The 288,358-nt window shown below is 35.9% G+C and overlaps 10 protein-coding genes and 1 long non-coding RNA gene across 15 annotated transcripts; 5 read left to right on the plus strand and 6 right to left on the minus strand.

Annotated features, from left to right (window-relative positions):
* Positions 1-14,815: 14,815 nt before the first annotated feature.
* Positions 14,816-69,208, minus strand: LOC132558256 (importin-13-like). The gene is made up of 29 exons (XM_060222798.1): positions 69,149-69,208; positions 67,374-67,448; positions 66,398-66,517; positions 65,525-65,583; positions 63,879-63,987; positions 63,448-63,546; positions 60,044-60,097; positions 59,648-59,720; positions 57,988-58,204; positions 57,444-57,528; positions 56,505-56,636; positions 56,006-56,086; positions 53,774-53,912; positions 52,980-53,029; positions 46,395-46,496; positions 45,676-45,823; positions 43,818-43,999; positions 43,059-43,085; positions 39,584-39,718; positions 37,335-37,481; positions 35,815-35,895; positions 34,357-34,494; positions 33,525-33,621; positions 28,954-29,006; positions 26,730-26,796; positions 21,409-21,467; positions 20,671-20,760; positions 19,752-19,933; positions 14,816-15,715 (listed from the first exon to the last, which is right to left on the minus strand). Exons 2-29 carry the CDS (start codon positions 67,401-67,403, stop codon positions 15,607-15,609), a joined length of 2,865 nt encoding a protein of 954 aa, XP_060078781.1. The 5' UTR covers positions 67,404-67,448; positions 69,149-69,208; the 3' UTR covers positions 14,816-15,606.
* A 230-nt stretch (positions 69,209-69,438) lies between these two features.
* Positions 69,439-76,557, plus strand: LOC132558254 (uncharacterized). Its single transcript, XM_060222796.1, has 4 exons — positions 69,439-69,580; positions 71,165-71,323; positions 71,787-72,010; positions 72,863-76,557. The coding sequence occupies exons 1-4, from the start codon at positions 69,439-69,441 to the stop codon at positions 73,961-73,963; spliced, it is 1,626 nt and encodes a 541-aa protein (XP_060078779.1). The 3' UTR covers positions 73,964-76,557.
* Positions 76,558-78,475: 1,918 nt separating this feature from the next.
* Positions 78,476-101,029, minus strand: LOC132558253 (sterol carrier protein 2-like). Of its 2 annotated transcripts, none has more exons than XM_060222795.1 (17): positions 100,952-101,029; positions 99,041-99,098; positions 98,780-98,851; positions 98,002-98,066; positions 96,877-96,940; positions 95,507-95,571; positions 92,697-92,887; positions 91,314-91,400; positions 90,713-90,863; positions 88,518-88,569; positions 88,180-88,275; positions 84,384-84,491; positions 83,342-83,495; positions 82,896-82,989; positions 81,983-82,109; positions 81,772-81,848; positions 78,476-79,996 (listed from the first exon to the last, which is right to left on the minus strand). In XM_060222795.1, exons 1-17 carry the CDS (start codon positions 101,027-101,029, stop codon positions 79,901-79,903), a joined length of 1,635 nt encoding a protein of 544 aa, XP_060078778.1. In that variant the 3' UTR covers positions 78,476-79,900. The 2 variants fall into 2 exon arrangements, with proteins under 2 accessions (XP_060078778.1, XP_060078777.1); XM_060222794.1 differs by lacking the exon at positions 95,507-95,571 and adding an exon at positions 95,629-95,693.
* Positions 101,030-101,312: 283 nt separating this feature from the next.
* LOC132558257 (nipped-B-like protein) lies at positions 101,313-141,335 on the plus strand. 3 transcript variants are annotated; one of them, XM_060222799.1, is made up of 50 exons: positions 101,313-101,467; positions 103,501-103,590; positions 103,854-104,022; positions 104,418-104,512; positions 106,321-106,438; positions 106,703-106,827; positions 107,293-107,379; positions 108,010-108,239; positions 110,002-110,032; positions 110,257-110,283; positions 110,545-110,673; positions 111,252-111,413; positions 111,581-111,687; positions 112,152-112,238; positions 112,474-112,705; positions 113,312-113,466; positions 113,688-113,768; positions 114,382-114,482; positions 114,703-114,886; positions 115,396-115,478; positions 115,836-115,965; positions 117,130-117,273; positions 117,581-117,649; positions 117,892-117,993; positions 118,248-118,441; positions 118,903-119,005; positions 119,241-119,339; positions 119,668-119,814; positions 120,094-120,228; positions 120,395-120,499; positions 121,036-121,089; positions 121,320-121,431; positions 121,637-121,773; positions 122,008-122,148; positions 122,592-122,685; positions 123,883-124,034; positions 124,241-124,331; positions 124,706-124,812; positions 125,636-125,702; positions 130,520-130,574; positions 130,834-130,969; positions 131,625-131,732; positions 131,958-132,161; positions 132,437-132,583; positions 134,733-134,765; positions 135,064-135,139; positions 136,858-136,972; positions 137,166-137,337; positions 138,286-138,534; positions 138,878-141,335. In XM_060222799.1, the coding sequence occupies exons 2-50, from the start codon at positions 103,518-103,520 to the stop codon at positions 139,136-139,138; spliced, it is 6,015 nt and encodes a 2,004-aa protein (XP_060078782.1). In that variant the 5' UTR covers positions 101,313-101,467; positions 103,501-103,517; the 3' UTR covers positions 139,139-141,335. The 3 variants fall into 3 exon arrangements, with proteins under 3 accessions (XP_060078782.1, XP_060078783.1, XP_060078784.1); XM_060222800.1 differs by having other exon boundaries at positions 117,895-117,993; XM_060222801.1 differs by lacking the exon at positions 134,733-134,765.
* Positions 141,336-143,777: 2,442 nt separating this feature from the next.
* LOC132558247 (lymphocyte expansion molecule-like) lies at positions 143,778-157,633 on the plus strand. Its single transcript, XM_060222787.1, has 10 exons — positions 143,778-143,827; positions 144,634-144,721; positions 146,298-146,468; positions 151,446-151,568; positions 152,035-152,172; positions 152,837-152,980; positions 155,072-155,239; positions 155,506-155,634; positions 156,511-156,635; positions 157,498-157,633. The coding sequence occupies exons 1-10, from the start codon at positions 143,778-143,780 to the stop codon at positions 157,631-157,633; spliced, it is 1,272 nt and encodes a 423-aa protein (XP_060078770.1).
* An 8,582-nt stretch (positions 157,634-166,215) lies between these two features.
* Positions 166,216-195,405, minus strand: LOC132558252 (probable ATP-dependent RNA helicase DDX4). 2 transcript variants are annotated; one of them, XM_060222792.1, is made up of 15 exons: positions 195,081-195,405; positions 188,534-188,562; positions 187,909-187,931; positions 187,368-187,574; positions 186,867-186,998; positions 186,583-186,607; positions 186,329-186,345; positions 179,427-179,498; positions 175,991-176,292; positions 174,599-174,883; positions 173,934-174,243; positions 172,545-172,644; positions 171,820-172,090; positions 169,574-169,690; positions 166,216-169,374 (listed from the first exon to the last, which is right to left on the minus strand). In XM_060222792.1, the coding sequence occupies exons 1-15, from the start codon at positions 195,111-195,113 to the stop codon at positions 169,258-169,260; spliced, it is 2,040 nt and encodes a 679-aa protein (XP_060078775.1). In that variant the 5' UTR covers positions 195,114-195,405; the 3' UTR covers positions 166,216-169,257. The 2 variants fall into 2 exon arrangements, with proteins under 2 accessions (XP_060078775.1, XP_060078776.1); XM_060222793.1 differs by lacking the exon at positions 195,081-195,405 and adding an exon at positions 188,663-188,677.
* An 8,435-nt stretch (positions 195,406-203,840) lies between these two features.
* On the minus strand, positions 203,841-221,875 carry LOC132558266 (dolichyl pyrophosphate Man9GlcNAc2 alpha-1,3-glucosyltransferase-like). The gene is made up of 14 exons (XM_060222808.1): positions 221,806-221,875; positions 220,967-221,051; positions 219,777-219,866; positions 219,229-219,317; positions 215,681-215,760; positions 214,609-214,673; positions 213,838-214,020; positions 213,201-213,336; positions 212,717-212,802; positions 210,505-210,589; positions 210,145-210,215; positions 208,160-208,228; positions 204,929-205,076; positions 203,841-204,238 (listed from the first exon to the last, which is right to left on the minus strand). Exons 1-14 carry the CDS (start codon positions 221,873-221,875, stop codon positions 204,014-204,016), a joined length of 1,482 nt encoding a protein of 493 aa, XP_060078791.1. The 3' UTR covers positions 203,841-204,013.
* Positions 221,876-224,571: 2,696 nt separating this feature from the next.
* Positions 224,572-240,520, minus strand: LOC132558263 (E3 ubiquitin-protein ligase RNF14-like). Its single transcript, XM_060222806.1, has 11 exons — positions 240,379-240,520; positions 239,891-240,013; positions 239,306-239,444; positions 237,544-237,778; positions 236,736-236,855; positions 236,025-236,207; positions 235,784-235,883; positions 230,314-230,460; positions 227,682-227,872; positions 226,740-226,923; positions 224,572-225,413 (listed from the first exon to the last, which is right to left on the minus strand). The coding sequence occupies exons 1-11, from the start codon at positions 240,463-240,465 to the stop codon at positions 225,150-225,152; spliced, it is 1,773 nt and encodes a 590-aa protein (XP_060078789.1). The 5' UTR covers positions 240,466-240,520; the 3' UTR covers positions 224,572-225,149.
* Positions 240,521-240,845: 325 nt separating this feature from the next.
* Positions 240,846-243,012, plus strand: LOC132558261 (uncharacterized). The gene is made up of 3 exons (XR_009554540.1): positions 240,846-240,940; positions 241,973-242,071; positions 242,530-243,012. It is a non-coding gene; the product is annotated as an uncharacterized LOC132558261 (long non-coding RNA).
* Positions 243,013-247,122: 4,110 nt separating this feature from the next.
* On the minus strand, positions 247,123-268,725 carry LOC132558248 (origin recognition complex subunit 1-like). The gene is made up of 14 exons (XM_060222788.1): positions 268,583-268,725; positions 266,053-266,171; positions 265,382-265,569; positions 263,866-264,262; positions 257,470-258,148; positions 257,055-257,265; positions 256,571-256,668; positions 254,656-254,757; positions 253,842-254,013; positions 253,025-253,132; positions 252,595-252,744; positions 251,857-252,146; positions 248,665-248,789; positions 247,123-248,431 (listed from the first exon to the last, which is right to left on the minus strand). The coding sequence occupies exons 1-14, from the start codon at positions 268,723-268,725 to the stop codon at positions 248,265-248,267; spliced, it is 2,949 nt and encodes a 982-aa protein (XP_060078771.1). The 3' UTR covers positions 247,123-248,264.
* Positions 268,726-269,119: 394 nt separating this feature from the next.
* On the plus strand, positions 269,120-281,112 carry LOC132558262 (pre-mRNA-splicing factor 38A-like). The gene is made up of 9 exons (XM_060222805.1): positions 269,120-269,249; positions 270,801-270,960; positions 271,342-271,463; positions 273,824-273,909; positions 275,335-275,436; positions 275,972-276,081; positions 278,733-278,794; positions 280,287-280,320; positions 280,442-281,112. Exons 1-9 carry the CDS (start codon positions 269,120-269,122, stop codon positions 280,704-280,706), a joined length of 1,071 nt encoding a protein of 356 aa, XP_060078788.1. The 3' UTR covers positions 280,707-281,112.
* Positions 281,113-288,358: the final 7,246 nt, after the last annotated feature.

Raw genomic sequence — 288,358 nt, forward strand, 5'->3', positions numbered from 1 at the left:
TTCTGATGATTCTTATAGAGTTATTTCCATTGGGAAAAAAAACATATTCCTCCCCAGGAAGATTTGTGAGACTCATTTTGTAATTAAAGCACCTTAAGATACATCCATTCATGAAGAGCATTTGATTCTACTATATCTGGGTATTGAGAAGAAGATTTTTGAAATTTAAGTCAATTTGACTTCTTTTGACCCCACCCATTAGCCCCAGGGGGTCAGTCAGGATAAAAATAGGCATACCATCAAGCCGTCATCCTTCGCTCATAATTCTGAACAAGTTTGAAATATTTCCAATAGAAATAAAACAAATTATGCTAAAAAATCTAGTTTTCCTATATAAACTATAGTAAACTTTACTCCCTCCCCACGGGGAAATGTGACATGCTGGGGCCATGAAATTCACAATTTTGATGAAGCTCCTTAAGATGCTTCCATTCGTGAAGAGTCTTTGATTCTACCATATCTGGGTGTTGAGAAGAAGATTCTTGAAATTTGAGTCAATTTGACACCTCAAATTACAACCATAATGTGCTGTCTCGGGTGGAAATCTGATATGTGATTTACTAATCTCATCCGGGGAGATTTGTGTTTTATAAGAAAGTTGGATCACAATCATCATGTGCTGTCTCGAGTGGAAATCTGACATGTGGTTTACTAATACCCATCTGGGGAGATTTGTTTTTTATAAGAAAGTCTGATACCTGGTTTACTAATCTGGTTAAGTTTATTTGTATTTCTTGAAAAGCTGAGACCACAAGATCTGGCGTGTAGTTTGTAAATCCCAATTTGGGGAGATTTGTATTTCCTAAAAAGCCAAGATTACTACCATCATGTGCAGTCGTAGGTGGAGATCTGATGTACAGATTAATAATCCCAATTCGGCACAATTTGTATTTCTTAGAAATCTGAGACAATAAAATCTGGTGTGTGGTTTATAAATCCCTAATCAGGGTGATTTGTAATTTCTTATAAAGCCGAGATCACAACTATCGTGCTGTTTTGGATGGAGATCTGTTGTGGTTTACTAATCCCTATTCAGGGCAATTTGTAATTTCTTCGAAAGCGGTCTCGGGTGGAGATGGTTTGTTAATCCCTACTCGGGGAGATTTGTAATTCTTAAAAAGCTGAGATCATAACTTGCATGCCCTGTCATGGTTATACCCTTGGTCTAGGCGATTTGTTATATCCTTGGTTTAGGCCATTTGTTATACCTTTGGTCTAGGCGATTTGTTATACCCCTGGTTTAGGCCATTTGTTATACCCCTGGTTTAGGCGATTTGTTATACCCCTGGTTTAGGCGGTTTGTTATACCCTAGGTTTAGTCGATTTGTTATACCCCTGGTGTAGGCGATTTGTTATACCCTTGGTCTAGGCGATTTGTTATACCCCTGGTTTAGGCCATTTGTTATACCCCTGGTTTAAGCGATTTCTTATACCCTAGGTTTAGGCGATTTGTTATACCCCTGGTTTAAGCGATTTGTTATACCCTAGGTTTAGGCGATTTGTTATACCCCTGGTTTAGGCGGTTTGTTATACCCTAGGTTTAGTCGATTTGTTATACCCCTGGTGTAGGCGATTTGTTATGCCCCTGGTTGAGGCGATTTGTTATACCCCTGGTTTAGGCGATTTGTTATACCCCTGGTTTAGGCGATTTGTTATACCCCTGGTTTAGGCGATTTGTTATACCCCTGGTTTAGGCAATTTGTTATACCCCTGGTCTAGGCGATTTGTTATACCCCTGGTTTAGGCGATTTGTTATACCCCTGGTTGAGGCGATTTGTTATACCCCTGGTTTAGGCGATTTGTTATACCCCTGGTTTAGGCGATTTGTTATACCCCTGGTTTAGGCAATTTGTTATACCCCTGGTGTAGGCAGTTTGTTATACCCCTTGGTTGAGGCGATTTGTTATACCCCTTGGTTGAGGCGATTTGTTATACCCCTGGTCTAGACAATTTGTTATACCTCTGGTGTAGGCGATTTGTTATACCCCTTGGTTGAGGCGATTTGTTATACCCTTGGTCTAGACGATTTGTTATACCCCTGGTTTAGGCGATTTGTTATACCCCTGGTGTAGGCAGTTTGTTATACCTCTGATCTAGGCGATTTGTTATACCTCTGGTGTAGGCGATTTGTTATACCCCTGGTTTAGGCGATTTGTTATACCCCTGGTGTAGGCAGTTTGTTATACCTCTGGTGTAGGCGATTTGTTATACCCCTGGTGTAGTCAGTTTGTTATACCCCTGGTTTAGGCGATTTGTTATACCCCTTGGTTGAGGCGATTTGTTATACCCCTTGGTTTAGGCGATTTGTTATACCTCTGGTGTAGGCGATTTGTTATACCCCTTGGTTTAGGCGATTTGTTATACCTCTGGTGTAGGCGATTTGTTATACCCTTGGTCTAGGCGATTTGTTATACCCCTGGTTTAGGCGATTTGTTATACCCCTGGTCTAGACAATTTGTTATACCTCTGGTCTAGGCGATTTGTTATACCTCTGGTCTAGGCGATTTGTTATACCTCTGGTGTAGGCGATTTGTTATACCCCTTGGTCTAGGCGATTTGTTATACCCCTTGGTTGAGGCGATTTGTTATACCCCTGGTTTAGGCGGTTTGTTATACCCTAGGTTTAGTCGATTTGTTATACCCCTGGTGTAGGCGATTTGTTATACTCCTGGTTTAGGCGATTTGTTATACTCCTGGTTTAGGCGGTTTGTTATACCCTAGGTTTAGTCGATTTGTTATACCCCTGGTGTAGGCGATTTGTTATGCCCCTGGTTGAGGCGATTTGTTATGCCCCTTGGTGTAGACGAATTGTTATACCCCTGGTGTAGGCGATTTGTTATACCCCTGGTTTAGGCGATTTGTTATGCCCCTTGGTTGAGGCGATTTGTTATACCCCTGGTGTAGGCAGTTTGTTATACCCCTGGTTTAAGCGATTTGTTATGCTCCTTGGTTGAGGCGATTTGTTATACCCCTGGTGTAGGCAGTTTGTTATACCCCTGGTGTAGGAGATTTGTTATACCCTTGGTCTAGGCGATTTGTTATACCCCTGGTGTAGGCAGTTTGTTATACCCCTGGTCTAGGAGATTTGTTATACCCCTGGTTTAGGCAGTTTGTTTTACACTGCCCCTTGTTTAGGGGATTTACTCTTTATAGCATGTGACGGGCCTTCTGCATACTGTTCACTGAGGTAAGCACCACCTGCTACACAGACTAGAATGATTTCAGCTGTCACATGGCAATAAACACATCAAACAATCTAACGTTATGTTGTGACCTTCTCTTGTATTCTTATTTTAACACATTTTACAATACAATTAATTTGATGTGTTGTGTCCTCATGTCTCATAATGAGAGTGAAGGTCATCAAAGTCTATCAATACTGTACAGTCAAAAGTTTTGATCATCAGGAACCATAACACCAGACATGGTTTTTCTTTTAATGATGTTTATTATTCAGTGAAGTTATGGATTAACTTTACCTTCATATCGTATTTCTGATATTAAAGGGAGCCATCCATCAAAGCACTAATCACACACAGATTTTACTTCCCTGTAACACTGGTTTCAAAAAGACCTAGTCTCCATGGTAACACTGGTTTCAAAAAGACCTAGTCTCCATGGTAACACTGGTTTCAAAAAGACCTAGTCTCCATTGTAACAATGGTTTCAAACGGACCTAGTCTCCATTGTAACACTGGTTTCAAACGGACCTAGTCTCCATTGTAACACTGGTTTCCATTGTAACACTGGTTTCAAACGGACCTAGTCTCCATGGTAACCCTGGTTTTAAACAGACCTAGTCTGCATGGAAACAATGGTTTTGAACAGACCTAGTCTCCATGGTAACACTGGTTTTAAACCGACCTAGTCTCCATGGTAAAAATGGTTTTAAACAGACCTGATCTCCATTGTTACACTGGATTTAAACATACCTAGTCTTCATGGTAACACTAGTTTTAAACAGACCTACTCTAAATTCTAACACTAGTTTTGAACAGACCTAGTCTCCATTGTAACACTGGTTTCAAACAGACCTTCTCTCCATTGTGACAATGGTTTCAAACGGACCTAGTCTCCATTGTAACACTGGTTTCAAACAGACCTAGTCTCCATTGTAACACTGGTTTCAAACAGACCTAGTCTCTATTGTAACACTGGTTTCAAACAGACCTGGTCTCCATTGTAACACTGGATTTTGGAGAGGGCTTATATAGGCTATGCCTGCTGCCCAATCCATTTGTCAATTTGACGATAAAATTTGTTGAAATTGAAATTGATAATACTGGATTTAAACATACCAAGTCTCCATGGTAACACTAGTTTTGAACAGACCTACTCTCTGTTTAACACTAGTTTTGAACAGACCTAGTCTCCATGGTAACCCTGGTTTCAAACAGACCTACTCTCCATGGTAACCCTGGTTTCAAACAGACCTTCTCTCCATTGTAACACTGGGTTTAAACAGACCTTCTCTCCATTGTAACACTGGTTTTGAACAGACCTAGTCTCCATGATAACACTGGTTTTAAACATACATAGTGTCCATTGTAACACTGACCTCGCCTCATGTAATGCTGGTCTCAAACAAATTCAACCTCCATGGTAACTGGTCAAAAACAGACCTAGTCTCCATGATAACATTGGTCTCAAACAGACTTTCTCCCCATAGTAAGACTGACCTCAAACAGATCTAGTCTCCATGGTAAGCACAATATAGAACCAATATCTGGTGGAACCCAAGCCCCACACAGAACAAGTGTCTGTAGTGTCATACAAGCCCCACACAAAAGAAGTATCTGTAGTGTCGTACAAGCCCCACACAGAACAAGTATCTGTAGTGTCATACAAGCCCCACACAGAATCAGTATATGTTGTGTCAAACAAGCCCCACTCAAAACAAGTATTTGTAGTGTCATACAAGCCCCACACAGAACAAGTATCTGTAGTGTCATACAAGCCCCACACAGAATCAGTATATGTTGTGTCAAACAAGCCCCACACAGAACAAGTATCTGTAGTGTCATACAAGCCCCACACAAAACAAGTATCTGTAGTGTCATACAAGCCCCACACAGAACAAGTATCTGTAGTGTCATACAAGCCCCACACAGAATCAGTATCTGTGGTTTCACACAAGCAACACACAGAACCATTATCTGTGGTGTCACACAAGCCCCACACAGAACCATCATCTGTGGTGTCCAAAAAGTCTCACACAGAATCAATATTTGTGGTGTCACACAAGTCCCACACAGAACCAGTATCTGTGGTGTCCAAAAAGTCTCACACAGAATCAATATTTGTGGTGTCACACAAGTCCCACACAGAACCAGTATCTGTGGTGTCACACAAACCCCACACAGAATCAGTATCTGTGGTGTCACACAAGCCCCACACAAAACAAGTATCTGTAGTGTCATACAAGCCCCACACAGAACCAGTATCTGTAGTGTCATACAAGCCCCACACAGAATCAGTATATGTTGTGTCATACAAGCCCCACACAGAACAAGTATCTGTAGTGTCATACAAGCCCCACACAGAACAAGTATCTGTAGTGTCATACAAGCCCCACACAGAATCAGTATATGTTGTGTCAAACAAGCCCCACACAGAACCATCATCTGTGGTGTCATACAAGCCCCACACAGAATCAGTATATGTTGTGTCATACAAGCCCCACACAGAATCAGTATATGTTGTGTCAAACAAGCCCCACACAGAACAAGTATCTGTAGTGTCATACAAGCCCCACACAGAACAAGTATCTGTAGTGTCATACAAGCCCCACGCAGAATCAGTATCTGTAGTGTCATACAAGCCCCACACAGAACCATCATCTGTGGTGTCCAAAAAGAATCAATATTCGTGGTGTCACACAAGTCCCACACAGAACCAGTACCTGTGGTGTCGCACAAGCCCCACACAGAACAAGTATCTGTGGTGTCCAAAAAGTCTCACACAGAATCAATATTTGTGGTGTCACACAAGTCCCACACAGAACCAGTACCTGTGGTGTCTACTGATGTGATATTGTCTGTAATTTACTACACCATTACATGTGATATTGTCTGTAATTTACTACACCATTACTGATGTGATATTGTCTGTAATTTACTACATACTTATGTGATATTGTCTGTAATTTACTACATACTTATGTGATATTGTCTGTAATTTACTACACCATTACTTATGTGATATTGTCTGTAATTTACTACATACTTATGTGATATTGTCTGTAATTACTTATGTGATATTGTCTGTAATTTACTACACCATTACTGATGTGATATTGTCTGTAATTTACTACACCATTACTGATGTGATATTGTCTGTAATTTACTACACCATTATTGATGTGATATTGCCTGTAATTTACTACATCATTATTGATGTGATATTGTCTGTAATTTACTACACCATTATGGTTATGTTATTGTCTTTTATTTACTACTTACTTATGTGATGTTGTCTGTAATTTACTACACCATTACTGATGTGATATTGTCTGTAATCTTACTACATTACTGATGTGATATTGTCTGTAATTTACTACACCATTACTGATGTGATATTGTCTGTAATTTACTACACCACTATGTGATATTGTCTGTAATTTACTACACCATACTGATGTGATATTGTGATAATGTTACTACTACATTACTGATGTGATATTGTCTGTAATTTACTACCATTACTGATGTGATATTGTCTGTAATTTACTACACCATTACTGATGTGATATGTAATTTACTACACCATTACTGATGTGATATTGTCTGTAATTTACTACATTACCATGTTACTGTAATTTACTACACCATACTGATGTGATATTGTCTGTAATTTATTACATACTTATGTGATATTGTCTGTAATTTACTACATACTTATGTGATATTGTCTGTAATTTACTACACCATTACTGATGTGATATTGTCTGTAATTTGCTACACCAGTACTGATGTGATATTGTCTGTAATTTACTACATCATTACTGATGTGATGTTGTCTGTAATTTACTACACCATTACTGATGTGATATTGTCTGTAATTTACTACACCATTACTGATGTGATATTGTCTGTAATTTACTACACCATTACTTATGTGATATTGTCTGTAATTTACTACACCATTACGGATGTGATATTGTCTGTAATTTACTACACCATTACTGATGTGATATTGTCTGTAATTTACTACACCATTACTGATGTGATATTGTCTGTAATTTACTACACCATTACTGATGTCTGTAATTTATTACACCATTACTTATGTGATATTGTCTGTAATTTACTACACCATTACTTATGTGATATTGTCTGTAATTTACTACATACTTATGTGATATTGTCTGTAATTTACTACACCATTACTGATGTGATATTGTCTGTAATTTGCTACACCATTACTTATGTGATATTGTCTGTAATTTACTACATCATTACTGATGTGATATTGTCTGTAATTACTACACCATTACTACATTGTCTGTAATTTACTACACATTACTGATGTGATATTGTCTGTAATTTACTACACATTACTGATGTGATATTGTCTGTAATTTACTACACCATGTGATATTGTCATTACTGATGTGATATTGTCTGTAATTTACTGATGTGATATTGTCTGTAATTTACCATTACTGATGTGATATTGTCTGTAATTTACTACACACTGATGTGATATTGTCATTTTACTTATGTGATATTGTCTGTAATTTACTACACCATTACTGATGTGATATTGTCTGTAATTTACTACATACTTATGTGATATTGTTTGTAATTTACTACACCATTACTTATGTGATATTGTCTGTAATTTACTACACCATTACTAATCTGATATTGTCTGTAATTAACTACATACTTATGTGATATTGTCTGTAATTTACTACACCATTACTGATGTGATATTGTCTGTAATTTACTACATACCTATGTGATATTGTCTGTAATTTGCTACACCATTACTTATGTGATATTGTCTGTAATTTACTACATACTTATGTGATATTGTCTGTAATTTACTACATACTTATGTGATATTGTCTGTAATTTACTACACCATTACTGATGTGATATTGTCTGTAATTTACTACACCATTACTAATGTGATATTGTCTGTAATTTACTACACCATAACTGATATGATATTGTCTGTAATTTACTACACCATTACTAATCTGATATTGTCTGTAATTTACTACACATTACTGATGTGATATTGTCTGTAATTATACATTACTATGTGATATTGTCTGTAATTTACTACACCATTACTGATGTGATATTGTCTGTAATTTACTACACATTACTATGTGATATTGTCTGTAATGTGATGTGATATTGTCTGTAATTTACTACACCATTACTGATGTGATATTGTCTGTAATTTGCTACACCATTACTTATGTGATATTGTCTGTAATTTACTACACCATTACTGATGTGATATTGTCTGTAATTTACTACACCATTACTGATGTGATATTGTCTGTAATTTACTACATACTTATGTGATGTTGTCTGTAATTTACTACACCATTACTGATGTGATATTGTCTGTAATTTACTACATACCTCTGTGATATTGTCTGTAATTTACTACATCATTACTGATGTGATATTGTCTGTAATTTACTACATACTTATGTGATATTGTCTGTAATTTACTACACCATTACTGATGTGATATTTGATATTGTCTGTAATTTACTACACCATTACTGATGTGATATTGTCTGTAATTTACTACACCATTACTGATGTGATATTGTCTGTAATTTGCTACACCATTACTTATGTGATATTGTCTGTAATTTACTACATCATTATTGATGTGATATTGTCTGTAATTTACTACACCATTACTGATGTGATATTGTCTGTAATTTACTACACCATTACTGATGTGATATTGTCTGTAATTTACTACACCATTACTGATGTGATATTGTCTGTAATTTACTACACCATACCTATGTGATATTGTCTGTAATTTACTAAACCATTACTGATGTGATATTGTCTGTAATTTACTACACCATTACTGATGTGATATTGTCTGTAATTTACTACACCATTACTGATGTGATATTGTCTGTAATTTACTACACCATTACTGATGTGATATTGTCTGTAATTTACTACATACCTCTGTGATATTGTCTGTAATTTACTACATCATTACTGATGTGATATTGTCTGTAATTTACTACATACCTATGTGATATTGTCTGTAATTTACTACATACTTATGTGATATTGTCTGTAATTTACTACTTATGTGATACTGTAATTTACTACTGATGTGATATTGTCTGTAATTTACTACACCATTACTGATGTGATATTGTCTGTAATTTACTACACCATTACTGATGTGATATTGTCTGTAATTTGCTACACCATTACTTATGTGATATTGTCTGTAATTTACTACACCATTACTGATGTGATATTGTCTGTAATTTACTACATACTTATGTGATATTGTCTGTAATTTACTACATCATTACTTATGTGATATTGTCTGTAATTTACTACACCATTACTGATGTGATATTGTCTGTAATTTACTGCACTATTACTGATGTGATATTGTCTGTAATTTACTACATACTTATGTGATATTGTCTGTAATTTACTATATCATAACTTATGTGATATTGTCTGTAATTTACTACACCATTACTGATGTGATATTGTCTGTAATTTACTACACCATTATTGATGTGATATTGTCTGTAATTTACTACATACTTATGTGATATTGTCTGTAATTTACTACACCATTACTGATGTGATATTGTCTGTAATTTACTACACCATTACTAATGTGATATTGTCTGTAATTTACTACACCATTACTAATCTGATATTGTCTGTAATTAACTACATACTTATGTGATATTGTCTGTAATTTACTACACCATTACTGATGTGATATTGTCTGTAATTTACTACACCATTACTGATGTGATATTGTCTGTAATTTGCTACACCAGTACTGATGTGATATTGTCTGTAATTTACTACATCATTACTGATGTGATGTTGTCTGTAATTTGCTACATCATAACTTATGTGATATTTTTTGTAATTTACTACACCATTACTGATGTGATATTGTCTGTAATTTACTACACCATTATTGATGTGATATTGCCTGTAATTTACTACATCATTATGTGATATTGTCTGTAATTTACTACACCATACTGATGTGATATTGTCTGTAATTTACTACACCATTTACTACATTACGGATGTGATATTGTCTGTAATTTACTACACCATTACTGATGTGATATTGTCTGTAATTTACTACACCATTACTGATGTGATATTGTCTGTAATTTACTACATACTTATGTGATATTGTCTGTAATTTACTACATACTTATGTGATATTGTCTGTAATTTACTACATACTTATGTGATATTGTCTGTAATTTACTACATACTTATGTGATATTGTCTGTAATTTACTACACCATTACTGATGTGATATTGTCTGTAATTTACTACACCATTACTGATGTGATATTGTCTGTAATTTACTACACCATTACTGATGTGATATTGTCTGTAATTTACTACATACCTATGTGATATTGTCTGTAATTTACTACACCATTACTGATGTGATATTGTCTGTAATTTACTACACATTACTGATGTGATATTGTCTGTAATTTTACTGATGTGATATTGTCTGTAATTTACTACACCATTACTGATGTGATATTGTCTGTAATTTATGTGATATTGTCTGTAATTTACTACACCATTACTTATGTGATATTGTCTGTAATTTACTACATACTTATGTGATATTGTCTGTAATTTACTACATACTTATGTGATATTGTCTGTAATTTACTACATCATTACTTATGTGATATTGTCTGTAATTCACAACATCATTACTGATGTGATATTGTCTGTAATTTACTACACCATTACTGATGTGATATTGTAATTTACTACATACTTATGTGATATTGTTTGTAATTTACTACACCATTACTGATGTGATATTGTCTGTAATTTACTACATCATTACTGATGTGATATTGTCTGTAATTTACTACACCATTATTGATGTGATATTGTCTGTAATTTACTACATACTTATGTGATATTGTCTGTAATTTACTACATCATTACTTATGTGATATTGTCTGTAATTTACTACATACTTATGTGATATTGTCTGTAATTTACTACACATTACATGTGATATTGTCTGTAATTTACTACACCATTACTGATGTGATATTGTCTGTAATTTACTACACCATTACTGATGTGATATTGTCTGTAATTTACTACACCATTATTGATGTGATATTGTCTGTAATTTACTACACCATTACTGATGTGATATTGTCTGTAATTTACTACATACTTATGTGATATTGTCTGTAATTTACTACATACTTATGTGATATTTTGTATTTTATTTCATACTTACCTATGTGATATTGTCTGTAATTTTTTACTGATGTGATATTGTCTGTAACTACATGTGATATTGTCTGTAATTTACTACACCATTATTGATGTGATATTGTCTGTAATTTACTACACAATTACTGATGTGATATTGTCTGTAATTTGCTACACCATTACTTATGTGATATTGTCTGTAATTTACTACACCATTACTGATGTGATAATGTCTGTAATTTACTACACCATTACTGATGTGATATTGTCTGTAATTTACTACATACTTATGTGATATTGTCTGTAATTTACTACACCATTACTGATGTGATATTGTCTGTAATTTACTACATACTTATGTGATATTGTCTGTAATTTACTACATACTTATGTGATATTGTCTGTAATTTACTACACCATTACTGATGTGATATTGTCTGTAATTTACTACATACTTATGTGATATTGTCTGTAATTTACTACACCATTACTGATGTGATATTGTCTGTAATTTACTACATCATTATGTGACATTGTCTGCAATTTACTACATCATTACTGATGTGATATTTTCTGTAATTTACTACACCATTACTTATGTGATATTGTCTGTAATTTACTACATACTGATGTGATATTGTCATTACTGATGTGATATTGTCTGTAATTTACTACACCATTACTGATGTGATATTGTCTGTAATTTACTACACAATTACTGATGTGATATTGTCTGTAATTTACTACACCATTACTGATGTGATATTGTCTGTAATTTACTACATACTTATGTGATATTGTCTGTAATTTACTACACCATTACTGATGTGATATTGTCTGTAATTTACTACACCATTATTGATGTGATATTGTCTGTAATTTACTACATACTTATGTGATATTGTCTGTAATTTACTACACCATTACTGATGTGATATTGTCTGTAATTTACTACACCATTATTGATGTGATATTGCCTGTAATTTACTACATCATTATTGATGTGATATTGTCTGTAATTTACTACACCATTATTGATGTGATATTGTCTGTCTGTAATTTATTTACTACACCATTACTTATGTGATATTGTCTGTAATTTACTACATACTTATGTGCTATTGTTTGTAATTTACTACACCATTACTTATGTGATATTGTCTGTAATTTACTACATCATAACTTATGTGATATTGTCTGTAATTTACTACACCATTACTGATGTGATATTGCCTGTAATTTACTACATCATTATTGATGTGATATTGTCTGTAATTTACTACACCATTATTGATGTGATATTGTCTGTAATTTACTACACCATTACTGATGTGATATTGTCTGTAATTTACTACACCATTACTGATGTGATAATGTCTGTAATTTACTACACCATTACTTATGTGATATTGTCTGTAATTTACTACATCATTACTTATGTGATATTGTCTGTAATTTACTACACCATTACTGATGTGATATTGTCTGTAATTTACTACATACTTATGTGATATTGTCTGTAATTTACTACACCATTACTGATGTGATATTGTCTGTAATTTACTACACCATTACTGATGTGATATTGTCTGTAATTTACTACACCATTACTGATGTGATATTGTCTGTAATTTACTACACCATTACTGATGTGATATTGTCTGTAATTTACTACATACTTATGTGATATTGTCTGTAATTTACTACACCATTACTGATGTGATATTGTCTGTAATTTACTACACCATTACTGATGTGATATTGTCTGTAATTTACTACATCATTACTGATGTGATATTGTCTGTAATTTACTACACCATTACGGATGTGATATTGTCTGTAATTTACTACACCATTACTGATGTGATATTGTCTGTAATTTACTACACCATTACTGATGTGATATTGTCTGTAATTTACTACATCATTATGGATATGATATTGTCTGTAATTTACTACATACTTATGTGATGTTGTCTGTAATTTACTACACCATTACTGATGTGATATTGTCTGTAATTTACTACATACTTATGTGATATTGTCTGTAATTTACTACATCATTACTGATGTGATATTGTCTGTAATTTACTACACCATTACTGATGTGATATTGTCTGTAATTTACTACACCATTACTGATGTGATATTGTCTGTAATTTACTACACCATTACTGATGTGATATTGTCTGTAATTTATTTACTATTGTCTGTAATTTACTACATACTTATGTGATATTGTCTGTAATTTACTACATACTTATGTGATATTGTCTGTAATTTACTACATCATAACTTATGTGATATTGTCTGTAATTTACTACATACTTATGTGATATTGTCTGTAATTTACTACACCATTACTGATGTGATATTGTCTGTAATTTACTACACCATTACTGATGTGATATTGTCTGTAATTTACTACACCATTACTGATGTGATATTGTCTGTAATTTGCTACACCATTACTTATGTGATATTGTCTGTAATTTACTACATACTTATTTGATATTGTCTGTAATTTACTACATCATAACTTATGTGATATTGTCTGTAATTTACTACACCATTACTGATGTGATATTGTCTGTAATTTACTACACCATTACTGATGTGATATTGTCTGTAATTTACTACATCATTATGTGACATTGTCTGCAATTTACTACATCATTACTTATGTGATATTTTCTGTAATTTACTACACCATTACTGATGTGATATTGTCTGTAATTTACTACATACCTCTGTGATATTGTCTGTAATTTACTACATCATTACTGATGTGATATTGTCTGTAATTTACTACATACTTATGTGATATTGTCTGTAATTTACTACACCATTACTGATGTGATATTGTCTGTAATTTACTTCACTATTACTGATGTGATATTGTCTGTAATTTACTACATACCTCTGTGATATTGTCTGTAATTTACTACACCATTACTGATGTGATATCATCAGTATAATTCTACCATACAGACACAATTTTCCATCAGTATAATTCTACCATACAGACACAATTTTCCATCAGTATAATTCTACCATACAGACACAATTTTCCATCTGTATAATTCTACCATACAGACACAATTTTCCATCAGTATAATTCTACCAAACACCCACAATTTTCCATCAGTATAATTCTACCATACACACACAATTTTCCATCAGTATAATTCTACCAAACACACACAATTATCCATCAGTATAATTCTACCAAACACCCACAATTTTCCATCAGTATAATTCTACCAAACACACACAATTATCCATCAGTATAATTCTACCAAACACCCACAATTTTCCATCAGTATAATTCTACCAAACACACACAATTATCCATCAGTATAATTCTACCAAACACACACAATTTTCCATCTGTATAATTCTACCAAACACACACAATTTTCCATCTGTATAATTCTACCAAACACACACAATTTTCCATCTGTATAATTCTTCCAAACACCCACAATTTTCCATCAGTATAATTCTACCAAACACACACAATTATCCATCAGTATAATTCTACCAAACACCCACAATTTTCCATCGAATAATTCTACCAAACACACACAATTATCCATCTGTATAATTCTACCAAACACACACAATTATCCATCTGTATAATTCTACCAAACACCCACAATTTTCCATCGAATAATTCTACCAAACACCCACAATTTTCCATCGAATAATTCTACCAAACACCCACAATTATCCATCACTATAATTCTACCACACAAAATTATCTATAAGTAGAATTCTACACACAACTACCACATTCTACATACACCTACCATGTTTTTCATATACTTGTAACATATTTTTTAAACAAAACATGCTACAACATATTTCACAAACATGCCATGACATTTTAACGTTCATTTTGATATATTTCACACCTGCTACAACGCATCTCCACAACAGATCTTTTAACTGAGAACATACATCAAATAACTTCCGATGATTTTCTCCATGTGTTCAATCACAGGTTAAGCAGTATTGCTTGTATAACAACATGAGGTAAATCTTCAATCTATCCACACAGATCTTCCAGCAATCTGTCTTTCTCAATCTGAAGTCTCGGGTTTTAACAAAATGGCTTGGATCTCTGTCATAGCATTGCTGCTGCCTGGGCAACATATTCTGTCCCAAATAGACCACGGCATTTCAGTGTAAACTCCTTGGTCAGTTCTCGTATCTTTCTTTTGTTCATTCTTTCCCTTGAAAAAACCAAAGAGTATCAGTGAAACTGATGAATGCTCCCTGAAAATGACTTTACCAGACAAAATAATTTTACTAAAAGGCAATAATTCTGTAATTAAGGGGTTGCAGGCCCTGAATTTGGTAGAATTTAGTTTACAACACATTCTCCTAGTATGACCAATGTACACAATTTTCATGCTTCTAGTTTTAATGCAAGAAAAGCTAAGCTCATGACACAAAATATTAACAAAGGGCAATAAGTCTTTGCCTCAGGTGACCTTAAATTCCATTATTAGACTAATTAGAATAAACAGATACAGGAAGCTTCACTTTAACATGCCATAGAGCAGTAGCTTTAGTGGCATTATATATTTTCCATGGTGACAAAAACAAAAGCCTCAATGGGCCTGCTATCCCTACCTGATAATCAATGCTTTTTCTAACATTATGTATATTTGACCTTCAAAGTAAGTAAAAATGAAACATTTCCAAACTATGACAGCAAGTAGGCAAACATAACTGGCTCTAACTGAATCAAAAGATAGACAAACCATCAGCTAATCATCAAAAATTCGTCATTACTGAGTGATCTAAGCCGTAAGAGATGCATCATGGCAATGGGCAGATTGATATCACTTCACTTTCCAAATAATGAATTCAAGTTATCATTTTTGAAACAAGACAAGATGATAAATAATAAGGGAATTTTCACAATGATTTGTGTAATACAAGTCTCACAATGAATTGCGTAGTTACAGATCACACAATAATTTGTGTTAAACAAAGTTCTGTATAGTTACAGGCCACACACAGTTCTGTATAGTTACAGGTCACACACAGTTCTGTATAGTTACAGGTCATACAGTTCTGTATAGTAACAGGTCACACACAGTTCTGTATAGTTACAGGTCACACAGTTCTGTATAGTTACAGGTCACACACAGTTCTGTATAGTTACAGGTTACACAGTTCTGTATAGTTACAGGTCACACACAGTTCTGTATAGTTACAGGTCACACACAGTTCTGTATAGTTACAGGTCACACACAGTTCTGTATAGTTACAGGTCACACAGTTCTGTATAGTTACAGGTCACACACATTTCTGTATAGTTACAGGTCACACAGTTCTGTATAGTTACAGGTCACACACAGTTCTATATAGTTACAGGTCACACACAGTTCTGTATAGTTACAGGTCACACACAGTTCTGTATAGTTACAGGTCACACACAGTTCTGTATAGTTACAGGTCACACACAGTTCTGTATAGTTACAGGTCACACACAGTTCTGTATAGTTACAGGTCACACAGTTCTGTATAGTTACAGGTCACACACAGTTCTGTATAGTTACAGGTCACACAGTTCTGTATAGTTACAGGTCACACACAGTTCTATATAGTTACAGGTCACACACAGTTCTGTATAGTTACAGGTCACACACAGTTCTGTATAGTTACAGGTCACACACAGTTCTGTATAGTTACAGGTCACACACAGTTCTGTATAGTTACAGGTCACACACAGTTCTGTATAGTTACAGGTCACACAGTTCTGTATAGTTACAGGTCACACACAGTTCTGTATAGTTACAGGTCACACAGTTCTGTATAGTTACAGGTCACATACAGTTCTGTATAGTTACAGGTCACACACAGTTCTGTATAGTTACAGGTCACACACAGTTCTGTATAGTTACAGGTCACACAGTTCTGTATAGTTACAGGTCACACACAGTTCTGTATAGTTACAGGTCACACAGTTCTGTATAGTTACAGGTCACACACAGTTCTATATAGTTACAGGTCACACACAGTTTTGTATAGTTACAGATCACACACAGTTCTGTATAGTTACAGGTCACACACAGTTCTGTATAGTTACAGGTCACACACAGTTCTGTATAGTTACAGGTCACACAGTACTGTATAGTTACAGGTCACACACAGTTCTGTATAGTTACAGGTCACACACAGTTCTGTATAGTTACAGGTCACACACAGTTCTGTATAGTTACTGGTCACACAGTTCTGTATAGTTACAGGTCACACACAGTTCTGTATAGTTACAGGTTACACAGTTCTGTATAGTTACAGGTCACACAGTTCTGTATAGTTACAGGTCACACACAGTTCTGTATAGTTACAGGTCACACACAGTTTTGTATAGTTACAGGTCACACACAGTTCTGTATAGTTACTGGTCACACAGTTCTGTATAGTTACAGGTCACACACAGTTCTGTATAGTTACTGGTCACACACAGTTCTGTATAGTTACAGGTCACACAGTTCTGTATAGTTACAGGTTACACACAGTTCTGTATAGTTACAGGTCACACACAGTTCTGTATAGTTACAGGTCACACACAGTTCTGTATAGTTACAGGTCACACACAGTTCTGTATAGTTACAGGTCACACACAGTTCTGTATAGTTACAGGTCACACAGTTCTGTATAGTTACAGGTCACACAGTTCTGTATAGTTACAGGTCACACAGTTCTGTATAGTTACAGGTCACACACAGTTCTGTATAGTTACAGGTCACACACAGTTCTGTATAGTTACAGGTTACACAGTTCTGTATAGTTACAGGTCACACAGTTCTGTATAGTTACAGGTCACACACAGTTCTGTATAGTTACAGGTCACACAGTTCTGTATAGTTACAGGTTACACAGTTCTGTATAGTTACAGGTCACATAGTTCTGTATAGTTACAGGTCACACAGTTCTGTATAGTTACAGGTCACACACAGTTCTGTATAGTTACAGGTCACACAGTTCTGTATAGTTACAGGTCACACACAGTTCTGTATAGTTACAGGTCACACACAGTTCTGTATAGTTACAGGTCACACACAGTTCTGTATAGTTACAAGTCACACAGTTCTGTATAGTTACAAGTCACACAGTTCTGTATAGTTACAGGTCACACACGGTTCTGTATAGTTACAGGTCACACACGGTTCTGTATAGTTACAAGTCACACAGTTCTGTATAGTTACAGGTCACACAGTTCTGTATAGTTACAGGTTACACACAGTTCTGTATAGTTACAGGTTACACACAGTTCTGTATAGTTACTGGTCACACACAGTTCTGTATAGTTACAGGTCACACAGTTCTGTATAGTTACAGGTCATACAGTTCTGTATAGTTACAGGTCACACACAGTTCTGTATAGTTACAGGTCGTACAGTTCTGTATAGTTACAGGTCACACACAGTTCTGTATAGTTACAGGTCACACAGTTCTGTATAGTTACAGGTTACACAGTTCTGTATAGTTAGAGGTCACACAGTTCTGTATAGTTACAGGTCACACAGTTCTGTATAGTTACAGGTCACACACAGTTCTGTATAGTTACAAGTCACACAGTTCTGTAGATACAGTTCACACACAGTTCTATATAGTTACAGGTCACACACAGTTCTGTATAGTTACAGGTCATACAGTTCTGTATAGTTACAGGTCACACACAGTTCTGTATAGTTACAGGTTACACAGTTCTGTATAGTTACAGGTCATACAGTTCTGTATAGTTACAGGTCACACACAGTTCTATATAGTTACAGGTCACACACAGTTCTGTATAGTTACAGGTCACACACAGTTCTGTATAGTTACAGGTCACACACAGTTCTGTATAGTTACAGGTCACACAGTTCTATATAGTTACAGGTCACACACAGTTCTGTATAGTTACAGGTCACACAGTTCTGTATAGTTACAGGTCACACACAGTTCTATATAGTTATAGGTCACACAGTTCTGTATAGTTACAGGTTACACAGTTCTGTATAGTTACAGGTCACACACAGTTCTGTATAGTTACAGGTCACACACAGTTCTATATAGTTACAGGTCACACAGTTCTGTATAGTTACAGGTCACACACAGTTCTGTATAGTTACAGGTTACACACAGTTCTGTATAGTTACAGGTCACACACAGTTCTATATAGTTACAGGTCACACACAGTTCTGCACAGTTACACCTAAGTTGTTTAGGTAGATAGTTCTGTATTTCTGTATATACATATTCACAAACCTTCCTATATTCTTGACAAATGTTTCCTTTTCACTTTCTGATACCCTAATGGAGGGGTATCCTTCTCGGTCCACCATCTCACTCAGCCATTTATTCAGGTTCTGTCGGAAGTGTTTGTTGAGTGTGAAGACAATGTCAGCTATGTGTTCTATAATTCCTCGTGACCCCTCACCACCTATAGCCTGGAACAATCAAATATTGACAATAACAACACATCTACTCTCCACTTGGATATTTTCCCCGAGAGGACCCTTTCATGCTAACTTACCCTGAGATCTTTGTCTATAAGGACATGTCTCTGACTTACCCTGAGATCTTTGTCTATAAGGACACACCTCTAACTTACCCTGAGATCTTTGTCTATAAGGACACGTCTCTAACTTAACCCTGAGATCTTTGTCTATAAGGACACATCTCTGACTTACCCTGAGATCTTTGTCTATAAGGACACGTCTCTAACTTAACCCTGAGATCTTTGTCTATAAGGACACATCTCTGACTTACCCTGAGATCTTTGTCTATAAGGACACATCTCTGACTTACCCTGAGATCTTAGTCTATAAGGACATGTTTCTGACTTACCCTGAGATCTTTGTCTATAAGGACACACCTCTGACTTACCCTGAGATCTTTGTAAGGACACACCTCTGGCTTACCCTGAGATCTTAGTCTATAAGGACACGTCTCTAACTTAACCCTGAGATCTTTGTCTATAAGGACACATCTCTGATTTACCCTGAGATCTTTGTCTATAAGGACACACCTCTAACTTACCCTGAGATCTTTGTCTATAAGGACACGTCTCTAACTTATCCCTGAGATCTTTGTAAGGACACACCTCTGACTTACCCTGAGATTTTTGTAAGGACACACCTCTGACTTACCCTGAGATTTTTGTAAGGACACACCTCTGACTTACCCTGAGAACTTTGTCCATGAGGACGTGGCCTTCTGTTTCCACCACCTGTTTCATAGCTGGACATTCTGGTGCATTGCTGATGAATTCATTCTACAAAATGGTATCAACTTTTCAGTACAGCAAACTTTTTACAAAAGCTTACCTATAAACCTATATCAGTCAATAATGATTGTTTTTTTTTCTCTCTGATCAATATCTTTACAATCTATGTAGTTACACAGCAGTCCAGTCAATACAGTGACATCCTATCCTAATATGTCTTATGACAAGTATATATTTATAGGTTCACACCATCTTTTCCATACCCCAAGGAAATGCCACTATCAAACAATGGTTGTTGGTTTGGTGTCAGTTTGATAATTTTACTTTGTTACTCTAGTTACTTTTTTCTGTTGAACTAAAAGCAGCATCTACAGTGAAAACGCTGTAACTTCTGGTAGCCATCTTAAATATTCAATCAAACCCAAAAAGTGGCTTGCATAGCGCCGACCCGCTCTGGGTTAGATCATCATGAGCACTGATAGATTGATTACCAGAAAAATACGCACAAGATCACAGAGATAGACAGACCAAGGAAGAAAATTTATTTAAAAAGTCCACCATCTTAGAATGATGGACTTAATATCTATAGTTTTTTTAATGTTACTTCTAATCTTGACATTATACCATCCTGGAACTATAAACACTATGTCATCTTACATGTTTATCAGGGGAAAAAAGAACTTGATTGATACTAACCAGAAATGAGCAGGCAGACTTCACAGTGGTGTGCTCAGGGAGACATAGTGCCTGAATTCCTGCACAAAGACAACACATTCAATTTGGTGGAGATTAACACAAACTTTATCACTGTACTCTTGTGAAGTCAATACATTTCATCACATTTCATACAAATCATTGGAGTAGTCTCCCTTTCCTATTTTCAATGTACAATACTGTTTCATGATAAGACTTGACCATTTCATTTCAATCTTGTTAAGTCACAATTTTCAAACAAAATCAGTCTGTTGTTCTGTAAAGTCAAATTTTTCAAACAAAATTTGAAAGTTTCTTTTAGATTCTAAAGTTAATGGTGCTTAATAACAGAACTAGAATATCACTTGATGATGTTGTGTTACCTGTGATAACTATATCAATGTTGTGTTACCTGTGATAACTATATCAATGTTGTGTTACCTGTGATAACTATATCAATGTTGTGTTACCTGTGATAACTATATCAATGTTGTGTTACCTGTGATAACTATATCAATGTTGTGTTACCTGTGATAACTATATCAATGTTGTGTTACCTGTGATAACTATATCAATGTTATGTTACCTGTGATAACTATATCAATGTTGTTATGCTACCTGTGATAACTATATCAATGTTGTGTTACCTGTGATAACTATATCAATGTTGTGTTACCTGTGATAACTATATCAATGTTATGTTACCTGTGATAACTATATCAATGTTGTTATGCTACCTGTGATAACTATATCAATGTTGTGTTACCTGTGATAACTATATCAATGTTGTGTTACCTGTGATAACTATATCAATGTTGTGTTACCTGTGATAACTATATCAATGTTGTGTTACCTGTGATAACTATATCAATGTTGTGTTACCTGTGATAACTATATCAATGTTGTGTTACCTGTGATAACTATATCAATGTTATGTTACCTGTGATAACTATATCAATGTTGTGTTACCTGTGATAACTATATCAATGTTGTGTTACCTGTGATAACTATATCAATGTTATGTTACCTGTGATAACTATATCAATGTTATGTTACCTGTGATAACTATATCAATGTTGTGTTACCTGTGATAACTATATCAATGTTGTGTTACCTGTGATAACTATATCAATGTTGTGTTACCTGTGATAACTATATCAATGTTGTTATGTTACCTGTGATAACTATATCAATGTTGTGTTACCTGTGATAACTATATCAATGTTGTGTTACCTGTGATAACTATATCAATGTTGTTATGTTACCTGTGATAACTATATCAATGTTGTTATTTTACCTGTGATAACTATATCAATGTTGTGTTACCTGTGATAACTATATCAATGTTGTGTTACCTGTGATAACTATATCAATGTTGTGTTACCTGTGATAACTATATCAATGTTGTGTTACCTCTGATAACTATATCAATGTTGTTATGTTACCTGTGATAACTATATCAATGTTGTGTTACCTGTGATAACTATATCAATGTTGTTGTGTTACCTCTGATAACTATATCAATGTTGTGTTATCTGTGATAACTATACCAATGTTGTGTTACCTCTGATAACTATATCAATGTTGTGTTACCTGTGATAACTATATCAATGTTGTGTTACCTGTGATAACTATATCAATGTTGTGTTACCTGTGATAACTATATCAATGTTGTGTTACCTGTGATAACTATATCAATGTTGTTATGCTACCTGTGATAACTATATCAATGTTGTGTTACCTGTGATAACTATATCAATGTTGTGTTACCTGTGATAACTATATCAATGTTGTGTTACCTGTGATAACTATATCAATGTTGTTATGCTACCTGTGATAACTATATCAATGTTGTGTTACCTGTGATAACTATATCAATGTTGTGTTACCTGTGATAACTATATCAATGTTTTGTTACCTGTGATAACTATATCAATGTTGTTGTGTTACCTCTGATAACTATATCAATGTTGTGTTACCTGTGATAACTATATCAATGTTGTGTTACCTGTGATAACTATATCAATGTTGTGTTACCTCTGATAACTATATCAATGTTATGTTACCTGTGATAACTATATCAATGTTGTTATGCTACCTGTGATAACTATATCAATGTTGTGTTACCTGTGATAACTATATCAATGTTATGTTACCTGTGATAACTATATCAATGTTGTGTTACCTCTGATAACTATATCAATGTTATGTTACCTGTGATAACTATATCAATGTTGTTATGCTACCTGTGATAACTATATCAATGTTGTGTTACCTGTGATAACTATATCAATGTTGTGTTACCTGTGATAACTATATTAATGTTGTGTTACCTGTGATAACTATATCAATGTTGTTGTGTTACCTGTGATAACTATATCAATGTTGTGTTACCTCTGATAACTATATCAATGTTATGTTACCTGTGATAACTTTATCAATGTTGTTATGCTACCTGTGATAACTATATCAATGTTGTGTTACCTGTGATAACTATATCAATGTTGTGTTACCTGTGATAACTATATCAATGTTGTGTTACCTGTGATAACTATATCAATGTTGTTGTGTTACCTGTGATAACTATATCAATGTTGTGTTACCTGTGATAACTATATCAATGTTGTTGTGTTACCTCTGATAACTATATCAATGTTGTGTTACCTGTGATAACTATATCAATGTTGTTGTGTTACCTGTGATAACTATATCAATGTTGTGTTACCTCTGATAACTATATCAATGTTATGTTACCTGTGATAACTATATCAATGTTGTTATGTTACCTGTGATAACTATATCAATGTTGTGTTACCTGTGATAACTATATCAATGTTGTGTTACCTGTGATAACTATATCAATGTTGTGTTACCTGTGATAACTATATCAATGTTGTGTTACCTGTGATAACTATATCAATGTTGTTGTGTTACCTCTGATAACTATATCAATGTTGTGTTACCTGTGATAACTATATCAATGTTGTGTTACCTGTGATAACTATACCAATGTTGTGTTACCTGTGATAACTATATCAATGTTGTGTTATCTGTGATAACTATATCAATGTTGTGTTACCTGTGATAACTATATCAATGTTGTGTTACCTGTGATAACTATATCAATGTTGTTGTGTTACCTGTGATAACTATATCAATGTTGTTGTGTTACCTGTGATAACTATATCAATGTTGTGTTACCTGTGATAACTATATCAATGTTGTGTTACCTGTGATAACTATATCAATGTTGTTGTGTTACCTGTGATAACTATATCAATGTTGTGTTACCTGTGATAACTATATCAATGTTGTTGTGTTACCTGTGATAACTATATCAATGTTGTGTTACCTGTGATAACTATATCAATGTTGTTGTGTTACCTGTGGTAACTATATCAATGTTGTGTTACCTGTGATAACTATATCAATGTTGCTGTGTTACCTGTGATAACTATATCAATGTTGTGTTATCTGTGATAACTATATCAATGTTGTGTTATCTGTGATAACTATACCAATGTTGTGTTACCTGTGATAACTATACCAATGTTGTGTTACCTGTGATAACTATATCAATGTTGTGTTACCTGTGATAACTATATCAATGTTGTGTTACCTGTGATAACTATATCAATGTTGTTGTGTTACCTGTGATAACTATATCAATGTTATGTTACCTGTGATAACTATATCAATGTTGTGTTACCTGTGATAACTATATCAATGTTGTGTTACCTGTGATAACTATATCAATGTTGTTGTGTTACCTGTGATAACTATATCAATGTTGTGTTACCTGTGATAACTATATCAATGTTGTGTTACCTGTGATAACTATATCAATGTTGTGTTACCTGTGATAACTATATCAATGTTGTGTTACCTGTGATAACTATATCAATGTTGTGTTACCTGTGATAACTATATCAATGTTGTGTTACCTGTGATAACTATATCAATGTTATGTTACCTGTGATAACTATATCAATGTTGTGTTACCTGTAATAACTATATCAATGTTGTTATGTTACCTGTGATAACTATACCAATGTTGTGTTACCTGTGATAACTATATCAATGTTGTGTTACCTGTGATAACTATACCAATGTTGTGTTACCTGTGATAACTATATCAATGTTATGTTACCTGTGATAACTATATCAATGTTGTTATGTTACCTGTGATAACTATATCAGTGACGTTGTGATAATTACATTAATACTTTCTGATGAATATGTTTTAATTATCTACTATTTTCTGAAGATTGATCCTGGGTGATTTTCTATACTTTTTACATTACACCAGTGTATCTTATATTAATGATACTGGAACAACATTGAATCATTGTATTGAATAGGTAACACCAATGTATGTATAATAGTGATTTTTTAAAATTGTAATTTCACCTTTAAAAATTAGGAAAATCAATACCCGGTAGATGATAAAAGAGGCCCATGGGCCTTAACGGTCACCTGAGATCTCCAAGTCCTTAGACAGTGTTAGAACCTGTCCATTAGTCCTGGCTTTGGGGTAGACAGAACAGAACTGATATATGCATACAAAGTTTTTATTGTTATTAAGTTTGAAGGCTTATTTTCCACTAAATGGAACTGATAACACTGTTTTTGCAGTTTAGCATATATGGATGGAGGTCGAGGTCATTCATTTGAACAAATTTAGTAGCCCTTCATCCAAGCATGCTGCTGGCCAAATGTTATCACCCTGGTCCTTTTGATTATTAAGAAGAAGTAAAAAATGTAAATTGTTTACACTGGACAATGGACGCGGGTAGATGACAGACGATCACAATAGGTCGCTTGAGACTCTGTCTTAGGTGACTTCAGAATAAAGAAAAATAATCATAATAATTTTGTACTCATTTTAGTGGTATTCTAGCATCAATCAGCACCTTCAATCAATCAGCACCTTCACATTCATGTAATTGCACTAATACAAGTGCAGCTCTAAAAGTTCAGTGGAAAAATTTTAAATTGTACTAATAAGGCTAACCCCTCAAAGCAGTTAATAAAGAAAGTTTTAAATGAAATACACATCCAGTATTCTATTAATTACCACTCCTGTTCTCTTCCATATTCCTGCAACCTAGTTCTAATATAAGTGTAGGCCTGCTATCAAAATAATGATTTTAAATACTAAAAAGATATACAAATCTTTTTCAATAATAAGTCATTCTTTGTAAATTTCTTCAAAAGTATTTGAGATAACCACATTAAAAGTTTAAAAGGATTTAATGTAACCACTTGAAAAGTCTAATACGGAGATAAACTTATTGATCTAGATTTGAAATCTTTATACATACCTGCATGGAAGAGACTAGGAATGCTACAAGTACCGTCAAATACCAACTGTTTATTTTTCTTTAACACCTGTAATATATTTTTAAAAAAAGGGGGTGGAGTTGAAAAACTTGTGATAATAAACCCAAGACAAGTTTAAAAAGATTGTTGTAATGTGATCTTAATAAGGTAAACCTATAGACCAACACAGTGTCTTCACACAGTAAAAACCTACAGACCAACACAGTGTCTTCACACAGTAAAACCTACAGACCAACACAGTGTCTTCACACAGTGAAACCTACAGACCAACAGTGTCTTCACACAGTAAAATCTACCGATCAACACAGTGTCTTCACACAGTAAAAACCTACAGACCAACACAGTGTCTTCACACAGTAAAATCTACCGATCAACACAGTGTCTTCACACAGTAAAAACCTACAGACCAACACAGTGTCTTCACACAGTAAAACCTACAGACCAACACAGTGTCTTCACACAGTGAAACCTACAGACCAACAGTGTCTTCACACAGTAAAATCTACCGATCAACACAGTGTCTTCACACAGTAAAAACCTACAGACCAACACAGTGTCTTCACACAGTAAAATCTACCGATCAACACAGTGTCTTCACACAGTAAAAACCTACAGACCAACACAGTGTCTTCACACAGTAAAACCTACAGACCAACACAGTGTCTTCACACAGTAAAACCTACAGACCAACACTGTCTTCACACAGTAAAACCTACAGACCAACACAGTGTCTTCACACAGTAAAACCTACAGACCAACACAGTGTCTTCACACAGTAAAACCTACAGACCAACACAGTGTCTTCACACAGTGAAACCTACAGACCAACACAGTGTCTTCACACAGTAAAATCTACCGATCAACACAGTGTCTTCACACAGTAAAAACCTACAGACCAACACAGTGTCTTCACACAGTAAAATCTACCGATCAACACAGTGTCTTCACACAGTAAAAACCTACAGACCAACACAGTGTCTTCACACAGTAAAATCTACCGATCAACACAGTGTCTTCACACAGTAAAAACCTACAGACCAACACAGTGTCTTCACACAGTAAAACCTACAGACCAACACAGTGTCTTCACACAGTGAAACCTACAGACCAACACAGTGTCTTCACACAGTAAAACCTACAGACCAACACAGTGTCTTCACACAGTAAAACCTACAGACCAACACAGTGTCTTCACACAGTGAAACCTACAGACCAACACAGTGTCTTCACACAGTAAAATCTACCGATCAACACAGTGTCTTCACACAGTAAAAACCTACAGACCAACACAGTGTCTTCACACAGTAAAACCTACAGACCAACACAGTGTCTTCACACAGTAAAACCTACAGACCAACACAGTGTCTTCACACAGTGAAACCTACAGACCAACACAGTGTCTTCACACAGTAAAATATACCGATCAACACAATCAACACAGTGTCTTCACACAGTAAAAACCTACAGACCAACAGTGTCTTCACACAGTAAAACCTACAGACCAACACAGTGTCTTCACACAGTAAAATCTACCGATCAACACAATCAACACAGTGTCTTCACACAGTAAAAACCTACAGACCAACACAGTGTCTTCACACAGTAAAACCTACAGACCAACACAGTGTCTTCACACAGTAAAATCTACCAATCAACACAATCAACACAGTGTCTTTACACAGTAAAACCTACAGATCAACACAGTGTCTTCACACAGTAAAACCTAAAGACCAACACAGTGTCTTCACACAGTAAAACCTACAGACCAACACAGTGTCTTCACACAGTAAAATCTACCAATCAACACAATCAACACAGTGTCTTTACACAGTAAAACCTACAGATCAACACAGTGTCTTCACACAGTAAAACCTAAAGACCAACACAGTGTCTTCACACAGTAAAACCTACAGATCAACGCAGTGTCTTCACACAGTAAAACCTACTAACCAAAATTAAAACTCGAGATAAATATTGCCCCTTGATATTCATTCTACATATATCCATATAATTTGAAACAACAGTTCTTGATATCTTTTTCTATTTATTTATTGTTTCTAGAATTAAATTTTAATAGACATTGTGAACAAATTTGAAAAATCATATTTTCTAAACAACAGAAATAATTTTTCCATACAGAAAATCAGAAACTGAGTCCTGCAATAATTCTCTAATGTCCTCCAAAGTAGGGAATAAAAAACTTACCTGAGCCATAAACGCCATGAAAGCCTCTATTACATCCGTGTAGTTATGTAGACCTGGATGATGATAATATATAATAAATATTAATATATATTCTAAATACAGAGGAACTTCTCCAAACCAACCATACATGGGACATAAATTGACGGCCAGTTTGAGGTGGGTTTGGTTTGGAGAAGTAAAGTACGTTGACTGGTCTGGACTTGGATATGAATGAACTGATTCCGATTATAGAGTTAAAATATTTCGGTAAAGTGAAAAACCAGTGATTCTTGTATACTCTGTGACTCTGTGAAATATGCTTGCATTGCTGCATGATCTCGGAAATAACGTTACATTCGGTCCAACAAATTGCTGCTTGTCCAAAAGTGTAACCAACCAATATATCTGATATGATTTGTTGATCAGGATAAAAGCTCTTCATCTAAAATAACACACATATTTCCATTCTGTGTTGAAATAGCTGTTTCTCATTTTAATGAAACGATGGACTCCTTCAATATGGTTTTAATTTGTCACTGCAGATTTCTATATATTATGCTTATCGTAAACATAATGCATGTTTACATAAACAAAATGTATGCTTACATAAACATACATACAATCCCAATCCAGGTAGGTATTTGCACAAAGTCTACTCATGACAGAAATATGTGCCTGGGGGCAAATCTTGTACAACTCATCACCACAGGTGTTGATTTCACAGTACACTGGTCTTTCAGTATATTTCATAATTTCTGACAAAAAATTGGTCCTGTATTTGGAATTAAGAGGGACTGATATTGGGAAGTTTTTCATTGCTATGATAAAGAAGATATCATTGCGTACATGGTCAAGAGGAGAGTGGTACTGAAAAGGATCAGTTTGGGGAAGTTGCATTGTAATATTAAACATTACATATCAAATCATAATAATATTAGATACTAAAAAATTATATTATATACTGAATGATAATTATATTATATACTGAATGATAATTATATTATATACTGAATGATAATTATATTATATACTGAATGATAATTATATTATATACTGAAAGATAATTATATTATATACTGAATGATAATTATATTATATACTGAAAGATAATTATATTATATACTGAATGATAATTATATTATATACTGAAAGATAATTATATTATATACTGAATGATAATTATATTATATACTGAATGATAATTATATTATATACTGAATGATAATTATATTATATACTCAATGATAATTATATTATATACTGAATGGTAATTATATTATATACTGAATGGTAATTATATTATATACTGAATGGTAATTATATTATATACTGAATGGTAATTATATTATATACTGAATGATAATTATATTATATACTGAATGATAATTATATTATATACTAAGAAATAAAAGACTTTGGTATTTAAAGAATTCTTTAAATGGAATCAGACTGATACACACAGAATTCTACAGAAGGAATCAGACTTTAGTACACACAGAATTCTACAGAAGGAATCAGACTTTAGTACACACAGAATTCTACAGAAGGAATCAGACTTTGGTACACACAGAATTCTACAGAAGGAATCAGACTTTGGTACACACAGAATTCTACAGAAGGAATCATACTTTGGTACACACAGAATTCTACAGAAGGAATCAGACTTTGGTACACACAGAATTCTACAGAAGGAATCAGACTTTAGTACACACAGAATTCTACAGAAGGAATCAGACTTTGTTAAACACAGAATTCTACAGAAGGAATCAGACTTTGGTACACACAGAATTACACACAGAATTAGAAGGAATCATACTTTGTTACACACAGAATTCTACAGAAGGAATCAGACTTTGTTACACACAGAATTCTACAGAAGGAATCAGACTTTGTTACACACAGAATTCTACAGAAGGAATCAGACTTTGGTACACACAGAATTCTACAGAAGGAATCAGACTTTAGTACACACAGAATTCTACAGAAGGTCTCAGATTTTGGTACACACAGAATTCTACAGAAGGAATCAGACTTTGGCATACACAGAATTAGAAGGAATCATACTTTGGTACACACAGAATTCTACAGAAGGTCTCAGACTTTGTTACACACAGAATTCTACAGAAGGTCTCAGACTTTGTTACACACAGAATTCTACAGAAGGAATCAGACTTTGGTACACACAGAATTCTACAGAAGGAATCAGACTTTGGTACACACAGAATTCTACAGAAGGAATCAGACTTTGGTACACACAGAATTCTACAGAAGGAATCAGACTTTGGTACACACAGAATTCTACAGAAGGAATCAGACTTTGGTACACACAGAATTCTACAGAAGGTCTCAGACTTTGGTACACACAGAATTCTACAGAAGGTCTCAGACTTTGGTACACACAGAATTCTACAGAAGGTCTCAGACTTTGGTACACACAGAATTCTACAGAAGGAATCAGACTTTGTTAAACACAGAATTCTACAGAAGGTCTCAGACTTTGGTACACACAGAATTCTACAGAAGGTCTCAGACTTTGGTACACACAGAATTCTACAGAAGGAATCAGACTTTGGTACACACAGAATTCTACAGAAGGAATCAGACTTTGGTACACACAGAATTCTACAGAAGGAATCAGACTTTGGTACACACAGAATTCTACAGAAGGAATCAGACTTTGGTACACACAGAATTCTACAGAAGGAATCAGACTTTGGTACACACAGAATTCTACAGAAGGAATCAGACTTTGACTTTGTACACACAGAATTCTACAGAAGGAATCAGACTTTGGTACACACATAATTCTACAGAAGGAATCAGACTTTGGTACACACAGAATTCTACAGAAGGAATCATACTTTGTTACACACAGAATTCTACAGAAGGAATCAGACTTTGGTACACACAGAATTCTACAGAAGGAATCAGACTTTGGTACACACAGAATTCTACAGAAGGAATCAGACTTTGTTAAACACAGAATTCTACAGAAGGAATCAGACTTTGGTACACACAGAATTCTACAGAAGGAATCAGACTTTGGTACACACAGAATTCTACAGAAGGTCTCAGACTTTGGTACACACAGAATTCTACAGAAGGAATCAGACTTTGGTACACACAGAATTCTACAGAAGGAATCAGACTTTGGTACACACAGAATTCTACAGAAGGAATCAGACTTTGGTACACACAGAATTCTACAGAAGGAATCAGACTTTGTTACACACATAATTCTACAGAAGGAATCAGACTTTGGTACACACAGAATTCTACAGAAGGAATCAGACTTTGGTACACACAGAATTCTACAGAAGGAATCAGACTTTGGTACACACAGAATTCTACAGAAGGAATCAGACTTTGGTACACACAGAATTCTACAGAAGGAATCAGACTTTGGTACACACAGAATTCTACAGAAGGAATCATACTTTGTTACACACAGAATTCTACAGAAGGAATCAGACTTTGGTACACACAGAATTCTACAGAAGGAATCAGACTTTGGTACACACAGAATTCTACAGAAGGAATCAGACTTTGGTACACACAGAATTCTACAGAAGGTCTCATACTTTGTTACACACAGAATTCTACAGAAGGAATCAGACTTTGGTACACACAGAATTCTACAGAAGGAATCATTCTTTGTTACTCAGAGATTACTACAGAAGGAATCAGACTTTGTTAAACACAGAATTCTACAGAAGGAATCAGACTTTGGTACACACAGAATTCTACAGAAGGAATCAGACTTTGGTACACACAGAATTCTACAGAAGGAATCAGACTTTGTTACACACATAATTCTACAGAAGGAATCAGACTTTGGTACACACAGAATTCTACAGAAGGAATCATACTTTGTTACACACAGAATTAGAAGGAATCATACTTTGTTACACACAGAATTCTACAGAAGGAATCAGACTTTGGTACACACAGAATTCTACAGAAGGAATCAGACTTTGGTACACACAGAATTCTACAGAAGGAATCAGACTTTGGTACACACAGAATTCTACAGAAGGAATCAGACTTTGGTACACACAGAATTCTACAGAAGGAATCAGACTTTGGTACACACAGAATTCTACAGAAGGTCTCAGACTTTGGTACACACAGAATTCTACAGAAGGAATCAGACTTTGGTACACACAGAATTCTACAGAAGGAATCAGACTTTGGTACAAACAGAATTCTACAGAAGGAATCAGACTTTGGTACACACAGAATTCTACAGAAGGTCTCAGACTTTGGTACACACAGAATTCTACAGAAGGTCTCAGACTTTGGTACACACAGAATTCTACAGAAGGAATCAGACTTTGGTACACACAGAATTCTACAGAAGGAATCAGACTTTGGTACACACAGAATTCTACAGAAGGTCTCAGACTTTGGTACACACAGAATTCTACAGAAGGTCTCAGACTTTGGTACACACAGAATTCTACAGAAGGTCTCAGACTTTGGTACACACAGGATAAACAGAAAGAAAGAATTAAATTCCCCGGCCAAATTTTGTCAAAGTCTGATGATCAAAACTGAAGAAGGATTCCTAGTTGTTATCTCCAAGTTCCTACCTTGTTGGTAAAGTAGTAGAGTTTTATCACTCAGGGCGGCCAGTAACACCCTAACAGTGCTGGAGAACTCGCTGTCAGTGGCAAACATCAGGATCAGCTGTAACATATATAACCACTCTTAAGTCATACAAAAACTTCAATGTAACCATACTCAGTCATACAAAAACTACAATGTAACCATACTCAGTCATACGAAAACTTCAGTGTAACTACACTCAGTCATACGAAAACTTCAATGTAACTACACTCAGGTCATACGAAAACTTCAGTGTAACTACACTCAGTCATACGAAAACTTCAATGTAACTACACTCAGGTCAAACGAAAACTTCAGTGTAACTACACTCAGTCATACGCAAAAAATCAATGTAACCATACTCAAGTCCTACGAAAACTGAAATGTAACCACACTCAGTCATATGAAAACTTCAATAACCATGCTCAGATCACACAAAAACTTAAATTAATATTTTGGTAAAGACTATGTATGTCTTTTATTGATGTCTTATGTGTGTTGAGAGCTGAACAGTTTTCAAATCTAAATCTGTTGAATGGTATCAAGTTGTAGTCCAGAATAACTGGCAACAGAGAAAGTATCTAAAAATGAATCTTTGCCAAAAGTAAAAGGCACAACAAGGACACCTGCCCTATATGTATACAAAGTTTAATAGAACCCCACTGAATTGCTTCCAACCTTGTATAAAGGAAGCTTTGTATTCTGAGTTTGTTCCTATGGTAGCAAAGTAAATATTGAAAATAAAATCTGGTCAACAGCAAAAAGCACATGTTGAGCTGTGAGATGAGTCTTATACTAACTCGTATTTATATTTACCTGCTTGGCCAGATCCAATATGGCTGCTTGGGGCACAACCTCGTACATTTGCACTACCATCTGTGCAACACTTTGTGACATGGGAGCGAAGTCATCCATTAACGTACTTAAAGACCTCTTAAACAGGTCACAAACAGCCTGGGGATAAAAAATAAAACAGGTACAAACAACCTTGGGAGGAAAAAATGAAACCAATCATTCATTGTGAAAATTCCATTTGGTCACCTATCAGTCATTTTGTTTTTCCTAATTGGTCCCATTTTTGAAAGGGCACAACTAAGGAACAAGGGAATCCTACATATAAAAATTGAGAAATATAAATCCAGTACTTCTCAAGAAACAAAGATAACAAACTTTCAAGGTCAAAATCCAAGATGGCCACCTGTTGGCCAATTTGTTTTTTCTGCAGTCCTAAAATCAAACGAGCACAACAAGTGTCCAAAGAAAACCTACAAATGAAAATTTAGAAAGATCTATCAAGGACTTTCAAGAAAAAGCTATAAAAATCTTTACAGCCAAAATCCAAGATGACTACCTGTTGGCCCATTGGTTTAAAAATCAATGGGCATAACTAGAGACCATGGAAACCTACACATAAAATTTAAGAGAGATCCATTCTGTGCTTATCAAGAAATAGTGATAGCAAAAATCACAAAGATTTGAAAAGCCCCATATCTGATGATGGTGGGCTAAACATGAAACAGGTCAATGAAGGCCCAGACAACAACAATTTATATAGAGCCTGGGAGGGCTATTCATTAAAGTCACAAAATGTAGAACTTCTTACGACATTCATCATCTTCTGAAATTGAAACATACTAGATTGTATTCATTCTGGGTGAGTAAGTTTCATGTGAATATCATGTCTGTTTGTCAGACAATTTGGAAATCAAGGCCCTGCTTAATGTGAGAACAATAATCCCTGCTAATTCACAATCTGCTTACCAAGATACACATATAAGACAACCTATCAACCGTGTCAAAACACATGTAAATATATTGTAAGCAGTTCAGAAAAATATTAAAAAAGCATGGTAGATTGAATATTTTAAATAAAACATCTCTGTTCGTAGTGAGCAGACATTCAATGAATTGTCTGCAATATCACACTTCAATGAGTAACAACTTTCATGTCAGGAATTTTACTAAACAATTATCTATGAGTATGAAAATGACGAAGACAATGAAAGACATCTACAAATACCTGTATTTACAGTAATTACCATATATAGACATTCTGAAAATAGCCAACAGCATCATACTGATGACTTCATCGTCATGTTATTAAGGGCGATTACTCTAGTTAGGATGTCCAGTTGACTATAGATAGCGGTCAAATATTAGTTCACTTAAAACATACAAAGTAGTTCAGTCATTTATGTGAAAATTTTACCAGACAATCAAAGCCATGCTAACTACAAAATAAGCTTACTTGGAGAATAATATATGAGAACTTACCTCGATGATACTGGAGTCAGTGATCCACTTAGCCACAAGCTGGTGTATTACAGGAGCAACTTGTTGTAATATCACAAATACCTACAAACATCAATAAATTGTATCACAAATACCTACAAACATCAATAAATTGTATCACAAATACCTACAAACATCAATAAATTGTATCACAAATACCTACAAACATCAATAAATTTGTGTAATATCACAAATACTTACAAACACTGTGTTATATAGACAGACTATACTTACCAACACAGATAACTGTTATTACACTGTGTTATATAGACACACCTACCAACACAGATAACTGTTATTACACTGTGTTATATAGACACACCTACCAACACAGATAACTGTTATTACACTGTGTATATAACACACCTACCAACATACTGTTATTACACTGTGTTATATAGACACAATACACAATTGTTATTACAATAGACACACCTACCAATAGATAACTGTTATTACACTGTGTTATAACCTACCAACACAGATAACTGTTATAAATTTGTGTTAATATCAACAAACTGTTTTTACACTGTGTTATATAGATAGACTACCAACACAGATAACTGTTTTTACACTGTGTTAAATAGACACATCTACCAACACAGATAACTGTTATTACACTGTGTTATATAGACACACCTACCAACACAGATAACTGTTATTACACTGTGTTATATAGACACACCTACCAACACAGATAACTGTTATTACACTGTGTTATATAGACAGACCTACCAACACAGATAACTGTTATTACACTGTGTTATATAGACAGACCTACCAACACAGATAACTGTTTTTACACTGTGTTATATAGATAGACTACCAACACAGATAACTGTTTTTACACTGTGTTATATAGATAGACTACCAACACAGATAACTGTTTTTACACTGTGGTTATACTGACAGACTTCAGCTCTCATCTGTTAATATACCCATAGTATAATCAGGTTTAGAAATGCTTTGTGAAATGATCAAAGTTCTGTATAACACTGTCAAAAGTATAAATGGAATGTTAAACTGGGCTGAATTAATAGATTTCTCTTTTAAGTTGCATTAAATGATCATTGAATAACTTCCTGCCACCTGAACAGTTTCAACCAGGTTAAACAATTGCAGTCTAAAGATTAAGTCATTGATTCCTGAAACATTGTAAAATATTTAAATTTTATTTAATAGGACAATGCACTGTGTGACGAGTTCCCGAATTAATTTGACCCATTGTAATTAGCTTTGAAAATATCATGATGGGTACGCCATTTAACTTTGATGCAGTGTTGCAAATGATCAGTAAATTATAAGTGTGATATTTCTAACATCGTCCTGACATACTAGCCCAAAGTTAAAGCTGATCAAACTCCAATTTTTGTGAATTCCAAATTCATCATTCTTACTTTGGCTTGTTAAAATTGGAAGGCAAATTACAAGCAAAAATGGCTAACACCATTTTATCACGTTTCATCAACCTTAACTCTGAGCACATAAATCTAACAACTTACAGGTTTTGGATTTTCCGATTTTGGTTTCTGTGTCTTGCCATCAGACATGTTGCTGTTGTCAGAGTCGCGATCAGTATCCAGGGTAGCCACTAACCAGCTCACCATGTCCAGTTTCAGTAGTACACGATTCTTAATGGACGGTGATGGCTGTGAGCAAAAATTGTTAACATTGTTCAGACAGTCAATCTCTTGTAAATGTAATGATTTAAGAAAATAAAAGTAGCTAATCCTGTTCAAAAAGCTTGACAATCTGTCATCTATTTCTAACTCATTGTCTGTCATCTATTCTGAACTCATTGTCTGTCATCTATTCCTAACTCATTGTCTGTCATCTATTCCTAACTCATTGTCTGTCATCTATTCTTAACTCACTGTCTGTCATCTATTCCTAACTCATTGTCTGTCATCTATTCTGAACTCATTGTCTGTCATCTATTCCTAACTCATTGTTTGTCATCTATTCCTAACTCATTGTCTGTCATCTATTCTTAACTCACTGTCTGTCATCTATTCCTAACTCATTGTCTGTCATCTATTCCTAACTCATTGTCTGTCATCTATTCCTAACTCAGTGTCTATCATCTCTTCCTAACTCATTGTCTGTCATCTATTCCTAACTCATTGTCTGTCATCTATTCTTATCTCATTGTCTGTCATCTATTCCTAACTCATTGTCTGTCATCTATTCCTAACTCATTGTCTGTCATCTATTCCTAACTCATTGTTTGTCATCTATTCTTAACTCACTGTCTGTCATCTATTCCTAACTCATTGTCTGTCCTCTATTCTTCACTTATTGTTTGTCTTTTATTCCTAAAACACTGTCATCTTTTCCTAACACAGTCTCATCCATTTCTTACACACCGTCTGTTATCATTTCTTAACACATCATCTGTCATCTATTCATTATGCAATGTCTGTCATCTATTCCTTACACAATTTCTGTCATCTATTCTTTACCCACCTTCTCTCATCTATTCCTCACTCATCGTCCGTCTTCTTTTTACTAACACACCATCTGTCATCTATTTCAAACATACCATCTGTCATCTATTTCAAACATACCATCTGTCATATATTTCAAACATACCATCTGTCATCTATTCCTAACTCATTGTCTGTCATCTATTTACTAACACACCATCTGTCATTTATTCCTAATGCACCATGTCATCTTTTCCTAACACTCTGTCTGTCAACTATTCATTATTCACCATCTCTCATCTCTTCCTAACTCATTATCTATAATCTATTCCTTACTCATTGTCTGTCATCTATTCCTAACTCGACTGTCATCTATTCATTATTCACCATCTCTCATCTATTCCTAACTCACTGTCTGTCATCTATTTTTCACACAATTTCTGTATGTGACGGGTGAGGATGGTGTTTACCTGCTGTTAGACTAGTTCTGTGACTTCCTGTATGTGAGGGGTGAGGATGGTGTTTACCTGTTGTTTAACTAGCTCTGTGACTTCCTGTATGTGAGGGGTGAGGATGGTGTTTACCTGCTGTTAGACTAGTTCTGTGACTTCCTGTATGTGAGGGGTGAGGATGGTGTTTACCTGCTGTTAGACTAGTTCTGTGACTTCCTGTATGTGAGGGGTGAGGATGGTGTTTACCTGCTGTTAGACTAGTTCTGTGACTTCCTGTATGTGAGGGGTGAGGATGGTGTTTACCTGCTGTTAGACTAGTTCTGTGACTTCCTGTATGTGAGGGGTGAGGATGGTGTTTACCTGCTGTTAGACTAGTTCTGTGACTTCCTGTATGTGAGGGGTGAGGATGGTGTTTACCTGATGTTAGACTAGTTCTGTGACTTCCTGTATGTGAGGGGTGAGGATGGTGTTTACCTGCTGTTAGACTAGTTCTGTGACTTCCTGTATGTGAGGGGTGAGGATGGTGTTTACCTGCTGTTAGACTAGTTCTGTGACTTCCTGTATGTGAGGGGTGAGGATGGTGTTTACCTGCTGTTAGACTAGTTCTGTGACTTCCTGTATGTGAGGGGTGAGGATGGTGTTTACCTGCTGTTAGACTAGTTCTGTGACTTCCTGTATGTGAGGGGTGAGGATGGTGTTTACCTGCTGTTAGACTAGTTCTGTGACTTCCTGTATGTGAGGGGTGAGGATGGTGTTTACCTGCTGTTAGACTAGTTCTGTGACTTCCTGTATGTGAGGGGTGAGGATGGTGTTTACCTGCTGTTAGACTAGTTCTGTGACTTCCTGTATGTGAGGGGTGAGGATGATGTTTACCTGCTGTTTGACTAGTTCCTCGAGTTCCTGTATGTGAGGGGTGAGGATGGTGTTCAGATACTGAAGAATTTCTTCAAACTTCAATACAGACAGCACCTGACCTATGCAGGACATCAGACGTATACACTCTCGAGGCTGGAAATAATATCAGAGTCTGTTACAAACATAATACCAGAGTCTGTTACAAACATAATACCAGAGTCTGTTACAAACATAATACCAGAGTACATCACACATCAAGAGCTAATGGCAAGAAGTTATTTGAAGATTTTAACAAATTTGACCTCGGTGACATTGAAAGTAGGTCTTTATTCTGGCATGCTTTCACCTTGGGCCTTTTGGTTATTAAAAAGAGAACTTTCGCCCTGGGCCTTTTGGTTACGGAGAAAAGAACTTTCACACTGGGCCTTTTGGTTATTGAGAAGAGAACTTTCACCCTGGGCCTTTTGGTTAAGGAGAAGAGAACTTTCACCCTATGCCTTTTGGTTACGGAGAAGAGAACTTTCACCCTGGGCCTTTTGGTTATTGAGAAGAGAACTTTCGCCCTGGGCCTTTTGGTTATGGAGAAGAGAACTTTCACCCTGGGCCTTTTGGTTACGGAGAAGAGAACTTTCGCCCTGGGCCTTTTGGTTACAGAGAAGAGAACTTACACCCTGGGCCTTTTGGTTATGGAGAAGAGAACTTTCACCCTAGGCCTTTTGGTTACGGAGAAGAGAACTTTCACCCTGGGCCTTTTGGTTACGGAGAAGAGAACTTACACCCTGGGCCTTTTGGTTACGGAGAAGAGAACTTTCACACTGGGCCTTTTGGTTATTGAGAAGAGAACTTTCACCCTGGGCCTATTGGTTATTAAGGAGAAAACTTTCACCCTGGGCCTCTTGGTTATTGAGAAGAGAACTTTCGCCCTGGGCCTTTTGGTTATGGAGAAGAGAACTTTCACCCTGGGCCTCTTGGTTATTGAGAAGAGAACTTTCGCCCTGGGCCTTTTGGTTATGGAGAAGAGAACTTTCACCCTGGGCCTCTTGGTTATTAAGGAGAAAACTTTCACACTGGGCCTTTTGGTTATTTAGAAGAGAACTTTCACCCTAGGCCTCTTGGTTATTAGGGAGAAAACTTTCACACTGGGCCTCTTGGTTATTAAGGAGAAAACTTTCACCCTGGGCCTCTTGGTTATTGAGAAGAGAACGTACAACCTGGGCCTTTTGGTTACTGAAAAGAGAACTTTCATCTTGGGCCTTTTGGTTACAGAGAAGAGAACTTTCACTCTGGGCCTATTGGTTATTAAGGAGAAAACTTTCACCCTGGGCCTCTTGGTTATTGAGAAGAGAACGTACAACCTGGGCCTTTTGGTTATGGAGAAGAGAACTTTCACCCTGGGCCTTTTGGTTATTGAGAAGAGAACTTTCACCCTGGGCCTTTTGGTTATTGAGAAGAGAACTTTCACCCTATGCCTTTTGGTTACGGAGAAGAGAACTTTCACCCTGGGCCTTTTGGTTATTGAGAAGAGAACTTTCACCCTGGGCCTTTTGGTTATTGAGAAGAGAACTTTCACCCTGGGCCTTTTGGTTATTGAGAAGAGAACTTTCACCCTGGGCCTTTTGGTTATTGAGAAGAGAACTTTCACCCTGGGCCTTTTGGTTATTGAGAAGAGAACTTTCTCCCTGGGCCTTTTGGTTACGGAGAAGAGAACTTTCACCCTGGGCCTTTTGGTTATGGAGAAGAGAACTTTCGCCCTGGGCCTTTTGGTTACGGAGAAGAGAACTTACACCCTGGGCCTTTTGGTTACGGAGAAGAGAACTTTCACCCTGGGCCTTTTGGTTACGGAGAAGAGAACTTTCGCCCTGGGCCTTTTGGTTACAGAGAAGAGAACTTACACCCTGGGCCTTTTGGTTATGGAGAAGAGAACTTTCACCCTAGGCCTTTTGGTTACGGAGAAGAGAACTTTCACCCTGGGCCTTTTGGTTATTGAGAAGAGAAGAGAACTTTCTTTTTTACGGAGAAGAGAACTTTCACCCTGGGCCTTTTGGTTACGGAGAAGAGAACTTTCGCCCTGGGCCTTTTGGTTACAGAGAAGAGAACTTTCACCCTAGGCCTTTTGGTTACGGAGAAGAGAACTTTCACCCTGGGCTTTTTGGTTTTGCCTTTTTTTGGTTATGGAGAAGAGAACTTTCACCCTGGGCCTTTTGGTTATGGAGAAGAGAACTTTCACCCTGGGCCTTTTGGTTATTGAGAAGAGAACTTTCACCCTGGGCCTTTTGGTTATTGAGAAGAGAACTTTCGCCCTGGGCCTTTTGGTTAAGGAGAAGAGAACTTTCACCCTATGCCTTTTGGTTACGGAGAAGAGAACTTTCACCCTGGGCCTTTTGGTTATGGAGAAGAGAACTTTCACCCTGGGCCTTTTGGTTACGGAGAAGAGAACTTTCGCCCTGGGCCTTTTGGTTATTGAGAAGAGAACTTTCGCCCTGGGCCTTTTGGTTATTGAGAAGAGAACTTTCGCCCTGGGCCTTTTGGTTACAGAGAAGAGAACTTACACCCTGGGCCTTTTGGTTATTGAGAAGAGAACTTACACCCTGGGCTTTTTGGTTACGGAGAAGAGAACTTACACCCTGGGCCTTTTGGTTACGGAGAAGAGAACTTTCGCCCTGGGCCTTTTGGTTACAGAGAAGAGAACTTTCACCCTGGGCCTTTTGGTTACAGAGAAGAGAACTTTCACCCTGGGCTTTTTGGTTACGGAGAAGAGAACTTACACCCTGGGCCTCTTGGTTATTGAGAAGAGAACTTTCGCCCTGGGCCTCTTGGTTATTGAGAAGAGAACTTTCACCCTGGGCCTTTTGGTTATTGAGAAGAGAACTTTCACCCTGGGCCTTTTGGTTACGGAGAAGAGAACTTTCACCCTGGGCCTTTTGGTTATTGAGAAGAGAACTTTCACCCTGGGCCTTTTGGTTACGGAGAAGAGAACTTACACCCTGGGCCTTTTGGTTACAGAGAAGAGAACTTTCACCCTGGGCCTTTTGGTTATTGAGAAGAGAACTTTCACCCTGGGCCTTTTGGTTACAGAGAAGAGAACTTACACCCTGGGCCTTTTGGTTATTGAGAAGAGAACTTTCGCCCTGGGCTTTTTGGTTACAGAGAAGAGAACTTACACCCTGGGCCTTTTGGTTATTGAGAAGAGAACTTTCACCCTGGGCCTTTTGGTTACAGAGAAGAAAACTTACACCCTGGGCCTTTTGGTTACAGAGAAGAGAACTTACACCCTGGGCCTTTTGGTTACAGAGAAGAGAACTTTCACCCTTGGCCTTTGGTTATTTAGAAGACAGCATTTAAATATTTTAACTCATTAAACATGTGTGACGTTGAAAGTCATTAACTTAAACAGACCTTTCAGCCCGTTAACCATCATGCTACGGACATCAGCACCATGATTAGCCTTTTAGTTATTGGGAATACACGCTTATCTTGCTTTAAAAACACTCACCTTTAGAATGCCACTTTGTAGAGCAGTCTGTAAAAGAAGATATAAAGATCAGTATAATGAGGCTGAGGAGAAGACAAAAGAAACAACAAACAAAATCACCATTTAAAATGGAAAACACTGATCTACGCTTCAGTGATCCACAAAAGCTATTTTAACCTGACCTGAATCATTGCAGTTTAATTACATCAGTTATGATAAGGTTGATGCTTTGTGTGATTTGGAATGAGTGTTAGATGTAGGGTGGCATAACATTTCACCAGACTTGAGGTGAGTATCTGGAGGGCCTAAGCAGGCATATGGATGAGATATCTCCTGGCTTGAGGTGAGTATTTGGTGGGCCCTAAGCAGGCATATGGGTGAGATATCTCCTGGCTTGAGGTGAGTATCTGGTGGGCCTAAGCAGGTATATGGGTTAGATATCTCCTGGCTTGAGGTGAGTATTTGGCGGGCATAGGGAGACATGTGGTGAAGGTTTTTACCTGACCTGAGGTGAGTATTTGGTGGGTGTAGGGAGACAGGTGGTTGAGGTTTATACCTGACCTGAGGTGAGTATTTGGTGGGCATAGGGAGACAAGTAGTTGAGGTTTTCACCTGACCTGAGGTGAGTATTTGGTGGGCGTAGGGAGACAGGTAGTTGAGATTTTTACCTGACTTGAGGTGAGTATCTGGTGGTCGTAGGGAGACATGTGGTGGAGGTTTATACCTGACTTGAGGTGAGTATCTGGTGGGTGTAGGGAGACATGTGGTGAGGATTTATACCTGACTTGAGGTGAGTATCTGGTGGGCGTAGGGAGGCATATGATTGAGATTTTCTCGACTGACATCTTTAAGAGCCATGGTAGCTGCAGTGGCCGCCTCAGTGTTACTGAGGCCCTGGAGGATTAGTGGTATCACAGAACTCAGACTACCAGGATGACAGTTAATCCACTCTCCAAATGACCCTGTAAACATCCAAAAGACTTGTAAACTCCTGTAAACATCTAAATGACAATGTAAGTTTACAAACATCATAACCACCATTAAATGTTGAAAAAACTAAGTAAACTGGTTTAAAAAACCAAAAACATGAGATTAAATTATCAAACATTGTGTGTGTAATAAGATCTCTCACTTGGGAAATTTAATGTTCATATCTTCAGGTATGGTAACATAGCAACAATATTAAATAAAACAATAACCACTGATCTGCGGACAGGTGTCACTCACCAATATCTGGACAGTAAACAATATCCACTGATCTGTAGACAGGTGTCACTCACCAATCACTGGACAGTAAACAATAACCACTGATCTGTAGACAGGTGTCACACACCAATCACTGGACATTAAACAATAACCACTGATCTGTAGACAGGTGTCACTCACCAATCACTGGACAGTAAACAATTACCACTGCTCTGTAGACAGGTGTCACTCACCAATCACTGGACAGTAAACAATAACCACTGATCTGTAGACAGGTGTCACTCACCAATCAGGTGTCACACACCAATCACTGGACAGTAAACAATAACCACTGTCACACACCAATCACTGGACAGTAAACAATAACCACTGATCTGCGGACAGGTGTCACTCACCAATATCTGGACAGTAAACAATATCCACTGATCTGTAGACAGGTGTCACTCACCAATCACTGGACAGTAAACAATAACCACTGATCTGTAGACAGGTGTCACACACCAATCACTGGACATTAAACAATAACCACTGATCTGTAGACAGGTGTCACTCACCAATCACTGGACAGTAAACAATAACCACTGCTCTGTAGACAGGTGTCACTCACCAATCACTGGACAGTAAACAATAACCACTGATCTGTAGACAGGTGTCACTCACCAATCACTGGACAGTAAAACTATACAATAACCACTGATCTGTAGACAGGTGTCACACACCAATCAATGGACAGTAAACAATAACCACTGATCTGTAGACAGGTGTCACTCACCAATCACTGGACAGTAAAACTAAACAATAACCACTGATCTGTAGACAGGTGTCACTCACCAATCACTGGACAGTAAACAATAACCACTGCTCTGTAGACAGGTGTCACTCACCAATCACTGGACAGTAAACAATAACCACTGATCTGTAGACAGGTGTCACTCACCAATCACTGGACAGTAAAACTATACAATAACCACTGATCTGTAGACAGGTGTCACACACACCAATCACTGGACAGTAAACAATAACCACTGATCTGTAGACAGGTGTCACACACCAATCACTGGACAGTAAACAATAACCACTGATCTGTAGACAGGTGTCACTCACCAATCACTGGACATTTAACAATAACCACTGATCTGTAGACAGGTGTCACTCACCAATCACTGGACAGTAAAACTAAACAATAACCACTGATCTGTAGACAGGTGTCACACCAATCACTGGACAGTAAACAATAACCACTGATCTGTAGACAGGTGTCACTCACCAATCACTGGACATTTAACAATAACCACTGATCTGTAGACAGGTGTCACTCACCAATCACTGGACAGTAAAACTATACAATAACCACTGATCTGTAGACAGGTGTCACACACCAATCAATGGACAGTAAACAATAACCACTGATCTGTAGACAGGTGTCACTCACCAATCATGTAGAGAGCAGTAGACACAAACTTGATGTTACTGAATGGAATTTTTGGCAGTATATTTAACACAGCAGGTAGGTAGGACTCCTCCTCAAGGTCAACGTTTTCAGCTACAGACCCAAACAGGAAAAAGATACCCTCCACCAACTGAAGATATAGAAACAAACTTTAGTATGACAAAAATGTCATATTTATAGTGTGTTGAGGATCTAACATCACATCATCATGTCCCATTCAAAAGGGGTAAACACGTTACTAAATACTAATTGAAGAACAGTCAAAAGCTCCTTTATTGTGAAAGTACTGCTTACCGCAAAGCAGACCTTTCACCATTTAGGAGTTTTGGGCTTCTCTTAAAACAAAATCTATCAGGAAAATTTTTTATCACATAATTCATACTTATTTGGAAAAGGAGAGAAATCTCCAATCTATTTCACAGAAAAATTTCAAGCTGATGGAGGTGTCTTTTCACTAGCAACAGAATGACGTGATGTCATTTATTCCTAACATAACAATTCCTACACAGGTGTCTACAACATACATAACACTGACATGACACAAAGGCACAACAGCCTAGCTATGTGATATATGACAATTTCTTTACAAATTGGAAATAAAACATGATAAATACATATCATCTTCAATTCTATGAAATGGAAATTGTTTTTTTCTGATCTGTACTAATTATTAGAAGGTACAAACAAGTCAAGAATATTACCTGCCATCGTACTTCTTCTACTCTGGAATTTTCTACCATCGCCTGTAACACGCTACACAAGTGCCCCAGTAATGGCTCTCGAAGTATACTAAAGGAGTACATCTACAAACAAGAAAAGGCTGTGTCACATTGTGTAGTGATAAGTAAGCAGTTTCAATTATGCACTCTTTTTTTACATGATAGTTTTGGTTAGCTAAGTCACGCATCCTCGAACTGGTATGAGCAGTGGACAGGCAAGTATGAGTGATAGCCATTTGGAAGCGCAAACAGCTGATTGCGGTAAGTTAAGATCTGTAAAAAGTTACATAATAATACTAAGACTGAACGTAGTGAATGTGTTTTGTTTATTGATACATTAAGTGTATTCTACCTGTGTATATGTATGCGTACTCAGCACCACACGTACACCTGCAGTGTATACATCTACATGTGTGTATGTGTACTCAGTTCTGATATACAACTGCAGTGTATACATCTACATGTGTGTATGTGTACTCAGTTCTGACATACACCTGCAGTGTATACATCTACATGTGTGTATGTGTACTCAGTTCTGACATACACCTGCAGTGTATACATCTACATGTGTGTATGTGTACTCAGTTCTGACATACACCAGCAGTGTATACATTTACATGTGTGTATGTGTACTCAGTTCTGACATACACCTTCAGTGTATACATCTACATGTGTGTATGTGTACTCAGTTCTGACATACACCTTCAGTGTGTACATCTACATGTGTGTATGTGTACTCAGTTCTGACATACACCTTCAGTGTGTACATCTACATGTGTGTATGTGTACTCAGTTCTGACATACACCTGCAGTGTATACATCTACATGTGTGTATGTGTACTCAGTTCTGACATACACCTTCAGTGTATACATCTACATGTGTGTATGTGTACTCAGTTCTGACATACACCTGCAGTGTATACATCTACATGTGTGTATATGTACTCAGTTCTGACATACACCTTCAGTGTATACATCTACATGTGTGTATGTGTACTCAGTTCTGACATACACCTTCAGTGTATACATCTACATGTGTGTATGTGTACTCAGTTCTGACATACACCTTCAGTGTATACATCTACATGTGTGTATGTGTACTCAGTTCTGACATACACCTTCAGTGTATACATCTACAGAATGTAAACAAAAGTATTGTTAGATTTGCTGTGTTAGGTATAGGCACTTAGATGTGTTGTTAGATTTGCTGTGTTAGGTATAGGCACTTAGATGTGTTGTTAGATTTGCTGTGTTAGGTATAGGCACTTAGATGTGTTGTTAGATTTGCTGTGTTAGGTATAGGCACTTAGATGTATTGTTAGATTTGCTGTGTTAGGTATAGGCACTTAGATGTGTTGTTAGATTTGCTGTATTAGGTATAGGCACTTAGATGTGTTGTTAGATTTGCTGTGTTAGGTATAGGCGCTTAGATGTGTTGTTAGATTTGCTGTGTTAGGTGTTAGGTATAGGCACTTAGATGTGTTGTTAGATTTGCTGTGTTAGGTATAGGCACTTAGATGTGTTGTTAGATTTGCTGTGTTAGGTATAGGCACTTAGATGTGTTGTTAGATTTGCTGTGTTAGGTATAGGCACTTAGATGTGTTGTTAGATTTGCTGTGTTAGGTATGGGCACTTAGATGTGTTGTTAGATTTGCTGTGTTAGGTATAGGCACTTAGATGTGTTGTTAGATTTGCTGTGTTAGGTGTTAGGTATAGGCACTTAGATGTGTTGTTAGATTTGCTGTGTTAGGTATGGGCACTTAGATGTGTTGTTAGATTTGCTGTGTTAGGTATAGGCACTTAGATGTGTTGTTAGATTTGCTGTGTTAGGTATAGGCACTTAGATGTGTTGTTAGATTTGCTGTGTTAGGTATAGGCGCTTAGATGTGTTGTTAGATTTGCTGTGTTAGGTATAGGCACTTAGATGTGTTGTTAGATTTGATGTGTTAGGTGTTAGGTATAGGCACTTAGATGTGTTGTTAGATTTGATGTGTTAGGTGTTAGGTATAGGCGCTTAGATGTGTTGTTAGATTTGCTGTGTTAGGTATAGGCACTTAGATGTGTTGTTAGATTTGCTGTGTTAGGTATAGGCACTTAGATGTGTTGTTAGATTTGCTGTGTTAGGTATAGGCACTTAGATGTGTTGTTAGATTTGCTGTGTTAGGTATAGGCACTTAGATGTGTTGTTAGATTTGCTGTGTTAGGTATAGGCACTTAGATGTGTTGTTAGATTTGCTGTGTTAGGTATAGGCACTTAGATGTGTTGTTAGATTTGCTGTGTTAGGTATAGGCTCTTAGATGTGTTGTTAGATTTGCTGTGTTAGGTATAGGCACTTAGATGTGTTGTTAGATTTGCTGTGTTAGGTATAGGCACTTAGATGTGTTGTTAGATTTGTTGTGTTAGGTATAGGCACTTAGATGTGTTGTTAGATTTGCTGTGTTAGGTATAGGCACTTAGATGTGTTGTTAGATTTGCTGTGTTAGGTATAGGCACTTAGATGTGTTGTTAGATTTGCTGTGTTAGGTATAGGCACTTAGATGTGTTGTTAGATTTGCTGTGTTAGGTATAGGCACTTAGATGTGTTGTTAGATTTGCTGTGTTAGGTATGGGCACTTAGATGTGTTGTTAGATTTGCTGTGTTAGGTATAGGCACTTAGATGTGTTGTTAGATTTGCTGTGTTAGGTGTTAGGTATAGGCACTTAGATGTGTTGTTAGATTTGCTGTGTTAGGTATGGGCACTTAGATGTGTTGTTAGATTTGCTGTGTTAGGTATAGGCACTTAGATGTGTTGTTAGATTTGCTGTGTTAGGTATAGGCACTTAGATGTGTTGTTAGATTTGCTGTGTTAGGTATAGGCACTTAGATGTGTTGTTAGATTTGCTGTGTTAGGTATAGGCACTTAGATGTGTTGTTAGATTTGCTGTGTTAGGTGTTAGGTATAGGCACTTAGATGTGTTGTTAGATTTGATGTGTTAGGTGTTAGGTATAGGCGCTTAGATGTGTTGTTAGATTTGCTGTGTTAGGTATAGGCACTTAGATGTGTTGTTAGATTTGCTGTGTTAGGTATAGGCACTTAGATGTGTTGTTAGATTTGCTCTGTTAGGTGTTAGGTATAGGCGCTTAGATGGTCTGAGTGACTAATGTTGTAACTGGTCTCCATTTTGATGGAGAGCGGCTTGTCTGAGTGACTAATGTTGTAACTGGTCTCCATTTTGATGGAGAGTGGCTGGTCTGTGTGACTAATGTTGTAACTGGTCTCCATTTTGATTGTGAGCGGCTGGTCTGTGTGACCATCACACATCTTTTACCTGAATGTGTGTCCATTGATCTGATTGGACAAGATGAATTTGGACCAGAATGTTTAGAGTAACAGAGACTATATATGCGTACCATGCCATCAGTGATGCTGTGCTCATCAGAATCAGTGACTTTCTATACTTTCAGTGTTCACTTATCAATGCATTTGTATTCATATTTATCATTTATCAATGATTGAGAGAGAGGGAAGAGAAACAAACATCACGAATGTGGATTTTGCTAAGTGTATACTGTAATTATGATGTATTGTAAATAACCTGTACATATGTATTACAGGTGTGACTTTGTGTTTTAAGGCACAGATGATAATTCCGGCCCATTCTTGTTACAGCTGTACACACGAAAAAAAAAACTCAAAAATAATCATAACACTCTCACCAACTGTTTGATGTTTGGGTTGACAAAAATCTGTTTTCAATGAAGCCTTATTTTTAGCAAGTGACCTTGAACTATGATATCTGAAATGTGCAAGAGTTAAAGCCCTTCAGCATTCATCAAAAGTCAAGTTCTGTTTAGTTGTCAGGGATACCATGATCTTAAACCTATAGAAATGATAAATGTTAACAAGAGATCCCAGAGGGATCTTGGCGCTCACCATTTGAGGATCTGTTTTCAGTTCTTGATGATTTGTTTATTTTTTTTTGTGTGTTACAGGTGTTGTAAATGTTCATGAACTGGTCTTCATTGAATGTACTCAATGATGGCACATGATATTTTTATTAAGCACCTATTAGCAAATATCATTTGAAAAAGATCCCAAAGTATTATTAGATAGCAGTCAGTTACAGGTGGATAATGGACAATATGCTTGTGCTGTATTACTGTCAACATCCAAGATGGCTGCCTGTGGGCCACCTTGATTTCAAATCAGTCCAAAAAAAGTACAATGCACAACTAGGGACCAAGGGAAACCAATATCTATGAAATATCAGAAGGATCCATCCAGTACTTCCTCAGATATAGCAGTAACAAGATTTTACTCTCAAAATCCAAGATGGCTGCCTGTCAGCCATCTTGATTTCGGATCAGTCCAAAAAGGTATAATGCACAACTTGGAACCAAAGGGAACCTGCATATGAAATTTGAGAAAGATCCATCCAGTACTTTTCCAAGAAATAGCAGTAACAAACTTTTACTTCCAAAATCCAAGATGGCTGCCTGTCGGCCATCTTGATTCGAATCAGTCAAAAAAAGGTACAATGCACAACTAGGGACCAAGGGGAACCTGCATATGAAATTTGAGAAAGATCCATCCAGTACTTTCCAAGAAATAGCGGTAACAAAGTTTTACATCCAAAATCCAAGATGGCCACCTGTCCGCCATCTTGAATTTGAATCAGTCCAAAAAAGGTACAATGCACAACTAGGGACCAAGAGGAACCTTCATATAAAATTTGAGGAAGATCCATCCAGTACTTTCTCAGAAATAGCGGTAACAAACTTTTACTTCCAAAATCCAAGATGGCCACCTGTCGGCCATCTTGAATTCGAATCAGTCCAAAAAAGGTACAATGCACAACTAGGGACCAAGGGGAACCTGCATATGAAATTTGAGAAAGATCCATCCAGTACTTTTCCAGAAATAGCGGTAACAAGAATTGTTTACGGACGGACGGACGGACGGACGACGGACCACGGATCTATTTGAATAGATGGTGGGCTAAAAACATATCAGTGATGGATATCTGTGGTGAGAATTATTGTCAATATGGCTGCCGGAGAAGGGTGTGACAGATGGGACATCACTTTCTCAGACTTCTGTAAATGTAGGTTGCACATGTGCTATTTGAACCCAAAGTGCAGTTACCTTTAGTAAGATCATATGCCTACTCCTCCACGACATCTGGTCTATCCTCCTAGTTCTTTTTCAGGAGTCTCTGTGTCAATCTTTCATTGGTTCATATTTTGCCATAGTTTTATTGAATTTGACTTTGCATTATGATTGTGTTGACATGTTGGTATTTTTTTGTTTTTTTTGAGCAGCTGCCTCAGTATGTAAACAAATGAAAAAACTGCTGCTTCTCAATATGAAAGAGAATTGTTTGAGGTACACTTCTGTATACTTTTGTATATCCTACTTGTTTACCTTCCTTTTTTATTTGTTTATATATGTGACCTATAAATTGTGTTACTTATTACACTGTACATTGGATTGGCATGATCAGTATTGTATTTACTAAATATTTCTTTGAGAAGTTGGAGATATACCTAACCATAGAGATAAATGTCCAAAAACTGTTTGTAGGTATGGGACTGATATGAAAAAAAAAGACTAAAATTCTACAAACTTTGAAAAAATACCTAGATCCCTTATACCTGCCTATAGTTGTCCAAAAAAGGCTATCAATCTTCACTTCTCACTGTAGGGGAACATGCATATGAAATTTGACAACAGGAAAACTTTTCCAGAAATAGCGGTAACAAGAATTGTTTACGGACGGACGGACGGACGACGGACCACGGATGCAGGGCGATTTGAATAACCCACCATCTATTTGAATAGATGGTGGGCTAAAAACATATCAGTGATGGATATCTGTGGTGAGAATTATTGTCAATATGGCTGCCGGAGAAGGGTGTGACAGATGAGACATCACTTTCTCAGACTTCTGTAAATGTAGGTTGCACATGTGCTATTTGAACCCAAATGCAGTTACCTTTAGTAAGATCATATGCCTACTCCTCCACGACATCTGGTCTATCCTCCTAGTTCTTTTTCAGGAGTCTCTGTGTCAATCTTTCATTGGTTCATATTTTGCCATAGTTTTATTGAATTTGACTTTGCATTATGATTGTGTTGACATGTTGGTATTTTTTTGTTTTTATTGAGCAGCTGCCTCAGTATGTAAACAAATGAAAAAACTGCTGCTTCTCAATATGAAGAGAATTGTTTGAGGTACACTTCTGTATACTTTTGTATATCCTACTTGTTTACCTTCCTTTTTTATTTGTTTATATATGTGACCTATAAATTGTGTTACTTATTACACTGTACATTGGATTGGCATGATCAGTATTGTATTTACTAAATATTTCTTTGAGAAGTTGGAGATATACCTAACCATAGAGATAAATGTCCACTGTTTGTAGGTATGCGAGATATAAAAAAAAAAAGACTAAAATTCTACATCCTCTGAAAAAATACCTAGATCCCTTATACCTGCCTATAGTTGAGGCTATCAATCTTCACTTCTCACTGTATGAGATAATTCAATCTACAACAGGAAAATCCCAGTATCTAACTCACCATGGTATCACCAATATCTTGTCTGTAGCAACGAAACTGCTCTTTTTCTTCTGAAACATTTCAATTATAAAATCGCAGTTCAAGTGATGAATTTGGAAAGTAATTTACCTACAGTCCAAGGGATGAATCAGGAGAGTGATTTACCTACAGTCCAAGTGATAGATTTTGAGAGTAATTTACCTACAGTCCAAGTGATAGATTTTGAGAGTAATTTACCTACAGTCCAAGTGATAGATTTTGAGAGTAATTTACCTGCAGTCCAAGTGATAGATTTTGAGAGTAATTTATTTGCAGTCCAAGTGATAGATTTTGAGAGTAATTTATTTGCAGTCCAAGTGATAGATTTTGAGAGTAATTTACCTACAGACCAAATGATGAATTAGGACAGTAATTTACCTACAGTCCAAGTGATAGATTTTGAGAGTAATTTACCTACAGACCAAGTGATAGATTTTGAGAGTAATTTACCTACAGACCAAGTGATGAATTAGGACAGTAATTTACCTACAGTCCAAGTGATAGATTTTGAGAGTAATTTACCTACAGTCCAAGTGATGAATTTGAAGAGTTAATTTACCTACAGTCCAAGTGATAGATTTTGAGAGTGATTTACCTGCAGTCAAAGTGATAGATTTTGAAAGTGATTTACCTGCATTCCAAGTGATAGATTTTGAAAGTGATTTACTTGCAGTCCAAGTGAAAAAATTTTGAAAGTGATTTACCTACAGTCCAAGTGATAGATTTTGAGAGTAATTTACCTGCAGTCCAAGTGATAGATTTTGAGAGTAATTTACCTGCAGTCCAAGAACTATACTCCTCATCCGTAGGATATTGCACTTTAACCAACAAAATTTCAATGAGGGAAAAATAAATTGGTTGGAATATAGGAAGTAAAAGTTGTTGACGCTCCTTCTCAGCATCCAGTATGTCATCCTGTAAACAAGAATTAAAATAGGTGTTGAGATAGGCTCCTGATTTCATGAAGACGACGTGATAAACTTATGTACTTTCTGAAATCTGAAAACAAGTTTTAATAGTACCCAAGACCAATAACAGAAGCTCTTAGTCTACCCTCACAGTCAAACAATGCTGATGGAAATTACGATAGTGTTTATATTGTAGTACCCCGTTGATCCAAACATTTACAGTGTGATTTGACCAATCATAAGCCAGTGACAACATTTTCTTATCAGGAAATGGGAAGTCATATTGTTGTAAGCGGCAGAACCAATTTTTAACGGTTTTTCAATTTGATCCCAATATAAGCCGCACCAGAACACATACCACAGCCTTTCTTATGATATGGTGACCATCATTGTTAATGTTTGATATACCGTTAACAGAGAACGAAGTTCATTGCTATCACAGACAACAGAGGGCAAAGTTTGAAAATGAATTATGCACAAATAATCTTTTATTTTATCGATATACTTTCTTAACAAGAGATCCCAGAGGGACCTTGGCGCTCACCATTTGAGGATCTGTTTTCAATTCTTGAAGATTAGTTTATTTTTTTTGTTTGTTACAGGTGTTGTAAATGTTCATGAACTGGTCTTCATTGAATGTACTCAATGATGGCACAAGATATTTTTATTAAGCACCTATTAGCAAATATCATTTGAAAAAGATCCCAAAGTATTATTAGATAGCAGTCAGTTACAGGTGGATAATGGACAATATGCTTGTGCTGTATTAATGTCGACATCCAAGATGGCTGCCTGTGGGCCACCTTGATTTCAAATCAGTCCAAAAAAGGTACAATGCACAACTAGGACCCAGGGAAACCAATATCTATGAAATATCAGAAGGATCCATCCAGTACTTCCTCAGATATAGCAGTAACAAGATTTTACTCTCAAAATCCAAGATGGCTGCCTGTCAGCCATCTTGATTTCGGATCAGTCCAAAAAGGTATAATGCACAACTTGGAACCAAAGGGAACCTGCATATGAAATTTGAGAAAGATCCATCCAGTACTTTCCAAGATATAGCAGTAAAAAACTTTTACTTCCAAAATCCAAGATGGCTGCCTGTCGGCCATCTTGAATTCGAATCAGTCCAAAAAAGGTACAATGCACAACTAGGGACCAAGGAGAAACACTGCATATGAAATTTGAGGAAGATCCATCCAGTACTTTCTCAGAAATAGCGGTAACAAACTTTTACTTCCAAAATCCAAGATGGCCACCTGTCGGCCATCTTGAATTCGAATCAGTCCAAAAAAGGTACAATGCACAACTAGGGACCAAGGGGAACCTGCATATGAAATTTAAGAAAGATCCATCCAATACTTTTCCAGAAATAGTGGTAACAAGAATTGTTTATGGACGGACGGACGGCAGGACGGACGGACGGACCAAGGACCACGGACGCAGGGCGATTTGAATAACCCACCATCTATTAGATGGTGGGCTAAAAATGTAAAATAGTAAATATTAAACTCAGTTGACTTGGTTGCCTTCACAGATTGTCTCCACCCAGATACAAGGCCTGATGCTACGTATGGTTTACTAAACAATCTCTCCATCAGTGTCTTTAATATTAAATATTAACAAAGGCCCTTTCTTACAGACCAAATTCTTATAGTCCCATATTATTACTTCTTCTAAGTTACACGAAGCCATTCATATCATAAACAAGCATGGTGGTCGTTTTAGAATTCGACCCCATGACTTATAAGTAACTGCAAAAGTCCAGAAGATATTGTTGTGATTTAAATTAAAAGGCACGATTAATTAAATCCATGAGAATGTTATTTCCATTTTAATTTACAAATCATCCTGTATACAATTGCAAATGACGGTTCTAGAAAAAAAACTCAGCACGGTCTCGTACTGGTCTACTTCCTGTTTTTGGCTTTTTTTTCCATTACGCCGATTTTGTTTTCATCCACTTATAAGCCATCTCAGTATATAAGCTGCACACCTTACTCACAAGGTAAAAAAGGTGTGGCTTATAATCCAGAAAATATGATACTACGAAGACAAACATGAATAGACTGGATTCTAATTCCACTAAAAACTCACCTGCAGTAGGTACCAGAATGTGAAGGACATATCACTTGTGGTTTCATCCACTGGGAAGTGACCAGGTAAGGAACAGCAAGACTGTCAGGTAAAATAGAGCAATACCAATTACTATATACATTACTATTTACAGGTACTTATAAATGAGTTTTTTACTAAAGGTTGGAATGTAATTCTAGTCTGTATTCCTGATATGTTTTACAATAAGTAGGACGAGGAGACATACCAGCACCATCTGTATGTGGGTGGAGGGACAATGTTACTTTTGGTCTGTATTTCCTGTAGAGTTTTACAATAAGTAGGACGAGGAGACATACCAGCACCATCTGTATGTGGGTGGAGGGACAATGTTACTTTTGGTCTGTATTTCCTGTAGTGTTTTATAATAAGTAGGATGAGGAGACATACCAGCACCATCTGTATGTGGGTGGAGGGACAACGTTACTTTTGGTCTGTATTTCCTGTAGTGTTTTACAATAAGTAGGATGAGGAGACGTACCAGCACCATCTGTATGAGATTCATCACATTGTTTCTACATTCCTGGTCCTCACTTATCGAGCCTTCCAGCAACATTTTGGTATGGTTTTCTGCCAGAGCTATCACAATCTGGGCAATACCATTACACACGTCCTGAAATATTCCATATTACATTCTGTTATCAGTAGAACTACTGGGATACCCACAATTAGATAATCTGAATCTGTAAACAAAGAGATCCCAGCAGGATGACCATCATCGTTTGATCTTTTATATGTTCTATTGAATTGTTTTTCCTTCTTCTCCACCCTTTTCTCTATTTTACTCTTAATCATGTGAAATTTGAAAATTCCTCAGATAAATAGCTTTAGTAATACTTCACTGCCAAATCGGAGATGTTTTTTTTTTTTATCAGTTCCAAAATCAAATGGGCAAATAGGAACAAAGCAGAAGCTACGTATGAAATTTGACATGATCCATCTGGTACTTTTGTAGAAACAGTGATAACAAACGTTCAATGCCAAAATTCTGGATGGCCTCCTGTCAGCTATTCTGTTTTTCTGACCAAGCCCGAAATCAAAACGGCACAAGTTCTCTACTTGTCAATAAAGGGCCATAAACTTTCCTTGTCAAATTCCAAGTTGGTCTGCAGTCACTATTTTGTCTTTCTATTCAGTCCGAAACTCAAACTGGCACAATTACGAACCAAGGGGAGGGAACCTACATATGAAATTTGTCAGACAAATGATGGAAATCTAGTAAAGCAGTCGATCTTTATGTCAAATCAAACAATTTTCTTTGAAACAATTGTACCTTTGTAAATGATAGCTAAATAGCCTGACTACATGTCAGTCAAGTTTTAACTAGAGCCCTACACAAACTCTTCCTTCCTTTTGATATTTTTACCCACATTCCCTATTCCCCTGTCCCACAATTTTTCTTATCTTCTATTCCACTTACCATATCTGGCGTTTCCACAGCTCTTGTGTGCATCTCCTTTAACTGTAGCACAGATGGTATTAGCTTCTGTATTGTGTTCGGAAATCTGAAAAAAAAAAAATCCAATAAAACCTAATAACCGAGGACAAAACTCTATCAGACACAACAACCCTCTATCAGACTCAACAACCCTCTATCAGACACAACAACCCTCTATCAGACACAACAACCCTCTATCAGACACAACAACCCTCTATCAGACACAACAACCACCTCAGACACAACAACAACGTCAGACAGATTTTTGGCTCCCTCAGTTAATCTTGGTAACATTAATCTGAGTTGGTTAGAGCAAACTGGTGGTTCTTCCATCACACATACCTGTGGTTGTCTGGGTGTGACTGACTAGACACTGTATCATACATACCTGTGGTTGTCTGGGTGTGACTGACTAGACACTGTATCATACATACCTGTGGTTGTCTGGGTGTGACTGACTAGACACTGTATCATACATACCTGTGGTTGTCTGGGTGTGACTGACTAGACACTGTATCATACATACCTGTGGTTGTCTGGGTGTGAAAAAACGCTGACTAGAGAATCCACTGCTGTATCAAACAGCTGACTGTTTTGTAATGCAGCAAACACCTGGATAATGACCTGCTGACTGTCGAGGGGTGACACCCCAAACTCTACCCATGAGGAGAAACATTTGAGAGCCTGCTCAAATATGTCAGGGGGCGAGTTTTGGTTCATCAGTCCCTGCAGTAGTGGCAACACTGTTAAAAAGAAAATTCAACCATGTGTGAATTATAATCTATTCCTTTCTCCTCTCTTTCTAACAAGGAGAGATTTCAAAATATAATGGGTTTTTTTGTGAACGCCTACAAGGAGAAGGCAAGTAACTTCTGTAAACAGTTAGGGTTTAAACAGCAATTTTCAGGTATACAATATTTGAGAAGACTGATTTTTCCCAACCATTGTCCATATAACTCTTGTGCAGATCACTTCTTGGGTAGTTTTCCCATAGAGAACACATACTGACAAGGCCTGTCTCATTGAGAACACATTCTCAAGGAGAACACATACTGACGAGGACGGTCACAATGAGAACACATACTCACAAGGCCTGTCTCAAGGAGAACACATACTGACAAGGCCTGTCTCAAGGAAAACACATTCTCAAGGAGAACACATACTGACGAGGACGGTCACAATGAGAACACATACTCACAAGGACTGTCACAAGGAGAACACATACTGACAACGACTATCATAAGGAGAACACATACTGACAAGGCCTGTCTCATGGAGAACACATACTGATAAGGCCTGTCTCAAGGAGAACATACTGACAAGGACTGTCTCAAGGAGAACACATACTGACAAGGACTATCATAAGGAGAACACATACTGACAAGGCCTGTCATAAGAAGAACATATACTGACAAGGACTGTCAAAAGGAGAACACATACTGACAAGGACTGTCACAAGGAGAACATAAACTGACAAGGACTGTCACAAGGAGAACACATACTGACAAGGACTGTCACAAGGAGAACATATACTGACAAGGACTGTCACAAGGAGAACATATACTGACAAGGACTGTCACAAGGAGAACATATACTGACAAGGACTGTCACAAGGAGAACATATACTGACAAGGCCTGTCATAAGGAGAACACATACTGACAAGGACTGTCACAAGGAGAACACATACTGACAAGGACTGTCACAAGGAGAACACATACTGACAAGGACTGTCACAAGGAGAACATATACTGACAAGGACTGTCACAAGGAGAACACATACTGACAAGGACTGTCACAAGGAGAACACATACTGACAAGGACTGTCACAAGGAGAACATATACTGACAAGGCCTGTCATAAGGAGAACACATACTGACAAGGACTGTCACAAGGAGAACACATACTGACAAGGCCTGTCATAAGGAGAACATTTTCTGACCAGGACTGTCACCAGGTCATTTTGCAAACACTGGATTGTTACTCTCAATCATAATTCAAACTTTTTAGCATGTTTTAAAAAAAGTTTTTACTGTTATTAATTTCTACCCAATAATCAGTCCTTGTCTGCTAATAAACATATCTGTGTATATTAATGTATTGAATTGTCCTTTAATAAGCCCACCCCTTACTTCTAGTCAGAATTTAGGCCCCCTGCATTAAATGTAGGATAACGACTTCACTATACCATGTTGAAGACTGTTTCCAAGTTCCGTCCTTAAGATGCCACGGCGGTACTCAGCAAGGTTGGCACTGAAAAACTGCCACAGAAATTAACAATGGAGAAGTATTTGTTTACACTGTACATGTAAAGTTTCTGTTCCACCCATACACACTGGGGCTTACAGAGATATATACAGTCTCTTACACTCAAAGAACTTTTTATTTAAAAATCAGTTCAGTATGAAAATCTTACCATTACCAATCACCACAACCCAACCATGTGTAGAACTTAATGGTAGGATGACATGATATAAACTAAATCTCTTCACAGGTTAATAAAATATCTTGTTCAAAAACTGTAGGGCTTATCTTTATGTTATTTTGATGAGAGAGATTGACCGGACGCCGTGTTATAACTTACCTCCTCTGGTAGTACACGCAAGGTCTCCAATAACAAATGACATCGCTGTAAATTCTGAAATGATTGAGAGAAAAATAAAACAGTTAATATAAGTAATATTGTCAATTCATATGATTCTGTAGAGTCAATTTCATAGTGGCCAATGCTCAATTAGAGCAGACTGCTAAAATTATCTGACATTTCAGAATCTAATGAGAGATAGCATTCCATATTTTCTAGTGTTAAAAATAATCAATGATTGTTTAATTATTACCAAAAATATCACTTGAATACCAAGCAAATATAACATAGTGACAGTATATAACTGTGATACAATCAGTATAACTGTGATACAGTGTCAGTATAACTGTGTTACAGTGTCAGTATAACTGTGATATAGTGTCAGTATAACTGTGATATAGTGTCAGTATAACTGTGTTACAGTGTCAGTATAACTGTGATATAGTGTCAGTATAACTGTGATACAGTGTCGGTTGTCAGTATAACTGTGTTACAGTGTCAGTATAACTGTGATACAATCAGTATAACTGTGATACAGTGTCAGTATAACTGTGTTACAGTGTCAGTATAACTGTGTTACAGTGTCAGTATAACTGTGATATAGTGTCAGTATAACTGTGTTACAGTGTCAGTATAACTGTGATATAGTGTCAGTATAACTGTGATACAGTGTCGGTTGTCAGTATAACTGTGTTACAGTGTCAGTATAACTGTGATATAGTGTCAGTATAACTGTGTTACAGTGTCATTATAACTGTGATACAGTGTCAGTATAACTGTAATACAGTGTCAGTATAACTGTGATACAGTGTCAGTATAACTGTGATACAGTGTCAGTATAACTGTGATACAATGTCAGTATAACTGTGATACAGTGTCGGTTGTCAGTATAACTGTGATACAGTGTCAGTATAACTGTGATATAGTGTCAGTATAACGATCCACTGCTAAATGCCATGTTTCACTACTTACTGTCATGTCTCACTACTTCCTGTCAGTCTCACTACCTACTGTCATGTCTCATTACTTACTGTCATGTCTCAGTACTTACTGTCATGTCTCAGTACTTACTGTTTCACTACTTACTGTCTGTCTCACTACTTACTGTCTGTCTCACTACTTCCTGTCAGTCTCACTACTTACTGTCATGTCTCACTACTTACTGTCATGCCTCACTACTTACTGTCTGTCTACACTACTTACCGTCAAGTCTCACTACTTACTGCCATGTCTCACTACTTACTGTCTGTCTTACTACTTACTGTCTCACTACTTACTGTCTGTCTCACTACTTACTATCAGTCCTCACTACGTACTGTCATGTCTCAGTACTTACTGTCTGTCTCACCACTTACTGTCATGTCTCACTACTTACTGTCAGTCTCACTACTTACTGTCATGTCTCACTACTTACTGTCATGTCTCACTACTTACTGTCATGTCTCAGTACTTACTGTCATGTCTCACTTCTTGCTGTCATGTCTCACTACTTACTGTCAGTCTCACTACTTGCTGTCATGTCTCACTACTTACTGTCATGTCTCAGTACTTACTGTCATGTCTCACTACTTACTGTCATGTCTCAGTACTTACTGTCATGTCTCACTACTTACTGTCATGTCTCACTACTTCCTGTCAGTCTCACTACTTACTGTCATGTCTCAGTACTTACTGTCATGTCTCAGTACTTACTGTCTGTCTCACTACTTACTGTTTGTCTCACTACTTCCTGTCAGTCTCATTACTTACTGTCATGTCTCAGTACTTACTGTCATGTCTCAGTACTTTCTGTCTCACTACTTCCTGTCTGTCTCACTACTTACTGTCAGTCTCACTACTTACTGTCTGTCTCACTACTTCCTGTCAGTCTCACTACTTACTGTCTGTCTCACTACTTACTGTCTGTCTCACTACTTCCTTTCAGTCTCATTACTTACTGTCATGTCTCAGTACTTACTGTCATGTCTCAGTACTTACTGTTTCACTACTTACTGTCTGTCTCACTACTTACTGTCTGTCTCACTACTTCCTGTCAGTCTCACTACTTACTGTCATGTCTCACTACTTACTGTCATGTCTCACTACTTACTGTCTGTCTACACTACTTACCGTCAAGTCTCACTACTTACTGCCATGTCTCACTACTTACTGTCTGTCTTACTACTTACTGTCTCACTACTTACTGTCTGTCTCACTACTTACTATCAGTCCTCACTACGTACTGTCATGTCTCAGTACTTACTGTCTGTCTCACCACTTACTGTCATGTCTCACTACTTACTGTCAGTCTCACTACTTACTGTCATGTCTCACTACTTACTGTCATGTCTCACTACTTACTGTCATGTCTCAGTACTTACTGTCATGTCTCACTTCTTGCTGTCATGTCTCACTACTTACTGTCAGTCTCACTACTTGCTGTCATGTCTCACTACTTACTGTCATGTCTCAGTACTTACTGTCATGTCTCACTACTTACTGTCATGTCTCAGTACTTACTGTCATGTCTCACTACTTACTGTCATGTCTCACTACTTCCTGTCAGTCTCACTACTTACTGTCATGTCTCAGTACTTACTGTCATGTCTCAGTACTTACTGTCTGTCTCACTACTTACTGTTTGTCTCACTACTTCCTGTCAGTCTCATTACTTACTGTCATGTCTCAGTACTTACTGTCATGTCTCAGTACTTTCTGTCTCACTACTTCCTGTCTGTCTCACTACTTACTGTCAGTCTCACTACTTACTGTCTGTCTCACTACTTCCTGTCAGTCTCACTACTTACTGTCTGTCTCACTACTTACTGTCTGTCTCACTACTTCCTTTCAGTCTCATTACTTACTGTCATGTCTCAGTACTTACTGTCATGTCTCAGTACTTACTGTCATGTCTCAGTACTTATTGTCTCACTACTTCCTGTCTGTCTCACTACTTATTGTCATGTCTCAGTACTTACTGTCATGTCTCAGTACTTACTGTCTGTCTCACTACTTACTGTCTGTCTCACTACTTACTGCCAGTCTCACTACTTCCTGTCTGTCTCACTACTTATTGTCATGTCTCAGTACTTCCTGTCTGTCTCACTACTTATTGTCATGTCTCAGTACTTACTGTCTGTCTCACTACCTACTGTCTGTCTCAGTACTTACTGTCAGTCTCACTACTTCCTGTCTGTCTCACTACTTATTGTCATGTCTCAGTACTTACTGTCAGTCTCAATACTTACTGTCAGTCTCAATACTTACTGTCATGTCTCAGTACTTACTGTCATGTCTCAGTACTTACTGTCAGTCTCAATACTTACTGTCAGTCCCAATATTACTTACTGTCAGTCTCAATACTTATTGTCATGTCTCACTTCTTACTGTCAGTCTCAATACTTACTGTCTGTCTCACTACTTACTGTGAGGTTTGGTATATCTTCCTGTTGAAATGTGTCTATCAAAGTTTTCAGGGGATCACGCCAGTTATCAGGTGTCATGTGAAGAATCATTGATGATAGCTATAAAAATTGGTTTAAGTTTTAAATTACAGACAAATACTGAAATACTTGAAAAATCTTTTTCCTTTTGTTCAAACTTTCCCTGTTTTAACAAACATTTTAAGCAAAATGAATGTAATTTTCCTGTATTTTAAACATATCTTTCTTCTGTGATATTGTGACAAGTAGAATTCCTACAAAATAAAGATATTTAAAACTTCCAGAAAAGGGGAAAAATTCTTTAATTTTCTCATTATTCTATTTCACCTTATCTACACACAGTAAAAACTTGATTTGTAGAACATACTACAGAGTCAGACTTTAGGTTGATGGCTGAAGAAAACAGAACAAACCCCAACACAGAGTCGAGTGAGAACAATCTTTGGTCCGCTGCCAAAGTGTATGATTCTCTCCAGCAGTCGGGTCTTTAATCCTTCGTACTGGTCTTCTGGCACCTCATACCTAGATCAACAGGAGAGGTAATTCTCAAACCTGTTATGTATGAAATCTCATGCATGCTGTGTATAAAATCTCAAACATGCTGCGTATAAAATCTCATGCATGCTGTGTATCAAACATGCTGTGTGTAAAATCTCAAACATGCTTTAAGATAAGGGCTACATCCTTAAGGATGTACAGAATATTTAATACTCTCAACAGCATCTTACCCTAAAGCTTCACCACATAAAGTCTTATGCTATAGAACAGATTGTATACTGTGATACACATGTCATTATATAAGAATTCAATATCCCACAAAAAAAGTTAGTTAAAAGGATTCTTTTTTCAATAATGCATTTGTGAATTTGTGATAGGTAAATGGAAAAAATGGAAAAAAAACTTGTAATATACTATTTATCGCATACCTTAGATATTTTTGCAAATGTGTCTTATTATCCACTAATGTAAATCTGTATTTGCCATATTTTCACTCTATATCATACCAGTAGTTCCTTGGTGAATGTAAGTTCACAATTTAAGTTGTATAATTTAATTCATTACTAACAGTATAACATAGTAATCAGGTGTTCCTATAATTTAAAATTTCTTCAAGTGTCCAAATATTCATAATCAGAGATCCTGCAGAATGGTTCTTTCCAAACTGAGAAAACCAGTACTGTACAACACATCACATAACCTGGTAATCATCCTTTCCTCGTTAAATCTACTGTACAACACATCACATAACCTGGTAATCATCATTTCCTCGTTAAATCTACTGTACAACACATCACATAACCTGGTAATCATCATTTCCTCGTTAAATCTACTGTACAACACATCACATAACCTGGTAATCATCATTTCCTCGTTAAATCTACTGTACAACACATCACATAACCTGGTAATCATCATTTCCTCGTTAAATCTACTGTACAACACATCACATAACCTGGTAATCATCATTTCCTCGTTAAATCTACTGTACAACACATCACATAACCTGCTAATCATCATTTCCTCGTTAAATCTACTGTACAACACATCACATAACCTGGTAATCATCATTTCCTCGTTAAATCTACTGTACAACACATCACATAACCTGGTAATCATCCTTTCCTCGTTAAATCTACTGTACAACACATCACATAACCTGGTAATCATCATTTCCTCGTTAAATCTACTGTACAACACATCACATAACCTGGTAATCATCATTTCCTCGTTAAATCTACTGTACAACACATCACATAACCTGGTAATCATCCTTTCCTCATTAAATCTACTGTACAACACATCAGATAAGCTGAGTGATACTTATTTCTTTGTTGATATTTCCTCATTATTCTTTCAAAATGAAAATGAAACATAATATAATTGCTTATCATTATTTTCCTACCTGGTCCCAATATGAAGGTAAGTCTTTTCTTTGGATTTATTATATCTGTAGAAAATGTTCATGCTATGTTTTTCTACTTCTATGTGGACCAACCAAGCTGTTAAGGACAAATCAACATGAAGAGATCAAACACAAACTGATTTTAGTTTTACTCACCAGTATCGTGATATTTTGACATGTAGAGTGTTGGCACCAAAGTATTGCACTTCTGTATTCTGAGATAAAACAAAAACATATATCATACAATCAGACATTGTAGATGTTTTTATATTCAAAGGGCTCTATTTTTAGCTACTTTCCAGGAGAGAATAAAAATAGATACATTGAAAAGAAAACAAGTAAAGACTAGAGGACCAAGAGGCCTGCATCTCTCACCTGGCTAATTTAGGTATTCAGTCATTTAACAAAGAATTTCAATTATGAAAAGTAATTACTGAAAAAATTTCCTATTGGGTCCAGCCATATGGTCAAACGTAAATTAGAGCAAACTTGGACAATATCCTTGTACAGAAGAAGGATTTTCAAGGACTTACATTTCCCCAATTGGGCCCTCCCCAATTGGGCCCCCCCATCCAAGGGGCCTAAATGCACTGTTTATGCAGAACTTATTACTGTTCACCAAAGAATACTTCAGTTCAAATTTGGGCAAAATGCAATCATTCCAAAAGAAGAGAGCAGGATTTTGATAATTCTTCTCAAACTTGTCACACTGACAGTAAGAAAAAAACAATTTCATGTAATTCTAATAAAGCCTACTACATTTTAGAGAAATTGATGTAAAACTCAGATAAGAAATATGGCTGAAACCTGAAAGAGATCCCTGGACGTATTAACATCCACAACAAAGGGCAGTAACTCTTCCTAATACAGTCCAATCAAACTACCATTCAGGAAAGCACTTCATGTCATGGTGATTAAACATAATATAATTTTGAAAAAAAAAATTGGCTGAAAACTGTGAGAGGAGATATCCAGAATTTTTGAGGGGAATATAAATATCCAGTCATAAGATTCTGTGTAATGGTATACCTTGTCTGTGCTGAGAAGTTCCCAGCAGAAGGACCAGGCATCAGGGGAAATCTGTGCCGCCGTCAGCCATTGATGGACCTGGTGGTGGAGGCAGGCTGTCTGATAAAACTGTAGCACTGCCTGTCATCAATGGAAAACATCAACCTTATATAAATCCTTGCAAAGTGAAGTAAATGGAGATTTTCCAATTATAAGTATTCCTTTAATACTATTTAGTTACTGACACAAATTTCTCTTTGTATTCTCTTAATGCTGAAATGAGCTGAGGAGGAAGATTTAATGTGTTCTGTGTCTTGTGGTCCTGAAAGAATTCACTAATCTTGACAATGTGTCTCCCAATCCAGACATGACGTTTAGAGGTGTCTCTCAAACCTAACATACAGATTATATTGTGTGTCTCTCTGTAAAGACATACATGTTATATTATGTGTCTCTGTCCAGACATAGAAGTTATATAATATGTCTCCCAGTCCAGACATACATGTTATATTATGTGTCTCCTGGTCCTGACATACATGTTATATTATGTGTCTCCCAGTCCTGACATACATGTTATATTATGTGTCTCCCAGTCCTGACATACAGGTTATATTATGTGTCTCCCAGTCCAGACATACATGTTATATTATGTGTTTCCTAGTCCAGACATACAGGTTATATTATGTGTCTCCCAGTCCTGACATACAGGTTATATCATGTTTCTCCCAGTCCAGACATACAGGTTATATTATGTGTTTCCTAGTCCAGACATACAGGTTATATTATGTGTCTCCCAGTCCTGACATACAGGTTATATCATGTTTCTCCCAGTCCAGACATACAGGTTATATTATGTCTCCTGTCTCCCAGTCCAGACATACAGGTTATATCATGTGTCTCCCAGTCCAGACATACAGGTTATATCATGTTTCTCCCAGTCCTGACATACATGTTATATTATTTTGTGATTGTCCTAAAGATGGCATTGGCACTGTACCTGTTCAACAGCAGCAGCCTGGAAAGTCATTGTTTGTCAGTTTCTTTGCTCCTTCTCTACACCATCATTTGTTACCTGTAAATGATTTTTATTGAAATGAACATGATAATTTTTTTCCAATTAGTGACTGGCTATCTTCCAATGTAGCTCACTACAAGATTTTTTAACTTAACAGAATTATCTATTCATGGTCTCAAGAATCTAATTAAGGAAACATATTGTGTCCAGAAATTCATAGCTACTGGAAAAGGGAATCTGGTACTGGATGAGTTTAAAAAAGTATGGAGGAAATGGGAAAAGTTAATTGAGATAACTTAGCATCATAAATTTGTGTTTCTAGTATGTGGTTATACATTCCCAGGCAGCTCCCTCTTAATTTCTCTCTATCTCTCTTTCTCTCTTCCTCTCTTTCTCCTTCTGAGATCTATTCCTTTTATGTAGTTATGTGTATTTGTTCTGTGTTTTTTGAGTGGGTGAAGTATGAGTGATAATAACATGTAAGAATGTTTGTATAGGTGTAGTATAGGTACAGAATGAGGGAATATGTATACATAGTGGAAAAATGAGTGAACACATCCTTCAGGGGAGTTTGTATAGGTGTATGATATATATATATGAAGAATTAGTGAAAATGTAGTGTATGAAATATAAGTGAATCAATCTTTTATGAGTGTTTTTGTTATATAAATGAGGTGCAGGTGAAATATGAGTGAATGTAGTATAGGTGAAGGATGAATGAATATATCCTATATACCGGTAATTAATATACCAGTTGGGAGTGTTGTATAGATGAAGTGAAGGTGCTGTATGAATGTAGGTGTATGATGAGTGACTGAAAGAAGAAAAGCTGAATGGGATATAAAATATAAATGAGAAAGTGTGGTATGTTTATTGTCTTGCAATGTATCCTGTTTGAAGAAAAAAATAAAAAGTTACAAAAAAAAAAAAGATTTTTAAACTTAAACAGAAATCTTTGTGTATGTGTGAGAGGGACTCTTCATATTTCAATTCATATGTATTGTTACAATGATATCCTTTCAAATCACTCAACATTTTAAACACAGAATTGTACATGCAGCTTAATGCAGGCCTATTCTTCCTTTTTACCAATCAAACTTGATGGTGGCTCCCTTTTGCAAAAAAGACAATATACACAACCATAGCTCCTAGCAGTTTAGCAAAGTATAGATTGATAAGTGACAGAAATGACTGTTGTCTTTGAAAGTGGATGTCCCCCTGAGCATCAAAACATGGTATGATATGTGGTACTATGTACGGTCTGTGATAGAAACAATTATTCATTTATATGACAGGATGTCCCCCTGAGTACCATCACATTAAGTTAGCAATCATTTTCTCTCTCATTATCGAACTCATTAGAGAAGTTAAGTTCCCCATCATCCAAATAAACTGCCGTCTTCGCCTTAAGTCTGTTGTTTAATGTAATTAACAAGGGTCCAATATCATATACATCACAAGGGAAGTGCATATCACAGCAACATATTTTGTACATTACAGAGGCAGTACATTTCAAATTAATACATTACTACAAACAAATCAAGTGTCAAGCTGTTTAACGTGCTTGAAGGCGGTGGTTGCCGAAAGTGCAATCGGTGCGAGTTCGAGGGAACTACATTGATCAATGCCTGGCTATATTTCATATGCGCAGATGTTGACAAATTTATGTTAACCTACATTTAAACCTACAGTTATTTTAAAATCCAAATTTCAACGTAATCGCGAGTTACGATTGGATATGAAATAAAGATATTTACAAGAAATGCGTCCGAGAAGCAATCAATCATCCATGCATCGAGTTTGTCTTGAGTACGGCGACCATGATAGATCTCGTTTTCTCTTCAAATCTCGTACAGGTGAGCTTACTTTTACTGAGATAAACTGTTTATCTCAGGAAGATTAAATCTGTGTAATTTAAGGTATTGTCATATAATGTTTGAATATATGAGACAACACTTAAATTGCTCCCAAAATCAAATAATACAACAAATTAATTAACTGCTTATGACTGTCACGTGGTCACAAACGAGAACTTGAAAATTGCAAGATGGCAGCCACCTACGGGAAAACGAGTGACTATGATAGGATCAAAAGAATGATGAATGTGCCTCGTCCATTAAGAAAATATCTGTATTGTCAGATAATAACAGGATTTTTGTTCATATACTTGTGGTACTCTTTCAATGGAGGTATGCAATGCTATTTGTACAAAACGTGATTTTGTTTGTTTAGGTCGTTGGCAAGTTCCAACATCACCGGTAGAAGTCAACTCGGTCTAGGTAAAATATGCAGGTCGAATTGACTTTTTTTCTTCAAATTCTTAAATGGCATACCTGAAGGATAAAGAGTGTGACTTCGACTGAAAATTGCAACATTCTAACATGACAGTGTAAAAGACTAGATTTGCACGTCTTATCTGGAAAAAAATTATGCTGTATAAATTATCACTTTTGACGACTCATTTTTTATTTAAATAGTGATTGTAGACTGATTAGCTCACTGTTTTGCACACTTTTATCTTTATATGTCATGAAACGGTACGTCTCTGATCTTGTCTCTTTTTGCTTTTCCTGCCTTTGCTATACTTTTCTCCTCCTTTTTATAAAATGTGAAAACATGTATTTATGATGTGTGTGTAGTGTGTGGATGTGTGAATGTAATATGAGTGGCAACTATTGACATTATGGATAATTGTGTATAATTTTGAAATGAAAATGAGGTAAGCATACATACAGGTAATTACATACAGTATGAATGAGTGGATTGATGATGATGATGACTTGTTTATGGATAGAATATTTTAGTATTCATGTAATGACGATGTAGCATGTTGCACATCCTTATGTATGTATATTACGTTGTGTGTGAAAGCCAGTTTGTATGTAGAAAAAAATGAAAGAAATAAGAAAAAAATAGAAAGAACTATAGACTGAGAGATGAAAAATCAACTTTATTTAGATAATTTGTGTTATAAAAAAGAAGTTTACCAAGAAATATTGCTCATTTGAGTAAAAAACAATCAAACAATGAAAACCTGAATCTAACCGTTTAGAAAAATGCACACATAAACGCAGATTTTACCACTTTCACACCATAAATGTATTTTTGTTTTCATTTTCATCAAAATGTCATTTCTGTTCAAATGATAAATTTACATAATACATGTGTGCTTCTGGGTCACACTAAGCTGAAACACATTTCATCTAAAAAGAAAGTACATTTATTAAATGTAGTAATGGATAAGCATTTTCATTATCAGGACTTAAAATTCAGAAATTATGTAAGTTGTGCAATTTAATGCAGGATTCAATCATTACGATATCATTAAGTTTATACTTATACTGTCTGTTGCTAATGTACTTGTTTTGGATCAAGTCATAGCTAGATGAGTATGAAACAAATAAAATATTTGTTAATTACAGTACATGCTTATAATGAAATATTATTTGACTATATTTATATTTGATGAAGCAGGCAGTTCTTTTTTTTTTTTTTTTTGCAAATATTTTATCAATTTAAAATGACTTAAAGAGGATTTAGCAAAAGGCAGATCATATACAATTGAATTATTGGGTTATTTAGTTAATGTATCTTAGATCCTTTTTTATATATATCAATAGGTGTTTTTAGCTGGTTATTCCATGACCAGAAAATGTTGGACACAATGTGGAGCAAGTTCAATAATACAGTGTACTTGTATATATGTTAACAAACCTCAACTACTGTGATTGTATTTTATATGATTAAATGTGAATGTATTTGTTTTTTGGCAGGTCTTATTCCTTGGTTCCTTCGTCACCGTATTCCGGTCCTAAAGATGGGACCTGACATAAATGCTCTGTACTTCTTTCCTCATGTAGCAGATGATGGGAGCAAGCTGAAATGGTCTCATGGAGCAAACACGCCAAACCAACTCCAGCGTTCATTACAGGGTATGAATACTGCACTGGACAGTTTTGTCTGAGTGTTCATCAACTCCAGATTGATATAAAATGTCGATAGAACACCATGATGGTAGAAAAGAGTCGATGTTGTACATACTTACTGGACTTATTACATGTGACTAAAGAGAGTGAAAGTTATCTCCCAGTGTAGATTTTTTTAACTTTAATCACCATTTTGTAGTGTACATAAGTTTTAAAGAGAGAGAATAATTGGAAAAACTGTTGTGACTGGACATATAGCCTTTCACTGGTCAAGGTGGTATATAAATCTGCTGTCTGGTGAAAGGAAGTGTGATGTCACAGGAGCACCTGATTAAAAGGAAATATTTCATAAGATTTCATATTTTTTACTTGACCGTTGTAATAATATAGAAAGAGGTATCTATTGAAGTTTTTACAAGTTGGATAATTTGACTTTAGTGATCAAAGATGATTGTGGAATGGTTTGTAGTTGATGTTGACATGATTGAGGGCGACGTAATGCTAAAAGGTCAGGGTACAGAAACCCAGTCTCTGATTCCTGTGATGGGCCAGCCACGCTCTCAGGAAAGTGGGATGCCATTTGAGGATTGGCTCAATAATATAACTCCAACTGGCAAGGGGATTAAAATTGATATCCAGAGTACAGATGCTGTTGAAATCACTCTCCAGACCATAAAAAAACACAAGGATAATGTAAGTTTCAGACAGACTAAGCTTTATTTAATGTGAACCAGGGGTCGGGAAAAGCACTTGTCCAGTCGTCATGGACAAGTGAAAATTGTCTCAGACAACCAGATTTATCTTTGTCAGTTGTCCATAGGACGAGTATTTTTTTCCAATGATATTAATGTCACAAATTTCAATAAAAATGTAAAGAGAATTTAAAACAAAGAAACGTGATTATGGTACTTCGAAAACAAAATATTTCAGTCTGCACTCTAACTTTTGATTACACTGGAACTCCCATGATGTCAAATAAAGCATTCAGAATACCTTAGTCATTTTCCTGCGGTCATAATGATGTCAGTAGGTCTCGGGCGTTACAAACATGTACCGGTCTGTATTTAACAGCACCTAGTCAATGGGATGTAAACAAACACTATGGCTAGGCCTAAGTCGTGCACAATGTTTGACACAAAGCAGCCATCACTGCATAGTTTTTTCACTAAAATTTTGAACAAAAATAGAAAAAAAGTCACATGTCACATCCTCGCTGATTAAGTTGCCATTTCATGGCTGAATTTGGATGAGTAAATTTCCAATCTGGACGAGTAAATTTTTCAGCCCACTAGTCCTGTGCCTAGTGGATTAAAATATTTTTTCAGACCCCTGAGTGAACACATACATTTCAAGACAGAAACAGATCAGAATATAACAACCTGAAAAATTAAAAGTGTTTGTGATAGTTATCTGTAGAGGGGAGCTAATGTTCTTTGTAGAGTTTTCCTTCATTGGGATGTCAAATATAATCTGAAATAAAAAGAAAAAGAGACAAACAAAATATCTATAAAACTTGTTGTTCTCATTTTGTTTGTGTTTTGGCAGATCCGTGTTCCATTATGGATACATGCTGATATCTTCAAGGGACCCCTAGGAGAAGAACCCCCTGTGGAGGGAACTAGGTTCATCAAACACGTTGAGCGCCTGTTTCCTCAGTGTACTCTATCTTTAGGCTGGACGACTGGCACTCATACCGACCTGAGTCTGGTCAGCTACACATGGAAAATGGTCATCGATATGTACCATTTTGTACACGAACACGAACTCGAGCCACCTCTGGTGTTCTCGGTACGCGCCTCTCTGATGCACAACTCTGTGTCCCAGATAAAATGGCTGACAGACAATACCAGGGCATCGTTATTAGTTTGGAATAATCCTGGAGACAAAGTTCTTGTTGAAGACTTCATGCATCTAGCTTTCAAGTTTCCACCACACAATTTGTATTTTGACCTTCAAGACAAACAGCTCACTGAGTATGTGAAAGAAAATAGGCATGTGTCGAAGGAAAAAATTAATCCATTGGTGTTGCAAAGGGAAACTGTCATATTTAAACCAGAGGCTTGGGTGAAGATGGGACTGCACATCGAACAGCACTCGATACTGCCTAGTGAAGAAGCCATTGTCCTTACTACTAAAACAGTGTACATTCTTACCAAGAATAAATACAAACCTCGAAACCTCATTGTTCTCCACGGGCGCGTCCAGTTTTTAAACATTAAAGATAAAGATGCAGTCGGTGGTGAAACAGGATTGAACATCTATATGAGACCGACAGGGTATGCAGATTTTGAAAATATTGTTGGTATTCGTTGTTTCATTGGTGTGGACGGACTCTTACAAATTTCAGGTAGCAATTTAAAAAAGGTGAAAAACTTTAAACAAACTCACAGGATAACACCTGGTACCTCCAATTGCTTTCGGTTTAGTGTCCAGGACACAGGTAACGAGATTGTAATGCGCGTGAATGTCCTTCACAACTGTGAAACACTCGAGAGCACAAGACGAGACGAGGAGGTTCATGCAGAGTTTAAGGTTCCCATTCCAGCTAATGTTGGGATAGATCAACATCCATTTATACTGAAGCTGGAAGACAGCAATAGATATGCTGTACTTGATGAACTTCATGTAAAGTATAATCAATTATAGTGTAGTATTTTATACTTTAAAGGTTGTTTTTATGGGTGAAAAAAATTCTGAAACTGAAAAATTTCAAAGATTGTCAAAGAATTGATATATAAACAGTCAATTAATGTATGATTTTTTTTATGTCTGAGATTTGTTAATCAAAGTATTTTGACAGAAATACATATCAGTTGGATTTAACCATGTTTAGGTAAGCTGGTTTTTTTTAGCTATTCCCAGAAATTTTAAGTAAGCATATATCTACTGTAAGATATGAGAATTAACTATAAAATAGATTGTGGGTTTGTAGATGTTTCCTGTTAATGGAAAGAGACTAAATGAGTTTATTACTTTTATTATCATGAATATAAAAAGGTATATAAATGGTTGGAATGTAAATAGGCTCAGTCATGATACTTAGATGTAAATAAACATTGTATAGGGGGTAGGTGATATATTGAATCTTTACCATTATGACTTTTTTTAAGCTACTGTTAATTGCTGTAGACTTAATCATATATCAAAGGCTTCCTTTTTCCCCCTAACACTGTCAATTCATATTTGAAAGTTGATGCACCAGAAATATTCTCTGATGTGTTTTGGTCACTGATTTCACTTTTTGTGGTATTTAAGTGAAATTTATTGTTTTTCAGAGTTTTGTTCTGTGGAACAAGACTCAAACCTCACTGTGTTACATTTATTCAATAGCAGAGGAGTTACTACCATGCTTAGGTACGTAATTACCTATGATTATAAGCTAATATGTTGCAACTCATGAATGGTTAGGAGAAGTTGTAGATGATATGGCAGCTGTGTTCAGCGGATCTTAAATTTGTTCTTATTATTACATGTAAACATTCTGGTTGGTGTTTTATTGCTGACTGTAGGACTGCAACTGAACACCACACCAATTTCACTAATTAATGAAGAACTATGCTCAGTTGTATCACTCAGCAATAAAATACTCTGTAAAAGGTTGTAATGTAACATCAGAGTATCTAAATATAGAAATATAAAACATATCTGTATTTATACATTCACAAAAATGTTTAAAAGTATTAAATAAAACATGATAACTAAAACAACGCTAGATGATATTCGCAGCATATGCCTGTTTGTTTGGTTAGTTCCTGTTTTATTGTATTATGTACAACCTGATCAAAACTGGTGCTTCCAGTATATTTGACAGCAATTACATCAATTAATCATCCTTGTTTTCAAATATTTTTGTTATCTTTTTCTACAAGCATAATCAGCTACTTTTTTTTATATTGTGCCATTTGTTTACATTTCATTCCAGTTGTAATTAATCATAATGGTTATTTATGATGGTGTAAATAATTTAATTACATATATCATGACTTTGTGTTATCTGTTATCATCAAATGTCACTGTAGATATGTATATACACCTGATCATTAAAGTTGCACGAATTGAGACTCCAGTCAGGATTTGAAAAAGTCGCTATCAATATTCTTTAAAAATTCCTGTTGTGATAACAACAGCCTTTGATTTGTGTCTAAATCGTAAATATCTGTTTCTATTATGACTGGATTCATGAAACAGAAGCTCATTCAACATCCTGTTTTTCATAAACATATACAGCATCATAATTTATCATCTACATATACAATTATTTTTTCACCAATTTTACTTGCTTTACCCTTTGTTATGCTTTTTGTAAGAAATTCATCTACATGTGTCTATTCCACTTGTACATATCAATTTTAGCTATTTCCTCATTGCTTTGATGAAAAGATGTAAATTTTTTTCTCATTTGATTATAGCTGGAATATACAGAAGACATTTGTTATAAATCTTGTCATAACACAGTTAGAATGATTTTTACATACATTGTAGTCTTTCGTTATGTCATTGATACATGTGCTATTATACAATTACATAAATGTATTTTGGCTCAAAACTCCTGGAGTACTTACTCAGTGTTTTCTCTCCTACATGGTATTTGACTTTTTGTCTACCAAGTTTTACTTTAATTCGGAATTGACTGTTGTACCACTGTTATGAATGGTGATAAACTTTACTAGAGCAATGTTATCATTTAATTGGTACTTTTTAAATGTTATTTTGAAATCATATATAATCTTGAGCGAGATGTGTTTCTGAGGGTCTGTTGGCGGGAAGGGGGTGTAAATATATCATAAGCTTGTTACATAATATATTCTAGATATACACAGTTTAACATTATAACATACCACCCTTTGGAAAATGTTCACATCCATATTTTTTTTTTTAAAACATTTATGTATGTATTATTCATGTTTCCAAAACAGCTTTTTGTTCAAATTTCTTTTAATTTACTCCAAGTTGTGTAAATAATTTGATTTACTGAAGATAGGGGTTTTTACAATGTATGCATCTTTTCATATAAAATATGAGCCGTCTTTGTTAAAGTGATTACTATTTACCTACAACACTAATATCTTCTGGAAATGTTGGTCAATCAATACTATAATCCTTCTAATGTTCTGACTTACGTAATCAAATATCAAAATGTCTGTAGTCTATACACATAACACAAATGTAGAGAAGTTGTGATAATCAAGAAATAGAACTGGAATTAATGTGTAATAAATTTTGATATTATATACATTTAACTCAGTCTTTTGTTGTTTTGAATTAGATTTCATTTCACTTATCAAAATTGTGGGTTGGTCTTGTCAGTGAGCTTATGGTATGGGTAAACATCTGTCTGTCTCTTTGTCACCAGTCCTCTAATAGCTTCTAGAAAACTGTTGGACTAGGTGCTTTTATTTTACAAGCAGGTACTTAGGATTAACTGCTGTAGAGTTTCCTCAAACCATAGACTTAATGGCTCTTATCACTCAGCAGGTAATCTTTTCCGTTTCACAAAACGAAACTGGTGAATTCTCCCAGAAAACAACTTTATTGGGCAAATAATTTTAAAAAGGGGCGATAATTCTGTTACAAAAGGATTCAATGCTCTGAATTTGGTACACTGTACCTTGTCTTAGTATGTCCTAGTTTTAATGTAAGCAAAGTTATGCTCTGGACACAAAATTTAAACAAGGCCATCAGACACAGTTTATGCTCCCCAAATGGGAAAAAAATTAAGTACGAAAAGTAACAAAGGGCAGTAAGAGGGTTATGATTCTCGTGCACTGCCCTCATTCTCCTTGAGATTTATCTACATATGAAGTTTCATGTTCATACCTCTTATACCTCTTACCTGGTTAGGTATGACCCCTGGTCCCCAAACTGGATCTCAGACCCCTGGTCCCTACACAGGCTCTGGGACCTCTGGTCCCCAAACTGGATCTCAGACCCCTGGTCCCTACACAGGCTCTGGGACCTCTGGTCCCCTCACAGGATCTGGGACCTCCGGTCCTCACACTGGATCTCAGACCCCTGGTCCCAACACAGGCTCTGGGACCTCTGGTCCCCTCACGGGTTCTGGGACTTGTGGTCCCCACACGGGTTCTGGGACCTCTGGTCCCCACACAGGTTCTTGGACCGTGCTAGGACCTCTGGTTGGTCCCCACACAGGTTGTGGGACCTCTGGTCCCTACACAGGCTCTGGAACCTCTGGTCCCCTCACGGGTTCTGGGACCTCTGGTCCCCACACAGGTTCTGGGACCGTGCTAGGACCTCTGGTCGGTCCCCACACAGGCTGTGGGACCTCTGGTCCCCACTTAAGACTCTTGGATCTTGGGTCCTTACTTAGGCTCCGAGACCTGGTTCCAGCATAGACTAGGGGAATTCCAGTCTCTGACCTAGGTTAGTTTATGGTAACAACTAAGTAGTTCTTACCCTGTTGAGTCGAGATGGTCCATATACAAAAATCTGAAGTTTACATTTCAAGCGCCCCTTCCTACAGACACAGCCCTCAAGAGAGCCAAAGTATTAGATATATAAATGTATTTATTCTGTAATAAGAAGTTGTTTGAGAGTTAGGGTTGTGTTAGAGAAGCATCGGTGAGGTATACAAGATTTCATATTAATTTGTTATGCATATACCTATATCTTACATTGTATAGAACTAGAATAGCAATAAACCTTATGTATCTAGTTTGTTGTGTATAAACTCTGTAAATAAAGGGTCATGAGCCCTGACCTTTGATACACTGCACTTCGTTTATCTTTGACCACTGTATACATCATGTGTCATTATCCAATGCAGGTCAAGGTTTGCTCTGGACACAAAATTTTAACAAAAGACAATAACCGAGTCTGTCTTTAAGGGGTTGTGGGCCCAAACATTGGTATACTAAACGTTGTCTTCATATGATCAATTTATACACCAAGTTTCATTATCCTGGTTTAAATGCAAGCAATTTAAAGTTGTGCTCTGGACACAAAACTTTAAACAAAGGGCAATAACTCTGTAATTGTGGGGTTACAGGCCCTGACTTTGGTACATTGAACATTGCCTTTGTATGATCCAAGTTTCATGATCCTAGCTTAATTGTGGGTGAAGTTATGATCTGGACACAAATGCTATCGGGTCAAACAGATCTCATCCTAATAGTAACCCATAAACAACAGACTTTACAGTTTTATTTCTGTATAAGTTTTATTTCATTACATGATCAAAAATTTAATAAAAGAAAAAATAAATGAAACACCACATTCAAGTTCAATTACACCACAGATTTTTCAAAAATTATATCCCATTTAAATGAATTCATTTACAAATTCCAACAAGTGTTCATGTTCACATCAGACCCATTAGTCTCTGTACTACGAGATACAGCATTCTCCCAACTTCTGTATACACATATATGACTTCTGTTCCAGATAGATGTAATTTACCTCTAAAATGTTGACAGGCCCCATGTAATGAAAATCTATTAATGATTAACTGTCAACAAATTAGAGCAAATCAAATATTGTTCTTATTTGTGGAAATACTTCACTTCAAAAGATGGAAAAAAATAGTTCCTTTTCTTGATGTTGGGAAAACAATCACTCCCTATCATGTGAAGATTGAAGAAAATTTATCACTCCTTGAAAAAGTGAGAGAAAAATGATCACTCCCTACCTAGAGGGTGTAATATATAAATCCCAACCCTTTGGATGAAATTCTTGAATGTCAAATATCCCTATAATCCTGAGCTATTGACCTTCAAGAATCTTACTCCTCAAATTGAGATTTTCTTGTTATGCCCACAAAATTGGGAAAAATTCCATCTAAATTTACACGTAAATTAGTAATCAATGATCAAAAGTCAGTACACAATCACAAAAAATAGACAAAAGATTACAATCTGAATAAAAGTTTGTTTGGATGCAAACTTTGTAGCTATGAAGATATTTGCCATAAGTCCAGTATTGTTGAATCAAAAGCATGATTGAACTGAAATCTAATAACGATTCTCCAGGATAATGCATTTCTAGAGTTATACTTAAACAATTTAAACAATAAATCATTTCAAATCATCATAATACTTACATAAACAAAGATCTTTGTATAACAATTGATAGCTCTTCTTTATTACATGTCTATAAAATATTCCTCCTTTCCAGATGTTGTAACCCTGATCTCAAAAACATGTTACATCGGATAGTTCAGTTTTCATTCAATCCTACATTCAGGTCATTGGAGCTATGAAATGACAGAATACATTTTCATTAATCTGTCTGATAACGTCCCTACAACAGCCGTAACAGTCACAGAGATGTAGAAACCACAGACATTTGTCCAAGGTACAGTTTAATCACATAATCCTATTTAATTCTTTCAGTGGTAAGTAGCCAAACATGTTATTTTTTTCCCCCCAAATCATGTCTTTTTGTTCTGTTTCACAACACTGTTTTATGTCAATTGCTTCAGAGTAAAATAATTTCCCATCATTACAATAAAATATCACAGAATGTTTCCATATACATTCAGTACAGCTATCTGTACATCAAACTTTGTGTAGCACTGCTTGTAATTTGCATAAACATGTCTTGAAACTGATTGTCTCAATTTGTGATCTATAATTTGGATTTTCCTGCCCTGGATTCAAATTCCTTGAGCTTCATGGCCAACCCCATATTACCCTGGATCTTGAGCTTTCCTTGGAAGAATGCCTGGAAAAAAACAAAACAAATGTCAGAAAGAGTGTCATGAAATCTTAATCCTATATGTGTTCACTTTAAATTAATAAGAAAAATATCAATAGAATATCAATAATAGAAAAATTTTCTATCTTGCTCAAGTAATATGTATTTACTGTTGAAACATCCCAATCCAAAAAGTAAAAATCATCAAACAAACTAAAAGATAAAATACAAATGCTAAAAATCTTAAATGGGTATATTATCACAAAAGATTGAAATGGTACGTCATAGTATAATATATATACCAACATCATTCAGTTATGTAAAATTTTAGGAATCTCAACAGTTTCAAAAAGAGTCTTTAGACTTGTACCATTATGATAAAATATTTCTCCAGTAGACAGAAGGTCAATGTAGTCCAATAAAAAATGTTTAACCGTGAATTGCTCATCACATCAAAATAAGGAATTAAGTGATTACCCTCACCCTATGATGCATCAGACCAAATTTGGTTGAAATTCACTAAAGTATGAAAAAGGAGTATTTTTTTGACGAAAAAGTTTATGCACAATGCTTGGCAGATGGCGGACGGTACAACAACGAACAAATACCAGGCTACAGGTCATCTTGACAACCTAAAACATGCATGTGAACATGCAGGTCTGTAAGCAGGTCAGTGACACCCATGAATTCATTACCAGAATATGTGTAGTATCTCAATTAAGATTTTTCAGTGAACAAGAGGCCCAAGGGGCCTTAACGGTCACCTGAGGAATACATGTCAATAATCTGGGGATTTTAAAATGTTGCAAAAATGAAACAACATTTGTGCAGGACCGTGTGTAAAACATCTGTACCAAGTTTGAACATGACCCAGAAATGGTTCTTGAGAGGAAGTCCATAATGTCTTAGCCAAACAGAGGTCAGGGTGGCCATCTTGGATTTTGAATCACCCCAAAAAGTTAAAACACTTGCCAGGACCTTGTGTAAACATTCGTATCAAGTTTCCCCTTTTTCCACCTCCTGGGGCCCCTATTGGGGCCACACCCTTTTTCTTCCCAAATTTGAAGCGGCTTCCCATGGGGATGCTTTGTGCCAAGTTTGGTCAAAATCCATCCAATGGTTCTTGAGAAGAAGTCATTTAAAGAAGGTTTTTACATATGGCCCCTTTTACACCCCTTATGGGCCCCAAAGGGGACATAATCACTTTTTTCAACATAATTTCATATGTCCTTCACTAAGGGATGCTTTCTACCAAGTTCGGTTGAAATTGGTCAAAGTTGAATTTTTGACCCTGTTGAGCACCCCTAGTGGGGCTGTTTTTGACCGATTTTTTTTTCATTCGCAAACTTTGTAGACCATGCCATAAGGACCCTAAATATTAAGTAGGAACTTAATCTGACTGTTGGTTCATGAGAAGAAATTTTTTTAAAGATTTATCTAATTTTACCCCCTTTTTCCCCCTCCTGGGGCCCCTATTGGGGCCAAGCCCTTTTTCTTCGCAAACTTAAAGCGGCTTCCCATTGGGATGCTTTGTGCCAAGTTTGGTCAAAATCCATTCAATAGTTCTTGAGAAGAAGTCGAATATGTGAAAAGTTAACAACGCATGACGATAGACAAATCATGATGGCAATAGGTCACCATGAGCCTTCGACTCAGGCGACTAACAATCAAAAAAGCAATTGAACTTGTACATCAGTCTGCTTTCCAACTTTTTGTCTTAACTCAACTTTGCTCTTGTACCTTATTGGTACCTTAAAAATAATGGTGTATGATTTCACACCTGATGATATGGAAATATTTACCTGCTGAGGGTTCAGTTTTCCAAGCATTAAGTTGAACATGTCCTCATCGTCCATTATAATAGTCACGTCACCCTTAGCTGGAAAACACACACAAAACTCGGAAATCAAATTTAAGTTCAATACATATGAATCAGTTTCAGCATGAAAAACAATCTTGAAAAAAGTCAAGGCTCTCAGACGATCCTAGATACATTGAAGGGAGACAACTTACCTTCGCCACCAAATTTAACAGAGCCATTTCCATTCTTAGCATCCACAACCCACACACCCATTCCATTCTTTCCCTTCACTTTGAAACAAAAGACTCCTTTCATCTTCTTTACAAACATTGGTCCATCCTGAAAAATAACATTTCTTTATATGTTTAATTCAGATATACCTGAAACAGGTACATATACAGTCACCAGAAAATCAAACTATATTTGTTTATAAAGATATCATTGTTATATTTGTCCCACTATCCAGCTTTGTTAATCTTGTTACCACTAATCTTTTTATCCCACTCTCCAGCCGTGGTAATCTAGACACCATTATCTGTTTATCTCTATATCCAACCCTGTTCATCCATTTACCACTATTATGTTTATCCCACTATCCTGCCTTGATAATCCAGCAACCACTAATCTGTTTATCCCTCTATCCAAACATCTAGATAATCCAGTTGCCACTAATCTGTTTATCCCAATATCAAGTCTAGTTAATCCAGTCGCCACTAATCTGTTTATCCCAATATCAAGTCTAGTTAATCCAGTCACCACTAATCTGTTTATCCCAATATCAAGTCTAGTTAATCCAGTAACCACTAATCTGTTTTACCAATATCAAGTCTAGTTAATCCAATCACCACTAATCTGTTTATCCCAATATCAAGTCTAGTTAATTCAGTCACCACTAATCTGTTTATCCCAATATCAAGTCTAGTTAATCCAGTCACCACTAATATGTTTATCACAATATCAAGTCTAGTTAATCCAGTCGCCACTAATCTGTTTATCACAATATCAAGTCTAGTTAATCCAGTCACCACTAATCTGTTTATCCCAATATCAAGTCTAGTTAATCCAGTCACCACTAATCTGTTTATCCCTGTTTAGACCTGCCTGTTAAAGTTAAACCTTAACTACCTTGTCCAAGTTTTCCTTGATCTCTTTGAAGATGATGGCTGACTTGAAGTCTGTCTCTGAGGATGCACTTGCTGGAGCAAACTGGACAGATTTACTGTAAAACAACAAAAAAAAAACTGATGTGAAACACAACACCTGTATTTAGGGCTTTAAAGAAAAGACATGAAGGTAGTGGGAGGCATGGGTCGTACTAGCCCCAGTGTCTGGGGGAATCGAGGATTGTGCATATCTCGGCGTCTGAGGGACGTGGGCTCTCTGTTTTATACTACCCCAACGCCTGGAGAAGCCCTTGATTGCACTTACCTAAATATCCAGGTCAGCCCTAGGTTGTGATTATCCTAGAGTCTGGAAAAGCCCTAGAACTTTAAAAATGTCCAGGTCAGCCCTGGCTTGTGATTATTCCAGCGTAAGGGTGTGTGTGATAGAGATGGTTGTTTTATACTTACCCCACTGTTTGGGGGAATCCATGCCTGTAAAGGGCCACCACTGCAGCTCCTCCTAGACCAAGATTGTGCTGCAAAGCTACCTTGGCTCCATTAACCTGTCGTTTGTCTGCCATCCCTCTCAGTTGCCAACACAGCTCCGAACACTGAGCAAGACCTGGCAACAGCAATAAATAACAATTACCCAAAAAGTTATTATCCGGAAATAGAAATTTCTACTCCATCAGCTAAAATTTACAACACAACGTTAATACAATCCCGGTAGATATGTACTTCCAATCAAAGTGGCAACAATAAAATGATTGATCTTCTTACCTTACACTATACTTAACAAATTTGATGATAGATTTACATGTAGCTCTGAGAGGGTGTCCCTTGGAAATGAGTCCTCCACTAGTATTAATGATAGATTTACCTGTAGCTCTGAGTGGGTGTCCCTTGGAAATGAGTCCTCCACTAGTATTAATGATAGATTTACCTGTAGCTCTGAGTGGGTGTCCCTTGGAAATGAGTCCTCCACTAGTATTAATGATAGATTTACCTGTAGCTCTGAGAGGGTGTCTCTTGGAAATGAGTCCTCCACCAGTATTAATGATAGATTTACCTGTAGCTCTGAGAGGGTGTCTCTTGGAAATGAGTCCTCCACCAGTATTAATGATAGATTTACCTGTAGCTCTGAGTGGGTGTCCCTTGGAAATGAGTCCTCCACCAGTATTAATGATAGATTTACCTGTAGCTCTGAGTGGGTGTCCCTTGGAAATGAGTCCTCCACCAGTATTAATGATAGATTTACCTGTAGCTCTGAGTGGGTGTCCCTTGGAAATGAGTTCTCCACTAGTATTAATGATAGATTTACCTGTAGCTCTGAGTGGGTGTCCCTTGGAAATGAGTTCTCCACTAGTATTAATGATAGATTTACCTGTAGCTCTGAGTGGGTGTCCCTTGGAAATGAGTCCTCCACTAGTATTAATGATAGATTTACCTGTAGCTCTGAGAGGGTGTCCCTTGGAAATGAGTCCTCCACTAGTATTAATGATAGATTTACCTGTAGCTCCGAGAGGGTGTCCCTTGGAAATGAGTCCTCCACTAGGGTTTATAACAAATTTTCCACCGTATGTGTTATCTCCATTATCAACCATTTGGCCAGCCTTCCCTGTAACAAATCAATGTACATAGTCCAAGCCATACTCCTTAAGAGTCACAACAGTCTGACATCAAATGTCATGTCAGCTTCCTTACATATATAGTTACAAATATTGGAATATGACATAGTAATATCTGTTCCTCTTCACTATCAGATAATATCTCCTGACTGTATCATGAACCCTGTACAATAATATCCATGAAAAATCTGAATGATGAAATTCATTTTAAAATCTTAACAATTTCATAAAAATCTTGGTCTAATAAGTGAGTATCCACTTTATCATTGTTCACCACAGTTATACATGTACAGGTATGTCAGTGACTTATCTTATCAGTGACCCACACCATCTTCAGTAACAGTGAAGATAAAGTCTAGGAGCGTGCTATAAACTGACAGCTGTATAGATGTAGCACATTAACATTGGACCAAATGAAAGTAATTAATAAAGATAAACTGTATAATTAAAATCAGGCCAGCATGAGATATCACAATACTAGTGTTACAGACGTACTTATCTAATAGGGTACAGTCAACCACTGATATACTGAAGTAAAACATATTGTGTCAACCATGTATATCCTAACCAGGTGATGGAGGTCTAGTGTCAACCATGTATATCCTAACCAGGTGATGGAGATCTAGTGTAAACCATGTATATCCTTACCAGGTGATGGAGATCTAGTGTAAACCACGTATATCCTAACCAGGTGATGGAGATCTAGTGTAAACCATGTATATCCTAACCAGGTGATGGAGATCTAGTGTAAACCATGTATATCCTAACCAGGTGATGGAGGTCTAGTGTCAACCATGTATATCCTAACCAGGTGATGGAGGTCTAGTGTCAACCATGTATATCCTAACCAGGTGATGGAGATCTAGTGTAAACCATGTATATCCTAACCAGGTGATGGAGGTCTAGTGTCAACCATGTATATCCTAACCAGGTGATGGAGATCTAGTGTAAACCATGTATATCCTAACCAGGTGATGGAGATCTAGTGTAAACCATGTCTATCCTAACCAGGTGATGGAGATCTAGTGTAAACCATGTATATCCTAACCAGGTGATGGAGATTTGGTGTAAACCATGTATATCCTAACCAGGTGATGGAGATCTAGTGTCAACCATGTATATCCTAACCAGGTGATGGAGATCTAGTGTAAACCATGTATATCCTAACCAGGTGATGGAGATCTGGTGTAAACCATGTATATCCTAACCAGGTGATGGAGATCTAGTGTAAACCATGTATATCCTAACCAGGTGATGGAGATCTAGTGTAAACCATGTATATCCTAACCAGGTGATGGAGATCTAGTGTAAACCACGTACATCCTAACCAGGTGATGGAGATCTAGTGTAAACCACGTACATCCTAACCAGGTGATGGAGATCTAGTGTAAACCACGTATATCCTAACCAGGTGATGGAGATCTAGTGTAAACCATGTATATCCTAACCAGTTGATGGAGATCTAGTGTCAACCATGTATATCCTAACCAGGTGATGGAGATCTAGTGTAAACCATGTATATCCTAACCAGATGATGGAGATTTGGTGTAAACCATGTATATCCTAACCAGGTGATAGAGATCTAGTGTAAACCATGTATATCCTAACCAGGTGATGGAGATCTGGTGTAAACCATGTATATCCTTACCAGGTGATGGAGATCTAGTGTAAACCATGTATATCCTAACCAGGTGATGGAGATCTAGTGTAAACCATGTATATCCTAACCAGGTGATGGAGATCTAGTGTAAACCACGTACATCCTAACCAGGTAATGGAGATCGAGGGTAAACCATGTATATCCTAACCAGGTGATGGAGATCTACTGTAAACCATGTACATCCTAACCAGGTGATGGAGATCTAGTGTAAGCCATGTATATCCTAACCAGGTGATGGAGATCTAGTGTCAACCATGTATATCCTAACCAGGTGATGGAGATCTAGTGTAAACCATGTATATCCTAACCAGGTGATGGAGATCTAGTGTAAACCATGTATATCCTAACCAGGTGATGGAGATCTAGTGTAAACCATGTATATCCTAACCAGGTGATGGAGATCTAGTGTAAACCATGTATATCCTAACCAGGTGATGGAGATCTAGTGTAAACCATGTATATCCTAACCAGGTGATGGAGATTTTGGGTAAACCATGTACATCCTAACCAGGTGATGGTAAACCATGTAAAGTATTTAACCTAATAAGGACGCAGGGCACAGGTAATTGAAGGTGAGGACGCCCGTAATTGAAGGTGAGGACGCCCTTACTAAGACTTCAAATTTTAAGTTTTAGGAAACTGACTATAGGTGATATGTATGTAGGAGACAGCTTCCAGTTCAACTAAGAGTAAGTAGAAATTTGAAACAGACTATAGCGGAATTCCCATGAAACTGTTTGATGTTATTGACCTTTGAAAGTGTTTTTGAAAGTCATTCAGCCGAAAACGATGAAAAGTTATGTTGACATAGTCCAGGCTGTTCTTGATAATAAAACTGCAGATGTGCACAATGTGACATTGAACTTTCCAAGAGTAGTGCCAGCAGCTCGAACAGTGATATGGACAATGCTGATGATTACAATGACTGCACTGCCCGGGACATTTAAATCAGGCCTGATTTCAATGTCCACAGTGCAGTCATAGTAATCCTCAGCATAGGTCTATTTATATATTCTGAGTAAAAAGGTAGTTGTAGTAATTTTTTTTTATCATTTCTGAACACGACTGGACACTCAGCCAAGAAATTTTCCTGTAAAAAAGGCAGGAGTGCCCTTATTGAGGCATGCGTCCTAAAAAGGTCATCTAGTTTAAGCTATGTATATCCCTATAAGGCACTACATACATGTCAAATTTGATTTTTAATTCAATGTTTTAACAAATACATACCCAATATTAATTATGCAAGTATACCTTGTCACTAACACAACTAAGTTTATTTCTGTTTCTAATTTCTTGTATCAATAATATCTTGATATAAACTCAAGAGTAAAGAATGTCACAACATTTTTCAGAAAATTATATAATGAGCTTAAGTTTACACACTCATTAAAATCTTCTAAAATATAAACCCATTCCATACAGCCTTATACTTGACTGTTGCGTAATTTTTTCATCAAATTCTATTTAGAAATAAAGATGAAAGATTGAAAACAATTTTTTCTTAAATAGTATTGATGATCTTTACCTTTATGTCACGAGACACAAATTTCTTTAATAATTATCTTGATAATTGTGTGACAGGTTATCAATACCAATGCATCATAGTCTTTTTTGTTTTTGTTAATTTTCTTACAAGAATTTAACATACTGAGATCAATATATTCCACTCCCCACTCAGGGCCCTACACCACATAACAGTGTAACACACTGAAGTGATTTACAAATTCACTAAGCAATGTCACTGCTGTTTTGCAGAATAACCCTAATTGCATCTTTCATGTAAGTGTAAGCACTGTAGCAGTTATCCTTTCCCAGAGGTGAACAATGCAAATTCTTTTTAACCATAATTTTACAAAGTTGTTGGTTAACATGAAATGTAGGTCAAATTCAGCATCTGACACCTTCAATCTCATTTGATTCATTTTTTCTTTCTTGCTTGTTATCTAAGGTCTAAGCTAACTTCAGAAATGAAAAGAATACAGATGAAATTAATTGATTTGACAACTATTATGTGGTACCTGGTTCACACAGTCCAAGGGCTTCATATGTGATGAGTTCATTGCAGGAGAAGCAGTCGTGAAGTTCAACCACATTAACATCATCACGAGAAAGACCTGCAGAAATCATCAATAAATACTAGATATAACCATGAAAAAACACATTATGACTTTGACAAGTTAACAAACTAACAATAATTTGCAGCTAATATTTCAATCTTATTTAGACTTTACCTGAGAAAATAAAAATTCTTTCTTATTTATGTTTACGACATCTCAGACAATTATCAGGCCCAAATTATTACTATGATTTCAACCTAATGACAAGTTAGAAATGTCAGCACCAAACCTCGACTTACCTGCTTCCTCAAAGACTTTGTCCGCAGCCGTCTTTGTCATGTCATACCCAACCTGAAATAATGAACATTCTCTATCACAATACTTAAGGACATTTTATCAAACCACTGGTACTCACTAATGTTACACAGACTTCAGGACACAATCCATCAAATCACTGATACTCACTACTGTTTCACAGATGTCCGGACACACTCCATCAAATCACTGATACTCACTACTGTTACACAGATTTCAGGACACAGTCCATCAAATCACTGATACTCACTACTGTTACACAGACTTCAGGACACACTCCATCAAATCACTGATACTCACTACTGTTACACAGATTTCAGGACACACTCCATCAAATCACTGATACTCACTACTGTTACACAGATTTCAGGACACACTCCATCAAATCACTGATACTCAGTACTGTTACATAGACTTCAGGACACACTCCATCAAATCACTGATACTCACTACTGTTTCACAGACGTACGGACACACTCCATCAAATCACTGATACTCACTACTGTTTCACAGACGTACGGACACACTCCATCAAATCACTGATACTCACTACTGTTACACAGACTTCAGGACACACTCCATCAAATCACTGATACTCACTACTGTTACACAGACTTCAGGACACACTCCATCAAATCACTGATACTCACTACTGTTACACAGACTTCAGGACACACTCCATCAAATCACTGATACTCACTACTGTTACACAGACTTCAGGACACACTCCATCAAATCACTGATACTCACTACTGTTACACAGACTTCAGGACACACTCCATCAAATCACTGATACTCAGTACTGTTACACAGACTTCAGGACACACTCCATCAAACCACTGATTCTCACTACTGTTACACAGACTTCAGGACACACTCCATCAAATCACTGATACTCACTACTGTTACACAGACTTCAGGACACACTACATCAAATCACTGATACTCACTACTGTTACACAGACATCAGGACACACTCCATCAAATCACTGATACTCAGTACTATTACATAGACGTCCGGACACACTCCATCAAATCACTGATACTCACTACTGTTACACAGACTTCAGGACACACTCCATCAAATCACTGATACTCCCTACTGTTACACAGACTTCAGGACACACTCCATCAAATCACTGATACTCAGTACTGTTACATAGACTTCAGGACACAGTCCATCAAATCACTGATACTCACTACTGTTACACAGATTTCAGGACACACTCCATCAAATCACTGATACTCACTACTGTTACACAGATTTCAGGACACACTCCATCAAACCACTGATTCTCATAAACTTATGGACACACATTGACACACTCACAAAACTAAAACACAGTACTGCATCAAACTTAGTTCTACCATTCTATTTTGCCTATTAACTGCACCAGGACATCAGCTGCACCCTTTCTTACGATGTTGTAACAATTATGTTAATTGATATAACAGACAATGGAAGCTGCACCCTTTCTTACGATGTTGTAACAATTATGTTCATTGATAAAACAGACAATGGAAGGCAATTTTGCAGATTAATTGTACACAGTCTTTTATTTCATTGACGTGTTTCAAAAACGTAAAATAGCATTTTTTTTTATCTATGCACAGAAATAGCCGCACATTTACTTAACAAAATCTCCATTTGTGTCTGTACTGTTAAATACTAGCGAAGGCCCTTATATGCTGACAAAATTCTTACAGTCCCATATCATTTCTTGTAAGTTACATGAAGCTGTTCTTATTGTAAATAAACATGGCAATTGTTCTAGAATTTGACCCAATGACTTATCGATTCCAGGAAGCAACAGGCTATTGTAAACTTCCGTTATGACTTCAGAAGCAACAATGATAGTTAAGAAGATATTACTGTGATTCATATTAAAAGGTAGGATTAATTAAATCCATGAGAAGGTTATTTTTATTTCAATCATAAAATCATACTTTATATGGTTGCAAATAATGGTTCTAGATGACCTGTTTCAGTCACAAACACATGATGGACAGGTACTCGTACTTGGTACCAACATCTCATACTGGTGTACTGGTATCCTTGGTTTAAATCAATACTTTTTATTCTTTCTGCATAACAAAAAATTAATAAATGGATTTAAAGGACTTAATGGGAAGATTTTGCGAATCAGAAATGTGAAAACTGACTACTAGTAAAATGTACCATTTTCATGCAGCTTTTGTCTTCAAAAGTGCTGGGTAGGTCTGTAGCCATCTGCATGCCAAGGATTTCTATAGCCTGTGACTGGAGATTGTGTTTAATCACAAAGTCTTCACTGGCCAGGATAGCAGCTGCAGACCCATCCGATGTTGGACTGAAAGGAAAACACAACAATAAATATTTTTCATATTTAAATGAAAAAGATAACAAAACAATACTTTTTAAAGTTAGTTTTTACACATGCCCCAAATTTTCAGCGCAATGATGCCAGTACAACAGGAGAAGAGGCAGCCATATTGGACTTCAGACTGACTTTATAACATTAGGAACATTCATGGCAAGATTGAGCCGAATCCCACAAGTGAAACTTTAAAAGTTTGAATCATGTTTGTTGAGGTGAAAAAAATGGACATGTTGTCAGCTTCCTTTCCTTAATATTGCCACCAATTTTCAGCTCAATAATAGCACCAGTTGAACTAGTTGCTCTCCAGACAGGTGAGCTTAAAACTGTCGAAGGAGAGCCTTCTTTTTAACCTCTCTCCTTCATTTTGAATACAATTTTTCTTGACATGGGATTCAATACCTTTGGTACAATAATGCTTACCAACACTGTAGTTTGGTCAAGGGATCGTGGATTTTTGCTGATTCTTTGATGGCGTCTAAACTGTATTCTTGCTGGAATTGGGAATATCTGAAAATAAATAAGGGGAATTATTCAAAGATACATTTATATATATGTTATATACCCCCTCCCCCCCCCCCCCTTGTGACCAATAAGGATTTGTAATGACTACAACAATGCTATGATTAGGAAGTTAGACTGTTCACCATCAACAGTACCTAGTCTTTATATCTGAAGCAGTAAAATCACTATTTTGTCTGAATAAAACTTCTCAAAAGATCTGTTAAAAATACAACTTGTCAATCAATGTTTACAGCAGTCTCAATGATCAGACCGCAGTTGCCATGATCACACAGCCATCTGACTGATCAGACAGCAGTCTCAATGATCACACAGCAGTCTCAAAGATCAGACAGCAGTCATAATGATCACACAGCAGTCACAATGATCACACAGCCATCTGAATGATCAGACAGCAGTCATAATGATCACACAGCAGTCTCAATAATCACACAGCCATCTCAATGATCACACAGCCATCTAAATGATCAGACAGCAGTCTCAATGATCAGACAGCAGTCACAATGATCACACAGCCATCTGAATGATCAGACAGCAGTCTCAATGATCAGACAGCAGTCTCAATGATCAGACAGCAGTCTCAATGATCACACTGCAGTCACAATGATCACACAGCCATCTAAATGATCACACAGCAGTTACAATGATCACACAGCCATCTGAATGATCAGACAGCAGTCACAATGATCACACAGCCATCTCAATGATCACACAGCCATCTGAATGATCAGTCTCAATGATCACACAGCCATCTGAATGATCAGACAGCAGTCTCAATGATCACACAGCACTTTCAATGATCAAACAGCAGTCACAATGATCGCACAGCAGTCTCAATGATCACGCAGCACTCTCAATGATCACACAGCAGTCACAATGATCACACAGCAGTCTCAATGATCACACAGCAGTCACAATCCTTGCTATTTTATGAAGTTGACAGTTTGTAAAAATCAGTTCTTACTGATTATATAGATGTATTGGACCAGCAATCAATCACAAATATCGAACCTTACAGATTCTGTTTCAGAACACTAACACTATTTGTTTGCAGTGCAGTTTCATATATTTATCATTTTATCTCATCATATCTCTGCAGATGACATGATTTGGTCAAAAGAAAGGAAATGGGTACAACAATTTATAACTTCAATCTTAGAGTACTTTGGAGATGCAGTTTGTTCAACATAATGCAAGAATTTTTCATCTAGAGCAGGTGACCAATAAAAATGAAATCTAAGAATGTTTACAGATTTGGAATTATGTACTGGTCTGTGTACTTACGGGTTGTTGGTTGAGTGTTTATGGTTCTTGTAGGCAATCTTGGCAAAGTGCTCAGGCTTGGTGCCATACTTCTGCATGTGTTCCCTTCCTGCATTTCCAAACATCTGAGCAGCCATGGGACCTTTTTCCAAACCAAAGATGTCCATCATCACCGCAACATGTTTGTCTGCTGGGTTTGTCCGATCATTGAACTGTAAACAGCTTCATGTTACAATCAATCTATTTCAATCATGGTTATACAATACTTAATGTGAATGTTTTAGTAAACATATTTGTTTATATCAAAAACACTAATTCATTGATTCCAGTCTTTACTAATAATTACAACAGCAAAACATTCACTTTCAAAGGAGCAAACTTTATATCATTGTAGGAGTTGTGAAGATATTCAACAATTTTTCTAGTCATGTTACTTTGTCTTTGCTTTTTTCTGTTATATCTCATTGAGTGGGGTGAACATTTTAATATCTTGCATTAATACACAGCAATTGTGACAAAATGAAAAAGATTAAACATGCACTGGGTGTAGTAGAGGTTGAATGAAGCAATAGCCTAAATATGGTGGGGACAAAGCACACTAAAACAGGAGGCCCCAAAAGTCATGTATCACTCTTCTGGATCATAAAGCCTAACAATGGTACATCTCAACTGTTTCAAAGCTATAACACAGAAACTATATTGCAAGGGGTGGGGCCACACCCTGGGGCACATTCTTACATCAAGGGGTGGGACCACACACAGGGGCACAATCTTACATCAAGGGGTGGGGCCACACCCTGGGGCACATTCTTACATCAAGGGGTGGGACCACACACAGGGGCACAATCTTACATCAAGGGGTGGGGCCACACCCTGGGGCACATTCTTACATCAAGGGGTAGGACCACACATAGGGGCACAACCTTACATCAAGGGGTGGGACCACACACAGGGGCACATTCTTATATCAAGGGGTGGGACCACACATAGGGGCAAATTCTTACATCAAGGGGTGGGACCACACACAGGGGCAAATTCTTACATCAAGCGTTGGGGCCACACCCAGGGGCACATTCTTACATCAAGGGGTGGGACAAAACCCAGGGGCACATTCTTACATCATGGGGTGGAGCCACACACAGGGGCAAATTCTTACATCATGATTTTGTTCATCTCTTGATGCCCACCACAGCTATATATGGTTATGGGTTGGGGATCTTAACTGTTTCAAAGATATTACCCAGAAACTCCTCCAGTCCCTTGAGGTGGGGCACACCCCAGGGATAATTTTTACATCATAGATGAGTTTATCTCTTGTTGCCTAGCAATGCTATATATGGTAATGGGCTTGGGATCAGAACAGTGTCATAAATATAACTTAAAAATTAATTCCAGAGGAGTGGAGCAACAATTAAAAGCCAGTTCTTACATATAGAATATGTTTAGCTATTAATGTCAATCATTGCTATATATGGTTAGGGGATGGAGATCTCATGTGTTTCAAAGATTTAACACATTTTCCCTATTGAACCCATCTCCTCCGACCTCTAGGGGGCCCAAGACCAATAATTTACACAAAATTGATTCCCCTTCACTCAAACATGCTATAGACCAAATATGTTTAAAATCCAATCATTCCTATAGGAGGAGCACGAATTCACTCCAATTTCCCCTCTTGGGCCTCGCCCCTTCTGCCCCAAAGGGCCGAGACCAAACATTTAAAAAAAACAGATTCCCCTTCACCCCACAATCCAATAACTCCCACAGAGGGAGTAGGATTTTAGAGATTTGTTCTATATTACCCCTCCTGCCCCAAAGGACTGAGACACACCATTTCTACAAATTAAATTCCCTTCACTGGACAATGATTCAGACCAATTTTGGACAAAATCCGTTCATTCTACAAGAGGAGTAGGATTTTAAAATTTCCCCTTTTGCGCCCAGCCCTGCAGGCCCTTAGGGCCCGTGACCCATCATTTATTAATAAAAATTGTTCTGCTTTCTCTTGGGATGCTTCTGACCAAATCCTGTCAGTCATTTACGACTAGTAGCGATTAGTATCAAAAAGTTGTCATGTGGATGATGGGCAGACAACAGATGGACAGACACAGGATGCCACGGTGTGCAATAAGCTCACTTGGCCCTAAAACCTTAAGACTGCTAATTTGGTCATAAATAAAACTATAATTTCTCATCAAAGCATTTGGTTATAAATATTACAGTAATTTCTCATTAAAACATTTTGTCTTAAATATAATTTGAATTTTCATTAAAACATTTGGTCTTAAATATAATTGTAACTTCTCATTAAACACTAGGTCATAAATATGATTGTTATTTCTCATTATAATATAATGTCATAAATATAAATGTAATTTTTAATTTAAACATTAGGTAGTGAGGTACTACATAGAGATTGGTCTGTGTCATGTCACATACTATTTAGTTTTTACTGAAAATGTTTTCCAATGAATTCCTTTCAGTGAAGAAAAAAATGGAAGAAAGCTTCTTCTTGTACAAACAAAAACAGCACAAAAGGTCAGGTAAAATAATAACTAAGAACATTTATTTATATAAATTCCATGTTAAAAGTCATTGTATTCAAAATTGTAGTCACTCTGATAGATTTAAACATTCCTGTAAGACAGTAAATTTGAGTGAACAGTAACAGATACATGTATAAGCAGGTATATTATAGGCGTGGGCTCATGACCAGATAAGTGTGTGTACATAGTGGTGTGAATTTTGAGGAAAACTTAGCTAAAGTATTTCAATTTCTTGGATTATTCTTCTTGGATACATTTTAACATAAGAAAATAAAGTGCACTTACAAATTTTTTGAGGGATCCTCGAAACATTTTCTCAAATCCCAAAGCCAGAACACAATCTGCTAATCCTGAGTAAAAGATATCATTAAAGATACAGGTATTTCACATTTATGATTATAACTTACAACAGAACCAAGGGATCCTCTGTTCATTTTCTCAAATCCTAACACCAGGATACAGTCTGCTAGTCCTACAGAGACAGAAATGACATCATATGTACACAAATCCTAACACCAGGATACAGTCTGCTAGTTCTAGAGACAGAAATGACATCATATCTACACAAATCCTAACACCAGGATACAGTCTGCTAGTTCTAGAGACAGAAATGACATCATATGTACACAAATCCTAACACCAGGATACAGTCTGCTAGTTCTAGAGACAGAAATGACATCATATGTACACAAATCCTAACACCAGGATACAGTCTGCTAGTTCTAGAGACAGAAATGACATCATATGTACACAAATCCTAACACCAGGATACAGTCTGCTAGTTCTAGAGACAGAAATGACATCATATCTACACAAATCCTAATACCAGGATATAGTCATCTAGTCCTAGAGACAGAAATGACATCATATGTACACAAATCCTAACACCAGGATACAGTCTGCTAGTTCTAGAGACAGAAATGACATCATATGTACACAAATCCTAACACCAGGATACAGTCTGCTAGTTCTAGAGACAGAAATGACATCATATGTACACAAATCCTAACACCAGGATACAGTCTGCTAGTTCTAGAGACAGAAATGACATCATATGTACACAAATCCTAATACCAGGATACAGTCTGCTAGTTCTAGAGACAGAAATGACATCATATGTACACAAATCCTAACACCAGGATACAGTCTGCTAGTTCTAGAGACAGAAATGACATCATATGTGCACAAATCCTAATACCAGGATACAGTCTTCTAGTCCTAGAGACAGAAATGACATCATATGTACACAAATCCTAACACCAGGATACAGTCTGCTAGTCCTAGAGACAGAAATGACATCATATGTACACAAATCCTAATACCAGGATACAGTCTGCTAGTTCTAGAGACAGAAATGACATCATATGTACACAAATCCTAACACCAGGATACAGTCTGCTAGTCCTAGAGACAGAAATGACACAATTATACACAAATCCTAACACCAGGATACAGTCTGCTAGTTCTAGAGACAGAAATGACATCATATGTACACAAATCCTAACACCAGGATACAGTCTGCTAGTCCTAGAGACAGAAATGACATCATTATATAGAAATTATAACACCAGGATACAGTCTGCTAGTCCTAGAGACAGAAATGACATCATCATACATATATAGATCTTAATATCAGGGCTTTTTGGTTTCCTTACCTCCTTGAATAAGCTGTTTCCCCATGACTAAGGCAGTAGATCCAGTTGCACAGTTGTTGTTTACCTAAAATAAACAGCACTAAAATGAAACAGCACTAAAATGAAATATCATAGGATTGGTGTAGTCAACTCAAGTAAGATTTACCAATAAGTCAATTAAGAAATTGGCAAATTCATCAACTATAATCATAAAGTTACTTATTGAACACTTTTTGAACTAGTCCTAACATGGTTACCCCTGCAGCTTTAAATCGTATTTCTTCATAGACACTGTCTTCCCATTATGTACATCCACAAAGTCTATACAGTTGCCACGATATATGCTCTGGAAACCAGTAAGATTATTATGGATGTCCTTAAAAAGCAAGGTCTAATGTCGTGTAGAGGTTTAAATGATTACCACATTAAGTGAATGAAAGAGTAACTAGGTGAATTTGTCCATACTTTGCACCAAGAGATCATCAAGCATCTGCATGAGACATTTAAGAATGATCCATCAAGCATGTTTAAAGAAATTGTAACTGTAAAATCTGTGATGATGTACATGTCAGCCCCCCAGCCTCTCCCACTTCCATCCTATAATGACATCCCCATACACACACACATAACCCCTTCCAGTTTTTTAAATTAGTACTGAAATGGACACAATGCCTAACTAGTTATAAAGAGGAATCTCAAGAAGAATTGGTGACAAGAATTGATTAAAGAATGAATGACAAAGCAATAATAAATTATATATAAATCTAATTGGACATTCTTTACAGACAAGAAAGAATTCACATAGCTACTGTAAATATTTAAGTAAAATTTAACAGTAAGTCACACCATGCTAGTCTTTACTACTGTTACGGAGTTCACTGCTTTTAATACCAAGTACACACACACTCTTACACATGCACAACACATTCTTAAACCCGCACAACACATGGGCTGGAACATCACAGTCAATTCTGCACAATTATGTGTAGAGAATCACATTGTAACTGGAATCCTACAATTCTGCACAATTATGTGTAGAGACTCGCATTGTAAACTGGAATCCTACAATTCTGCACAATTATGTGTAGAGACTCGCATTGTAAACTGGAATCCTACAATTCTGCACAATTATGTGTAGAGACTCACATTGTAAACTGGAATCCCAGTCATACCAAGCTGGTACACAGCACGCTGTCCACAGGTAGAGTCACCTTCAACATCAAACAATATATTAGAAACTGCATATAATTCAGCATTTGTGAAAAATATTATATCAGTTTGTAGTGATCATACTTGTTGCCCTGGATTGAAATGGGCAGAGGGATCCTGCTTTGGAAGGATACATGAAGATGCAAAGAAATTCTATTTGGTCAGACCTCATACCATTTAATGAATAAATCAATGGTAATTGATAACCATTGCACCAGTTAAACTCTAATTTCAAAAATACTGTATAGTAAATCCCAACTTAGATACCAGCATACCTATATCACCTGATTTTCTCAAAACCAGAAAATGTCTCCAAGAATGCCCCCATTCCTATGTAAACTAAAATTTGATATGTAAAACTTTATGCTGAGTTAAATGTGAACCGAATCTGTTTAGAGACTCAATTAGAGAATTAATGCAACATGGATGGATAAGGAGAACCTTAGAGTTATGCCCCCTGCCCTACTAGACAATGTTGAGAAAGACACAATGGTAATGTAGCTAAGAGCTAAAAGGAAATTCTACAATTAGCTATAGAACTGGTTTTCTGAACATCAAAGAAGCCTTGATTTTGAACTTCTGACCAAAATCCTACATCTTCAGGCAGAATATCAATATCCATCATATTCTCATATGATAGACAAAGTAAACACCCTTTGTACCTGGAGATTAGCTCCGAGTAACTACAATAAATTTAGTCAGCAACACATCTCACCATATACATATCCTACACAAGCTTGCTGCACTTCTTCAAATGATATCCCAGCATCCTGCAGAGCTTTTGTGCCTGAAAATAATTCAACGCAGTTTGATATTTAAACATCACAGATTTCAAAATCTTTTTCATCAACACCAGAATTTTTAAGTCCTTTTTTAACAGATCCTTTTCAATTACAAGAGCTCCACACTTTTTTTAAAGTTGAAGAACTGCATCAGCAAGAACACAAAAAACAAATCAATGTAGAATTTTACTCACCAGCTTCTTTAGCCATCTCAGGGTAGTCAAAATTTTCTCTGCGACCAGGTTTTTCAAACTGTGACAAAACATTACCATTTCAGTAACAAGCGATTTGAACATACACAATACAAAATTAATCATTACAACAAAATTTGGAAAATTCACTTAATAACAGAAAACAGAAGAAATGAAAAGAGCACTTTATAAACATGTTGACAGCATTGAAGCACATAATCCTTGAAAGGAATTAACCAAATTAAGCAAAAATTTATGAAACATTTTCGATGACATAAAATTACAGGTCTGCAGAAGTGTTTAGGAAAATTGGTTTTAAAAGCATTGCTGCCAAATTAACTTTGCGAGTCACTTTACTTTCCTAGCTTAATGTGTATGGATAGAAGGGAAACATAAATCTCTGATCTATTTCAATTTTAGCAACCAAGTAGATTATACATAAAATGGACTTTGATGATACATCGTATATCTACTTATTCATTTGAGTCATACCTGTTATGATCAACTGATAACACTTCCTAACTGATAAAAATCTGCTAATGTCCAGCATATTACACCCTGTATTGACTATATCTCACTCACTGATTTCTGAATAGTTTAAATCAAGCGTTCTGTTATTTTTTATAGTCTATGTTTTACATCCACCTTTTAAGTATCAAAACTTTTATAGCAATTTTGAAAATGAGTTCAAAACTGGTTATCAGACTACATTTATGTCATTTTTTTATATACTTGCTATTACAGTATTCTTATTGAGAAACTATTACATTAGTTCAAAATATCATAATTAAACTGCTTTTTTGAGCAAAATAAGGAAGGAAGGTTTTAGATAGCAGCTAGTTACCAAGTACATTTGTACCATGTATGCAATTAGGTGTGATTTGCTTTTAACTGTTACTCAAATTTGTTGATGTCTAATTCTGAAACAATAAAAATGTTGTAGGAAAACTATTTATGATCACCTCTAGTTCACCTTGAGGAATACAATTTTCAAATGTGGTTTTATAGAACAATTTTTATAATTGCTACTGGATTGTGATGAATAATACAATCGCACAAAAGAACAATTAATTATCTGTAGTCATTTTTGTTACATGGACATATATTAGATTTGTATAATACCTGTACTGTACATGAACTACATATGTATATGACCTTCTTTCTTTTTGGTGGCTTGGTAATCATAGTATCAATATGTAGACAATTTTACTGTCTTAACATCTTAACATGCAAGCTTTAGTTCATCCTCCCCTAGTACATGCATTCAAGACATATTCTGCTGGGTTAGTATTCCTTTCAATGACACATCCCCCCCCCCCCCCCAGTTGTTTTTTCCCTAACATCGAAAACATTATTTATTTGAATTTCTTTTACCAATGTCGTAGTAACGGTTTATGTTAGAGCTATGGGATGTAGGTACTTCTCTATCTCTTATAAGAAAAGCTCTCAAACATACCTGTGGTAATCTGAATTCTAGCTGACACCTGCCTAATTTAAATCATTTACAAGTATTCATATTAACACAACAAAAACCTTTGTTTTGTGTTCGAGCAAAAGTCAAGTGAGTTTAAATGTTCTTTTCACTTTATCTTGTATTAACTTTAATGGAAATAACAAATGTCATCAGGAAATGTGTTCTTAATCACGTGTTATTTTCAACAATGAGTCAGAAAATTAAAGTAATACAGCAATCAGAGAGTTTGAAAAAATGCGTAAAGGTGATTTTGCGCTCTATGTGTCGTAGTATCACTCACTCCACAAACTCACGGCTGTAATAGCTAGTACGGTTCAAAGATCATTGCAATTGCTACCTCCCCTTTCCATGTCACTTATGATACCATTAACAGCAGGAACTTGATAAACTACACCGATGAGTTATTTTCAAACGGTCACACGAATAAATTCTTAACAAACCTTGGTCATTCCTACCCCAACCACAAAAACACGCCTTGACAGCATACTCGTGCTTCTGTTTACTGCTGCGGCTGCCATCTTGCAGATGCTTGAAGACCCGGATCGAACTATTTTCAGACGTGACCTCAACCTCATAAATTACTGCGCTAAATTAATTTGTATATTTCTACCTCTATTTTAAGTGTCTAATCATTATAATAGCGTGAATATAATCAATTTTCGCTAATTATATAAAGCAATACATTTTATACTCACGATCATGGACACGTAAGGATTAAGTCGAACTATTTCTCATCGCGAATTTTTGTAATGATAAGTAATCAGTCTGTCGTAATTTTGGCGCGGGTCATTGTTATGATTCCTGAAATATTGGATAAATTCGGTATTTTTTCTAACATTTGACGACCCGAGATGGATGTCAATTGAAACTTTGGACATTATTCTTAAAATACGACCGATGATTCAAATGAATAATCTGCAATTTGATCGTATGGTTCATCTCTGAATATCAGACAGGTGAGACAAGTTTGATGCCAAACCGAGAGATAATTTTTGACAATTTGTTTACATTATCGCCCTGTGGACAGTGTTGCACCAAACTCGAGAGGCTTTTTAAAGTCAGTATAATCATGTACATGAATTTCTAACAACCATTGTGTCGGGCTTATCGATTAATCGTATTTGCCATAAACTTGATAGATGTCGTACATGGCGCATCTTTTACCGGGAGCTTCCATTTGTTGATAAACCTTCGACGAGTAAGCTCTAGAGGATCCATACACCTTTCCGAAATGTTGACCCATTTTCGGCATTGTTTATCGTACAATATAAGTTGTTGAATGCTGTTATATATTGGTTTTTAGGTTATGTTACGATAACCCCATTTACAAATATTTAGCATCGAATTTATACGACCGCATTTACGGCACCTTCAAATTGGGACATAATTATAATTGAAGATAATGAATGAACTTGGTTAGCCAACAGAACAGCTTGTCCTACAAAGTTCATTGTGTGCACCAGACTCGAACAACGATGTAGAGTATGTATGTGAAAGCCTGTTGGAAACATCAAGATTGATACTTTAGTAACAGTTTGCAAGTGCCTGTTTCCAGTTAACTAACAAGATCATATTTTGTCACAGAATAGCATTAAGTCATAGTTTAAAAAAAACCTTATTACTGATTTATATGCAATGCAAGATGCTTTCCAACATAAAATTGAGCTACCACATTTTAAAAAATACTGTGTATATTACAAATTGTAGTTTACTCTCCAGATATATAAAAACATGTATAACTTACTAACTTAACTGTTCTGTAATGTTAATATGGTTATTGTGTATGACAACATGTATGCTAAACCAAAGAAGTCATCAATTTACCTAGCACATCATGCTTGAATTTGGTAACCTATTTTATTATTTTATAGTTTTAAATGTAACAAACAAAAATCACCATATCAATATTTTGAATTGCATATAATAGTCTACAGCAACAGTGAACATGATTCATTAGGATATTTTCTAGTTGGGAGTTTTACACTACAATGTGTGAGGCAAACAGATGTAGGTTGAAAAACTACATACAATTATCACTTCATATGACTTTTAGCTAATTATGATATAATAATTCACATAACTTTTTCATTTATTAATCGTATTGAAAACTTGTTGTTGAACATTTGAAATCATTGCTAATGCAATGGTTTATTTTCTGTTTTTTGACTTGAGACATATTAATTGGAACATTTTTGGATCTTGTTTATTCTTCCATTTTGATTGTGGCAAGGGAGGTAACTGTGACACACTTCCTGTTAAACAATAGAATTTCATATAACAACCTTAGACTTATTTTTTCACTCCATGTGGATTTCTAGCTCCTGTTCTCTTAAAACTGTGCATGCTTTTTCTGGTTTACTTCCTATTCATTATGTTGTTTTAAAAGATTTCTCCAATGATACAATATATAAATGATTTGTCATGGTTTAGCCAGCTGCTTTGTCTGGGGGTACAAGACTTTTGCACCCTCAACCAAAAAATGTCATATATTCCCAATATAATGAACAGATGTGATACCTCATATATGTTTATTTTGTGTGCGCCATTAAAAAAGAACCCATATCAGATGTGTTGATAGTTTATCCTTAGTAAAAATTGGGTATGGGTACAGTAGAATTCTTTGTTAGGGGATCCTCAGTAGAAATAAAGAACACAACATGGTAATTTCTTGTACTAAAACTAATTACCAAAAATCTGTTTTGATCTATCCTCAAATTTTATTTGTTCATTAACAAGATATTGCAGAAAAGAATGCATGTTTCATTTCATTAGTAAACATTATCTTGTTCTGATTTGAAGAGTACCAGAAAAAGGTGTAATCTTAATCAAAATTTGTGCAGTCGATATATCAGGTCTTAACATCTAGTGAAATATTACCATACCTTATGAACCTCTTGAAAATAAATGTGCTTGTGTGAACAAGTAACGTAGATTGATGACACAGTACTGATATTTGATTTAATAATTAGTGTCTTTGTTGATGTTTCAGATGTAGCTATCAAACCAATGGTAATCATGAATGGTGAAGTTCCAAGTGTTCCCATAACAACACTTGCGGGAATTACAAGTTTGACAGATCGTAAGTTGTAGCAAAGCCATGGCAGTAGTATGTGTTAGCATCTTGAGGAACAAATTAATGTGTGTCAAAATAAAGTATAAGTGATTTCTTTTTCAAGTAACGTTGGATAAGTTATGTTAGTGAAGTGATAGTTTTGATATGAATCAAATTTAAAAGAAAATAATCTGAAGTGCTACACAGTGTTACAATACAATTTGATTTCTTGCAATGTAAGAATTAAATTGATTGATTAAGTATTTTTGGTTTGGTTTTTTTTTTTGTAGTATTACCAGAGCTGCCATTACCGACACCATTGCCATCAACAGTTCAAAACAAAAGTCTCCTCTATCATGCCAGATTAGCAGAAAGTGCGAAGAGGCACTTGTCCAAAAGAGATGATGGATTGACTCAACAGATTGTCCATGCCTTGCGACAGACGTCTACTGATCATATGTAAATTATTTCTTTGACTAGACCTTGCTAATTGATGTACTAATTTCACAAGGTTGATCTCAGTTATCTTGTCCTATGACTTGTGTAAAATATTTACAATAAGTTGTAAGAGAGGCATGTGAAAAAAATTGTATTTTAAGATCAACATAGACTCATGAAGATTAAAGACAAGGTGTTTGTTTTGCTCCCAGTTGCATTCTATTCGTCCTAGTTCTTTAGAACTTAAGCACAATTATCATCATAAAAAGGAGATCAAATACCCAAGAATTTTTCTTTCTATCTGTTAGCTAAAATGCTATATAAGTCATTTTTGTGTGTGGAAAGTAATATTGTTATAGATACAGATTGATTGTATGATAATGTCCTATACAAACTTTGTGTTTTTGTTGTTACAGAGAGCTAAAGGACAGTTTGGTGGGTGATAGTATTGAAGGTGACATACCCGAGCTTTTGCGAGGAGTGCTAGCCACAGATCCAAATGTATTCAAAGGTAAACCTTCTACATAGGCTTCTACTCTAGTAAATTTGGTCACTGTACATACTGAAAAAAATTTCCCCATTCTTCCAGACACTAGAATATAAGCCTTATAAAAGTATACTATATTCTTTTTCATCCCAACAAAGTAATCCATCAGAAATGAGCATATGTTTATGATTTTATCAACCCATTTAAGCATGAGCAAAATAAATGTTCATAGTAAATACAGATCAACAAACCATACAAACATGAAAGTTGCCATACACTCGGTTTTCATGAAATTTTTCGCATTGATTAAGAGAAAATGGTGAAACTGAAAACTCTTCAGTGTTTTAAAAATTGCCAAAATACTCTAATGATATTTCACTGTCTCAATAATGACTAAAATCGGCAGTCATGGGCATGTAAAGCCCTACCCACCCAGACATCTTGGCACTGATTTCATTATGTATGCATAGGGTCGCAGGTAAGAGGGCCATTGGGCGATCACTATACACATTCACGGTTTATAATCATTATCCTGTGATTTCAATTAGGGAATTCAAAAACAAACACTGTTTATAACCGTCATCAATTTACTAACATAAGGGTGATCTCTGGTTTACTGAAAACGTAGGCAGTCAAACTGCCTTTGTTAAAGAAGAAATACACATATGATGCATAATTTTAAAAAAAAAATGAAAATTGGTATGAAAAATCTTGATTTTCAGCATCGATCATAGAGTATGTTTAATACACAAAAAATAAATGTTAAATGTTAGTAAAAGTTATATCAATAATTCAGCCAGTAATAAATAAATCTTGATTTTCTTTTAACTAAAAAAAAATTGTTTTTCTTTTTTTTTTTAGTTTTATCCATTGTCCCTTTTTCTTTTAAAATTTTACACAATACTTACATATCACTCATGAGTTTAATAAAAGAAAAAATCGTTCAAACTATTTTTTTAACTTTAAATGAAATAACTATAAAAAAAATCATAAAAATAACACAAATTGATTAAAATGTCAGATTTTAGAGCCAGAGCTAGCCCTGAGTTTGAAACATACATTTTGCAATGGAGACTTACTAATGTGCAGTGCTCGAACAAGCTATGAACTGATGATAATGGTCACTATTGTTGATTGGTTACTAGCCAGTTAAAATAGACTTATTATCATTGTTGAAATCTCAACCCAACTCAATGAACACAGTAAAATATTCATACCATTAGTGGCCTATAACCATGCACTAAACTGCAACAGGTGCAGATTTCAGGGTCACACTTGACCGGACATGATCAGTTATTACCTCTCCAGTCACACTCATCCACTGTAATATCATATGAAAATCTTACCATGAATCTTCATATAATATATATATAAATAATCAACATGACCAATCACACAAGATTACATGTCATTCTATATTGATATACCACTCTCTTTATTCCTTTGTTTCAATACACTGTCTATTGAGTGTCTTTGACACTTTCATTAATGTTCAGTTTTGTTCTTTCAAATGCTCTTGCTTTTTCACCCGTAAATATAGTCAATAGCATCAAATTGTCATCAGGTTAAATAGATTTCTAACCTTTACATTCCTGAGACAAAATTTAGTTTAGAGGGGGAAAAAACACATTTTTCAGTTTGCCTTGAATTTATAGTACAAGTGAAACAGCATATGTTGTTGAGCTGCTTAAAAATCTCGAAAGTAAGATTCATCATTTAATTTCTTGATGTAACTGCTGAAACATCTCAGATTTGAATAATATTCTGAGTAGGATTACAATTGTTCAAAACTGTAATAATTTGTGTTAAATGTTTATTTCTCAATTTCCCAGGAACAAGAAGTCAGACAAGTGGTAGGACTGGGAATCGCAGTCAGCAGAAACAGCAGCCTTCTGTGGCCCCCTATCCTGTCCAAAACTTCCAGAATTTCCCACAAAATAATACACCAAGGTACAAGAGACTCTGGCAATCTTTACTGGAATGAAAAAAGAAACAATGGAATCATTTTCTGATATGAAAAACTGCCATTGAGATATTTTGTTAGCTTTGAAATGAGCTGAAATGTTCAGGGACACATTTCAAAATTGTTTTCTCTTGAGCAAGCTTTATGATATGTTTTGTCCATTTGATTTACCCTCAAATAATGAAAAATCTTAGAATTCTGACAGTTTTCTGGCAAGATGTTTCCATACTTTTGGTTCTTTTGTTTGACAGAATTAACCAGCAACACAGTCCTGCAAGAGCAACAGATCATTCAGGATCTTATCCTCAAAACTCGTCATCTAAGTTCCAACAGTCCTTTCAGAACTTTGCACAGACATCATATTCCAATGTCGCAGGTCAGTTGAGTAGTATTTTGATGCTCCTCGAAGGGAGAGTCAGCACTTTGACAATCCATCAGTGTATACATTGATCATACTAAGAGATTGTGCAATATACAAAATTCAAGAGTCTGCAATGTCTTAATTACAGAATTATTTCCCTTTGATTAAATTTTGTTTCCAGTAAAGTTATTTTCGGGGAACATCCATCAGTTTCATTCATACTCTTGTAAATATTTTATTGTGGTTAGATATAAAAGAAGAAGAAAAATGTAAAACTCTTAATGCAGATTGTAAAGAGCTGTTGAGTTGGTATTGCAGATAAAAGAACAGTTCCATATTTCCTTCCTTGAAATGCTCTGCTTTTTCTCATGCATATTATTTTCCTCTTTCTGATTTCAATGTGTTATTTTGTCCCCAGATGTTCTTTCTTAAAATGCAACTTATTGACAATTAGACTAATCAAATGTGTCAATTTGTCAGGTACAATGAATGGGGAACACCCTGGCACTCCTGAGGGTCATTACATTGGCCGGAATGTAAACCAAAATTCAAGAAACACAGCACCAGGTATATAGAGGATATTTAGTAGTGTCTTCTGGAATAACAAATATATTTCACAAGTGTGCCTATTATTTTAGTGTCTTTCACAAGTGCACTTAGACACACTTGTGAAATATATTTGTTATTACTGAAGACATTACTGAGTATTTTATTTCATTACATTTTCACAAGTAAAATAAGCAAACTACTGTGGCATATTTAGGACAGATATAAAAGGCTGAAGCTGACTATGCTTTTCACATACTATTCACTCATTATAACTTAGCACTATGTGACAAAACATTGTCTGGGTTTTTTTTAATCATTAAAATATATAAATACAAAAGTATATTTCAATGTAAAGGTATATTATAAACTGAATTGAGAAGGGAGACATAGCTGGAAGCTGCTGATTACAGAATACTTCTTTTAATTGTAGAGAGAGTAGAATATTAATTTGTGTGCACTGACTGAAAGAATTTCTTATATTTACATAATATGAGATAAACTTCAGATGATATGTGACTTAGAGTTTACAAACATTGATACTCTTGTTTTCTTGTGTTGAAATAATTAAAGAGGAAATCTAACAAAAAAATGACACTGTAAAATAGAATATAATTGGCAAGATCAAAAGGTGCAAGTCTGACTTTACAGTGGCCTCTCCTGCCCAAGCCACAGTAGCTGAACCTTTAATACCAGTTGCAAAACAGCCAGAGTCATTGATGCCAAAACATACTACAGCTAATCCCCAGAAGTATCCACCAATGAAGCAGCCTATTGTCCTATTGGAGCAACTATCACACCAATCCCTTCCTTCCCATGGTAGTAACAAGAAGAAAAGTACAGGCCAGCCATTTGTAATGTTGGAGCCCCTTGATGAGAAGGTTGGTTGACTTCTAAGAATCCTGGAGTATGCTTCTGAATTATATATTTATTTCACACCAAAATTGTTTGTTTAGCACGTCATAGCAACATACTGTCCCTACTTTGTTTGTCATTATTTAATGACATTAATCACTATAACTAGGTTCTTGTTACTACTACAAAATGTATAATGCATGTCTTTTAAGTGACAAGATGACTTAAAACCCTGTTTGGATCTAGTGAAGACTAAACTTTTGTCATTTGTTTCTTTATTTTAAACTCGTAACATTCTTTTGATAACTATATATTGTATGCCTAGTAATTTCCAACACCAGCCAAATTGTGAAGTTCCTCCCATTGTGGATACAACCATTGTATGCCTACTAATTTCCAATGCCAGCAAAACTTTGAAGTTTCTCCTAATGTGGATACAACCATATTGAAATGTTCCACACTTTGATAATTTATAATGGGATTTTTTTGACAGGCTAAAGTGGGTAAAAAGGTATTGTAGATTTTTGGGAAAGCAGTTTTACTTCAAGGCTATTATGCCAATATTAATAAAACTAGTGTTTGCCTAAACAAGACCCAGGATTTTTCACTGGTTAAGAAATATCCTATTTTCAGTAAATATATACTTGGGTATCGGTTGAAAATTTGATACACAGGATTTCATAATGAAATGTAAAGGATAATGTTCACTAACATTTCCAGTTTTGGTTGAATTACTAACATTCACATCCAAAAGCTTTGTTGGGGTTTATTTATTCTCAGGGTCAGTAGAGTTTAGGCAAACAATGAATTTATATTTCATTTTAGGCCTTACTAATATCCAGTACTGCTATACATTTTCAGTTTTTTAGCCATGTGTTCTGAGTTTCTTGTGCTATATTTTTTTGTCAGTGTTTATCTTGAGGAACAATTGATTTAAGAGTTATTTTGCTCTTTTACACAGCACACTTTATGAGACGCAGTGAAATATTAGCCATTTCATATAATCACCATCATTTGTTCAGTGTCAAGAGTTGTAAGTGGATGCATTACTGAAGTTTGATGTCGGAGTAAAGTAGAATGTCCCAAGTGTAGACTTCATTGTTATATTAGGTTGAAGAAAAGACACCTTTGCTGAAAAGTTGATGTTGAAATTCGGTTCTAAATAAAGAACATTTTCAAGACTTATACACACTGTGAAAAATGTTAATTGATATTTTTGATCATTAATTATACATGCCGACAATATTTCATTTGATTTGTATGTGCCTGCTGATTCAATAATAAAAGCTCTTGTTTGATATTGAAGAACAAAGAAATATGAAGTATTTGTTCACTGCCAGGATCATGTTATTATTTCACTGAGATTAATAGTCAAGTCAAATTGTCATCACTGAAAGTAAATAAATGCTAAATAGACATATAGGTCTCTTTAGTTATCACAATGGTTATTCTTCCTTGTACATAATGCATCCATTTCAACAACTTGAAAATTTCCTGTTCTGTTTTATAAACTGCATGCATGCATGTTGGGAGTTTGTCTTATCAATACATTGGATAATGTGACCACAGAAATAATTTTTTAAGGCTGTTCATATCATCACAAAGTATAAAGCTTTCATAAGGTTTCTCACATCATCAATATAAATCCTTTTTTTGTTAACAACTTATGAAAAACTAAAAATAAACAATGATAATATTGAGTAAAAATAAGATACCTTACCACGTTGTCTGATGTTGTAATTATATGATAGGATTCTGTACCAATATATATTGCATTTCTGTTTCCAGACCCTAAAGTCAATCAAATATGGAGGCTCAGGTAATATTCTTTTTCTTTTTATGTATTTATTGTTGGAATGTTAATAGAAATGTCATTCCATTGAACATAATTGCCATTAAGTTGTCAGAAATCTCTTAATTATAATCTTAGAAGGCAGTTGAAAATTTTTATGAGAAGAGTATTGTATTTTTAAAAAGTAATTGAAAATTTTTATGAGAAGATAATCATGTATTAATCATAATAATATTTTTATCTTGTCTCAGTGAAAGCCAAGTCTGACCGAAGATCAGGTATGCTTGTTTACTTTCTCAATAAATATGTAACAGTATAACTAAGAATGGAAAATGTTTCTCAGAAGTGCTAGTGAATATGACAAGACTATTTAAACCCATATTCTATGCTAAATTAATTTCCTCCAAAGATGTTAAATTTATGAGAATATTTTTTCAATCATTATTTGAGATTGTTGGTGCTCTGTACTTTAGGTCAGACTGAAATGAAATGAACATTTATAAAAACTTGTTACAATGTGTAATGTAAAACTTGTTTAGGAAGCAAGAGACGTTACGATGATGATAGCGATGGCTATTCCTCCAGAAGAAAGAGAAGGAGAAATTACAATGCAGATGACGATAGTGATGTGGAAATGATTGAATCCGATTCTGATTCAGAGATGGAAGGTACTTGTAAAATAAAGCAGATAAATAATGTCTTGAAATGCAACAAAATTATATTGAATCAATGCTTACAAACTGCACTGCAAGCTTTATTGTTATAAAGTGTTCGTCTTACAGTAAACATTCAGCATATCAATTGTCGCTGTTTTGAAATGAAACAGAACCATGTTCACTTATTTCCATTTTTTTTTTTTTGAGAAAATTAATTTTTGAAGAATAAATGAGTTGTAGATATAGAAAAAACAGTATGTGATATGGAAGCTAAATTAATCATAGTGTTAAGTACAAATAAAGATACATATCAAACTAGGGTATTAATTGTGCTTTGTGCTGTTAAGAATTAATGTTAACCATTAATTTTGTTCAATGGAAATCAATTTTACTTCATTCATTTTCCTCACTCTCTTTTCTCCTTGCCACATCTTAAAATTTGTTTCACAGATAAAGACAGCCCTGCAGCCATGTTTTCATAGTGTTCAATTTGACCAAATTTTCTTGTTGTCAAGAACGGGGATAACAACACCAAAAATTCATTGTGTTCTTGACAGAAATTCAGAAATGAATATGTATTCTCATTACAGTTGCAAGAAAAAAGAAAAAAGACAAGCGACATAAGCGGGTGAACCAACAAGCTTTGTCTGTAGAAGAGCTGCTTGAGAGCCCAACTTTTAAGAAGTTTAGCACGGCCATGGAATATATCCTGGACAGTGCAGAAGACATAAATTTTGGGTCTTTGGATCCCAGTAAGTTTAATTTTTTATGTACAGAAATCACTTTTAAATCTCTGAATTTCAATGAGTTTGGTATGGTTTTTAAAAAAAATCCATATTCAATTTGAGATATTGTTGCCAATTGAATTTTGGTTGTCTCAAATTTCATACATTCAGCAAACTTTTTGTTTTCATTTCAGATGATGAAGACACAGAGTGTCCACCAGAATCTCTTATATCAAAACAAATCCTTACAGAACTTGTAGGAGAAACGGCCAAATTGAAATCTATGGGTGTATTAAACCAGGTCAGTAAATCGAATCAAAGTGCATGAAAGGATCCTTAGACAATAAGCTTTTTATATTACATTCTCAGGATCATAGTTAATTCATTCTTTGCTGATGACGGCACAAAAGTAATTTTTACGTATCATTCATGATGTCCTGTGATGTGATAAACATGCCTCCTTTGTGATGTCTGTGAGACTTGATGAAACATGTTAGTGTTATTCCTTATTTAAGCATGGTTATATGTAGGAATTGGCTGACAATGTTTATCTAATATGATAAGTGTCAAACATGAAATATTAATTATTAACTGGAGGTGTCACAAGCATATTCATTCCTGAAAATGATTTTTAAAAACCTAAGAAATCAGATTATTTACACAGTAGGTACCAGCTGACAAACTTGTGAAACTTCTGACAGTGTTAGAAATATTGATTACTTGTGAAACTTCTGAAAGTGTTAGAAATGTTGATGTCTGTTGCAGGTACCAGCTGACAAACTTGTGAAACTTCTGACAGTGTTACAGTGGAATATAAGAGATGGTACAAAACTTTTACCAAATATGACACAGGTATGCCTTTTCACATACCATAGAAAACAAATTTGTAGTAAAACTTAATAATAAGTTCTTTTTTTTCATGAACAAATCTTTTGAAATTATAACAAATATGCAGGAAGAAGGGAATACCAAAAAGAAAGCTTTTGTGATATTAGATAGACGCAGTGAGATCATTAGTTCCATCTTTGCATAGGCAGCCAAATTTTTCTCTGAAGCAGGTAGTATAGCTTGTCTGTTTTGTTTGAAGGACATAGACGATGAAGAAGAACAAAAATTATGGCGTCACTTAACTATGGAAAGAGTAATGCGTAGCATGGACTCCTCTCTCACTGCCCTGTACATCATGACGTCCAAGGAAATGCCCAAAAATGTTTACCTGGAGGATGTAATAGAGAGGGTCATCCTGTATGGCAAATTTCAGTTGCAGAATACTGTGTACCCTGAGTATGATCCAGTGTACAAGGTGGACCCAAAGAAGGGTAGGTGTAGACTGATGGGTTAAAGCTAGGTTTGATCAAAGAAGGGGAGGTTTAGTCTGATGGGTTAAAGCTAGATTTGATAAAACAATGGGAGGTGTAGCCTGATGGGTTAAAGCTGGGTTTGATCAAAGAAGGGGAGGTAAAGCCTGATGGGTTAAAGCTAGGTTTGTTCAAAGATGGGGAGGTTTAGTCTGATGGGTTAAAGCTTGGTTTAATCAAAGAAGGGGAGGTTTAGTCTGATGGGTTAAAGCTAGATTTGTTCAAAGATGGGGAGGTTTAGTCTGATGGGTTAAAGCTAGATTTGTTCGAAGATGGGGAGGTGTAGCCTGATGGGTTAAAGCTAGGTTTGATCAAAGATGAATGTTTCTGTAGACCTTTATGAAAATAATAGAAGGTAGAATTTAATGTATTCATATTTATATATTTTGGAATATATACAGCTATGAGCTTGTCATAGAAGACTATATAATTTGTGTGCTGAGGAATGAAATTGTGAGTCATCCTTATCAGGTATTTTTAAAAGTGAAATCTTTTAAACAACAGAATCTGCTGTCATCATAGCACTTTACTTAGGTAACAGTCAAATTATTGTACATATGACTTCAGATGGCTACCACACAAGTTCTAAGTTAAAACGAGCTCGGGCAGGACAGGTGAAGCACAAGTCCACAATCAACCTCTACAATAAAATGGCAGACTTGGTGGATAACCTAGGACAACTGATAGACATACAGGAAATGACAGACACCACCATATTACAGGTACATCAGTGCTTAGGTTTAAGAATATGCTGAGAACTATGTGTATGACTTGTTTTAGCCTTTATTGAAAATGGAGAAAATTCAGTGCCATTCTGAGGAAAATTCACCATGTTGAAGATAATGCAGTCAATTTTAGTTAATCAAAAGCACAAGTTAAAGGTAACTAACTATATCACCTAGTCATCAACCTCTGCTTATGTAGTTGTAATGTACTTCTTCAGGTGTCGACTTTAGGAGTATCCCCTTTCTTTGTGGAAAACATCAGTGAACTGCAGTTGAATTCCATGAAGCTGGTAACGACGGTAAGTTTTTGAAAGTCATTATTTTCATGGTCATCATGTTCATCTGTCTGGGTACAATGTTAGCTGTGCTTAAACTCTTCAGATTTTGAAACTTCACCTTTCATTAAGGATTTATAGCAGATAGAGCGTAGTAGAGCAACAGCAGATTTATATGTCTCAAGTTAGTAAAACTGGCAGATTTATGTCTCAAGTTAGTAAAACATTGACAGATTTATGTCTCAAGTTAGTAAAACTTTAGCAGATTTATGTCTCAAGTTAGTAAAACTTTGGCAGATTTATGTCTCAAGTTAGTAAAACATTGACAGATTTATGTCTCAAGTTAGTAAAACTTTGGCAGATTTATGTCTCATGTTAGTAAAACTTTGGCAGATTTATGTCTCAAGTTAGTAAAACTTTGGCAGATTTATGTCTCCATTTAGTAAAACATTGGCAGATTAATGTGTCTTGAGTTAGTCAAAATGTTGTTAAGGTATGCAGTAAAATGTTACCCAAGAAATGATGACATTTTACAGAATTTGAAATAACCCAAATCAAAGTTATAATGTCAGAATGCCTTGTACCAAATTTAACAGGAAGTAAGATTTCTAATTTTTATTTGATTTTTTTATTTTAGATCTTCACACACTATGAAAAACATAGGCAGCTTATATTAGAGGACATATTTGCCAGTCTGGCAAGGTTGCCATCAAGCAAACGGAATCTCAGGAACTACAGGTAAAATTTGGAAAAACTGGGGGATAAATTAAAAGATTGATCAGGAGATTATACAGCTATACCCTAGTAGTTACTGCTGCACAAGAAGGTGTGTTTATAATATTGATACCCAAACAGTTGATCTACTGTATTAGTGGTAACTTTTGTAGTAACTGATCTCTGTAGTCAGGTGTGTTGATGAAGTACTATGCTTTTCTTACTTTTCAATGCCTTCCATCAGGTTGAACTCGGAGGAATCAATACAGATGGTGACAGCCTTGGCTCTCCAGCTAATACAGTGTGTGATCAAGCTGCCATCACAGTTTAACTCTGGACCGGAACCCATAGTAGAGGAAGAACCTGTCCCATCTTCCTCCTCCTCCTCCAAACGAGGACACCAGAATCAAAAGAAGAAAAAGCCAGAGGTAAGAGAATTGCCTTTAGATGTGAGTGAAACCCTGACAAATACAATCTGCAATATACAGCGCAGCTAGGGAGAAGTTCTCTTAAGCTTGAATGGTTGAGCATCAGACTAGTATGTCAGGGGTTCTGGGTTCAAATCCTAGTGAAGGCATTGAAATAAATAATGACCTCTGTTACATTTGCACCCAACTTGGAGCCTCAGAAATAATACTCAGCATTGTCCCTCAGACATCACTGTGATGCCTGGAAACTTGAGAACAAGTTATTTCCTAGGTAAAAACTAGCTGTAATATACCGCTCGGCTAGACAGAACTTCTCTTGACCTCAATCAGTGTAAGACTAGTAAGTCATGGGTTCCGGGTTTGGATCTTAGCAATATTCATTGCAATAGATCATTAGATCTCTAACATGAGCTAAAAGTTGTTCAAAAGGTAGGGGTTATTTAGTCATTACTTTTGGAATTTTACATTAAAGGCATCAAGCATTATATTTTCCATATCTTCTTTTTCAGAATGAACAAGATGTTTTAATTGTCACGTCCTTTGAGAATGCTATGAGAACAGGATATAACTTCCTGTCAGTCTTCTTAAAAAAGTAAGTTTTAATTAAGACATTAGAATACAAGTGGAAAATGATGTTGTATCCTAGAACTATACTAGATCTGGTAGGAATTTGTTGAACTTATTCTATTTACAAAAAACTATTTTTCTGAGATATGTCTGTAATTTTTATGTGTAGTTAACCACTGAAGTGAGATCAAGTGAAATATTTAATATCTTGATATTTAAAATGTGCAACTGAACTGAAATCTAATGTAAAATGTCAATTTAGTTATTTGCATTCTTGGATAAGAACACTATATTCAAGGTGATATTTCAAGGCTGCATTTAGTCGGTTTTTCTTTGACACAGCAAACTAGTACTGTCATGAGTCTTTTGTTGGATATTTTAGGTGTACTGTGAAAGGAGAGGAAGATTATCGACCTTTGTTTGAAAACTTTGTCCAAGATCTCCTCTCTACCGTCAACAAACCAGAATGGCCCTCATCAGAGCTCATGCTCAGTCTCCTTGGCAGAATCCTTGTAAGTGGTACCCACATACTATTTAATTTATTACATAGCCAACGTTTTGGGGGGAGAGAGAAACATAAACATCAGACTCTCCAGTCTAGTACTTCTCAGTAAGAGTAGATCTAAACACAGTCAAACTTTGATGTACCTAAGTTCAAAGGACAAGCAAGAAAATGCTTTGAATCATTCTTGGTGAATTATGTTCATGATTATATTTGATGACAGACTTTTTCTACCTGAACAAACAACAATTATGAAGTTTAAATGACATCAGACATTTTCTATCTTGAAATTGACAATGCATGATTACGTTTGCATTCATGCCTTCAGTATGTATTTATACAGATCAATTTTAAATGAAATGATGCTCAGCATTAAAGTGATCTTCACATGTTACAGTAATTATTTCAAGACTGATACATAAATGTTATAGGCACTAAATGAAGGTGATTCTCATGCTTTTATGGTGAAAAATGAAAAGTGTTGCTTTGGGAATGAGTGAAATCATCATATAAGTGTGGAATCTTTTTTCCAATTGTTTTCACAATTCCATAAATTAGACCTAATTACATGCTATTACCGCAATGGCAGTGGTGAATTTCACACGACATCCATTTATCTTTGATTAAATGTCATAGCTCATAAGTAATCAGTTAAAATGTAATCTTTGTTTAACCTTGTAACACAGAATAAATAACCACATACCATTGTAATCTAGTTGTCAGATAGTGCTCTTTGTTGAAATTCATAAAATTTTGCCAAGAGGCAAAAGTACTTGTACCTTACAGGTAAATATTTTGTTCGTTCAATACATTGAAAAGTTTGATTTCTAAAACTTTGGTTCATAAAGGGGTCAGTTAGTAGTAATATATAGGGACAAAATTTGGGATCAGACAAAAACTTGGATACATCAAGAAATTTGAATTATCAAATTTCAATTCATAGAAGTTTAACAATATTTGTTGGATCTGAATGAATGTCTGGATTTTTCTTTGAATAATTTTGAAACATAATGGCAGTCTTGGAACTAGATAAACATAAGATTATAAAACTGTGCACATCAAATGAAACATTTGAACTGCAACTGTCAAAGGATAAATTGTTAACATATTTGAAAGCTTTACAGAGTTGACAACTTGCATGAATTTATGAAATTGATTCTTTTGTTCTCCACAGGTAAAGCAGTTCAGCAATAAATCTGTAGATATGTCTCTCAGGGTAGCGTCTTTAGAATATCTGGGCATTGTTGCGTCCCGGTTACGTAAAGATGCTGTGTCTAGTCAACTGAACCAGGAATCCATTGACGAGATTGTTGCCAAGGTGATGCCTCCATTGTTAACACACGACCACATAGAAATAGTATATACACTGCATATTAACTTGTCAAGATATCTACCCAAGTTATTGTAATCCTTCACCAAATTGAGTAAAATGTTACAGGTAGACATACATCTTCAAACTGATATTTTGCTTTGTCAAGTCCTATTTATGACAGGCGATATTAGTTAACACTGGTTTATTTCAAAATATTTATTTGGAAGCAGATAAGGTAAACGGTAGAACATTTAACTTGCACAGTATTAAACCACTGTATTTGACATTGTTGCCCATTATGTTTGATTGACAGGTGAATGAAGTGGACAGTGATGATGAAGCCCCACGGCGATCCTCAAGGGGAGGCAAGACTTCACCTGTGGTGAGATTTTACTGCACATAACATGTTACTCCAGCAGCTGAACTAAGTGATTTATGTGAAATTTTCAGTGTGTTTCAGTGATGATTTGTTGGCAGATTTTTATAATATGATTATGTATTTATTTCATAATATTGTTATATTGAATATGGTTGATCAGTGTAGTATTTCACATTTGATATAGGAGGAAATTTTGAGGACTCATTATGCTTGTATTTATGTTGCTTTGCAAAATGTCTGTTTAGCAGGAAGGTGTAAATGACTCAGCTGAGGACCAAACACAGAGTTTACAAAAGGCTATGCTAGAATATCTCACTTACAATAGTGAGAGTGAGCCGGCTTACTGGGTAAGGCTCAAGAAGAATCATTTTCATATTTGATAAAAGAATTTCTTTTTCAATACACTGTTTAAGAACATTTATACTTTTAAAAACACCAAGTTACAAAGGAAAAACTGGTCATGTCTTAAGTTTTTTGTTCAAATCAGTGAAATAAGTGTTTTCAGCTGGAAAACTTGAGCACTGAATTACATTTGAAAAAAATATGACCACTTTGCTGACTAGTTTTTTTGCACTTAAAATATAATGGTATTTTATTTCAGTTTGCTTGTCAGTTCTATATCGCTCAATGGTATAGAGATGCAACAATGGAAGCTGAGAAGTCTGGAGCTTCTCATGATGAATTTGATGAAACTGAAGCGGAAATGACAACTGAAGTCCTCCAAAACACAGAAAGGCGGAAAAATTTCCTCCTGAAACAAGTGGAACTCACTATGCTAGCACACAAGTCAGGAAGGTGGGTTTGATGTTAATTTAGTAAACATTTAAGCATGTCAAGAAAATGTGGGATCACAATGGGTTCAGGCTTTTATGCCATTTCTAAAGAAGAAAGAATTTATGAAATTTGAGGGGGGAAAACGATCTACCTGAGATAATGTCAATCTCTCATTCTTTCTGTAAAGCCAACTGGTTATGAGTCTTGTTACCAATAAATTGTTCTAGTGAATATGATGACAGCAAAAATTGTCAAGATGAGCAAACTAGTTTTCTGGGCTGAAGCTTACAAAGTCTTGTGTATTTGCCCAAGAAAGCATAATTTCAAGAATATAATTTGATGAGAAGGGATGTTCATATGTAAGAATTGTACAAAAGACACCCAAGAAAAGCTGCAATGATTCTCATTATCTGTTTTTATAAAATTCCAATATTAATTAGACATTTGATGATGTTTATCACAGAGTACATGTTCTATTACAGACCGCCACCGAGCAACTTGGAACATGACAGTGCATGTCTGATAGCCAGATACCTGTCCTCTAAACGCCCATTTGCACAAAGTTTTGATATTTATTTGACACAGGTAAGCAATATCACTTTTTCCAAAATTACTATGATGTTTGAGTATTTTTTATCCTTGAAGAGAATATTTGATACTGGAAACCTTTAGTTAGATAATAAATTGTATCATAGCTGGAGTATTTGTACTGGTTTCTCTCGGCTGTAAGCCCCTTAACATTTATTTTATATCAGGTTTGTTGTTACAGCCTTTTTTTTTTTTTTCCTGATTTCTTCATTCATGAAATGCTTGATTTTAGATTTTGCGGGTACTTAGTGAAACAGCTGTGGCTGTGCGGACAAAGGCGATGAAATGTCTGACAGCTGTGGTGGAGTCTGATCCTGGTATTCTGGCCAGGGTAAGTTAGCATGTGTTCAATCTAGTTTTCTGACCTAAGATTTTCTACCTAGTAAATAACACAAGCAGTGATGATGTTTGATTAGATCTGATGTAAAGACATTTCTAACATGTCTGATAAAAAGAAATCTTTTTTTTTTTCTCTCTATTATTGAGACTTACAAATTCTGACTTCAGAAACCTTGTACATAGGGATCATTAAACATTGATTGTTAATTTACATTGACTGACAAGAATTGCACTTAGACACTCACAACATAGATTTATTATATAGAAATATGTGTGTATATATTCGATTACAACTATAAATAGTAAGTTACTTGCTACAGACTGACATGCAGAAGGGTGTTCATGGCCGGTTCCTAGATCAGTCAACGATGGTACGAGAGGCAGCAGTGGAATTAGTGGGGAGGTTCATCCTTATCCGTCCAGATCTCATTCCTAAATATTATGATATGTTATCAGACAGAATCCTGGTACGTATTATACATTATGTAAACAAGATATCTTAGTTGTAATAATTATTAATCATTTAACAAATGCGTTTCTTTAAAATCTGAAAACCTGAGCTTCAGGAATAAACAACTCACTGTTAAGATGTTCTCAATAATTAACACATAAAAACTTCTTTAAAAAATTTTTGTCATGCCTTTATCAGAATTTTTCTATATAAATTTTAAAATTGTGGAGTTTGAAGAGCTGAAAACATTGAAACTGGAATAAGTCATGCTAAAAATATTGCTTTCCTTTTCCAGGACACAGGAATTAGTGTACGCAAACGGGTGATAAAGATATTCAGAGATATCTGTATAGAGCAAAGTGACTTCCCAAAAATTCCTGAAATGTGTGTTAAGATGATTAGACGGGTGAATGATGAGGAAGGCATCAAGGTAACATCTGGTTTTCTGTTCCATTGTTTGTGTAAAGTTTTCTTTTATTACATGATAAATGTTGTTACAGAGAAACACTTGATGGCAAGATGATTGATTTGAGAACAGAACTGGCAATGAAACATAATGATGAATACTCACTCCGATTTTGTCGTTTCTCTTTCAGAAACTAGTTAACGACGTGTTTCAGACAATGTGGTTTACTCCACTCAGCACCCGAGACAAAGATACCTCAAAGCTGCTCCAACGAGTGGTGAATATCACAGATGTGGTGAGTGAAATTTCGATAAAATTGTTCTGATAGACATGTGTACAAAGCAAACCTGGTTTGATTCCCCAATAAGCCAAATACAAAATTGATTTCTCCCAAAACAAGACCTTGTTCATGTAACTAGCTAAGTTTATTGTGATTACTACATAGTACTCTGTGTTCTACACCAATGCAGTAGAACTTATATTTCTTCTTCTCAACTAAAATAGCTGGGATTTCTACATTTTTGACAGTAAGTAGGACAAAAAATGCACCACATGTTGTAGTTAAGGGGCATTCTGACTCTGCTAGTGTTTTTGTCCAAAACGGAAGGGATTCTTCCAGAAACAGAGTTATGTCTTACTATCATAATAGATCAGACTTCCCTTACACATTTTGAGGTAAAATATTGTTATTTAGTCACTAGAAACTGTTGATTATTGAAATGACAAAATGACGGATCAACCGTGTAGAGGCTCTAAGTATTACCAAGGGCTATTCCTTTCATTTGTAATCAACATCACTTTCAGATATATATCAATATTTCCTTGTTACAGGTCGCAGCATGTAAAGACACTGGTTTTGAATTCTTTGAGCAGTTGTTAGAAAATGTAAGTTTTAAGAATGAAAAAAAAATGTTGTAAATGTTATTAATTAAAAGTCTCACAATAATTTCACATCAAAGTAAGCTTACAGTAATTTACATCAACAATCTTTGAAAAGATTGGTTTTTAAGTATTTGAACAACATACTAACCCATTTTACCAACAACTCCATGGACATTAGTCAGAGTGATTATTTTTCTCTATCATAATTATCAATGTTCAAAACTTGATTTTAGCTTTTGAAGAAGGATGAAGAAGGCAACTACAACAAGAGTGCAGTGACATCATGTCGACAGATTGTGGACTGTTTAGTGGAAAATGTCCTTTCCCTTGAAGAGCGCAGTGTTGGTTCGTTCCTGAATTGTTACTAAATCTACTTTCTAAAAATTGTTTATAGATTCAAATCTGAATTTCACATAATGCTAATGGAAAGTATATGCGAAATGATTAAAAAAAATCAGAATAACACAGATGTGACTGAAATAGTTTTGTACAGGGAGCACACTTAACAAATATTTATAAATACTTTACAAGGAAGAGGATTTATTTGCAGATGTGGATTCAGTGAAGGGTTGCAGTCAGCGACTCGTGGCCTGTCTGTCCACTCTGTTTCTGTTCAGCAAGATTAAACCTGACCTGATGATCAAACACGCCACAACACTTCAGCCATACCTGGACATCAAGTGCAGTGTAAGTGTTGTAACAGCATTCACCTAAATTGAATGTAATATGCAGTACATGCAAAATTCCACTGGCAGACATAAAAATATCCTGTGGTTTGATTTGGAATTAATTTGTTATGTATTCATATTAGAACACTTAGGGCTGTGTTTTTTATTAGCAAAAAATATTTGGTAAGAGTTGTGTTTAAGGATTAAACATCTTTGTTAGACACAGTACATTACAAAATAATGTTGTTTACAGACACAGGGAGACTTCTATGTACTACACTATGTAGCCAGGATCCTGGAGGTGGTCGTGCCATTGATGGACCACCCCAGTGAATCATTTCTTGCCCAGTTAGAGGAGGACATGATCAAATTAATCTTAAAACATGGCATGATGGTAAGTTTGGTATGACAGACATAACAGTAATGCAATACAGAAGTACACTTAACAACCTGAACAGAATGATTTCTGGAAAAATCCATCCTTTATGGCGATTTATCCTGTTAAACAAGTTGATCGTGTTCACTTTGTGGAATGCCATCAGTATTACTCTGAATTTCTTGCTTTCTTCACTGAAGTCAATTTACTGATTTGTTAAATTTTATGGTTCTCTTTGCTAGAATTTTCTTCATGTCTATATATAGATACCTAAGATAATTCATGATGTAACTGTTAAATTGCTCTGGTTTGATGTCTATTGTTACCATGACGATAGTGCTGTAAAGCTTTACAATCCTAATTCTCTACTCGCCATATCCTAAGGCTTCTGTTTACCACCAGTACATACACATCTGTCTGTCCAGTTTGTTATGTAATTTAATGATGCTTTGTTAATACAGGTGCTCCAGAGTTGTGTTCGGTGTTTAGGTGCTGTTGTAAATAATGTTAGCCATAACTATGCCTTAGTCAAAGACTGCTTCCAAAAGTTCTTCGGTAAGTTGTGATTATTTGTGACAAATCTGCAAGACATCTATTATTATCTTGCATATTAAATTTTCAATGTAGCTAGTTTTTAAACACTTTCTGGAATATGCTTTGATAATGAATACATCATAAAAATTAAGATACTGTAAACCAACTTTTCTGCGCAGTTTTTAGCTTTCACAATTTTAGCAATATAATATTTTAAATAGTCATTATTATAAAACAACAGATGTTACTATGAAAATTGGTGTTCATTATCTTTATTTTAGCTTACAGTGATATTTTACATGACTTTTCCTTCATTAAGAAATGGGGAGAAAAAATTAATTGTATGGGATAAATTGTACATTAAGAAAGTAAGTTAACAGTAATTTTATCTGTTATCAAGGGTCTAACATTATCTCACGACTATGATCTGTTATCAAGGGTCTAACATTATCTGTCGACTATGATCTGTTATCAAGGGTCTAACATTATCTGTCGACTATGATCTGTTATCAAGGGTCTAACATTATCTGTCGACTATGATCTGTTATCAAGGGTCTAACATTATCTCACGACTATGATCTGTTATCAAGGGTCTAACATTATCTGTCGACTATGATCTGTTATCAAGGGTCTAACATTATCTGTCGACTATGATCAGTTATCAAGGGTCTAACATTATCTGTCGACTATGATCTGTTATCAAGGGTCTAACATTATCTGTCGACTATGATCTGTTATCAAGGGTCTAACATTATCTGTCGACTATGATCAGTTATCAAGGGTCTAACATTATCTGTCGACTATGATCAGTTATCAAGGGTCTAACATTATCTGTCAACTATGATCTGTTATCAAGGGTCTAACATTATCTGTCGACTATGATCTGTTATATGATCTATGATCAGTTATCAAGGGTCTAACATTATCTGTCGACTATGATCTGTTATCAAGGGTCTTACATTATCTGTCGACTATGATCTGTTATCAAGGGTCTAACATTATCTGTCGACTATGATCAATTATCAAGGGTCTAACATTATCTCACGACTATGATCAGTTATCAAGGGTCTAACATTATCTGTCGACTATGATCAGTTATCAAGGGTCTAACATTATCTCACGACTATGATCAGTTATCAAGGGTCTAACATTATCTGTCGACTATGATCTGTCGTCAAAAGTAACGATATCAATGGATTATGATTGTTTTACCCTCAGGTGTGTTGTCACGTTTAATGGCAGACCACAAAGACGACCCTGATAATGCTACACTGAAAATCAGAAAACCAACGCTACTCAGGTCCCTGTTCACAGTGGGGCTTTTGTGCAAACACTTTGATTTTGATTCCAGTGAAATGGGTGAAACCAAGGTCAGTTATCTCCAGATTTTGTGGTAACCGCGACAGCTAAGGTTTTACTTAGAATTCTTTTGAATGTGATTGACAATTATAATTCAAGGTTTTCATGATAAAGACTGATGATAATAATTGTCTTTAAATCATTACATTGGACTCCTATTTAATTTCATGAGACAACATCGTCATATAGTAGTTGGACTGTTATTTTGATTTTGCAGACATCCGTGAAAGACAAGGTGTATGATGTTCTGCATTACTTTGTCTTCCATGAAGATGAAGAAGTCCGTACCAAAGCTTTGACTGGTTTAGGTAAATAGCAGATTTGATTTACTCAACTCAAGGATATTTGCTGCTTTAATGTCCAGAAATAAGTTAAACAAAATTTCATCTTGATGTTTGACCTATGAAAAATGTTGTTGGCTATTCACTGTAAGTGTAACACTACAAATGTCATTGTAAGTGTACGGCTACAAATTCACCGTAACCCACCCTTACACTTATGAAAAGTTCTGGAATATGTACAAACTGTAAGTTCTGAAATTCTAAAAGACCATGATATTTTCAATAAAATCCTTAAAGCACACCAATATAAAAAGAGGAAAATCTCAACAATTAATGATCATGTTGATGAAGCTTGTTCATATGTATCTAGATGACCCATTAAAGTAATATTTCTATTGTAGGGTTCCTGTTTGTGCGTCATTATGAATTCATGCTTGGATCTAAGGCGAAGGAGTTGTATGTTGACTTTTTAACAAACGACAACACCCCAGTTCGATTAAAAGTTCAGGTAACTTCAATGTCTTTTTTTTTTTTTTGTAGAATTTGAAAGAGTGCTTCGATTAATCATCGACGTACACCTCATTTAATTTCTCGTTTCACAGATCAGCAGTCTATTTTTTAATGAAACAATCTTATTTAAGATAGTGTCTTCTGTATTGGGGTTTGAAAATGCAGCTACAGCCTTCAGAGCCATTGTGGTAACTGAAATACTGAGAACCGTAAAATGCATTAACCCCTTGTCTATGAAATTATTGCATAACTCTTTATACACAGTCATTGAAATGGCTTATACATATAGTAGCAAACTTGCATTGTTGCATTCCAGCTGATTGAATAAGGAATTGACTGATACTAGGTGAACTTAACTCTGCTACAATTTGAGCTGTGCAAGTTTTTCACCATAAATATCCAAAAAGAAAATCTGTCAGAACAAAGTATACCCATCAAGTTTATAAATCATACTTATACTGAAGAGTGACCAAACAATACCTTTTTCTGCCAACACATACATTAAAGATCCTCTTCTGCTATCACAGAAACTACATAAACTAATGATCTAGCCAGTGAATGATACATCCAAAATATCCCTTTTTTTTTTTTTTTTAAAAGATGACATTATAATTTGGTGTGATAAACCGTCACCAAAATGTTTACAGTGGCATGCTGTGATCAGTATAACTGTTAGTCGACATCAGTAACCTTGACCCACATTTTAGGTCATAATGGTCAAAGGTCTTGTAGTCCAAAGTATTGGAGCAAACTTGATACTGTCTTGACAGCTGATTTAAAATCTGCTTCAAAGTATTATCTTATTAATTTATTTTTAATAGGTGTTAAAGAACCTTCAGTATTATCTCCAAGAAGAAGAGGTCCGTATGCAAAAGGCAGATGCAGAATGTAAGTAAAAAATCATGCTTTACCAAGTGTCTACATTATACTGAAACACAAACCATTACCAAGTGTCTAGTATACTGAAACACAAACCATTACCAAGTGTCTACAGTATACTGAAACACAAAACATTACCAAATGTCTCTAGTATACTGAAACACAAACCATTACCAAGTGTCTACAATATACTCTACAGTGTCTGTAGTATACTGAAACACAAACCATTACCAAGTGTCTACAGTATACTGAAACACAAACCATTACCAAGTGTCTACAATATACTGAAACACAAACCATTACCAAGTGTCTGTAGTATACTGAAACACAAACCATTACCAAGTGTCTACAATATACTGAAACACAAACCATTACCAAGTGTCTAGTATACTGAAACACAAACCATTACCAAGTGTCTACAATATACTGAAACACAAACCATTACCAAGTGTCTGTAGTATACTGAAACACAAACCATTACCAAGTGTCTGTAGTATACTGAAACACAAACCATTACCAAGTGTCTAGTATACTGAAACACAAACCATTACCAAGTGTCTACAATATACTGAAACACAAACCATTACCAAGTGTCTAGTATACTGAAACACAAACCATTACCAAGTGAAACACAAACCATTCAAGTGTCTAGTATACTGAAACACAAACCATTACCAAGTGTCTGTAGTATACTGAAACACAAACCATTACCAAGTGTCTGTAGTATACTGAAACACAAACCATTACCAAGTGTCTGTAGTATACTGAAACACAAACCATTACCAAGTGTCTGTAGTATACTGAAACACAAACCATTACCAAGTGTCTACAATATACTGAAACACAAAAATATACTGAAACACAAACCATTACCAAGTGTCTACAGTAAACATGAAACACAAACCATTACCAAGTGTCTGGTCTACAATATACTGAAACACAAACCATTACCAAGTGTCTACAATATACTGAAACACAAACCATTACCAAGTGTCTAGTATACTGAAACACAAACCATTACCAAGTGTCTGTAGTATACTGAAACACAAACCATTACCAAGTGTCTACAATATACTGAAACACAAACCATTACCAAGTGTCTACAGTATACTGAAACACAAACCATTACCAAGTGTCTGTAGTATACTGAAACACAAACCATTACCAAGTGTCTGTAGTATACTGAAACACAAACCATTACCAAGTGTCTACAATATACTGAAACACAAACCATTACCAAGTGTCTAGTATACTGAAACACAAACCATTACCAAGTGTCTAGTATACTGAAACACAAACCATTACCAAGTGTCTACAATATACTGAAACACAAACCATTACCAAGTGTCTGTAGTATACTGAAACACAAACCATTACCAAGTGTCTAGTATACTGAAACACAAACCATTACCAAGTGTCTACAGTATACTGAAACACAAACCATTACCAAGTGTCTAGTATACTGAAACACAAACCATTACCAAGTGTCTACAGTATACTGAAACACAAACCATTACCAAGTGTCTGTAGTATACTGAAACACAAACCATTACCAAGTGTCTGTAGTATACTGAAACACAAACCATTACCAAGTGTCTGTAGTATACTGAAACACAAACCATTACCAAGTGTCTGTAGTATACTGAAACACAAACCATTACCAAGTGTCTACAGTATACTGAAACACAAACCATTACCAAGTGTCTACAATATACTGAAACACAAACCATTACCAAGTGTCTAGTATACTGAAACACAAACCATTACCAAGTGTCTGAAACACAAAATATACTGAAACACAAACCATTACCAAAATATACTGAAACACAAACCATTACCAAGTGTCTGTAGTATACTGAAACACAAACCATTACCAAGTGTCTGTAGTATACTGAAACACAAACCATTACCAAGTGTCTGTAGTATACTGAAACACAAACCATTACCAAGTGTCTACAATATACTGAAACACAAACCATTACCAAGTGTCTACAGTATACTGAAACACAAACCATTACCAAGTGTCTGTAGTATACTGAAACACAAACCATTACCAAGTGTCTGTAGTATACTGAAACACAAACCATTACCAAGTGTCTACAGTATACTGAAACACAAACCATTACCAAGTATTACCAAGTGTCTACAATATACTGAAACACAAACCATTACCAAGTGTCTGTAGTATACTGAAACACAAACCATTACCAAGTGTCTGTAGTATACTGAAACACAAACCATTACCAAGTGTCTACAATATACTGAAACACAAACCATTACCAAGTGTCTGTAGTATACTGAAACACAAACCATTACCAAGTGTCTGTAGTATACTGAAACACAAACCATTACCAAGTGTCTACAGTATACTGAAACACAAACCATTACCAAGTGTCTGTAGTATACTGAAACACAAACCATTACCAAGTGTCTAGTATACTGAAACACAAACCATTACCAAGTGTCTACAGTATACTGAAACACAAACCATTACCAAGTGTCTGTAGTATACTGAAACACAAACCATTACCAAGTGTCTGTAGTGTACTGAAACAAACCATTACCAAGTGTCTGTAGTATACTGAAACACAAACCATTACTAAGTGTCTACAATATACTGAAACACAAACCATTACCAAGTGTCTACAATATACTGTATACTGAAACACAAACCATTACCAAGTGTCTAGTATACTGAAACACAAACCATTACCAAGTGTCTACAATATACTGAAACACAAACCATTACCAAGTGTCTGTAGTATACTGAAACACAAACCATTATCAAGTGTCTACAGTATACTGAAACACAAACCATTACCAAGTGTCTGTAGTATACTGAAACACAAACCATTACCAAGTGTCTACAATATACTGAAACACAAACCATTACCAAGTGTTGAAACACAAACCATTACCAAGTGTCTACAGTATACTGAAACACAAACCATTACCAAGTGTCTACAATATACTGAAACACAAACCATTACCAAGTGTCTAGTATACTGAAACACAAACCATTACCAAGTGTCTACAGTATACTGAAACACAAACCATTACCAAGTGTCTACAATATACTGAAACACAAACCATTACCAAGTGTCTGTAGTATACTGAAACACAAACCATTACCAAGTGTCCAGTATACTGAAACACAAACCATTACCAAGTGTCTACAATATACTGAAACACAAACCATTACCAAGTGTCTGTAGTATACTGAAACACAAACCATTACCAAGTGTCTGTAGTATACTGAAACACAAACCATTACCAAGTGTCTACAGTATACTGAAACACAAACCATTACCAAGTGTCTACAGTATACTGAAACACAAACCATTACCAAGTGTCTACAATATACTGAAACACAAACCATTACCAAGTGTCTACAATATACTGAAACACAAACCATTACCAAGTGTCTACAATATACTGAAACACAAACCATTACCAAGTGTCTAGTATACTGAAACACAAACCATTACCAAGTGTCTACAGTATACTGAAACACAAACCATTACCAAGTGTCTGTAGTATACTGAAACACAAACCATTACCAAGTGTCTACAATATACTGAAACACAAACCATTACCAAGTGTCTACAATATACTGAAACACAAACCATTACCAAGTGTCTGTAGTATATACTGAAACACAAACCATTACCAAGTGTCTGTAGTATACTGAAACACAAACCATTACCAAGTGTCTACAGTATACTGAAACACAAACCATTATCAAGTGTCTACAGTATACTGAAACACAAACCATTACCAAGTGTCTGTAGTATACTGAAACACAAACCATTACCAAGTGTCTACAGTATACTGAAACACAAACCATTACCAAGTGTCTACAGTATACTGAAACACAAACCATTATCAAGTGTCTACAGTATACTGAAACACAAACCATTACCAAGTGTCTACAATATACTGAAACACAAACCATTACCAAGTGTCTACAATATACTGAAACACAAACCATTACCAAGTGTCTGTAGTATACTGAAACACAAACCATTACCAAGTGTCTGTAGTATACTGAAACACAAACCATTACCAAGTGTCTACAATATACTGAAACACAAACCATTACCAAGTGTCTACAGTATACTGAAACACAAACCATTACCAAGTGTCTACAGTATACTGAAACACAAACCATTACCAAGTGTCTGTAGTATACTGAAACACAAACCATTACCAAGTGTCTAGTATACTGAAACACAAACCATTACCAAGTGTCTGTAGTATACTGAAACACATTACCAAGTGTCTACAGTATACTGAAACACAAACCATTACCAAGTGTCTGTAGTATACTGAAACACAAACCATTAGTGTCCAAGTGTCTGTACAGTATACTGAAACACAAACCATTACCAAGTGTCTACAATATACTGAAACACAAACCATTACCAAGTGTCTGTAGTATACTGAAACACAAACCATTACCAAGTGTCTACAGTATACTGAAACACAAACCATTACCAAGTGTCTACAGTATACTGAAACACAAACCATTACCAAGTGTCTACAATATACTGAAACACAAACCATTACCAAGTGTCTACAGTATACTGAAACACAAACCATTACCAAGTGTCTGTAGTATACTGAAACACAAACCATTACCAAGTGTCTACAATATACTGAAACACAAACCATTACCATGTGTCTACAATATACTGAAACACAAACCATTACCATGTGTCTACAATATACTGAAACATAAATCAAATTTTGCATGTTATCTACTCATACACAAACCATACTTTGCCAGTGTGTTGATTCATGACTGATATTTTCATGTTTTATAGGGAGAAAACATTCTAAGGAGGAAGATTTGAAGGAAATGAACGATATTCAATCTGGGTAGGTTTCAAGTTTTCAATTGTAAAACCTTTTTTTTTATCTCCTCAATGTGACTATGAAAGGAGAAATGAGTGATTGATGTCTATGGATCTACTTTCTGAAATGATGTTAAGTATTACTGGTAATGCTTTTCATGTGTTATAAAACCTTGTCATACAGCCTAAATACAAGGAAATGGAATATCAACATTGTAAAGTATTGATATATCTAGGAATGAGGTGATGCCAGTGTTTTTTAAAGGATTTTTTCTCACATGCAGAATGGCCAGTACAGTGATGCAAGTTTATCTGAAACAAGTGCTGGAGTCCTTCTTTAACCAGCAGTCCCAAGTCAGAATGGCAGCTCTTAGTGTGATAAACCTTGTCCTCCGACAGGGGCTGGTACACCCTGTCCAGGTAAGTAATTAACTTTGTTAGTGATACACCTGCCCTGGTCAGTTACTGTACATCCTGAGTAATTATGCTATGATATGATATATATACACATACTGTAGAACAGATTTTTTGTGGACATCAAATTCAGGTGTAATCATGACCTATTTTTAGCATGAAAATTGGAATCACAAATTATATCATCAGATTTGTCATTTGTATTGGTATATTGTACACCTTTATTTACATGTGGCATTGGTTACAATTTATTTAATGGCAAACAAATTGAATATGACGCCAACTACAATTTAAACAAACATCTGGTGTCATGGATTGACACAAATATGTATATTACACCTGAATATCTGTGTATATTTCAGTGCAATTGTTTAAAAAATGTTATCAATCCATCACAGCATAAAAATTGGTTCTCTTGAATTTTGTATCATAAGATTATCATAAAAGTTGATGTAATTTTCATGTTTCACAAACAGCCAATAATTCATTTTTGTGAAGTCTATATTTCATCCTAGCATTGTAACAGAAAGCCCTACAGGTGATCAGGTTTTTGTAGCCATCCTTCATTCTATTGCAGAGTCAGAAGACACTTTCATTTATTTAGGAGCAGAGTAGATCTTTTCTTGCAAATAGGTCAATTTTGACATTAATTGTGTTTCAGTGTGTGCCGTATTTGATCAGTTTTGGAACTGACTCAGAGCAATCAATCAGGGTGAAAGCTGACCAGCAGCTACAGGAAATAGAAAAGAAATACCCTGGCTTCATACATGTACGTACAAAAAAACAAAATTTATCTCTAGTCATCATGTTCGTTGGTATACTGTGAAATATTAAATCAAAAGCTGTTCTATTCCATGTTTATTTTGTTTTCTGTTTGGGTGCCATTTGAGCTATTCCCTTATATCTTGGTAACAAGTGTTTTTTTCAGTATCAAAATCACTTCATTTCAGTGAGCAACACTGTTGAAGTGTGGATTTTGTTTTATTGTTTACAGATGAAATCATTACATGGACTGAAGCTATCCTACCGCCTTCAACAAATCCTCCAGGATGACCATTCAAAACCTATTCGAGGAATGAGAAGTCCAGATGAAAATGTACAGAGTCTGAATGCATACTTATATACAGTGCTGCGGAGTAATCGTCCACATCGGAGAGCTATTCTCACCACTCTTCTCAACCTGTTTGATGATTCTGCTGTAGGTTACATGATTTGTAGAACATAGATAAACAGAACACTACTGTTGAGTGATAGTAGACATTTAATTTGTATCATATTTTGTTTCACTGTTCTATCAGTTAATACTTGGACATGAGATATGTTACATTTACCATGGTATTCTATTGCTTTATATGTATTTTGAAATATTCAAATAAATCTTAATTAATTACAAAACAAAAAATGCTCTTTGTGCAAGATATATATTCTTTTTACCAAATTTGATATTTGTTTTCTTTTTTATTGTGTTCACAGAAAATAACGTTAGCAGAGCAAGTGTATATAGCAGACAATTTGTCCTTTTTCCCATACCAAACTCAGGACGAGCCTTTGTTCATCATTCACCAAATAGATATCATAGTATCAGTGTCGGGTTCCAACCTGCTGCAGTCTTTCAGGGAGGCAAGTATGGATAGTGACATTTAGGGCAAACAGAAATGAAAAATACTGTTGATTCATATTTTGTTTCTGAAAAATAAAAGACAAAGAAATGTGGTGTAAAAGCTTAGCGAATCATGTATCTGTTCTCCACAGAGATAACATGTTTGGGCTAGAGATGGTCCAAAAACAACAAGTGTTGTCAACTTTCATTATTGCTGTAACACCACTAGATTGGATTATGTTAGTTTGCATGTGTGTAATTTATTGTGGTGAAAGAATGGTTGCTTTTCCCTATGATATATACTGCATGACATAATTGATAGTTGATTACTGGTACTAGTGCCATCATCTTTTACTGGGTCTGTTAATTATGGGTAACCCCCAACCCCCTCCCCCATAGAATCAGCATCACATTGTCACATATTGAAATTAGGTGATATGTCCTGCAGTATAGAGTCGTTAATTTTTGCTTTTGATACTTTCCCAGTTTTCCCAGAAGTGGAATCAGCCTGACGTAAAATTCTAATTGTTTATTCATTGCTCCTAGTTGATTGTCATGCATGCATAATCATTGCCTTGTGACTTATCATCATTAATATATAGATGTCCTTGAAGGTGCCTCCTTCAGCTAGACTCTTACATAATTACAAACATCTCCTTTTGAACAAATGTTTCCACCTTTTTGGGTCAAAACTATTATAACATCACTTTTTTTTTAAATTCATTATACTCCCAACAAAGATGGATGGTTTAACTGGAATCACTCTTCATGTTGTTAACAAATTATGTCTGGACAACTCTTCTTAAACTTGTAAGCTATAAAGGACCATTTATAGGTACGCATGTAATTTTTTGTCCCAAATGTTAGTTGTCATGACAACTTAGCAAATTTAAAATGTTTTTCTATAAAAGGCTGTAATTCCTGTCTTTTGATTCATTTTAAGAAAAACCTGAAACTTAATTGTTTCCCTATTTTTACCATGATGGGCAATGGGGGGTTTTGAATGGTCAAATTGTGATATCTCATGAATAAGGTGAAATAGTTTTATATTTAAGGAACTGATTTAGAAAAAATAGATATTGCCATCAGAACCAAACCATTTATGAAATATTAAATCTTTAAGAGGTATTGATAATCGTACAAATAATAGTCATAATCTTATGATATGTTTGTTATGAAATAATATGCTAAAATTAACTCCTGGATTGAATTTGGATACGATTTGTTTGGGTGAAAATCCAGGTCACATTGACTTTCTTTCTGGTGTATCATCAGCATGTCATTTTACACACAGATAACACATCTTGTAAAACCAGGTCACATGCAACTTATTACATCAAGTTCTTATGAATCTAGGAAATAAGCAGGCATCTTCTAAAATCAATGTCTTTGTGAATTGAATATTAAACATTAACACCAGCTATCCTGTTCCACCTTGGTCATCTCCTAGCCGTTTCCAACTGACACAGAATTCCACTACAGCTCATTCTGTAACAATAATAAGATTACTTTTTTTTCTGGTTACTATTGTACCAATATTGCCCATGATACCTTATGACTCTGGGAAGGAACTTAAAATGTCTTTCCACCAGCCACCATGTTTGCTTCCTTAGTCTGGTAACCAAAGTGACATATAATGGGAAGGATGAATAATGACCTAACATATTTTTAATCCTCAAATTGCAGCATTACTATCTCATATATCATAATAACTGTTGCTGTAAAATCCTGTTTCAGTGGGGGCTCAGATTTTATGGTTTTCCAAAAAGATTTTTTCGTACTTGTTCCAAAATGTTTTGTGAATACGTGTATTTTAATGTCATGGATAAATAAACATTTGTGAAATCAACTGATACTAAAATTTCTGGATAAAGACCTGAAATCAAAGAAAATGAAACTTCATCTATAATTACTTACCTTAGAGTATAACAACTGTATAGACTGTTGTATCAATCTGTAGGATTATCTACTACAAGCCAGAATTATGTACCGAAAAAAAGGTATTGTCAACATTGGACAAACAGGAAAAACTTATCACAGATATTTTCAGCTGTTCGTCTAGATAGATTTAAGGACTTTATGACATAAGTTCTGTAGTGTAAGCTTTTGTATATTTTGTTTTTCCTGCATGGTTGTATTTTTTTGCTTAAAAGTTTTGTTCTATTTTAGAAGCTGTACGGCAGTGAGCGGGAAAACCATGGGGTACAGTTTGTTTTGTTATTAATTATGTAAAAGCTCAATTATGCCTCTGCTTGTATATACCTTAAGTCATATATTCATTACATTGAGTTTTCTTTGTGTCTAGCGCATGTGATTATTCAAAACTTTTAAACTGTTTCAGGCATTTTCATAACATAATCACCAATATGTTTAGAAAGATATTAATGGGAAATTTTTATTTAAAACTTATGGTATACCTTTTGTTTTCTTTTTTTCTTTTTTTTATTTTTACACCATTCTTTTTTCCAAGGTTCACAAGTTTGATATATTTTGTTGACAGGGTCTTATAAACAACCAAAACGGAACACAAAAACCAATTGATGAGGAAGAGGATGATGACCCAGAAGCTTTACTAGGTAGGCTATTGAGTGCACCTGATATGTAGGTTCATTTACTAACAATTGATATCTATCATGGAGAGTTAATCCACAAGCTTCTACTTGACTATATACAGGAAGAATCTTGTGAAACCTATCTTAAAATAGTTCAAACCTGGGGAGAATTAAAAGTTTGGGATGACACTTCAATGAGATGCACATATTGATCTCAGCTGACCCCCAGGGGCTGTTTGGCGGTGTCAGAAATGGGTCAAATAGATTGAAATTTCAAAAATCTTCTTTTCAGATCAAAGGTATGGTAGAATCAAATACTGTTCGTGGATGGAGAAACTTTGAGATGGTTTACCAAAATTGTAAATTTCATGACTCCAGGGTCTCACATTTTTTTCCCTGGGTAGGGGGTAAAATTTACTGTAGTATACATAGGAAAATGACATTTTTAAGGAAAATTTGTTTATTTTCTTTTAGAGATAGTTCAAACTTGTTTAGAATTATTAGTATCAGCTGATAATTTAATAAGATGCATATACTGACCTTGGTTGACCAGCAGGGACTGATAGGCGGGGTCAAAAATTGGTCAGATTGATTGAAATTTCAAAGACATTCTACTGTTTCTGGTTGGAAGATTTCATATAGGAAAGTTCAATTTTTAAGTGAAATTTCTTTTAATTCAAACTTGGTTAGAAGCCTTAGCATGGGACAGCAGTTAATGTATACACAATTTATATTTGTATTAGTATATAGTTGAAGTTATATCACTTTTACTAACAAAATCATTTCTATGACATGTAACAAGAACCATTGTGACTCAGGTGACCGTTAATGCCCTAGGGCCTCTTGTCATGAAATTTGTGGGTCTATCAAAACAAGGAAATGAGAACTTTGTATATTACACAAACTTATAACTAATGTACAGACTGACAACTGTAGGTAACTACTGTGTATCAGGTTTATAATATACAGACAACTGTAGATAACTACTGTGTATCAGGTTTATAATATACAGACAACTGTAGATAACTACTGTGTATCAGGTTTATAATATACAGACAACTGTAGATAACTACTGTGTATCAGGTTTATAATATACAGACAACTGTAGATAACTACTGTGTATCAGGTTTATAATATACAGACAACTGTAGATAACTACTGTGTATCAGGTTTATGATATACAGACAGACAACTGTAGATAACTACTGTGTATCAGGTTTATAATATACAGACAACTGTAGATAACTACTGTGTATCAGGTTTATGATATACAGACAGACAACTGTAGATAACTACTGTGTATCAGGTTTATAATATACAGACAACTGTAGATAACTACTGTGTATCAGGTTTATAATATACAGACAGACAACTGTAGATAACTACTGTGTATCAGGTTTATAATATACAGACAACTGTAGATAACTACTGTGTATCAGGTTTATAATATACAGACAACTGTAGATAACTACTGTGTATCAGGTTTATAATATACAGACAACTGTAGATAACTACCGTGTATCAGGTTTATAATATACAGACAACTGTAGATAACTACTGTGTATCAGGTTTATAATATACAGACGGATAATTTCACCACATAAGCAAGTAAGTTTGCACTTGCTAGAATGAAAACAGAACACGACAAAACAAGCATTTCATTGAATGTGATTATGGTACATTTCTTTGATTTTACACCTCACAAAATATACAACTCTGACCAGTGTTATTTGAATTTTTAGAGCGCCTTCCAGAACGTATCCAGCCCTTACTTGAGATCTGTCGTTTCTCCCAAGGTTGTATTTTATTGCTCCATCTCAAGCAGCACCTAAAAGAGCTTTATGGTTTCACAGATAGGTAAGTAGGTTCTGTATGTTCTCTCACATACCACCTTACTTTCTGTCCAGTTGTAAGAGGTGTTTTTAAGTCTGTCCTTTGTAAGTCTATCAGAAATCATGGAACTCCTAATATTAATGTAGAAAGTGAAACAAATGTTTTAATAGTTGCTAGCTTTAATACTAATCTGTCACTTCATATATGTTTGTTTCAGCAAAATTCACAACTATTCCCCAGCAGAAACCAAGTTGTATGATAAACCTGTTTCAAGAAAGTTTCTGGTCAAGTTCAACCCAGAAACTGTGTTAGAAGTGCTTGCTGAAGGCACGCCAAAATCTTCAGATGACATCGAAGTGCGGACAAAACTAGTCAATGATTATTTGGAGGTAAAAACAGGATCACTTTCTTTTGTACATCCTATTCCAGTGTACTGGTGTTGATGTTGTAGTGAAAATATCTCAAGTAAATAATGATGAACTGTTGTAAGAGCAGTGAAATATTCACGAAAAGTTTGTCAAAAAGACACCTTCAAGAGAAATGATTAATTCAAAACATACTACATATAGTAAGCTGCTTTTTCTTCGAAGTCAACTGTTCTAGCATAAAATCATTTATTTTTTTCAAATCCATGACTTGTCATCATGTGTAAACAATTTTTTTTATCCATATTTTTCATAAAGTATTAAAGTAATCTTTCTCAAATTTCATGTGCAAGTTTTCTTAACTCCTTGTTTGTACTCTTTTGAATTTAGGACCAGATGGTAAAAAATTATGGCTATTTTTTATTTTGGCCACGAAAAGTTTGTTTTTGCTATTTCTTGAGAAGTATGGGATGGATGCGTCCCCAATTTCCCTTAATCCCTAGTCATACTTGTTTGATTTTGTTACTGAACAGGGAAGAAAAGTGGCATGTATCAGATGGATCTTTCTCAAAGTTTCCCTTGTTCCCTAATTATACCTTTTTGATATTGGGAGGACCATTCAGAACAATGAAATTGCTGACTGGTGGTCTATTTGGATTCGATGATTATAAAGATTATTGTAATTTTTTAATAGGACATTTCAAATTTCGTAGAAGAAAGCACAAGAATAGAGGAAAGAAAAGAACAAATAAATATCTAATAGTGATGGATGCCAAAATCCTTTTGGTATCACTTGTCTAATTCTCCTCGGGGGTAGATGTTGCACTAGCTGAGGTCATATGAATAAATCGCTAGAAAATTATAAGGTTTGATTAAAAATATGAATTTAATATGAAGGTAGAAGTTCAGATTTTAGAATTTAAAATTTAGTGTTTCGAAATCACATATTTAATACGGACAATCCCATTTTAGTTCAAAGAGCTGATGCTGTGTATAGATCCGCCTGATGAAGATGAAAGTGATGGTGAGGGTAAGGCTGGCACACCTAACCCCGCCAAGCCAGATGCAGCTGGAACAGCCAGCGCCCCCGCTGGCACTGCAGGCGAGGCAGCTAAGGAGGGCACAGAGAGCAATCCTATAGAGGCCAATGCAGAAGCCAACTCAAGTGAGACGAGCAAACCTCACCATCCCCCACCACCGCCCACACATCACACAGGACATGTAAGAGTTTTCAGTGATTTAAAGTCTAGTTATAAGAATTTGTCATGGAGAGGCCTCATATGTTCAGAGGTCTTCATCAATAACATTATATTCAGTTTGGTATTGGTAAAGCTCAAGTTCTAGTCAAACTAGGCATTAGTTTTCATAGAACACTTTTCATTATGTGATGGTTGAACTTTGCTACATGAGATATATCAACGAGATTGAAAATTGAATTGAAGTCACAGTGGCTGAATATCTTTCATTCAATTTGGTATTTGAATTTTACATCAAATGTATGTGATTCTAAGCATTTTGACATTGTGATTGTAAAGCTTGATTATGACTTTGTCTTCTTTTACAGCATTCAACACACCATCACTCCTTATCATCAAGACTCTCAAAGCATCACCATTTAATACATGGTACATCCGAAAAGAAGAAAATTAAAATTCAAACACCTTCATCTACAAGGACTTCATCTAGTACATTTAGCAGTTCATTTTCATCCACACCTAAACCATCCTCATCATCAAAAGACAGAAAGAAACACAAAAAACGGAAGCGGCGATATAAAAGTGACAGTGAGGACGATAGTGATGATGATCCTGATTTTGTGTTATAGTTTTCAGCGAGTTTTTTTTAAGTGATGCGTGAGTGATGTGTGGATGTCCCGTTGGCAAGAAGAATACCTTGCATAAAGCTAAAGCTAACTGGTATGCACCACAGTTGTAAAGGACATCTTCTACAAGGCTGTGGTCCAGTTTTATAGGCTCAGACAGGACCAGAATTACAAACCAAGTTTTACAACTCAGCAATATCATTTTTGGAAATAATTCAACTTCTTGTTACCTTTTTATGTGAATTTGATTTTAAGAAAATATATTTCAATTATCCAGGGTCTATTTGTTTTATGTTTACTGAATTTTAGAATTCGGTTTTAGTACTTCTTAGTCGTCTATATCAAATGATATTTTAGTGTGAATTACAGTCTTTCAGAAAACATGGTTGGTACATTGGTTCCTGGAAGACAAAATTATCAACTACAATGAAGACAGCTGATCAGTATAAATGCTGAATTTTATGTCAGATATATATTTAACAGAAACCAAAATTCTGATATTTCATCATCCAAAGACTATACCTGGTATTGTCCAATAAAGTAACAGACATTCTATTTAAAGAAGTTTCACCATATCTGTATTTAAAAGGAATCTCGCATTTTTTTTTTTTTTTTTTTTATAGCAATGTACATTTTGATTTCAGAGTTCAACTGATATCAGCATGTGCCAGTTGAGTTTTTTCATGTTTTTGTCTTCTTTTTTTCAAACGTATATGGGACAAATATTAAACAAAAACCATGGTGTGTTTGCTGTTGACACTTAAACGGTCTGTGATATGCACTCTTTGTTGCGAAAGACTTGTTAATATCAATAAGACTTTGACTATGGTCTAGTTCTGGATATAAATTAGGCACATATGATCTTTTGACTTGTTCAAACAATTTAAGTTTAGTTCATAAGAAGGAAACAATTTCTTTGATAAATTAAATTATATCTTATCGAATTAACAAATATATTTATCTACTTTCTCAGTTGAGAGTCATCAGCCTGAACACAAATTTGTTTTGACAGCTGTGATAATGAGGCACGAAATCAGTGGACTGTTAAGTATTTGCGAGTGAATCTTAGATACAGAAGTGAAGGTAAAATTGCAGTAGATTTTTGAGAAACTGAAATGACTTGACTTTGAATGTTAATATTCGGACAGTTTTAATTTAAAACCAAAATGAATTGAATAACAAAAACAACCGTAAATCACTTATTAAGATAAATGTAACAAATGTCTCTAAAGACTTACTATCTTGTATAAGTCTGTACCGACATGTTATATGATTTGTGTAATGCCTAAGTGATGCCTACCCTTTATTATGTAACATTTGGGTTTACAAAGATAAAATGGTATCAATATTCAAAATGGAAAGAAACATGCTAGCTGATAGTATTGTGACAGTGTTTCACAATAAAAAAAATTTCTTTCACCATTCCCAAAAGAATTGTTAAATTACAGATAAGTGTAATTTTTTTTTTTTTTTTTGTTGGTTGTGAAAATACAGTGAATTATGATATATACATTGATTTGTTGGTCTTTTTCCTTTATTTTGATGTTCAAAGTGATAAACTCGAAGAACCATTCTTAGATATACTTAATCTGTAGTAAAGTACATCAGAAATACAATATCCATAACAACTTCCTGTAAATGTAATATATATAGAAAGAAAGCAGGCTTTCATTTTATTAACAAAATGTTTTATCACCAATAAATGGAAAAAGTGCAAGATATTTTTCTTAGCTGTTTGATGAATGTTGGTGGAAAGTCTAATATCTAGTGTGGATGTGAAAGTTTGCGATACACATGGGCATGAAAGAAATTGAGCATAATTGGTACAAATTACACATACATCGTTTTTGTCCTATTTTATAATGTAAATACAAAGTTGTTTATGTTGTCAATCTGCTGCTGTTCATATTTATCATTACATTGATATGTTAAATACTGCATATTTTATCAAAATTCATCCGATTGCCTCTTTTTTATCAAATATCATGTCATGTTATGTTTCATTGTATGAAATCTCTCATTTTCTCACCCTGTAAATCTATAGCTGTCATGAAGTATTTATTTTATTATAAAAAAAGACCGTTGACTCTTTAACAAATCATCTTTCTTATTGAATCCATTGAATCACAAGTGATGTCTTCATTCCCAAAAGTTTGTGAACTGAGAAAGTAGATAAAAAAAGTTATTTGAAATAATAAAAAAAAAAAGTTATAAATTTTGTATTATTTGTTGTTTTCTTTTCAAATGGTAGCACAAATAAGATAGTTTTAGTGACCTATATTAAAACACACAGATGATTATGTTCATTAGTTACCACTTTCATCAATGGTTTCTTTGTAAATCTGAATCTTGGTTGAGACTCTGAAGCAGGATAGTTCTTCAGGTTTGTTTTCATTTCGAAACAGTTTGCAAAGCCGTTGTTTTGTAGGTAGCATACCTGAATTGACTTCTTTTTGGAATGATCAGTGATGTTCATAATTAGAAGTATGATGCAGCCATGTACTGCTTTGGCACTTAAAGCTTATATGAATGCCATCTGACTTTTGGTAGTTAACATTTTCATGTAGGATGTGGAATAATTCTCAAATTTCAAACGTTCCCCCTTGGTTCTTAATTTTTCTCCTATGATTTTGGGACTGATCAGAGAAAAAAATGGCTGACAAGCAGTCATCTTGTAATTCGACACTGAAGGTTTGTTATATCTCTGAAATTTTATTCATCGATTCCCCTTGGCTCTGAATGTTGTCCCTTTGATTTTGGGACTTATCAGGAAACAAAATGGTGGCCAGGCAGTTATCTTGTACTCTGACAATGAAAGTATGTGATCACTTTTTCTTGAAGACTTGATGGTTCTTTTTGAAATTTCAAATGCTGGTCCCCAGCTATGACCTTTTAATTATGGGACAAATGAAAAAATGCAGACAGGCAGCCATATTTGATTTGATAGGTTAGATTATCATTAATTTTTCTTTGAAGGAATTCTCAAATTTCATATAATTAAGATGAAAAAGATCTTGTTTTATTAACAACATCCAAATGGGATCTCTCACAAAACAAAGAAGGCTGCCAGATAGTCCTCTTGAATTTGGTTATTAAATAGGAAATCTAAGATTTTACATATAACCATTAAGTATAAGAAATTAACTTTGTTTTCATATTGTTTTTTATTATTAAAAATCAGATAGGCATAATCATTCGTTCTCTGTTTCATAGAGGGCAATGGAAAGATTTTTCAAAATTTCCTGCATACATAACAGGGTTGCAGGATTTACCATAGCGTGGATGTTGATAGCATTTCAGTAAATAAAATTAAATTATGTTGTTTATATATATTATTCATCATGAATAATGTGTGGCATTTGAAGTTTTAAAATTTAAATGTGTCAAATAGCTGGGAAATATGATAAAATATGCCAAAGTAAAGTCGCCATCAACCCCAAACACTACAAGACTTACAAGTCACTGGTGTGAAAATTATTTCTGCACTATCTCCTGCAGAATGTCTGCGAGCAAAGAATCCTTCTTTCCTCAGACAATCAATAACTGGAATACACTTCCGCTAGAAATTTCAACAGCTGACACATTATTTTCCTTCAAATCAATAATCTCCTCATTCTGTTATTAATTCTGTTTCCTCTCCATTTCTTGCCGCAGCTAACCATACATGGCAAAACCTTCAATCTGTTGAAGTTAGTCATTATCTGGTAGAGGAAGAAGAAAAAGTCGAGATTCGTGAAGCCATGGTTTTGTAGAAGCCAAGACTTCAGGTCGCCTTACTAGTCTTGACTAGTTGGAATTTGCCTTTAGCCAAGCGGTACAGTGTCTGGCTAGAAACTGAAGGGTTGCTAGTTTGAACCTCGCTGGGGGCAGTGTGTTTTCTTTACTCCTTCGTACTACAGTAACTTTGACTGAAAAAAAACTTACGTAAAATACAAAAAAAAAAAATCACTTTCGTTGTTGAATATAGATGAGCTGTGATAGCTTTGGTGCCTTAAGTAGCAATGTTGTCACATCTTGATCATCCTTTCATTTTAAAAGACCGTATAAAAATTTTCGGAAGACATTTTTTCGTATTTGATTATAGTTAATCAGGATTATTAAAATTAAAATATTTATCAACTGAAATATAAAGATTATGATTCGTGTAAAATTTGCTAAAAATACAGTTGTGAAAAGTTTCCAAAGATTATCGTTTTGATCATCCAATTGTATTATGCTGATTTAAAAACGTAAGATATAAACGAAAACTAAACTTGTTTGCGAGGTAATGTTCTGTCGTCTGTGCGTGCACGTGTCAATTTTAGAGTTACTTCCCTTGATAACAATTAATTCCTTCATATTTCAGTTTTGTGTTGCTTTTAGTAAATACTAAGATAAAGTGTGTTCAGTTATATGGCTTTCTGTTCAAGATTTTATTTAGTCGTGATAAAAAGTGTTAAGAAAACGATATTTCTAGAGTGTTTACTTTTTCTTCCACTTTGGGTTAGAGAGTAGGCTTGATGTTGCCATGTGACGTGATCGCTGACAACTCGGGACGAGTGTAGGGCTATATGTCAATAATTTTACTACCATGTAGGACGATGAAAGGGGTATGAGCTTAAGAATAGAACAATTATATACACAGTGATTAAAGGAAGGAATTATGGCAGAAAAGAAATTTAACGGAGCTCCGTTCGGTACACAGACAGCAAGGCAAGTATGAAATAAAAAATACAGAGATCTAAGCTTAACCTGCATTTATAATATATTTAAAGTCAGCTGTAAATCATCGTGTCACAAGACTACTTTAAATCGTGGCGATTTCTGCAATAATGTTGTCATAAATCTTGACCTATGTCTAACCGACCATTTCTATGGAAATATGGTAAATCTGTTTAATAACAATGATATAGCCTAGTTGTGACACTTGGCCCTTTTGTAGAAGTCTAACTATATCCGACAGCCCGTATACTATTGATGCAATATGTCATGTTAAATGTTCGTTGATAATTATCTGTCGAGTCCTATCTAATACCATTGTAAATAATTGCGATGCCGTTGCTTGTAAATTACGTTTGATAAATATAAGCCACGGACATTTAAATAAACTGTTGTATTATTCCAATTACGGTTTGAAAAGTAGTATCAGATTGTAATCTAATTGAAATTAAATACACAGCTGTCTTGCAAATATATTGTACACGATAGCGACTCCAATATAAACTAACAAAGGATTTCAGCTTAATGAAGTAGTTATAAAGGAGTGTGTGAACCACACGTTTTTTGACAATATGTTGATACGTCGATCACATTTTAGTACATTGTTTTCAAAAATGCGATCATTTATGTGATGTGATCACAGAGTATTGAGAAGTTTGTTAAATAGGGCTGACAAAGACATATTAAAACAAGTTATATATTAAAAAAAATACCGTAAGTTAATTTTTCTCATTTATTTTTTGTATATGTATTAGATATAACATCTGATTTTTATATTATCTTTTCATTTTTCTCCCCAGGTTTGATGTGTCTGGAGTTCATCCAAAAAGCAAATATCCCGGCACATTTACAGAAATTCCTTATGACAAAAAATCTATTGATGTACTGGTAAGTTATATTTTTATTGATTAATTAAAAAGTAATATATTTTAGATTGAAGTTACGATGTTGACGTGTGTGGTAATCACAGTGTCCCTCCCATCACAGATGATGATGTGTGTAGCGATCAGTGTCCCTCCCATCACAGATGTTGGTGTGTGTGGTAATCAGTGTCTCTCCCATCACAGATGTTGATGTGTGTGGTAATCACAGTGTCCCTCCCATCACAAATGTTGATGTGTGTAGTAATCACAGTGTCCCTCCCATCACAGATGTTGGTGTGTGTAGTAATCACAGTGTCTCTCCCATCACAGATGTTGATGTGTGTAGTAATCACAGTGTCCCTCCCATCACAGATGTTGATATGTGTATTAATCACAGTGTCACTCCCATCACAGATGTTGATGTGTGTAGTAATCACAGTGTCCCTCCCATCACAGATGTTGATGTGTGTAGTAATCAGTGTCCCTCCCATCACAGATGTTGATGTGTGTGGTAATCACAGTGTCCCTCCCATCACAGATGTTGATGTGTGTGGTAATCACAGTGTCCCTCCCATCACAGATGTTGATGTGTGTAGTAATCACAGTGTCCCTCCCATCACAGATGTTGATGTGTGTAGCAATCAGTGTCCCTCCCATCACAGATGTTGATGTGTGTAGTAATCAGTGTCCCTCCCATCACAGATGTTGATGTGTGTGGTAATCACAGTGTCCCTCCCATCACAGATATTGATGTGTGTAGTAATCACAGTGTCCCTCCCATCACAGATGTTGATGTGTGTAGTAATCACAGTGTCCCTCCCATCACAGATGTTGATGTGTGTAGCAATCAGTGTCCCTCCCATCACAGATGTTGGTGTGTGTGGTAATCAGTGTCTCTCCCATCACAGATGTTGATGTGTGTAGTAATCACTGTCTCTCCCATCACAGATGTTGATGTGTGTAGTAATCAGTGTCCCTCCCATCACAGATGTTGATGTGTGTAGTAATCACAGTGTCCCTCCCATCACAGATGTTGATGTGTGTAGTAATCACAGTGTCCCTCCCATCACAGATGTTGATGTGTGTAGTAATCAGTGTCCCTCCCATCACAGATGTTGATGTGTGTGGTAATCACAGTGTCCCTCCCATCACAGATGTTGATGTGTGTAGTAATCAGTGTCCCTGCCATCACAGATGTTGATGTGTGTAGTAATCACAGTGTCCCTCACATCACAGATGTATATGCGTCTGTCTCAAGATTTCTCCTGTTTCTTTTTTGTTCTGACAGAAAAAAATAAAATGTAATGTGTTATTAAGCAATGATCATTGTCAGGTGCTAGGTATAAGTCTTCAGTAAGAATATTAGAAAAACATTTTAGTCAATTTGAAGTAAAAAAAATGTTTTGTATAATATATTTTCATTGTTTTAATTGATATATGTAAAACCTCGAGTAAATGGTTCATTCATCGTCAGAAAGAAAGTCCCTATTCATTATCTATACTTGTTTCAATCATTTGCATCAGTTTGTGTTAGTTTCTGCTGTCTTGTGCTCCTATGTGCTATATTGCAGTTAGAAATGACTTGAATTTGACTTGTATAGAATCGCCGACTTGGACCAGGATCCTACAAGGTGGACCATGGTGGCTTCAGCACCAAATCTGTTGAAGAACGGTCAGCAGGACCAGGCTGGGCACGCGCCTATGAGGTGGAGAGAATGGCAGCCTTACCTCACCTCCTGCACAAAGATCAATGGGAACTAAAAAAAATGCTGGTAAGTTTATTTCTTGTGGAATTTTGAAATTCGTATAAATATTGCTTTATCCTGAACAGAGTAGGTTTGAATATTTTCATTGTCAATCTGGGCTGGTGGATTTTACCGAATCATCCTTGTCAATACCTATTACAAAATTTTAATAGGTTCTGCTGTATCTGGCCAAGTTTTAATGTAGTTATAGTTTCATGGCATGTCTCTAAGTTATGACTTCTACATTAAAGCTGAATTCAAATCATAAACAAAATCTAACTTTCTTTTGTGTTTTACATGAGAAACATGAAACCTTCATCACAAATGTTTTGTGTATAGTTATACCTTGTCAGGCTTCTCATTTTTACAAAGTTTAAACTGTTAGTATGAACCTTGGAGTCCACGCATTACCTTGTCCTAATACCACTTAAAACTGTAAATACATAATTACAAATCCTGTATTTTTGTGAGGCTCTAATTTCCAGGTTTTACAATAATATGGACATTATGACACTAGAACTGGGATTTATGTCAACCTTTATACAAGGACACCCATTGTAAATATTGTGTTTTATTGTCGACCTCAAAAGTATTATTGACTCTATGAATAAAGTCATTTATTGTTATTAAGATCTGTGATTTTTATACTTGTTTCATTTTGTAGGGGACAGAATGTTGTTGTCCCATCCCTCCTTTCCCATCCCATCTTGTTCAAATTCAATCTAGCAACTTTATTTCATCAGGGATTGCAACTTAACTTATAGGTCACCATTGAAAGTACCCTTAAGGAATTCCCAGGTCAAGGTCACATCATTACTATTTAGAGAAAAAGATCAACCAATACAATGCCATCACTACTGACTTCATGTCATGGAATTTAATCAAACTTTATACCAACATAACAATACCTCAATTGGTTTCATGTTTAAGGGTTCAAAGGTCAGGGTCACTATTACTTTTTATAGAAAACCATCAACCAATGACATCACTATGGAACCCATGATAATAAGGAGGCCGTTTTCTGTTTAGATGATTTTTTTTAAATGAGTGCAGTATAGTTCACTAGTGTATACTATATGTTATTTAAATCTACCAGGTATGTAAACATGTACACTAAACATATAAAACTTAAGACAACCACCTACCTGTAAAATAGGATTTTTTATCAGAAAGGTGACACATCTGTGAGAGAAAGTGTTAACAGAACGATTTATAACAGCACATGTATCCTCCACTGATAAATAATGAATTTGTCGAATTCTTTTACCTGTAATTGTTTAGCTGTGTAGAGTTGTTATCATTGATTCATCGATAGAGTTAGGGTATAATTTCAGACTTTTTGTACTGTAAAGGACAGGGCCTAAATGGGGAAATAGAAGTGAATTTTCATTTATTTTTTGTCTGTTGGAAATGACAGGATTTTGTCCAAATTTGACCTGAAGTATCCTTAGATGAAGAAACTTCTTATTGCAGAGTTGCAGGACCAATATCGGATAATAGAAGTACCTGATATCTTTAAAATTCTTAATCCATAGGAATCCATTTTAAACAAAATTGGTCTGAAGCATCATTAGATCACAGATGTTTTTTTCTATGTTAAACAAGATCTGTACCCCAGGAGGTAGTGGGGTGGATGCAATGGGAGCAAAACATCTTTTATCAGTTTGGATCAAGCAGTTGTAAGGCCTTCATACTCTGATTTAAATCTTGATAGATTCATTTTTTGTATAAAGCGTTTTTTGATAGTTTAAGTGCAAAAATAAAGACTTGTTTTACCTTTGTTTATCTGTTTATTTATTGTCTGCTTTAGTGACAGTAAAAACAAGTTTACCAACACACACCACCTTATAACACCAAATTATCTCACATCAGACAAGTAAAGACAAGTCTACAGACATTCTCTTACATGTCCAGGGCAAGGAGGAGGTGTGGTTGTCCCTGTCCAGATCAGGGAGAGGGCATGGCTGATCCCTGTCTAGATCAGGGAGGGTGTGTGTCTAGTCCCTGTCTATGGCTAATCCCTGTCCAGATAAGGGAGGGGGCAATACTGACCCCTGTTCAGATCAAAGAGGGAGTGTGACTGATTCCTGTCCAGATCACAGAAGGGACGTGGCTTTTCCCTGTCTAGATCAGGTAGGGGAAATGGTTTATCCTTGTCAAGATCATGGAGGGGGAAATGGCTTGTCCCTGTCCAGATCAGGGAGGGGACATGACTGATACCTGTCAAGATCACAGAGGGGTGTGTGTGGCTGATCCCTGTTCTGATCAGGGAGGGAGCATGACTGATCTCTGTGTGTGTGTCCCTGTCAAGATCACAGAGGGGGGCGTGTGGCTGATCCCTGTTCTGATCAGGGAGGGAGCATGACTGATCCCTGTCCAGATCACAGAATGGACGTGGCTTTTCCCTGTCTAGATCAGGTAGGGGAAATGGTTTATCCCTGTCAAGATCATGGAGAGGGAAATAGCTTGTCCCTGTCCAGATCAGGGAGGGGACATGACTGATACCTGTAAAGATCACAGAGGGGTGTGTGTGGCTGATCCCTGTTCTGATCAGGGAGGGAGCATGACTGATCTCTGTCCAGATCAGGGAGGGGATGGCGCTCGTCCCTGTCAAGATCACAGAGGGGTGTGTGTGGCTGATCCCTGTTCTTATCAGGGAGGGAGCATGACTGATCCCTGTCCAGATCACAGAAGGGACTTGGCTTTTCCCTGTCTAGATCAGGTAGGGGAAATGGTTTATCCCTGTCAAGATCATGGAGGGGGAAATGGCTTGTCCCTGTCCAGATCAGGGAGGGGACATGACTGATACCTGTCAAGATCACAGAGGGGTGTGTGTGGCTGATCCCTGTTCTGATCAGGGAGGGAGCATGACTGATCTCTGTCCAGATCAGGGAGGGGATGGCGCTCGTCCCTGTCAAGATCACAGAGGGGTGTGTGTGGCTGATCCCTGTTCTTATCAGGGAGGGAGCATGACTGATCCCTGTCCAGATCAGGGAGGGGATGGCGCTCGTCCCTGTCCAGATCACAGAGGGGGCATGGCTGATCCCTGTCCAGATCACAGAGGGGGCATGGCTGATCCCTGTCCGGATCAGGGAGGGGGGGGGAGCGTGGTTGATCCCTGTTCTGATCAGGGAGGGGGAAATGGCTGATCCCTTTTCTGATCAGGAGAGTGCAAGGCTGATCTGAATCTTAAGTAAGATGTTCTATGTAGATAGTCTTGGTGAAGATTATTGGTTTGTTCAGGGTCAGCTTACCTGAAATGTGTCAGTGATTTTAGTCTGTTTGTATTGTCGTGTACTTGAATCACTGTCTGAAGTGTCTGGTAAACACTGTCTGAGTGCTGTAGGATAAAGGTCATAGATATTCTACAGACATGAAGAGCATTATGGCCTGGAGAGGACAGGATGAAGTATAAATTAACAGTACAGACATAACATAGGTGTATTTACATCTACTTTATCGCTATAATTGGTGCAAAAGGATTCAAATTTAAGTTAAACATAATTGTTCAGTTTTTGAATTTCAATATGTATTGTCTTTCATTGTCATGGTTTTCTCTTCATACACTGATACAGCCAGCAATAACCAGATTAATATCATATCCAGTTAGTAACAGGTCTGATACAGGCCTCAATAACCAGATTAATATCATATTCAGTCAGTAACAAGTCTGATACAGGCCTCACTAACCAGATTAATATCATCCAGTTAGTAACAGGTCTGATACAGGCCTCACTAACCAAATTTATATCATATTCAGTCAGTAATAGGTCTTGTACAGGCCTCAATAACCAGATAAATATCATATTTAGTCAGTAACAGGTCTGATACAGGCCTCACTAACCAGATAAATATCATATTCAGTCAGTAACAGGTCTGATACAGGTCTCACTAACCAAATTTATATCATATTCAGTCAGTAACTGTCTCACTGACTTGTCCTGCTGTGATTCTTCATTAAGACATTATAGAGTTATGGACAATTTCCTTTTTGGTGATATACACATAAGTGGTGTCGTTGTTTCTGATTTGTGGTTGATGATCTGATATGGTAAATATTTCTGCCTTAAATACTACATTGACAACTGCCGTTGTTAAACCAACATATTTATGGAGGCACAGTTAACAGTTGATCATGGTATATGTGGTTTTGCTGTTTATATGTTTACTGTGTATTTAGCCGGTCAGAAAGGAGTATTGATCAGTCCCACTGTAAAGCTACCCTTAATTGAGGGTGTGTCAATCAATGTAATTCTCCATCAACATAGCAGTGCCAGTAGACTGTTGATACTGGGATGGTCGGCCAGGTAAATGTTGGTCTGGCTCTCTTTCCTGGGGGTTAATCAATTATTAAGTTAAATATTAGCCATTATTGTCTGTGATACATCAGATGTTACACTGACTAACCTGACCTGTTTTATCTCTTCAGTTATTGAAGGTTATTGCCAAGTACCTGAGTATATGGAGCTAGAAAAAAGCTATTGTTCCAAAATTCCCTGAAATACTGAAATTCCTGTGAAATGATGTTATGGACTATAGTATTAAACTTAAAGAAGTCAAACATTCAGTGTGATGTAACCTAGTTATAATACCAGTCTGTGAAAATGATAAACAAAGAAATAGTTTTCATTTATGTTGTTAGAGAATCTTTTTAAGGACATTAAACATTTATTTATAATCGGTAAGTAAAATACTGAAACTATCCATGAAGTTTATACGTCCACCTAGGTCAGGCTTACTGATGTACATTTCTCTATGATCATAATTTATACGACGACATAAGTCATATTCCTTTATACTATTCTAAATTTCACTCCCTCCCCCACCCCATCCCCATTATTTCCTCGATCAGACTCAAGGAATCTTTATGGCTTAATTTTCAGTTTGAAACATTTTCATTTTTGGTCCTAAATTAGACGAAATTGTTTATTTTTTCAAATCAGGTTTTTGAGGCTTGGAATCAGGAAACTTTGTTAATGACATTTTTTTTTGTTTTTGTCTAAGGCAAGAAAACTTGGTCCTGGCTCATACGACATCAAGGATTTCTTGCAGCATGGTGATGAAAAACCAAGGAGCTACCGAGGAATCTGTCAAACTTTGTCACATCGCTTCAAGGACCAATCAGTGGTTTGTTCACTTCATTTCCTCCTGTATCTCTTTACTATGTATTCCATTAGCTTAGTCATTAGATAATTGGTATTTTCAACCTCGAATGAAATTCTGAGGTGTGTGCAGGTTCCACATCCCTTAACTCCCAACCTGCGACAGTTTGTGATTCTTAAGAGAAACCGACGAGTCTGTGCTTTCTTGGTTGTGTCCTTGGGCAAGACACATTACCGTAATTGCTCTGAATGGCATACAATGGGCCTCCAGTGTGTTGTTCATTGGAGAATACACCACTAGAGGATTCCACCACAAAATTACACTGGCTATTCACAGGAAACAAGCTCATATAAAACAATAAATGTTCTCCTTTTTTCTTCTTCTTAGATTAGATTATAAAACTGACAGAAGATTAAAGTGACTTCCCCATAATTGTCTAGCTTAATTACATTGGGATGTAGTAAAATATTATTTGTTTTGTGGTTCCCAGGATGACACACCAGGGCCGGGGACATATGGAGATGGGGGTGTTCCTCATGCTGCCATCATCCAAAAGGAGAAGAAATCAGCCAGTACAGTTGGCATGTTGGACGCTGGATCATCAACACCGAGAAATCTTCCCTCTGTGGTTAATATCTTATGTTATCTATTACAGAAACTTCTCAATCATGATTCTTTCGTTTTAAGCTAAACAGACGTCGACTTCTTAATTTAAATAGGAAACCTTCCTAGTTATACAGAGAACACATGAGAACAGAGTAAACGTGAAAACAGAGTACGTGTGAGGATAGAGTACACGTGAGGATAGAGTACGTGTGAGGATAGAGTACGCGTGAGGATAGAGTACGTGTGAGGATAGAGTACACGTGAAGATAGAGTACGTGTGAGGATAGAGTACGTGTGAGGATAGAGTACACGTGAAGATAGAGTACGTGTGAGGATAGAGTACGTGTGAGGATAGAGTACGTGTGAGGATAGAGTACACGTGAAGATAGAGTACGTGTGAGGATAGAGTACGTGTGAGGATAGAGTATGCGTGTGGATAGAGTACGCGTGAGGACAGAGTACGCGTGAGAAAAGAGTACGCGTGAGGATAGAGTACGCGTGAGGATAGAGTACGTGTGAGAACAGAATATTTCAGAGAACAGAGTAAATATGAAAACAGGGTAAACGTGAAAACAGAGTACACGTGAGGATAGTGTATTTCAGAGAACAGAGTACACATGTGAACAGAGTTCTTGATAACATCTTCATGTTTCTAGTTATACATTTTGAATTTCCAACATTAACAGGGATCGGAACTGGGACCCGGTACATACAACTTTAAAAGTTTCGTGGAGGAGCGAGTAAACAAAGTTACAAGTCTACGTGGCCCATATGACTTATTCTCCGGGGATAGAAACAAACCAATCACAGTAGGACATCTAGCAGCACCTGTAAGTATATGAACAGCCAGTCAGAAACAATGTCACATATTAATGTATTTTACCTGGTGCCATGGGAAGACCTAGCCATTAAGAAAATCATCAAAGGTACAGTTATCTGATATGGAGAGTTACTATAAATATGCTTATCTTAGCATAATCTTATTTTAGTGGTATCCTTATCTTATCAGTAATCTTATTTTAGTGGTATCCTTATCTTATCAGTAATCTTATTTTAGTGGTATCCTTATCTTATTGGTAATCTTATTTTAGTGGTATCCTTATCTTATCAGTAATCTTATTTTAGTGGTGACCTTATCTTAGCATAATCTTATTTTAGTGGTGACCTTATCTTATCAGTAATCTTATTTTAGTGGTATCCTTATCTTATCAGTAATCTTATTTTAGTGGTGACCTTATCTTATCAGTAATCTTATTTTAGTGGTATCCTTATCTTATCAGTAATCTTATTTTAGTGGTATCCTTATCTTATCAGTAATCTTATTTTAGTGGTATCCTTATCTTATCAGTAATCTTATTTTAGTGGTATCCTTATCTTAGCATAATCTTATTTTAGTGGTGACCTTATCTTATCAGTAATCTTATTTTAGTGGTGACCTTATCTTATCAGTAATCTTATTTTAGTGGTATCCTTATCTTATCAGTAATCTTATTTTAGTGATATCTTTATCTTATCAGTAATCTTATTTTAGTGGTGACCTTATCTTATCAGTAATCTTATTTTAGTGGTATCCTTATCTTATCAGTAATCTTATTTTAGTGATATCTTTATCTTATCAGTAATCTTATTTTAGTGGTGACCTTATCTTATCAGTAATCTTATTTTAGTGGTGACCTTATCTTATCAGTAATCTTATTTTAGTGGTATCCTTATCTTATCAGTAATCTTATTTTAGTGATATCTTTATCTTATCAGTAATCTTATTTTAGTGGTGACCTTATCTTATCAGTAATCTTATTTTAGTGGTATCCTTATCTTATCAGTAATCTTATTTTAGTGGTGACCTTATCTTATCAGCAATCTTATCTTAGTGTTTATCTTATTTTAGTACTTTTTGTACTAAACTGCTGCCCTAAGATATGATTGTGCTAATTGCAGTGTTTATATTTCGTTTTTATATAAAGCAATTATTATAGATACACAAATAAATCATTGAGCTAATTCATCCAAAAATATGTTACATGTTTCATTTTTTGATTGTGTCAAAATAAGTATGTTTACAATATAGCAGTCGAATATATACGTAACATCTATTTATCATACACACAGATATATACGTAACATCTATTCATCATACACACAGATATATACGTAACATCTATTCATCATACACACAGATATATACGTAACATCTATTTATCATCCACACAGATATATACGTAACATCTATTCATCATACACACAGATATATACGTAACATCTATTTATCATCCACACAGATATATACGTAACATCTATTTATCATACACACAGATATATACGTAACATCTATTCATCATACACACAGATATATACGTAACATCTATTCATCATACACACAGATATATACGTAACATCTATTTATCATCCACACAGATATATACGTAACATCTATTCATCATCCACACAGATATATACGTAACATCTATTCATCATACACACAGATATATACGTAACATCTATTCATCATACACACAGATATATACGTAACATCTATTCATCATACACACAGATATATACGTAACATCTATTCATCATACACACAGATATATACGTAACATCTATTCATCATACACACAGATATATACGTAACATCTATTCATCATCCCATCACTAGATTATTCCACACAATCTCACACTGGTGCCTTCATTGTAAAGGTTGAATGTGTGTTATGCATTTTCCAGCCATCAGCTGTTTTATGTGCCACTGGTCATGTTACTTTTTTGTTTTGTTCCTATTTCGTGTCTTTGGACATGTATTGTAAGTATTTACCAGGTAATTGTTACCATCTTCCTGGCTACACAGGGATATTAGATATTGTGATGATGAAAAACTTCTAGATACAATACACTTAACCAATGTGTTTAACAATATGTTCCAGAAACTAGCCAATCTGGGACCAGGGCAATATGATTTACAATCGTTTGTGGACGATCTGAAGACAATTCACAGGAAACGTCAGGGCAAGTTTGGTAAGGTGAAACAACCGCCATCTAAAGCAACAGAGAGAATTTTCTGTCACACTCTCCCACAGTGTCCGAAAGAGGAGGTGAGGAAGAGGTCCATTACAGATCATTAAATAATCTTTTCTATTTTGACATATGAATCTAGAAAAATGCATCTAACAGGATGTCAAAAAAATAATCTGAATTGCTGTTTACAGGAAAATGATATATGATATATATATTTTTTACCCTCCAAATGAAACTATAATAATTATTATTTCCGTTCAAATATACATTTAAACTTATATACCAAATATTAGCCTACCTTTTTGTTTTCACTCTGTAATGACTATTAATGTTTGACTTATAGTCCTTCCCGGGACCTGGCAGTTATGAACCAGCAGAATTGTCCAAACCAGGATCTAAGAATGCACCAGGATTCTTATCAACTGCACAGAGAAACGATAAGATGTCTCAAAGGTTCTTCACTAGAAATTTCGTAAGTCTATCTTCCAGCTAGGTTTGTAAAATCATATATTTTTGTCAGGCTCAGTTTTTCAAGTTTTTTTTTTAACTGTTTCCTTGACACTTAATTGATTAAATACAGTTCAATAAAACTATTTATACTAATCAACAGATTGTGATCATATTGATTTGTATAGTACCCACAAAATCAACAAAAAAGAAAAACCTGACAAAAACTTTAACATCCCCTCAGCTGAGTTTATAGGATGGTATCCTTCTAACAACATTTTATGCCCAAGATATTTAAAAGTGTTATCACATCTGCCTTGAACCTTGTTTTTCGTTCAATGTATTCAGTTTTGATCAAAATTACTATACAAATACAATGGTCTCATGTAACGTGAGAAGAAAAAAATCAAGGTTAGTTATCATATTTGACCCCAATGCCCTTGAAAAAATTCTTTAAGTCAAAGTCATTGATATTAATTAACTTGATAGCATTCCACTGGCCAAAATATAGTGCCCAGTTCTTAAGACTTTTCAAGAAAAAAAATTCAAAAATGAAAAAGATGATAATAAATAATGCCTATTTTGGGTGCCATTATAATTATCCAATCCTTGTTTGTGTTGTAGAACATGTGGGACCTTGTCAGTACAACATCAAGAACTGTATTTCATCATTAAATCCTTGTTTGTGTTGTAGAACATGTGGGACCTTGTCAGTACAACATCAAGAACTGTATTTCATCATTAAATCCTTGTTTGTGTTGTAGAACATGTGGGACCTTGTCAGTACAACATCAAGAACTGTATTTCATCATTAAATCCTTGTTTGTGTTGTAGAACCCTATGTGAACCTGGTACAACACCTAACTATATATAATTATTTAAATATTTCTTTGTGTCATAGAACCCTGTGGGACCCGGTCGATATGACATCCAGAAATGGGAGGAAGCACAACATAGAAATGGAAATGACAGTGTGTTCAAGTCACGAACAGGCAAACTTAACGCAGCCATGGAAAAATTCCTCAAGTAAGCCAAAATATTTCAATTTGGTGAAAAGTTCAAGAAAATTTGTGTAGCTTCCTAGCTGTTAATCACACTTAATTTACATCAAGTTTTTTTCCTGTCACCAAATGTTCCTGCTCTCTAAGGACATGGGGAAACAACTTTCAGCTCTCAAGCTGAGATCAAAAGGGCATTGATTATTTTAAAGACAGGTTTTAATAAGTAAAATAATTTCTAATCAGCAATAATAATTTTATATAGATACATTGCTTCCTGTGACCATGTCAGGATTCATTAAAAATAGACTCCATTTCACTAATCAACCAAATATTGACAGATGATATCATTTAGTCAAAAAGAAATCAACTTTTCATAAGGAGAATAAAAGAAATTAATTTCGTTCTTGTTCAGACAGTGAAATAAAGGCCTAAATCACTTCATTTGTAAAATAACATTGAAATCATGAAGAAGTATTTAAGCAATATGAAAATCAATATAATTATATCATGACAGAAAAGAAAATGATTATAAATGAAATTTAAGTTTTAAACAGTTCCACACTACAGGTGCTTAATTGTACCACATGAAAAAAACTTGATCAAATATTACATTATTATTTCATTTTCAAATTTATCAAATCCTAGCTAAGGTTGTTGGTACTATGGGGTATATATCATTATAACTGGTACCAGTTATTATTTATTATTCCTGGTGAGAGGAGCTTATACTGACATACCTATTACATATTACAGTATACTGCAAAGTGTTTTACTTTTTTCATCTCAAATTAAGGTTTTGGTGAATTTGGTTGTAGACTGTGTAATACATTATCAAAGCTCTATATTTTAATCGCTAGATTTCAAAATCACTAACAATTTGTTGACAGGGAACGAGTTCGAGCCAAGGATGTACGATTAGAAGACAGAGTATTTATAGTAACACCTGAACCTCCAGAAGGTTATATGTTACGTACAAAAGAACAGATGAATTTTGCCGCACGGAAAGCAGCCACCGTGGTATAAATCATTCCGACGTAGATGTTCCGTGCACAAGGCTAGACATAGTGCTAGCCTTTCTTGTTCCTAGCAGTTTTTGTGATGTCTACCTTACCGCATGCACTTTGTGGAGATTTGTAAACCTGATGTATTTCTCGAACATAATGAAACATGCATGTTTTTAGTGTATTAGTTTGATCAGCATATCTTATATGTCCTTGATAACAGTTTTAGAAGCAAAATTTGGAATGATATCAGGAAGGAATTCTTAATTAAATCATTCAAGTGAGTTTTCTGTTTTTGTATGTAGGAACCTCATGAATGCTGTGTATACTAATGAACTGATAATGAATAAATTTAACGGGGTAAAAGTATAGTGTATAGTGAGGGGAAAAGATGGTACATTAAACGTAAGTCATTGGTCAGCTGTTTAATAGCAGTGTGGTGTATTACTATTGTCTATTGTATCAAAGTCTATTTCTGTATAAAAATCATTCTCACATATTTTGCCTATACTGTGAAGACAAATTGACAGAAATATGCTTTATGTATGTGTACAAAATGTAGCTGTGGAAGATAAGAGTATTAATGCATTGAATTTTATTTTTGTTTCTGATTTCGTTCTTATTTCTTGTTATATTGTTTTGAAGAAGTTTGTTGTGCTGTTGTTTCCTTGTCACTTTTACTTTGTTACCCCAGTGTTTTTAGCCAGAATCTGATATGTATACTCGTCATCCTTGTGATTTGTGAGTAAAATTTATCAGATACATGTTTACACTAGTTTAGCCCAAGGGTGTATACATTTACTGGTAAGAAAAATAATTAATGCTCACACATCACTATTGAATATATATTTTATATCTTTAATTTTGATTTTGTATCGTTTAGAAGATAATTTCAAGGGAGGTTACTTAAATAATTTGTATGACTGCCATCTTGAGCATCAAGCTTATACTTACATTTGAGAATACTGAAAGAAAATATCTATAATTGAAGAAAGAGGATTTGAAACCATTTTTTATAAAGATATAAAACAAAAATTTGGAAAGATGATAAAAATTCCTTTATCGAAATTGATGGTCATTGATTTTTAGATCCATAAAATACAATATATATTTCATGTTAATTATACAACCAATTGCCATTTGTTGTTTTGATTGCTTCAAGTCCAGTGTATGGTCGACCATATGAACTACTTATATGGTGTAATATTATTGATGTGTTATGTTTTAGACACAATCAAGATTATCACACTATGAAAATGTAAGTACTAAGATATATATAACAAAAATTGAAGAACACCTTTGAAGTTGAATATGGAAGCTCTGGTATGATAGCCACATTGTGTGGTTTAGATATAAACTATCCAATTTCAATCATTTGCTCAGTCCATCTAGAAAATGATACAGAAATTTATAATATTAGACTATATATATATATATTGTTTTCCCCCCCAAACACCTGCACATTTTTCCAATATTGTAATTTTCTGTATCCTTGTTTATGGTGATTTTTTTTCTTTGAATTTTTCTCCAATTCTTTTTTATTCCCTATATCACAAATGGGTTTTGTTTTAGATAAAGTCAAGATTATCAGGTAGTGAGAATCTGCTTGTAAGTACTGGTTAAACTTTGGAGAGCTTTGTCTTGCACCTTCACTTCCAAAAAAAAAAAAAAAAAAACTGACCTTCCACAAACATTTTAAACCAACACTCTCCATAAAACACTTGTGTACATTAACTTTTGCATAGTTGAAGCAGTATCACTACTAGTATTTAAAAAAAGTCAAGACATTTTAACAAAATCTCATAAAAGAAAAATTCCAAACAAATCTTTATATATCAAAACCTGATTTTTACAGAATCAGTCTTGAATAACTGGATCTTTTTTCCTTCAGAAATCAGTAGGTACCCATTTTATTGTGAATTTAAAAGGAGTGCAATGATTTGATACGACACAGTCTTCAGATATTGCCCAGCATTAATCTTGGGAAAATATCCAATAAATAAATTATTCTAATAGTTGCTTGGCAGTAAAAACAAAACAAACCAAAAAAAGAAAAAGGGGCAAAAAAGGTTCATAATCTAGAAAGAACACCTCCCGAACGTCACCAATACATGACAGTACAGGTGTGTTATATGATAAGTTTGACTCGAAGAATAATGTACTTCAAATAAAAAAAATTGTTCTTGATTTTGTCAAATTCAATCTATCTAACTTGCTTTTGTTTGCCAGAGATTGTCAATGTGTTGATTTGTTTGTGTACTGTATGATCTGTTAAAAAGATTAATCTAGCAATGGTTTTGTTACCCATAGGTAGATTTACTGTGTGTTTGTTGTGTCTTAACATGAAACCTTCAAAACAAAAGTTAAAGAATACTATCATAATTATTTTACTGCTGTATTTAATATTCATTGAAATTTGTAAGAATGACAGAAATCCCAAAGGAAAACTTTTCAATTTATGTTTGAATCAACACCAGACAAGGGAAAGTTGTTCTGAGAGATATCAATTTCACAGCAGTCCGATGCTGAATCATCCAACCACTGACATAATTTAGCGAGACTTTTTTTCAGTGTTAATTTTGTTATCCAAGAAAGTTATCATGAGTAAATTTTTTGTTTCTTTTCAGAACGGACGGTCCACGGTCTAAGGTTTAACTTTGGAAATAAAATACTTTAAATAACAAAATGAATTGCACATACCCAGTATGGTTAGATCACATTTAAAATAAGGTTATACTAGTTATGAAACAATAATGGAATCCATGATTGATTTAAACAGATGCAAGTGGCACTTGATGTAAAAATCTTTGTTTGAATCAACACCAGACAAGGGAAACATTAATGTTCTGAAGTTCATTTATCTCACAATAGTCAGACGCTAAAACATCCAACAATTGACAAATTTTAGATTTCAAATATGGTTTGTTTATTTACTTACTAGTGAGACTTTTAGCACTGTTAATTTTGTTATCCACAATTTTGAAATAAGTGGAAATAGAAATTCACGTAAAGTTCTTTGTCAATTTGTTCTTATGAAATAATGAGGATTTCAGTCTTATTTCTATAGTTTTTATATCTTGTGAAAACTGATTGAGCCGTTTCAACAGGTTTGTAAAACATTCCTTCAGACTGGATTCTTGTCTGATTGGTAGGACTGTATATAATATTTATGTACTTTATATATAACTCTCGTCAGGTTAGAGAAGTTTGAATTCCTTCATGTCGAGGTTTTTAAAAGTAGACGAAGCATGAAAGTTTGTTAGGCGAGTGGATGATGCCTTCCAATTCACTTAATTATAGTATTGATATTATATCAATTCTTTAAAATGATGAAATTTTACAATGTTGGTGAAATATAATTTCTTTTGTAGTGAATTCTTACAGTGACAGTGAAATAATGATATTTTTTCATGTTGAAATATTACTGTGTTGGTGAAATATGATTTCGTTTGTTGTCTAATGGTGTAGGTGAAATAGGAATCCTTCAAATTTTTGAAATTCTATGTTGGCGAGTTACAAATTCCTTCCTGGTGAAGTAAGGGTAACTGGTGCAGTGGTTTCTATCAGTATTAGGGAATCAACTTTATACAGGTTTTTTTAACAAGTCTAGTACCAGGTGTGCACGTTAGACTTATGCACATGTTTGAACAGAATGATCTTGCATTATTACAACTGAATCTAGTCCTGATCTATAGGAAGTAGAGAGGTCGGCCTCATTCATCCATTAAAATACCAATATTTTTAAAGATTCTTTATGCTTCTTTATGCTCTGCTCTGTCAAAATTTTAGGGTTGTGTGCAGTGATGCTGAGAAAAGTTTCATTTCACAAATAATAATTAAAAAAATCAACACATTAATAAAAAAAAAAAATATCGCAGTCATTCAAAAAATAATGTTTTCTTCATTTCATCAGTATTATATAATTCACATTTTGTGTATTTTACAGAATTGTTGTCATTAAAATTTGAAATCCTAGGTTCATCCTAATGCTGATCCCACAAATGTTGACAACCCTAATCTTAGCACAGAACAACAATATATATGTACAGTATTATATGTATATTTTGCATGTATGTAATTCAGGATATACTGCTGAGAAATGTGACCATCTTATAACAAAATAATGACATTTCTTCATCAACAAAATTGTGTCATGGTGATCATGTCTGGTAGAATCCTGTACTTGTATGATGTATACGACGGTTTCATCATCGTTCTCAATATCATGCCACCGCTTGTTTTTACTTACTGACCTACAGGTATGTTTTATATTCTTATTATAAATCCCTTGTTCCTGCTCCATTACCATTGACACTTTTTAACGTGAAATATTTTCCAAAACTAAAATTAGTACCTTTAAGGTGGTTGAAGCAGTTGTAGACATGCAACAATGGAGGACTTTTTAAATAATCGTGTACAGAATGCTCATACAATTTCCATCAACATGAACATGTTACAGGTACAAGCTGGACTATCCATCAGTATTTGTTTGAACAGGATAATGCAGAAACAGTATCATAGATGAAGATTATGACCATCAAGGTCAGATGCTGAAGGCCTTGGAGCAAAGCTCGACTGACCATACGTTATAAAAGGCCAATTGTTGGATGATTAAATTATATTTTTTACTACATTTATTTTGAATTGCTACTGCAATATGTCACTTGTGACACTGATGTATAATAGTTTATAGATTTGTATAGAAATAAGTTACTATCTTTGTAAAACATATATTTAATATATTAGATTTAATTGTATATAAAGTTTGTTGCCTGTGATAGTATTATACACTTTGTTTGCACCTGTTTTTTATTATTATTCATATACGATATACATTATTTGTAGTCATTCTTTTTTCGTTTAGCAGGAGTATAGGTCAAGGGTTATAGAATTAATTTTGTAATTAATTCCGTAATCAAATTTGAGGACCAAAGTCTCTCAACCAAGTGCTGTACACAATAAAGGCAATGTTTACTATCATCATCAAATGAATGAAAAAAATGACTGCATTTCGGAAAACAAAGTAATTTACAAGGTGTGAAATAGCAGATGGGCAAACATTTTTGATAATCCATTATTTTTGTTGGTTATGGATCCTGCGACCATGCTCACTTAAACAGTATTATCATGTTATTAGGTCACCATGTTTGATGTTGTTGCACTACATGTACTTTTGATTAAATAATTCTGTGTATGATATCAAGTGTTAACTTCTTTGTTAATACACTCCATGTATTCAGGAAGACAAGCCTAGCTGTAATCCAGATGCTACAAACTACCATCAATATCCACGGTACAAAGTCATTCCCACCAGTGTCACCATTCTACACTAGTGAACATGATAGGGTGAACAACAAGCACCACTATCTACTGATAAGTGTTGACCTTTTCCAAAAGTATTACAATTATGACCTTCATTTTTATCAATGATATTCAAGTTGGTTCCATACATCCGTCGGGTTGCTGCTTTCAGCATACCGGTATCTTTTGAAGAACTGGTCAAATTTGAATGAAACTTGATATGTACACTTGTTACCTTAATCCCTTACCCAAGATTTATCAAAGGCAAATTCCACACATATTAAATGTGGCTGCTGTGACTTGATTCACTGATTTCTTTGATCACTCTCGGCTGCTGCTTTCTGCACGATATCTTTTGAAGGACTGTTAGGATTTCGCTGAAACTTGGCTGGTACACTTGTTACCTTAATCTCATGTTTAATTAACGGCAAATTCTGCACACATTAAATGGGATGCTGTGATCTGATTGGCTGATTTCTTTAACCACTCTCGGCTGCTGCTTTCCTCTTTTTTTTAAAGACTGAGAAAACTTTGATGAAACTTAGTTGGTGCACATGTTATCTTAATCCCTTGCCCAAGTTTGATGAGCGGTGGATACATGTATATTTAATGAGGTTGCTGTGACCTGATTGGCTGATTTCTTTAATCAGTCTATGGGAAACCTTTCTGCACATTATCTTATGAAGGAATGATACAATTTTTAAGAAACTTGCTTTGTAGACATATTACCTTTATGCCTTATTCAGGTTTGATTATTGGTAAATGCTATGCATATTTAATTAGACTGGTGTGACCTAATTGGCTGATATCTTTTACAGTTTTACATATTACTCGCTTTAAATGTATATATTTTACAAATGAACATGGCCCAGGGTATCTTAATGACCATGTCCTTGTCACTTTTTTGTTTTCTAGCAAAGATAAGTTTGATTGGTAAATAGTATCCTCAATAAACCGCACAGCACGAGAAATTTTCTCTTGGGCTTGATCAGCTGATCACATGACCAGTAATCATTAGGTCATGGGTTCAAATCCTTGCAAAGGCTTTGAAAAATATGACCTGTTACGCCTATATAGGGACTTTGGAATATTACTTGTGTTACTTTTTTTAAAAGCATCCCTTTAATCCCTGGAAACTTTCCCAGAAAAGGATTATAATATACCACTCAGAGAAATTTGCACTCTATATCTCCGTTGCTCGAGTCCAAGACTAGGAATAAACTAGAGGTCCAAGGTTTATATCCCAGCTGTGGCATTGAAATAAATAATTCCATTCATTACAAATGGGCTAACCCAAAAACAAGGCAAAACAAAAGATCCCAGAGGGATCTTTATGCCCACCATTGTTTGATCTTATTTGCTCTTTGAAAGTTAGATCTTTTCCCTTCTCTATTTTTGCTCTTAATGATAAGGCATTTAACATTCCTTTGCAGAAATAGCAATGATAATCTTTACCTGCCAAATCCAAAATGGCCACCCGATCATTCCTAAAAATCAAACAGGCACAAGGAGAGACCAAAGGGAACATACATATGAAATCTGAGAGATATCCGTTCAGTACTTCTAAGAAATAACAATAACAATCTTTAGTAGGCAAAATCCAAGATGGCTGTCTGTCCGCCATTTTGTTTTTCTAATTAGTTTCAAACTCAAACAGGCACAACTAGGGACCAAATGGAACCTACATACGAAATTTAAGAAATAAACATCCACTACTTCAAGAAATAGCAATAACAAACTTCATTGAAAAAATCCAAGATGGCCTTTTTGGCCATTTTGTTTTTCTGATCAGTCCCAAAATGACATCGGCAGAACTCAAGACCAAGGGGAACCTACATATACAATTTGAAAAAAGATCCATCCAGTATTTCTGAAGATATTGTGGTAACAAAATTTTTTTACGGACGGAACACGGACGCTGGGCGATTTGAATAGCACACCATCTGATGATGATGGGCTAAAAAATTAGAGCTAAACAAGAGTATCTGTAAAACTGATGAATGATCCTCAGAAACAACTATTGGACACTGCACAACTCCCTGGTATGTTCTATGTATACACCCAAGTTCCATTATCCTAGTTCAAATGCAATCAATTTTAAACTGACAAAGATTTCACAAAGGGCCATAACTTTGTAATTATGGGGTTTCAGGCCCTGAATTTAGTCACCCATCAACCATTTTGTTTTCCTAATCAATCCCAAGACAGACAAGAGCATGCCTTACTGGTCATCTATTGCAAGAGCTGTAATAGTAAGCATGTAGTAGGAAAAAAATTAAGCTCAAGGGCACAACTGGAATGGAGAAGAAATTTTAAAGAAGTTTCATACGAAGATGGAAGCCTTACTGGATCCAACAAGATGCTTTCCGTCATGAAGAGCATTTGATTCTACCATATTTGGGTGTTGGGAAGAATTTTGAGTCAAGATATGACCACTTCTGGACCCGCCCCTCAAGCCTCTGTATTATTTACAATTTTGGTTCACCTTAGACCAGGGAAGGTTCCAGCAAAATTTCATTAATATCGGTTCAGGGGTTTTTGAGCTGAAGTCAAATATCTTAACTTGTTTACAGACACACGGCGCATGACAAACACTACATGATGCATGATGCAGATGAAGGTGATTGCATTAGGTCACATTGGGACTGAAAACCAGACTCAACAAGGGAACCTTCAAATGAAATCTTGGAAAGATCTATCTAGTAATTCCAAAGTGACAACAAAAACTCTATGGACAGACACAAGGCAAATTGAATGATGACATCAGATAACAAGAGGCCCATGGGCCTTAACAGTCACCCAAGGTCTTCGGTTTTAGAACTTGTCCCATCAGTTCCAGCATTGCACAGAACAGAACTGATATATGCAAAAACTTTAAAAAAGTTTTTATTGTTTCTAACTGATAAGACAGTCTGTTGTTGTAGTTAGCATATTTGACCCCTGTGACCCTGTGCATGCTACTGGCCCAATACCATGACTCTGGACTGTTTGGTTATTGAGAAGAAGTCATTTAAATATTTAAACACATTTGACCCCTGTGACTATGAAAATATGTCAAGGTCATTCATTTGAACAAACTTAGCAGCCTACCATCCCAGCATGATACTGGCCCAATATCAAGACTCTAAGGTCATTTTCTTATTGAGAGGAAGTCATTTGAAGATTTTTAATACATTTTACCCCTGTGACATTGAATGAAAGTCAAGGTCATTCATTTAAACAAACTTGGTAGCCCTTCATGCCAGCATGCTACTAGCACAATACCATGACCCTGGTGACCTAAAAATTACAAAAGCAATAAAGTATCAACATTATCATTTTATTATACAGCATATAAAATGGTTTAACTAAAATATGTGATAAGAATGTACATGGAGTGGGCAAGACCAGAAAAGTGGGAATGAATGAATCACAGTTAGCATGTCATCACAGTTAGAATGTTACCAGGACTGTATAACCATCCAGTGCAGCTGTAGCAGTAATAATGCCAACTTTTAAGTCTAATAGTTTGGACAACAACCAAAGGTGACCTTGGTACAGATATGGCTAGTGGTTTCACTATAAAATTGTTAAAAATTGTAGGGTTTACATCTTGTGATACTGTTTTGTGTTTGTTTTTACTTAAGAGCCAGACCCACTCTGTTATAGACATTTTTCATATTTCATTGACTGTAAATGTTGTATACTAATAGATAACATATAAATAAAGACTTGTGTAAAGTTTTGAACCTGAAATTGAAAGGGTACCGGAGATATCGGTGCTGGAATTAGTCTCATTAATCAACACCAGGATATAAATATTGATGAGGAAAAGTCATGTGATATGATCAGACACGGTCCGAGCCAAAACAAAAATGGGGGAAGAGGCGAGTAGTATGTCCATGTGACATCGCTTGTAAAGAGATTTCACCGATAAATGCAATCAATACTCTATATATCCTGTATTGAAATCATCTAACATATGTATTGATAATATCTTTCAATGCTTAGATACGACACAAAAACGTGCAGATTACGAGAAAAACTGTGATTAATTGCCAAGAGGCCCTCAAATGGGGGCTACAATACGGTAATGAACATATAGAAAATCACGAAATGGACCTATCTAAAACGAATTTTATATTTGTGGATTGAGTTCTTACCTGGCAAGCAAAATGCACGCTACTTTTGCGATTTGTTTTTAAATTCAGTTCGGTCTTCACAGTATTCCATCTTTCCGTATGCACACAAATATAAATCTTTACCTTTGATATATCACGGTCTCGCGCCACCTTCCTTCTTTTCGCCTCAGAGTCCGTCAAAACACATTTTCTTCCCCACCTCCCTTGCACGCTTTCTGCCATGTTGGAAGACGGCAGATTTATTTACAGTTCTTTGCGCATGCGTTAGAGGGCAGGACTTCCCTCATAATTATAAATTAGCACTGAGTCTTTTCGAATTCTTTTTTAAAACTATTTATTATGTTAGATTGGTAGCGATTTACTTTAAAATTGCGGTATTACAGGGTTAGTCAACACTTTTGCTACCCGAGAAAAATAGAAAATTATGATTTTTTTTTAATATAAAATAATATCGGTCGAGGAGTTGGTCTGGCTCTTTGAAAGTGATTAACACACAAAGGATTCTAGAAAATAGGATATCAATGTCTTGTTGAACTTGTTAATCATTCTTACATGGTACAAAATCATATATAGACAGCACTAGAAAGTTTTCTATAAACAAATGGATGCACACCCAGCACTAAAACTCACCAGGAAGTACGACTGGTGTACTTCACTGTTAAAGGTGCAAAAAAGTTCTGTATACGTTTGGCACGATGAAGCCAATCCTCAACAGATCAGCTGAGAAGAACTGCAGCGATACCAGCTCAGAGACAACACAATCCTGGTTTTTAGACCCACATTACACTAGCAGCATTACCCTTTGTTTTTCACTAACCCCACTATCACGACCAAAACTGCCAGGTAGACTGCTTTCCATTGCAGGAACTCTGAAACCACTGTTAATAATCAGTACACTACGAAATACAGGTCATGGTGCCAAGCTTACCAGCAAAACACAAAACTACTATAATTATCTTTCAATGCCCTGGAAATCTCAAATCATGACACGGTCATCCATTACAAGTCATTTAATTCTGGCAAACATCTGTTCCAGCAATTCTGAACTCACAAACCTTTTCAATCATCTAAAAAATCTCAAAAACTGAGATTAACTTGAGACAACTTGCCTCACTAGTTACACATTTCAACATCTCGGTAGATGTTAGCCACTTAGGACTGCTTCACTTGTCTTTCCCCATGCCACATTTAACTACCATCCAGCGACATAATAAACACAACATAAAAAATAATGAGCATTAGGATAAGATAGAGCAACACCACATAACACATTGGCAATGTTAAGCAATTCCAACTATCAGAAGGATATCAGTTGATATTACTGGAATTGTACAACTGAATTGTATCGAAGGATTCAATGATCCCTGTTCATTAATGATGGACTAGCTTGCTCACTAAAATACTTTAGATGAATGCAGTATTGAAGGACTGAATGATCCCTATTTATGGACTAGCTTGCTCACTAAAATACTTTTGATGAAGGCAACATCTCTGCCTCTATTTTATGTATTTTTTTACAGATTGCTGCAGTGCAGCGGCAAGCTGAAAATGAATTACAAAAAGCAGAAAGTAAAATACAAGAGTTCTTGTTGATACAACAAATACCAGTTCTGATCACCTCTGACACTGTACACTAATAATGCTTGTTGTATGTAGAATAGGAGAGCTTAAACAAAGCATCAACATTTCTTCCCTAAGCACCAAGTTTGCCAAAAAGATGCTGCCAGATATTCAATCTTCAATCCCGAAAACAGTATGTTCTGCTCACATATTGAATCCCCAATGGTAGATCCACTGATTGCAAGTCAGTCCAAAATGAATATGATATGAAGGACTGAGTTTGGAGAAGTGGACTTTCTTCACTATCCATCAGAGGTCAGATATGAAGATATCAAAGCTACTCTATCAGAAAAGAAAATGTACATTTTGTAATGAAAAAAACTTAATAGGCACCTATCTAAATGTTTTAACACTTTGAAACAAATTTTAACAGAAAAACATGTTCAACAACTGTAACATTGGGACTCCTTACTCCCTCATGAATATAGCTGTTTATGATTGTCTTGTTACTCGACACAAAGATCTCTCTCCTTGGACCGAAACCAGTCTCCATAGTTGAGAACACATATGTATTCACACACGACATGACACCAAATGGTGGCCCGACCTCGTGATAGAACTGGCACCTGAGCTAGTGATAACACTCGGTATAATTCTGGTATGCTCAGTCCCAGTCTTCCTCATCGTCCTCACCATCACCACCGACTTTAGCTGTCTGACCACCAAATCCACTGCCATATCCGGAGTAGGAACTTTGGCCATTTCCTGCGTGTTCTCTTGTCTACAACAACCAAGTAAATAATCATTCATTCCTAGTCATCAATTCTACTAACACATCAAAATAATGTCATCCCTCGATTATTTCTACATCAATTCTACTAACACATCAAAATATTGTCATCCCTTGATTATTTCTACATCATTTCTACTAACACATCAAAATATTGTCATCCCTCGATTATTTCTACAAACAGACTTACCCTTTCTTGGCCCTTTCTGATGTCTCTTCCTCCGAATCGACTGCCTCCAGAATATGATCCTGAAGACATCATGCCTTGCCCACTGGATTCAAGCCAGTCAGGTACTGTTTGTTGAGCCTGTTTGGATTCCGAAACACTATTTAGTACACTACACTTGATACAAAAAAATTGAATGAAACAATCAAAGTTTTAACACCTTCCCAACACCAGGCTACATCTCTCAGGAACCCCTCATCCTATCCAACAACAGGCGACATATCTCAGGGACCCTTCATCCTAACCTGTAACAGGCCACATATCTCTGAGACCCTTCATCCTAACCAACAACAGGCCACATCTCTCAGGGACCCTTCATCCTAACCAACAACAGGCCACATATCTCAGGGACCCTTCATCCTATCCAACAACAGGCTACATATCTCGGAGACCCTTCATCCTAACCAACAAGGCTACATCTCTCAGGGACCCTTCATCCTATCCAACAACAGGCTAAATATCTCAGGGACCCTTCATCCTAACCTGTAACAGGCCACATATCTCAGGGACCCTTCATCCTATCCTGTAACAGGCCACATATCTCAGGGACCCTTCATCCTTTCCTGTACCAGGCCACATATCTCAGGGACCCTTCATCCTATCCAACAACAGGCTACATATCTCGGAGACCCTTCATCCTAACCAACAAGGTTACATCTCTCAGGGACCATTCATCCTATCCAACGACAGGCTACATATCTCGGAGACCCTTCATCCTATCCAACGACAGGCTACATATCTCAGGGACCCTTCATCCTATCCAACAACAGGCCACATCTCTCAGGGACCCTTCATCCTATCCAACAACAGGCCACATCTCTCAGGGACCCTTCATCCTATCCAACAACAGGCTACATATCTCGGAGACCCTTCATCCTAACCAACAACAGGCTACATATCTCAGGGACTCTTCATCCTATCCAACAACAGGCTACATATCTCAGGGACCCTTCATCCTATCCAACAACAGGCTACATATCTCAGGGACTCTTCATCCTATCCAACAACAGGCTACATATCTCAGGGACCCTTCATCCTATCCTGTAACAGGCCACATATCTCAGGGACCCTTCATCCTAACCTGTAACAGGCCACATATCTCAGGGACCCTTCATCCTATCCAACAACAGGCTACATATCTCAGAGACCCTTCATCCTAACCAACAAGGTTACATCTCTCAGGGACCCTTCATCCTATCCAACAACAGGCTACATATCTCGGAGACCCTTCATCCTAACCAACAAGGTTACATCTCTCAGGGACCCTTCATCCTATCCAACGACAGGCTAAATATCTCGGAGACCCTTCATGCTATCCAACAACAGGCTACATATCTCAGGTACCCTTCATCCTAACAAACAACAGGCTACATATCTCAGGGACCCTTCATCCTATCCAACAACAGGCCACATCTCTCAGGGACCCTTCATCCTATCCAACAACAGGCCACATCTCTCAGGGACCCTTCATCCTATCCAACAACAGGCTACATATCTCGGAGACCCTTCATCCCATCCAACAACAGGCTACATATTTCAGAGACCCATCATCCTAACCAACAAAGTTACATCTCTCAGGGACCCTTCATCCAATCCAACAACAGGCCACATATCTCAGGGACCCTTCATCCTATCCAACAACAGGCCACATATCTCAGGGACCCTTCATCCTAACCAACAAGGCTACATCTCTCAAGGACCCTTCATCCTAACTTGTAACAGGCTACACCTCTCACGGACCCTTCATCCTATCCAACAACAGGCCACATATCTCAGGGAATGTTTATCCTAACCAATAACAGGCCACATCTCTCAGGGACCCTTAATCATAACCAACAACAGGCTACATATCTTGGAGAACTTTCATCCTAACTAATATGATGCTATTTCTCTATGGGACACTTCATCTGAACTAAGTATAGGCCACATTTCTTGAGGACCCTCTCCAAACACAAGGTTACATCTAGCAATGATAGTAGAACAATTGGGTGGAGAAACAATGATAATAAATTTGGAGTAGGTGATTTCCAACGTGGGAAATTCCACTTGATTAACTATATTTATCAGCAGTGATATAATTAATAAAATAGAAAGTTTGGAAAACATTTATTCATGATTTTTTCACCAAGGGAAGATAATTGTGACAAGTCTATACATGTATTGAAATCATCAAAACTCTTCCAAGTGAAACTGGTGTAGAGGAAACTTACATCCACCAAGATCCTCATCAGTGGTTTGGCTAGACTACCGTCCGAGTCCTCTGAATAGAAACTTGTTGCTTTGCCCAGATTGCCACAACGCCCGGTTCTGCCTATCCTGTGTACATATTCTTCTATCGACTGAGGTAGGTCATAGTTTATTACATGTTTCACATTAGGAATGTCTAAGCCACGTGCTGCTACAGATGTGGCTATCAGGATGGGAGCTTTGCCCATTTTGAAATCTCTAAGAGCTTCTTCTCTTTCCCTCTGGAGTCGATCCCTGCAAAATGTGTAATTAACCACAAATTATCTAAGGTATTTTGTCTCCATGTTGGTTACTGTGAATGAAACCATGCTGCTTAGAATCTAGGGGTGCCAATGGTATCATGAATACTGGTATCATGATATGATTTCCAAATACAGGTATTTTGTCTACTTAAAAAAAAACAGACAACATCAAGGAAATTCCATACCCTGAACTTTTTTTCAGATTATAAATGACATAATTGAAACACATCTTTCATGTTACAAATGAATACAATCAATTACGTAAAAACATTAAAAACTCTTCAGAATATTTTGACCTCTTTTGTATATTCACTTTTTCTGGAACCTATAATCTCTTTCAATTCCTGATTCTATATTTACCATACTACTTTCAATGGCAGAGGGTAAACAACCTTGTGACAAAATCATCACTGACAATACACTTTCTAAGTAAAACTGCGACTTACCCATGTATACTAGTTGTAGGGAAACCAGACTCTGACAGATATGAGGCCAGGAAATCGGCATTTCTTTTCTGCTCCACAAACACCAATGTTTTATCTGCACCTGATAACACAGAACACTTCAGTGATTTACTGATGTCAAAGTTCTACAACACCTTTATTATCTATTACAGAAAGAAACAAGGACAACCCACCACCAACTGAAACCATTTACTGTTTATGTTCACTTTAAAGCTTCAATGAAAGGTTTATAAGGGCTTTCTCCCAAATGGTGTTATTGTTCTGTTACTTATCATTATTATACTTTTTCATGATTTTGTGGCAGTTATATTTCTGAATTGTTAAGAGATACATATCTATGGTCTTTCAAGGTCTCTTATTATTACTTCAGAAGATATTCTGTGCAAAGCAATCAGCCATTTAGGTCACAGCTGCCTCATTAGATATTCAAGGAATAATCAATTATCAACAGAGTAGATAGGGTACCAAGTCTGCTAAGCAAGTCTCATAAAAAAAAAATTGATCATTCCTTTGAAAGAAGTGTGGAAAGCGATCCTCAAGGTTGTTTCAAGATATCAGTCAATTAGGTAAGAGCACCATGATTAAATATGCATGGAATTCACGGCCTAATGAACTTGAGCGAGGAGATTTCATCAAAGTTCAATGGTTCCTTCAAATGATAACATGCGGAAAGCATTCAGTAAGGGTGCTGACCGATTTCAGCCAATCAGGTCACAGCAGCCTCATTACAAATGTATGGAATTCGCCATTAATTAAACTTGAGCAAGGTAGCAAGGAAACAAATTTACTAACGAAGTTTCATCAAAATCAAACCAATCCTTCAAAAGATATTATGCAGAAAGCAGCATCAGAGAGTGATTAAAAGAAATCAGCCAATCAGGTCACAGCACCTTGATATTAAGGTAATGTATTTACTTGCACCTTTATTGTCCTACATGGACACCAATGTAACAGAGGTCATTATTTATTTTACTGCCTCCGCTAGGATTCGAACCCAGGACCTCTGGTCTACTAGTTTGACACTCAATCGATTATGCCATAGAGAAGTTCTCTCAAGCCGAGCAGTATACTGCAGCTAGTGTTTACCAGGAGTACACGGATAAATTCATTCATCTGTTGAATAATAACCTGATTCTGACAGTATTTCACACAATATCTACGGATAAATTCACACAATAATACCTGATTCTGACAGTATTTCACACAATTTCTACGGATAAATTCATTCATCTGTTGAATAATTACCTGATTCTGACAGTATTTCACACAATTTCTACAGATAAATTCATTCATCTGTTGAATAATTACCTGATTCTGACAGTATTTCACACAATTTCTACGGATAAATTCATTCATCTGTTGAATAATTACCTGATTCTGACAGTATGTCACACAATTTCTGTCTCTTTTGCTGCCTTTCCACCTGAAAAAAATTTTGTGTCACATCTGAACAGGCTCCTCCTACACGACCCACAGTTAAAAACAAATAGTCATTTAGAAATTCACCAGCCAATTTCTGGATTTCCTCAGGAAATGTGGCACTGAACATCAGTGTCTGCCTCTCAGTTTTTTCTGGTGTACCAAGTTCATGTACAATTTTCTTAATATCTGGTCCAAATCCCATGTCCAACATCCTGTCTGCTTCATCCAAGATAAGGTATTTCAGTTTTGACAGACTTATCTGTAAAAGAACATACAACAATGTAAGAATGTAAATGGAAAATATTGAGCAACAAGATCACAAACATTTTAAGCCTGAGAAGGGGAGGGAGGGGCATTTATTAGAATAAATATGGTAACAATGATAGACTTTACAATGGAATGTTTTCTGATACAGGACATCAATATACAATAGTAACCTTGGAAACAAATATATTCTGATGTTAGACACCAAGATATGGTTATCATGGAAACAAATATATTTTGATATTAGACACCAAGATATAGTTACCATGGAAACAAATATATTCTGATGTAGGAGACCAACTTAATAGGTTAAAACTGAATCTTGATGAACAAGCGCTGACAATGCTCACCTTTCCTTTGTTAATGACATCTATTAGTCTTCCTGGTGTCCCAACAACGATGTGAGCACCATTCTCCACCTGCTTCAGCTGATAACCCACAGATGTACCTCCATACAGCACCACTGGCCGTAGCATGGTTCCATGGGAAAACTTGCGAGCATCATTAAATATCTGTAGAGCTAGTTCGCGGGTAGGAGCCACTACAAGGGCCTGTGGCTCTTGCACTTCAGAAAAAGCACTTCCAGTCAGACCATTTTTCATCATTCCCGTGAGGACAGGGAGAAGGAAAGCTGCCTGTAAATCAAGCACAGACTTATTACTTTAAATAGGAAGTGTGAAACTCACAGCTGTCAGACCACTAGAAATCTGTACTTAATTTCTAGAGTGATGATGTTCAAGAATCTATTCACTCTGGGGCCACAAACATCTTAAATGTTCTACCATTCCTCTTTACAATCTAAAAGGCTGGACAACAAAATTTTTTACCGTTGTGCCCAGCCTTGTCAGAGAACATGTTACCAGTTCTTACCTGCTTTGCTTGATTCTACCAGGACTTAAGCTGTCAGCTTGAACTATAGTACACTACAAGGTTACCTAACCCTGTCTGAGCCCAGGACTAGTAGTCTGATAAAATCCACTACCTCCCAAGAAATATGTTTATGTTAACAAATTTATTAATTCTTAAATGTATCAATATTATTAATTAAAAAACAAATCAAAAAACATAACTCATTCACTGAAAATCAAAGAAAAAAAAACAATCAGAAAAAATGTCAGGATTCCGGGTGAAGCAGTTAGAATGCACCATATACAAACATGGGTGTCCCTGTTAGTTTCTTTTTGATTGATGAACTTAAATTCTTCACCAAGATTCTTATCAAATAAAAAGTAATCATTTGATTACCAATCACTGCTATTTTGACGGTAAGTATTACTCTCTATATTTTTAGTTAATATATAGAGAACTCAGACATTGTACCAGGTCAGTAACAAACTTCAATCACGGATGAAATTCCTCCAGTTCATATTAAAGCTTTAGATGTTATGATTAGATTCAGAAATATATGCGTTAAAAGTCTGCTGGGAAGAAAATGGTCTAAAGAAAGCCCAGGGCATCTGGATTTTTACACCCCTGTGCTGTCTATTTCGACTATAGTACATAACTGGTTTACCTGGCCCTGTCTGATCTGAGGCTGTCATCTGTGACTGTAGTACATTACTGGTTTAACTTGCCCTGCCTGAGCTCAGGCTGTCAGCTGGGACTACGCATTGTTTATCAGTGAATCGACTCTCTGGGTGACTCTCTGACTGTAGTTCCTCATTAGTTTACCTCATCTTGTGAAATCATGACGTTCATTAGGACTGTTTGTCATTTCTTAATGGTTTATCTGAATCTCTTACCGTTTTACCTGATCCTGTCTGGGCGCACGCCATCAGATCCCTTCCAGACATCACTATAGGGATTGAAAACTTCTGCACTGGAGTTGGTTTTTCAAAATGTGCCTTCACAAGATTTTTCATAAAGCCCTCATATATGCCAGCCTCGTCAAAACTCTTGATAGAAGAGGGTGCCCCTCGACCTGTCACTTCCACTGGAATTTTCTCATACTTGTCAAAGTTAATACCCTTTAAAATGCCTCCAAATATTTCATTTTCGTCTTCAGAAGGTGCTGGAGGGATGTAGGGAGCAGAACGTTCTGTGTCTGGGATGAAAACAAAATAAAAAGGCACAAACATCAATTTTCTATTCCTTTCTATAGGAAATGAAGGTTTACACTATGCAAACATTTTAACAATAGTTCTCAAGTGATCTTGGTATCAAAACCAAAATCATAGCCAAAATTCAAAACCTTCGCTGTCATCTTGAAATTTTTATCGTTCTGGACATGTGCCATGTACCGCTACACATTGAACAAGAAGATCAATTTAAAGTTGTTCAAAAGTATTAAATCAAATATAAAACTGGCTGCTGGTGGCTCTCTTGGAAATGCATCATTACAAGGCATGCACAACTAGGACACATACAGAACACTTTCATAAAGTTTCAAGATCTCTGATATAGTGAGCAAGCAAACTGGAAAATCAAATTCTGATGGAGAAGAATGACCTAAGACAAAGTGCAATGTCGAACCAGAAGATAGGCCAAATTCCTCCTTATCTCTACTCCAAGCTCTACACATCTCAACCATGGGAGATAGCATGCAGTCAAGCAGGAAACTTCTTACCTTTACATATCTTACCTTTAAACACATTACCTTTACACCCCTTACCTCTACACACATAACCTCTACACACATTACCTAACAAACATTACCTCTACACATTACCTAACACACATTACCTAACACACATTACCTCAACACACATAACCTCTACACACATTACCTCAACACACATTACCTCTACACATTACCTAACACACATTAACTCTACACACATTACCTCTACACACATTACCTCTACACACATTACCTAACGCACATTACCTCAACACACATAACCTCTACACACATTACCTCAACACACATAACCTCTACACACATAACCTCTACACACATTACCTCTACACAACATTACCTCTACACACATTACCTCTACACACATTACCTAACACACATTACCTCTACACACATTACCTCTACACACATTACCTTTACACCCCTTACCTCTACACACATTACCTTTACACACATTACCTCTACACACATTACCTCTACACATTACCTAACACACATTAACTCTACACACATTACCTCTACACAACATTACCCCTACACACATTACCTCTATACACATTACCTCTACAAACATTACCTCTACACAACATTACCCCTACACACATTACCTCTACACAACATTACCTCTACACAACATTACCTCTACACACATTACCTTAACACACATTACATCTACACACATTACCTTAACACACATAACCTCTACACACATAACCTCTACACACATTACCTCTACACACATTACCTCTACACAACATTACCTTTACACACATTACATCTACACACATTACCTCAACACACATAACCTCTACACACATTACCTCTACACAACATTACCTCTACACAACACATTACATCTACACACATTACCTTAACACACATAACCTCTATACACATTACCTCTACACCCCTTACCTCTACACAACATTACCTCTACACACATAACCTCTATACAACATTACCCCTACACACATTACCTCTACACAACATTACCTCTACACACATAACCTCTATACAACATTACCCCTACACACATTACCTCTACACAACATTACCTTAACACACATTACCTCTACACACATTACCTAACACACATTACCTCTACACAACATAACCTTTACACACATTACCTCTACACACATTACCTTAACACACATTACCTCTACACATTACCTTTACACATATTACCTTAACACACATTACCTCTACACACATTACCTTTACACAACATTACTTTTACACACATAACCTCTATACACATTACCTAACACACATTACCTAACACACATTACCTCTACACAACATTACCTTTACACACATTACCTCTACACAACATTACCTCTACACACATTACCTCTACACAACATTACCTCTACACACATTACCTCTACACACATTACCTTAACACACATAACCTCTATACACATTACCTAACACACATTACCTCTACACACATTACCTAACACACATTACCTCTACACACATTACCTACACACATTACCTCTACACAACATTACCTTAACACACATTACCTCTACACACATTACCTAACACACATTACCTCTACACACATTACCTACACACATTACCTCTACACAACATTACCTTTACACACATTACCTCTACACATTACCTTTACACATATTACCTTAACACACATTACCTCTACACAACATTACCTTTACACACATTACCTCTACACACATTACCTCAACACAATTACCTCTACACACATTACCTAACACACATAACCTCTACACACATTACCTCAACACACATTACCTCTACACAACATTACCTTTACACCCCTTACCTCTACACACATTACCTAACACACATTACCTCTACACAACATTACCTTTACACCCCTTACCTCTACACACATTACCTAACACACATTACCTCTACACAACATTATCTTAACACACCTTAATACTACCAAAGCATTCATTTCTTACCAAGTTGGATCCCAGACTTTTCTGCATTATGATTTTCTCTAGAAAAGTGGCCTTGTTCCCCAAATTTGAAACGGCCACGGTCACCACTTCCACCCCCTCCTCTTCCCCCACCTGCTGAAAATGGTCAATTAAACTGCTACTTACTTATTTATATCAACGTATTATACATATCAACCAATAGAACATGAAAAGGCTGTTTACCATAAAAGACAACACAGATGCATTCACTGCATTACCTAATGGGGGGGAAGGATGATATTTTTCTCCTGCAAATTGTACCAGCCATTTCTATTTTGTAAAGTTGTGTTTAAGTCCATCCAAGTAGCTATCTACATGTTATATCTCTCTGCTAAGGGATTTTATCAGGTCTTTCCTTTCCTTGGTGTAGGCATACCTTAAAAACATCTCAACCAAACAACCAGGATCATAACCTATTCAGAAACCAGGATTCATTATTACGTTTCAGACATTCTCTTGACATAAGCCCCTCCTCTCCACTTTTAAAACATGCACGACTTCCACCACAACTGCCTCCATCTTGGAATTGATGTAGACTTTAAAACATTTCTATTCAGATTGAAACCAATTCACACTCAACATCAATATCATAATCATTTACATGACCGACAACCTGTTACTTACCTCCTTTTGGGTACCCACTGCCACCACTGTCACCTCTGCCACCACGGCCACCACGACCACCACGACCACCACCTATAACACAGGCAACATCTGAATAGGAACCGGCCCAAAAAATTACAGAAACTCTGGTCTTTCATCATACTTGTCCTAAAAGTAATTCATCAATCACTCTGCGCTGAACCAAACAAGCAACTCTTTGACATTGAACATTTTTCCTCTACAGAACTGTGGGTTATTGAGGTTTTTTTCCACTAAAGAAACAAATTTTTCCCCCAAGGCTTGGTCGTAACAACAAAATCTAAGAAATCAGTTCATCATATTTAAAAATATTTCATCAGCTTTTTTCTATGTAACTTATAGCCTCTAAGAATTCAAACGAGGGCAAGAAAGTAAAATTTCAATCATCTCCAACAATGATGCCAATAAAAAGTGCTACAACAAGCTTATACACCATACATACAAAGGTGTGTGAGTGAAAAAGCAGTGATAGGACGGTGTGAAAGCCAGACAATGAAACCATATACCGACCTAATGATGAAGATCAACACTATCCATTTCCTTATACCTACTGGATACTCCAGCAGTCACTTTCCTTCTCTGCACCCCTGAAACATGTCATGGCAAAATTGAAGGCACAAACGAAGTAATTTGATTGGTTCCAGAAAAAAAAAGACTTCAAATCACAGACTGATATACTCCTTTTGAAGATTACAAAGGGACACTCTGCTTCAAACCCATTACAATATACAGTTATGCGACCTCAAGATTCGTTGAATGCTATTGAAACTTTAGATTTTGCCATGATATGTTCGAAGGGTGTAGAGAGCAAATGTGTTAGTAGTTTAAAGTGAAAAAGAAAATAGAGTAACTAAACAATAATGTGAAGGTGAGCTCATCAAAAAATGCACCCTCTCCTAACCAACCTTTTAAAAATCAAAATCAACGCATTAACAATAACATAAAACTTGGTGTATTTCAGCAAGATATTACCACCAGCTGGACATTCTCTTGCAAAGTGGCCATCCTCGCCACACTTATGACAAGCACTACTACTAGGTACACCAGCTGAAAACATACAAAAGCTAAAAGCTACATAAGAAGGCAATTTATACCAAACATACCTTCATCATCAGTCTACATCCGAAATAAACAAATGAATACTTACTTCCCAAACATTCAAACTGTGAATAGTCTTCAAATATTCATTACCATTTACCTCCTCTGATTGCAAACATGGACAAGCATTTAAGCTGGGCTAAGAAATAAAGGCAAACACAAGCATTCAAGCTGGGTCTGGGAAATAAAGGCAAACAAGCATTCAAGCTGGATCTAGGAAATAAAGGCAAACAAGCATTCAAGCTGGGTCTGGGAAATAAAGGCAAACAAGCATTCAAGCTGGATCTAGGAAATAAAGGCAAACAAGCATTCAGGCTGGGTCTAGAAAATAAAGGCAAACACAAGCATTCAAGCTGGGTCTGGGAAATAAAGGCAAACACAAGCATTCAAGCTGGGTCTGGGAAATAAAGGCAAACAAGCATTCAAGCTGGATCTAGGAAATAAAGGCAAACACAAGCATTCAAGCTGGGTCTAGAAAATAAAGGCAAACACAAGCATTCAAGCTGGGTCTGGGAAATAAAGGCAAACAAGCATTCAAGCTGGATCTAGGAAATAAAGGCAAACACAAGCATTCAAGCTGGGTCTGTGAAATAAAAGCAAACACAAGCATTCAAGCTGGGTCTAGAAAATAAAGCCAAACACAAGCATTCAAGCTGGGTCTGGGAAATAAAGGCGAACAAGCATTCAACCTGGGTCTGGGAAATAAAGGCAAACACAAGCATTCAAGCTGGGTCTAGAAAATAAAGCCAAACACAAGCATTCAAGCTGGGTCTGGGAAATAAAGGCGAACAAGCATTCAACCTGGGTCTGGGAAATAAAGGCAAACAAAAGTTATGCTCATGCTTAGCAGTTTTATTGCGCACACAGCATGCCATGTCCACACCAAACATCTCAAGTAATGTCAGATGATGAAGAGTTGGTTATAAGAATCAAACTTTCCAAAGAGAACTTGTCATGTGAGCAGAATATAGGGAGGTTTTATTTAACTATGTTGGTGTAATTTTTTCCTTCTATAGTTTGGTAATTTTTGTTTGGACGACTCAAATTTCATCGAGCCAAATTTCTTTTGAATCTAAATGATTTTCAGCCCCTTCGTTTGGAAAGCAAAGGGAAAAGTCATTCGTTGTCTCGGAATTAATTTTTGCCAAAACATTGGCACGTCTTCTGGGGAAATCAGTCAATACATACACCAAGTAGAAAGTCCCCTGTGCCGAACGCATAGCTAATTATGGCGTATCAGTCCTTCATTCACACAACATTTGGTCTCAGGCGATTAGTTACCAGTTTTTTTTAACCAATTAATTTATTTAGCAAGACCATCCTGTGGCAGTGACTTTCCTGTACGTTAAAAAAGTAGTGCATTTACACAAGACATGAACACATTTAGTTTGGCTGCATGCATCTTCAAGAATGATCAAAACCAAACTGTCAAACCAGCACAAACATTTTGATAAAACCTGATCCCCACAAATTTGAAAGAAACTGACAGGACTGTGGTTGGGCACTTTGCAAGATTGAGTGCTGAAAGTATTTTTCATTGATAGAGTCTATATCTGTGCACGATATGTTAAGTCTAGTGCTTGTACAACGTTTTCTGTAACAGGTAAAAACTTTCTAGTGCCACCTTTTTTTAAAAATGTTTATTTATTCATAATAAAGTCATATCAAACAATCCATAACCTCATACATCATTTCTTGTAGCGTATCAAAAGCAAATTTCATTTTCATTTTATTGACATTGGGTAAAATATATGATCTATATGTGCTTGGTCAGTGTTCAAGTTGTTTTGATGAATAAACAATAAAAGGAGAAAGAAGAAATTTATTTGTTCCTGTTTATTTATTGCCATTTCAAATAATGTTTGTACCGTAAATGCCATCGTAGTCCTACTTCATACGTAAGCAACGTCAGGAAAGTGAAATCGTCAACTTGATTTGGTAACTTTTTTTGGTCAAAATTCGGATAAGTCAAAATATTTTCCAAGGTCCCTTGAATTTCGAGATCACAAGTTTCGACTGTACTTGCTCTTCAGATATTTTTAATGCACTTCCAGATTCAAGCTGACACTACATTTTATTGAAATTAAATGCGAAATTAAGGAAATGTTAGTCTAATCAATTTCAATTACTCAAATATCAAATATTTTGGTCAAGAATATGAAAATTACTACATGTACACATTTTTCGGAATTACTTTCACAATACGTTGAAAAAATATCATAAAACCAAAATCTTAACCAAGTTAAGATATACAACACTTAACCAAGTTATGATACCACTGAATGGTTAACATCGGATATACAGTCTTGCATGCCATGTTATAATGCATTTGAATAGTGGCAGAGTCAATATATATATGTTTTACCTGAAAATATCAGATATGTGAATGAAATTTAATAAATTACAGGGCTAGAGCACTTCCCCATCTAGATTTTTACTTCTCTTTCAAACTCTTTAGATTTTCTTCAATCGCCTCCTAGGCCTCACTGAGGAGTCCTAGGAGGACGAAGCAGCTGTATGCTACAGTTGAATTCATTGATTCTATTGTATCCTGCTCTAAACTTACACAGAAAGGAGCTATTCACTTGTATGTCTTTAATATAATCTTGCTGCAACAAGATATGAACCTCTGGACAGAATAAGCACACATGAAATTAGACTGCTTGTGTTGAAAGCACTTAAATACAAAAAAGAGACATCACAGTAAAGTCCTTATTTTCCTTCCCCAGTTCTGCATTAGCAGATGTGGTAACAGTCTTCATGGTTAAATATGGTTCAAATCTGCTGGGAAATAATCTTAGCAATAAATAAACAAAATGGAAATCTCCATTCAACAACGAACAATTATAACCGGACGTTCAATCCTCACTAAAGTTTTGAAGGAACTAAGTGTACGAACAATTATAACCAGACGTTCAATCCTCACTTCTGAAGGAACCAAGTGTACGAACAATTATAACCGGACATTCAATCCTCACTTCTGAAGGAATCCTCACTTCTGAAGGAACCAAATGTACGAACAATTATAACCGGACGTTCAATCCTCACTTCTGAAGGAACCAAGTGTACAAACAATTATAACCGGACGTTCAATCATCACTAAAGTTTTGAAGGAACTAAGTGTACGAACAATTATAACCGGACGTTCAATCCTCATTAACGTTCTGAAGGAACTAAGTGTACATGTGCTGAAGAACTTGTTTCATGAACCTGATGTTGTGTGAAGCAGCGACAAACAGAAACAATGATACATTAAAGCGACTATGTTAAAAAACACTACGAGAAAATGATTTAATACTTTCTATTCTCCAATAGTATGCAGGGTTTTCCATAATTCTGTTAGTAGTAGGCTGTGTAGTGAAAGAAGGAGGCTTTCCTGCCATGTACGTGTAGTCGTGTACGGAACATTATTACAGAACTGGATTGGTGTAGGCGGCCAAATGATCAAAGTAACCAGTCAAATTGGCCGGCGACCGGCTCTTATGGAAAAGCCTGAGTATGTTACTAAACAAAGACTTTCTGTTAATCAATAAAATTAAAAGTCACTGCAACCATTTTTTATTAATTTCTAAAAACTAAAGAATGTAAACAGTGCGGTCTGGATATAATTCACTGCTCGTAACCCTAATGCTGCGCATGTGTATAAGTCTAGAAAGAAGCAATATGGCAGACACAAATACAAAAAAGCGACGAGGACCTAAAAGTTACCTTACAGAAAGCGTAAGAGGAAGGAGTCAGACAAGAAAAGAGGACAGACAAGAATTTATATTAAACAGGAGATTGATAGATGGTGAAAGATGAAGAAGAAACTTGGACCAAATACGGATTCAGAATTTGCAAAGCTGCTGCTTGACTAGTTAGCTTAACGTTAACCCTATAATTATAACGTATTCGCCTGTCATTGATTATAATCCAATATCCAGTGTTATCCGATAAATTTTCAATGAAAATAGTTGTGTTACTCGCTTGAATTTACTATCAACAACGTGTGTTTGTTGTTGACTGCAAGTTGGGGCCTAACTGGGGGTATTCATTCTAAGTGTAAAAATATGACAGTACTGGTGTTACTTTAAGAATAACAACCATGATGATAAACATAGCCTTCATAATTAACAGTGCAATATCTATTAATGTGTACAGACAAAGTATCAATTCCTGTGCATTTCTATACGAGTTTTTTTCTTTTCCGATTGTAATTACCCCCTTTGAGGCCCCACTAGTTTAGCGCCTGTGATTGACATTGATAATTCTCACACGACAAAGCCAAAACAAAACAAATTACTAAGATTGTTGAAAATTATATAACACTATAGAATCATTTACTGTAAACAAGAATTAGCAGAAAGGTGCAAAGGCAAGTGTCTTAAATAAGACATGTGCGTTTATTTACCATGTAATCCATTTTTTCTCTGAGGCAGAAGTAAATGACTTCGTTACATGACAAGCCATGTGACCCACTTGGCTTTCTTTGTAATCAACCAAGCGTGAACATGTTTATAAACAATAGTCAAGATAAACAATGTTCTGATGCCGAAAATACCGGGTATGTACAAAACAACAAATTTGACGTTATATGCGCGTGTATCGCTTTATTATTGCAGGCCTCAACGTTAACTTTTTTTAGTACTTGCCCAGCTGGCCAAGTGCTGTTCAATTTCTACTTGCCCATTGCCAAAATTAACTTGCCCATACAAATGATGTTGAATTATTAGGTTTTTACTCTAGTATAAACATTGTATGAATAAAAAAGATACTATCTTCCTTTAGATTGTCTTTTATTTACAGTCTCTTAAAATGTAATGAAGTAACAAGTTTATGTTTTTATTCCCAACTAGGCCTTCGTGATCTTTCACCAGCTTCCCACCAATGTTTAATAACCAAGTTTGGGTCCAATTCTGAGGTACTTGGCCCATTCACTGAAATCCTCATCAAATGGTCGTTTGATTGTGTTCTTTTTTACTGTCCGATCTTTTTTGCTTATCGCCATCATCACGAACAGCTTGCCATTTGCTAGTAAACCCAAATTTAAGTAATGACATACTGCATAGTCAACAGCGAAATGATATCGTCTATTAATAGAACGGGAAATTTTGCGCATGCACCTTCCCACAATTCCATACCGGCCATAGTCTACTTCCTGTTTAGTGATGTAAGGTTAGTGACAAAACATGCCGCTTAAACATATTCTTTCTATTTCTTGACACTTGTAATTTCAATTTGTGCTAATACCAGCTTTGTCTTTATTGATAAAATATGCATGTGTTGGTTTCAAGATTCTATTATCGATATATTTTGTTTCGTCCATTTCGCCAACTAGAGCATGCGCAGTAAAGGTCAGTGACTGTGAAAACATCAGCAATGTCTAGGGGGCTCCAAGGGGGGAGATTGCGATGTACAAATGTTTAAGATGGGGGGGGATTGTGATATATAGACATACTATGTATATACACTAAATAAAGTTTTAGCTGTTGTAAAAATGATATAATATTCTTTATAAAAGTACAATTCTTAGCAAATGCCTGTTTACTCTATATCTTTGCTATTGATGTATGCCACTGTCTGGTTTTTGAAATTTGCTACGACCTCTTTATATTATCCGTTATATATACAGAAAGGTTTCTTACTAATTTGAAAGGTTAAACTGGACATTCAGGAAGGACTATGAGCACCGAAACATCAAAACAGGAAAGAGTCCATTTTATTTGTAATGTGTTTCACTGTGATGTCCCTTTAAATCTACATGCCAAGACCAATATTAGTGTTTGCTAATAGTAATGCCAACTTACCTCCAAAACCTCCTCCACTGAAAAATTAAACAACCAATGTACAAGTAATTCATTTTCTAAAAGCAATCATTAAGATTTAACATGAAAGTGACATCTACTAGTGTTAAAACTCTGGAAAGGGTTAAAGAGATACACAATCTACTTTCTATCATCTGAACTGATAACCACTTAAGTGTGAATATTCCCAATATTTGTTGCGGGGTCTTTTAACATATTTGTGTTATTTTTGTTACACAGTACACGGAGTTACATACCGTGGAGGACGATCTGATCCAAAACCTGCAAATAAAATAAATATACTGGGTAAAGAATCTCTTATTGCTTGCTAATTCCATCAATTATTTCAGAATGAATTTGAAATTCTTTTTGTACATAATAATTGTTGAAGAATCATAAAAAAACATTGCTCCTTGTACCTCTTGAAGGAGAGCAGTGACACTCTGCACCTTTGAGAAAATTGATAAAAAAACAACAAATATCTGATATATAGAATCTGGTTTTTGATATTGGTAATGAACACTTTAACTTTACTACTTACCACCACTACTGCCTCCATCTCCGCCACGACCAAACCCACTGCCACCACCTCCACGACCAAACCCACCGCCACCGCGACCAAAGCCACTGCCACCGTTGGTCATTCCATTGGAATCTCTGTCTCCAAAACCCCCTGTAACAAGACAATGACAGTTCAGACATGTCAGTTACAAGTGATTCCTAACAAGGATATCTTGTTACTTTAAATATGTTATATTTTTTGCACCTTTTAGTTTCATAATGTATGCAGCAATGGTACCACATATCAAAAGCTTCACAACAAATTTTCTCCCAAGTACAAATTGAAATGTTTTAAGTCTTACCATATCTATGACAAAAAAATTTGTACAAAAGTCGACATGCAGCCAGGCTGCCATAGGCGATTTAATTGACAAGTTTTGCCATTGTTTTCGAATATTTTCCAGAAAATATTTGGCGCTGAGCTGTACATAGCGAGAGATATTTGGCACCGAAAGGGTTAAACTCTGCATGATGAACTGACCTCCTCCATTCTGTGTTTTGGCACCAAATCTGCCACCTCCTCCACTGCTCTTGTTCTCAAATCCGCCCTTAGATTCCCCAAAGCTTGGCTTGGAAACGGACATATTTGAGAATCCCCCTGACAATCCATTTTCTCCATTGGAAGTACCATTGACTTCAGCGCTGAAGCCAGCTCGCAACACACCCCTTCCAAGGCCCTTTGTTACTCCTGATACATAAAACATCATTAACCCTTTAAATCATCTAACTTACATTGTTTTTTTGTTTTTAATCTCCATGCATTCTTTCAATAACTTCTTCATGACAAAGTTAAGATAACTTGACAAATCCTGACAAAACAGGTTCCCTGTTATATGAATTTTTTTTGTTTTTTTTTTCTACGTAATGGGGTATAGTCAGTGACATGTTCAAAAATGTTTATCTAATCACATATTTGGTGTTATTATAGTTTAAAATAGTATATTCAATTAGAATATTTCTGTCTTATTTAATAATGAAATAACTTATAAAGGTCAATTTCTATAGCTAACAATCATCCATACCTGTAGGACCCCCATCATCAAATCTGAAAAGGAAATTTCTGCATTTGAAACAATACATCCACAAGAAAAATGCCCAAACATTCATCTGAAAGTCTATATACCAAATACAAGGCTAAACAAAATTTTTGATTTCAGTTACTTACATGGAACACTCTGGTGCTAAATGAGGCAAATAGGTATACAAGTTTTATTTTAAGACTTTCTAAGAGACGTAACAGACCCTGCCTTGAGAGTGACAAGAAAAGTTCAGGGTAGGAACAGAAAATTAGGACAGTTAGATATAAAGTAACAAGAAAACATTTTTATGCCACCTTTATCAAATGCAAAGAATTTAACAGCAGAGTAAAATTAAACTTCTGTTTGGACATCTATTGCCGAATCTTGTCAAAAATACATTAACCAAAATTTTGTTACAACACTGAATTTCATCAATTACTACATCAGTTCTTGATGAACTATTTATAAATATTATGCAACTTGTCCAATATTTCTTTGTTTCCTAAAATTTCTGTTATTTAAAATCTGTTACCAGTCAGTGTCAAGAACACTATAATGCAAACTTGAATCAACACTTAGTAGCACATGTACACCCCACCTCCCCCCATCTACACCAGACAATACATACCCTCCTTTGCTGAAGCCTCTGCCTCTACCCTACAAAACAATAACAGTACACATTAAGTTTAAATTCTCACAAAATATCTACAGACAATCTAAAACAAACATTGGTCTAGTCTAGACAGAGTACACCTACCCTCCTGGCAGCCATCTTCTGCTGAGTAACAAGAGGAAATGACGGTATGCATAGAGACTCTTTATCAACAGGAAACTATTTTTAGCTCAACAGGAAGGTCAAAAAATTCCCATGTCAGGGGGGGCAACTCCTGTTACAAAATTGATTTCATAATGCTGATTGCTAAAACTAATTCAGGGATAATCAAATAATAATCAGGGAAGCCAATAATATTGGTACCCTCAAAGATAAAGTGACATTTCATTCAATTTTACATAGAATTATCATTACCTATAACTGAAATGTTTAAAAAAATATATATATATAGCTGATGTGTAAATACAGAAATAATTGCAACAAATTGAAGATTTTAAGCTGCAAGAAAAGTTAGCTTTGTTATTTGATAGGATTTTAAGCACTAATGCTGGGTTTCATGGCTAGATTCACAAAGTTTGAACTATTTCTAAAAGAAAATAAACAAATTATGTTCAAAAATGGAATTTTCCCATATATATGGTAAATTTTACCCCCTTACTGGGGGAAATGTGAGACCCTGGGGCCATGAAATTTACAATCTTGGTAAAGAACCTAAGGCTTTTCAATCCATAAAATGTACTTTTATTCTACCATATCTGATTTTTTAAATTTGAGTCTATTTTACCCATTTTTGACCCCACCCAACAGCCCCTGGAGGTCAGCCGATGTCAATATGTCATAAAACTGTGATCTTACACTAATAATTCAAGTTTTAACTATTTCCAATCAAAAATAAACAAAGAAAGTCCAAAAATGTAATTTTGTTACATAAACCAAAGTAAACTTTACCCAGACAGAAATGTGAGACCCTCAGGTTATGAAATTTACAATTTTGATAAAGCATCTGAAGGCTTTTCCATCCATGAAGAATACTTGATTCTACCATATCTAGGATTTGAGAAGAAATCTTTATGACCAGTTTTGGCCCCACCCCTCAGAGGGGTTGGGGACCATATCATTTACAATTTTGGTGCATCTTTAGTCATGGAAGGTTTTTATAAAATTTCAATGAAATCAGTTTACCAGTTTTCCAAAAATGTTAAATTTTACGATGCATAATGCCAGACTAAAGGGGATCTCACCTATCTTATCTAAGGTGACCTAATAGCTGGCAAAGCCCTGCTTTAATTAGATGATCAAAGTACTGGAATAATGTCTGTAACTTTCCATGTGGGATATAATCAATCATATGAAAAACAATCAAACGCTTTAATAGAAGATGATTATCAATGAATTTCAGAACATTTTTTCACCAAATCAGCAAAATTTATGCAAATTGTATGATTCAGGAAACCATTCAACTTTCCAAATCAAGAGACTGCCACTGGCATTGATACTGGATACCAAACCCACAACAAAGCTTGAAAAGAGATTATAAATTGTTTATTTTACTACCCTTTCACCTGCGCATGTGCAAAAACTTTTTTTTTAAATCAAAGTTCCAAAGTGGCAAACTGGGAAGTATGCACATTCTGTTGCTTTAAATTTTTTTTCTCTTAATTTTCTAGTGGAAAGATAAAAGATATTGCAGGCCCCTATACCGTATTTATTCCAATAAATGCCCCGGGGGCGTGAAATTTTTCAGACAGGGGGCGATTAATAGAACACAAAATTTCATAATTTGTTGGTCATGACATGCCATGGCTGCCACTTAAAAACATTGTTTAACAAACTAAAGAATTATTCAGCAAAGAATGCATTTGAAAATTGCAGTAATTCCAACATCATTGTAGCTTTAAACATTGTTGTCAATTGCATTCTGATAACCTCAATTCTTGTATGAAATGAAGAAAAAAAAACATGTCAGCTCCAGTCAAAAATGTACAATGTTCATCATCGCTTGTAGGCCTAGTTTGCATAACAAAATAAACTAGAAAATGTCTGTAAGACATGAATGCCCCGGCCCCCCCATGTGAAATAATAGTGAAAGGTCCGAAAGAGATGATTTTGTTAATTTGTATGCAACTATGTACAACTTAAGTTTCATACTTAAATTGACAAGTTAATTTAACGTACATGAATTTGGAATTTTGTTCTCTGGAAAAAATGAGGGAGTATATTAGTTCCTTATGCCTTAAAACCCACATGTACCAAATTATGTAGAAATAAGATGATGTTCCTCTTTTGTGAGTTATCTCCCCCTGGTGGCCATCTTTTTTTAGAATGCCGAGAAATTCAACACTGCATGAGGTCTTTCCATACTTGATATTTGTATGAAGTTTCATGAAAATTGCCTTCCTAATGAAGTTGTTAGGTGGTATATACTGATTTTGGACGGGACGCGACGGGACGGACAGACATGGGCAATGATATATGCCCTCGGCCATAAATGGCTGGGGCATAAAAAACACAGCGGTATATAAGCTAGTCTGTTTCTTAATAAATCCCACATACTTGATAACAATGTCTGGGACAAAACGAAATTACGACACTGCTTTCAAGCTTAAAGTAATCACCTTCGCAGAGGAGAAGGGTAAACATGCCGCCGCGAAAGTGTTTGGTGTTGACAGAAAACGAGTGCGTCAAAACAAAGAAAAATAAAAAATCTTTCTAAAACATCTAAACGCTGTAAAGGAGGTGGGCGGCATGTCAGATATGAAGATATTGACAAAAATCTGATGAGATGGCTACAGGACAGACGGGAGGCCGGAATACGAGTGACTGGGAAAGCATTGCGGTTGGAGGCCCTGCGTATGCATAAGGCAAATGGTAGTCAATCGTTCAAAGCCTCATATGGATGGTTTTTAAATTCAAAAAGAGACATAACATTTCGTTAAGGCGATCTACGCATATGGCACAACATGAAGTTTCATTAATTGATGATCGTATTGACAGTTTTTTGAATTTCGTGTTAAGAATGCGTCGGCTACGAGAATACCCCGATAGCCATATCGCTAACATGGACGAAACCCCAGTGTGGTTTGATATGCCAGGAAAATCAACATTGGCAATAAAGGGGGAAAAGGAGGTCAGAGTTTACAGTACTGGCCACGAAAAACAAAAAATAACGGTGACACTGGCAGCACATGCCAATGGGACTAAAATCGCCCCCCTTGTGCACATGCCAGGCATTCGCCCCCTTCCGAAAGATGACATACCAAGTGGTATTGTGGTATACATGTGCGGGGCCGGACAAATATCCTGGGCAAACGAGGAAAGTATAAAATTTTGGTTCAAAAACTCTGGGGTGTGAATAAAACAGCTAGGCAGTTATTAGTATGGGACGCTTTCCGTGGTCTTACTGAAGATGTAAAAAAACTGGTTCGTCAAAAATATAATTCAGACATCTGTGTTACACCCGAATTGTACATGTAAGCTACAGCCAGCCGATGTGTCGTGGAATAAACCCTTCAAACAAAAACTTGGAGAGTTGTATGACGAATGGTGTTTCAGTGGCCCCATTGAGAAAACCAAAGCAGGGAATCGTAAAGCCCCATCTAAAGCTGTAATGTTGTCTTGGGTCAAGACAGCATGGGATAGCATTAGCCCGGACACAATCAGAAGATCGTTCAAAAAATGCGGTATCACAAATTCGCTGGACAGTAGCGAGGATCATATTTTCCAGCATGATTCTGACGATGAGGAATTCCAGGGGTTTAGTGAAAAGGATGTCCAAGCTGCAGATGACGTTTTACAAAATTTAATGGGTTAGGTGAATGCGCCTTCTATTCCACAAACAGAACTGAATGAAAGCGAGACTGGCGAAAGTGAAAGTGAAGACAGTAGTTCGTACGGCAGTCCCGGCCATTAGGCCTGCAGTATATTGAAATGAACCCTGGATTAAATTGATATTACTTGGGTACATGTCGCGACAGTGTAATTTTCTTGTGAGAAAACAGGTGGGGGGCGTTTATTAGAGACGGGGCGTTTATTGGAATAAATACGGTAATTGATTTTTGGGATTATCTGGTACGCAAAAATGTACGAGTAACAAAAATTAAATCATTACTGTATATATTAAAACAAACTACCAGAGTTGACATTTGAAGCAGACAACCTCAAGACATTGGGTTTTTTCAAAAAGAACCCTAATTTCACAATGGTGTCCTATGTAGATTTGAATTTCCATCTTGGCTCATCAGACGTCGACTTCCTGCAAACTCATCAGAACTTCCGGAACTCCTCTAGGCCTTCCCACTATGCTGACAGGATTGGAGATCCTCAGGATTTATCATCTTACTGCAGTTTTTTCTACACACGTGTGACTGCAGGGCTCTCAATCTGCCAGATTTGAGGCCAATATTCAGCCCCATTACCAATGCAAAATAGTATCTTTTTTTCCCAATTTAAACCACAAGTTTTCCCAATTCTAAGGAAAACACCGCTATTTTTACCAATTCTAAGGGCCCCAGTCCCAAAATGGGGTGTGAGAGCCCTGGTCTGGAGCATTCTTTCTGTGACAGTCACCACGTTCAGTTCAGAATTTGAGACCATGTCACATTCCTGACACATTCTGTTAAAAAAGTAGATATACCATATACCAGGAAATTTTAATGTTAAAGCAATGTTATGTAAAACGATCTTACATATGGTATTGTCTCCGCACATTCCATCACCAAAGTTGTAAATCTATTGTTGAATGGAAAGATGTAACGAAGATGCTAAATCATGTTTCATGTCCTGTGCATCATAGGAACAACTAAATAAAATAACAAATGTGCCACATGCCACTTTTCTGTCATGTCTTCAACGTAAAAAAGTCACTACAACTCTGTTTTTACAAGATACAACTGCTGCTAAGGTACAGTGAGAAATCGTATAAACATTTCCACCAATCAGAAAGCTACAAATGGCAATAACACAAAAGCTGCTACAATAGTGTAACCCTGGTAAATTACTAACCGCGATATACCACTCAGCTAGAGAGAACTTCTCTTTAGCTCCACTGGTTGAGCGCCAGACTAGTAAGCCAGGGGTCAATTTCTAGTGGAGGCATTGAAATAAATAATGGCCTCTGTTACATTGGCGCCATGTAGGGACTCAGGAATAATACTCGGCCATGCCCCACCTCATCGCTGACACCCCAAAAAACCTGAGGACGAGTTATTTCCTGGAAGGGGGGTATGTAACCCTGGTAAAATATACCACTCAGCTAAGGAGAACTTTTCTTTAGCTCGACTGGTTGAGTCTACAAAGTTAAGGAATAGACCTTCATAACACCAGTTTACCCAAGCCTGTACTAATTATTTTTAGTGTAGAAAAAGTGCTGGACTACAGGCAGGCACACACATCCTGTTCTTCCAAATAAATCTAAATGTTGAAATTGCTCTATAGTATGAACAATTTAATGTAAATTTTGTGATGTGTAGGAAAGAAACTGATAGTGACACAAGTAAAGGAAAGAAAACTGAGCACAAGGATATTCCGAGGGCAAGTTATCAATGTCAGACCATCAGTAAAAAGATTGGTTCTAATGAGCAGGTTGGGAACAGGATGCATTGGAAAAAGAACACATTGTTACAGAGGAGGTGGCTATAATGGCTTCTTGAAAAATGTTGACTCGTACTCAAGTTCGGGTGAAGATCCAAATGATGGTTTGCATTTCTCAGAAAGCAGTCCGAGCTGTCAAATTTGTGTCCTTGGGCAATTTATCCAAATATGGCATGCAATAAGCTTCCTTTATTCAGCGAGGTAAAGAGGCCTAAAATTGACCCTGACTGTCCACAGGTCAATATACCCAGCAAGTAACCAAATCATAGAGAAGATATTTTTCGTTAGTATAAAGTTAAATCATGAAATGCCTTTTCAAAATAATCTCACAAAATTCACATGCCAATATCTTGATAATCTACAGTATTGTCATAAGCACACAAAATGTTCCAAGACTTGCTGCATGTTTTTACATAAATCAATAACATACCACTTTTCAATCTGACCAATCATACTAATGCAATCTTTCGTCAAAACACAGACATAAGTGTACATAAGTGATTTAACAGTGCTCAATGGTTGTACAGAGCAGTCTATGGTTTATATGGACTTGTAAACAAATCAGACAACGTATATGTTTGTCTTAATGTGCATTTATAAACGTATTTTATAACTAGGGATGTATGTATCTATATTATAAGTCCCTGGAATAAAATAGCCATTTATAAATTGTGAATCTGCCATTTTGTGTGGTTAGTTTTACAACGTATCGCGACTTGTTTGTACACTGATGTCAGAGTTCAGTGGAGTAAATGACATCTGAAAATAGGAGTTCTAGTGTATGTTTAACGTATTTTTTTTTAATTCATTCGGATTGGGGATGTTGTCTTGATCCATTTAACCCTGTAAACGATAATCAATATGACGTTTTACTGAGCTATTGACCATTAAGTTTCGGTCCAGTGATTTGCTGACCGACAAATCAGGTCAGTCACTGCACAATGACAAAACGTTGATATCAACTCATACTTACTTCTGTTGGTGGTCCATCTCCCCAGTCATCCATTATCTCCAAAACGTTTAAAATTGGTCTTTTTTCTAAAATTCTTCAATGAAAACGTCGACTATGTGATTTCACGAACGGCTGACAGACCGTGTTTTGCTACTGCGCACGTGGTCTCGAAATTTTTTCCAGTGTTCGAGAGTCGTAAAATTTACCAATCAAGCGAAGTTTTATCACAGACTTCTCATTATATTTAAAATATTATCCTCATTGAACACTTTACCAGCAATAATTCTCAACACAGTTTAACACGTGTCATCGGTCAGTGCCTGGCTTTTCACCGCAGGAAACTTCGCGTTTTCTGTCACGACCCTCGTGTACATTTCCCGCCACAATGGATGTCAGCCAAATTTTGATCAGAATGTTTGAGCGCATGTCTCAGTGACGTCACATGCAGCGTCATCTAGTGGAAATATTACATAAAAACACCTGTTGGTACGAGCGAAGACTCACGCATTCCTGCAAATGTTCTCAACCATCGTCTTTATTTCAACATATCCACTGCCACATTTTACAGAAACGCTGACACAGCATGTATTACCTATCATAAATCTGATTAATTCTACTAACGTATTTTTTTATTGCAATACTAGTTAGTCATTAAGCACTACTATTAAGGTCTGTTGAAACGAATATAGAAATGTCATGCAGTTATTTTACATGTTGACAGATATTTACCATGCTGGTTTCAATGATTTTTTTTATCATTTCCTGCGAGACATATGAGGATTACAAAAATTAGAACCATTCTGTTAATTCACTCGAGATTTTCCATTAATATTTCGTTATTCTGAATCTCCTTCATCTCTTATGAATTTCGCGTTCTTCGTTTATTTCATCTCTGCTGGAGGCAATGACATATACTATATAGGTGTCTATATTACCCGTCATTTGTTTGAAGTTATGGAGTCATAATTAAAATCAGGGACGTAGATAGTTAAAATTTATGTTATAAAATGTTGGCGAGAAGACTGTTTTAAGGTCAGATCATTTACGTCGGCCACTTTTTGTTTGATGATATATGAATTAATAGATAATGACGTATTGACACAACTCGCATGAAATATGACGTCTCATTTTGGTACGTCCACTGTTACGGCCTTTCGGCCCTCCGTCCGACGATTAACGACGGAATTCGAAGTGAGCAGAATGGGTAATGCAATGAACACAAACAGTGAGTGGGAGAAGTGGGTGGGGTAGGGCCTACTTGCGAGACGAATTCGACTCCTTTGCTTAAGTCTGACCACTACTAACTAACAGCATTTTTCACTGTATGCTCACGCGAGAGGAATCGAGGATTCTAGACTAGGATAACCGGTACCGTAACTAAGTTGTCCGCCAGATTTTCTACCAATGTTTCTTATTTTACCGGTCTTCATCCGTAACTTTGACCCCTGTGTCTGCAAACATACGCCTATACTTTATCGAGATCACACAGCCTCATTGTCGCGCGGGTTGTACATTCTCTCACTCAGGGTACCACTTAAACTCCCAGTATAAGAATGGTCGTGCTGTGCTTTGTGGTTTTGGGTGTAAATATGTTGTTCATCACTCCTTAGCTGTTTACCTCGCTGTTATCATCAACAAAGTCCTTTGTTTCTGTAAAACAACTGACAAGATACTGATTTCACGAAACTTCTCATTACTCCGAAGTGCATTATAAAATTTGAAGTTTGAGAGGGTTTCACGCTTATACAACTCGGGTGATTTTGTCGTGTATGTAGAGCTGGAGCACGGATAGGAAACTATCATGTTATATTTACAAATCTGCATGGTGATATTATCTATTCATTAGTGTGATTACATCTATTCATTAATATGATATCAACGGTTTGTTGTTGTGATACTATAAAATTAGTTTACTGCAATCATATAGTAATTATGTATATATTATATATTAAATTATACCATCTTTTCGTTTGGATGATATCATTCATTCATCAAGTGATATCACCTTAAGGAATAGATGACAGCACTACAAGGGATTTGCGATATCACTTAATCTTTAAAATTAAAACGTTGCTGCGGACAGGAAAGCTAGTAATGTCAGCAATAAATAAATGTTGTTGCTGTTAACACTGAGAAAGATGGCGATTGGTTGACATTTCTGAAGACACACCACATACTAACGAAGGATTGGAGTTCCTTATAGGGGACGAGACGTGGATGTAAAACTACAAAGGCTCATAAATAACAAGTCATCGGAACCGATACAGATCTCCTCGCTCCCATTTAAAACGAAGTTGTGTTTCATATCAAATTTTCTTTAAATAGTAACGGTGGTCTTGAGGTTGACAATGGCACGCTGAAACAAGGTAAGTGAAGTTTGATTTAAAATCGGTTGACACAAATGAAGTTTCGAGAGTGATGACAAAAAGTCAACAATATACGTATACATACGAACGCAACACATTCCATCCGCGGTCGCTGCGAAGGGGGGTGGGGGGAGGTAGAGTGGGTTAATAAACAGTACAGTTGTCGACAAATCAAGCAAGCACGGTGATAGCTGAACATATAAAGAGCGACAACAGAACGTTTTGCGCGCCACTTAAGAATAATTTTGTCCGATTCTAGTGAACCAGTGAAACGTTCACGGCCAAGTTTATAAAGTCAAAGTGTTTAAAAAGATTTTAAAATGATTAAAAAAATCTACATGAAGATGCGCCAGGTAAAAGACTGAACGACGTACGGCACATCCATAAAATGTACAAACGTTTAATTGACCAAAACTGTCATCCTTCTCACTAGACCAAAATTCATTCCTATTGTTCTGGTATCATTTCCTGTAGAAAATGTTCCGCCTGACCTCAAGTTTTTAATAGACAAAAAATAAAAAGTACTCGTCATGGCCACCAGAAGGCCCAAAATGGCACTCCTCCTTTCACTCAGACAAATGCAAAGTTATGCACGTAGGAAAGAAAACCGACAATACACCGGTAAACTTATATAGAGACGAGGGAAATAGAAGAGTCGAGGTTACATTAGATCAGGTAACAAAAGAAAAGGACCTTGGAATTATAACAGACAACAACCTTAATTTCCACCAACATATTCACGATGCAGTCAATAAAGCCAATAGAATAATGGGAACCATCCGAAGAACATACACGTACTTAGACAAAAAGTCGTTCTGTCCTTTACATAAAGCGCTTGTACGTCCGCACCTTGAATATGGGGCCTGAGTGTGGAATCCCTATCTGAAAAAGATATAAATGATTTGGAAAATGTACGAAGATGAGCAACAAAACAAATACCGAGAATGAAAGACCTAAGCTATGAGAGCAGGCTCAGGATTCTTAAATCACCGACACTGAGGCACAGAAGGTTGAGAGGAGATATGATTCAAGTATACAAACTAACACATGGAGGATATGATAGGGCTGTCGCTGAGGATTTCCTGATACAAAACAATAACAAGATAACAAGAGGGCACAGTTTTCCACTATTAAAAAGAAGGAGCAGACAAAATCTGAGGAAGTATTCTTTCTGTGAACGGGTGGTAAACCACTGGAATTCACTTCCTCATGCCGATGTAACGTCACCAACAATCAAAACTTTCGAATCCCGATTGGATAAAAAATTGGGGGCAAACTGAATGTGTTTATAATCACGAACTAGACAATAACACACTGACCCATATTCGGGATGATAAATCTTTTTAATTCTGATCTGGATATAAAGGCTTAATAAGCCTGCGTCCAGTACATTAGAATTATTATTACATGTACTATGATACACATTTCTTTGGTAAAAAAAAAAAAATTCATGTAATTGTAAGGAGATTGACAATATAGATCCCAGTGTCATTGTAAGGAGATTGACAATATAGAACCCAGTGTCATTGTAAGGAGATTGACAAGATAGAACCCAGAGTCATTATAAGGAGATTGACAAGATAGATCCCAGTGTCGTTGTAAGGAGATTGACAATATAGAACCCAGTATCATTGTAAGGAGATTGACAATATATATCCCAGTATCATTGTAAGGAGATTGACAATATAGAACCCGGTGTCATTGTAAGGAGATTGATTGAGTGTCATTGTAAGGAGATTGACAAGATAGATCCCAGTGTCATTGTAAGGAGATTGACAATATAGAACCCAGTGTCATTGTAAGGAGATTGACAATATAGATCCCAGTGTCATTGTAAGGAGATTGACAATATAGATCCCAGTGTCATTGTAAGGAGATTGACAATATAGATCCCAGTGTCATTGTAAGGAGATTGACAATATAGATCCCAGTGTCATTGTAAGGAGATTGACAATATAGAACCCAGTGTCATTGTAAGGAGATTGACAATATAGAACCCAGTGTCATTGTAAGGAGATTGACAATATAGATCCCAGTGTCATTGTAAGGAGATTGACAATATAGAACCCAGTGTCATTGTAAGGAGATTGACAATATAGAACCCAGTGTCATTGTAAGGAGATTGACAATATAGATCCCAGTGTCATTGTAAGGAGATTGACAATATAGAACCCAGTGTCATTGTAAGGAGATTGACAGTACACAATCCAGTGTTTTTGTAAGGTTTTGATGATGTAACAAATTTCAACATGTAAACTTTTAAATAAAAAAAATGATAATAAAAAGAAATCAATCTATTGATTAAATTGTTTTATTTCACAAAATAAACATTTCTTCTATATACAGTAGACTGAAACCATTTGTTCTTTCATGATCAGAATTAATCTGAAAATCACAAAAAATAAACAAATGTCCCTGCATATTTGGTTAGAATAGATCTTTTACAAGAAGAGATTTCAAATGGACCATGTCACCCATCATAGTATGATCTTTATTGGTTTTACATTGGAGTTTCATCGTTTTTCTTTTCTTTTTTTCTGTCTTGTTTTTGTAATATGTTCCAAAATTAATACATAAATGTAAAGCTAGGGATGATGGGATCTACCCAGTACTTCTCTAGAGTTAACAGACATTAACATTCAAAATCTAATACTGCTGCCTCGTAGAAATTTTGTTTCTTCAATCAGTCTAAGGAGATCAAAGAATTACAAGTTTGGATGAACAGGAATCTACATTGGAGAAAGATCCTTCCATCTTATAACAAAGAGTCAAAATTCAAGATGACTGATCTCTGATCAGTAGAAAAATGCCTCTAAGGGCTGAGGTAACTTATGTAATCAGAGACTAAACATAGATTACAAGAACAGGTTTTTTTTACAGATCAACAGTTGACCAAAGATGATGGGGTCGTAGGATGAAAACAACATTGTACAAAACAGCAGCTTATCACAGCATTTAGAATCAATATAAGAATTTAAAATGTATTTTGCAAACTTCTCAAAAAATGTTCAAGGTAAGATAAGAAAAAAGGTTCCTTTGCTGTCCTTTCTGATACATGGTATTACTATTTTCCTAATATCCACACAAAGCGTGCTCTAGAAAAAACATCAATCACATATCTGGAAATGTTCTTTTATATAACAAATCTTAAATTCCAGTTAATGTTTTATGAATTTACAATGGCTTCGTATAAACCAATATTTTTCTATGGCAGGTATAACATAGAAAGTGTATCATTAACAAATATCAAATCAATGATTCTTAATTAAGATACACCTACAAACACAAATGAATACATATTGCATCACTACCCATAGAAACAATACTTTACGGAATGACTTTTTCAGCGTATTCCTGAGCTAGATTATAATGATAACAAATACACAGTGCATGTCAAAATCTAGGACATTTTGTATGCCGAGAATTATGTAACAGTCCATGTCAAATTCTAGGACATTTTGTATGCCAAGAATTATGTAACAGTCCATGTCAAATTCTAGGACATTTTGTATGCCGAGAATTATGTAAAAATCTGTCCCTAGTAAGTTATGTTTATCATGAACCAAATCAAAATACATGACCACATGTGACTGACAATAGCCCATATAATTTGTCTATATAAAATGAGAGAACTTACCAGCCTCAGCTAGTGAGTATTTAGACCCTGGCTAGAGGTTGTCAGGGCAGGGTGTTTATGTTTTCATTGTTCCTATTACAGATATAGAACTGATGATCTCTCCAGAGAAGAGGAAAATGATACATTTACTCCAAAATATCAAATCTGAGTTGTAGATGTCTTCAGGGTTAAAGTTTTATAAAGGAGGGAGTGGTGTAGAAGTTTTAATTACGGGTCACTTTTCTAGTCACAGCTAGTGGGAATTTACCTTTAGTTAAGTGTTGAATGCTGGAGACCAAAAGGTCATTAGTGTTAACCCCGACAGGGGCAGTCTGCTGTTAAACATTCATATCGCAAGTGAGATTGATTTTTGTGTTAATATGCAAACAGAGTCAATCATGAATTCAAATCCTTCGTAATTATTTGTAAAAACATAACTGTGGATGGTATTCCTGTTGATTTGGTTACAGATATTGGAATCTTGATAGCAGAAATAGCTAATCATTCAAGAATTAAAAGTCATTTCTAAATCAGCATTTGTGAAATCATGTATTTGGGAATAGTCTTAGTGATTTACAGTATTTTTCATTACTCCTTCCTTTTACACACATATCAGCAAAGGTCAAGGAGATTTGAATGAATACTGCATGATATAATTTGCAGTTGAGAAAAACTACTAATCAAATTTGATTTGATTTGTAAGAAGTAATGTATTGTACTGCTCTGGTAATACAGAGAACAGAAATTATTGTAACAGGATTAGTGTACAGTAACACTACTGTATTCTGTGATGTTTGTCATATTTGTCAATGCTGCCTATGTTTGTAAGACAGACATACAAACCAACATGTTACACTTAACACTGGCACCTAATTATGGCATTGCATAGAACAGGTGAAGAAAGCACCAATACTACATCACACGGGCGACCATAAATTTTACAACAAATCCATGTTGTTTTTCTTCAATTTCAAAATTGACAGAAATGAAATCTAAACAGCTAATCACTAATGATAAAAACAAACCATCAAGAGATCCCAGAGGGATCTTGGTGCCCACCATTGTCTGATCTATATCACGACACATCCAAACAAGAGATCCCAGAGGGATCTTGGTGCCCACCATTGTCTGATCTATATCACGACACATCCAAACAAGAGATCCCAGAGGGATCTTGGTGCCCACCATTGTCTGATCTATATCACGACACATCCAAACAAGAGATCCCAGAGGGATCTTGGTGCCCACCATTGTCTGATCTATATCACGACACATCCAAACAAGAGATCCCAGAGGGATCTTGGTGCCCACCATTGTTTGATCTTTATATGCTCTTTGAAAGATCTTTTCCCTTCTTTTCTCCTCCCTTCTCTGTTTTTACTCTTATCGATAACAAACGAGCACAAGGATAGACCAAAGGGAACATAAGTATGAAATTTGAGAGATATCCATTCAGGACTTCTTAAGAAATAGAGATAACAATCTTTACTAGGCAAAATCCAAGATGGCTGCCTGTCCGCCATTTTTGTTTTTTTCTGACCAGTCCCAAACTCAAACAGGCACAACTAGGGACCTAAAGGAACCCATACATGAAATTTGAGAAAGATCTATACAGAAGTTCTCAAGAAATAGCGATAACAAAATTTCAAAATCAAAATTCAAGATGGCCACCTGTAGGACATTTAGTTTTTCTGATAAGTCCCAAAATTACATGAGCACAATTAGGGACCAAGGGAAACCTACATGCAATTTGAGAAAGATCCATCCAGTCCTTGTCAAGAAATAGTGATAATAATAATTGTTTACGTCTGACGGACCACAGACACAGAGCGATTAGAATAGCCCAACCATCTGATGATGGGAGCTAAAAATTGTCTCGCAAGTATAACACAACACCACTGAATACCTTTGTGAAACTTGTCTCACCTGTCTGACATTCAGAGATGAACCATAAACATAAAAAAGAATCATTTTAATCTTCGGTTATATCTTAATGAATAATGTCCAAAGTTTCAAATGATATCCATCTCGGGTCGTCAAATGTTAGAAAAAATACCAAATTTATGCAATATTTCAGGAATAATAACAATGACCCACACCAAAATTAGAGAGATTGATTACAGATAATTACAAAAATGATAGATACAGTAGTTCTACTTAAAGTTTTCATCATTGCAAGATAAAAATGTTCCTCTTTCTGCAGTATCATATAAAATGTTTGTTGTGTAGAAACATTTGTTTTTGATATGGCTATAAACTTGACTATGAAATTAAAATGTGACATCCAAGCAAGTTTTAACCTCCACACAACATGATTTCTCATATCTAGTCCAGATGATGTCAACAACTAGTCCACTTCATTAAAATGTGACATCCAAGCAAGTTTTAACCTCCATAGAACATGATTTCTCATATCTAGTCCAGATGATGTCAACAACTCGTCCACATCATTACGCCAGGGTTAATAACACTGAAAATGGCACTGAAAATTTTCAGAGAAATTTTGCTTAATTTTGAAAGTTACTGGTGTAATAAATTTTGCTTAATTTTGAAAGTTACTGGTGTAATAAATTTTGCTAAATTTTGAAAGTTACCAGTGTAATAAATTTTGCTTAATTTTGAAAGTTACTGGTGTAATAAATTTTGCTTAATTTTGAAAGTTACTGGTGTAATAAATTTTGCTTAATTTTAAAAGTTTACCAGTGTAATAAATTTTGCTAAATTTTGAAAGTTACTGGTGTAATAAATTTTGAGTTAGGTAACTTTGATTTCATAAATTATGTACAAAAACAGCTCTAAACTATCATGATTTTGTTTATTTAAATCAATGTAAACCAGAATAACCTAAACCTTCATGTGTTCTCAAATTTGTGGGAGTACGTCATGATTATATTTTACCAGTGTCCATTTCAATGACCCTTTGTATAGGAGAGCAAAAAAACATCATTCCCTAATTGAAGCAAATATTCCAACTATTGTTTCTTTTTGAGCTGTGTGTATGTAGTGTGTGATGTGTTCGTTGTCTCTGTGTCTTGACACTGAAACTGTCGCATGTGGAAATAAATGAGAAACAGGAGGAAATGAGCACAGGAATACATGGAAACCAGGACTGGGAAAAGATCAGGAAGTTTGGGTGGTGGTGTGGTAAACACGGACAATGTTGTCAAGGCAATCACCCCAAACATGGACCAGTAAAACTGAAACAGAAATAAAAAAGAATTAAGAAAATCCAAAAATTGTACAGAATTGTGAAAAGATAAACTTTATACAGGGAAATTTGAACCAATATTATAGCCCATCATCCCAGCCAATCATAGTGTCAGTATCAACATTCTTTAATCATTGAGAATTAAGACCATTTCACTAAGAGGTCTGAACATATTTGACCCTGATGACCTCTGAATAAAGTCCAGGAAATTTGTTGTCAGTTGATAATGCCAGAATGTTTACTGGTTCAATATAAAAAATATGAAATTCAGAATAAAATTTCTAATTGAACAAACTTGATTGTTATTTATCGTACAGCAGTATGATCCAAGGAATGATTACATATTGAACAAAATAGATTACTTTGTCTTTGATAAGGGTCAAGGTCACTTATTAGAACAAATTTCAGAGATCATAATAACATGCTCCTGGCTTATTCTCACTCTGAGCCTTGGTATTTTATACTATGGACAAATTTGATAATACCCTCAGTATACACATTTAGTGGCTCAGCGCTCAGTTTCTCAGCTGGAAACTGATCAAAGAAATACAAGTTAGACAGAGGAATCTAAATTTATCTGAAAAATCTGAGGATTGAAAAATAATATAACTGAAATTGTTTACTGTTGTAACAAAGAATCTACCATAGCTATAATACACAGCACATCCACCAAACTTACAGTAAATTTCTGAAGGCGGCGCTGTAGTCTATATTCATTGCTAGGCAACACAAAAACCGGAGTGATACCACGGCTGATGAGGATATATAACAAAGTGATGGCAATGTAAGCTGTCAACAATCCATCCTTAATCAGCAGGGGAAGCATACTGGAGAAAATCACAGACACAATATCATAGTCAAGTTATTGTTTATACTGGAGAAAATCACAGACACAATATTATAGTCAAGTTATTGTTTATACTGGAGAAAATCACAGACACAATATCATAGTCAAGTTATTGTTTATACTGGAGAAAATCACAGACACAATATCATAGTCAAGTTATTGTTTATACTGGAGAAAATCACAGACACAATATTATAGTCAAGTTATTGTTTATACTGGAGAAAATCACAGACACAATATCATAGTCAAGTTATTGTTTATACTGGAGAAAATCACAGACACAATATCATAGTCAAGTTATTGTTTATACTGGACACAGAGTCACAGACACAATATTATAGTCAATTTATTGTTTATACTGGACACAGAGTCACAGACACAATATTATAGTCAAGTTATTGTTTATACTGGACAGAGAATCACAGACACAATATTATAGTCAAGTTATTGTTTATACTGGACACAGAGTCACAGACACAATATTATAGTCAAGTTATTGTTTATACTGGACACAGAGTCACAGACACAATATTATAGTCAAGTTATTGTTTATACTGGAGAAAATCACAGACACAATATCATAGTCAAGTTATTGTTTATACTGGACAGAGAATCACAGACACAATATTATAGTCAAGTTATTGTTCTTACTGGACACAGAGTCACAGACACAATATTATAGTCAAGTTATTGTTTATACTGGAGAAAATCACAGACACAATATTATAGTCAAGTTATTGTTTATACTGGAGAAAATCACAGACACAATATCATAGTCAAGTTAGTGTTTATACTGGAGAAAATCACAGACACAATATTATAGTCAAGTTATTGTTTATACTGGACACAGAGTCACAGACACAATATTATAGTCAAGTTATTGTTTATACTGGAGAAAATCACAGACACAATATTATAGTCAAGTTATTGTTTATACTGGACACAGAGTCACAGACACAATATTATAGTCAAGTTATTGTTTATACTGGACAGAGAGTCACAGACACAATACAATAGTCAAGTTATTGTTTATACTGGAGAAAATCACAGACACAATATTATAGTCAAGTTATTGTTTATACTGGAGAAAATCACAGACACAATATTATAGTCAAGTTATTGTTTATACTGGACAGAGAGTCACAGACACAATATTATAGTCAAGTTATTGTTTATACTGGACACAGAGTCACAGACACAATATTATAGTCAAGTTATTGTTTATACTGGACAGAGAATCACAGACACAATATTATAGTCAAGTTATTGTTTATACTGGACACAGAGTCACAGACACAATATTATAGTCAAGTTATTGTTTATACTGGACACAGAGTCACAGACACAATATTATAGTCAAGTTATTGTTTATACTGGACAGAGAATCACAGACACAATATTATAGTCAAGTTATTGTTTATACTGGACAGAGAATCACAGACACAATATTATAGTCAAGTTATTGTTTATACTGGAGAAAATCACAGACACAATATTATAGTCAAGTTATTGTTTATACTGGACAGAGAATCACAGACACAATATTATAGTCAAGTTAGTGTTTATACTGGACACAGAGTCACAGACACAATATTATAGTCAAGTTATTGTTTATACTGGACACAGAGTCACAGACACAATATCATAGTCAAGTTAGTGTTTATACTTGACAGAGAATCACAGACACAATATTATAGTCAAGTTATTGTTTATACTGGACACAGAGTCACAGACACAATATCATAGTCAAGTTAGTGTTTATACTGGACAGAGAGTCACAGACACAATATTATAGTCAAGTTATTGTTTATACTGGACACAGAGTCACAGACACAATATCATAGTCAAGTTAGTGTTTATACTGGACACAGAGTCACAGACACAATATTATAGTCAAGTTATTGTTTATACTGGACACAGAGTCACAGACACAATATTATAGTCAAGTTATTGTTTATACTGGACACAGAGTCACAGACACAATATTATAGTCAAGTTATTGTTTATACTGGACACAGAGTCACAGACACAATATTATAGTCAAGTTATTGTTTATACTGGACACCGAGTCACAGACACAATATTATAGTCAAGTTATTGTTTATACTGGACACCGAGTCACAGACACAATATTATAGTCAAGTTATTGTTTATACTGGACACAGAGTCACAGACACAATATCATAGTCAAGTTATTGTTTATACTGGACACAGAGTCACAGACACAATATCATAGTCAAGTTATTGTTTATACTGGACACAGAGTCACAGACACAATATTATAGTCAAGTTATTGTTTATACTGGACACAGAGTCACAGACACAATATTATAGTCAAGTTATTGTTTATACTGGACAGAGAATCACAGACACAATATTATAGTCAAGTTATTGTTTATACTGGACACAGAGTCACAGACACAATATCATAGTCAAGTTATTGTTTATACTGGACACAGAGTCACAGACACAATATTATAGTCAAGTTATTGTTTATACTGGACAGAGAATCACAGACACAATATTATAGTCAAGTTATTGTTTATACTGGACACAGAGTCACAGACACAATATTATAGTCAAGTTATTGTTTATACTGGACAGAGAGTCACAGACACAATATTATAGTCAATATTTGGTTTATACATGACAGGGAATGAGGCAGATACAATATTATATTACCTGAACAAGGATTCAGTGGATGATGTACAATATCTACATCTACATGAACTATTTCCAATAAATATAAACAAACATTTTTGTAAATTTAATTTTCCGATATAAACTACAATAATCATAGACGACACAATTCACAATTTTGGTGCATCTTCAGCCATGGAATGTTTTTGTAAAACTGAAATGAATTCAGGGCAGGAGTTTTCCAGAAGTCAAAAAATGTTAAAAGTTTATGAAGCACAACGCACAATGCACAACACAGGACAAAAGGGGATCGCAATAGGCCACCCTGAGACTTTATCTCAAGTGACTTAAAAAAAATGGTCTGACAACATACCTGAAAGAACAGGTATTTCAGTAAAAACAAATGATGGCCTGACAACATACCTGAATGTTGAGATGACTGTGAACCAAAGATTCCAGAAAGGCAACTGTACAGAAAACAGGTTTACAATTCTGTAATCAAAAAAGGATTAGATTGTCTCTCTTATTAGATGTAATATGTAATAGTTAGATGTTAGAAGTAATAACACAACAAATAAAGTTATTACACTATAGATAAAGTGATAACACAACAGATAAAATTATTACAAAAAAGATAAAGTTATTACATAAAGATAAAGTAATAACATAAATATAAAGTAATAACACAACAGATAAAGTAATAACATAAATATAAAGTAATAACACAACAGATAAAGTTATTACATAAAGATAAAGTAATAACATAAATATAAAGTAATAACACAACAGATAAAGTTATTACATAAAGATAAAGTAATAACATAAATATAAAGTGATAACACAACAGATAAAGTAATAACATAAATATAAAGTGATAACACAACAGATAAAGTTATTACATAAAGATAAAGTAATAACATAAATATAAAGTGATAACACAACAGATAAAGTTATTACATAAAGATAAAGTAATAACATAAATATAAAGTGATAACACAACAGATAAAGTAATAACATAAATATAAAGTGATAACACAACAGATAAAGTTATTACATAAAGATAAAGTAATAACACAACAGATAAAGTAATAACATAAATACAAAGTGATAACACAACAGATATGAGTTGTCAGAGATGGCTTATGATCCATGATTGTGACAAAATTTAAGTATGAAAAATAACAAAGGAATTTTAAGATTATCACCTCTTATGGATTTAGAGTAATGCTGCAGACAAGATTTAACTATGACAATAGCAAAGGGCAATAACTCCAAACTTATGCAAAAGAGAGTGATGGTTCTTGTGCACTGCACTTCTCCTTGTTGAGATCTATCTACTTATGAAATTTCATGTCGGTACCTCTCACAGTTTTTGTGTTATGCTCCAGACAATATTATAATGGACAGATGGATGAACCAAACGGCAACTATATACTATCCCTTTGGGGAGTATAAAAAATTGATAACACACTAGAACAAGTGTACCAGTAAAACTGATGTATCCAACAAATTTCATGATATTTGCTTAGCTGTGGGTAAAATTACACTCCAGACATGAAAGGACAGACAGGGCAAAACAAGGAATGACACAATAGAAAAAAGTGATGACACAATAGGTAAAGTAATGACACAATAGATAAAGTAATGACACAATAGATAAAGTGATGACACAATAGAAAAAGTGATGACACAATAGAAAAAATGATGACACAATAGACAAAGTGATGACACAATAGATAGAGTGATGACACAATAGAAAAAGTGATGAACTAATAGCTAAAGTGATGACACAATAGATAAAGTGATGACACAAAAGATAAAGTGAAGACACAATAGAAAATAATATTACACAATAGATAAAGTGATGACACAAGAAATAAAGTGATGACACAATAGAAAAAATTATTACACAATAGATAAAGTAATGACACAATAGATAAAGTGATGACACAATAGAAAAAATTATCACACAATAGAGAAAGTGATGTCAAAATAGATAAAGTGATGACACAATAGAAAAAGTGATGACACAGAAAAAGTGTTGATGCAACAGATAAAGTGTTGATGCAACAGATCAAGTGATGACATAATAAAGTGTTGACACAATAGATCAAGTGATGACACAATAGATAAAGTGATGACACAATAGAAAATGTGTTGATGCAACAGATAAAGTGATGACATAATAAAGTGTTGACACAATAGATCAAGTGATGACACAATAGATAAAGTGATGACACAATAGAAAAATGTTGATGCAACAGATAAAGTGATGACATAATAAAGTGTTGACACAATAAATAAAGTGATGACACAATAAATAAAGTGATGACACAATAAAATAAAGTGATGACACAATAAATAAAGTGTTGACACAATAGATAAAATGATGACTCGATTGTACTTACACTGTAACAATAAGTATACTCTTCTCATGAACTTGGAATGAAAACAGGAAAAACACCAAAGAACAATTTATCTGCAAAATAAGTATACAGGTATTGTTTCAGGACTTGACAATATTTTTCACAAACTGATATGATACAGTATTTTACCTCTTCATTCTAACACTGATAGCATCAGGTTACCACAATTACAAAACAAGCTATCAGCTTATACTAATCACTCTTGTTGGTCCAGATATAAGCCTAGGACCAACTCTAGGAGGAAACTGGAGAACGGTAAAAATTATTACCTTTATAACAGAGCATACTGATAAGCTGTCATCTATTTGTTTGAAAGGCAGCTAAAAGAACACAGAGACTTACTAAAGCATATTTAAATCGCAGAAAACTTGGTTTGAACAGGAGATTCAGCGATGATGGAAGGCACATCAGCAATGTTGAGGTCAAGCTGAAATCAAAACCATGATCATGTTCAAATACATCACTGATACATCAGAATTGGCACAATTTTGTGTTACATTCTACTTTGTACCTTCAGCCATATTATTTTTGCAGTAATAACCAGAATCTGTAAAGTTCACACGAAGGTTATTTTGAGATACCATACCACAGGTTCTGGCCCCCAGCCCCCAACAATAAAATCTAGTAATGTATAGTATACATGTGGTAAAACAGAACTTGGTGTAGAGAAATTATGTATATTGTATGTGTGGTAAAACAGAACTTTGAGTAGAGAATTTATATATAGTATACATGTGGTAAAACAGAACTTAGTGTAGAGAAATTATGTATATTATATGTGTGGTAAAACAGAGCTTGGTGTAGAGAACTTATGTATATTATATGTGTGGTAAAACAGAACTTGGTGTAGAGAATTTATATATAGTATACATGTGGTAAAACAGAACTTAGTGTAGAGAAATTATGTATATTATATGTGTGGTAAAGCAGAACTTGGTGTAGAGAACTATGTATATTATATGTGTGGTAAAACAGAGCTTGGTGTAGAGAATTTATATATATTATATGTGTGGTAAAACAGAACTTGGTGTAGAGAACTATGTATATTATATGTGTGGTAAAACAGAGCTTGGTGTAGAGAATTTATATATATTATATGTGTGGTAAAACAGAGCTTGGTGTAGAGAATTTATATATATTATATGTGTGAGAAAACAGAACTTGGTGTAGAGAACTTATATATATTATATGTGTGGTAAAACAGAACTTAGTGTAGAGAAATTATGTATATTATATGTGAGAGAAAACAGAACTTGGTGTAGAGAACTATGTATATTATATGTGTGGTAAAACAGAACTTAGTGTAGAGAAATTATGTATATTATATGTGTGGTAAAACAGAGCTTGGTGTAGAGAACTTATGTATATTATATGTGTGGTAAAACAGAACTTGATGTAGAGAACTATGTATATTATATGTGTGGTAAAACAGAGCTTGGTGTAGAGAATTTATATATATTATATGTGTGAGAAAACAGAACTTGGTGTAGAGAACTTATATATATTATATGTGTGGTAAAACAGAACTTGGTGTAGAGAACTTATGTATATTATATGTGTGGTAAAACAGAACTTGGTGTAGAGAACTATGTATATTATATGTGTGGTAAAACAGAGCTTGGTGTAGAGAATTTATATATATTATATGTTTGAGAAAACAGAGCTTGGTGTAGAGAATTTATATATATTATATGTGTGAGAAAACAGAGCTTGGTGTAGAGAAATTATGTATATTATATGTGTGGTAAAACAGAACTTGGTGTAGAGAACTTATGTATATTATATGTGTGGTAAAACAGAGCTTGGTGTAGAGAAATTATGTATATTATATGTGTGGTAAAACAGAACTTGGTGTAGAGAACTTATGTATATTATATGTGTGGTAAAACAGAACTTGGTGTAGAGAATTTATATATATTATATGTGTGGTAAAACAGAACTTGGTGTAGAAAACTTATGTGTATGTGTGGGAATAATTTTTTGTGTTATTTCATTTATACATATTCTACCATGTAGATAAACAAATTCATTGTGATGCTCAGAAAACAAAAAACAACACAATATTTATGTCAATTGTGCCAAAGGATACAGAAAACATAACCAGAATATCATACCAAGTGGAATCAACCGTTTCATGTATATCAGAACCCAGTCGTGTATTTGTGAAAGAAATTAGATACATAATGATTGTACCTTCACTGATAGACTACCTATAACAGTAATACAGGCTGACATCCTCCAAAAATGTCCTTGAGTTTGACCTTCACTGACAGACCACCTACCACAGTAATACAAGCTGGTCTTGATTTAAGATGTCCTTGAGTTTGACCTTCACTGACAGACTACCTACCACAGTAATACAAGCTGGTCTTGATTTAAAATGTCCTTGAGTTTGACCACCACTGAAAGACTACCTACCACAGTAATACAAGCTGGTCTCGATTTAAAATGTCCTTGAGTTTGACCACCACTGAAAGACTACCTACCACAGTAATACAAGCTGGTCTCGATTTAAAATGTCCTTGAGTTTGACCACCACTGACAGACTACCTACCACAGTAATACAAGCTGGTCTCGATTTAAAATGTCCTTGAGTTTGACCACCACTGAAAGACTACACCACACGTTGGCCACTTTGTCCTGAAACACACAGTTACAAGTTTATACATGTACAGATATATAAATAAGCCATTTCATTTATCACTGTGTTACCTACTTTTAGTGCTTTCGCTGACAACTTAATCACAATTCTCCACAAACCGTATTGAAGCAGCTATGTGATACCATTATATGATTCCTGATTTGGTTCTATTATATCTGATCTTGTATCGAGAGGTGATATTCACCTGTATGTCACCTGTACAATCTCTGATGCTGTATTAAAGGTATAACTTTCACCATTTTTGCTCCTCTGTACATTTCTTGAACTTTTTAGATCAATGTGTGCCCAAATTGTCTCACACTTGCAATGCATCCTCATTTTGTAATTTAAAAACCATAAAGAATTTCAAAGTGCTGCATCGTGGAAGTAAACTAACCTCGTAAAGGCCACGACTGAAGGGGAAAAGTCGGTGAAGCACTTGAAGGGCGGAGTCTTTGTTAGAAAGGAATGGAGCCCAGCAGACAGCAAACGTAGTAATGACTGTGATCGCTATCTTCATCAGTCTCATGACCCTTGTAACACACAGTAAAACATGCCAGTTTAGAAAGTATATATGATGTTAACTGTCAGTAATAGCCAAATAAGGAGTTAATTAAATTATTTTTAATAGGTTTTGTATCTATGTTTTTTTTCCATATAATTACAAACATAAAGGGTAATATTTTAATACCAAATGAAAAAAGTTTTTTTTTCATTCAAATAAAATCATTGCAGTAATTTTTTTCCTGTAAAATATTTTTAAAAAATCAGCTTTTCACAATCTTGTCTTTATGAATTTTGAAACATTTAAACTATAACTTCAATCTTTCTTTCTTGTACTGCCATTTTTGTTTGTTTTTTTGTTTTTTTGAAAGGTTTCAATTGTCCAAAGAAATTCAGTTCATTTCTAGCTACATGGTACAAGGGATTTCACTAAACTGGTGATGGACCAGTAAGCCAGGGATTGTGGGTTTGATCCCCAGCAGAGACTAATCCTTCCATTCAATCATTTTTTTCTGTACTTTGTTCCTAACCTGTTCTGATCCAGCTTCCTGAAGCACAATCCAAGTAAGTAGAAGAAGAATGGGAAGGCATGGAACAGCTCCATCTGTTTATAGTTCAACGCCAAGACGAAGAAAACAGATCCCCACAGTTCACGACCCTTCCCAATCAACATCACAGCCAGAAGTAGAAACCCTAGACTTACACAGTTATATCTGAATCAAAGGTCAAGGTCATCCCTAGGGTCAAGGTTACCTTAACATTCATCCTATACAAGTGGGTTGAAATGATACCACTTTGTATATACATGTATGTATTTCTTGTTTCTTTTTCACCACCTACATATTTCGTGCATTAGATTGCAATTTCACCCAACAGATAGGTGTTGTCATTAACACCCTGAATCATTTAATAAAATGACTTCATTTATAAAATTTCTTTTAGAAACAAATGATCACAAAATAAAGCAACTTATTTCCCTTATTATCATAAAGCTCCAAAACCCCTTAGGCACCTGTGCCCATAATTCATCATAGTCTGTAATGAATTTGCTTGGCTACACACATGAAATCCTTTTAATTCCTCCCATCTTCATCAAATTTTTTCATCTGCAGCCTTGAATATGATAAAGCGAATGCTTCTTTGAATTAAACCCATTTAATTCTAGTCATTTACCGACAAAAGTAAGACTCATTAAAATTCTCCCAAGTGTTATAACATTTGAACACTGTAATATTGAATGAGTATAAAGTCATCAATTAATCTAAAAACCTGACAGCATGTCTTAAAATCATAAAGGATACTGAAAGTGTCCATGGTCGATGAGGATGAGGCCAGGGGACAGCAACATCAGGACCAAGCTCTTACTCTGTAGATGACAGAAATATCTCAATTATACAAAAAATTGTCTCCCCTGATTTTATGATTTACAGACTATTTGTGTTTGCTCCAAGGAAGCTAGATGTTTACTTTAACATGTGTGGTTGTTATCATTACACAAGTTAGATGTGGTCTGGTATCAATTCCTAAAATTGGCAGATTACACAATTTTGTTTATATGATAGAAAGATAGGGTAGGGAGATTAAGATTGTGACCATCCTGATGGATTTGGAGATTTACACACAAGACTTATTTGAGGTAATGAAGTGATACTTTAAAAACACAACAATTAATTAACAATATTTGAATCATGAATGTTTGAATTTTCAGATATAACAGGGATCTTGAAAAAAGAGATCCCAGAGGGATCTTGGAGCCCACATTGTTTGATCTTTATTTGCTCTTTGAAGATTGGATCATTTCCCTTCTTTTCTCGACTCTGTTTTTGCTCTTCATAATAAGACATTTGAACATTCCTTTGTAGAAATAGTTATGGTAATCTTTACCTGGCAAATGAGAATGGCCCCTTGGAAGCCATTTTGTTTCTTCTGATCAGTCACAAAATAAAACAGGCACAACTAGGGATCAAGGGAAATATGCACATGAAATTTGAGAAAAATCTATGCTGTAGTTCTCAAGAAATAGCGATAACAAATTTTCAAAGCCAAAATCCAAGATGGCCACTTTCAGCCATTTTGTTTTTCTGATCAGATCCAAAATCAAATGGGCACAACTAGGGATTAAAGGGAACCTATATATAAGATTTAAGAAAGAATACACCATAGGAGGTTTCTATATTTGTGCAAACATCATAAATTTATTTGTCAGATTTGTTTCAGTCAAAGTATGTTTTCATATAAGTTTTTACTAAAAACTAAGTCATATATTATACCCCATTCTTAAAATCCCCTGGGCTATGATTGTATTCCAAGGATGGTTGTTTAAACATCTGACTTTCAGTAGTTATTATACATATACAGGTTGATATATCTTACCATAGCATATTTGGTTTGTTCATTTTTCATGAACATGAGAAACACAACAGGGAAGAAGAAGAGAATATCTGCCACCAGCACTGGAAACAAAAGATATGTATTAATGGATAAAGGTCAGTTTAATGTCAACAGCCTAAATACAAAACCATTTCAGATCATGTTTTTAGTAAATACTTGTTTGCTTGGTTTACTGACCCATGAACAGCCAGGGTCATTTTGAGACTGAACAACATACAAGAGGCCTGTCACATGCTGTCCAGGGCAATTAGAATAATGTGTGTTGCAGAAGGATAAAGCCACGTCAACACAGATCGGTCCAATTCTCAGCTTCCTGAGAAATCAAAACCGCCATGGGTAGAGTATGTTGAACCACACATCTTGGGGGTCAGTCAGGATCAAAATGGGCATACCATCAAGCCGTCATCCTTCACTCATAATTCTGACCAAGTTTGAAATATTTCCAATAGAAATTAAACAAAATATGATAAAAAATCTGTTTTCCTATATAACCTGTAGTAAACCTTAACCCCTCCCCACCGGGAAATGTGAGACCCTGGGGCCATGAAATTCACAATTTTGGTAAAGCACCTTGAGACAATTCCATCCATGAAGAACATTTGATTCCAACATACCTTTGTGTTAAGGATGTACTACTCTGATGTTTTAACCAGAAGTAATTCAATATAAAATTAATTAAAACATCTTGGACTTTTGTCGTTTCATATATTTTGCCATCTATAGCTGTACTTTGAAGTTGAAGATATTAGAAAGAAATTTCACTTGTGAACTTCATTGTTTGACAGCGTGATTCAGTAAATAGCATCAACATTATTCAATGTTTTCTGGTTGCTAAGGTATAACTCTAGAAGTCTTTGGTAGATTTCAACTAAATTTTGCATGAATTATCAACACGAATCTCATATTTCAAATTCCTGACTCACAACTTGGTGGATCTTTTTCAGCACCGAAAAATAAATATTTCAGATGGTTTCTTGATCTTGGAAAAACTGCTTCGGTGGAAAAAATAAAGCACACAGACTCCGTCTTTTTAAATCACAAAAAGAATCCTGGAAAATTTTACTATTGTAAATACACCTACAAATAATATACTAGTTAAAAAGCAATTAGTGTGAGATGTTTGTAACTTTTACTATTGTAAATACACCTACAAATAAGATACCAGTTAAAAAGCAATTAGTGTGAGATGTTTGTAACTTTTACTATTGTAAATACACCTACAAATAATATACTAGTTAAAAAGCAATTAGTGTGAGATGTTTGTAACTTTTACTATTGTAAATACACCTACAAATAAGATACTAGTTAAAAAGCAATTAGTGTGAGATGTTTGTAACTTTTACTATTGTAAATACACCTACAAATAATATACTAGTTAAAAAGCAATTAGTGTGAGATGTTTGTAACTTTTACTATTGTAAATACACCTACAAATAAGATACTAGTTAAAAAGCAATTAGTGTGAGATGTTTGTAACTTTTACTATTGTAAATACACCTACAAATAAGATACTAGTTAAAAAGCAATTAGTGTGAGATGTTTGTAACTTTTACTATTGTAAATACACCTACAAATAATATACTAGTTAAAAAGCAATTAGTGTGAGATGTTTGTAACTTTTACTATTGTAAATACACCTACAAATAAGATACTAGTTAAAAAGCAATTAGTGTGAGATGTTTGTAACTTTTACTATTGTAAATACACCTACAAATAATATACTAGTTAAAAAGCAATAAGTGTGAGATGTTTGTAACTTTTACTATTGTAAATACACCTACAAATAAGATACTAGTTAAAAAGCAATTAGTGTGAGATGTTTGTAACTTTTACTATTGTAAATACACCTACAAATAAGATACTAGTTAAAAAGCAACTAGTGTGAGACGTTTGTAACTTTTACTATTGTAAATACACCTACAAATAAGATATAGTTAAAAAGCAACTAGTGTGAGATGTTTGTAACTTTTACTATTGTAAATACACCTACAAATAATATACTAGTTAAAAAGCAACAAGTGTGAGATGTTTGTAACTTTTACTATTGTAAATACACCTACAAATAAGATACTAGTTAAAAAGCAACTAGTGTGAGACGTTTGTAACTTTTACTATTGTAAATACACCTACAAATAAGATACTAGTTAAAAAGCAACTAGTGTGAGATGTTTGTAACTTTTACTATTGTAAATACACCTACAAATAAGATACTAGTTAAAAAGCAACTAGTGTGAGATGTTTGTAACTTTTACTATTGTAAATACACCTACAAATAATATACTAGTTAAAAAGCAACTAGTGTGAGATGTTTGTAACTTTTACTATTGTAAATACACCTACAAATAATATACTAGTTAAAAAGCAATTAGTGTGAGATGTTTGTAACTTTTACTATTGTAAATACACCTACAAATAATATACTAGTTAAAAAGCAATTAGTGTGAGATGTTTGTAACTTTTACTATTGTAAATACACCTACAAATAATATACTAGTTAAAAAGCAATTAGTGTGAGATGTTTGTAACTTTTACTATTGTAAATACACCTACAAATAATATACTAGTTAAAAAGCAATTAGTGTGAGATGTTTGTAACTTTTACTATTGTAAATACACCTACAAATAATATACTAGTTAAAAAGCAATTAGTGTGAGATGTTTGTAACTTTTACTATTGTAAATACACCTACAAATAAGATACTAGTTAAAAAGCAACTAGTGTGAGATGTTTGTAACTTTTACTATTGTAAATACACCTACAAATAATATACTAGTTAAAAAGCAACTAGTGTGAGATGTTTGTAACTTTTACTATTGTAAATACACCTACAAATAATATACTAGTTAAATAGCAATTAGTGTGAGATGTTTGTAACTTTTACTATTGTAAATACACCTACAAATAATATACTAGTTAAAAAGCAATTAGTGTGAGATGTTTGTAACTTTTACTATTGTAAATACACCTACAAATAATATACTAGTTAAAAAGCAATTAGTGTGAGATGTTTGTAACTTTTACTATTGTAAATACACCTACAAATAAGATACCAGTTAAAAAGCAATTAGTGTGAGATGTTTGTAACTTTTACTGTTGTAAATACACCTACAAATAATATACTAGTTAAAAAGCAATTAGTGTGAGATGTTTGTAACTTTTACTATTGTAAATACACCTACAAATAATATACTAGTTAAAAAGCAATTAGTGTGAGATGTTTGTAACTTTTACTATTGTAAATACACCTACAAATAATATACTAGTTAAAAAGCAATTAGTGTGAGATGTTTGTAACTTTTACTATTGTAAATACACCTACAAATAATATACTAGTTAAAAAGCAATTAGCGTGAGATGTTTGTAACTTTTACTATTGTAAATACACCAAGTAGAGCAAAGTGGAAACCTCAGTGACTTTTTGATAATATTCACAGCATGATATTTATCGTTATGGCTAGTACATGACAGAGTTCAACTGAAATTTAAACTGTTTCCCTATAAATAACCCAAATCTGTTAAAGCTATTTACCTGAATATCTCATGAACAACTTGTGTTCAGGACTCTCAAATCCTCGAGAAGTCTTCAGGGCAACCCAGGCAGGATTGATCTTGTTTGCACTAAAATTTTAAGGAACACAAAAAACATTACAGTATTTACTGGTAATAATCTCCTTGACATTTTGTCCAAATATTGAAATATATCGAAGTAAATTGCTGTAACCAGGGGGAAAACCACTTTCAAAATATATTAAGAAATATATATCGATTAGCCTTTCCCAAGAAAAAATTTCAATGGTAAGGTTCAAATATATGAGAGAGAGAGAGAGAGAGAGAGAGAGAGAGAGAGAGAGAGAGAGAGAGAGAGAGAGAGAGAGAGAGAATATCTAGTTCTATGAATAATTTACACTAAAGTAAAAGTAAAGTAAGTTGGTTCTTAATACAAAAATAAAATGTAATAACAATGGAAGACAACAATCTGGCTGCTTGCCTGACACTATTTTACAAAGAAATTTTAGATTTTGAAACTGGGACTCGGGGATCAAAACTAAGCAAAGGAATACAAACATAGTTACATACATTAAACCACATAACCAGCTGTGGTAGGCTGTCAAGGGGGGATAATCCAGTCCCCAGTACTGAAGATCATTTCTCTCCGTTTGATTGTACCTGCAAAATATGGAAATGGTGATAAAAATGAAATAATTGAATACAGATAGTGATAGAGATGCATTTCAATTAAATCAATTTGTTAAAATGTTTGAAAATATTGTAGAAGTAGAGAGTACTTGTCGTCTTACTTAAGCCTTGTCTAGAAGTAATTTGTGAGCCCAGACATTGCTACAAATCCTGTGCCATTGACCACTCTGAGTGTAATTTACAGGAATATGAAGAGGCCTATTGGAGCTAAAGAACTACAGGTTGTGATTGTCTGTTGGGAAATACTTGTGAAGATTGGAGTAGTGAAGAAGTTGAGACCACAGTAGGAATATCTGCTACTTCATGCAGTAGAGTATTTGCTATGAGAGTTTGAGCTCCAGAAAGAAATATTTAAGAAGCTAAACCATGAAAACTATGTTGTAGTGACACATTTTATATCAAGTATGATGAAATATTGACATCATAAAAATTGGTTACTGTACATGTAACGCTTCACCTATTTGTATTGAATAAAAAAAAAAAGGCACAACGATAGCATCACATGAATGGATGGCATTTCTCTAAGTGGTTAAAATCTTTCCTTTAAATTAGAAACTGAGCATATTAACACACATATATATAGCATAACACCAGATTAATCTGTCTTAATCTACTCTATCTAAATCAAGATAAAGGGGGGCATGGACTATTCCACACCAATGTCAGAACATTCAGCGAAGCGTAGCCAAACTGTTTTGTATACTTGATTGTCCCTTTAGACATTGTTAATGCCAACCGTACTTAAGATGTTACAGAATTTACTTGTGAATTTGATTGTTATTTTGTGCATATTTTTTTTACTTCGTGAACAATCGTTTATCTGGTGATATTATATACAAAAGTATATGTATGTTACATAAATAATCGTTGTTTTCTATATTTTCTTTTCCTGGCAGTTCTTTTTACACTTTGTGGACATTCTAAATCTGTGCAAAATGTTGCAAATATTACATGGATATCCAGTAATTTTAATCTACCAAGTCAAGTACCCATAAAATAACATTTCGAACACCTACAAAATTTAAGCCTTACAGACCTGTTACAGTCTATGAACCAATATCTATATTTACCATTCATGCACAGGCAGGTTATATGTGATTTCCATCCAATGTCGCTGGGCTTCATAGTCACCAAACATAGGTCTTTTACCAGCCCCTGTAAATGAACAGAATCTAGTTGTTGCAGTTCCATACTTTCATTTCAAGTCAAGAGTTCAGGAAGCCATCAGGATTCACCATAGTGTGCTAGTACTAAACAGAGACAAGGGGGGCCACAGATTCTCACACATCTGTGAACAAGTGTAAACAAAATATAACCCAATTGACTAAAGTACATTGTTGCCATCTTGTGTACATTTTTGGTCTGTGATCTGTTTACCATCTTGTCAAACTGCATACCTTAGTGTACATTACACATAGGATTATATTACACATAGGATTATAATACAGCTGAAAAGGCTGGCCGGTTAGTGCACTCCACACTGGTCACTGCCTGATGAAGGTGACCGTGTAGTCATCCAAACGTCACACTCCAATCTTCTACTGGTTGTGTTATAAGATGAAGGTGGCAGTATACTTTGTTATATGAACTTCTATTCTCTGTAAATTGTAGGGTCTTGATTGTGTTACAAGAACTTCTGTACGAGATGTTCATATGTCATAGGAATATATCGATTTCGTAAACCTCGAATCTTATCGAAACAACAGGGGACTGCTTCAATTATTATCTGTAAAAATAAAGGCGCATTTCATGACAACTATACTGAAATAAAAAATATATATGTGCATATATGAATCCAAGCGCCTTTGAACTGATGAAAGACAACGGCACTTGGTTAGCCTCGGTCGCTCTTCAAATAGTCGATTATTTTCTATCGGGACAAGGAGCGAGGGTTAACTTCAAATCTTACCTGAATATTTGCACAATGAGACACACCATCTGACAAGAACAGCGACAAGTGCTATCAACATCAACTGCATCTGCCCCTGTCTTTCCATACCGGTGAAACGTATCGTGCGCTACGTTGATAATTTTTCGTCGTGGTTAGTTGTATGCTTTTAGCCGATATAATTATAATACTTTTGATTCAAACACAACACTGACTCCGATAAAAATGAGGCCTTTCTAGGGTATTTTTGAACTACTCTCCATTTTTGTACTTTCACTTTTCTTTTATCTTGTCACTTATCACGCAAGCAAGAGTGTTGAAGGAATGAAAATAGCTCTGATTTTATCTCATGAACAAAATCACTACCTCAATTTTGTGAGATTTCTGAAAACGCATTTATTATTTTTTTTTTCCATTTTATAAGTCTCAGATGAGATAAAATAAAGTAAGCTTGGCCTCGATACTTATACAAACATTCGTGAAAACAGCATTTTATAAGGCTGATGTAATATCTAAAATTGTGATATTCGCAAGCCATGACAAAAGATATAAAATAACAGTAAACACTTGTGGGAACCTTAAACTTGATATCTGTGGTACATCCTTGTGCAATGTTGCCAGTAGTTAGCAAATGATATACAGAGTTACTTCTTGCATCTGTAACTAAATATTTCTTTGCTGAAGGCAAAAATCACACGAAGCCCTAAATTTTAACATCACCTCTAATGAAAAAAAAATCTTCAGTTGATGACTTGCTAGGTCACACGTCTGGTTTTTGTTTGGTTTTTTTATTGGTTTGAATTCTGACTCTATGGTAGAATGTGTTCTTTTTGTTTAGGCGTTGAGCAGTAGATTTGCTATTTTCCATATTGTTGAATTTTTGCAACTTTGAATAAATTGTGTCAAACTTTGTAAGACCAATTCTGGAGGACAGTGTTTTAATTACAGGCTATCAATGGCTCACCATTCAGTTCAAAACATTAGTATCCAGATTCCTATCCAAGTAGATGCTTCAAGATTCAGTTTTTTTAAAAAAATCAGCTGGCACAGATTTGCATGTTTAACGAGAGGAATGTAATGTTGCTATAAAATCTCAACATGTTTGGATGTATAGACTTTATCAGCCAAATTCTTCTTGGGGCATGATTGTTTATATATGTCATCCTTTCTTTGTTCTACTGTTATCTGTAACGAACAAGAAGTCAAAGTTCACATGAGGATAAAATATATTTGTGAGAGAAGTTTGTTGGCTGAGATTATCTTGCCTAGCAAGTGTCATTAGAGGCCAAGTCTCCTTGTTAGTTGCCTCACAAAACAATATATGGGAGGTATGCCACAAGGAGTCTACAGCCTGAGTATAGACCTGTCAGGAACCACCATGGATAGGAAGTATGGGGGGCATGCCACATGGAGTCCACAGCCTGAGTATAGACCTGTCAGGAACCACCATGGATAGGAAGTATGGGGGGCATGCCACATGGAGTCCACAGCCTGTGTATAGACCTGTCAGGAACCACCATGGATAGGAAGTATGGGAGGCATGCCACATGGAGTCCACAGCCAGAGTATAGACCCGTCAGGAACCACCATGGATAGGAAGTATGGAAGGCATGCCACATGGAGTCCACAGCCTGAGTATAGACCCGTCAGGAACCACCATAGATAGGAAGTATCAAGCCGCACACCTCAGATCTTCACCCGGGGTTGCCCTTCATAGGAAAGAAGTCTCTGACACTGTTGGGGTTAGAAGCATGGCAATATGGCACCTTAGGTGTTAAGAGTTCAAGGTTAAAAGGTTAGGGGGTCAGCATAGTTTAAAAACAACACTATGGAATCATAGAGGGGTAATAACCAGGGACAAAATTTCAATACTGGCAAAAAATGACTATCCATAAGTGTATGTGATAAACTATTCATAGAGTGACAGGAATGAATTCTCTGAATGCTTATTGATTTATAAAAACAATGATTTATTCATGGTGTTAAATACAAACAATTACCATAATAAATGTATACATATAAAAAATCTTGTTTATTTTCAAAAGTTATAAATAGATCACAGTTTGGTTGATGTAAATACATATATAATAAGGGTATAATATATCAAATTCTTATTACAACTTGATATGGAGAATACAATATAAAATAACAATGTATTGCCTTTGTTTTCTTTTTCACATTAGTGTTCAGGATACTGAAGTCATATAACCTCAAACTACTGAAGTAAATATACAGGTTTTATTGGCCGAAACATAATTATGGTAGGTATATTGTAGACTCCCTTGTGAGTGAGATAGAGGGACTGCAACCCGAGGGAAAATATTCCTAAGTTGGAAAGCACAAAGCTTGCCAAATGTTTACCAACTTAATAGCCTTTTCCCTGAGGGTTGAGATCCCTAATCTCCCCCACAACGGGGTAAATGTTTATTTTTCTCTTCATTGTTTTCATAGATTTAATATTGTTGCTTGATATCCTTGATGTGACATCATTTGATTGAAACTAAAACAGATAATTGTTGTGACATGGGAATCCCTGAGTCTCCACCCTTAGAGCATGGTAAGGAAAAACAAGATAACTACAGAGAATATGATTGCATGGGACAGTATGGCAGATCCCCTGATATCTGCTGACTTGAAATTGGTGTATTACACTGTCTTTCTATTCTACATGTAGATCCATACTTCATGGAGTAATAAATTTGTCAATGATACAGGCATTTGTTACCCAAAAATTGTATAACATATGCTTTTTATGTGTCAAAAATAAAAAAAAAAAAAATAGTGATATCCTAATGGGAGTGATGAATTATTTCATTTCTTTGACTCTTGTGCACTGTAGTTAAAAATAGATAACTCTCATAAATATTCTGTGATATTTCAGGAGCAAATGAGATGCAGGAGTGAAATACATGTCTGAAAAGTACAAATCAAATCTTTCAACTTCCACAAAATTTTCATAAAAAAAGCACCTCAGTGCTGTAACACATTAAAGTTGATACCACAACAACTAGAATATCAGAAACTCATCACTTTATTGTTTTGGAATAGTTTGTTGGGACCACTGGCTTAATTGCCATCTATGGAAATTTTTCCCATCCAAATCGTCAACTTTGATATGAAGAAAACATGATAATCTTGGGATTGTTGAAGAGCACAAACGTGTAGTTTGATATTTGTCACCCTCCCTGCTTCCCTGCCCAAATGACCTTCATGTCACGAGTTCCTAATTGCATGTTTACCATTGGCAACTTGTTTCGTGTATTTTCTTCATGCGTCAATGCTTGAATGAACATTTGGTGCCTTTGTATGAAAATGTATGAAATAAGCGGTTTACATATGTTAGTAAAAAATGTTTGCAGCTTTTATCAGGAATTGTCATCATCTTCCCCAGGTAGATGATTGCTCTCCACAGTATGTTGTCGACAAGGTGACGGGGGTTTGAAATGTTTGGTTACTGGAACTTTGTTGAGTATTTCCCGACAGAGGAAACAGAATCCGGTGCCACAGTTCCAACATTTAACATGGTTGTTTCCATGTAAACCCTGAAGGTTCTTCCTGTGACACCGAGGACATTGGACCTGCTTCAGAAGAGGATTCTCTGCTAACCTCGTTTGGATATTCAACATTACCTGCAAATGAAAAACCAGATTGAAGTGACTACTACCAAATAAAACACTTCATTTCACTACCCTAGATCAAATTAGTCCTAAGATAACACAAACATTGATTTCAGTCTTATCATCAAATTTGACCCCACCATATATGGGCAAAAGTTAAATTGTGTTGAAAGATCCCTCAATCAGTTTTCACATCATCTTCATCTTCCTTTATTGAGTGAAAACCACAAGACTAGAGACACTTGGTTTGTTTCTAATGCTTTTTCACGCAATCATTTCTTGCTAGCTCCAATTTGAGTTAGTAAAAGGACCAATAACATGCACTTTTATTCACAATGAGGCTGATTTAGTACCTAATTTGATGGGCTTTTTTCCAGACTCATGTCAGGTAAGGTTTAAGCACCACTTTGTTACAGAATGGTATTTCTACACAAGTTTGTCAAAATTTCTAGTTTTAGGAAAGTATATTTACCTGAGCAAATTTCCATTCACAAATTAATAAGAAACCTAATGGGTCCCAATCCCTCACCTGTTCTACAGCTACAACCATAACACAAATACCATGACTCAGGGCTTATTGCTTATTGAAAAAGGGTCAAGGTCATTTATATGAACAAACTTGTAACCCTTCATCCAGTCCTATATCAGTACCCTGGACCTACTGGTTATTCAAATTTTTTAAAAGGAAAATGTTGACATCGCATGCTGGATGGACACTGTGTCAAGGCATCAGTTTATTTGCCCTTTGGGCAGAGGAGGTAGAAATATTGAACTACTAACTACTGTTTATGATTGGATTTTTTTCAAAAATCAATAATGTACATATTGAAGTATATATGTATCCACTTGTGCTATTTCATGAACACTGACTTAAGCCTTTGAACTTCGATTAATCTCTATTGTATATATAGATTGAGCATTCTGACAATGTAACATACATGTATATAGAATTTTAGGATTTATGATTCTGAGAAACACAGTGTACTTGTTTGCCTGCCGTTACATCAAAATGTTTATTTCACAAAGTGTTAAATTTGCCCTGATATGAATAAAATTGTACATTTCAGCTATGAAAGCAGTCTTTAGCTTAATCTCAAATACTGAAATGGATGAAAATTAAACTGTGGTGAAAGTTTCTACACATACATTTACATATCCGACTTCCCAAATACAACATGCCATAAATGACACAGGGAGGAAAAATAGAACTCAATCAATACCGATATCATCAAAAGTGGATAGCTAGATTGTCACCACTTCCCTAAAACTTAAGGTCTATAGCTTAGAAGTGAGGGATAGTTACAACAATGCACAACAGTTTAGAATAAAATTTCATACTGCCACTCTCCCTGGATTTATCTGTGGTACTGGTCGCCTGTTCCACACAAAATCATTGTCTTCATAGTCTGTAAACGTGCTGCAGTATCTGCTCTGATTAAAGTGTTCGTATCCAGTCTGTGTGATGTCCTTCCCACAGACATAGCACAGCGCACAGCCACATCTACACATGACCTTGTTACACCTGTATATATAGATATGTATATCTACACACGACCTTGTTACACCTGTATATATAGATATGTATATCTTACACAACCTTGTTACACCTGCATATATAGATGTGTATATATATAGATATGTATATCTACACAACCTTGTTACACCTGTATATATAGATATGTATATCTACATGACCTTGTTACACCTGTATATATAGATATGTATATCTACACGACCTTGTTACACCTGTATATATAGATATGTATATCTACACACAACCTTGTTACACTTGTATACATATATATCTACACATGACCTTGTTACACCTGTATATATAGATATGTATCTACACATGACCTTGTTACACCTGTATATATAGATATGTATATCTACACACAACCTTGTTACACTTGTATACATAGATATATATCTACACATGACCTTGTTACACCTGTATATATAGATATGTATCTACACATGACCTTGTTACACCTGTATATATAGATATGTATCTACACACGACCTTGTTACACCTGTATATATAGATATGTATCTACACACGACCTTGTTACACCTGTATATATAGATATGTATATCTACACACGACCTTGTTACACCTGTATATATAGATATGTATCTACACACGACCTTGTTACACCTGTTTATATAGATATGTATATCTACACACGACCTTGTTACACCTGTATATATAGATATATATCTACACATGACCTTGTTATAATTTGAGGTATAAATATGCCGTCTCTCCTTCACACCTACCCAGATATCTTTTGTATATTGGCATGACAAGAAGGACATGTCTTTGCTTTGTTTGTTAAATACACATTGCTTGATGCTTCTTCCTTCAGTCTTTCTATTTTCCGTTTTATCTCTTCTGCGTCATCCTTCTTAATGCTCAGTTTGTCTTCCAAAGCTTTGACAGCATCTTCAACACCCACACATCTCTCTCCCTTTAATTAAACAAAAATGATCACTTGTATGAAAGAAGATTTTTCAAACTTATTTACATCTGTCACTCAAGTAGAAAATCTGCCTTTTGACAATAAAGTCTTATCAGTTACGGAGAAATATTTTCTGAGTTATAAGATGAAGCCATCCTGCTTTCATATCTTATTCAGCCTTTTGTAGGAACATGCAAATCCACTAAATATTAGTAGTGATGATATACACCAAACAGTACATCCGAGATGTAACAGGGCATTTGATTGGTCAATGAGAATAATTTACAACAGTTTAATAAAAAATACCATCTGAATTCCTCATTTGCATATCTAGTGTGAATGACAGTTTTTCATTTAATGACTGATTGATCTGGATGTATCATTAAAGTGATGATTAAGATCATGACCATGAAAGGTTGCTTAAACATAAATGTTACTGACATCATGAATTCCGAGCAAGGAAATAAAGATTTCTGAAATTATTCACAGAAAGGGCACTTCATATCTTTTGTATGTAAGTCTTGATGAATAGGAATAGGGATAAGCCTTAATTTTTGAAATCTGCAGTGGTATATTGTGATTAAATTGTCACAAATACCTGTTCTGTTGTTTGCTATGTATCACCAGTAAAACTCAATTTGTGACATTTTACTTATTATATACCCTACAAATATCAAAACACAGTTATCCCCTAAATATCTACATTGAAATATGACAATGTTTCCATAGCAACTATGTTGTACACCATCTGTTATAAACTAATTAAGGAGGGAATGATAACCTTTCTAGGATTATATAAATGAATGCTTAAAAGTGTCCTTCATTTGATAGATATGGGCTATTGATTACAAAAGGCCTTTGTGGCGGTGATTGCCAAAAACATGAGATGGACTGTCATAAAGTTTCTATATGTATAAGATGGTCTTCTTCTGAGTATGTTTAACTTCATTAACTACTGGTAATCAAATGTTTTATGGAAGCTTTAACTAATATCTTTAAAAAAGATAAAACAAATTTACAGCACCTGGTGTCACATGACACACACAAAACTGACTTGTTAGTGGACTGATCTGATGTCACATGAAACACACAAAACCGACTTGTTAGTGGACTGATCTGATGTCACATGACACACACAAAACTGACTTGTTAGTGGACTGATCTGATGTCACATGACACACACAAAACTGACTTGTTAGTGGACTGATCTGATGTCACATGACACACACAAAACTGACTTGATAGTGGACAGATCTGATGTCACATGACACACAGAAAACTAACTTGATAGTGGACTGATCTGATGTCACATGACACACACAAAACTGACTTGTTAGTGGACTGATCTGATGTCACATGACACACACAAAACTGACTTGATAGTTGACTGATCTGATGTCACATGACACACACAAAACTGACTTGTTAGTGGACTGATCTGATGTCACATGACACACACAAAACTGACTTGATAGTGGACAGATCTGATGTCACATGACACACACAAAACTGACTTGATAGTGGACTGATCTGATGTCACATGACACACACAAAACTGACTTGATAGTGGACAGATCTGATGTCACATGACACACAGAAAACTGACTTGATAGTGGACTGATCTGATGTCACATGACACACACAAAACTGACTTGATAGTGGACTGATCTGATGTCACATGACACACAGAAAACTGACTTGTTAGTGGACTGATCTGATGTCACATGACACACACAAAACTGACTTGATAGTGGACTGATCTGATGTTAAATGACACACAGAAAACTGACTTGTTAGTGGACTGATCTGATGTCACATGACACACACAAAACTGACTTGATAGTGGACTGATCTGATGTCACATGACACACACAAAACTGACTTGATAGTGGACTGATCTGATGTCACATGACACACACAAAACTGACTTGATAGTGGACTGATCTGATGTCACATGACACACACAAAACTGACTTGATAGTTGACTGATCTGATGTCACATGACACACACAAAACTGACTTGATAGTGGACTGATCTGATGTTACATGACACACAGAAAACTGACTTGATAGTGGACTGATCTGATGTTACATGACACACACAAAACTGACTTGATAGTGGACTGATCTGATGTCACATGACACACACAAAACTGACTTGATAGTGGACTGATCTGATGTTACATGACACACAGAAAACTGACTTGATAGTGGACTGATCTGATGTCACATGACACACACAAAACTGACTTGTTAGTGGACTGATCTGATGTCACATGACACACAGAAAACTGACTTGTTAGTGGACTGATCTGATGTCACATGACACACAGAAAACTGACTTGATAGTGAACTGATCTGATGTCACATGACACACACAAAACTGACTTGTTAGTGGACTGATCTGATGTCACATGACACACAGAAAACTGATTTGATGGTTTACTCACCTGATGCCACAGTTTCTTACACAAGGTACAGAACGAGAACTGACAGTAGATGCAGTAGCCTAGGTGAAGAGTTTTGTCACTCTCCTGTACAACTACCCCTTGACAACGTGGGCACCATACAATGTCACCCATAGTGTCTAGTGCTTTCTGCAATAAAACAAAAGATTTACACATATCAGTTTAATGTTGCATAATGCAATTTTGTCCCAAATGAAATGTCTGCATAGTGTAAGACATTTCTAAATATATAGGCTTTACAACAATTGTGAAATCATAACTGATGTTATAATATATATCTCTGTACCTGATATAAATGTGTATGGTTTTTATTTCAGAAATGTGGTAGGAGTGGGGACTGGGGATCACATCTGTCTTTATTTGAATTCATAAGAAGAAGAGTACCAGGGGGCAGAACAATATATGCCCGATCTATGCAAAGAAAATATTCATAATTTATTGTATCCAGATGAATACAAACTTGGAAATGTTAACACTGAATCAAAATGCCAAGGAGTTACTCATGCCTTATGTTTTGATGATAAATTAAAGCATGCCAAGTAGTAAAGAAACTATTTCAAAACTGATAGAAATATGAGTAAAACGCTCAAAAAAGGATGATAAGCACACTACATCTCAGGAAAATTTCAACTAATGGTTATAAAGCCTTCCAAGGTGAAAATTGATGACAGACATTTCCTTACATAATCAAAACGCTTCTGTAAAAATTGTTAAATTAAACTTCTGTTCAGGAAAACAGAATTTTCAGTGAAAGGTATAAAGCATACAAGGTTTTGGTTGAGAACTAAGAGAGGAGATCTGAGGATGAGATTGACACTATACAAACAAGGGACACAAACTATACCAAAATCCTAGATGTCAGACTCAGCTATATACAAACAAGGGATACAAACTATACCAAAATCCTAGACGTCTGACTCAGCTATATACAAACAAGGGATACAAACTATACCAAAATCCTAGACGTCTGACTCAGCTATATACAAACAAGGGATACAAACTATACCAAAATCCTAGACGTCTGACTCAGCTATATACAAACAAGGGATACAAATTATACCAAAATCCTAGAAGTCAGACTCAGCTATATACAAACAAGGGATACAAACTATACCAAAATCCTAGACATCTGACTCAGCTATATACAAACAAGGGATACAAACTATACCAAAATCCTAGATGTCTGACTCAGCTATATACAGTAACAAGGGGTACAAACTATATCAAAATCCTAGATGTCTGACTAACAAAGGAAACAAACTATACCAAAATCCTAGACGTCTGACTCAGCTATATACAGTAATAAGGGGTACAAACTATATCAAAATGCTAGACGTCAGACTCAGCTATATAAAAACAAGGGACACAAACTATACCAAAATCCTAGACGTCTCACTAACAAAGGATACAAACTTTATCAAAATCCTAGACGTCTGACTAACAAAGGATACAAACTATACCAAAATCCTAGACGTCAGACTCAGCTATATAAAAACAAAGGATACAAACTATACCAAAATCCTAGACGTCTGACTCAGCTATATAAAAACAAGGGATACAAACTGTACCAAAATCCTAGACGTCTGACTCAGCTATATAAAAACAAGGGACACAAACTATACCCTAGACGTCAGACTCAGCTATATACAAACAAGGGACACAAACTATACCAAAATCCTAGACGTCAGACTCAGCTATATACAGTAACAAGGGACACAAACTATACCAAAATCCTAGACGTCTGACTAACAAAGGATACAAACTATACCAAAATCCTAGACGTCTGACTCAGCTATATACAAACAAGGGATACAAACTGTACCCTTGACGTCTGACTCAACTATATACAGTAACAAGGGGTACAAACTTTATCAAAATCCTAGACGTCTGACTCAGCTATATACAGTAACAAGGGATACAAACTATACCAAAATCCTAGACATCTGACTCAGCTATATAAAAACAAGGGACACAAACTTTACCAAAATCCTAGACGTCTGACTCAGCTATATACAAACAAGGGACACAAACTATACCAAAATCCTAGACGTCTTTCTCAGCTATATAAAAACAAGGGACACAAACTATACCAAAATCCTAGATGTCTGACTCAGCTATATAAAAACAAGGGACACAAACTATACCAAAATCATAGACGTCTGACTCAGCTATATAAAAACAAGGGACACAAACTATATCAAAATCCTAGACGTCTGACTAACAAAGGAAACAAACTATACCATAATCATAGACATCTTGCTCAGCTATGTACAAACAAGGGATACAAACTATACCAAAATCCTAGACGTCTGACTCAGCTATATACAAACAAGGGACACAAACTGTACCAAAATCATAGACGTCTGACTAACAAGGAATACAAACTGTACCAAAATCCTAGATGTCCCACTCAGCTATATAAAAACATGGGACACAAACTATACCAAAATCCTAGACGTCTGACTCAGCTATATAAAAACAAGGGATACAAACTATACCAAAATCCTAGACGTCAGACTCAGCTATATACAGTAACAAGGGACACAAACTATACCAAAATCCTAGATGTCTGACTAACAAAGGATACAAACTATACCAAAATCCTAGATGTTTGACTCAGCTATATACAAACAAGGGATACAAACTGTACCCTTGACGTCTGACTCAGCTATATACAGTAACAAGGGATACAAACTGTACCCTTGACGTCTGACTCAGCTATATACAGTAACAAGGGGTACAAACTTTATCAAAATCCTAGACGTCTGACTCAGCTATATACAAACAAGGGACACAAACTATACCAAAATTCTAGACGTCTGACTCAGCTATATACAAACATGGGACACAAACTATACCAAAATCCTAGACATCTGACTCAGCTATATACAGTAACAAGGGGTACAAATTATACCAAAATCCTAGACGTCTGACTCAGCTATATACAGTAACAAGGGGTTCAAACTATACCAAAATCCTAGACGTCTGACCCAGCTATATACAGTAACAAGGGGTACAAACTATACCAAAATCCTAGACGTCTGACTCAGCTATATACAGTAACAAGGGATACAAACTGTACCAAAATCCTAGTTGTCTGACTCCGCTATATACAGTAACAAGGGTTACAAACTATACCAAAATCCTAGACGTCTGACTCAGCTATATACAAACAAGGGACACAAACTATACCAAAATCCTAGACGTCAGACTCAGCTATATACAAACAAGGGTTACAAACTATACCAAAATCCTAGACGTCTGACTCAGCTATATACAAACAAGGGTTACAAACTATACCAAAATCCTAGACGTCTGACTCAGCTATATACAAACAAGGGTTACAAACTATACCAAAATCCTAGACGTCAGACTCAGCTATATACAAACAAGGGACACAAATTATACCAAAATCCTAGACGTCAGACTCAGCTATATACAAACAAGGGATACAAACTATACCAAAATCCTAGACGTCTGACTCAGCTATATACAGTTACAAGGGATACAAACTATACCAAAATCCTAGACGTCTGACTAACAAAGGATACAAACTATACCAAAATCCTAGACGTCTGACTCAGCTATATACAAACAAGGGATACAAACTGTACCCTTGACGTCTGACTCAGCTATATACAGTAACAAGGGATACAAACTGTACCCTTGACGTCTGACTCAGCTATATACAAACAAGGGACACAAACTATACCAAAATCCTAGACGTCTGACTCAGCTATATACAAACATGGGACACAAACTATACCAAAATCCTAGACGTCTGACTCAGCTATATAAAAACAAGGGGTACAAACTATACCAAAATCCTAGACGTCTGACTCAGCTATATACAGTAACAAGGGGTACAAACTATACCAAAATCCTAGACGTCTGACTCAGCTATATACAGTAACAAGGGGTACAAACTATACCAAAATCCTAGACGTCTGACTCAGCTATATACAGTAACAAGGGGTACAAATTATACCAAAATCCTAGACATCTGACTCAGCTATATACAAACAAGGGACACAAACTATACCCTAGACGTCTGACTCAGCTGTATAAAAACAAGGGACACAAACTATACCAAAATCCTAGACGTCTGACTCAGCTATATAAAAACAAGGGATACAAACTATACCAAAATCCTAGACGTCTGACTCAGCTATATACAGTAACAAGGGACACAAACTATATCAAAATCCTAGACGTCTGACTCAGCTATATACAGTAACAAGGGGTACAAACTATACCAAAATCATAGATGTCTGACTCAGCTATATACAGTAACAAGGGGTACAAATTATACCAAAATCCTAGACATCTGACTCAGCTATATACAAACAAGGGACACAAACTATACCCTAGACGTCTGACTCAGCTATATACAGTAACATGGGGTACAAACTATACCAAAATCCTAGACGTCTGACTCAGCTATATACAGTAACAAGGGGTACAAACTATACCAAAATCCTAGACGTCTGACTCAGCTATATAAAGCAATGTATAGGTGTCAAATTTGCACAGCATGAAATAATCAAGTGAACAATGTCAATGAAAATTAAGGTTTTACTTCTCAACATGTCCAATGATAATCTACCGCATATCTCAATGTGATACGTGGTTGTTACAAGCATAATTCAGTTACAGTCTAATTGGTCAGGTTACCAGAAATGGAGTAGAATTAACACCACTCAGAAATTTTCACAGGCGCAACCTTTTCACGTATATCACACAACCTGATTCTCATTTATCTTGGTTAATGAACAAAAATAATGCACAGCCGTATATGGTAGCATGTTGCAACTCACTTAGATAAGTTATTATCCCTGTCCTAATCAGCCAGACGTCCAGGAAGGGAACAGTTTTCACTGAATTAACACAAACTTACATTTCAACCTTGAAATCTTGAAACTGCAACCACATATCACTTCCATTTTTTTTAATGCAGATCCCTTTCAAGTGTCCAGTATAGACACATATCTAGGAAAAAGTCACACCACACAATGAGTAGATCAATGGTGCTACTGTTTATGATGTACTCCATAGCTACAGTATTGTGAAATGAGCATTGGTGCTATTCACACTACAGCAGAATGGTCATATTTCTTTACTTAAATGATGTTGCACTTGCCGAATACATCCCCAGGAACACTTCTAAGATAAATCATCTCAGACCATGACAGTCGATGTGGATTTAAAAAATAACACAATTTTATCTGATTGTTCAAGCTAAAACTGTATATACGTTTGGCATCTTATGGTAATGCTAATACCCTTACAAATAAAACCCACAAAACATGTAAAAAAATTGAACAACACATAAATATAATGACAAGACCTGATATCATTGGACTGTTGACATTACAACAATATATCTTTTCATGAATGCACTCATGTGCAGCTGGTTCAGGATCAGCATTAACTCCCACGCTAAGCTTTGTACCTGTAAAGTGAGACGTTCATAGCGGCAGAATTGTTCCTCTCCCACAACTTCTCTGATGACACCTGGTGGTATATCTGTCTTACACTCAGATTCTGGACACCTGTAAGACCAAGTCATACTTAGCCGCACTGAGAATATATCATGGGATCTATGATGTTTGATTTTCAGTTTTCATTAAACTTTATCAAAAACTTTAGTGACTTCCAATACTAAGAATTGTATCAAAACTCTGAAGACTTACACAAGTTCAGTGACAGTTCCTTCTTTGACGTGAATTTGACAAAGAGTCTGCATGCATTCCCGACAAATATGATGTCCACACTGTTTCATTCTGTAGAAATCGGCCCCAGGGAACTCCATAAAACATACACAACACTCATGGTCTGTCCTCCTGAACTGAAAGTTCTCCTCATCTGTACTGTACCTGTTAACAACCATATGTGTCAAACACTACATGTACCAGATACCTGTCCAAAACACCTTTGCACAAGACATCTGTCAATATCACTTGTCTTCAAAACACCTGTGTAACACCTGTCTACTTGACACATATCAACAACAATTATCTACCACATACATGTCAAGAGCATCTGTCTACCAGACACTTGTCAAGAACAGCTGTACAGTAGACACCTGTCACAAGCACCTCTCTAGTAGACATATGTCAAGATTACCTATCAACTAGACACCAGTCAAGAATATCTGCCTATTAGACACCTGTCAAGAGCACCTGTCTAGTAGACACATGTCAAGAATATGTATCTACTAGACACCTGTCAAGAGCACCTGTCTAGTAGACACATGTCAAGATTACCTATCAACTAGACACCAGTCAAGAATACCTGTCTACTAGACACCTGTCAAGAGCACCTGTCTACTAGATACCTGTCAAGAGCACATGTCTACTGGACACCTTTCTAAGTAAGGTATCTAACACCTCTATGGCTGATACCTCATCATAATTGTGACTGCCTCTTCAATATCCAAGCAATCCTGCATCCCCCTCTCATCTACAACAATGTCCTCAGGACTGGTCTCTTGTAACAACACATGGTCTCGGAGGCCGAGGAAACTGACCAATATAAAACACATTTAAGGTTAGATATATATTCAAAATTAGAAAAATGGTCATCAAATGTCAATCATAATCTTTATCATCTATAAAAAACATATATTTTCAGTTTGCATTTTAGTCACTCTCTAATTAGATTATATGATTATAAGTGTAGGATTAGAGAAATTTGATAAGAACATTTTGGAAATCCAATGGTCACACTAACTTTATTTTTGAAATATAAAAAATACAAGTGGTCTGATTCTTTTCCTTTCTTTCTTTTTTTAACAGATTTCTTTGGATCCCTACAGCTTGTATTTAAACTAGAATTTGGAAATAAAAGGTAAGGACTATACCAAAATAAAACTATTTTTATTCTCTTATGGTTACACGTGATTAATTTTTTCCCTTCAATTACTTTATGTTATGTAGTGACAACAAAAGTACATGTATATTTAGGGGAAAAAGGGTTTAAAAGCATTCACTGTCAAACCCTATCTGAAAAGCACGAAATTTTGTCATGAAACAGAAAGCACCTGGTTTGATCTGTTTATCTATAAAATAAAAACAATGTTTAACACCTTAATTCACTAATGAATACAAATATGTTTCAATTCTATAACCTAAATCTTCACTTTAGCTGAATATCTAACCTTTGAACTCAATACCTTCATTCATAATCCAATAGGTGACCTTTGACCTTTACCTCAATGAATTATTCTCCAGCCAATCAATCCAAGTATACAGTATGGGCATCCCAGGCGAATCCTCCCATAACTTATCCAACATCACACACAGTGCGCCAAGCTGTTGCCATGACAACCAAATTGCTGTCAATGTAAATTGTGGTGGTCCGCAGGCTGGGTACTCGGGAGGAAAAGTCACCGTCAAATTTAATGGTGTTAGGTGAGAAATGAGGATGGATGCCAATAGATTGTTACCTGGTGACAGAAACAGTACATATTTCTTTTCATTTCTTACTACATTACATTGTTGTGGTCAATATTCATAACTGGCTATAATCATACTTGCTTGAAGTCTTATAGATCCTTAAATTAACAAAGAGTAACAAAATTCTGACAAGAGTAAGTGAAAAAATACATGTAATCTTAAATGGCAACTGTAGAAAGAAAAAAGATTTGTGAAAATTATAAAAAAAATATTCACTGGTCTAGAAAAATCACCTGTTCATCAAAACTGCAAGCCATTACAATCCCTGGTCTGTCAAAACTATAAGCCATAAACCAAATTGTCTATCGAAACTGCAGGCCATAAAAACCAACTGTTTATTAGAATGGTACATCATTAAAACCAAAGCAAAGGTCCAAACTGCAGGCCATTAAAACCAACTATCTATCAAAACTGTAGGTAATTGAAACCAAATATTAAATGGCAGGCCATTACAACCAATTGTCTATTAAAACTGTAAACCATTAAACCTATTCCCTATGAAATCTGCATGCCATTAAAACCAACTATCTATCAAAACTGTGGGTAATTGAAACCAAATATTAAATGGCAGGCCATTACAACCAATTGTCTATTAAACATGTGGGTAATTGAAACCAAATATTAAATGGCATGCCATTAAAACCAATTGTCTACTAAAACTGTAAACCATTAAACCTATTCCCTATGAAATCTGCATGCCATTAAAACCAACTATCTATCAAAACTGTGGGTAATTGAAACCAAATATTAAATGGCATGCCATTAAAACCAATTGTCTATTAAAACTGTAGACCATTAAAACCTATTCCCTATGAAATCTGCATGCCATTAAAACCAACTATCTATCAAAACAGTGGGTAATTGAAACCAAATATTAAATGGCAGGCCATTACAACCAATTGTCTATTAAACATGTGGGTAATTGAAACCAAATATTAAATGGCATGCCATTAAAACCAATTGTCTACTAAAACTGTAAACCATTAAACCTATTCCCTATGAAATCTGCATGCCATTAAAACCAACTATCTATCAAAACTGTGGGTAATTGAAACCAAATATTAAATGGCATGCCATTAAAACCAATTGTCTATTAAAACTGTAGACCATTAAAACCTATTCCCTATGAAATATGCATGCCATTAAAACCAACTATCTATCAAAACTGTGGGTAATTGAAACCAAATATTAAATGGCAGGCCATTAAAACCAATTGTCTATTAAAACCATGGACTATTAGAATCAAATGTCTATTAAACTGCAGGTCATTAAAAATAACTATCAATTGGAAAAATAAAAAAATTAAATAAAAAAAAAAAAAAACTATCAAAACTGCAAGCCATTAACACCTCTCCTTTTAACATACCTACTAAAACATTTCCAGTTGTGTTGATGCTTAGAATAGAAAAGAACAACAAAAAATGAATGTGAATGCACTTGAATGATGACGAGTAAAGGAATACCCTAGCCATGTCAAGTGAGTACTTTTTAGTGATTGTTACCTGAAGCAAAGTTACCTGAATCTGACCGTTTGTAGTTGAGAGCTGCTAGATTCTGAACATTTGAGTCCTGTGTTGTACTGTTCACTGGTCCTCGTATGGGCGTGCAGACGTCTAGAGTTACCTTAGCAACATCTTGTTTAACAGGCACTTGTAGCTTATAGTGTCAAACAAAAAGAATTGGAAGTATTTATACATGTAATACAATATGTCTAACAGGTGGTCAGCTTTGCCTTGATGAGTATTTTTACCTTTAGGACATGCACTGATCAACTCACCTAATGTTGCTTTTAGCTTTGCCTGATTCATCAGCTTGTAACACATTAATTAATAGACTGTTAAAGTAGTACAAATAGATTACCGGTAATAGAGCTATACTCATCAACAAAATTGAATGGAATATGCAATCGATTTTTGAGAAACCACTATAATTCAGCCCCACGAAAATACATGATTTTACAGTAGAAGATATTATTTTTTTTTAAGAATTCATTAATTCAATAATTCCACAGAGGTGGGACCTAAAAATGAATCATCCTGCATCGCTGATAAGTGGAACACTCTAACTTATACAAGTGTAATGCATTGAATGTCATGATCTACCTGAAGCTGGTAAAATCTAGAATTCTCCTTGCAATCTTCACTTTCTGGAATTTCTTCCGGTGCCACAGAAAAAACAGTAAGTCGGTTTTCTTCACCTTCAAAGATGGATTGTAAAGCCAGAACCTGTCAATAAGACATCACAGGTAAATACCAAACAAATTACAGGTAAATATACCAAACAAATCACAGGTAAATATACCACACAAACAATGAGCATATCATGCAAAGCACAAGAAAATTCCAAACAAATCACATGTATCAGTACTTTTACAATGCATGGTCCTTCCGGACATGTAACAGTGTAATGCGTGGGGGTGGATGGATGGAGGGGGTGTAACTTATTGTTGTTTGAGGCCACTGACCGATGGCCTTGAAGGTCTCAGTTGTGGTATTGTTGACAGTTTTCTCATTAAACAGGTCCAGGCGATAGTAGTATACCTATCTGTGATGTTCTAATTATTTTCCTTGTGCTGTAACGATGTGGATACCTCGTCTTTCTGTTCCTGTAAATTGTCCGCCAAATGTGTTGACCATCCTCCGTTGATACGCACTCCTGGGTCTGCAGCTGTTGCCATATTTATCTACTTGACCTGTCCAGTCGCATTTCACTGACCAGTATTTTCTAGTTTCAGCGTTCTGACAGTTGTGTTGTCAATGGTCACCATGATGTTTTAGTGTTAACCCTATTTACGATAAACATTCAAACGACACCGATATTTCTGTCAAACCCAGTATGAGATCTCCTGGTGTAATATCTCCAAGTTCTTTGCTCTCATATTTATTTTTCGTCAATTGAATTCTTAAAGTATCTCAAATTAAGTGACTCTTTTTTAAAACACGCCTCCAGTTAGATGTGATGCTACATGCTCACTTCGACCAAAAGTATAGGAGTTTCGTCTGCACTCCGTTCGACCAAAAGTATAGGAGTTTCTGCTGCAATGAGTTGTCGCCCTTGATCTGAACGGCTCTGTAAGCCTCGACATGCCGGTCGAGGTACATAAACAGAGGGTTCTGAAGTACTCTCAGGCTCTTGTGGGATGCTCCGGACAGGTAAATTTCCTATTTATCGTCCATACATACATTACATAATTGGGAACGATTTCCTATTGACGTTTTAATCAATGTCAATCCAGTAACACGTGCTCTCGCATTTCACGAACACATCCTTATGAAAGTCAAACTTTTTTAGATCTCACAACTGCCTAATTAATTTCTACGAAGTTGGTCCATTCATGAGGTTATAAGTCCACAAGCTAATTCATTTAGTACTGTGTCCTGGCGTGTCAACCGGAGTCAGTATTTTCGTTACAAACAACCTCTTATAATCAAGTGATACCGAGTCAAAATTTGGTCTTATAGCATATCCTTGGGGTAAAAGGTTATCAAATTTGTCCAGTGGAATGACCTTGATCCATGTTGTAGGTCACAGGTCTTTAACGTGTTGTTAATGGCCACTTTTGCAGAAAATGTGTCGTGATTAGCCGTGTTTTAAACTCACCAGTGACTGTATTAACATATACATGTGCACAGGAAGGAAAGCATTACTATGATTTATCAAAGCATGGTACACCTTTGATAATGTGATACTTCTGTTAAAATTGATTAAAGATTTCCCGTTAGTTCTACTAAATGACATGTAGAGATCTCTCCTTTTGTTTGTGGCAAGATGTCATTGCCTTGATCTTGATGGCATTTGAAAAGAATTGCTACAGAACAAATAGGACTGAAGCAAAACAAGAAGGACTAAGTGATATCGATATTACCCATTACAACACATTAATATGTAGCATACTTTTGGGATTTACAAATGCATCAAACAGCACCACTAATTCTGTTTACATGTAGTTTCCCTGATAATTGCATCATGCTTGCAAATATAGCCAGGCAGTTAAAGTTTGAAGTCCACTCGAACATGAAAAGTAGGTCATCTTCAACATCTGCAACCCTCATTCTGAAGAATCTTAGATCAAAATCACTAATACAAGTCCTGTACAAATAGAGATGGCAATAATCTTATACTTAAACTAAAAATTACCTTCTTAAGTGGTAACTATATTGTTTCACATTTGTTTTCTTTTACAGGCTGCAGCATATGGGAAATGTGTTGCCATCAAGGCCAACCTTAAGAAAGGAGATTGTGAAAAGGAATTTCTGTTACTCAAAGAATGTATGCAGGCTGGTGTAAGTGTAACAGTTTTACATGATAATAAAGATTTAGAAATTTAATTTTAGAATTTTTGAAAAATAGGATTGGAGGAGTTTTATGAAGAGCTATTGATTTTCTGTTTGTTGCTAAAACTGATCCTGTTATGAAACAGGTGTCTGCCTACAGTTATGGTCAATTTTTTGTTTACTGAAAAGGCAAGTGGTCAGGATTTTGAAATTTGTCACATGATAATGATCAATTTGAAATGGTCAGTTTTAAGGTAAAGAACAGAAAGCCAGTCATAATTTTGTAGATTTTGATCAGCTTTTAGTTTTCACAGACTGAACAGGTGACCAGTCAGAGTTTAGAATTCATTAATTATGTTGATCAGTTTTTGCAGATTGAACTGGCTACTGGTAAGAATTTTAAAGACTAATCACAGACAGTATATTAAAACTTGATTCTTTAACAAAGTTTTTCTTCCTTGTTTCAGATGAAGAAAATTAAATAATGGTAACCATGGAGGAAGGATAATTTATGAAGCAGTGTTGAGTTCATCACCATGGAGGAAGGATGATTTATGAAGCGATGTTGAGTTCATCACCATGGAGAAGGGTAATTTATGAAGCAGTGTTGACTTCATCACCATGGAGGAAGGATAATTTATGAAGCAGTGCTGAGTTCATCACCATGGAGGAAGGATAATTTATGAAGCAGTGTTGAGTTCATCACCATGGAGGAAGGATAATTTATGAAGCAGCGTTGAGTTCATCACCATGGAGGAAGGATAATTTATGAAGCGGTGCTGAGTTCAGACTATCGAAGTGTTTTTTTTTCAAAACTTGTATAAACTTTAGATCACACCTGTGTTGAACACCAAGCAGATTCAATATCTAATAGTGTTGAGTTCACCGATTATTTTGCATATACATGTACATAAAATGTAAATATTGAAAATATAAGATTAAAACGAAAATGAATGCTTGTAATTTACTTTCACTTCTGGAGTGGGATACACCAACAGTTGTCCGTTTTGTGTAATGTCTGGTTTGACGGGGTTGATGATGAAATGGACAAACAAGACGCTGTATTTGTCCAGCAATTTGCCCATGCCTGATAATAAGCCCACCCATATTCATTGCTTTTCAGATGTTAATTCATTTTCCTGTAATAAGCCCACCTCTGGACTTTGAGTTAGTTGTTTTCAGGTGAGCTGAAAGAAATTGTAACATTTATGACAGAGGTTAGCCATTGATAAAGTGTTCCTTTGTAGCTGTATGATCGAAACAAAGCCACTGGATTCAATCTGTTTACTTTTATCAAAAGAGAGAGAGAGAGACATTAACATGTATCGTGCATTAATGGTACACATAACAGCACAGATGACACCACATAATTCTGTCACCACAATAGCAGATGCAAATGCCAGAAATATTCAGAAACAGTGTTACTGACAAATGAATTCAACCGTTCACTCAGAGAGATAGAATTCAAATGTACCGAAGTACTAAGGACAATGAAAGAAATCCACAAGATAGAAACTTTCAACCAATCTTCACAACTTCGTCAAAGTCCGTCAAGTGTCACATGTCCAGTCTGTAGCTGACCACAACTCACGTACAGCACACATACATACCTACAAAGCGCAAACAAAGAAATGTACTTGCTCTATACCTGGTATATGTACTGGTATACATTAACAGGCAAAACGTAATGCGAGTTTTACGAATAATATACAAAAACAACCTATTCAGTATATTGTACTACCCCACAATAAATATATTTTATATCCCACAGAATTTGACAATACAATAACTTAATAATTTTGACAGTTACACATTAACACCATTTACTCAGACTTGTGGAAGGATACAGACTCTGTCACCAGTTTCACACTTCTGAAAACAAATGTTGCAGCCCTCCGATTGATCCCAGAAGATCAAGGCACCCACCATTGTATGATCTGTATTAGTCCTTAACCATGGGATCTTTTTCTACATTTGCTCTCAACAATTCTGCCAGCTGGAAAAGTGACATTTTGAAAGATAAATTGAGAAAAATACACTGCCCTTCATAAATCCCGAGACATTTTACAAAATGCAGTAATATTACAATAAATAGTTAATACTGAAATTCTTATATTAATTATATTCTCATTTTTATCTAATAGACTACCCATGGTGTATATCAGGCATTATGTCGAAGACATTTTTGCACTATTATGTAACTTTGTAGATATTTTGATCGCTTAAGAACACCTTCAGAGAGACTAAATAGTCCCCTCAATGTTATTTTAAGGAGGCAAAGTACACACATTGCTTGATCTCTATCTGATCCAATGGACTAAAACAATCCACTCATTGCTGACGAGACAAAAAATCTCACAATTTGATGATGACAGACTCAAACAGTCCACTAATTGTGTAATGATGACAGACTCAAACAGTCCACTAATTGTGTAATGATGACAGACTCAAACAGTCCACTAATTGTGTAATGATGACAGACTCAAACAGTCCACTAATTGTGTAATGATGACAGCCTGAAACAGTCCACTAATTGTTTAATTATGACAGACACAAACAGTCCACTAATTGTGTAATGATGACAGACTCAAACAGTCCACTAATTGTTTAATGATGACAGACTCAAACAGTCCACTAATTGTTTAATAATGACAGACACAAACAGTCCACTAATTGTGTAATGATGACAGACACAAACAGTCCACTAATTGTGTAATGATGACAGACACAAACAGTCCACTAATTGTTTAATGATGACAGACACAAACAGTCCACTAATTGTGTAATGATGACAGACACAAACAGTCCACTAATTGTTTAATGATGACAGACACAAACAGTCCACTAATTGTGTAATGATGACAGACACAAATAGTCCACTAATTGTTTAATGATGACAGACTCAAACAGTCCACTAATTGTTTAATAATGACAGACACAAGCAGTCCACTAATTGTGTAATGATGACAGACACAAACAGTCCACTAATTGTGTAATGATGACATTCACAAACAGTCCACTAATTGTGTAATGATGACAGACACAAACAGTCCACTAATTGTGTAATGATGACAGACACAAACAGTCCACTAATTGTGTAATGATGACAGACTCAAACAGTCCACTAATTGTTTAAAAATGACAGACACAAACAATCCACTAATTGTGTAATGATGACAGACACAAATAGTCCACTAATTGTTTAATGATGACAGACTCAAACAGTCCACTAATTGTTTAATGATGACAGACACAGTCTACTAATTGTGTAATGATGACAGACACAAACAGTCCACTAATTGTGTAATGATGACATTCACAAACAGTCCACTAATTGTGTATGACAGACACAAACAGTCCACTAATTGTGTAATGATGACAGACACAAACAGTCCACTAATTGTGTAATGATGACAGACTCAAACAGTCCACTAATTGTTTAATGATGACAGACACAAACAGTCCACTAATTGTGTAATGATGACAGCACACACAAACAGTCCACTAATTGTGTAATGATGACAGCACAAACAGTCCACTAATTGTGTAATGATGACAGACTCAAACAGTCCACTAATTGTTTAATAATGACAGACACAAACAGTCCACTAATTGTGTAATGATGACAGACACAAACAGTCCACTAATTGTGTAATGATTACAGACTCAAACAGTCCACTAATTGTGTAATGATGACATTCACAAAAAGTCCACTAATTGTGTAATGATGACAGACACAAACAGTCCACTAATTGTGTAATGATGACAGACACAAACAGTCCACTAATTGTGTAATGATGACAGACACAAACAGTCCACTAATTGTGTAATGATGACAGACACAAACACTCCACTAATTGTGTAATGATGACAGACACAAACAGTCCACTAATTGTGTATGACAAACACAAACAGTCCACTAATTGTGTAATGATGACAGACACAAACAGTCCACTAATTGTGTAATGATGACAGACACAAACAGTCCACTAATTGTGTAATGATGACAGACACAAACAGTCCACTAATTGTGTAATGATGACAGACTCAAACAGTCCACTAATTGTGTAATGATGACAGCCTGAAACAGTCCACTAATTGTTTAATGATGACAGACTCAAACAGTCCACTGATTGTGTAATGATGACAGACACAAACAGTCCACTGATTGTGTAATGATGACAGACACAAACAGTCCACTGATTGTGTAATGATGACAGACACAAACAGTCCACTGATTGTGTAATGATGACAGACACAAACAGTCCACTGATTGTGTAATGATGACAGACACAAACAGTCCACTGATTGTGTAATGATGACAGACACAAACAGTCCACTGATTGTGTAATGATGACAGACACAAACAGTCCACTGATTGTGTAATGATGACAGACACAAACAGTCCACTGATTGTGTAATGATGACAGACACAAACAGTCCACTGATTGTGTAATGATGACAGACACAAACAGTCCACTGATTGTGTAATGATGACAGACACAAACAGTCCACTGATTGTGTAATGATGACAGACACAAACAGTCCACTGATTGTGTAATGATGACGGACACAAACAGTCCACTGATTGTGTAATGATGACGGACACAAACAGTCCACTAATTGTGTAATGATGACAGACACAAACAGTCCACTGATTGTGTAATGATGACAGACACAAATAGTCCACTGATTGTGTAATGATGACAGACACAAACAGTCCACTAATTGTGTAATGATGACAGACACAAACAGTCCACTAATTGTGTAATGATGACAGACACAAACAGTCCACTAATTGTGTAATGATGACAGACACAAATAGTCCACTGATTGTGTAATGATGACAGACACAAACAGTCCACTAATTGTGTAATGATGACAGACACAAACAGTCCACTAATTGTGTAATGATGACAGACACAAACAATCCACCACTTGATGGCATGAACTTGAACTGATTAATGATAGACAAATAAGCAAAACAATGAGCATTAATATAAGACTTTATTGAATAACAAACAAATTTAACAAAGTATAAAGTTTTAAAAATACCCTTATTAAGGAAATCTTTTAAGATTCATTTAAGTTAAAGATTTTTATTTGATATTTTAAAGTGTAAAATGTACCTTCCTCATAATGCAAGTATTAAAATACAAGTCTGAATAAAAATCTTATTAAAATATTTCAAAACTTTCAGTGACCTTGGTATATTTCATCAAGGAATTTTTATTTATCAAACCAACATTTTCACTTCATGCTTTTTTACAATTAAAATTTTCATGGTGGCTTGGAAAGGACTTCGAAGTGACGTTCATATTGCACTGAGAAATCTTTAATCATACCAGGTCTTTGTGTTTACATAGTTCATACTACCACGACCAAACTACTGACTTTTCATCCCAAGTCTCCATGACAAAGGATCATTGAAGTAGACAGATTAGATAATGTTTAAAACTACACACTTGTATCGTCATCACTGTTTTTCTTTACTGCTAATTCTGAATTCTTTGATATGGATTTTGGAAACTATGTTATCTTAAAGTTTCCTTTAATTAACAGTCAAAATACACAGGATTTTTCTTAATGTTCTTTCCCAGCCACCAGATATATATATATTAATTTTAAAGAATTACTGTAAAACGAAAAAAAAAAAAAAAAAAATTAAAATTTTTTCTCATTGTGATAAAATTAACGATGTTGAATCATGCATAAAATTGTCATGTAGGTAACAGTACCGAAACATTTGTTTAATTTGGCAGAAAACAAATTTCCTTGGGTGTTATTAATAAATACTTAATGTATGACTTATGAATCTAGATCTGTATCTGTCAGTCATGTTAAAAAATCCTACTAATTGTGTTCACTAAATTTCTAAGTTGGTTGCTCAGAATACACAGATACATGTCTTTTTTTTGATAACTTAACATCTTTTTTTTTTTTTGGTTTCATTTTGTTTTAGAAAAATCCTGACAATGAAAGTATAGCTAACATTTTAACAGGTCTCCTTTTATTTGAAATATCTATAAATAGACCTCATATATTGCTGACATCTGAACACATGCCCTGAAAAGCGTTACACATGAACCGATTTTAAATGGTACAATATTATTTGTTCTAGCTAGGAACGTCATGGTTTTTTCCTTACAAGGCAATGTCTCTGTGGGGTAAATTTTGTCAAATCTATCAAACTCTGAAGTCCTCATACACCACTTTTTTCTTTCAATGCATACAAGATATCATCTTGGCTTACATTAAGCCTCACTCTCATAAAAAGGTCATTGCGTCCATGTTCTACGAGGAGTAGTCGTATACTTCCTAATCTAGAACACATTCCTGCTAGTTCAGAGGTGGATGGTGGTTGTAGATCTGAAAACAGAATTATATCCTCAATCATAATCCAAAGAAATCGTCACAGGAATAATATTATGCACCATTTTCAATATAGACAAGAAAATCCAGTTTTTCAATTTTGATAAACTTTTCTAAGAAAATTAATGCATAACACCATTAAATCTTAATACAAATGCTGATTTGCAATTAGTGTCATTCAAATTTCAGTCTCAATTATTTCCCCTTAACCATGAGAAAAAAACACTCACCATCAAATCTACACAGGGAAATGTGTTGGGAGTAGAGTTTAGAGAATTCTGCCTCCTCCAGTCCTGTCCGATGGAACTCGGCCACAATTGCTCTGAGAAATACCTTCTCTTGTATGGAACAGCTCCTGAGGTTATAAACAAACTCAAGATAAGATCTAAGTATCAAACACACCCATCATGTGTAGGACATCTCCTAAGTATCAAACACATCAAAAACACATCAAACACACACATCATGTGTAGGACATCTCCTAAGTATCAAACACATCCATCATGTCTAGGACATCTCCTAAGTATCTAACACATCCATCATGTCTAGGACATCTCCTAAGTATCAAATACATCCATCATGTCTAGGACATCTCCTAAGTATCTAACACATCCATCATGTCTAGGACATCTCCTAAGTATCTAACACATCCATCATGTCTAGGACATCTCCTAAGTATCAAACACATCCATCATGTCTAGGACATCTCCTAAGTATCTAACACATCCATCATGTGTAGGACATCTCCTAAGTATCAAACACACACACATCATGTGTAGGACATCTCCTTAGTATCAAACACGTCAAGTCTAGAACATCTCCTAAGTATCAAACACATCATGTCTAGGACATCTAAGTATCAAACACACCCATCATGTGTAGGACCTCTCCTAAGTATCAAACACATCCATCATGTGTAGGACATCTCCTTAGTATCAAACACATCCATCATGTCTAGGACATCACCTAAGTATCAAACACACACATCATGTCTAGGACATCTCCTAAGTATCAAACACACCCATCATGTGTAGGACATCTCCTAAGTATCAAACACACCCATCATGTCTAGGACATCTCCTAAGTATCAAACGCATCATGTCTAGGACATCTCCTTAGTATCTAACACACCCATCATGTCTAGGACATCTCCTGAGTATCAAACACATCATGTCTAGGACATCTAAGTATCAAACACATCATGTCTAGGACATCTCCTGAGTATCTAACACACCCATCAAGTCTAGGACATCTTTTAAGTATCAAACACACACATCATGTGTAGGACATCTAAGTATCTAACACATCCATCATGTGTAGGACATCTCCTAAGTATCTAACACATCCATCATGTGTAGGACATCTCCTAAGTATCTAACACATCCATCATGTCTAGGACATCTCCTAAGTATCAAACACATCAAGTCTAGGACATCTCCTAAGTATCAAACACACACATCATGTGTAGGACATCTCCTAAGTATCAAACACATCATGTGTAGGACATCTAAGTATCAAACACACCAATCATGTGTAGGACATCTCCTAAGTATCAAACACATCCATCATGTGTAGGACATCTCCTTAGTATCAAACACATCCATCATGTCTAGGACATCACCTAAGTATCAAACACACCCATCATGTCTAGGACATCTCCTAAGTATCAAACACATCCATCATGTGTAGGACATCTCCTAAGTATCAAACACATCCATCATGTGTAGGACATCTCCTTAGTATCAAACACATCAAGTCTAGGACATCTCCTAAGTATCAAACACACACACATCATGTGTAGGACATCTCCTTAGTATCAAACACGTCAAGTCTAGAACATCTCCTAAGTATCAAACACACACATCATGTCTAAGACATCTCCTAAGTATCAAACACATCATGTCTAGGACATCTAAGTATCAAACACACCCATCATGTGTAGGACCTCTCCTAAGTATCAAACACATCCATCATGTGTAGGACATCTCCTTAGTATCAAACACATACATCATGTCTAGGACATCACCTAAGTATCAAACACACACATCATGTCTAGGACATCTCCTAAGTATCAAACACACCCATCATGTGTAGGACATCTCCTAAGTATCAAACACACCCATCATGTGTAGGACATCTCCTAAGTATCAAACGCATCATGTGTAGGACATCTCCTTAGTATCTAACACACCCATCATGTCTAGGACATCTCCTGAGTATCAAACACATCATGTCTAGGACATCTAAGTATCAAACACATCATGTCTAGGACATCTCCTGAGTATCTAACACACCCATCAAGTCTAGGACATCTTTTAAGTATCAAACACATACATCATGTGTAGGACATCTAAGTATCTAACACACCCATCAAGTCCAGGACATCTCCTAAGTATCAAACACATCCATCATGTCTAGGACATCTTTTAAGTATCAAACACACACATCATGTGTAGGACATCTAAGTATCTAACACACCCATCAAGTCCAGGACATCTCCTAAGTATCAAACACATCCATCATGTCTAGGACATAATTAGGCCTTTCAATTGACAGACATTCTGGTAAAGAAAACTAAACACGAGGATGATATTGATAACTTTGTAACTGAAACAAACTTAAGACAAGGATGAAACTGAGAATTTATAGACTCCAGAACTTAATGGATGATGAGGTGGCACTTCAATCCAACAGCATGGATTATTACAAGTTTGAGAAACCTGTTTTACAGTTGCTGTTAAATAATGTTTTATCTTAATTTTAAGCATCTTAAACATGTGACAGAGAAATTGTGAAAATTAGTAAATACCAAATAAAGTTTGTTTCACAGTAATAAGATCGTAAGTAATTAGTTTGAAATATGAATGTGTAGTAATAAATGTGTATGTATACTGTTCCTAGGTTATGATAAGGAAGGCGAATAGATGTTGGTTTACACATGGTCAGCAGTCTTTGTTGATCTATAGCTAATGTTACATGTAGTTAATTATCTAAATACTAGTACACAGTCTGCATTGTAGGGCCATTTGAATTGTGTGTGGTTGGTGTGGCAGGGCTCATCTGTGTGCTGGTGCCTTATGTAACTTATGTAACACTTGCTTGTTCCATCCTATCCAATATCAGGCTAAATATGGTCTACCCATCTGACCTCTATCTGCTTTTAAGTATGAAAGAAAGTTCTACCCTGGGTAGAGTTGTCTCCCCTCATACATACCCCTGTATGTATACACTTATCAAACTACACTGATACAAGGAAACTGGACTTTATTACAACTACAACACTACACATAAGCATTACTCTTCAAGTATCTTAAATCACAATAAAACTACAGGAATTGTAATAACTACCGTAACCAGATAATAAAAAAACCCAATTAGATTAGGATTAAATTAGATTAGAGAATGAAGAGTTTTTGTCATACCTGATAGCGACTATTTTTGGTGAGGAGAACATTTCCTGAAGAGCAGCATCAACATGACAAGTACTGACAAGAAGGTTTGCCTTTTTAGAGGGCGACATGGCCTCTGTAATCTCTGTTGCCCGGCGACAAATGTCAAGTGCTCTCCTAGCATCTCCCGAGACTGCTGCCACCTTCCTCGCAGCCAACTGTATAGCATCGTCATCAAATGCTTGAAGGCTCTTCATCCTGGACACGACTATTTCCTGCAGCTGACGGAATGTGTAGGGCTGGAACGTCATCCTGGTGAGACCCTATACACAGAACAAAACAGTCTCTTATATTCTGTGTTTAGGGAATACACTGGTGATTTACAATTATGCAACAAGAATGGCACCCTAATTCTTATATATGAGAATTTTAAGCAAATCAAGCATGACATGATGATAGCTAATGTGTCATGTAGGCTATCCCATGGTGCATAGCTAATGTGTCATGTAGGCTATCCCACGGTGCATAGCTAATGTGTCATGTAGGCTATCCCACGGTGCATAGCTAATGTGTCATGTACGCTATCCCACGGTGCATAGCTAATGTGTCATGTAGGCTATCCCATGGTGCATTACTCAAGAGAATACTACACAATATCACATTCCATGGATACAAATTTCAAAATTATTCTTTAATGGTTGAATGGTGCTCATGTCAATAATCTGTGACAATAATCTATTCAAACTAGGCAGATAAGGTTTAAACACTTACGAGGCGCGAGGACACACGCTTCATCATAATTCTCTCCGGAAGATCCATGGTATTGGCCACAGCCAGGACAACAAGACGAGCATGAGGGTGTGACGGCCAATCAAATATGTTATACATCACATCCTGTTTACGTGTCCACAACAAGTCCAGCTGGAAAAGTTTATAGACCATACTCACAGAAACATTTCACACAACAACTTAATGTAACTTCCAACAGCTTTTCTTTATTGTATGTGTATAGTGTCAGTCTTCTCTATGATGTATACCATATATGACCACAAGGGTGCAGGTGCCCTTAATAAGACTAGAAATAAGGAAGTTTTATGAAAATGATTACAGGTGATACGTATGTAGGAGACAGCTTCCAGTAAGTAGATATAATGATGGTGAGCTGAAAAACATTCAAGTGAGCAATATTTTTACAACCAACCTCATCTGCCAAAAGAACAATGGTTTCCTTCCTAGGGCCTCGTGTGGTAAACTGTTTGTTGAGGAGGTCTACTGCATGGTCAGGTGTTGCCTTCTGTTTGGTCAGTTGCTATGGCAATGAATGGAAAGAATCAATGAAAGACTTTTCCTGTTTATAGGACACAACTGATAATACCAGGAATAGGACGTAAAACAAGTTTAGAAAGCTAAAAGAATGGATATTGGTCCCTCATCCCCATTGTACAGTCTTCATTTCTTAGCTGAAGATCCAGATTAACGGTAAAACTATGATGATACAGACTATAGGGTCTGATCAACGGTAAAACTATGATGATACAGACTATAGGGTCTGATCAGAACCAGAAGAGTTGATACTAATACAATATATATCACCTTCATTCAAAGGAGCTGCTATGCAAACCAGGGTCTGATCAAGAGTAAAACTATGATGATACAGACTATAGGGTCTGATCAATGGTAAAACTATGATGATACAGACTATAGGGTCTGATCAACGGTAAAACTATGATGATACAGACTATAGGGTCTGATCAACGGTAAAACTATGATGATACAGACTATAGGGTCTGATCAACGGTAAAACTATGATGATACAGGCTGTGAAGTAAAGATGAGCTGAATCTCTTGTAAAGATAATAGTGACATTGATTTGGATGGGACGTATGGATATGGGTAACACGTCATGCTTCATGCTTCCCCACTACACCCTATACCAATAAAATGGTCAGGGCATAGTTACAAACCATGAATGAAATCTCAGTATAAATTCATCAGAACAAAGGAGAAGAAATGCTAACCTTGAGGATCTGCACATAAGCCTGACGGGGCTCCGTGAGCTTCATGCCATTGATTTCTATGTATTTAAAGTAAGGCAGTTCACCATCGTCACAGGCTTGCTGTAGAGCCCGAGTCACTTCGCGTACTGTTGCTGTCTTTCCAGTTCCTGGCACACCAGAGATGTACATACACCTGTAGAAGTTATATATAGTCAGGCAGTTGGATAATTTGTTACTTAATCAATTGTTACAGAAAACTAAGTACAACAGTATGCCAAGCCCTGAGGAAAATGTTGCTGAGGTGAAAGATAAAAAAGGTTTACATGAAGAATAAGTATTTAAACCTACAGGTCAAATTTTCAACAGCAACAGAAAAATAAATGAAAAAAAAAAGATGATGTTTTCTCTAATACTTCTATTTTTGGTATCTTTTCTCATAATCCATGTAAATTACAATCTTTTCATAACGGCGAGTCTGAATTTTAGGTTAAAAATAGAAATGGCTTCATTGTCTCTATAGAAGTTGTTATACACACGAGATGGGGATAAATAACATTTCTCTAACACAGAGCGGATCAGGAGTTGTGTAGTAATTCTAAGGGTTACCAGCTGATCAGAAGTTGTGTGGAAATTCTAAGGGTTACCAGCTGATCAAAAGTTGTGTGGTAATTCTAAGGGTTACCAGCTGATCAGAAGTTGTGTGGTAATTCTACCAGACAGGCAACTTCTTTTGTCTTAGTGTTACCAAAATTTCAAGGTATTTTTTGACTGAATTAGACAGACTGTTACTTGTCATATCAGGTAGTATAATACAATTAAGAAATGCATCACATACCCGCCTGTTCCATCCAAAATTTTACTTTCAACAAAGCTGAATATGTCGTCAAATTCCTTGTCACGACAGGGTAAGGAATCTGGTACAGCTGATACATGCAATCTGTAAAGAGACCAAAACTGCCAGTCATGATTGATACAAAATATCTCCTTATCATTTGATACAGTGTTGGACTGATAACCTCTAACAGATTCTAGGTTTGTGGCCCGACACTCCCTTAGCATTTGATACAGTGTTGGACTGATAACCTCTAACAGATCCTAGGTTTGTGGCCCGACACTCCCTTAGCATTTGATACAGTGTTGGACTGATAACCTCTAACAGATCCTAGGTTTGTGGCCCGACACTCCCTTATCATTTGATACAATGTCCGACTGATAACCTCTAACAGATCCTAGGTTTGTGGCCCGACACTCCCTTAGCATTTGATACAGTGTTGGACTGATAACCTCTAACAGATCCTAGGTTTGTGGCCCGACACTCCCTTCGCATTTGATACAGTGTTGGACTGATAACCTCTAACAGATCCTAGGTTTGTGGCCCGACACTCCCTTAGCATTTGATACAGTGTTGGACTGATAACCTCTAACAGATCCTAGGTTTGTGGCCCGACACTCCCTTAGCATTTGATACAGTGTTGGACTGATAACCTCTAACAGATCCTAGGTTTGTGGCCTGACACTTCCCACCCAAGGCGGTTTGCATTTCTTTGGCAGCTGAGAAACAGACTACCGTATTTTCCAGATTATAAGCGGAGACATTTTTCCTTGGCAGTTGGACGTGTCTATACACCGTTGTAACTTTTATGTGGACGAAAAAATCAGCAGAATGCACAAATTAAAAAAAAAAAAAAATGAAGCGTTTCGTCTGGATATTGGTTCTAGACCACTATGTATTTCTGAAGAGCCATTTAGTCAAGGCATATCACATGCACTATTGACCTGCATGACCTCACATCCTGATAATTTGTCACGCTTTCATCATGTGTTTGTGACTGAAACAGATCGTCTAGAACCACCATTTACAATCTTATACAGGATAATTTGAAGATTGAAATAAAAATAACATTCTCATGGGTTTAATTAATCATACCTTTTATTATGAATCACAATAATATCTTCTTAACTTTTGTGGATGATTTCGAAAGCCATAACAGAAGTTTACAATAGCCTGTTGCATCCTGGGATCGATGTCATTGGGTCAAATTCTAGAATGACCTCCATGCTTGTTTATGATAAGAATGGCTTAGTGTATCTTACAAGAAATAATATGGGGCTATGAGAATTTTGCCAGTATGCAAGAGCCTTCGCTAATATTAAACAGTACAGACACGAATAGAGATATTGTTAAGTAACCTGTACCTCAGACCCTATATCTATGCGTTGACAGTCCCGAGCCATTATCTGTGTATAATTCATTTATAAACTTACATTAAATGATTCACTGATGACCTTGATAAATTGCCTTCCATTGTCTGTTATATCAACAAACTTTGGTCAACAGTAATGGTTACCACATCATAAGAAATGGTGTGGCTTATGTGAATCAAATAAAAAAAACAGTTGAAAATTGTGGTTTTTATACTGGTGCACTTTATAACCTGGAAGATACAGCCTGTGCTATCCTTAGGCAAGACACTATATCCCTCTGGATGGTATGTGATCGACCTTCTAAATGTTGTTCAATGAGAAAGCCACCACTTTTTACACTAAGGCCCTGCCTCAAAATGACATTTGAAGTCAACAGTTTAATTAGCAAGCACACGAACAAAATGACTACAACATATATCTTAGTGCTTCTTTCTCAAATATATTTATAGGACAACTTATAGTTCTATTTGGCAAAAGGTTGAACTGACTGGGACAAATCCAACTCCATGAATTCTTATTTAAATATAGTTTGGAACTGAGTTTACCTAGCTCGTGCTTCTTCCAGAACACTGGTGGGAGAAGACAGAGGTTTACACCTCCCAGGGATGGTAGGCGTGGCCCCATCAGCCACCGATCTTCTCCACTGTAACAAATGGATGTCATTGTAGGAAAGTGCTGTAACAATATCCTAAAAATTTTCATACTGTATATTTTATGATAAAATAACTGACGTTCATTTTCTATGATTTCTTGTGGTTGTTTAGTTTTACATCTTACAAGTTTTTCCCCATACTTATCAAAATTAACTTCAAGGACACATATTATCCGCCCTGATTCTTTGAATCTCCAATAGCTAAGCTTTTGATTTTGATCAAAAGCAGTTGGATGTTTGGAATGATGGACTTGAACAAACTTTAATCTCCTGATTAAAATCAAAATATGCATAACCTAACAACAGCTACAGGTCTCTGTTTACAAATACTGAACCAGAAAAAAACTCATCAATAAACGTTATTTCTGTATAAATACCTTGGACTTTTTTGAAGACTGTTTGCGTGGTTGATGGCCTCGGTTTTTTCGTGCTGGTGTAGTAGTTTTACTTTCTGTTCTGTCACTACTGTTGTTGCAGTCTTCATCGTAGTCTTCATCGGCAAACACATCATCTTCATCATTTTCATAATCAGCATCATCATCACTGTACTTCACCGGCGTACAGTCAGTATCTGTGTAGTTTACCTTCCTGAAATACATTATCATCATCATGTCGCTTTAACTGTGTTTGGAAGTTAAGCAAAGAAGTTCAACAGAATTTCTAATATCTGATTAATCTTGTTTATATGATGCTAAATAAGGTTACAATGAATCCGTTAACTCAGTAGATACATGGATGTTCATGAGTTTTTACACTTGTTACTAGAGATTAAATCTAATACTGAAAACCTACATGGAACGTCTTCGTAGTGTCCTGCCTCTGGAAATGGGGCTGTCTGTATCAGATTTACGACTCTCTCTGTTAAACATGGAACCTAGTCCTCGACGGACTGGTCTTTCCACACTATCAGGTGTCTGGTTTCTGAACGATTCATATTTATGTTCACCGACACGCTTCACTATTACACTTGGCACTATTTTTCTCCTCTCTACCTTACTGGCTGACCTTGAGGTCTCTTCTCGCTTCACATTTGGCTGACGAGGCTCAGTTCTGCAACGTTTACCTCCAACCTGATCCCTAGAACTACCCTTCCGTTTTGGAGTTGTGACTTCTTCAGAAATGTCCGACTTTGTCTTGATTGCAGTGACCTTGTTAGGTGTGCTCACAGGTTTAATCCTTAACGGAGTTCCTGTCCTTGACCCAGTGTCTTTAACCTTTGTGGGCGTGGCTTTAGATGGAGAAGCTGTCCTTGACATTCGTTTTCTATCCATGGATACACAATCCAGAGGTGTTTTTGACTTTTTCTGTCGAACGGTAGGTCCAGAAACATTGGAAATTCCACTATCAGATGACATGGAAATAATTGACACAGCATCACTGTCAGTGTCCTGGAGATCACTGAAGAAATTGACCACATCCTCACCTTTATACCATGGATATTTCGCACTGCCTCCTTTGGCTTTGACTAAAGCTGCAGAAGAAAAGCGACATAGTAACAAAATTTTAAGCACACCAGCAATATACAATTAAACAAGATACAAGAATCAGCCATTTATTATCTGATCTATAGTAGCAAAAAAACCTATACCAGCTGTATCAAACAGGAGCATGTTTATCTGTAGATAACCACCCACTGACAACCTATACCAGCTGTATCAAACAGGAACATGTTTATCTGTAGATAACCCACCCACTGACAACCTATACCAGCTGTATCAAACAGGAACATGTTTATCTGTAGATAACCCACACACTGACAACCTATACCAGCTGTATCAAACAGGAACATGTTTATCTGTAGATAACCCACACACTGACAACCTATACCAGCTGTATCAAACAGGAACATGTTTATCTGTAGATAACCCACACACTGACAACCTATACCAGGAACATGTTTATCTGTATCAAACAGGAACATGTTTATCTGTAGATAACCCACACACTGACAACCTATACCAGCTGTATCAAACAGGAACATGTTTATCTGTAGATAACCCACACACTGACAACCTATACCAGCTGTATCAAACAGGAACATGTTTATCTGTAGATAACCCACCCACTGACAACCTATACCAGCTGTATCAAACAGGAACATGTTTATCTGTAGATAACCCACCCACTGACAACCTATACCAGCTGTATCAAACAGGAACATGTTTATCTGTAGAGAACCCACCCACTGACAACCTATACCAGCTGTATCAAACAGGAGCATCTGTAGAGAACCCACCCACTGACAACCTATACCAGCTGTATACCAGCTGTTTATCTGTAGATAACCCACCCACTGACAACCTATACCAGCTGTATCAAACAGGAACATGTTTATCTGTAGAGAACCCACCCACTGACAACCTATACCAGCTGTATCAAACAGGAACATGTTTATCTGTAGATAACCCACCCACTGACAACCTATACCAGCTGTATCAAACAGGAGCATGTTTATCTGTAGATAACCCACCCACTGACAACCTATACCAGCTGTATCAAACCACTGACAACCTATACCAGCTGTATCAAACAGGAACATGTTTATCTGTAGATAACCCACCCACTGACAACCTATACCAGCTGTATCAAACAGGAACATGTTTATCTGTAGAGAACCCACACACTTATCTGTAGAGAACCCACCCACTGACAACCTATACCAGCTGTATCAAACAGGAACATGTTTATCTGTAGATAACCCACACACTGACAACCTATACCAGCTGTATCAAACAGGACTTGTTTATCTGTAGAGAACCCACCCACTGACAACCTATACCAGCTGTATCAAACAGGAGCATGTTTATCTGTAGATAACCCACCCACTGACAACCTATACCAGCTGTATCAAACAGGAACATGTTTATCTGTAGATAACCCACCCACTGACAACCTATACCAGCTGTATCAAACAGGAACATGTTTATCTGTAGATAACCCACACACTGACAACCTATACCAGCTGTATCAAACAGGAACATGTTTATCTGTAGATAACCCACACACTGACAACCTATACCAGCTGTATCAAACAGGATAACCCACCCACTGACAACCTATACCAGCTGTATCAAACATGTATATCTGTAGAGAACCCACCCACTGACAACCTATACCAGCTGTATCAAACAGGAACATGTTTATCTGTAGATAACCCACACACTGACAACCTATACCAGCTGTATCAAACAGGAGCATCTGTAGATAACCCACCCACTGACAACCTATACCAGCTGTATCAAACAGGAACATGTTTATCTGTAGATAACCCACCCACTGACAACCTATACCAGCTGTATCAAACAGGAACATGTTTATCTGTAGATAACCCACCCACTGACAACCTATACCAGCTGTATCAAACAGGAACATGTTTATCTGTAGATAACCCACCCACTGACAACCTATACCAGCTGTATCAAACAGGAACATGTTTATCTGTAGATAACCCACACACTGACAACCTATACCAGCTGTATCAAACAGGAACATGTTTATCTGTAGATAACCCACCCACTGACAACCTATACCAGCTGTATCAAACAGGAACATGTTTATCTGTAGATAACCCACCCACTGACAACCTATACCAGCTGTATCAAACAGGAACATCTGTAGATAACCCACACACTGACAACCTATACCAGCTGTATCAAACAGGAACATGTTTATCTGTAGATAACCCACACACTGACAACCTATACCAGCTGTATCAAACAGGAACATGTTTATCTGTAGATAACCCACACACTGACAACCTATACCAGCTGTATCAAACAGGAACATGTTTATCTGTAGATAACCCACACACTGACAACCTATACCAGCTGTATCAAACAGGAACATCTGTAGATAACCCACCCACTGACAACCTTTATCAGCTGTATCAAACAGGAGCATGTTTATCTGTAGATAACCCACACACTGACAACCTATACCAGCTGTATCAAACAGGAACATGTTTATCTGTAGATAACCCACACACTGACAACCTATACCAGCTGTATCAAACAGGAACATGTTTATCTGTAGATAACCCACACACTGACAACCTATACCAGCTGTATCAAACAGGAACATGTTTATCTGTAGATAACCCACCCACTGACAACCTATACCAGCTGTATCAAACAGGAGCATGTTTATCTGTAGATAACCCACCCACTGACAACCTATACCAGCTGTATCAAACAGGAACATGTTTATCTGTAGATAACCCACCCACTGACAACCTATACCAGCTGTATCAAACAGGAACATGTTTATCTGTAGATAACCCACCCACTGACAACCTATACCAGCTGTATCAAACAGGAACATGTTTATCTGTAGATAACCCACCCACTGACAACCTATACCAGCTGTATCAAACAGGAACATGTTTATCTGTAGATAACCCACCCACTGACAACCTATACCAGCTGTATCAAACAGGAACATGTTTATCTGTAGATAACCCACACACTGACAACCTATACCAGCTGTATCAAACAGGAACATGTTTATCTGTAGATAACCCACACACTGACAACCTATACCAGCTGTATCAAACAGGAGCATGTTTATCTGTAGATAACCCACACACTGACAACCTATACCAGCTGTATCAAACAGGAACATGTTTATCTGTAGATAACCCACACACTGACAACCTATACCAGCTGTATCAAACAGGAACATGTTTATCTGTAGATAACCCACACACTGACAACCTATACCAGCTGTATCAAACAGGAACATGTTTATCTGTAGATAACCCACCCACTGACAACCTATACCAGCTGTATCAAACAGGAACATGTTTATCTGTAGATAACCCACACACTGACAACCTATACCAGCTGTATCAAACAGGAACATGTTTATCTGTAGATAACCCACCCACTGACAACCTATACCACCTGTATCAAACAGGAACATGTTTATCTGTAGATAACCCACCCACTGACAACCTATACCAGCTGTATCAAACAGGAACATGTTTATCTGTAGATAACCCACCCACTGACAACCTATACCAGCTGTATCAAACAGGAACATGTTTATCTGTAGATAACCCACCCACTGACAACCTATACCAGCTGTATCAAACAGGAACATGTTTATCTGTAGATAACCCACCCACTGACAACCTATACCAGCTGTATCAAACAGGAACATGTTTATCTGTAGATAACCCACCCACTGACAACCTATACCAGCTGTATCAAACAGGAACATGTTTATCTGTAGATAACCCACACACTGACAACCTATACCAGCTGTATCAAACAGGAGCATGTTTATCTGTAGATAACCCACCCACTGACAACCTATATCAGCTGTATCAAACAGGAACATGTTTATCTGTAGATAACCCACACACTGACAACCTATACCAGCTGTATCAAACAGGAACATGTTTATCTGTAGATAACCCACACACAGACAACCTATACCAGCTGTATCAAACAGGCATGTATCTGTAGATAACCCAACACTGACAACCTATACCAGCTGTATCAAACAGGAGCATGTTTATCTGTAGATAACCCACCCACTGACAACCTATACCAGCTGTATCAAACAGGAACATCTGTAGATAACCCACCCACTGACAACCTATACCAGCTGTATCAAACAGGAGCATGTTTATCTGTAGATAACCCACACACTGACAACCTATACCAGCTGTATCAAACAGGAACATGTTTATCTGTAGATAACCCACACACTGACAACCTATACCAGCTGTATCAAACAGGAATATCTGTAGACCACACAGAGAACCCACCCACTGACAACCTATACCAGCTGTATCAAACAGGAACATGTTTATCTGTAGAGAACCCACCCACTGACAACCTATACCAGCTGTATCAAACAGGAACATCTGTAGATAACCCACCCACTGACAACCTATACCAGCTGTATCAAACAGGAGCATCTGTAGATAACCCACCCACTGACAACCTATACCAGCTGTATCAAACAGGAGCATGTTTATCTGTAGATAACCACCCACTGACAACCTATACCAGCTGTATCAAACAGGAGCATCTGTAGATAACCCACCAACTGACAACCTATATCAGCTGTATCAAACAGGAGCATGTTTATCTGTAGAGAACCCACCCACTGACAACCTATACCAGCTGTATCAAACAGGAACATGTTTATCTGTAGATAACCACCCACTGACAACCTATACCAGCTGTATCAAACAGGAGCATGTTTATCTGTAGATAACCCACACACTGACAACCTATACCAGCTGTATCAAACAGGAATATCTGTAGAGAACCCACCCACTGACAACCTATACCAGCTGTATCAAACAGGAATATCTGTAGAGAACCCACCCACTGACAACCTATACCAGCTGTATCAAACAGGAACATGTTTATCTGTAGATAACCCACACACTGACAACCTATACCAGCTGTATCAAACAGGAATATCTGTAGAGAACCCACCCACTGACAACCTATACCAGCTGTATCAAACAGGAGCATGTTTATCTGTAGATAACCCACCCACTGACAACCTATACCAGCTGTATCAAACAGGAACATCTGTAGATAACCCACCCACTGACAACCTATATCAGCTGTATCAAACAGGAACATCTGTAGAGAACCCACACACTGACAACCTATAGCAGCTGTATCAAACAGGAACATGTTTATCTGAAGAGAATCCATCCTCTGGGCAGGTAATACCCTACAGCTTTTCACACCTTATCGGGGAAATGAAAATCTGTCTCCCAAGTGAAAAAATCAAGTGCATTACAACTGTGCTGTCCAATCAGCCAAGAATTTATAAAAAAAAAAAGTATTTTTCTCCGAAATGTTTCTCAAGGTCACATTTACAGAGAAGAAAATCCATTTGATGACTCAAACAATCATTATTTTGGGGGAAAAAACTTAGTAGGCATTCAGCTCTAAACTTAAAAAGCTGAAATCAATCAAAATGCTGAACGTTTTCAGCACTAAATGAATTATCAAGCCACACATAATGTTGAATGTCATTGTTTATCTCAGATTCAAAATTAAATTGCCATACTAAATATTTTCCTCTGTAGTATGTGACGTAGTGTTGAAAATATCCAGATTCCTGAATATGTTTGTATTGAACAGAACAGCAATGTGGTACAAGAAGACAAATTTAAAGAGATAATGCCATCTGGATTTTTCTCATGTGACTTACAAAGAGAATTGGGACTCAACATTTGATGACGTTTCTCAGACAATGACTTGACTTCTCCGTCCTTGTTGAGTCTCCTGATGGGTTTCACACTTCTTCGCTGCTGTTGGCGTGTAAACAGGTCTCTATTGCTCTGTAAAATGTCACCACCAGTTGAATGTCTGGTTTGTTGGATTTTGTTTGTAGAATTTTCTAAAGGTTTTCCTGTAGCCAGGGCACAACCTAATGATCTTCGTGATGAACGGTTTGCATGTTCATTTTCCTTTAAGTCTTTTTTCAGAATCCTTCTCGTTTTAGTGTATGATAAAGGGTTGAATGTACTTCCATTGTATGATCTTGTAACGTAAAATTTGTTAGCAGACTCTTCTTCTGGTATTTCTCCAGGCTGGCAGGTTTCAACCTGTTGTAAAAATGCAGTTTTAACAAGATTTCAACACACAGCAATAAAACTAGACATGCCATTTGCAAATTTTTTATCAGCATATTCAGCTAAATTGGTGATTGTCATGAAAATGATGTCAGAAACAATAGTGACACTGAAAAGTCAATGAATTTTGCTTGACTTTGAAAATTTCAATGGTGTCACATACAGAAAAAAAGCCCCCAGATTACTGAAATTATACACAAGTATGGCTCTAAATTCCAATGTTTTTTTCTTTATTTTCTCAAACTGTTGTGTTTTGAAATTTGCAGTGGTATGTCAATCTAGACCTACTTTACTACAGAAATAATGCAATATTCCCCAAGTATCAATGCTGAATAAAACATACTCACCATCATGAAGAGAAAGAGAATATACAAATCTAATCACAACAGTTTGTGCTCTTAATGGATTTCATATATTTCACAGGGTTAGAAAAATCCACTTGTCCACTCCTCTAGACGAGTCAAAGGTACTTGCGGGCGAGTGATTTGTTTCAGCTACTTGTCCGGCAGGCTAGTGAAATATGTAGTTCTGACTATTGAATTTTCCATAATAAATAACATCTTTTACCTTAAACACTAATTTAAATCCACTGATAGTTGATTAAATACATCGACGTAGTATCCTTGTTTACACGTGTCAAGACTCGGGCTGATCCAGACTATGCGAAAACCTATTACGTCACCACAAATGTTGTAAACAAGGTTGTTTTATGTACGTAGTTACTGTCAAAATGTTGATGTTCTCACTCGCGTTACAGTGAATTAAATATGAGTGAAACAATAAAAGCAAGTGTTCAAACATTTAATTTAGAAATTGATAATAAAATTTGTGTTCCTTAAATTATGTTTTGTTGCCTTTTTTTCGGGCGAGTGAGTTTCAAGTTTCACTTGCCCGACGGATGAGTAGCTGAAAATATTTTTTTCTAGTCCGGATTTTATTGGACTAAAAAGCTGTACAAAAAGTCACCCTGCTATAACGGGTAGAATCCCCTCAATTCTTAATTTATTCCTTTATATTGTAAATATACTGTTTACCATAAACCACTCTGGGTATGAAGTGTTGAACCACCTCAACAGGTCAGTAATCACTTACCAAACACTTTCCCAGTATAGTGTCTATATCCACTGTGTCATCCAAGTTTTTGCCATTGTTGAGAAACACTTCTTTAGGGTTTGTCGGTCCATCCTTTCTTTCCAAGCGTCTCAGAGCCGCCTTCACTTCAAACTGACGCCAGTACCACTGGACTATTGCTTTAGGCTCCAGTTTCTGATCTCCAGATTCTACCAATGAGCAGAGAGTTTCATTATAAATCAACATCAACAAGCATACCGAGTATTGCTAAGCTATACATGACCCCTTCTGGCCTCCACAAGCTTTACAATAATGATTTATAAATTTTCTAAAAGCAGTAACAAGTGACCCGACAATCTGAAACTCTTAAGTTGTCGAAGATAACTTATGCTTTTTAAGTGTGTGACGTTTGATGAGAATCCCACAAAGAATGAAGCTGCTAGAATGCTGAAAAACTTTCACAGCTGTAAGCTATAGACCTGCCCCTGAGATTAACAATTCGGCAGAACCTATGAACACTTTTAAATAACAAAGTTGTTATCTTTTGTTATCACTGCTCTATTGGAAATATTTGAAGAAAAAAAATTAAAATGGTGTCAGAGCAACAGAAAAGACATGGTTGGTAACCAAGGAGGAGGGGAACATAGAAAAAAAAAATCATTTCCCTTTAAACACAATGACAGCATACTTACCTTCTTGAACCAAGTCCTTGATCTGAGCAATATATGCACCCTCAATTCCTTCATCATTGTCAGCATCAATGAATACAAAATCACCCAAGCTGTATGGAGTCTGATTAAGTGAAAACTGCCTGTTGAAAGAAACAAGCTGGGTTAAAGGTAATTGTACCAGCCATGACAGTTTAAAAGCAAAATCTGTGGACACATCATTATCACATGCACTTGTCAATGCAGACAAAAATTCTATTGAATTGCATACAAGGTTGTTGGTGTGAATTCATAAAAAGATGTTTTTATACAGTTTAGCAGCTGTCTTATATTTAATACTCATAATATCTGGCACTTTTCTGACCTGGTACATCGCTATAATTAGTGATATCACAAATTCAGGCTTTCATACAATGCTGCGGTGAATTATTGTGACACACCCCACACCCCTGGCAATATTCCTGAAGAATGAACTATTAACAATACTTGTTACATATTAGTGATTGTGAGTACATGTTTCACAGAATTAAACATTGTTATAAAGTTTTTGATTTTGATCTAATAATCATAATTTATTGAAAATCAATTTAATTTTGATTCAAACAAATCTTCATTCATATTCAAAGTAAAGAAAGGGAAGATTTTTGTATGTGGTTTATATATCATTTTATTCCTTAAGGTCAAAAACTTAATTTTGTGTAATGGATCTTCAGGAAATTATACAAGAATTACCTATACAAAACACATGTCTTATCAAAAAATCTGTATTGCAAGTTAGTCAACGATAACCAGGCCTTCATGTAGTTTATGTATTAAGTGAAATTCTGTACTGACTTAGCACCCATTCTTTATATCAATAAATTTGTGTCGTATTCCTTAAGTACAATTTGTACAGGTGCATGAAATGGCATTTCATCTAAGTATACAAAAGATCTTAGCTACAAAGCCCATTTTATTATGTATGACTATTTCAACTCTTGCATGCTGTGTATCAAGCTGATGATTGTGTATTAAGCCTATAAGTCTAATCTCCATGGGCACTTTCGTGTACGCTGTTAGAACAGTTGGACCTGTAAGAAAAATGCCAGGTACAGATTGAACTGAGGCTGGACTGCGGAATATTTGGTACATGCAGTTTGAGGGGTCCAGTCGTACGTGTGTGTCTGAAACTAACTTGCTAAATATCATCAGTTCTCAGTAACAAAGGTAGGGTCGGGCCTCTCACATATTTCCTGAAGCATTGTGCTATAAAGTACGAGTGAAATGGATGGTATCTTAATTTTAATTAATTCTCTAAAGGAAACTCACAAACTGCATTTTGAGCTTTACATATATCAGGTCCAATATCCAGTACAAGTGCGTTTGTTTATAGTGGAATAATTCCAGACCACCTGAACCGTTTCCAACTGCCAAGGCAGCCATCATCACCTATCAGTATACTTAGTGTTAAAATGAATGACATTAACTGATGGCTCTCGTCTACTTCAGCATCAATCTAATGGAGGACACTCTGTCCAAATTATTTGTTTTCCCCATTTGTCCAAAAAGAATGATATTATCCAGTATGTTGACATAGTATTGAAGTAATATGTTCATCCTGTGTAAATCCTGTAATGAAAGAGAAAAATGTTTGGGGAAATATTCAGTTGTGTAGAATGAAATATCTCATAATTAATCCATTTATAAAAGGCATGTGTTATTACATATATATGTCATTGCCAATTTATCTGATTAACAATATGAAAGTCAGCAACACCAAATGGTACAGTTTTTTGTTTCCATATCAGGGCTCTCGATCTGCCAGATTTGGGGCCGATATTCGGCCCCATTCCCAATGCAAAATAATATCTTTTTTCCCAATTTAGACCCCAAGTTTTCCCAATTCTAAGGAAAACACAGCTATTTTTCCCAATTCTAAGGGCCCCAGTCCCAAAATGGGGTGTGAGAGCCCTGCATATAGTAATGTGGTATGGACATAACAAAATGTCTGGTGGTAGAGGTACATGAAACACTGGCTAGGGCAAATGTCTCAGAAAATAAATATTGTCTCTTCTTAGAGTAATAGTTATTAAACGTTTCCATTCAAGAGGCATTTAACCACTTATATCAGTACATTATATAGTACAAGCTGAGACATAAGCAACACGTGTTACATATACATCTCTGTTACAAATAACTTCTCGTATGACATAATGAGACCATTGGTCAGCCAATTAGCGACATTACTATATGACGTCACCGTGCAGGCTTCGACAAAGCGTCCATCAAAGTGTAAACCTTTCACGTTGGAGTAATCTTAGAACACCAGCTTTTAACTCCCCTCCCCCCCCCCCCCCCCGACAATTTCGATTTGTCATCATCATGCTACATAATTTTCTTAAATGTGTATCTTCTACGGCATGTAAGAAACTATGGCTAAAATCAGAGACACGTGGGCCTAAAACAGTCCTGTTTTCATCAGAATAATCAAATGACAAAAATTAGCAACAATGTGTAGCAAGTCATGAAAACATCGAACAAATGGAAAAAAGTAATATATCCAAACTATACTAACTCAAAATGTTTTTCGTTACATCTTCGCCGATCAGTCACTTTTCCTTGTCCTTTCCATGAAAATTCTTTTGTATCGCAAACAGCTGAAAAATATTTCTTCATCATGTTCACTCTTACAGGCTCTTCCTTCAACTCAGCTGGCATTCTCTCCTTCCCGCCACTAGTCCCAAGTAGGGACTATAGTGCGTTTCATTTTACTTGCAGAATTATTTTGAAAGTCCAATATGATATTGAAATAACGTTGTTAGCTTACGCCAGTGAAAGAAAGTGTATGTCTGTATCATCCATAACAATATTGTAATGTCTATGTTTAAAATTAGGAGAAAAATATATTCAAAATGCTACCAATATTCAATGCATGTTTTCTGAAATAATTGATAGTATCATTTGGCACTTGGACTCTCTCTGCACTGAAGGCCCGAGTAGAGAAAAGCTACGAAAGGTAACGAATATACTAATCTAAGTTCTCAAAGCGTTTGTAGGAAAAGCATAGTAATGTATACTTCGCAAGTTTTATCTTAACTAAACGAGCGTCAGCATGGCGAATCGTACAGTGAAAGATGCACATTCGGTAAAAGGAACAAATCCTCAATATTTAGTGGAAAAAATTATCAGAACAAGAATTTACGAGTGTAGATATTGGAAAGAAGAATGTTTTGCGTTGACAGGTAATGTTGGTTCAAAGTAACAATGAGTTTCATCATTCCGTTTGGTGATGTTTTCATTCAAAGTTGTGCTATATCTTAACTTTGTCCGTGCCATATTAACAGTGATGTATTATTAAAGAGAAACCAGAAGCAGCAATGATGTAACAGTTTTACAACACGTAACTCCGTCATATTATAGCCCAACTGGGAATCTCTGACTTGAATAAATTGAAGCAGTGGTCTGCAAAATGTCTTCAAATTTACCATCCGATCTGTTTCAGCTCCTACATGCATGCTATTTATTCTTATGATGCTGTTTATATGATTTGGATGCCTGAGATTGAACATTGTTAAATCAATAAGCAATAGCATTATTGTTGTCAACTTGAAAGCCAGTCTGAAGGGTTCTGACTACCTATCTGTGGACGATTGTTAAGATTCCTCCATATCTAAACATGCCAAATTCTAGCAATCATTGCAAGGATTATCGTTAAGGTCATGTTTTATATTATTGTTTACAACAATGCAATAGTTTTAAACCATTAATGGATGGAAAAATCAAACATTTTTGTACTGAATTGTGATAAAGCCATTAAATGTTGTAAACTAAATATTTTCATTTTCCTAAACAACCTCACTTTCCAGTATGTTTACATTTCACCAAATTTTTCAAGACTTGTGGTAAAAGATCTGCCTTTTCTACCAGTCTCATGAGAATATATATCTTACTTAAGGATACTTAAGGATACTTTCTGGAGCAGGCCTTTGAGGCCTCTATACCAGACTCCTCTAGTACGTCCCCACTAGAAGATGGATTGCCACCTCCAATAGTTGTTTTGTAATTGTCATACAGCACTTCCTGATTTTTCCAGTGTCTATCCAGTCTACTTTTGAAACAGTTCTTTGTTGGAGCTGTAACAATTTCCTCAAGTAAAGAATTCCAGATGTTGATGTTCCTATTTGTAAAATAGTGTCTCCTAACTGATGTGATGTTTCTTTCTGGGTATATTTTCAAAGAATTTTCTCTTGTTAGTTGTCTGTATTCTGTATTTTTCCAGAGGGTGCTGATACTGCTGGCTTTTCTGTCATAGTGTTCTTGTAGAATTTTATAGATTTCAATGAGATCTCCTCTATATCTTCTATATGATAATGATGGTAGTTTTAACCTTCTGAGATGCTTCAGGTATGAAAGATTTTTGAATCCATTTATTTGCTTTGTTGCTCTATAACAATATCTTGTTATTTTTATACACATTAATTTTATCCGCAGCATTTAGCTTCGTGACTTTGTTTGTGCTTTGTCATGTTTTCTTTCTTTTTCTTTTTTTTTTACAGAATTCTTATGACTGGATGTTTTTTGTTGCTTGATCTTTCTAGCATATCAGGCACACAGTGTGTACATAAAATTATATGCCTGTTGGTATTTTGGCCATCAGTGGTATACACTGAGCCACTCTTGCCATTGTTTTTTCCTATAACAACATTGGTTCTAAAGGTTGTATATTTCATATAATTTGCTGGGAATTTTCTGTGATTAAGAGTTTTAACAAGTATCTTGATAATCTCTTGTAGCTGCCTTATTGGTTGACAAGGCCATGGAACTCAAGTTCATTGGTGGTGTGTATGGAGGTAATGTGAAACCATCTCCATTTCTCTGTCTCGTCCTCAAAATGCTGCAGATCCAGCCAGAGAAAGACATTGTTGTGGAATTCCTCAGAAACGAGAATTTCAAGTAAGTGTTGTTTGTATAAAGTTCTTAATCCAGGAATAATTATATACCTGAGCAAAAGCAGTTTTCTAGATAAATAGTTTGTAGACTACATTTGCATGTTTTTATGTTGTCAGGGGAGGTAACTCTTTTTTTCCTCTTTCATTTATTCAAAGTTTCTGTCAGGAGGTGTGCTTATTATAGGACTCTAGGGGCCAGCACATACTCTCAAATTCATGGTTGGGCTCATCACAAGAGTGTGAAATATCATTTGCTAATAATATGACTGGGATTATTCACATCATGAGCCTCTTGGTGAGTAGATATAGTATAATTTTAAATTTAGAGCTTGATTTATGTCCAGAATTTTAAGTGACGGTGTAATGTATTGTCTTTTGTTGCCAGGTATGTACGAGCACTAGGAGCCTATTACATGCGATTAACAGGATCCTCCTTGGACTGTTATAAATACTTAGAGCCCCTGTATTATGACTACAGAAAGCTAAAACGTCAGAACAGGGATGGTGGTAAGTGTTACTGCAGAAAGGAAATGACCTGCAAATGTCATAATGTTGTTGAAATTATCATTTATCAGATTATCAAAATCAATTAAACATTTGATGCAATTAAATCTTTAACACATCATACAAAAACTGGATTAACCACAATCTTATTCAGCACAATACTTTCAGTGCAGAAAGCATGAAAATAAAGTTGGCACTAAAATACAAATATTAAATGATAACCCTGACAAAGCAAATCTCCATTGAAAGGTCACCTCCTTTGCTTAGATAGACAAAGCAAATCTCCATTGAAAGGTCACCTCCTTTGCTTAGATAGACAAAGTAAATCTCCATTGAAAGGTCACCTCCTTTGCTTAGATAGACAAAGCAAATCTCCATTGAAAGGTCACCTCCTTTGCTTAGATAGACAAAACAAATCTCCATTGAAAGGTCACCTCCTTTGCTTAGATAGACAAAGCAAATCTCCATTGAAAGGTCACCTCCTTTGCTTAGATAGACAAAACAAATCTCCATTGAAAGGTCACCTCCTTTGCTTAGATAGACAAAGTAAATCTCCATTGAAAGGTCAGGGTATCCTTTGCTTAGATAGACAAAGCAAAATCTCCATTGAAAGGTACACCTCCTTTGCTTAGATAGACAAAGCAAATCTCCATTGAAAGGTCACCTCCTTTGCTTAGATAGACAAAACAAATCTCCATTGAAAGGTCACCTCCTTTGCTTAGATAGACCCAGCGAATTGCGAATCCAAGATCACATGTATGTAACTGCTGCTGGTTTAATAGTAAGAAGACCTTTATATGTGACTTATACATATTGTAACACTCATTTAGTCCCATTGTGTAACTCACTTGTAGCAACCAAAAAGTCAGACAAATAGATACACAAAACTGTGTGGGGAGCGCAAGAGTTCATCTGTATCTGGACAAGGTCAGACAACTGGTGACTAAAGAGTGAGGTTAGTACATGTGTAACTCACTTGTAGCAAGACTGGGTCAGACAACTGGTGACTAAGGAGTGAGGGTAGTACATGTGTAACACACTTGTAGCAAGACTGGGTCAGACAACTGGTGACTAAGGAGTGAGGGTAGTACATGTGTAACTCACTTGTGGTAGGACTTGGTCTGTTGTTGATTTTTTCCAGAAATCAGAATTAAACAACATGTTTTTGTTTGAAACAGCTAGATGTGCATATTCATGCATTTTCATGCCTGTATGTGACGTATCATGTGTTGTATGTGATGTATCGTGTGTTGTATGTGAAGTATCCTATGTTTTTTGTGATGTATCATGTGTTGTATGTGATGTATCATGTGTTGTATGTGATGTATCATCTGTTGTATGTGATGTAACATGTGTTGTATGTGATGTAACATGTGTTGTATGTGAGGTATCATGTGTTGTATGTGATGTATCATGTGTTGTATGTGATGTATCATGTGTTGTATGTGATGTATCATGTGTTGTATATGATGTATCATGTGTTGTATGTGATCTGTATTGTATGTGATCTGTGTTGTATGTGAGGTTTCATGTGTTGTATGTGATGTATCATGTGTTGTATATGATGTATCATGTGTTGTATGTGATCTGTATTGTATGTGATCTGTGTTGTATGTGATGTATCATGTGTTGTATGTGATGTATCATGTGTTGTATGTGATCTGTATTGTATGTGATCTGTGTTGTATGTGAGGTATCATGTGATGTATGTGATGTATCATGTGTTGTATGTGATGTATCATGTGTTGTATGTGATGTATCATGTGTTGTATGTGATGTATCATGTGTTGTATGTGATCTGTGTTGTATGTGATGTATCATGTGATGTATGTGATCTGTGTTGTATGTGATGTATCATGTGTTGTATGTGAGGTATCATGTGTTATATGTGATGTATCATGTGTGGTATGTGATCTGTGTTGTATGTGAGGTATCATGTGTTGTATGTGATGTAACATGTGTTGTATGTGATTTATCATGTGTTGTATGTGATGTATCATGTGTGGTATGTGATCTGTGTTGTATGTGATATATCATGTGTTGTATGTGATGTAACATGTGTTGTATGTGAAGTATCATGTGTTGTATGTGATGTATCATGTGTTGTATGTGATATATCATGTGTTGTATGTGATGTATTATGTGTTGTATGTGAGGTATCATGTGTTGTATGTGATGTATCATGTGATGTATGTGATGTATTATGTGTTGTATGTGATCTGTGTTGTATGTTAGGTATCATGTGTTGTATGTGATGTATCATGTGTTGTATGTGATGTATAATGTGTTGTATGTGATATATCATGTGTTGTATGTGGTATATCATGTGTTGTATGTGATATATCATGTTGTATATTTTTCAGGTTTTGAGCTTATACATATGGATGAATTCATAGATGAATTACTCAGAGAAGAGCGTGTATGTGACATCATCTTACCTAGAATTCAGGTAGGTGTCAATCTTGTTACCTAGACTACAGGTAGGTGTCAATCTTGTTACTTAGACTACAGGTAGGTGTCAATCTTGTTACCTAGACTACAGGTAGGTGTCAATCTTGTTACTTAGACTACAGGTAGGTGTCAATCTTGTTACCTAGACTACAGGTAGGTGTCAATCTTGTTACCTAGACCACAGGTAGATGTTAATTGTGTTACCTAGACTACAGGTAGATGTCAGTCATCTTACCTAGAATTCAGGTAGGTGTTAATCTTGTTACCTAGACTACAGGTAGGTATCATTCTTGTTACTTAGACTACAGGTAGGTGTCAATCTTGTTACCTAGACTACAGGTAGGTGTCAATCTTGTTACTTAGACTACAGGTAGGTGTCAATCTTGTTACCTAGAATTCAGGTAGGTGTTAATCTTGTTACCTAGACTACAGGTAGGTGTCATTCTTGTTACTTAGACTACAGGTAGGTGTCAATCTTGTTGCTTAGACTACAGGTAAGTGTCAATCTTGTTACCTAGACTACAGATAGACTTCAATCTTGTTACCTAGACTACAGATAGACTTCAATCTTGTTACCTAGACTACAGATAGACTTCAATCTTGTTACGTAGACTACAGGTATGTGTCAATCTTGTTACCTAGACTACAGATAGACTTCAATCTTGTTACCTAGACTACAAGTAGGTGTCAATCTTGTTACCTAGACTACAGATAGACTTCAATCTTGTTACCTAGACTACAGATAGACTTCAATCTTGTTACCTAGACTACAGATAGACTTCAGTCTTGTTACCTAGACTACAAGTAGGTGTCAATCTTGTTACCTAGATACAGATAGACTTCAATCTTGTTACCTAGACCAAGTAGGTGTCAATCTTGTTACCTAGATACAGATAGACTTCAATCTTGTTACCTAGACTACAGATAGACTTCAATCTTGTTACCTAGACTACAGATAGACTTCAATCTTGTTACCTAGACTACAGATAGACTTCAGTCTTGTTACCTAGACTACAGATAGACTTCAATCTTGTTACCTAGACTACAGATTGACACCAATCTTGTTACCAAGACTACAGATAGACTTCAGTCTTGTTACCTAGACTACAGATAAACTTCAATCTCTTAACCTAGACTACAGATAGACTTCAATCTTGTTACCTAGACTACAGATTGACGCCAGTCTTGTTACCTTGACTACAGATAGACATCAATCTTGTTACCTAGACTACAGATAGACTTCAATCTTGTTACCTAGACTACAGATAGACTTCAGTCTTGTTACCTAGACTACAGAGAGACTTCAGTCTTGTTACCTAGACTACAGATAGACTTCAATCTTGTTACCTAGACTACAGATAGACTTCAGTCATGTTATGTATACTCCAGGTAGACTTCAATCTTGTTACTTCTCTATCCACAGAAGCGGTCAGTGATGGAGGAGAGCAACACACTGGACCCACGTGTCAGTGCACTTGAGGAGGACCTCGAGAACATGGACACTTCAGATGATGAAGAAGTTATGGTCAGTTCTAACCCCATCATCTAAGTGTTTCTTTGTAAAAAGAGAATCTGTTCTCTCAGATTTGGGCTGCAAAGTATTGCAGTAATAAACACAGCTTAGACTGATAGGATAGTGAATACTATAGAAAGACCAGTAATTTATTGGACCATTTTAGGAAACGCACACAAAAAATATACTAAAACAGGGAATTATACGACAAGAATGCTGGGGAATAATCTTTTCTTCTTTTATAGTGAATACATCATTGGTGTACTTTATAGTGTCTATACATAGTTGTAGTGAGTAAAATATCATACCTGGACCATATATAGTCTCCTTCACAGCCTTTGTAACAGAGAAGACTTGTTTAGCCTCCAGTACACTTTCCACTGCTAATGAACCCTGTTTTGTCTGATAACTGACAATACGTGAACTATAAAAGCCACTAATTAAAATGCTGAGATATTAGGATTTTACCACTGTCAGTGTATACCCAAGGAAGTATCCTGTTAGATCTCTTGTTTGAGATACCAAAGGTATCCATTTATCACTTCAGCATGAGAGGAGTCCATCACCAGAGCGAAGGCGAGGAGGCTACAAAGACATAGACAAACCCAACAGAAGTCCATCACCTCGATATGCTCGCAGTCCCTCACCTCATAGCAGGTAAACACAGCCACTGACTCCCTATTTTATAACAATTGTTGGTATCATAATGTAATAATTTGGTTCTGTTAATGACAGACTGGTCAGCGATTCTGTAGGAAAAGTTCAAAGTTTCCTTTTGGATGTATTTCCTACTATATATGAGGAAATATTTGTTCAGCATTTATTTTGCTCTCACATCAAACTGTTCATTTTCCCTCGATTATTTGCCCTAAATCTGATATAAAGGTATGTTCCAGCTTTAGATACATATATTATGAAATATTAGCCAACCTTTTGTATTTGCCTAATTGACAAAAAAGTGAAAGTAAAGCGCAGTGGAAGTTCCTGTATACATTGTAATTGACTGCAGGGGAGGTTACTATGTGATAAATACAGTTATACATGTGTTTGTACCTGTCACCGACTGTTTGGCTGGCTGTATCTGGTTTTAGCCACCATCATCAGATGGTTGGCTATTCAAATTGCCCTGCATCCATTGTCCATCAGTCCGTCTGTTCATCCATCCATAAACAATTCTTGTTGTCATTATTTCTTGAGAGGTACTGGATGGATCTTTCCCAAATTGCATGTAGATTCCCCTTGGCCCCTTTTTGTACCTGTTCGATTTTGGGACTGAGAAAATAAAAAAACAAATGGCCAACAGGCGACCATCTTTGATTTTTTCAATGAAATTTGTTATCACCATTTCTTGAGAAGTACTTGATGGATTTTTCTTAAATGTCATATGTAGGTTATTTTTGGTCCCTAGTTGTGCCCATGTTATTTTGTGTCTGATCAGAAAAACACAATGGCTGACAAGCAGCCATCTTGGATTTCACCCAGTAAAGATTGTTATCCCTACTTCTTAAGAACTACTGAATGGATCTCTCAAATTTCATAGGTATGGTCACACCTGTGCCTGTTTGATTTTGGGACTGATCAGAAGAAAAAATGGCTTCCAGGAGGCAATTTAGGATTTGGCTGGTAAAGATTATCATGGCTATTTTTCAAAGGGATGTTCATTTGTCTTATCATTAAGAGCTAAAAAAGAGAAGAGAAAAGAAGGGAAAAGATCCAACTTTCAAAGAGCAAATGAAGATCAAGCAATGATAGGCACCAAGATCCCTCTGGCATCTCTTGTATTTAGTTCTGTCTAGCCAGCATCTGTTAAGTTACTGTTTAGTAAGTGTCATTACACCAAATGATCTGGGTACTATCTTAGTTTGCTGTTAAAGCCCACAATCCATGGTGTTAACAGGATTTACAGTTTTAATCACCATCATAGCATTTCAGACATTAAAGATATAATATGGATGTACACATATACCAGAAAAATATATAGTAACTTCAGAAGGAGTTTACATTTAATTTCAGTTATCAAACATGAACAGTCCATCAAATTTTATTTCTAAACATCCCACAGCAAAGTCATGTATGGCTTGTTCTGTATTTTCCACTGAAATGGCTACAATACCTCTATCAGGAGTATTGGAGTAACAGCATCAGGCAAATGAAGACTGTCTGGACAGATTACAGCTGCTTGCATTACGTTGTGTGCCAGTCTCCTGCAGAGTCCTGACCAGACTGACAACATACTGACTGGACATGGTCTAAGACCTACTTCCTGAGGCAGGGATGAAGGCCATCCCCTTTGTGTCTACTGAACACTGATATACTTTAGTGAAAGTGGATCTTAAACATGAAATCAACCAATCAAGTTGTTACTAGAGTATGAGACTTTGTAATCTTAAAGTTGTGATGGATGTGGTTTGACCCATTCCTGAATTAAGGTTTGAGTTTCTAACGGAGTTGAGAGGATGAATTGTCATTGACACTCATGGCTGTGTAGGCCAGTTTACTTTGGGCAGATGTAATTGTGATGGTCTTGTTTTTTAAATGACTACAAGGTCACGGGGGTTGAGTACGATATTTATTTCCAACATGATCAGGACATCTTAAAAAGCTCTGAATGATGGCTCAAAGCCCATGTCCTAAAACTGACCATGGAGCTACAACAAATCCACTAGAGGTCTAGTTCAATATATATATCAATATATGTTCAGGCTTCTTGAACACGTCCTGTCTGGTCAAAGGAACGCCTCAGTCTGACAAGACAAAAGCCTAAACAAAGAAATATCCCGCCAAATCGCCCAATAAAAACAACCAATGAAACAACAGGAAGTATATGACATAACACCACAAAGACTGACCACTTGGATATTACAATAACTGGTACAATACAGACGAAACGAAATGGCACTAAATACAGATACATAACTATATGATACACACGATACTGTGTTAAGGACGCGACAATACAATACTCTGGACGATTGGAGAATAATGTTAAAATAATGCCAAAAATACAATAATACATATTTAATGAAACAACTTAAAAATACACGAAATAATGTCCCTGCTACACAGACATGAAGTAAGGTAGCCACCAGCTACAAGGAGATGCTGAATCAAAATCACCCTGGCTATTCATGGGCTGATCAACTCAGCAAATGAACATCATTTTCCATCTTACTAAAATTTACTGGTAATTTTTAGCTCTATATCCTGAAAATGTTTGGTAATCATCCAAAATCTTCCTGTCTAAGTCTCCAAGGTGTTTGTTATGTATGTATTTAGTTGTAATGAATGTATAATTATATTTTCCTCAGATCAAACCGGAAGCGTTCCCGTGAGAGAGATCGTGACAGAGACAAACGCCACAGATCTCCAGGTAACCTGTAATTGTACCTGTTATATATTCAGTCGTGATAATTCAAGGTTTTTATACCATGTAAGAATTCATTTTAGAACTGTATGTTGTAAGTTAATTATCGTCATCAATGTAGTTTTGTAAACATGTTGTTTTAACTTGACTCTTCCAAAAAATCACGAATGACCAGAACCATAACAAGATAACAGTTATACTAAGTAGGATTCTTATCTCGGTTATCTCCTCCAACATCAGTTGACAGGAGCCCAGAAAACCAGAAATTTATAGATTTTTTTTGGGGGGGGGGTGGAGGGGGAAGGGTGGGGGTGTCATGATCCAGTTATTTTGATATCATGAAGTTATATGTTAGATTTTTCTGTGGGTATGGTTTATAAGTTACAAAATTCAGTAAATCTGGTGAGTTCTTTTGTTCTCATACAAGATTGTGTTTATTGTAGGTGATTACAGTCATTGTTTGTTTGATCAACATTTTTCTAACAAATGAAAGACTGGTCACATGTCTCTTTACATGAGGGCAAAAAAAAAGGGTCATCAAACATTTTTTATTATCCTCGCTCAACAAAGTTGGCATAGATTATTCAAATGGGTTCTGTCTGTCTGTCCTTCTGTCCATCCAGATGCTGCTTTCTGTATATCTTTTGAAGGACTGGTCAGACTTTGATGAAACTTGGTTGGTACACTTGTTACCTTAATCTCATGGGAAATTCAATTAACAGCAAATTCCGCGCATATTAAATGAAATTGCTGTGATCTGATTGGCTGATTTCTTTGATCATTCTCGGCTGCTGCTTTCTGCACGATATCTTTTGAAGGACTGTTAGGATTTCGGTGAAACTTGGCTGGTAAACTTGTTACCTTAATCTCATGTTTAATTAACGGCAAATTCCACACACATTAAATGGGATTGCTGTGATCTGATTGGCTGATTTCTTTAATCACTCTCGGCTGCTGCTTTCTGCTTGATGCCTTTTGAAGAACGGGCCAGATTTTGATGAAACTTGGTTGGTACACTTGTTACCTTAATCCCTTGCTCAAGTTTGATGAACGGTGGATTCTGTGTATATTTAATGAGGTTGCTGTGACCTGATTGGCTGATTTCTTTAATCACTCTATGGGAAACCTTTCTGCACATTATCTTATGAAGGAATGATACAATTTTTAGGAAACTTACTTTGTAGACATATTACCTTCATGCCTTGTTCAGATTTAATTATCAGTAAATTCTATGCATATTTAATGAGACTGCTATGATCTGATTGGCTGATATGTTTTCCAGTTTTCCATGTTGCTCACTTTAAATGTATATATTTTACAAATGAACATTGGCGGGGATCTTGATTACTATATCCTTGTTGCTCCTTGATCTGATCGCTTTTTAGCCCATCACCATCAGATTGTGGGCAATTCAAATTGCTCTGTGTCCAAAGATGGCAGATGTTCCTTGTATAGAGTAGTTGTTTTGGCTAACACATTATTTTCTTTTGTTTAACAGAGAAATCAAGGCATCGAGATGACGATGATGATAGGTAAGTTCAATGGTGTTTTGTTTTCCAACTCTTCAGGATTTGCTTCTTGTATTTCAAATTACTACACATATTTAGATAGATCAATTTTCATTGTTATGATCTCTTTAATTGTATTTTACAGGAGAAGAAAACACAAAAAACACAAACATGACCATAAAGATCATAAAGACCGAAGTGATCGCCATCACAAACACTCGGACGACAGTGACCGTCATCACAAACATTCAGATGATCGTGATCGTGACCGTGACCGTGACCGTGACCGTGATCGCCACAGACACAGAGATCGACGGGACAAACGTGATGGAGGCCTATCACAGAAAGAACTGGAAATTAAGGAAGCAAATGAACAGAGGGCTAAACTTGGCCTACCTCCATTAAAGTAGTCTTTTCTTGGGACATTAACAGAGACTGAAGGTTGCTTGTCTCTAATAAATTAGAACTTCAGTGGGTATACATGAAAAGAAAGCCAAACTTATAAGTGTCTGTTTTACAGGAAGACTTTAGTGGGGCTTTGAAATAAACAGAGGGCCAAACTTTTTCCTTGTGTCTGAAATGTGACGTTAAACTGGTGAATAGTCAGAGAGGGTCTTCTTTGGCTCGGTCTAGTTTGTCTTGGTTTAGTTTGGATCAGGTTTGGACTGGATCTGTTAAGTTTGGATCAAGTCTAGTTTAGGTCAGGTCCTGTTTGGATTTGGCTTGTTTGGATAAGGTCCTATTTGAATTCAGTCCTATTTGAAATATGTGCCAGCAGGAAGATATGGTTATATAATAAACATTTTAACAACATGACTTTGAGTTTTCCTTGTTTAATAAAGATATGGGTAATTTTGTTTCATCATCAGATCACTCCTTGTATGTCATTACACAATTCTTTTAAGGTGGGTTCCTCTTGGTCCATGCTTGTGTGTGGCTCATCCAGTTTTGGACTGATCAAGAAAAACATTTGACAAAATGCAGCCATCATTGTTTTTAGCAGATTTTAAATTTGTTGTTGTGGGCGGCAGATGGGTAAGCACATCATCAGATGGTGGACTAAACAGGCACAACTAGGGACCAAGGGGAACCTACATGCCATGTGAGAAAGATCCATCCGTACTTCTCAAGAAATAGCACCTTTACCGAAAAAATTAAAATGGCCACCTGTTTGTCATTTTGTTTTCCTGATCAGACCCAAAATCAAATGAACACAATTAGAGATCATGGGGAACCATCAAGTATTTTCAAGAAAGTGATGACAATCTTCACTGAAAAATCCAAGATGGCTGTCTGTCAGCCATTTGTTTTTCTAATAAGTCCTAAAATCAAATGGGCACAACTAGGGACAAAGGGGAACCTACATATGCAATTTGAGAAAGATCCATTCAGTAGTTCTCCAGAAACGGGGACAACAAAAATTGTTTATTGACGGACCACAGATGCAGAGCAATTTGAATAGCCCACCATCTGATGATGGTAAGCTAACAAAAGGACAGTCAATTAAATGTTTTGAGGGTTAGAAAGATTGATACAGTACCTTATATGTTTTAGCACATCAAAGTGGTAGATTCTACTTCAATCAATTCTGAAATCCTTGATTCAGTGAAAGATTACAGTTGCCTTGTTAATCAGTGAATATACCCATGTCAAATTTCTGCATATTACACAAGTTATGTGGCTGATGACGTCACTAGAATTGTCCCATTTCTATCACATTTGCTTAAAAAAGATCATGGAATATAAAAGGATCTTAAATGGTTTCCATTTGATTCATGAAACTCTTCACAAATTTTTCATTTCTAGTTCGCAAAAACGCTCACTAAAATGAACAAGAGGCCTAGCGTCTGTGAATCTCGCCCGAGATAAGTGATATAGAATATAAAGGTTAAAGTATAATTATCAAGTGTCATGAAACCGAAATTGTGACACAGAATATAGTAAGCCAGAGTCAATACATGCATATCATCAAAACTGTCATCTTATACTAATAATTCTTACTACAGTGGGAAATAACCAATGTTATGCTCAAAAAAAATTTTTTCTATGAAAATTACAGAAGGCTAAAAAAAATCCCTTCCAGGAAGGAATGTGAGAACCATTTTGGTAATTAAAACACCTTAAGATGCTTCCATTCGTGAAGAGTATTTGATTCTACCATATCTGGGTGTTGAGAAGAAGATTTTTGAAATTTGAATCAATTTGACCGCTTCTTGTCCACCCTGCCCCCTAAGGCCTCTGTGGGTTAAGTTAATTGGACCACTTTTGGCCCTGCCCATCAGCCCCTAGGGGGTCATTCAGGATCAAAATGGGCATACCATCAAGCCGTCATCCTGCACTTATAATTCTGACCAAGTTTGAAATATTTCCAATAGAAATTAAACAAATGCTCAAAAATCAAGTTTTCCTATATAAACTACAGTAAACTTTACCCACTCCCCGCGGGGATATGCAAGACCCAGGGGCCATGAAATTCATATTTCACAATGCACAATGCTGGATGAAGGGTATTACAATAGGTCACCATGAGACTTTTAAACTTGTTTCATAAAGTGACACTTCAAATAGAAACTCATGTAAGATCTTATCTATTTAAACTTTTTAGCCTTCATAGATTTTCGTTTTGACATCAAATGACAAAACAGACATGTTAGGTTATCTTCTATACATGAATTAAGGAAAATTCAGGTAGCTGAGAGTAATTGGTCATTTTCCGTAATTTTCAGTAAATACCGTGAACAAGAAAGGAAATTCTTTGTAACAATAAAACAACTGGAAATATGGAGTGGTCAATGATTAATGATGGGTCAATGACCTCTTGATGATTGTGTATTGCTATTCCTTCTTAATCACAGATCAATGATGGTTGGGTGTGTCCACTGATCTGTGTATAACCAAGTCAATGATGATGGTGTATCGTCTCCGTGACTGCCCATTGCCTGGCATTGTCCAAACAACTAGAGTTGATTCTCTGGCGACGTGAGGGGGTATTCCCCTCATGGATTGGCGTTGTCTAGGGATTCACTGGTGTGTAATTTGGAGATGACTCCCTAGTCTAAAGGTAGATCTTGTGGTGATGTGTCTGGACTTCCGGTGGTGGAGGAAATTCTTGCCTTCTTTTCCTGCCGAATCTCCAGGCTGTCTTACTATTGTCATAAATTTTTGATTAGGGGAAATTTAAAAAATTCTTCTTCTAATAGCTTTAAAAAAACAGTGACACTAGGTCCGTATGTTATGTTTAATTTGGGCTCCTGGGCGGCGGAGATAACTAGCTCTGTATACTTGTTCATACCTTCTAGACATGTAGGACATTAAGGGGAGATAACTAGCTCTGTATACTTGTTCACACCTTCTAGACATGTAGGACATTAAGGGGAGATAACTAGCTCTGTATACTTGTTCATGCCTTCTAGACATGTTGGACATTAAGGGGAGATAACTAGCTCTGTATACTTGTTCACACCTTCTAGACATGTTGGACATTAAGGGGAGATAACTAGCTCTGTATACTTGTTCACACCTTCTAGACATGTAGGACATTAAGGGGAGATAACTAGCTTTGTATACTTGTTTATGCATCAAGACATTTTATAGTGACATTGGTGCTTTGCGTCTGCCATTCTAAACATCCAGAAACCCCGGAGATTCTTCTGTGTTAAACGTTATAGATACAAACATGTCTATGACATTTAAAATGGCACAATGTTTTTGAATCTGTTGAGATCTAGTGCCAAATGATCAAACCCCTGGCTACATCTAATTACTAATCAAATATAACATAAAAATCAATAACAAAGCAGTCTGGTGCACATTGTTGTATTCAGTATCATCACACCTTATACAGGTACAGGCCCTCAATCACTAACAGGACTTTTAATGGCAACTAGTTTCACAAAACATTGTGTGTCATAACATTGAAAAATGAAAGTGAAAGAATTAAAATGAGCCATGATTTATGCCAAGAAAAAAATCAGTTAAATTCTGACAATCATTACCAGGTCCTGACCCAGAGTCTGAATAGGTCCTCAACAACTACCAGGTCCTGACCCAGAGTCTGAATAGGTCCTCAACAACTACCAGGTCCTGACCCAGAGTCTGAATAGGTCCTCAACAACTACCAGGTCCTGACCCAGAGTCTGAACAGGTCCTCAACAACTACCAGGTCCTGACCCAGAGTCTGAATAGGTCCTCAACAATTACCAGGTCCTGACCCAGAGTCTGAATAGGTCCTCAACAATTACCAGGTCCTGACCCAGAGTCTGAACAGGTCCTCAACAACTACCAGGTCCTGACCCAGAGTCTGAACAGGTCCTCAACAATTACCAGGTCCTGACCCAGAGTCTGAATAGGTCCTCAACAACTACCAGGTCCTGACCCAGAGTCTGAATAGGTCCTCAACAACTACCAGGTCCTGACCCAGAGTCTGAATAGGTCCTCAACAACTACCAGGTCCTGACCCAGAGTCTGAATAGGTCCTCAACAATTACCAGGTCCTGACCCAGAGTCTGAATAGGTCCTCAACAACTACCAGGTCCTGACCCAGAGTCTGAACAGGTCCTCAACAACTACCAGGTCCTGACCCAGAGTCTGAACAGGTCCTCAACAACTACCAGGTCCTGACCCAGAGTCTGAACAGGTCCTCAACAACTACCAGGTCCTGACCCAGAGTCTGAACAGGTCCTCAACAACTACCAGGTCCTGACCCAGAGTCTGAACAGGTCCTCAACAACTACCAGGTCCTGACCCAGAGTCTGAACAGGTCCTCAACAACTACCAGGTCCTGACCCAGAGTCTGAACAGGTCCTCAACAACTACCAGGTCCTGACCCAGAGTCTGAACAGGTCCTCAACAACTACCAGGTCCTGACCCAGAGTCTGAACAGGTCCTCAACAACTACCAGGTCCTGACCCAGAGTCTGAACAGGTCCTCAACAACTACCAGGTCCTGACCCAGAGTCTGAACAGGTCCTCAACAACTACCAGGTCCTGACCCAGAGTCTGAACAGGTCCTCAACAACTACCAGGTCCTGACCCAGAGTCTGAATAGGTCCTCAACAACTACCAGGTCCTGACCCAGAGTCTGAATAGGTCCTCAACAATTACCAGGTCCTGACCCAGAGTCTGAATAGGTCCTCAACAACTACCAGGTCCTGACCCAGAGTCTGAACAGGTCCTCAACAACTACCAGGTCCTGACCCAGAGTCTGAATAGGTCCTCAACAATTACCAGGTCCTGACCCAGAGTCTGAACAGGTCCTCAACAACTACCAGGTCCTGACCCAGAGTCTGAACAGGTCCTCAACAATTACCAGGTCCTGACCCAGAGTCTGAATAGGTCCTCAACAATTACCAGGTCCTGACCCAGAGTCTGAATAGGTCCTCAACAACTACCAGGTCCTGACCCAGAGTCTGAACAGGTCCTCAACAACTACCAGGTCCTGACCCAGAGTCTGAATAGGTCCTCAACAATTACCAGGTCCTGACCCAGAGTCTGAACAGGTCCTCAACAATTATCAGGTCCTGACCCAGAGTCTGAACAGGTCCTCAACAACTACCAGGTCCTGACCCAGAGTCTGAATAGGTCCTCAACAACTACCAGGTCCTGACCCAGAGTCTGAATAGGTCCTCAACAACTACCAGGTCCTGACCCAGAGTCTGAATAGGTCCTCAACAACTACCAGGTCCTGACCCAGAGTCTGAACAGGTCCTCAACAACTACCAGGTCCTGACCCAGAGTCTGAATAGGTACATATTCTAAGGTCCTTTGGTTCAGTTATGACCATCAGGTCCTACTCTGTTTGAAAGATGTTAAGTCCCTGGATTGTTAATACGAATAAATATACCAATATTTTAAAATGTAGAATTTCTGTCACCATCTATTTTAAAGGCAAAGATGTGTATAAAGAAATATCTAATTAAGTTTGTGTATAAAGAAATATCTAATTAAGATTGTGTATAAAGAAATATCTAAATAAGTTTGTGTATAAAGAAATATCTAATTAAGATTGTGTATAAAGAAATATCTAAATAAGTTTGTGTATAAAGAAATATCTAATTAAGTTTGTGTATAAAGAAATATCTAATTAAGTTTGTGTATAAAGAAATATCTAATTAAGTTTGTGTATAAAGAAATATCTAATTAAGATTGGATCTTCTACTTTATTGCTTTTGTGTAAAAAACAACTACCAAAAAGTAGAAAACATTAAACACAGAGAAGATTTTTTTGGTGGGTTTACAGACCCATGTACAGCCACTGTCATTTTGAGGGGTTTACAGACCCATGAACAGCCACTGTCATTTTGAGGGGTTTACAGACCCATGAACAGCCATGGTCATTTTGAGGGGTTTACAGACCCATGAACAGCCATGGTCATTTTGAGGGTTTATAGACCTATGAACAGCAATGGTCATTTTGATTGGTTTACAGACCCATGAACAGCCACTGTCATTTTGAGGGGTTTACAGACCCATGAACAGCCATGGTCATTTTGAGGGGTTTTCAGACCCATGAACAGCCATGGTCATTTTGAGGGGTTTACAGACCCATGAACAGCCATGGTCATTTTTAGGGGTTTACAGACCCATGAACAGCCATGGTCATTTTTAGGGGTTTACAGACCCATGAACAGCCACTGTCATTTTGAGGGGTTTTTAGACCCATGAACAGCCATGGTCACTTTTAGGGGTTTACAGACCCATGAACAGCCATGGTCATTTTGAGGGGTTTACAGACCCATGAACAGCCATGGTCATTTTGAGGGGTTTTCAGACCCATGAACAGCCATGGTCATTTTCAGATGGGGTCTCCTTGTAGTAGCTAATGGTAACTCACAGAACAACATACAGAAGGCCATGTGTTTCCAGTACAAATGAGGCAGTGTGTTGCCCAAGTGACACAACCACAAAAGCTGACATGTCTGTTTCTCAGCTTCCTGTGCTTAATGGAATGTCACATGATCACTGTGGTGTACATATCAGGATTGCTAATGATCAGTAAGTCATTAACCTAGCAATGTAAAGCCAATCTCTCACAGAAATAACCATAATAATAACCAACAATAGAATGATTCACAGAACAATTATTGATAAACATCACAATCAATAACAATTTTTTTGTAACAAACAACATCTCTTCTGACACATTTTATGCAGTAAAAATAAGTTAAAAACACTAAATATTGACTAAAACATGCAAATAATTTCTGGGCCATGCCAGATAAAAGCTGTATCACTACAGTGATGCCACGCTCGCTCCCTGATATCCACATTTCTGGCATGGTTTCCACTTCCAACAGTCAAATGTTGTCATGTATTGCTATAGTTAATGATAAGCTGGTCCTCCCTTAAAAAACCAGTTTCATCAAAGAATGTCAAGATACTTTCATATAACAATAACACAAAATTACAAAACAATGACACACAGTACTACAGTAAACCATCTTTCTTTCACATCTACTTCCTTATGTCGTCTCAGGAACCTGACAATATTATACTGTATTAACGTTTAATCTTAGGTCGTCTTATGAACCTGACAATATTATACTGTATTAACGTTTAATCTTATGTCGTCTCATGAACCTGACAATATTATACTGTATTAACGTTTAATCTTATGTCGTCTCGTGAACCTGACAATATTATACTGTATTAACGTTTAATCTAATGTCGTCTCGTGAACCTGACAATATTATACTGTATTACCGTTTAATCTTATGTTGTCTCGTGAACCTGACAATATTAAACTGTATTAACGTTTAATCTTATGTCGTCTCGTGAACCTGACAATATTATACTGTATTAACGTTTAATCTTAGGTCGTCTCGTGAACCTGACAATATTATACTGTATTAACGTTTAATCTTATGTCGTCTCGTGAACCTGACAATATTATACTGTATTAACGTTTAATCTTAGGTCGTCTCGTGAACCTGACAATATTATACTGTATTAACGTTTAATCTTATGTTGTCTCGTGAACCTGACAATATTATACTGTATTAACGTTTAATCTAATGTCGTCTCGTGAACCTGACAATATTATACTGTATTACCGTTTAATCTTA

This window comes from Ylistrum balloti, unplaced genomic scaffold, assembly GCF_031769215.1.
Source record: "Ylistrum balloti isolate Yb309-2 unplaced genomic scaffold, AGI_CSIRO_Ybal_v1 Utg370776, whole genome shotgun sequence".
In the NCBI taxonomy this organism is placed as follows: domain Eukaryota; kingdom Metazoa; phylum Mollusca; class Bivalvia; order Pectinida; family Pectinidae; genus Ylistrum; species Ylistrum balloti.

Bases quoted from the DNA above. Each gene is read 5' to 3' on its own strand.
- LOC132558253 (XM_060222795.1), bottom strand. From the start codon at position 101,029: ATGGCAGCCGCAGCAGTAAACAGAAGCACGAGTATGCTGTCAAGGCGT. The intron at 92,888-95,506 runs GTAAGTGCACTT...AGCTGTTTACAG, and splicing joins GAGGATCCCTCAAAAAATTT to TTCAATGATCGGACAAACCC. The intron at 81,849-81,982 runs GTAAGTTGTCTC...TGTGTTTTCCAG, and splicing joins TGTTAAATTTGGTGGCGAAG to CTAAGGGTGACGTGACTATT.
- LOC132558263 (XM_060222806.1), bottom strand. From the start codon at position 240,465: ATGGCAACAGCTGCAGACCCAGGAGTGCGTATCAACGGAGGATGGTCA. The intron at 237,779-239,305 runs GTAACTTTGCTT...TTCTGTCACCAG, and splicing joins CTACAAACGGTCAGATTCAG to GTAACAATCTATTGGCATCC. The intron at 230,461-235,783 runs GTACAAAGCTTA...GTTTTATTGCAG, and splicing joins ATGAACGTCTCACTTTACAG to AAAGCACTAGACACTATGGG.
- LOC132558266 (XM_060222808.1), bottom strand. From the start codon at position 221,875: ATGCAGTTGATGTTGATAGCACTTGTCGCTGTTCTTGTCAGATGGTGT. The intron at 215,761-219,228 runs GTAAATAGCTTT...TTTTGTTTCCAG, and splicing joins GTTGTTCATGAGATATTCAG to TGCTGGTGGCAGATATTCTC. The intron at 210,216-210,504 runs GTAAGTCTCTGT...CTTATTTTGCAG, and splicing joins TGCGATTTAAATATGCTTTA to ATAAATTGTTCTTTGGTGTT.
- LOC132558248 (XM_060222788.1), bottom strand. From the start codon at position 268,725: ATGCCAGCTGAGTTGAAGGAAGAGCCTGTAAGAGTGAACATGATGAAG. The intron at 266,172-268,582 runs GTTAGTATAGTT...TTCTTTCAACAG, and splicing joins TGTAACGAAAAACATTTTGA to GCAGTTTTCACTTAATCAGA. The intron at 254,758-256,570 runs GTAAACTCAGTT...GTCTCTTTACAG, and splicing joins CTGGAAGAAGCACGAGCTAG to ATTGCATGTATCAGCTGTAC.
- LOC132558254 (XM_060222796.1), top strand. From the start codon at position 69,439: ATGGCAGCCACCTACGGGAAAACGAGTGACTATGATAGGATCAAAAGA. The intron at 69,581-71,164 runs GTATGCAATGCT...GTTTTTTGGCAG, and splicing joins GTGGTACTCTTTCAATGGAG to GTCTTATTCCTTGGTTCCTT. The intron at 72,011-72,862 runs GTAAGTTTCAGA...GTGTTTTGGCAG, and splicing joins TAAAAAAACACAAGGATAAT to ATCCGTGTTCCATTATGGAT.
- LOC132558257 (XM_060222799.1), top strand. From the start codon at position 103,518: ATGGTAATCATGAATGGTGAAGTTCCAAGTGTTCCCATAACAACACTT. The intron at 134,766-135,063 runs GTACAGTTTGTT...TTTTGTTGACAG, and splicing joins GTGAGCGGGAAAACCATGGG to GGTCTTATAAACAACCAAAA. The intron at 138,535-138,877 runs GTAAGAGTTTTC...CTTCTTTTACAG, and splicing joins CCACACATCACACAGGACAT to CATTCAACACACCATCACTC.
- LOC132558262 (XM_060222805.1), top strand. From the start codon at position 269,120: ATGGCGAATCGTACAGTGAAAGATGCACATTCGGTAAAAGGAACAAAT. The intron at 269,250-270,800 runs GTAATGTTGGTT...AATCTCTTGTAG, and splicing joins AGAATGTTTTGCGTTGACAG to CTGCCTTATTGGTTGACAAG. The intron at 270,961-271,341 runs GTAAGTGTTGTT...TTTTGTTGCCAG, and splicing joins CTCAGAAACGAGAATTTCAA to GTATGTACGAGCACTAGGAG.
- LOC132558256 (XM_060222798.1), bottom strand. From the start codon at position 67,403: ATGACTTTCCAGGCTGCTGCTGTTGAACAG. The intron at 63,988-65,524 runs GTGAGTAAAACT...CTGTTGATCTAG, and splicing joins GTCAAAATATCACGATACTG to GTATGAGGTGCCAGAAGACC. The intron at 53,913-56,005 runs GTGAGTTTTTAG...TCTTGTTTACAG, and splicing joins CATTCTGGTACCTACTGCAG to GATGACATACTGGATGCTGA.
- LOC132558252 (XM_060222792.1), bottom strand. From the start codon at position 195,113: ATGGATGACTGGGGAGATGGACCACCAACAGAA. The intron at 186,999-187,367 runs GTCAGTTCATCA...GTCTTGTTACAG, and splicing joins CAAAACACAGAATGGAGGAG to GGGGTTTTGGAGACAGAGAT. The intron at 186,608-186,866 runs GTAAGTAGTAAA...TTTTATTTGCAG, and splicing joins AGATGGAGGCAGTAGTGGTG to GTTTTGGATCAGATCGTCCT.
- LOC132558247 (XM_060222787.1), top strand. From the start codon at position 143,778: ATGGCAGAAAAGAAATTTAACGGAGCTCCGTTCGGTACACAGACAGCA. The intron at 151,569-152,034 runs GTTTGTTCACTT...TGTGGTTCCCAG, and splicing joins GCTTCAAGGACCAATCAGTG to GATGACACACCAGGGCCGGG. The intron at 152,981-155,071 runs GTAAGTATATGA...AATATGTTCCAG, and splicing joins TAGGACATCTAGCAGCACCT to AAACTAGCCAATCTGGGACC.